We start from the raw sequence: 288358 nt of genomic DNA, 5'->3' as shown, positions 1-288358 counted from the left end.
GGGAGAGAGGAGAAAACAGATGGAAGGATGGGGAGAGAGAGGGAAAACAGATGGAAGGATGGGGAAAGAGAGAGGGGAAAAACAGATGGAAGGATTGGGGAGAGAGGGGAAAACAGATGGAAGGATGGGGAGAGAGAGGGAAAAACACAGATGGAAGGATTGGGGAGAGAGGGAAAAACAGATGGAAGGATGGGGAGAGAGGGGGAAAAACAGATGGAAGGATGGGGAGAGAGAGAGGGAAAACGGAAAGATGGGGAGAGAAAGAGGGAAGACGCTGGATGGAAGAATGCAGAAAGAAATAGGGGAGAGAAAGCAGAGCTGCTGGATGGAAAAGGGGAATAGAGAAAGACTGGAGAATAAAAGGAAGGGCATGGGGAGAACAAGGGTGAGGAAAAGATGAAAAGCCACAGGTAGATGAAGGAAATTAAAGAATGGATAGTAAGAATGAATTAAATCTGGACAGAGAGAGCCTGAAAAATATTGAAGAAAGCAAAGAAAAAGTAGACAAAAATGACAAATGGCACAGAAGAGTTAAGCGAAAACAAAGGAAAGCAGAATCACAGACTGGGACCAATATGGAAAGAAAAACAGTCACCAGACAACAAAGGTAGAAAAAAAATAATTTTATTTTCATTTTAGTGTTTGTAATATGTCCAATTTGAGAATTTACATTGGCTGTCTTATTTTGCACTGGGTATACGATATTTTTTTTCTCCTATAGTACTGTAATATTTTCAATGATGTCTGTTTATATGCGCCATGGCTGGTGTAGGGGGTGTGGTTAATGTGGGTGTGGCTATCATAGGGGTGGAGCCATATGTGGTGACCCCGCCCATAATGAGTACCGGCACCTTTTTTTCTACAAAAAAAGCACTGAATCTGCATGGCTTAGGACCATTGATTGTATTAGGTTTACGGAGTTTACTTGGCTCTCAAGGGTAAGGTCACGGTCGATTGTAACTCCGAGTATTTTTAGGCTGTCTGAGATATGGAGGGTGTGTCCTGGAGTGTTTATGGTTGTGGGTTTGTACTTGTTATGTTGAGATGAGAGGGTGAGGCAGTGTGTTTTTTCGGTGTTCAGTTCAGTTGGAATGAATTTACCCAAGAGTCCATGATGTTCAGGCGTTCATTGATTTTGTTGGTTATTTCTGTTAAGTCATGTCTGAAGAGAATGTAAATTGTAATGTCATCTGCATAGATGAACAGATTGAGGCCTCGATTGGATAGGGACTTTGCCAGTGGGATCATCATTATATTGAAGAGTATTGGTGATAATGGTGATCCTTGAGGTACTCCGCAGACTGCTTTCCACGGTGGTGATATGTTTTGAGTTTGATTTTACTTGGTATGTTCTGGTGGTTAGAAAGCCCTTGATACAGTTAAGTACATTTCCATCAATCCCAAAGTGGCCGAGGAGTCTTAGTAGTATATTGTGGTTTACCATGTCGAATGCGCTCGACATGTTGGATTGGAGGAGGAGTATGCTTTTACCTGTGGCTATTTCCTGCTTGAATTTTGCCAGGAGAGTGACTAGGACGGTTTCAGTGCTATGGTGTGGGTGGAATCCTGATTGTGAGTCGTGCAGTCTTGAGAACTTGTCTAAGTATTCCGTGAGCTGTTTGGTCACCAAGCTTACCATCAATTTGATTACTAGTGAGATAGATGCAACTGGGCAGTAATTGGTGAGGTCATTTGTGTTTTTCTTAGTGTCTTTTGGTATTGGGGTGAGTAGGATATTACCATATTCCTCAGGGAAGAGACCTTGTTGTAGCATGAAGTTTAGGTGGAATGTGAGGTCTGCTATGAAGTGGCCGGGGGCGGATTTAAGTAGATGACTGGGACATATATCCAGTTTACAGTGGGTGTTGGCGTACCTACGAGTCATTTGTGTAACTGATTCAGTGGTGAGGAGGGTAAATGTTGAACAGATACAGTCAGCTGGGTATCCACCAGGATTTAGGTCAGGTCGTTAATGAATTTTTCGGTGTTGTGCTGAGAAAGTGTGCTGCGCAGTTTTATTATTTTTTCGTTAAAGTAATTAGCAAATTTGTCTGCAGGTGGGATGTGTGTGTTGGTTGTGGTGATAGAGGTGCTAGCTAGTAACTTATTTACGAGTTGGAATAGTTTCTTCAAATCTTTGTAAACTGGTCCTATTTTAGTTTTGTAATAGAACCTTTTGGTTTGTCTTATTGCATATATGTATTTTCTGTGTATTTGTTTCCAAGCATTGAGTGTATGTTCGTCTTTTATTTTTTTTCCATGCTCGTTCAAATTTTCTAGATTGTGTTTTGAGTTTTTTTAGTTCATCATTGAACCATGGTATTGAGTTTTGTCTTCTTGATATTCTTGTCTTTAAGGGTGCTATTTCGTTTAGTACGCTTCTGCATCTATCCTCCCAGTGATTGAGGTAGTGTATAGAGTCCGTTCGTGTAATCCATTCATTGTCATATATCAGTTGCCAAAATACTTGTGGGTCTATTCGTCCTCTCGTAGTGTAAGTTGTATGTTCTGGTGTACGGTTTAATCCCTTCTTCAACCAGTCTAGGGATAGGTTCAGTTTGTAGTGGTCGGTCCAAGGTGTTTCTGTCCTTTTGATGTCGGTTATTAATAGGTTATAGTCTGTGGACAGTTTGTGTGATAAGAGGTCCAGTGTGTGTCCCTTGGTGTGAGCAGCTTGCATGTAAGGCCATTTGAGATCCTAGGATTGTAGGAAGTCTTTGCATTCACATGCGTTGGCGGAGTTGGGGTCTTCTAGGTGAAGGTTTATGTCACCTAGTATTAGTGTATTGGAGTTGTTTACACAAGTGTTTGATATGAAGTTCGTGAAGATGGTCTGGCTTTTGTTCCAGTTGCCGGGTGGACTGTAAAACAGGACACAGTTCAAATGCTTGATCAGATATTTGTTATGGATTCTGAATGAAGCAATTTCTAGTTGGGGTGTTATGGATTTGGCAATAGTTTTTGTGGAGAATTGGGTTCAGTAAATTAGTGCTATGCCTCCACCTCTCTTTTCCAATCTGGTCCAGTGAGTGATTTTGTAACCTGGAGAGCATAGTTCAAGGATTATGTGGTCCTTTTGATCGTGGATCCACGTTTCATTGATGAAAATAAGATTGAGGTTTTCTGAGCTGATCCAGTCTGATATTGTTGTTGTTGTTTTGTTAACTACGGACCTAGCATTAATGTAGCCCACTTGGATATTTTGGTATGGGGCAGCTGGATTTGATGATATGTAGATTTTTGTTAGTTGTTTTTCCTTGGATGATTTGCCACTATACATTGATAAATATGTTGTATCTAATACAGAGTCAATTTTATTGATTAATAAGCCAATCAGCGCCAATAATTGGGTGCTAACAATCAATTCTTGGCACTAATTGGCAACAATTTTAATTTATGCATGCACCTTGCTAGGCGAGAGGCATGTGCAAATTTTTCAGCGTGCAACTAAAAAGGGGGCATAGCCATGGGAGGGGCAAAGGTGGGTCAGAGGTATTCACTAAGGGGCCCTTTTACTATGGCGCATAGGCGCCTACACATGTACATCACATGTTAAATTGGAACTACTGCCCAACTACCGCGTGCCCCAGGCAGTAATTCCATTTTTGATGCCCGTCCAAAACATGCGGTAGAAATTTTCTACCATGTGGAGCTTACCCGGCAATGTATGCATACTGACAATTACTGCCCGGTTAACTTGTAAAACCTTACCGCTAAGTCAGTGGGTGGCGGTAAGGTCTCATGTTGAAAATGGATGCGTGCCAGTTTTAATTTTGCTGCACGTTCATTTTCAGCCACAAAAAAGGGCGTTCTTTGCAGGTGCACTGAAAAATGGACCCATGCGCATCCAAAGCACGTGCCTACACTAGCGCAGGCCATTTTTCGGCACTCCTGAATAAAAGGGCCCCTAAAGATGCACACAGCATTATAGAATATGGGAGATCTGTGCCTAATTTAGGCACAAGAATTTATACCAGGTTTCAGTTGGTTTAAATCCTTATGCCCAAAGTCAGGAGCAGATCTCAGTGCTAAGTGCTATTCTATAAACAGTGCCCAGTTCAGGATATGATGCTAACACTTCTTATAAAATACAATGAAACATGTTAATAAGTAGCTGAGGGGGCAAGTACAAATCCATCACATTACATTTCACCCAAAACCTGAAATACATGCCCCTCTTAAAGCCCCTCATTACGTGCCCTCCTCCCCAAAGAGCCCCCCTTTAGTCCAAAATTTTCCACCTTCTTGTAGAATTGTGAAATTCCCTGGCATCTAGTGGGATTAGGGTAGGAGCAATCCCTAGTCACTCCTATCAGTCTGAGGATTGTCTGTGGACTGCAGTTTTTAGGTCTTGACCCAGATTTCTTATGGGTATGGTTTTGGACTGGATCATTCAAGGGCATTCACTTTCTTCTTGGAGAACTACATCACTGTTGTTTTTGCTTAGGATCATTGTCCTGCTGAAAGGTTAATCTCTTGCCAAGTTCTAAGTCAATGGCAGACTTGAACATATTTTGCTCCAAACCTTTCCTGCACTTTGTGCCATCCATCTTTCCCTTTGGGAAGGAAAAGGATTTTGGATTTAGCTCATAACTTTTTCAATTGTAATTTAAAGAGGTACCTTCATTTACAGTAGGTATTTCATTGTCCCTGGAGAATTTATAATCTAAGGGACCTTTTACTAAGTCGCAGCAAACAGTGGTCTGTGGCAGTGTACGCGTATGCTGGGCCAGTTTTTGCCATGTCCTGGAAAAAGGGCCTTTTTAAGGGGCTGGAAAATGGATGTGCGGCAAAATAAAAACCAGTGCGCCCCTTACCACCACCCACTGACTTAGCGGTAAGGTCTCACTCGCTACCCGAGCAGTAGGCATGCAGCACGCATCCACTTCTGTTTACCGCCGGGTAAGCGCTACATGGTAGAAAATAGAAAATATTTACTAACGCGTGTTTTCGGCATGTGCCAAATTAAGAATTACCACCCGGGGCACATAGTAGCTGGGCGGTAATGCTGATGGTGCTGATTTGGTGCACACTGAATGCGCATAGGCCCTTACGTGCCTTTATAAAAGGGCCCCTATGTTTGTACTTGAGATAACGGAGGGTTAAGTGACTTGCCCAAGATCACAAGAAAGCTCTGTGGGATTTGATTCAGTTTTGCTAGTTCTCAGCCCATTGCTCTTAAATTAGGCTACTTCACCAAAAGCCTTTCTGCTTCTCCTCCCCCCACTGCAAAGCTTCCCCACAATATAATGCTGCCACCAACTGGTTATTTATTGATTCCTAAAACATTTAAGTGATGATCCAAGTCCTAGGGAATTATACAAAAGGTACCAATCACTACTGGCACAGTGGGTCTTTTGCTAAGCCACTGTAGCTTGTCTAGCTTGTAGTAGAAATCAGCTGGCAGTAAATACCCAGACGCCCGTAGGAATATAATGTGTGTCTCAGCATTTACCGCCAGCTGATTTCTACTGCAAGCTAAAACGCTATTGCAGCTTAGTAAAAGACCCCCTGAGCTGATTTATAAATCTTTGTGGGCCCTGTTTATAAAGGCGTGCTAGTGTTTTTAGCGCACCCTTAAAATTAGCACGCACTAACCATGTAGATGAACATAACCATCATCTTTCTCCTATGTCAGCCCAAAGTCCTGGAATGTTCTACCAAAGTATCTAAAGGAGATTGACGATCACCAGCTATTCAAGAAATCTTTAAAAACATTTTTTTTCGAGAAAGCTTATCTTACCAATTAACGCTTAATCCCCGCCTACCTCAATTTGTCTATACCCATTTATTACTCCAACCTATTCAAGCATCCTTATATACTTCTCCTGTACTTTCCCGTCTTTCTGACTTGTTATGTCATTACCCTCATTGCATTGTAACCTTTTATAACATTGTAAGCCACATTGTGCTCGCTCTACTGGGAAAATGTGGGGTATAAATGTACCACAAATAAATAAATAAATAAATAATATTCCTATGGGCGTTTACACGGTTAGTACATGCTAATTTTTAGCACACACTAAAAATGCTAGTGCACCTTGGTAAACAGGGCCTTGTTTGTTGTTAGCTTTTTGAGTTGTTTTTCTTTACTTTTATCTAGTATTGATACATCAGTGATCCACAGCTGTTTTTCCTTTTGATTTTGTTTTCAACCAATGTATGGTCTAGTTTTTTGTGCATTTATATTGTAAAGTCCGCACTTTGGCTTTCAATATTATAATAATAATAATAATAATAATAATAATTATTATTATTATTATTATTATTATTATTATTATCATCATTATCATCATTTGTATAGCTCTACAAGATGTAGCATGTTAAAATCTAATCAAGATCAATGGACAAACATATAGACAGAAAGCAAATGAGAGGCTTTGAATTTAAACAGTGAGACCATGGTTGGAAGTACTAAACCAAGGTGACTGTAGGTGGAATTAGCTGAAGAAGGGGAGGCCTGAATTGAGCAAAGCTGCAGAGAATGAAGCCTGTAAGAATCTATGTAAGAGAAGCTAGTGGAGTAAGTAGGAAGTTTGAGTAATGCTATATTAGGAAACAGGCTGAGAAGTAGGGGAATTAGCTGAAGAAGGGGAGGCCTGAATTGAGCAAAGCTGCAGAGAATGAAGCCTGTAAGAATCTATGTAAGAGAAGCTAGTGGAGTAAGTAGGAAGTTTGAGTAATGCTATATTAGGAAACAGGCTGAGAAGTAGGGGATCCCAGTTCAAATCCCACTGCAGTTCCTTGTGATCTTAGGCAAGTCAATTGACTGAGGTACAAACTCAGATTGTGAGCGTTCTAGAGAAAGAAAAATACTAACTGTACCTGACTGTATACTGCTTTGGTGGCTTGCAGGTTGTATATAAGTGATTTAAAAAAATCCATCCAGACTCCTTTATTGGATAACAGATAGATAATTTTATAATATGGTGCCTATAAAAATGTCTAAAAGTAACTCTATTTTAGGCCTATTTTACAAAGGCAACATAGAGATGTATGTGCCTTAAAAAAATAGATTAGCAGAACTATTCCTAGTGGTGCACACATGTTCATAAAAGTTTACATCTACTTCAAAGCAGGTGCAACTATATGTGTGGATGCTATCCCCTGAATTTTATATATGGTACCAAACTTTCAGCACAGATCCAAGATGTGCATGCATACAAATTGGTTAGCATGCTATTATCTATCAAATAACTGACTTTAATAATTATTGACATTAATTGGCACTAATTTTGTTTTGCGCATGCATCTGCCTGCACACTATTTTATAATACTGACTGCTTAAATCCCATAAATGCAACTCAAAAAGTGGCATGGCTAGGGGAGGGACATGGGTGTGTCGGGGCCATGCCAAGTTTTGCATAGTTCATGATGTGCAGGCTGAGTTTGATTTCATTGGTGATTTCTGTTAGACCACGTTTGTAAGGGATGTATATTGTGACATCATCTGCATAAATGTAAGGGTTAAGGCCTTGGTTGGATAAGGATTTAGCTAGTGGGGTCATCATTAAGTTGAAAAGGGTTGGTGATAGTGATGAACCTTGGGGTACTCCACATTCTGTTTTCCATGGTGATGATATGTTCGAATTTGATATCACTTGGTATGTTCTTGTGGTTAGGAAACCCTTGATCCAACTAAGTACATTTCCACCAATCCTGAAGTATTTTAGGATTTTTAATAATATTTTATGGATCACCATGTCAAACGCACTTGACATGTCGAATTATAGGAGAAGTATGCTTTTGCCAGTTGCAATTTCTTGTTTGAATTTGGTTAGGAGAGTAATTAGTACTATTTCATTGCTGTGGTTGGAACGAAATCCTGATTGTGATTCGTGTAGTATTGAGAATTTGTTTAAGTAATCGGTAAGTTGCTTGGTTACCATGCTTTCCAACAGTTTGAGTACCAGTGGAATAGATGCTACCGGTGATTTCGTTTGGTTTTTCCTTTGTATCTTTTGGTATTGGGGTGAGTAGGATGTTGCCTTTTTCGTTAGGGAAGAGTCCATGTTGCAGCATGTAATTTAGGTGGGATGTGAGGTCTGCTATGAAGCGCTGAGGGGCAGATTTTATTAGGTAGCTGGGGCATGTGTCCAATTTACAGTGAGTCTCGGCGAACCTGTTAATCGCTTGGGTGACAGTTTCATCGGTGAGGAGAGCGAAGTTTGTCCAGATTCAGTCTGCTGGGTATTCTCCGAGGATTGGGTCCAGACCTTCAATTAATTTTTCAATGTCGGTGGTGTTCTGTGGTAGTGTGTTGCGTAGGTTTACAATTTTCTCGTTGAAGTATTTAGCAAGATTGTCTGCAGATGGGGTGTCTGTGTTGGTTGTGGTGACCAATGTGGTGTCTAGTAATTTGCTCAAGAGTTGATATAGTTTTTCATGTCTTTGTAGTCTGGCCCTATTTTGGTTTTGTAATATGACCTTTTTGGTTTGTCTTATTGCATATTTGTATTTTCTTTGAGTCTGTTTCAATGCGTTGAGTGTGTGTGCATCTTTTGTTTTTTTCTAAACTCGTTCAAGTTTCCTTGTTTGTGTTTTTAGTTTTTTCAGTTCTTCGTTGTACCATGGTATTGAGTTATTCCTATGTGAGGTTCTTGTTTGTAATGGTGCTATTTCATCTAGTATGCTTGTGCATCTATTATCCCAATGTAGAAGATAGTATACCGAGTCCGTTTGTGCTGTCCATTTGTTATTGTAAATCTGTTGCCAGAATTTTTCTGAGTCTATTTGGCCTCTCATGATGTAGGTTGTGTGTTCTTTTGTTCGGTATGAACTCTTTTTTCGCCATTGCATGGATAGGTTTAGTTTGTAATGGTCTGACCATGGTGTGTCTGTCCATTTAGTATCTTATTGTATTAGGTTCAGGTCTGTGAACAGTTTGTGTGTGATAAGATCAAGTGTGTGCCCTTTGACATGGGTTGCTTGCATATGTGGCCATTTAAGGTCCCATAGTTGAAGGAATTCCTTGCATTCTCGTGCACTGATGGAATTACGGTCTTCTAAGTGAAGGTTGATGTCACCTAGTACTAGTATGCTGGAATTAGTTACACAGATGTTTGATATGAAATCCATGAGGTGTGATTGGCATTCATTCCAGTTACCTGGTGGTATGTAAAACAAGACACAGTTTAGGTAGTCAATCATGGTTGTGTGGTGGATTCTGATTGAGGCGATTTCAAGTTGAGGTGTTATGGACTCAGCGACGGTTACGGTGGTGAAGTGGAATCTATGGATTAGTGCTATGCCTCCGCCTCTCTTTCCTTTTCTGGTTCAGTGAGTGATTTTGTATCCTGGGGGGCATAGGTCTAGAATTATGGGGTCATTTTGATCGTGGATCCATGTTTCATTGATGAAATGTAAATCAAGGTTTATCTGACATGATCCAATCTGTTATTATTGTTGCTTTATTAACTACTGATCTGGCATTGATGTAACCCACTTGAATTTTTTGGTAGAGGTCTGCTTTGTTCGGTGTTGTGTTGATTTTTGTTAGTTGTCATTTCTCTTGTGATACGGGTTTGTTATGACCTTTCTTTCCTTTGTGATGATGTTGTCTGCATGTTGGAATTCTTCTTTTGTTCTGGTTGTTGTCAGTTTGGTGGGTTGTGGTGTATCTGGTCAGTCTTTCATGGCTGTGTAGTGTGGGTATGATGTTGATATCTGTGAGTGGGGTGGTTAGTGTATGGTGGATCAGGGATAAGGAGTAAATTGTTAGGAACAGTTTGACTGTGTTCCTTGTGGTGTCGATTCACTTTGGGTTGCTGGAAGGCCGCGTTTGTTGGTTGTGTTGTAGGGCTTTGTTTTTTGGGATGATATCTTATGTTCAGGTCTTGTGAGTTTTGTTTATTTTCGGCTGGACTTGGGTCCTTTGTAATATTGGTAAATGGGGGAGGTGGATTTATTGGTTAAATATAGATCATTTACTCACAATTAGTTGTTCAGTTGTATTTCCCGTAGTTCTGAGAGGTAGAGCTGTTTCAGAGGTTAGAGGTGGAAGTCTGAGGAGAGGCGGTTTTAATACAGGGCAGATGTGCCGGTTGAGCAGGCAGAAGTAGCTCAGAGCTGGGTGGTTGGATAGTATAAGCGTTTCACAGCAGTTTCACTTCTTGGCCATGCATGCCACATCGCTGATCGGAGGACAATCTCAACAAGTAGACCATGGTTCCTGGCCACTTGTGCTGCTGTGCTTCGGTCCCATGGAGACTATCTTTCAGGGCACCTCTGTTCCTCCTCATTCATTCCCTTGGTGCCTCCGCCGCCACAGGGGTTAAGCTGGAAGCACAACCGCGTGCGATCGTGGCCACGTGGTCTTGTGGACTTTTGGAACGGGGTGAGGCTTGGATGTCTCGTTTCTCTTGGCTATGTGAGTGAGCGAAGGTCGGGCCTGAAGGGCGTACTGCGTCTGCTCTGATCGCCGTCTGCTACTCGCCCGCTGCTCACCACTGCGGGTCCAGGTGGCTGGGTGGCAAGCTGGGGCTGGGGTGGGAGAGCAGATTGCCTCTGCTCTGGTCGTCGGCCGCTGCTCGATTCTGCAATTCTGGGTGGGCGGCCGGGACGGAAGGGCAGTCCGCCTCTGCTTAAGTCACAGCCCGCTGCTCACAGGCTGCTCACCGCCATGGCGGCAACAGGTGGATGGAGTGGGGATGGGATGGTGGGCTGGGGCAGGCACCGGGCAGACCTGGGGTATGACTGACCGCTGAACCTCGGCTCTAACACTAGCCTCCGTGAAGAGAGGTTCGCTTGCCTCTCCCTGCTTTGGGGGTGGTAGCGGCTCGCACTATCGGCTGGTTCAGCTAGTTCGGGCCCCCTGTTCTGTAACTGCTACGTACAGCCTCCACTCGGGTACGGAGCTACTGCCAATGTTTCCATCAGTATGTAGGCATGGACCAGGATATGGGGGGGGGAGGGTATCCAGATAAGTGTAGCCCCTCATTTTAGCATTGCATGGTTAATAGAGGCGGGCTCTATAATTACTTGTCTTTGGATATTCCGTACATTCTGATTTCAGCAACAAAGGAAACTCAGTGCATGTCATCATGCCTTTGTATGGTGCTTGCACATCAATGATGGTGCAATGCTTCACACTCACCATTCTAGGCTGCTCCTTATAGATCTCCAGGCCCTCATGGAGACATTGGTGTTTCGTTATTCATCTCCTGTGATTGAGGCTCAGGAGGACCAGTAGCTCTGTCTCCTCCACAGAGAAAAGTGGTTCCCTTAGAGACTTAGCTGGACACTCTGATGAATGTTTGTCCATGTGCAGAGGTATACATGCATATTTTACATATGGAGGGATCGTCCTACAATTGCTACAGATGTTTTTTCAACATTAGGACCAGTACCACTGTTGCACATTTTGCGTACTGTATTTTCAATTGGTGGACATATTTATCTTTGTATGTCTAGGAAGTTTTTGGTACATCCTCTTTTAAAACATTTTTTTGTGTATTTTTGAATATCAGAAAACATTTAGTTTTTTTTCTTCCATTATGGACTTCAGTTTTTAAAAGTTTTCCAATAAATGGTTATTTTGCCATTTGGACATCATATTGAAAAATGCCTTTCCACATCTACAAGCCCACTCTGCAGCAGTATATTCAGGAGAAAAGAATTTAGGAAGAATATCTGGAAGTTAAGTAAAGCTAGCAGTTAGTACAAAGTTATGACAAGGTTTTCATTTATTGTTGGATTACAGGATGGAACATATTAATAAGAGAATTGATTTACTGTATCATGCTGAACCATCATAATCATTTTTATATATATGTTTTTCATCTTCTTACACATCTTGATCATTCCAGGAGAAAAATGTCAAAACACATTAGAGTTAACATAATTAAATGCAATGATTCTGTTTAATGATTTTATCTGAGCAGCCAGACTCCTAATGCATGTGTTCTTCTCAATAGTGCTTAAGAAATTAATTCAAATAAATGCAATCATACATACATCTAAAAGTACAATTACAATGGTACCCAACTTCTGGACTTGTCCAAATTCTTCAGGATGGGTGGGGACACTCAAAATGAGGGTAAGCCTCTTCTCTATCTCTGCAAATACGATCACAGATACATTCCTTTATTACATACATAGTAACATAGTAGATGACGGCAGAAAAAGACCTGCACGTTCCATCCAGTCTGCCCAACAAGATAACTCATATTTGCTACTTTTTGTGTATACCCTGTGAGAATCAGAGAAGCCACAGAGTCCAGAATGCAGGGGGGGGAAAGAGAAAAGCCAGAGTGGAAAAACTACAGATCCCAGAATGCATTGCAGGAGGGGAGGAGGCAGGAGCGTAGAGAACACAGATTTCAGACTGCCTGGAAGAATAAGAGGGATGAGGACAAACGAGTACCTGAGCCGCAGGAGAGGAAAAGAGAGGGGGCTGATTGGGAGAAGGAATCAGCTGAGGAGAGGGTGGAACACCTGAGGGAGGGGGTGGAAAATGAGGGAATGGAATGGGAGGAGTTGGAGCAGGTAGGGGGAGAAGGTGTGGAAGAGGAAATGGAGGTGGGAGAGGAAGTGGCTGGAGGAGAAGAGTGACTTCTAGAGGAGTCCAAAAGTATCAAGAAAGGAATGATAGTCAGGAGAGATCCGGCGGGTGGTTGTCAAGAGGTAAAGTGTTGACAAATGAGGGTGGTGGATCTTTAAAAGCCTGGCTAAGCTGTGCTGTGTACAAAGCCTAGCTAAGCTGAACGGTTTTGAGGCCTTGCTGAAGGGGGCGGTTTTTGAAAGCTGGGCTAGCTGAACTTTGGGGAGAAAGCCTGGCTAAGCTGGGCTGTGTTTAAAGCCTAGCTAAGTTGAACTGTTTTGGAGGCCTTGCTGAAGAGGGCGGTGTGGGAAAGCCTGCCTAGCGGAACTGGGTTTAAAGCCTAGCTAAGTTGAACTGTTTTGAGGCCTTGCTGAAGAGGGCGAGGTGGGAAAGCCTGGCTAGCCGAACTGTGTTTGAAGCCTGGCTAGCAGAACTGTGTTAAAAGCCTGACTAGCTGAACTTTGTTGGAAGGCCGGGCTAGCCGAACTGTGTTTGAAGCCTGGCTAGCAGAACTGTGTTTAAAGTCTGACTAGCTGAACTTTGTTTAAAAGACTGGCAAGCTGAACTGTGTTGCACCGCCTTGCTAGCGGAACTGTGTGGCAGTGAGAGTGAACTGCGCGGACGAGTGTGGAGTCGGAAGCGGACAGCACGGATAAGAGAGAGAGACAATTACGCGGCTGAGAGGAGCGGCTGACAACCCTACTTTGATTTGTACCTGTGCTCTTCAGGGCACAGACCGTATAAGTCTGCCCAGCACTATCCCTGCCTCCCAACCACCAGCCCCGCCTCCCAATCACCGGCTCTGGCACAGAACGTATAAGTCTGCAATTCTGTGGTGAAAATAATAAAATGTATATACAGGAAATTTACAGAAGAGTTCTAAGTATTCTGGACTGCCAACAGTATGGCACTTATGTTTCTCCATGTTGGCTTCAAAAGGCTAAGAAAAGTTTAATTAACACAGGAAAAAGGGTGTGATACCATCACTAAGATGGCTGCTTGATCTATTCACTCCTCTCCTGTCCTGCACTTTTTTGGTGAGATTTCTACCATCCTCCAGGTTTGGGAGACTATACGGGAATAATTGCCAAGGTCATATAGCAGCGCTTCTGTGGCTATGAGTATCAAGTAGAAAGCCCTTGATTGAACCGAGTTCTTTTACAGTGGCATGGCTCAGGATTGCAGGCCACGGTATAACATGGCAGCAAGCATTCCTGCAATGGACAGAACCGCTCTGACCTCAGAGTGCAGTGTATTACAGTTTACTGCTGTCTCTTGCAATCCCCTTGACCAGCTGTCCTGCAAGATGCAAGAAGTGTTTGTTTAGCACCTACATAGCAGAAAGGGAAGAGGTGGCTGAGAGGTATGAGCTTACCTTGAACTTGTGGTGCTAGAATCTGTTGGCTCCAAGGGACCAGAGGCTTCTTGCTTCAGCAAAGGAGAGAGAGAGAATGGGGGGCAGTGAGAGAGCACATTACACACAGCAAGGAACTCCTGGAGGGTAGAGAATGGAGAGTATATGCTAAGCTACCAGCTAACACCCACCCAGTCTGAAAATTTTGGAATGGAAAGGTACAAAGCCCACACACCAGTTATCTTTCAAGAATTGGCAAAAAAGATTCCCCCCCCCCCCCCCCCCCCCAAAAAAAGCAAAAAAACAAACAGGTGTACAAAAGCATACAGTGGCAAACACAAGGTTTACTATAACTGAAGCTAAAACGCTTTGAAATACCACCCCATAATCTAAAGAAAAACCTCTAAAGTGCAAGCACAGAGAAAGTCGTTTTAAAGAGGCACCAATAAAGGGAATGCAAGCTTCCAAATGAGAATAGCAGCTGGGGACGTTTATCATTATCACCCATAATCGAAATGAGGATGCCCAAAACACAGAGCAGCTGGGGACACCAATAGTTCCCCAGCCACAATCGAAATGAGGACGCCCAAATCGCCAGACCAGCTAGGGACGTTTAGGGATTTTGTCAATAATCAAAATTAGGACGCCCATCTCAGGGACGCCCATCGCATTCTTACATGGGTATCTCTGGGAGAGTATTTAAGCGCCCTTCTCTGTATTTTCAATTCTTTATATCGCATTGGTACAATGGCACCAAAGTAACCACCCACCCGCAAGGGTAATTTCAGTGACCCTGAAATTGAACTTCTGGTTCAGGAAATCCAGTGGAGGCCCACGCATCTCTTTGCTCCCACGGGCCAGAGGCTGGCTGCTACAATGAAGCAGAGAGAATGGGAGGCAGTAAGGGACCAGCTCAACTCGGGCTTCCACTGTGGCAAGGATGTGGAAGACTGCAAACGGAAGTGGCGCCGGCTGAGGTGTGATGTCAAGTGGAAGGCTGGTGCCATACCCCCTAGCAGATGACACCACTAACTTGACCCCCATCGAGCACATCATTCATGGGCTCTTGCCCTAGAAAGGGATCCATGGCATTGGGTCCCTTGACACATCAGCATAGCCCAAGGGCTCAGGTAGGTTGACCATTAGGAAGCTGGGGTATATGTTGTGCTGCACTACACTCCGTTGTACACAAGTAGGGGACAGTGTGGTGATGCTCCTCAGTATGGGAAGGGGTGAGAACACCACATGCAATACAAATCACTATTCATTACAGACCATGACACAGGGAGTAGCCTGGGGGAGGGGGAGGGGGGAGGGTTTCCAGAAATGTGTGTGTAGGTTACCACTGTTTCACAGCTTTGAGGGCCTTCCCCACTCCCTCCTCTTTTTCCCATCACCAAACTCTGCATATCTCCTTCCCACACCTCTGTGCTGTAGCCACTGTGTCCTCTGCACTCCTTCCACAGGTCTATGTCTACCCACCTGCCTATGTGGCTCTCTTGCACATCAGTCTCTGTAGTACACTGTGCTCCTCGTCTCCAGCTCTGTACCATGTACAATGACATCTGTGGCTTGCCTGCCAATCCTATTCCTCACCACCTCTTTGCTGGGTCTTTGCATGTGGAGCTATGTATATGAATGCTGAAAATTAAAAGTGGGTTATTTTGACCCACACACTTCTTCCCCTTTTGTTAAGCAGGTGATGACAGCCAGTCAGAGGAAGAAGCTGGCCCTAGTGGCCACCAGCCACAGCAGCAAACCAGTGGGTCTGAACAAGAAAGCACACAGGACCATGGGGTGGAACCACAGGACCCAGCAGCAGCAGCACCGGCTGTCCCTCCACCACCTGCAGCAGAGGCTCTCCCTCCACACACGCAGTAGAGGCTCTCCTCCACCACGCGCAGCAGAGGCTTTCCCTCCACCACTCACAGCAGAGGCTGTCCCTCCACCACCCACAGCCTTTGCCAATGGTAGCACTGAAGAAGAAGAAGAAGATGCAGAAGGGGGGGCTCCTCCTCAGCAGATGCCATCCAGCCAGAGGAGGCAGCTACTGTGCCTCGCCACACAATTGCTGGGCCAGAATGTGCACATGGAAGACTACCAGTGCCAGAAACTGGAGCTGCAATGGGAAGCACTCCAGGTGCAACGGGAAGTGGTACAGGCCCAACGTGAAGTGGTACAGCAGCTCCAATGACTGGAGCACAGCATCGAAGGCCTACATCATGACTTGAAACCACCTAGTACAGCCCTGATGAAGCAACAAGTGACATCTACTTCCACCACTGCACAGCAACCACCCGCTAAGAAAAGGAGCTTGAGACCCTCAGCCTCCCCAGCTACTGGTCCAGCAGCCACCACACCAGCTCTCCTTCTGGGTCCTGTGCCCAGGTTGCAGGGCAGGCCACAGACTGCAAGGTGGCCAGACTTCCACAGGGCAGTCGAGGCAGCAGGCTGCCTTGTGGACACAGAGGAGGAGAGTGGGAACTCATCATAGGACTCTCAACAGAGTTCCCCTGCAGCACTAGCTGCAAAGGAACACGGTGGGAGGGGTATGGGAAAGTGATGGGACATGCTGGTGGGTGGGGGGTGAGGGTTGGAAGGAGGGGAATATGCACAGAGTGGGTGATGGTGGTTGGATGAGGGATGGTGGTGGTGGTGTGTAAATACTATGTGATAGAAATAAATGTCAACTTACTCTCACACAAAACTTGTCTTGATCAGTCTTTGCCTGGCTCTGACCCCCAGCTGGTGTGCACTCTACGCTGCTTTGTGGGTGGGAGGTGGAGGGGGCTCCTCATCCTGTTCATCTGGGGCCTGCTGCTGTGGTGGCTGTGGCTCTTCTGGGAGGGCATGTCCTCTGCGCATTGCCAAATTATGTAGCATGCAGCAGGCCAGGAATATCTTTGCCACCTTTTGGGGGATGTACAGGAGCTCCCCTCCAGAATGGTCCAGACATCAGAACCTGTTTGTAAGTTGTCCAAAGGTGCGCTCGATGATGCCACAATGTCTACTGTTGTAGTTCTCCTCTGACCCTGTTTGTGGGTGCACTATGGGGGTCATGAGCCAACTCCACTGTGGGTAGCATCTGTCACCCAGTGGCATAGCCAAGGGTGGGCTTGGGTGTGCCCGGGCCCACCCACTTTGAGCTCAGGCCCACCAGTAGCAGCACACGTATGATGTGCCTGGCAGAGATTCCCAAGTTGAAAACTCCCAACAACTGTCCCTCCTGCATACCTTATAAATAGCAGATCTTTACCTGCAGGAAGCAGCGACTGATACATACTGCTCACACCAGCCCTAAAGCCTTCTCCTCTGACTTATTCCCGCCTATACAGAAACAGGAAGCTGCATCAGTGGGAAGGATGTGGGGCCAACATGAGTACTGTGTATTAGTTGCTGCTTACTGCTGGTGAAAATCTGCTATTTAAAAGGTGTGCAGGAGAGGGGGGATATTTGAGAGACTATACGGCATGCAGGCGAGAGAAGGAGAGACCAAATCACCTGTGGGATTGGGTGGGGTTCTTCTGCCCACCCATCTTGGGCCCAGGCCCATCCAAAATTGGGTGTCTGGCTACGTCCCTGCTGTCACCTTTGGGAAGAAGCAGGATGAGAAAGATGAGTGTGTATTGTTTGGAGCAGGTACCTTGTGGATGTGTGTGTGGGGGGGGGGGGGGGGGGAATAGTGGGTGGTGGAGTGAGCTGGAGGGAAACAGTGCTGAGGGTTGCCCAGTGGAGGAGGTATAGTTTGGGCAGATCTATTCTGCACTTAAATAGGAGCCATCCGCCGGTGATCTCCCCTCGCTCAAACCTGCGGAAGATTCCTGAGTGCTGCAATATATAGGCATCATGTGTGGAACCTGGGTATCAGGCACACACGTCTAGAATCTCCCCCTGGGCGTCACACACAACTTGCATATTGAGTGAGTGGAATGCTTTCCTGTTCCTATAAGTGGCCTCTCGTGCCCGGGGGGGGGGGGGGGGTGTCTGAGTGCAACATGTGTGCAGTCAATGATGCCTTTGACTGAGGGGAAGCGAGCTACGGCTGCAGGGCCTGGGGGTGGTGGGGAGGTGATGCACTCAGAGGTGTGGGTAAGGAAGGCATCAAGGAACTGGGTGAGGCAGTTAGAAATGGAAGCCTGAGTGAGACCCATGTTCACAGATAGGACAGACTGGAAACTCCCAGTGGCCAGAAAAGATAGAGAAGCAGTGATCTTTAGGTGCACAGGGATGGGGTTGTTCCTATGGGTCCTGGGCTGCAGGAGAGGTTGGAGCTGGTCACAAAGGTGCTGAATGGCAGCCCTATCAAAGCGGTACCTAGTGTTTCACTGCAGGTCAGTGAGGTCTAGGAAACTGCTACAGGGCCTGAAAACTCTGGGGCATGAGTACCTCTTGCGGTGCCTCCCCTCTTCCTCCAACATGTAAGCCACCTGTTCATTTAGTGCCTCCATTTCCCCACACTACAGGTGTAATGCAGTGACAGCAGTGCTCACCTATCCCTACCAACTTGGTGAAACACAGCAACAACAAACAGAAGCCGACACTCACTCTCCCACCACCGACAAACAATGTGGTCACACACAGCAGAGCCACACTGCAAGCACTCTCTGACCCACTACAAACTCTCCTGCAACACCCTCTAACCACTCACTCTCCAAGAAGTCTTCACAAACACGCTGCAGCAGTACACAGGACAAAGAGACAAACAGAGACTACAAACAGGTAATGGAATAAAATATGAACTTGGAGACAGTGAATGAAGAGGGATAGGGGGAGGGGATGGGGTAGATAGAGGAAGGAGTAATGGTGTCTGGGTTTGGGTTTGGGGGCTAGAAGGGGTAGGGAAGCTGAAAAGGTAAAATACAAATGAGGCAGGTGAGGGTGAAAATGTTCCGACTACGGCACACTGACAAAGGTAACAGGTACTCAACAAGCCCTCAGCTTTCTCTCCAAACAACAATTCAGCTTTCTCTCCCAACAATGCTCTTGTCAGTCTCTAACTGCACAAAATTGCTAATGGGTCTAAAGACGACTTTCCCCTTACCCTGGTGCTTTTATTTCAGGTCTAACTAAGGACGCCCATGTTTCCACCCATGCAAAACCATTTCACTAGCCGTTATACGCTGGGGGCGCCCATCTCGTAACACAGCCCATAACACGCCCCAAACACGCCCCTTGTGGGGACGTCGCGCTGAGGACGTCCTTATGGCCCTGTTTCAATTATTGGATTTGGGCGACCTTCTTTCACGGGGACACCCATGTGCCTTTTGTGCCGCTTTTTGGACACCCTTCTCTTTCAAAAATGAGCCTGAAAGTGACTCAATATAAACTAATCTTGTCCACTCTACTCAAAGTTGGGTGGAGGAATTGAAACATATATCAGGATTTTTCTCAGAATTTGAGGCACAGGCCACAGAATTATGAGTAATTAACAAGATTTATTTAAATCTGCAATTTGAATGCAAATGATTTTAAAAATGCAGGCAATACGTTCCCAGAATTCAATGAATGAATACAAATTCAACAAAAAGTAAAACTTACTCACATTACAAGTTCAGCTGAACTTTACAACTTACGTTATGGGTTTTTTTTTTCTTTCCTTTTACAGGAACATCTTAACAGAAAACTGGGTTACGTTTGCCACCAGACAACTTTAACTACAAATATGCTTACTTTTTTCCCCTCCCCTCTGTGTAAGAACTGATTCTTTGTGTTAACTCTACTTTGTTACAGGTCCCGGCTTCCATTTTTCATCCCCCTCTTCAGACAAGTAGTTATCTTATGTTTTATTCTTTTTTTTACTTCCCTAAAGTCCTTCTCAGTGGTTCAGTAGATGTAGTATGCTGGGTTCTTTCTTGGCTCTCAAACTCTTTGATCTTTCTTAATGGTGGGGCCCATACTGCAGATATGGTCTTCGTCTAGCCATCACCACGACCACTGCCTACCTCATCTGGCTTTACAATCTCAGAGAAAGAAAACCCCCCAACTTCCTAACTTTAATTATGGTCTTAAACTGGGGTTTACATTGAATAAAATTGTGGGCTTACTAAATAGATGAAAATAATTATTATCTCTAGCTGCCAAAACCTATTCTTAATATTTGTTCCATGTAACTAGAGAAGAGCTTTTCTTTTCTGCAGCCATATAATTACTGCCAGAAGCCTCATTCACCCATTTGGGAAACAGCGGCCTAGACTCACATTTCCATAATCCTTTAAACAAGCATCAAACTTCCACTCCGCTGTTTATCGTCCCCCTGATAAGTCCCTTTCATCCTTTCTCAGTGACTTTGACGCCTGGCTTGCCTTCTTCCATGATCCTTCCTCCCCCTCTCTCATCCTTGGTGACTTTAATATTCCTGCTAATGATCCTTCCAACTCTTATATTTCCAAGTTACTCGCTTTAACGTCCTCCTTTAATCTCCAACTATGCTCCACCTCCCCCACTCATCAAAATGGTCACTGTCTTGATCTCATCTTCTCCTCCAACTGTTCACCCTCTAGTTTCCTTGCCTCTGATCGTCCCTCCTCTGATCACCATCTTATAACGTTCACACTTAAATCTCCTCCCTCCCGTCCCATCCTATCTTATCTAATTTATCTAGGAATCGTCACGATATTGACCCTTCATCTCTATCCTCCCATGTTTCAAACCTCCTCTCTACTGTGGCACCATCCACGTCTGTCAACGAGGCTGTTTCTTCTTACAACAATACTCTATCCTCTGCCTTAGACACTCTTGCACCTTTGATGACCCGCCCTGTAAGGCGTACAAAACCCCAACCTTGGCTGACTTCTAATATCCGCTACCTACGTTCCTGTACCCGCTCCGCCGAACGCCTCTGGCGGAAATCTTGGGCCCTTGCTGACTTCTTTTTTATTATTATTTTTTTATTTATCATTTTAATATGAAATATACAAAGAATAACTCTTTGACAAGATACACCAATCTAGGAAACATATTCTAACTTAATAGAAAAATTTTACAAACAAAAGTATATATTCAGTTGGTTATTATAGTCCACAAATTAAGAGATTCAAGATATAGTAATACCAAAGGAAGTTGGTGCTAGAACACTATTAAATTAAAAAAAAAAAACAAGCAGTGGTTATCCATAATTATGTAGGACTCATTTATCTGGGATTAAGCCTGGTCACGCTTCGTATCAAGGAATAACCTCAATTGATCTGGCTCAAAAAACACATACTTCTTCTCTTTAAATATCAAAACGCATTTACATGGAAAGCCGAATTGGAAGACTGCTCCTATATTTAATGATTCTTGTTTCATAAGCAGGAATTTTTTCCGTCTTTGTTGGGTCCATCGAGCAATGTCTGGAAATATAGAAACTTTGCTTCCCTTAAATTCAGGACACAAGTTTTTAAAATAAAGTCTCAATAAAGATTCTTTATCTTGCAGAAAGACAAAAGATACTATCAGGGTTGCTCTAGTCTCTGTTTTATCCTTCGATTGTTCTAGAAAGTTTGTCAAATCTAGTATTTCAGATGGTATATCCTGTGAAGATTTTTCCTGTAATGGAGGAGTCTTCACATCCAAATAGTAAATTTTTTGAATTGGGGGAATTGTTTGTTCAGAGTATTTATATATTTCTTTCAAGAATTTAGCGAACATGTCTTTAGGAGCCACAAATTGAGATCTTGGAAAGTTTAATATTCGCAAGTTCAGATTTCTTGAGTAATTTTCCATATTTTCAATTTTTCTGTGGATTAATATATGATCCCCAGAGATCTGAGCTTGTTGCCAATTCAATTTTTCAACTTGTGTTTCCAGACTAGTCTGCTTTAGTGAAATTCCCTCCATTTGAACTTTTAAGGAATTTATCTGAGAAGAATTATTCAGTGACAACGTAATGAATGAAGTACAGACCTTGTGAAGTGATTCCAGGGCTGCCCAGATAGATTCCAACGACACTACTTGAGGCTTAATCAGCGGTTCAATCGCTAAGGCGCAAGCCGTAGCCTGCGCTGTTGTTTCGGGTGAGTTCCCACCGATTGGGCCAACTAGATCTTCTGGTGTTCGTTGGTCTCCCTGTGCCATCCCAAACATCTCCACGGGCAGCACGGACGTCTCCGGAGAGCGCCACTCCTTCGAGTTCTCCTTTCCTTCAGGGCTCGGCACAACACCTCCGGGCGTCCGCGGCGGCGTTGGGGTCAAAGGTCCCAGCGGACTGAGCGATACGTCGCTCTCCTGAGCAGGGCTCTTCCCTGCCCTGCTAGTGGATACGTCCGCAATTGGAGTTGAAACCACATATGCTGACATGGACTGCTGCCCAGGTAAGGAGGGAGTTTGCTTCGGGAGAGGTGGTCCCCTCGGCTTTCCTTTCCTTTTCGGCATAGTTATTATAAGAAACAAAACTTTTAGAAAGTTTTTCTAGGAGCGTCCTCATCGCACATCCTGCTTGGTCTCCATCTTGAATCCTTGCATCCTTGCTGACTTCTTACACTTTAAGTTCATGCTGACCTCCTTCCAATCTGCTCTTTTACGTGCCAAACAGGATTATTATATCCAACTGACCAACTCTCTTGGCTCTAATCCTCGACTTCTCTTCACCACATTGAACTCTCTCCTCAAGGTGCCCCCTCCCCCAACTCCCCCTTCATTATCTCCTCAGACCCTTGCTGAATTCTTTCACAACAAGGTTCAAAAGATAAACCTTGCTTTCTCTACCTCACCACCTCTCCCTCCACTAGTCTGTTCCCCTCTCTCTCCTTCCCCTCATTCCCTTTCCTCCTTTCCTGAAGTTACTATTGAGGAAACTACACTTCTCCTTTCTTCCTCAAAATGTACCACCTGTTCCTCTGATCCCATTTCCACCCACCTTCTTAATGCCATCTCTCCTGCTCTTATTCCATTTATCTGTCACATTCTCAACCTCTCACTTTCCACTGTGACTGTCCCTGCTGCCTTTAAACATGCTATGATCACACCTCTCCTTAAGAAGCCTTCACTCGATCCTACTTGTCCCTCTAATTACCGACCCATTTCCCTCCTTCCTTTTCTCTCCAAATTACTTGAGCGTGCTGTTCACCGCCGCTGCCTTGATTTTCTCTCATCACATGCTATTCTTGACCCACTACAATCTGGTTTTCGCCCTCTCCACTCAACCAAAACTGCGCTTACTAAAGTCTCCAATTACCTATTACTGGCTAAATCCAGAGGTCAATATTCCATCCTCATTCTTCTTGATCTTTCCACTGCTTTTGACACTGTTGATCACAGCATACTTCTCGTTACCCTGTCCTCACTTGGATTCCAGGGCTCTGTCCTTTCCTGGTTCTCTTCCTACCTCTCCCTCCGCACTTTTAGTGTTCACTCTGGTGGCTCCTCTTCTATCCCTCTGCCTGTCGGCGTACCTCAGGGTTCTGTTCTTGGTCCCCTCCTCTTTTCTATCTACACTTCTTCCCTTGGCTCATTAATCTCATCCCATGGCTTTTCCTACCATCTCTATGCTGATGACTCCCAAATCTACCTTTCTACCCCTGATATCTCACCTTGCATCCAAACCAAAGTTTCAGCGTGCTTGTCTGACATTGCTGTCTGGATGTCTCAACGCCACCTGAAAGTAAATATGACCAAAACCGAGCTTCTCATTTTCCCCCCCAAACCCACCTCCCCGCTCCCCCCATTTTCTATTTCTGTTGATGGCTCTCTCATTCTCCCTGTCTCCTCAGCTCGAAACCTTGGGGTCATCTTTGACTCTTCTCTCTCCTTCTCTGCTCATATCCAGCAGATTGCCAAGACCTGTCGTTTCTTTCTTTACAACATCCGTAAAATCTGCCCCTTTCTTTCCGAGCACTCTACCAAAACCCTCATCCACACCCTTGTCACCTCTCATTTAGACTACTGCAATCTGCTTCTTGCTGGCCTCCCACTTAGTCACCTCTCCCCTCTCCAGTCGGTTCAAAACTCTGCTGCACGTCTCATCTTCTGCCAGGGTCGCTTTACTCATACTACCCCTCTCCTCAAGACCCTTCACTGGCTCCCTATCCGTTTTCGCATCCTGTTCAAACTTCTTCTACTAACCTATAAATGTACTCACTCTGCTGCTCCCCAGTATCTCTCCACACTCGTCCTTCCCTACACCCCTTCCCGTGCACTCCGCTCCATGGATAAATCCTTCTTATCTGTTCCCTTCTCCACTACTGCCAACTCCAGACTTCGCGCCTTCTGTCTCGCTGCACCCTACGCCTGGAATAAACTTCCTGAGCCCCTACAGTATATGCTTTAAAAAGGGATCAACTAGCTCTTTCTTTTTAAAATATGTGTAGACTGTTAACACTATTCATAGGGATTCTAAACAAAGCTAAGATGTAATAATCAAATCTGGAAACAATCAGAGATTGAATCATCTGTCTAAATTGCCCATTTAGCGATATCAGTCCAACATGCAAAACAGACAGTGTAACTATTCTTAACATGTAAGCACAAAAGCTTTATAATCCAAACAAAGCTTCACAATTAATGGAGTGCCATCTGAATATAATGGCTAATATACAGCTTGATATTATACAGAAGAAAATATCTAACAACAACAACAACAACAAAATCAACAGTAACAAAAGAACTTGATTTACTATCTGGGCTGTTTTTAAATTTATCATAAAAGGCTCTTCTGTTTCTATTAGTAAAAAATATATTGGCACTGACCTTTAAAACTCTGAATTGCAAATGTTTACTACAATCTTATGTTTTCTGTAAACCATGGGAACAGCTGTGCTTTATCAGCATTTCAAAATCAGTGTCATTCAACTGGCATCTCAAGATTTAACTGACATAGAATGGAGCCAACCAGTTTAATCAGGCTGAAACAATATTACTTTCACACGTTATATACAATATTAGGGCTAATTTCTTGCATGTATATGCCAGTATATGCACATAAAATGCTGCTTGTGAAATTAACCCATGCATACAAGTATGTGTGTTGGCAAGAACAAAGGTGCTTGTATGTAACTCTGGAGTAGATGTGTTCGGGGGAAGATTTTGGGCAGAGAAGCCAGAAATATGACTGTGATGGAGTATATAGGAAGTTGCTGGTTCCCCTTTACACACCCTCACAGGGCCATATTAAGAAACCTAACACTCAAAGGTTCAGCAGGGACAGTGTGGCTCAATCAGGTCATAGAAGGGAAGGCATGGTTCAAGCAGGCCAGATAAAGCTCATGAGTCCAGACAAGCCAAGGAGGCTCAGAAGCAGACCACCAGAGTATGCTTACACAACCTACCTTTGAAGGACCCAGGAGTAATTGTGCAAGGAAAGGTTTCTCTTTTTGTAACCTGGTGCTCACTGAAGTACTTCTGTGATATGCTTGTACCATAGGCATCCAAGGTTTAGGAAGAAGAAATTTGAGTCATTCTGACAAAACATAATTTCATTTCAACATTAGAATAGCTAAGTTTATTAACCATTGTCACTTCAGTGTCCTTGATAGCTGAATAAAAGATACAGAAATCATGTATGAGACTCTTCTGTAAAACAGCAGAAAGCTGTTCATAGGTATATTTTGTGATAAAAGCAAGAATAATAAAAATAAATGTAAAGCGTGTTGTCACTTGTAGCAGATGTTCTAGAATCATGCAGTAAGTGAAAGTCAAATCATTTTTTCTCTACCTGTTTAATGGTGACACTTTTATTCTCTGACTGGATTTATACTCATGGGCTTTACAGTTTTCATGCATTCAGTGACAACTGTAAGCTGAAATACACAAGAGGATAGTCTGCAAAGAAGCACTCTTTACATGTAAATTGCTGCAGTGCATTCTTAAGATTCAAGTTTAAATCCCATTTAGTAGAAAGGCAGAATGATGCAGTTCTTGGAATAGGCGCCCTGCAAAAGCTGCATTTCTCAAGATAACAGGCAAAACATTTGGATTGGTTATAGTTAATGAATCTATGAAACCTAAATAATTTTATGGATTTTGCTTGCTTTTGACTCAAACACAATTACAGAAAATAAGTTCTTTCCCAGCTTGAGAAATTATTAGATGGCTTGGAATAAAATAACAAAATATAAGAAACAATATGGGAATAATATTCAGAGTATTGTGTGATTAACTTTTGAAGTTTGCTACACAAACTCTGAGGTTTGAATTTCCTGCTTGTCCCATCAACTAAATTGTGTCCACATAACTTCATATGTACATGAAATCTAGCATCATTAGTAAAAGTAGGGCTTTAGGTATTCCTGGGTGGGATTAATGGTTGCACAATTTTAAAATAGGCCTATCTTCTAAATCTTGAAATATGAATCTACATGTGTAAAGGAAGCACATAAAATGTGCCCACATAGATGTGTACACCTACTTTTATATGATAAGTATATTGGTGATGCATGTGGAGGGACATCAGTAAAATAGAACTGCCAGCTAGGAAGCTGAATTTTAGTTAAAAAGGCACAATCCTCCTCACCAAGCTGATGACAAACCATTAGCACAGGCTCTTTCCCATTACAAGCCAGAGGAAGACCCAGGTTTCTATTTCCAGGACCTGGGTGCATCTCAGGATGAGGTAAAATTAGTAAACATCCTACTTCAAACAGTTTCAGGGAAGAGGACCTCTCACTTGTCGATCCTGTCCCTACCTAAGGGGTCCTTTTACAAAGGTGTGCTGAAAAATGGCTTGCGGTAGTGTAGGCGCAGGTTTTGGGCATGCACCGATCTATTTTTTTAGCACGCCTGTAAAAAAAAGCCTCTTTTTTTCTCTTTTGCTGAAAATGGACATGTGACAAAATCAAAATTGCTTCACGTCCATTTTGAGTCTGAGACCTTACCCCCAGCCATAGACCTAGCAGTAAAGAATTTGGGCGATAATGACCTACTCATGTCAGATGCCACTTGGTGCATGTCCATTACGCGTGCCAGAAAATTTTAAAAATTAACATTACCTCAAGAGCCACGCGGTAACTGGGCAGTAACTCCAATTTGGCACACAGGCACACTTAGAGGGGCATAATCGAACGTTGCTGGTGAAATAGGTCGCCGGCGATCTATTTTGGTGGCGGCGCAACAGCTGGCCGGAACCGTATTTTTGTAAAAGATGGCCGGCCATCTTTTTTTTTTCCAATAATACGGTTTAAACCGGCCAAATGCCAGAGTTTGCTGGGTTTGAGATTGCCGGTTTTGTTTTTCAGCGATAATGGAAAAAAAATGCCGGCCATCTCAAACCCGGCGAAATCCAAGGCATTTGGTCATGGAAGGAGCCAGCATTTGTAGTGCACTGGTCCCCCTGACATGCCAGGACACCAACCGGGTACCCTAGGGGGCACTTCTAAATATTAAAAAAATATATACAAATAGCTCCCAGGTCCATAGCTCCCTTACCTTGGGTGCTGAGCCCCCCAAATCCCCCCAAAACCCACTCCCCACAACTCTACACCATTACCATAGCCCTTATGGGTGAAGGGGGACACCTACATGTGGGTACAGTGGGTTTTAGGGGGGGGGTTGTAGGGCTCAACACTTAGCACCACAAGTGTAACAGGTAGGGGGGGGGGTGGACCTGGGTCTGCCTGCCTGAAGTGCACTGCACCCATTAAAAACTGCTCCAGGGACCTACATACTGCTGTCAGGGAGCTGGGTATGACTTTTGAGGCTGGCATACAGGCTGGCAAAAAAGTGTTTTATTTTGTTAGTGTTGGAGGGGGTTGGTGACCACTGGGGGAGTATGGGGAGGTCATCCCTCATTCCCTCCGGTGGTCATCAGGTCAATTGGGGCACCTTTTTGAGGCTTGGTTGTGAAAATTAAAGGACCAAGTAAACCTGGCGAAATACTGATTAACGCTGCTTTTTTTTTCCATTATCCGCGAAAGCCGGCCATCTGGTAGCCATGCCCATGCCCACCCATGTCCCGCCTTCGCTTTGCTGCCGACATGCCCCCTTGAACTTTTGCCAGCGTGGCAACGGGAAAGCAGCGATGGTGTCAAAAACGCCGCTTTCGATTATACCGATTTCACCACATTTGTGAAATCGCCGGCCATCTCTCGATTTATGTCGGAAGATAGCAGACGATCACTTTCGAAAATAAGCCTGTTAGGCGCCTACGCAGCTTAGTAAAAGGGGCCCTAAGTCAATTAACCTCTGCTACTTTAGACACAGCCATTGAATCATGACCTTAAGATGACTTGAGAAGAGATTTGGTTCTTCCCCCAGAGACCCACAGAGATGGTGCAGTTACTACTACTGTGATGTCCCCATTGCATGGAACAGCCTTTGCTGTATATATGGTAATGGATTTCATGTCTGTGCATTTGATTTGTGTAAAATGGTCCAAGTTCCTGTATTTCTGTTGTCCTCGGTGTTTAGATTTTATAATCACTTGTGTTGCTCTCAATACTAGCAGCTTGTTGATATGTGCACCTGGACATGCTAGGAGAAGCAGATTTCCCCCCTCCTTCTGAGTGATATTTGAAGAGAAATTAGGGAAGACCATTCTATCCATTATATCTGAGTCTTGTATACTGAATGTTGTTCCTACAGGATTCACAGTGGTTCACAAAGGAAGAGGTCTCAACGATAGATAGATTTTATAGCAAAATCACAAAACTAATATATAATAGCTCACTAATACAAACTAAAAAAACTATGTTTGTATGAATAAGTCTTTAACATCTTCCTAAAAAAATAAATAAGAAGGCAAAAATTTTATATTCACAGGTAGCATGTTCCAAAAATGTGCCCCCTGAAATGGGAAAGAATTCTCAAGAATCAATTTCAACCTATCATTTTTCATTGTAGGGTAACCTAATGTTAAAGTCCGGAGAAAACAAAGATTTCTTCTGCAAGAAGGGATTACCAGAAAATCCAGCAACCCCTATGCATTCAATCCAGAAATTGATTTAAAAACTAAATATAACATCTTAAATCTAATATGCTGACATATTGGTAGCCAAAATAATTTATTAAGGATAGGTGTTACACTATCAAACCGACCTACTCCAGCAATTAATCCGACTGCTGTATTCAGTAAAAGCTGCAATTGACTTTTCAATTTATAAGTAATCTGAGAGCATAATGAATTACAGTTATCTAGCTGGGGAAGAAGGATCACCTGCGTCAGAACCCTAAAATCCTCTTTCCACAGTGATGATCTTATTGCACACAATTGTCTAAGCTGTAAAAAAAAATTCTTAAAGCTCCAATATTATGATCCCTTTTTCCCCTTCTTAATTTTACCCTCTGTCCTTCGTTTTCCCCTCCAAGGTTTTACCTATTTTTACACACAACTTCCATTTTTGTATATCTGCTGTATACTTAATTCGAATTAATTCATTTTTATTAGTTATATGTTTGTTATCATATAGTTCATCTTGTGGCATGGAAGTTACATTCTATTTTGTAATGAATTTGGATGGATGTTTTATTGAAACTAATAAAGATAATACAAATATATAAAAAAAGCTCCAATCTGTCTTTCAAAGCAAATAGCAAATATTTGAATCTAAAATAACTCCTAGGACTGTAAACAAGCCTTCAGTTTTCAAGATTTCACCTGAAGCCAGAGAAACAGTACTAACTCGAACCTTTTCGATATCTCTGAAACTCAAAATCTTGCTCCCCTGTTTACTAACCCACGCTAGCAGCTGCCGTGTGCTAATGCTGACATCCCATTCATTTTGAATGGGCTATGTTGGCATTGCCACTCGGAAGCCGCTGGACTGCTTAGTAAACAGGGGGCTTAACGTTTTGCTTATTTTTTTTTTTAATGTCCTGTCACCCAAATACCTATTACGCAGATATAATGTGTGATGGATCTCAAAGTACTGTCCAATGTCTCTAACACAGGACAGAGAAGAAAAATATCATCCGCATATGTTAACACCATAATTCCTACCACAGAACAATCATTTTCTAGGGAACTCAGATGGACATTAAATAAAGATGGAGAAAGTGGAGAGGCACTCCACAGCCTAGATTCCAACTGGGTGATCTCTCATTATGTCCCTTTACACTATACAATATATTCTTCAAATTTTCTTTTCAAACCAGGTTAACACTTTGCCTGACACATTTAATTCAGATAGTTTAAGCAAAAGTATAGAATGATTTATAGTGTCAAATGCAGTCAATATATCAAATTGTAACAGCACAGCTTGTTTCCCCTGACTCAAAAAGTATCTTATTTTTGTAGTAAGAACAAGAAGCACTGTCTCTATGCTATGTCATGATCTAAACCCATGTTGTGTCTTATGCAAAATATCAAATGTTTCTAAAAAAATTCTGCAGTTCATGAACTCCAAACGTTTTTGCCATCCATGTGATACTCGCAACAGGATGATAATTTTCAACTTTTGACAAGTCTGTACCTGTAGATTTTGGTAATGGAGTTAGCACAATTCCAGTTAGGGATTCATGATAGCTTCCTAGTTGGAGATTTATATTAACAAATTCAGACACAAGTTTAGCATATCTAGCCGCAATTCAGTCAACAAATATAAAAGGCAAACATCCAAACAATATAATTTCTTTGACAGTCTAAATAAAAAAATCTTAACCATTTCAGAAGAAACCATCTCAAAATTGCCCCAAAATCTATCTGTAGGAATATCCACTTATGAGTTACAAAATGGAACCTTTAGGGCATCTAAATCACACAATATAAAAGACTGGTTTTATTAACTTTGAAAAACATTGTGCTAATTCTTCTGCCCTAGGTTGTATAGATTTAGGAACCATTAAAATAGTATCAGTATTAGACAATTTTTCAAAAACTTTAAATAGAGCTTTAGAAGAATTATCTGAATTAATGATTTCTTGTCTAAAAAGGCTTTTTTTTCTTGAGCAACTGTAACTTATAAACCTTTACCTCTTTCCTCCAATTTGCATAAGCTAATCAGTCCCTTGTTCTCCTCCATATGTGATCCAACTGCCTACAAGATCTCTTCATAATTGCAAGGGATTCACAAAACCAAGGATTATTTACCTTCCTAATTTCTTTTCACTTTAAAAGGAGCTTTACCTGTAAGAATATCAATAATAGCATTATTCCATAAACTAAGTTCATAGCTATGAGAATCTTCCTTCAATATAGGCAAAACCAAATTCCAAAACTGAGATGGTTCAACCTTACTTCTCTACAATTTAACAAAATCCTCATCAACTGAATTTGAATTTACATTAACAAAGTTTAAATAGAAAGAAAGAAATAAAACGGTCTAACTAAATTAGTGGTTCCCAATGCAGATGGTCCAGGAACAAATGTTCTGAGCCACTAGAATAAGCCACATAATTTGCGGCCTTTTTTATGTGTGGCCAAACCAGAGTCTAAAATCAAATTTAAAGATTCTAAAAATATTACAAAATGCAACACATTTGGATCAGAATGATCTTCTAAATGTAAAATAAAATCACCTAAAATTATCAAATCAGAAAAGTGCATAGAACAATAATAAATTGTCTCAAACAGCTTTTCTTAGGCTTTTTGTCATGACTTAGGTGATATATAGATCTACAGTAAAGCCAATGAACCCGACTGAACAAGAAGTAAATTGGTAAGCCATAGTTTCTAAATGATCATCACCATAATTATCGACAAACTTAATATCCATAAAATGTCAATACAACATAACCCTCCCCCCCTTGATCTGTCTTGTACAATTTAAGGCCTTAAAACCAGGTGGAGAAATAGGCAGAATATAAAGCAAATTGTAATCTGGAATCCACATCTCTGTTCAAAAAATAAATAAATAAACCTGGAGAAGAATCTGCAATAAAATCTCTTATAATTTGAGCCTTTCCACAAATCGACCTAGTATTAAAATATAAACATTCCATTATTTCATAATCAGAACCATCAAATTTAGAATTCCTACAAGATATTTTAACTAATTCTTGTTGTGTATTACAATCTGAACAAAGTTTGGGAGTTTTATATACAGAAGTTATATGAACTGGTATCAAATTAGAACATATTGACATACAATCCACCAAATTAGCCATCTGCTTTAAATTATAATTTCCATTCCTGGGTCGCCATGGTCTACTAAAAATTAGAATCAAAGACACATCACTAAAACTAATATCTTCCTTAATAAACCCACCCAACGAGCCTTAAACCCAAACAGGCTATCAAAAGAACATTTAACCAAGACATTTTAGACATAAAATCTAAAACCATTAAAACTTAAAAAAAATAGAATAAAATCTGCAGTGACCCAATGAGAAGCTATGTTGACAGTTTCAGCAGGCTTGATCAACAAGAACATGACAACTGGCTGTTAGAACTAACCCTTAAGAATTAGTTCATCCAGTGTATATATGGCGTGCCTAAGCACTCCACACTGAGGCAGCTCCCAGCTGCTTAGTATCACTTTCCAAATATGGAAAGCCATAGTGATTTTTACCTGTTGGCTGTTGACTGTTGATTGCTAGCTTCTGCCGATGCTTTCTGCTGATGCCGGTTTTTGAGTACCTCATTATCAGTCACTGATAATTCTCCTTTCTGGGAGATGATTAAGTTATAGACACAGACTCATTATCTATGGACAGAGTACTAATCCAGATTAATTTTATTTATAAGTATTCCATTTGTTTATTCATTTGTTATCAATTCTATTAAATGTGAATTTGGATGAAGGATTTGGAGTCTCCCTTATTTGGAAGAACAGCCACAGATTTACACATCAGGATATACTTGGTAAGAAGACTTGTAGAAGCTTGAATAACTATACTGGACCAGTGGGAGCAAAGGTTCCTGAAAGCTCAGGAGGAAATGTAGAGCCAATTCTCCACATGTCATACATTTTTCAATATGAGGGTCTCACCTCTATACCTTGTCCTCAATCCCCTTGGACCTCTCCTTTTCTTCTCTCTGGGATCCTTTTTAATTTCCCCATTTTCCCCTTATATCACCCTTTCCCCCATCCCCTTTTCACAATTTGTAAAATGGTAAGAAAAAGTAGCACTTATTATATTCATGTTGGAGCTGTTGTTATGTCAGAGGGAGAGTTCACTACACATCCTCTCAGTTAGGATCTTCTGAATTGAACCTCTCTTCAGTACTAAGGATCTCCTGAGATGCACTTCTGGGTTGTTTCATAGGCACGCAGCCAGACCTCAAATTTTTTTTTAGGAGGGGCACAAAATTTGTATCCCCTCCCATGACCTCACATACCTGAGCTGTCAAGGATTACCATGCCCCACCAGTGGAAGGCCTCCTCTATGTCAAACCTGGAAATTAACAGCTCTATTCCTGGGCTGCGCCAGCCACCCTTCTCCCCTTGAAGATGCTTGTTTTTTTTAATGAAATTGAGTATGTGTGATGGAGGCCCACCCGCTTCAAATGCATGAAAACTGAATATGTGCAGTGGGTGGTCCTCCCTTGCACATGCTCAGTTTCACAAAAAACAAGTATGGGGGGTGGTTAGCTTGTATAGATAAGGAAACGTGTCACCAACCACCAGGGTTTACATAAAGAAGGGCTTCTGCTGGCAGGGTTTGGGGACCCCTTACAGCCAAAGCAGCAGATAGTACCTCAGTTTTCTTTAGGGGGGATATGCACCCAAGGCCCCCCCCCCCCACTAATTTTACATAGTCATAGAGAAAGGTTGCAGGACTTGGACAAACTGTGGCTGGAGAGCTAGGAAAATCCTCTTAGCCACCGTTTCTAAACATGTCTGCTGTTGTCAGATGGTTCTTTGGTATATGCAACAAAAAAAAATTTTCTGAGCCATCAGCTCCAGGCCCACATCTATCCCCTGAGGGAATGAGTTTCTACAAACTCAGCCATCTCAACACTCACATCATTCTTGCTGTGATATTCTTCCTTTTAGAGATGTGAACAGCCAATAATTTTTGAGTTTGTTTTCAGATTTTTCCAAATGTTTTCTTGAATTTGGGAGTTCTTATTCTTTCACACATTGGCTTTTTATAACTTGAGAAACCTATAGGTACATGAGTTAAAGCTTTTTAATGCATGCAAACCAGTTGCATCAAATATTAATTTATAGACGTACATATGCACAATCAAATTTATCCACATTAAAACAAGCTAAATATGCACTAATGAATGTACATCCTACTTATCCATACAGCTCTCTCCATTTATTACAAAGAGAAACACAAATCATTAGAATATTCACAAAAGGGGCTCTTATTTAGGATTACAAACAGACAGTGCAGTAAAATCATGATCACTGGTTATAGCAGAATCATAGCTGTTTCACAGTACTATCATATTACCTAAAGAATTTAAACGCCATCCAAATATCTTTTCCTCAAGGGTTTCTATATGGAAAGAGAATTGCATCAACACAACCTTGGTGGTGCTTAGATAACAACTTCAGTAATTGGGAAATAAGGCCCGTGTTGGACAGACTTATACCTCTCTGCCCCGATTATTGCTAAATGGATCTAGATGGGTTGGTGTGGGGCTTTGACAGCAACTCTTGTAGTTTGGGAATAAGGCCAATGCTGGGTAGACTTCTAAAATCTGTGCCCTGATTATGGCTAGGTAGAAATTAATGGGCTGGTGTGGGCTTTGACATCAACTAGTTGGGGAATAAGGCCAGTGATGGGCAGACTTCTATAGTCTGTGTCCTGAAAATGGCAAAAGACAGATCAAGATCTAGTATGCATACATTAATTAAAGCATATGGTAAGATATGATATATTTTGTTAGAGTGGATGGACCAGGAAGGTCTTTATCTGTCATCATTTACTATGTTACTGAAACCTATAACAATCCTGACTATACAAAATGCCTGCATGATATGCAAACATAGTAAACATCTACCTCAAAAACTCACAGTGTAATAACTCATGAATCAATATACAGTAAAAATGTCACAAACATATTTATCATACAGATAAGTGCACATAGGTAATAAAGGGGCCATCATAAATCCGAAAAGATTCTCTTTAATCTCAACATGGAACCTCTCTCAAGAGCTTTAATCACTGCACATATCTAGGTAACACCATTTTCCAATTTAATATATATTTAAACAATTTCAACTACTGAAGTTAAAAAATGTATTTATCTGAAAAAAAAATCAACACTTGCCCAGGTCCCAGGTCACGACATGGACCATGTTTTGCCAACCGGCTGGCTCAGGAGTCCAAATTTCAGAAAAAGGGGGCAAGCTCAGTAATCTACAAAGAAAAACTACAAATTAACACCCAAACCACACTAACCTGCTTATAATCGAACGAGAAAAACGCCCAAGTTCCGACCTAAATCGGGAGATGGACGTTTATCTCACAAAAACGAATAACGCGGTATAATCGAAAGCCGAACTTGGACGTTTTTAACTGCACTCCATCGCGGAAGCGTACAAAGTTGACGGGGGCATGTAGGAGGCATGGTGAAGGCGGGACTGGGGCATGGTTATCACCCGAACAGAGATGGGCTCCTTTCGCCGATAATGGAAAAAAAGTATGCGTTTGTAGCTAGAATTTAGGGCACTTTTCCTGGACCCTGTTTTTTCATGAATAAGGCCCCAAAAAGTGCCCTAAATGACCAGATTACCCCCAGAGGGAATTGGGGATGACCTCCCCTGACTCCCCCAGTGGTCACTAACCCCCTCCCACCACAAAAAAATGATGTTTCACAACTTTTTATTTTCACCCTCAAATGTCATACCCACCTCCCTGGCAGTAGTATGCAGGTCCCTGGAGCAGTTGTTAGGGGGTGCAGTGGACTTCAGGCAGGTGGACCCAGGCCCATCCCCCCCTACCTGTTACAATTGTGCTGCTTAATATTTAGTCGTCCAACCCCCCCAAACCCACTGTACCCACATGTAGGTGCCCCCCTTCACCCCTTAGGGCTATAGTAATGGTGTAGACTTGTGGGCAGTGGGTTTTGAGGGGGATTTGGGGGGCTCAACACACAAGGGAAGGGTGCTATGCACCTGGGAGCTCTTTTACCTTTTTTTTTTGTTTTTGTAAAAGTGCCCCCTAGGGTGCCCGGTTGGTGTCCTGGCATGTGAGGGGGACCAGTGCACTACGAATCCTGGCCCCTCCCACGAACAAATGCCTTGGATTTATTTGTTTTTGAGCTGGGCGCTTTCATTTTCCATTATCGGTGAAAAACAAAAACGCCCAGCTCACAAATTGTCGAGTAAAACACGGACATCTATTTTTTTCGAAAATACGATTCGGTCCGCCCCTTCACGGACCCGTTCTTGGAGATAAACGCCCATGGAGATAGACGTTTTCGTTCGATTATGCCCCTCCACGTAATATGAACACAAGCATACCTTACTTAAAACAGCATACGTGTGCACACACTATTCCGCTCAAAATAACTAGAGACATTAAAACTGAGGATACCTCAAACTTTCAATGGTGGCCATTTTTTGCAGTTGCAAGAGCAGATGATGAATTGCAAACCTCTACCCTGATGAAGAACTATGAAACCTGGCCATGTTGGCAGAGGTTAGACTCGTTTGCAAAATTGCTGCCAAAGTTAAGTACTCTTTTACTTGTACCTTAAAAGCTAAAAGTTTATGTCTCTTTAGAATATGTTGGTTGAAGATTATTTATATATGAAAAAGAAAGGAAAAAACTGAAAAAATCGGGTAGATCTATGAAGAGGTATGCAGCGCCATTAATGAATGGGACGCTATGCCCAAATGGGAAATGCTGTTGAAAATTCTGATGATCCCCGTAAAAAAACTGTATGAAGTGAATTTGAAGATATGATGAATATATGAAACTGGATTGTGTAAAATATAAAAGATCGGATGTTTGGGACATAATCAGGTTAAATTTTAATGCATGCAGGCAAAAAGGGGGTGTGATTATAGGTGGAGAAACTGACATTTTGTGGGCATTTTAAAATGTACGTGTGTTGTTATAGAATATGGCCTTCTGCGCCTAAATCTATGCTCTGGGATTTATGCCACATTTTTATTGGTGTAAATGGATGCACTTAGTTTTAGGCGCTAGGATATTGACAAACTGTATTCTATATAACCACACCTAAATCTAGATGCTGCTTATAGAATACGCTTAGGTGGAAATGTTTTCCATGTGGATCTTTTAAGCCATATATAGAATCTGGCCCAATATAGGGTCTGTAATACTACAAAGTAAACCCACTTGTGCTTCCATCCTGAAGCATCAGTTACCATTGCTGCTTATAGGATTCTACAGCTCTCATGAAAACATCAGAAACCTAGACAATAGATTATCTTAACTGCACACTTTATCATTTTCAGAAAATTTGGATTGGGTACACACGAGTTCCATTGTCATTCACTCCACTGATATCATCATTCCTAACATTTTAGACATTACTCAAAGGTTTGTAGGATTGCTTTTACCACGATCAGAGGTGGATTTTACTTTTGGAACCACTTGGGATGAGTTTGCTTCAGTGTCCCCAAAGCAAGTGTCGCATATAATCTCAAAGCTGAATAATACCTTTTGCAAATCGGATATTTGTTCTGTCACCATTTTTAAGGCTATCAGAGATTCCATTGTAGGAATAATTAGTGAGTTAATAAATAGGTCACTGAATTAATAACTGGGTCACTGAGTCTTGTGAAGGGGCATAATCGAATGGCGGCAGCCAAATCGATGGCCGGCCATCTTCAGGGGCGGAGCCAAGCATATTTTCGCTCGCCGGGTTTACAGCAGGATCGCCAGGTTTACATGAGATGGCCGGCTTTGTTTTCTAGCCATAATGGAAACCAGGCCCGGCCATCTCAAACCCGGTGAAATGTAAGGCATTTGGTCGTGGGAGGAGCCAGCATTTGTAGTGCACTGGCCCCCCTGACATGCCAGGACACCAACCGGGCACCGTAGCGGGCACTTAAAAAATTTTAAGAAAAAAACAAAAATAGCTTCCAGGTACATAGCACCCTTACCTTGGGTGCTGAGCCCCCCAAATCCCCCCGAAAACACACTCCGCACAACTCTACACCATTACCATAGCCCTAAGGGGTGAAGGGGGCACCTACATGTGGGTACAGTGGGTTTTGGGGTTTTTTGGATGGCTCAGCATTAACCACCACAAGTGTAACAGGTAGGGGGGGGTGGGCCTGGGTCCACCTGCCTGAAGTGCACTGCACCCACTAAAAACTGCTCCAGGGACCTGCATACTGCTGTCAAGGAGCTGGGTATGACATGTCAGGCTGACATACAGGCTGGCAAAAAAAGTGTTAGTTTTTGGGTGGGAGGGGGTTGTTGACCACTGGGGGAGTAAGGGGAGGTGATCTCTGCTTCCCTCCGGTGGTCATCTGGTGAGTTGGGGCACTTTTTTCAGACTTGGTCCTAAAAATAAATGGACCAAGCGCGGCCGGCAAAATGCTTGTTCGAGCCGGCCACCTTTTTCCCATTATAAGGCGAAGCCGGCCATCTCGTACCCAGGCCCCTGCCCCGCCCCATCACACCTTCCCTACCCTACCAACACACCCCCTTGAAGGATGGCCGGCGCAGAGACAAAAAAAGCAGTTGTGGCTGGCCAAAATCAGCTTTCGATAATACCGATTTGGCCGGGATCAGGAGATTGCCGGCGATCTCCCAATTTGTGTCGGAAGATCGCTGGCGATCACTTTCGAAAATGAGCTGGATAATCTTTTGGATGTTTATCAATTTGGATTCAGGTTAAAGTGTAGCACAGAAACTTTGATAGTATCGACTCTTGATCTGATTAAGATGAGTTTTGATGATGAAAAGCAGCTTTATATGGTCATGTTAGATGTCTCGGCAGTATTTAATACTATTGATCATCAAGTTCTGCTTAAAAAGTTGGAAAATTTGTGGTTGAGCAAAGTGGTTTTAAGATGGTTCCAGTCATTCCTGGAGAACATGAAGGGGCATTTTCTAAAGGGACGTCCAAGTTTTGATGAGGATGTCCTCGCAAAATATCCCTATCCACGGGGACGCCCATCTGCCTTTTGTGTCGCTTTTTGGCCACCTTTCTCCTTTGAAAATAAGCAGGATAAGCACATACATGCATCCTATGCATGTCAATTTTGAATTACCACTCAGCTACTACATGACCTGGGCAGTAATTTCATTTTCTACGTGCGCCCACTACGCGCCCCGTAAAATTTCTGGCACGCGGCACAAACTGGGTGGTAATCAGCATTGTACATGCACTGATTACTGCCCAGTTAACGAGTGAGACTTTACCGCTATGTAAATGGGTGGTGGTAAGGTCTCAGGCCCAAAATGGACGTGCGCCAATTTTTAATTTGCCACACGTCCATTTTCGGCTAAAAAAAAAGACCTTTTTTGCAGGTGTGCTGAAAAATGGACCTACACGTGTCTAATACATGTGTCTACACCAAAGCAGGCCACTTTTTGGTGCACCTTAATAAAAGGGCCCCTAGAACATTTGGCAGTTTGTTATACTATCGTGGCAAAATTAGATGCTGCACACTATTGTGACTTTGCAGACTCCTTTATTGTTGGTTAGATTATGTCATGCTTTTACCAGTCAAACAACACATTGACTTTATATACCCAGAGAGTGAATATATTTGCTTTTTTAACATTTCTATATGCCGATCAAGAGTTCATATCAGTATTGACCCCTGACGCAGGCGTAGGTATGCCAAAACACGGCCCTTTTGTGCTCTTCTACTGTTGCTGCTATTTTTGTACTTCTGATCCTCCCTTTTGTTACCTGGTCCAAACTAGAACTTCCAGAACACAGTGGCCTAGTCACAAGCTGCACAGGAATCAAAATGAGTAACTGTTTTTACCAGTTCTGTGCATTAATATGAACCTAAGAAAAACGTATGAAAGAGAAAAGTGGCTAAAGCCTGCTGTCAGTACAAAGGATAGTATGAATAAGTAACTCATCTAAGGTGAAATATCACTTGATGCTAGTTTGTCCCTAAAGCTCAAAAGCACAAAGTTAGCCTTCAAGTCAGAGTAGATGAAAAGGATTTTGAAGCCAACCAAGGTTTTTCAGTCAATGTGGGATAAGGCAATTCAGAAATAGATATGATAGGAAACAGATGCTTCTTCTTGTTGCAGAACACAAGGAAGTAGCTGGCAGAAGTGAAGATTTATAATGAAATAAAATAAACTATGAAACTGCCCATTACCTAGGAAAGAAACATAAAAAGAGGGACTATTTTTGAGAAATCTTTTACTTATACTTCTACATGTTATTACTAAAACTTCTCCATAAAAAACAGACTATAAGTAGATTTTAGAAGACTGAGGTGATATTATTTTTTGGAATTAGCTTAAGTAGTCAATATGAGTTGCTCTCAGGTGTAGTGGCTATTTTCACGTCCCCAGTGACCCCAGTCTGTTTGTACCTCAGACATGAGTGTTAAGTGACATCAAAAATGCAAAAATAAAAAATCCTGTCAACTATCGTATGATTTTTATTTGGTTCACACCACTATAAACCTTACAATGTCAGCTGAGACCAGACTAACAGCATGATGTATCACGTATGAGATGAATGGTACATGAAAAAAATACAGAGAGTATCGTGCGGTGAAGTTGACTACAGCAATTGCACTTGCACTTTCAAATCCCCTGATGAAGTTTTGTGTGAAACAGAGGTTCCCATTGGGATTCAATACAAGAAAAAAGGGCCTCTTTTCTCCTGATTTGATGCTGAATAAGTTACTACTTTGCCATTTTTTGATGAGTGCACTGGTACTGTCAGTATATTATAAGCAAAATAGATAAAAATAACAACAAAAAGAGGATGACTACCAATTTACAGAGGAGGTTTTTTTTTTAACCGATGATTGGAACTGGGAGTCCGGTTGGTAGCAAGAAAGAAGTTATTACACATATTTGCTTTTAAGTCAAGTTCTGTAAGGTTTATAGTGGCATGAACAAAATAAAAATTATACAATAGTTGGTACTGAGGCACAATTTTTTGTTTTTGAATTTCTGATGTATCATATTGTTTTTCCTATTGGGTATTCTATACGAAGTGTTAAGTGACGTGCCCAAGGCCAACAAAATATCAGTAGGATTTGAATTCTGGCTTCCCTGGTTCACAGTCCACTACGCTAACCATGATTTGAAAACACTTTTCAAATCACAAAGCTAACACATGAATATTGGCATAGATGTACCAACAGTAATGTTAGAAAAGGTACTATTTATAAGTGTATATATGTGCAATGCACAGATTTGAAAAAGGGTATGTTTTGCAATGGTTTAGGCAGCCCTGAGGTGTACACAGTCCTATTTTAGACACGTCACAGAACTAGGAAAGGAGATATGCAGGTCAGTGCTTCTCAAGTTTCACCAGTATTTTAGACATAATCTACTGATGTAGATAGAGTGTGTTCAAATGTATTTATTGGAACAATACCCGACGTGGCCACGTTTCACCCTCAGGCTGCGTCAGGGGTATAAACCATTTATCTGCTACTTCCAACTGAACTGATATGTATTAGCTCAGTTGGAAGTAGCAGATAAATGGTTTATACCCCTGACGCAGCCTGAGGGTGAAACGTGGCCACGTCGGGTATTGTTCCAATAAATACATTTGAACACACTGCTTTGTTGTTTTTCATCTACTGTTTTGTAAGCAGTTGTGTGCCTTTTTGTTTTTTTTTGTTAGATAGAGTGTGTTCTAAAATACAGGAGAAGTGTAGACATTTATGTGCCATTTTAGAAACAGAAATGTATAAAACAATTGACCTGTTCAAAGCCAGCATATAACCGGTTATGTTCCAGTACATAATTGGTTATTCTGTGAAAGGACAGTATAACTGGTTATGTGACAGCACATAATCAATTATCTTTGTGATCTTAGAAAGTCGGGGAGGGAAGGGTATCAATATGGGCTACCATTAAGATGGGCTGACCTCATGGATTAATGAGACAAAGAGGGGCATTTTCAAAAGGGACATCCAAGTTGCGATTTGGACGTCCTTGCAAAACGGCAAAATTCAGGGGCAGGGAAACCCGTATTTTCAAAACAAGATGAATGTCCATCTTTCATTTCAAAAATATCGTCAGAGACATCCAAATCCTTAAATTTGGACGTCACTAGACATGGATGTTTCTGACTTTCGGCGATTTTCGAAACCAAAGACGTCCATGTCAAAAATGTCCTAATGCGAATTATTTGGGCATGGGAGTTGCCAGCATTTGTAGTGCACTGGTCCCCCTGACATGCCAGGACACCAACCGGGCACCCTAGGGGGCACTGTAGTGGACTTCATAAATTGCTCCCAGGTACATAGCTCCCTTATTTTGTGTGCTGAGCCCCCCAAAACCCACTACCCACAACTGTACACCACTACCATAGCCCTTACGGGTGAAGGGGACACCTAGATGTGGGTACAGTGGGTTTGTGGTGGGTTTTGGAGAGCTCGCTATTTCCTCCACAAATGTAACAGGTAGGGGGGTTATGGGCCTTTGTCCACATGTCTGAAGTGCACTGCAGTACCCACTAAAACTGCTCCTGGGACCTGCATGCGCTGTCATGGACCTGAGTATGACATCTGAGGCTGGCATAGAGACTGGCACCACATATTTTTAAAGATTTTTTTGAGTGTGGGAGGGGGTTGGTGACCACTGGGAGAGTAAGGGGAGGTCATCCCCAATTCTCTCCGGTGGTCATCTGGTCATTTTGGGCACCTTTTTGTGCCTTACTCGTAAGAAAAACAGGTCCGGGTGAAAACATCCAAGTGTTCATCAGGGACGTCCTTGTTTTTTCGATTATGGGTCACGGACGTCCAAGTGTTAGGCACGCACAAGTCACGCCTTCACTATGCCTCTGACATGCCCTCTTGAACTTTGACTGTCCTTGCGATGGAGTGCAGTTGTACCAATTTGGACGTCCCTGGAAGAAGGACGTCCATCTGCCAATTTATGTCGGAAGATGGACGTCCTTCTCTTTTGAAAATGAGACCAAAAGCCAACATGGATTTAGTGAAGGGAAATCTTGCATCATCAATCTATTACATTTCATTGAGGGGGTGAACAAACAGGTGAATAAAGGTAAGCTGGTTGATATTCTGTATCTGGATTTTATCTCATGAAAGACTCCAGAGGAAATTGGGGAGTCATGGGATAGAAGGTAGTGTTCTATTGTGGATTAAAAAATTGATTATAAGATAGAAAACAGAGAGTAGGGCTAAATGGTCAGTATTCTCAATGAAGAAGGGTAGATAGTGGGGTTCCCCAGGGGTCTGTGCTGGGACCGCTACTTTTTAACTAGTGAGGTAATTAAATTTGCTGATGACACAAAGTTATTCAAAGTTGTTAAATCGCAAGAGGATTGTGAAAAATTACAAGGGGACCTTATGAGACTGGGAAACTGGGCATCCAATTACATAAGTACATAAGTATTGCCATACTGGGAAAGACCAAAGGTCCATCAAGCCTAGCATCCTGTTTCCAACAGTGGCCAATCCAGGTCACAAATATCTGGCAAGATCCCAAAAAAGTACAAAACATTCTATACTTCTTATCCCAGAAATAGTGGATTTCCCCATGTCCATTTAATAATGGTCTATGGACTTTTTCTTTTGGAAGCCATCCAAACCTTTTTTAAACTCCTCTAAGCTAACCACCTTTACCTCATTCTCTGGCAATGAATTCCAGAGTTTAATTACACATCGAGTGAAGAAACATTTTCTCTGATTCGTTTTAAATTTACTACATTTTAGCTTCATCGCATTCCCCCTAGTCCTAGTATTTTTGGAAAGCGTAAACAGACGCTTTACATCAACCCATTCCACTCCACTCATTATTTTATAGACCTCTATCATATCTCACCTCAGCCACCTTTTCTCTAAGCTGAAGAGCTCTAGCTGCCTTAGCCTTTCCTCATAGGGAAGTCGTCCCATCCCCTTTACCATTTTCGTCGCCCTTCTCTGCACATTTTCTAATTCCACTATATCTTCTTTGAGATACAGCGACCAGAATTGAACACAATATTCGAGGTACGGTCACACCATGGTGCAATACAAAGGCATTATGATATCCTCAATTTTGTTTTCCATTCCTTTCCTAATAATACCTAACATTCTATTTGCTTTCTTAGCCACAACAGCACACTGAGCAGAAGGTTTCAACGTATCATCAATGACGACACCTAGATCCCTTTCTTGGTCTGTGACTCCTAACATGGAACCTTGCATGTGTAGCTATAATTCGGGTTCCTCTTTCCCACATGCATCACTTAGCACTTGCTCACATTAAACGTCATCTGCCATTTAGATGCCCGGTCTCCCAGTCTCATAAGGTCCTCTTGTAATTTTTCACAATCCTCCCACAATTTAACGACTTTGAATAACTTTGTGTTATCAGCAAATTTAATTACCTCACTAGTTACCCCCATCTCTTAGTCATTTATAAATATGTTAAAAATTGGCAGATGACGTTTAATGTGAGCAACTGCAAAGTGATGCATGTGGAAAAGAGGAACCTGAATTATAAATATGTAATGCAAGGTTCCATATTAGGAGTCATTGACCATGAATGGGATCTAGGCGTCAATGTTGATGATATGTTGAAACCTTCTGCTAAGTGTGTGATGGCAGCTAAGAAAGCAAATAGGATGATAGGTATTATTAGGAAAGGAATGGAAAACAAAAACAAGGATGTTATAATGCCTTTGTATCGCTCCATGGTGTGACCGCACCTTAAATATTGTGTGCAATTCTAGTCACCGCATCTCAAAAAAGATATAGTGAAATTAGAAGGGCAACGAAAATCATAAAGGGGATGAGACAACTTCCCTATGAGGAAAGGCTAAAGTGGCTAGGGCTCTTCAGCTTGGAGAAAAGATGGCTGAGGGGGAAATATGATCGAGGTCTATAAAATAATAAATGGATTTGGGAATGGGTAGACGTGAATCGGTTGTTTACTCTTTCCAAAAATACTAGGACTAGGGGGCACGCAATAAAGCTACAAAGTAGTAAATTTAAAACGAATCTGAGAAAATATTTGTTCATTCAGTGTGTAATTAAACTCTGGAATTCGTTGCCAGAGAATGTAGTAAAAGCAGTTAGCTTAGTGGAGTTTTAAAAAGATTTGGATAACTTCCTAAAAGAAAAGTCTAAAAGCCATTATTAAAATGGACTTGGGGAGAATCCACTGCTTATGTTTAGGATAAGCTGCATAAAATGTATTGCACCGTTTTAGGATCTTGCCAAGGTTTGGCCATTGTTGGAAACAGGATGTTGGGCTTGATGGACCTTTTTGTCTGTCCCAGTATGGCAATACATATGAACTTATTATATACTTATAAGGTCTTAATAAAAATGTTAGTAAAGGTGAGACAGTTGATGTAGTACATCTAGGTATCAGAAAATGTTTGACAAAGTTCCTCATGAGAGACTCCTGAGAAAATTAAAGGATAATGGGATATGAGGTAATATTCTGTTATGGATTAGGAATTGGTTATTAGACAAAAAACAGAGGGTAGAGTTAAATGGACATTTTTCTCTATTGAGGAGGGTGAATAGTGGTGTGCCACAGGGATATGTACTGGGACTGGTGATATTTAACATATTTATAAATCATATGGAAATCAGAATGACAAGTGAGGTGATTAAATTTGTAGATGAAACAAAACTATTTAAGGTTGTTAAATTACATGCAGATTGTGAAAAATTATGGGAAGGTCTTAAGAAATTGGAAGAATGATCATCCAAATGGTGGACAAAATTTAATGTGGACAAATGCAAAGTGATACACATTGGGAAGAACAATCCAAATCATAGTTACCTGATGTTAGGGTCCACCTTGGGGTCAGCATCCAAGAAAAAGATTTAGGTGTTGTCAAGAATGTGCTAATATCTTATGCCCAGTATGTGGCGGCCAATAAAGCAAACAGGATGCTAAAAATTATTAGGAAAAGTATGGTAAATAAGACAAAAAAATACTGTAATGCCTCTCTATTTCTCTGTGGTGTGACCTAACCTTGAGTTTTGTGTTCAGTTCTGGTCAGTGCATTTTTTTCTAGTGAAAAAGGTGCCAGTACTCAAATGTCAGGCCACCCTTCAGGAGTGGGGTGATCACAGATGGACCCACCCTACAATAGCCAGCCCCCCTGCAACCAGTCACAGAATCTATGACAAGGCGGAATTGGTGTGTAGGGCCTTAGCTTTTTCATTAAAACTTGGAGACCATGGGTCAATTTTAGCAGCCAATGGAAAAGGTGCCGGTACTCAGTACCCCCAAGTACCCCCTCAAAAAAAGCCCTGGTTCTGGTCGCCGTATCTCAAAAAAGATATAGCAAAATTAGAATAGGTTCAAAGAAGAGTGATCAAAATGATAAAGGGAATGGATCTCCTCTTGTATGAGGAAAGGCTAAAGAGGTTAGGGCTCTTCATCTTGGAAAAGAGGCAGCTTAGAAGAGATAGGATTCAGGTCTACAAAATCCTGAGTGGTGTAGAACAAGTAGAAGTGAACAGATTTTTTTCTCTTTCAAAATGTACAAAGACTAGGGGACACTCAATGAAGTTACATGGAAATACTTTCAAATCAAATGAGGAAACATTTTTTTCACTTAACGAATAATTAAGCTCTGGAACTCATCGCCACAGTGTATCTGTGTTTATAAAAGGTTTGTCAGTTCTTGGAGAAAAAGCCTATAGTCTGCTCTGGTGACAGACATGGGGATGCCACTGCTTGCCATGAGATTTGTAGCATGGAAATTTGCTACTATTTGGGTTTCTGCCATGTACTTGTGACCTGGATTGGCACTGTTGGAAACAGGAAACTGGGCTATAATATGGACCATTGGTCTGACCTAGTATGGTTGCTCTTATGTTCTTACATGGTAATCTTACAGTGGGTGATGTGCAGGTAAACTCTGTCCTCTTTGCAAGCACCTGGTAGCTAATTAATTATGCAGGTTTGCACTCTCCTCTGAATAATCTGTGGCTCCTTGCTGTCTGCTAAAATTTATGATTTCACGGCTCTTATAATTTACTTAAAAGAACCTCACAAGTTCTTTCAATGCAATTCAATTTTAATTCTACTTTCATATTAAGGAGTTGCTGATGCACTGTAATGTTTGTAATTGTATGCACACATCCAATTAAACTGGAACATGCTCTGTTATGTATACATGTGATACTTTGAGAACATCCACCAAAATCTTTATTAGTAAAATCCACTGCACAATTCCAAAATTCTTCACTGATCTGTTCTAGGCTAGATGAGGTGACAACGTTTCAACAACCAGCTAAACCATTCAAAATAAAAACTTTACCAATAGACTCTCAAATTTTAATCCAGCTCTTCTTTAATGTAGCAATCATAGCAAACAAAAAAATCAACTTACATTTCAGTTACTTGGAATTAGAATTGTTGCCTTCTGCAAAATAGAGTCCATATCCAAACATCTAGAGTCAAGAAGATGGCCAGCTGTGAGGAAAAGCTTTAAAACTCAAAGGGGAAATTGTGGGAATCAATTGGTGAAGAATTTTGATGAAATCATGGTAGATTAAAGAGGAATCAGCCCCTAGAGCAGCTGATTATCACAAAGGTAAGCTAGGAATACTGGGACTCTCTCATACAGTCCCCAGGAGCAGAGAGGGAGGGCTGGCCTTAACTGCCAATAGATAAAGCTCACAAGGAGTCAATCACAGGTTTCGACAAAGGATAGAGATAGCAGCCCTAATAAACACAGTGCTAGCTATACACAGATGACCCAGGGGGATTGTACAACTGTTTATGTACCTTTGGCAAAGTATCAATGCATATTCTGAATTCAAAAACCTGTATTCCTGGGAGGTCAAAAAACCTGGCTGGCATTTTCTGACTGTTGATTGTTTCATTAGTATGATGGAGTCAGGTTTAAATTTTGCCACACTTTATATCAAGTCTGCTGACAGCGCTCAAACTATTAGTTTGACGTTAGTATGTTTACCAGGATTTTTAATGTCAACACAGTTTTGTTTTTTGTACCAGAAGTGCTTAACTTTTTTTCTTTAGAGTCCTGTTTATATGGATTGGACCCGAGTAAAGAGTATTAGCCTTCATTTCTCCCCTGAAGAAACCTTTAGTGAAACAGAGATCCCTGTAGGGATTGAAGAGCTAAGTGTTGCATAGTGTCTTTCTACTGAGATGTTGTGGTCAACCTGATTATTTGGATAAGTGTTTTGGGACTGGACTGGATGTTATACCTAGCATACTGAATTAATTACTGTTGATAAAAAATGTATTTGCATATTTGAAAAATTAATATAAAAAACAAAGATGGAAGATTTTTTGACCTATGAATAAAATAAAAGCTTTGAAGTTATGATGACTAAAATAGCCTGTGGCATTTCAGCTATGATGCTAGCCATATGAGGTCTTTTCTCCCAAAAGATTGAAATGTTTTAAAGTTGTGTTTCCACTGTTTTGTTTATTATTCATAGTAGTTAGTGCATTTTTTATATGTGTAGGCAAGTTGCTAGGAGAGCATAAAAATACTTCAAAGTTATATGGGGATAAAACTGGAAATATTAATTGCAAACTCTAGAAATAGCAAAACATATGTATAAAAAAGAGGTGTATTACATAGTTTTAGAATATTTTGCAGTCTGACACGTGTAACATGATAAAGAATTCAGTGTGAAGAGCAACATATTTCTCATCATGCAGTGCTAATGCCACTGATTTTCAAATTCCTCAGGCAAATTGGGCCAGAGGACCTAAAGAATAAGTTTGCCTTCTATGCACCTTTGAGGTCTCTAAGGTCCTCTCACAGAGCATTATTGTTAGTACCCATCAGCGAGACTTCTCAAGAGCAGCTCCGATGCTCTGGAGCTTACTCCCAAGCCTTTAATACATGGTGCGACTGTATCCACTAACTCCGCACCTGGACTTGCCTGCTGCACACCTTGTAATTTAGATTAAATTCTCATACCTTATTCAATTGTAGATGTGGAGGGGCATAATCGAATGGGGGCATCCATCTCCGGGGATGGCCCGGGAAGGGGCAGAGCCAACCATATTATCAAACAAGATGGGCGTCCAACTTTCGTTTCGATAATACGGTCGGGGCCGGCCAAATCTCAACATCGCAGGACTTAGAGATGGCCGGCCTCGGTTTTCGCCGATAATGGAAACCGAAGCCAGCCATCTCAAAAACGGCCAAATCCAAGCCATTTGGTCATGGGATGAGCCAGCATTCCTACTACTACTACTTATGATTTCTATAGCGCTACTAGACGTACGCAGCGCTGTACATTCCTAGTGCACTGATCCCCCCTCACATGCCAGGACACCAACCGGGCACCCTAGGGGACACTGCAGTGGACTTCAGAAATTGCTCCCAGGTGCATAGCTCCCTTACCTTGGGTGCAGAGCCCCCCAACCCCCCCCCCCCCCAAAACCACTACCCGCAACTGTAGAACAGTACCATAGTCCTTAAAGGGTAAAGGGGGGCACCTACATGTGTGTACAGTGGGTTTCTGGTGGGTTTTGGAGGGCTCCCATTTACCACCACAAGTGTAACAGGTAGGGGGGGATGGGCCTTGGTCCGCCTGCCTGAATTGCACTGCAGTACCCACTAAAAACTGCTCCAGGGACCTGCATAGTGCTATGATGGAGCTGGGTTTGACTGGAAGTGTCAAATCCATTTGACAGCAGTGTCAAATCCATTTGACAGCTCAAACTCGCAAACAGCAAGGATGCACAAAGGGGGATCCGTGCAGCTCATTTGCATGCAATCCCTTTGTGCATCGCTGGCTGTTAATGATTTACTAAATTTTAGCGAGGCAGCCGTATTTTACGGGGGGTCGTGGGGGGGGGGGAGGGTCACGGTCCACTGGACCACCAGTGAAAGTTTGAAAAAATTGGGTGATGGGGGTTGGGGTCCACATGACCACCAGGGAAATGAAGAAAACAAGATGCAGGGAGGATGTCATGGCCCATTGGACTACCATGGAAATTTATGCCAATTTAAATTTTACAAGTGATAAAAAATAAACTTGCAATGAAATACAGAGAAAGTAGTATAAAGAAAAATTATTACATTCAGGTAATTCAATACACTCTTTGTTAGACCACAAAAGAAGATCAAAATATGGGGGGGGGGGGGGGGGGAAATAAGAAAAGGAGATCAATTATCTAGAAAATAAAAAGCAAGAAAATTACTTTAACCTGAATATCCCCACTAATTATTCATTTAAATCAGTTGTCCCCATCGGTCCACTAGGTAGCTTCTTCATATCTAAAAAAAAGTGCAGTTTATTAGGTTCGAAGAAAACATACTTATTGCCCAAGAAAAGCACTAAACACTTGCATGGATATGCTAACAAAAAGGATGCTCCTAGTTTCCTTGTTTCCTCTCAGTGCCAAGAACTGTTTCCTTCTATCCAACGTGGCCTTGGTCACGTCTGGATAGATCCATATTCTTTGTCCATAAAAAGGTATCGAGGAATTTCTAAAATATAATGTCATCATTGAGTTCAAGTCCTGCTCAAACACAAATGAAACAATGTGTCCCTCGTACAGATACTTCAGTCAATGAGTCTTCCAACAATGCTGACAAATCATGAATTCCTGGTTCAGCCCCCAGTGGTTGAAACAAATTCCTAGTATTAACAGGTTCCACTCCTTTTTGAGCAGGCATTGGTAGATAATATATTTTATTACAAGGAGGAATAGCTGAAGAAGAAATTTTCAAAATTTCCACTAAGTACTTTTTGAAGAAATCAGTATGAGTCATACCTGTAGCTCTGGGGAAATTCAATACTCTTAACATTAAGCATCTGTAATAATTTGTTCTATTTTACAGTAAGTTAGAAACATATCTCTTATCAGAGCATCCATTGTAGATTTTATATGCTTAATCTCTTCCTGTGCCTGTAGAACTTTATTTGATGTTTCACTTTTAACACTCTCCAAGGCTTCAGTTAAGTTATCCATTTTACTCACAAGTTAGATCCTGAAGTGCCTTCCAAATGGATCCCAATGTAACCTCCATGGGAGATACAGTCTCCAAGCTGGTGTCCACTGTGGGTTTAGGAGCAGCACCGCCGATCTGAATCTTGCTGTTAACGTCCTCCATTTCAGCAAGGACTCCTGACTCGCTCGTATACTTCGCAGGACATGGTGGTGGGTTGATTTACGGAGGTGATAGAGTTGTTTCCAAGCCCAAGAGAGTTGACGCGCCTTCATCGACACTCAGCACGGGACTTGCCAAATCAGCTGTCTGTGGGCAACTTGTTGCATAGCGGTCCAAAGTTTGCTGAACAGGGGACGAGGTTCTGGCCATTGGCGGTTGGCCTTTAGCAGTCCCCTTCCTCTTCATATGGGGCATCTGCAATAGTGATCAAGGAAATAAGGTAAAAGAAAATGTTCGGATAACAGGGCCGCTAAGCGTTTGAGCTTCAGGTCATCATCTTGCTTCTCCCCCCACCACTATGATGGAAATTAAAAAAAAAAAAAATTTAGGGGTTGGTGCCAGGAGGTGACAGGTAGGAAGCACAAGCAGGCAGCCTTTGCAGCTGCCTGCTTGTGCTCTGTCCTCTCCGACAGCTCTAGAGCAGCCGTAAAATTTACTCATTAAATTAAGGCTGCTGTGGAGCTATGCTTCCCCTGGAATACACATTAGACTACGAATGAGCTCATTGTAATTCATTTGCATGGGGGTCTCGGTGGCTGCTAACGGCACATCTTAGAGCCATGGAAAAATCCCTATGTGCATTACTAGCTGCCTAAGTGTTTGCTTTAGACTGGTTAGAACCAGTCTAAAGCAAACGTTAATAGCATAGTAAGGTTTGTGCATCTGGCCCTTATAGACTATGCATGAGCTGTTCAGGTAGGCCAATGCATAGGCTGTTACAATAGCAGGGCCGTGCCTAGGGTCTCTGGCGCCCCCCTGCAGACTATCAGTTGGCGCCCCCCCCCGTGAAAATGATCACGCCCCCCCCCATGAAAATGATCGCTCACCACTTGCCACACTGAAAGGAATTGTCAGCAATATTCTTAGAAACTAATTGCTATACATTGCAAAATAAGATAGCAGATGTAAATTCTCAAAGTGGACATATTCCAAACGCTAAAATGAAAATAAAATAATTTTTTTCTACCTTTGTTGTCTGGTGACTTTCTTTTTTCAATCATGCTGGTCCAGTATCTGATTCTGCTGCTATATGTCCTCTTAACTCCATTTCCAGGGCTTCCTTTCCATTTATTTCTTTACTTTTCTCCTTTCTTCTTCATTTCTTGCTCTATATCCATTTCCAGCAATTTCTCCTCTCTCCCTGGGTCCTGCCCTCCCATCCATGTCCATTCTTGTCCCTCTCTGCCCTTCCCTCCTCCATCCATACCCAGCAATCCTCCTCTCTCCCCTCCCCTCCATTTCCAGCAATTTGTCCTCTCCCTGGGCCCCCATGTCCATCCTTGTCCCTCTCTGCCCTTCCCTCCTCCATCCATAGCCAGCAATCCTTGCCTCCTCTATCCCCTCCCCTCCATTTCCAGCAATTTGTCCTCTCCCTGGGCCCCCATGTCCATCCTTGTCCCTCTCTGCCCTTCCCTCCTCCATCCATAGCCAGCAATCCTCTCTCCCCTCCCCTTCCCTTCCAGCAATTTGTCCTCTCCCTGGGCCCTGCCCTCCCATCCATGCCTCTCTGCCCTTCCCTCCGCACCCTGGGGCCTTTAAATCTTTTACTTCCGGTCGCAGCAGCGTCAGTGAAAGCGGAGCGCTGCCGACGTCTCCCTTCCCTTTGCGCTCTTGGTTCCCTCAGTGTCCGCCTTCTTCTGACGTCAGAAGAAGGCGGGACACTGAGGGAACCAACGAGTGCAAGGGAAGGGAGACGTCGGCAGCAGTGGCGTAGCTAGGGTAGTTGACACCCGGGGCCGGTCATTGTTTAACACCCCCCCCCCCCCAATCCAGTACTAGGCATACCGAGAATACAAAACACTCACGACCTATAGAGCAATTTTACCATACCATAAGCAGTCATTTCTACGAGTTACACAAGGAAAAGGAAAGCATCTTAAACACTACAGTGAGCACTAGAACATCAATTCACCTATTGTAAAACGAAACCAGACAGAATAGTACAGATCGTAGATCCTGCACAGTCAATGCCAACTGAAAGCCATGTCTTTTTCAAACACAGATACACCCTAATCCACTATAGGATAAGTAATCATAAACTTTCTATTTAGACAAAAATTAAACTGAACCCCCAATGCCAGACTCTGCATACAATGCAACACCACAGAAACAGAAAATGTCCCCTAGTACTGTGCAAAATATAAAGACAGCAGATGTAAATTTGAAAAAACTAACAAATACCAATCACCACTTTACAAATTAACAAATAGAAATAAAACAAATACAGAAAATAAATAATACCATTTTATTGGACTAATACATTTAGCTTCCAGAGGCCAAAATCTCCTTCCTCAGGTCAATACAGTATAGTGCTGTTACAGTATCCTATCCTGATCTGAGGAAGGGGGTTTTGTTCTCTGAAAGTTAAGTCAAAATGTATTAAAATTAGTACAATAAAAAGATTACCTTATTTACATGTTCTATTTATAAACATTTATTAACACAGCTAAAATACTATATCCTAAAGCAAAATAATAAAAATATATATTTACAGTTTGTTGTCTTTGGTTTCTGCTTTCCTTATCTTCTTTTCACCGTCTTCCTTCCATCCAGCATCTGTCTTCGCTCTCTCTCTGCTCTCAAGTGTCTGCCCTCTCTAATGTCCCTTCCATCCACATCTGCCCTCTATTTCTGCACCTTCCATCCACCATCTGCCCCAGTCTGCCATCTCTCTCTCCCCCTTCCATCCACCATCTGCCCTCTCTCTCTCCTTTCCCTCTAGCATTTGCCCTCTATCTCTGCCCCCTTCCATCCACTGTCTGCTCTTTCACTCCCTTCTATCCACTGTCTGCCCTTTCCTCTCTGCTCCTTCGATTCACCATTTGCCCTCTCTCTTTCCCCCTCCCATCCATTCAGGGTCTGCCCTCCCTCTCACTCCCCATTCCATCCAGGATCTATCCCCCCTCTCTCACTGCCCCCTCTTTTCGGCTCCCAGTTCCCACCTGCGGCTGCCCCTAGTTCCAGATCCATTGATTCTCCCATCCACCCCTGCCCCAGGCATGACCCCATTCTCCCTCCTGCTCACTTTTCAGACCCCAGTTCCAGCTCCATGCCCCTTCTCCCATCTGTCTCCCACCCAGTCCCTTCTGCCCATCCGAGTCCCCCTCACCCCATCTGTCTCCCACCCAGTCCCTTCTGCTATCCAAGTGCCCCCACCCTCACCCCATCATCTGTCTCCCACCCAGTCCCTTCTGCCCATCCGAGTCCCCCTCACCCCATCTGTCTCCCACCCAGTCCCTTCTGCCCATCCGAGTCCCCCTCACCCCATCTGTCTCCCACCCAGTCCCTTCTGCTATCCAAGTGCCCCCCACCCTCACCCCATCTGTCTCCCACCCAGTCCCTTCTGCCCATCCGAGTCCCCCTCACCCCATCTGTCTCCCACCCAGTCCCTTCTGCTATCCAAGTGCCCCCCACCCTCACCCCATCTGTCTCCCACCCAGTCCCTTCTGCCCATCCGAGTCCCCCTCACCCCATCTGTCTCCCACCCAGTCCCTTCTGCCCATCCGAGTCCCCCTCACCCCATCTGTCTCCCACCCAGTCCCTTCTGCTATCCAAGTGCCCCCCACCCTCACCCCATCTGTCTCCCACCCAGTCCCTTCTGCCCATCCGAGTCCCCCTCACCCCATCTGTCTCCCACCCAGTCCCTTCTGCTATCCAAGTGCCCCCCACCCTCACCCCATCTGTCTCCCACCCAGTCCCTTCTGCCCATCCGAGTCCCCCTCACCCCATCTGTCTCCCACCCAGTCCCTTCTGCCCATCCGAGTCCCCCTCACCCCATCTGTCTCCCACCCAGTCCCTTCTGCTATCCAAGTGCCCCCCCCCCTCACCCCATCTGTCTCCCACCCAGTCCCTTCTGCCCATCCGAGTCCCCCTCACCCCATCTGTCTCCCACCCAGTCCCTTCTGCCCATCCTAGTCCCCCTCACCCCATCTGTCTCCCACCCAGTCCCTTCTGCTATCCAAGTGCCCCCCACCCTCACCCCATCTGTCTCCCACCCAGTCCCTTCTGCCCATCCGAGTCCCCCTCACCCCATCTGTCTCCCACCCAGTCCCTTCTGCTATCCAAGTGCCCCCCACCCTCACCCCATCTGTCTCCCACCCAGTCCCTTCTGCCCATCCGAGTCCCCCTCACCCCATCTGTCTCCCACCCAGTCCCTTCTGCCCATCCGAGTCCCCCTCACCCCATCTGTCTCCCACCCAGTCCCTTCTGCTATCCAAGTGCCCCCCACCCTCACCCCATCTGTCTCCCACCCAGTCCCTTCTGCCCATCCGAGTCCCCCTCACCCCATCTGTCTCCCACCCAGTCCCTTCTGCTATCCGAGTCCTCCCCCACCTTCACGGTCACCCCATCTGTCCCCCACCCTCACCCTGCCTCGTCTTCTCCCTTCCTGCCACCCGTCTTTAAAAAGAAATTGCCGACGCGATAGCGAGCGCAGCACCTCGTGTGGAAGTAAAAGAAGCGAATCCGATCATCTCATTGGGCCTTCCTTCACTGTCCCGCCCTAGAGGAAATAGGAAGTTGCGTCAGAGGAGGGCGGGACAGTGAGGGAAGGCCCAATGAGATGATCGGATCCGCTTCCTTTACTTCCACACGAGGTGCTGCGCTCGCTATCGCGTCGGCAAATAAATTTAAAGGGCTGGTGCGGGGGGGGGTGCCAGGATGAAGAGCAGCGGGAGCGGCGGCACCCCCCTTTCTGGTGACACCCGGGGCGACCAAAAGATTTAAAGGCCTCGGCGGGGCGAGGGTAAGCACCGCGGCGGCGCCCTCCAGAGGTGGGCGCCCCCCTGCGGCGCTTACCTCGCTTACCGCATCGGCACGGCCCTGTACAATAGTCCAGATGAGATCTCACCAAAACATGAAGAACCACCTTGAATGACCAAATATCAAGAAATGGTTGTAAATTACATACAACCCTTACTTTGTAAACCTGGATGGCCAAGATGAATGAGGTTTTCAGATTTATACTAGTTTCTTACACTTGCAATGGAAGAAACTTTTGTGTTCAGTAAGGGCCGAGAGACAAGATCCTGGAGAATAAAATTCTTAGAACCTCTGTTATCAGGGAATGTAAGACCAGTTTATTATGTCATATAAATTAAGGCGATGGTTGCATTTACTTCTATTGAGCTCATGACAGGATAAAACATGCTTAGTTGCTCCTTCACTCATCATTTTTCATGAAGTAACTTTTCTCTATTATTGGGGAATGATTAGTTTTTACCAAAGAAGGTTAAGAAGAGTTTGATTTGTGGATCACTTTTGTTGAAATCTGGTAGAAACAAAAATAATTCAGAACATCTGATAGTGTCAGCATTCCCCGGGGCATTTATAGTATCTGGGCTGCCTGATTGGCACCACAGGAAATATTCTCTAAATGCTGACATCTTTGACCTTCTCAGTTGGATGCCATTCAGAAATTCTTTGGTACTGCAAGTTTATTTCTGGTTCATTTCTCCTTGTTGAGGGCCCATTTTTACAAGACATATAATAGACTCTGCCCTGAATGTAGAAGTCAGGGTTAGAATTCCATGTCAGCATTCTGTAGTTGCAGGATAATTGCTATAGAAAGATGCTTCCTTCAGCACTATATGATAGAAAGGAGTTTCATTCTGAACTCAACACAGCTACTCCATTGTGGGCAAGCAGCAACAGCACTGACATATGCTTGTTTAATGCTCTCTGTAACTAGAGGTCTCTTCTTGCTATAAAATTCGCATCACTAAAATCATTGCTCACTGGTGCAATCATGAAGAAAAAGTCAAGTACAAATATATTGAGGCTCTTTATTCTGCTCAGTGGACCAGTGATATTTAACAGAAGGTAAGTTGACAAGTCAAATTTTCATCACTAAACATTTATATATCTAAACATTTATAAATATATTAGGGGACTTTTCAAAAGCACGTATGTTTATTTGTGGCATCTAAATATATAAGAGCTCTAACTGCCAATATTCAGTCCTAGCATGGATAATGTTGAGGAGAAAATTCATCTAAGTGCCCCAACATTATCCGTATAAGGCCGGAGTGGAATTAAAGCAGAGTCAGTGTGTGAACCATATATCATCCATTAACGGTTATAGTCACTGCTAAATGGATAATCCATACATTTACTTTAGGCCTATTGAAAAGCAATCCTAAAGTAATGTCACCTAGGGTAATCCAAATAGAGCCAAAATGTTATAAATGGCACCTGAAAAACTGGTGCCAAAAAACCACACGCTTAACGCAATTCTATAAACTATGTCTAAAGTTAGGTATTTTTTATAGACTATGCTTAGTGGCCATTCTTGCGACTAAAATTTAGGTGCACCCATTTAGGCCATCTAAAACCAGGCCTGAATACCTGTGCCTAACATAAATGCAGATCGGGTGTATTCCATAATAGTGTGCTTAGGGAAAGGGAAATGGGACTTGATATACTGCCTTTCTGAGGTTTTTTCAACTATATCCAAAGCGGTTTAAATATATTCAGGTACTTATTTTGTACCAGGGGCAATGGAAGGTTAAGTGACTTGCCCAGAGTCATAAGGAGCTATAGTGGGAATTAAACTCAGTTCCCCAGGATCAAAGTCCACTGCACTAACCCCTAGGCTACTCCTCCACTAACAACAAAGGTGGTATATCAAGTCTCATTTCTATTTGAGATTCTAGATGGAATGTTGCTACTATTGGAGATTCTGTTGCTACTATTTGAGATTCTACATGGAATGTTGTTATTCCACTAGCAACATTCCATGTAGAAGCCTGCCCTTGCAGATCAGTGATGCAGCCGTGCAGGCTTCTGTTTCTGTGAGTCTGACATCCTGCACATACGCGCAGGACGTCACACTCACAGAAACAGAAGCCTGCACAGCCACGTTGCTGATCTTCAAGGACAGGCTTCTACATGGAATGTTGCTAGTGGAATAACAACATTCCATGTAGAATCTCAAATAGTAGCAACAGAATCTCCAATAGTAGCAACATTCCATCTAGAATCTCAAATAGAAATGAGACTTGATATACCACCTTTCTGAGGTTTTTGCAACTACATTCAAAGCGGTTTACATATATTCAGGTACTTATTTTGTAACAGGGGCAATGGAGGGTTAAGTGACTTGCCCAGAGTCACAAGGAACTGTAATGGGAATCAAACTCAGTTCCCCAGGATCAAAGTCCACTGCGCTAACCACTAGGCTACTTCTCCACTTTTACTAAGGCATCTTTTACTAAGGCGCACTCATGTTTTTAGCGTGCGCTAAAATTGTGGGCATGCTAAATGTTAGAGATGCCCATAGGAATGCATTGGCATCTCTAATGTTTAATATGCCCACAATTTTAGTGTGCACCAAAAACGTGACCGCGCCTTAGTAAAAGACCCTCACAGTTTTTTTTAAAAGCCCACAACCCAGCCATTGCACGCCCATGGTCACACCCTCTTTTCAACTGTGCACATTACATACACCATGTTATAGAGTACAACTAGAAAACTGTGTATGTAAATTCTAATTAAAGCCAATTAGTGCCACTAATTGGTTTTTAAGTACCAATTACTGGCACTGATTGTTTTTTAATCAATTAAGTTTTGTGCGCAATTTGGCCATGCAGCCAAATTAGCGTGTACAATTTAAGGTGCCATTAATAGAGGGGCCCTTTTACAAAGGCACATAAGGGTCTATGTGCATCCACCCTATGCCAAATCGGCATTACTACCCAGATACCATGAGCCCCAGGTAGACAACACGTGGTAGAAAATATTTTCTATTTTCTTCCATGGGGTGCATACCTAGTGGTAAATGGCAGTTGGCATGCACTGCATGCTTACTGCCTGGGTAGCGCGTGAAACCTTACCACTAAGTCGATGGGTGGCAGTAAGGTCTCAGACCAAAAAATGGACATATGCTTGTTTTCATTTTGCTGCATGTTCATTTTCTGACTCATTAAAATAATCCTTTTTTTCCAGACGCAGTACAATAAGGATCCGGTGCATGCCAAAAACAAGCGCCCACACTGCTGCAGCCCAGTTTTTGGTATAACTTTGTATAATGGCTCCAGAATTTGGGGGATAGTGGCTGAATATCACCACCATACAGATAGTGGGTAATTTTATAATAGGTCACCAAAGTTTGAAGGACAAGGAAATGTCTATTTATAGCCTATGGCAGCAATTCTTTGAGTGGCACCTAGAGACAGGCACTACCTATGCACTTCATCCCCCTAATTCTATAAAAGCCACCAAAAAAATTGTGCATGCAAATTTGACTGCACCTCAAATTTGTATGCTCAGTTTAACTGAATATCAAGCCAATTAGTACAATAATCAGCTTTTTAACAAGCAATTTTTGGCACTAATTACATTTACTTGGACTTTACGTACATAAATTTACGCATTGGATCCACTCCTAAATTTTATGCATGATTGCAAAAAGAGGGCACAAATATGGGAGGGGCAAGAACAGAACTGGGACGTTCCTAGCACTTGCGCGTGTTTTTAGAGAATAAGGGGGATAGTGGATGGCAATCAGCAGTGAATATCACTATTCAGCACTACTGACTATAGCAGCATTGAAAAGCATTGGCCAGCATGCACAAAAAAAAACCAAACCCTACTAACCACCACTGCTCCAAATTGACCTGATTGTGTATACAATAAATAATTATGCTCTAGTGTTTGAACTGATTTTATTTGGCAGGGCTTGTAAACAAAGAGAAACCAGAACCCCTTAATGTGGTGCTGTGTAACAAGGCTCCCACTCTCTCTGACTGATCTGGCTCCTGGTATGACTCTATGCAAATTTACTAATCTGACTAGAGGCAAGAGGAAGAGGGGAAAGAGGGATGGAAAGAACTGGCTAACAAGCTTGTATATGGATACCGGAATATCTAACTGAATGGAGTGTGGCTGAGCCCAGAATTGAAGAACCTAGCCATCTTCAAGTTCGTGAAGAAATCAGTAGACTAGGCAATAATCTTATTGAAGCGACATGGGAAAGTGTAAGGTAGTGAGTTTTTAATGTCACAATGATATTGATAGAATACAACTAAACATAAGCCCAACATTATCAAATGCTTTGAACACAGGTGATTTCATACAGCTTTTCAGCTGTCCTAAATTAATCCACTTAGCTATGTGGGTCCTGGCACTGAATATTGCCGGAACCCTGCATAGCCCCTGGTTCTTCGCTTACACTGCCCCTGACCAGCCCATTTTTTCTGGGGTCAATCAGAAGTGATATTTAACGGCCTGGCCCACTTTAGTGCCACTGAATATTGGGGGTTGTGTGGTTGTAAGCAATTTAAGTGGGCTAGAGCCTCTCCTGCTCACTTAAATCTCTCTAAATATCAGCCAGAGAACTTTAGTTTGGAGGTTTTTATGCCTATAATTGTTTAGTGCCATAACAGGTTACATACCTGGGTGTTCTGAGGCTTTTCATCCTCTTTTATTCTTTTATCTATCTATCTATTTTATATATATATATATATATATATAGATATAGATATAGATATAGATATAGATATAGATATAAGTGTGTGTACATGTGTGCACACATGCATATAAGTTTTGGTGTAGGTATTATTATCACTGTTTTTTGGTACTTCACTGCTACCTTATTTAGGTCACACCATGCAGTCACCTAGGGCAGAAGCATGTTAGGAGAACCAAGAAGGAATAGCAGTAAAAGGAAAACCAGAGGTTCATACAGCCATGCTAACTCAAAGAACCTTCATCCAATACTTTAACCTGCATTTTAATAGCACGTTTGCGTGATAATCATGATTGTTGACTGTTAAATCCCAACCGTCATGAAAGTTAATTGAGAGAGGCTGTAATGCTGAAGCTCTGCAAATATTCTATGCAGGGATTTGTACACCCTTCCCCCCCTCCCCCCCATTTACCATCTGCTGCTTTTCTCGGGCATAAGGCATGCATACAGGCCACATAAAGGTACACACACTCTATGGGAGATGGAGTAGGAGGAACAAGGGGGAGGATTCCTATAGGACAGGTTGTATGACCCATAGGCAGCCTAGTACATAGAGGAATTGTCTTCATACACAAGGACTTTTCTGTGTACATAGCATTTTACATGTGGAATACGTTGGTAGCAAAAATGAAGGCTACATAGACCATGGTTATGATGCATGTGTGTACATGCTTTGGAAAGCATGGGTGGAATATAGTCATGATTAATGTTTTGGAATTAATTCCTTTACTTTTTTGTATATTTAATATTGATAATACAATTAACAAATAGAAAAACATAATATGGAATAAGAAAAAGGAACAAAAAATCTAAAATACCATACTTCTTGCTTAATTGTGTCAATCTTTTTTTTTTTATTGTTAGGATTTTCTGAGTTCTGCTGTAGTACCTCTATTCTTACCTATATAGTATGACCCACTCTTAGAAGTACACATTTGTTTTCCAAAATACTAACAATACCAAGTTGCTCATGTCACTAAACTATGGTTTCTTACTCTCAGGAGACTTTAGTCCATTTGTAGTTTTTTCAACCTGCACTCTCTATATACTCTGATACATGTTTTCTCATTTCTTGGTTGGATTATTGCAGTTCGATTTACTATGAGATATCCAAAGTTCCTCTTTGTAAATTATAGACCCTCCAAAATAGAGCTCATAGATCTAATCATGTTTCACCTCTGACAAGGAATCTTCACTGGCTTCTGGTGCATTTTCATTCTACATTTAAAGTTCTTTCCCTCACTCATAAGGTCCTCCACACTGGTTCCCCTTCTTACCTGTCTTCCATGATCATACCCTATAACCCTACTTGTTTCCTTAGATCTCTCAATGTTAACTGCCTTATCCTTCCTCCCCCTTGCCACTTAGCACACTACGAAGCTACGTTCTCTTCCTGGTTTTTTTTTTATAGCTCTTAAATTTTAGAATGTCCTTCCTCCCTTTATTAGATCATAATTCAACTTCACCAAATTTCAGACATTATTAAAAACCCATTTCTTATACCTTGCATATGATATTGTCTCTTCCTCTTGACACTTCTCGCCTGCACCCATAATTACAGGCCATTCAGCTTTTACCTCTACCTGTCTTGATATGAGTGATTCCTGACCTGTTTTATGATTTCACATTCTTTTCTGATTTTATATTTTATTGTTAACTGATTTGATCTGCTTGGCTGCAATTGCAATATATCAAGTCCAAATAAATTATAAACTATAGGAATTGTTACAAGTTATTTTATATTTATAGACTTGCCACATGGAGTAAAACCAAACTAAAAAGTGTAATCTTTTATGCACTAGTTTAAGGAAAAAAAGAATTTTATTGAGCTAGTCTGCTCAGGTGACAGTGAAGTAAAGGATTTTTTTCTGCCATTTGGAAAGCAAAGACCTTTAAATATCCAAGAGAGGTGGACTTGGACCATACACAGTCTCATTGTTTCTGTGCCAACTCTTCTATTGAGAGGCAATTGGAATTTGTTTAATCTGTTGCTTCTTTGCCATCCTCACAGCCGAATGAAAGATCTCATCATAAATAGCTTGCAAAATGAAAAGAGATTAAAACAGATAACAAGCTGGGAGAATACTGACAATATTTAGCTTTTTACACCTAGTCCTGATATTTACCAGTAAACCTGTAATTTGAAGTAATTGTTGGTAAAGTGATAGGGTAGCCATGTTAGTCCACTTTTTAAGGTAATAAATGGAAATAAAACAAAACAAAGAAAGATGGTACCTTTTTTATTGAATTAACAATATATTTTGATTAGTTTTCAAAGGTAACCCTTCTTCTTCAGATCAGAAATTCAAAAATAAGCAAATGATGACATACATCAGAATATATATGTGAAACAGAACAGCATTCCAATGGTAGTCTCATGGGGAAAGGTAAGAGTGGGAGGGTGAGAAACAGGGAGGGATGGATAGGTGATCAGAAGGTGACAAAGAAGTTTAATTTTATGGTTTATAATGTGATAGGAAACCCAGATCTTTGTAAAGTCCTGTCTGGTGAGTGTTACAGCTCTTGCTGTTACTTGCATCTGAATCACCTCCTGACGCTGTGGGGGCATTGAGGTTGGTCCCGTGCTGGCTCTTGGTGCTCCTCAGGGTGGCATCCCTCAGCATCTTTCAGGTGGCGGCACGCTCTGGGGTGCAAGTCCCATTAGGTGCACATGCACCAAACATTTTCTTTTGTGGCTCCAGTAGTGGGATTCCTCACGGATTCCTCCCTGTGACATCAACAGTGGCATCCTTGATAGGGGAGTCCTGGACTCTGCTAGGATACCTTCACAATAGGTCTGCTTGGGCCTTGTGTTCCCGCAGTGTTCCAGCTCCCAGTGGCATACCAAGGGGGGAGGGGCGGGGGGGCAGTCCACCCCGGGTGCACACCGCTGGGGGGTGCCGCGGCGCGCGCCTGTCGGCTGCGACTTCGAATCGCTACGCTAAATTCTCTCATTCGCTGCAGCTCCCTCCCTCTGCCCCAGAACAGGTTACACCTGGGGGTGTCATTTCGTCGGGGGGGGGGGGGCGCATCGGCGATCCGCCCCGGGTGTCGTCGATGCTAGGAACGCCACTGCCAGCTCCTGCCTTGTTCCTGTTCCAGCCTTGCCTTGGACCTTGCCTAGCCTTGCCTCGGACCCAGCCTTGCCTCAGGCCCAGCTACAGCGCTGTCTTGTCTCTGAGTTTCTACTGAGCTCCAGCCCTGCCTTGTCTCCGACTTCCTGCCAAGTTCCAGCCCTGCCTTGTCTCCGACTTCCTGCCTTGTCTCTGAGTTCCAGCCAAGCTCCAGCCCTGCCTTTTCTCAGAGCTCCTGCACTGCCCGGCCTCCTGACTTTGCCCTGTCCTCGATCTGTCCACTCTTGCCTTACCTAGGACTTTTGTCCTTGTCCTGAGTACCTCGGTCTTGCCTAGACCTTGCCTTTATTTGTACCCTTCTTTCCATTTAGTGACTGGCCCTAGTCTTGTATGTCTTGCTAATTGTCTTGTCCAGTACCATCTGGATCCAACTCTTGCCTTGCCCTTGTGTTGCCTGTCTGGACCCAGTTTTAGCCTAGTACCTTGCCTTGTCTTGCCCTTTCTGGGTTCCAGTTCTAGCCCCGCTGTCTTGCTTTTACTTGCTTCATGCGACTCCGGTCCTTTTTTCATCTGTCTTGCCTTCTGACTTGCCTAGTCTAGCCTTGCCTTGCTCAGACTTGTCTAGTCTTGTCTTGTCTTGCCTTGTCCTGCCTAGTCCTGTCTGCTTTTGCTCCAGTCTTGCCTCTGGTTCTGTCTTGGTTCACCTTGCTCAGACTCCTGCCTTGTGCCAGCCCAGGGGACTTGTTTCTGCAGCTTCAACTTTGGTCCAAGGGCTCACCATCTTGTGTTCATGACAGTGGGTGTCAAAATATTTTATCATTTTAATTTCAAAGGGTTTACATTCCTGCATGGTTTTGAAATTTCCTTTTAGTATTCTCACAATAAAGTCATTCATGCAGTGCTCTGGTCTGGCAAAATACTGTCCTGCAGAGGTGTCACCCTGGTTAGCATTGTAGCTTTTAATGTGGTGTGTAAATTGAGCCTGGTCTTAAGCATTTGGCCTGTCTCTCCAACAAAGCATCCTTCTTCACATTTTTTGCATTGAATTAGATACATTACATTTGAAGATGAACATGTGTAGGATCCTCATGATATGTACTGGCACAGTTTGCAGCTTGATATATTGCAGGGATGTGTGCCATTCTCTTTTTCGTTTTCGACTGGGAGCTTTCTTTTCACTAATTTTTGTTTCAGATTAGGTGGTTGTCGGAAGGCCAGAATAGATGGATGAATTACTGAAAAAGATATTCCCAGCTCCACCAGTCATTGCAAAAGTAGGGTTTGCAGAGATATATTGCCTTGTGAGGTATGAAATTACAAACTTTCATAGGATTAGTGGCCCACTGTCGCAATTTCATCTTCAGGTTTGTAGAGGTGGTGACCTCTTTAACTGATTTACTAACAAAAGGGATTCTAAATTACTGTAAAAAAATCATCAAGAAGGCAGCTCAAATGAGGCAATTTTCTCAGCCCCGATGCAGTGATTACAAAATTATTTACTGACTTGAGTGAATTCTTTCAAAAAGGCAGTAAATAAATCTTATGTTTGTGCAGCGCTGCGTACGCCTTGTAGCGCTATAGAAATGCTAAATAGTAGTAGTAGTAGTACTAATAAATAAGTAAATAAATAAATAAAAATCAGCAGAGTCAGGTTTTGGGGACTGTTTGGTTGCATGCCACTGAAACATAACAACAACAGAGCTGCTCCAAATAAGTGTGATAAAGGAGTAGATTCAATTCAATTCAATAGACTTGACTTGTCTTCCCATAACTCCTCACAATGTAACCCATAATCGTAACACATTGTATTTCCATCATTCACAATGTATTGTAAGCCACACTGAGCCCGCAAATAGGTGGGAAAATGTGGGATACAAATGCAATAAATAAATAATAAAATAAAATAAATGGGACCCAAAGTTAGGCACCAGGATGATCTATGCCAAGCTAGTATTCTGTAAAGGGTGTTCTGCACTGAACAATCTTTAAAGAACACTAGCTTAGCACATATTGAGCTAAATTCTACATATGGCACCTGAAAAATCCACTCACAATAAATTTCCACCTAAATGTATTCTATAAGTGTGTCTAGATATAGGTGCAGTGTATTGAATATGCTTAGTTGATATCCCAGCGCCTAGAACTACGTGCATCCATTTACACCAAGGAAAACATGGCATTAATACCAGCATGTAGATTTAGGAGCAGAGGGGCATATTCTATACCAGTGGACATACATTTTGGAATGCCCAGGAAATACCCATTTCCCCACCCATAACCACCCCCCTTTTTGGCTCCGCGCATTAGAATTTAGACACTGTGCATTACAGAATACGCTTAGCGAGCTGTGCATGTAAATTCTAATTATTGCCAATTACTGCTCGTTATTGCTTCTTAAGTGCTGTTAAAAATGCTGATTGACTTGTTAAGCCAATTAAGTTACACGCGTTGTTATAGAATATGCTTGTATTTCAGCATGGAATGGAAGGTGTGATATATAGAATCCAGCAGATTGCGCACTTAACTTTGAGAGTGAGCATGTATGCCTGCCAAAGGCTGGTATAAATGTTCATGCCCAAATATATTCCATAAATTATCCCCATAATTCTATAAAAGTCACCAAAAAGTGCATGCACAAATTAGGGTATGTACACAATTTAATTGAATAGCGAGCTAATTAGCACCAATAATTGGCTTTTTAACAAGCACTTGACACTAATTAGATTTAATTGGCATTTACATGCAATCTGAAAAAGTTGGTGCAGAAAAGGGAGGGCCATGGTTTTAACAGGGCACTCTAAAATTAACGTGCATTATAATTAAATAGCATACCTTTGCACCATGTTTCAGTTAGTACAAACGGCATAAGTGCTATTCTATAAACCTTTCCTAACTTGTAGCGCAGCTTATAGATCTTTTTTCTGGTGACATCTATAGTGGGAGCTTTGCCTATTGATAACCTATGCTCTGCCTATGTGTACACACCCCTTGCCTTTATGTACTAGGCCACCTACGTGCACCCTTATAAAATACGTCTTAGATGCCCTGCTAGAACTTTCACACTCAAGAAAACACTTACTGTCGAAAGTGTTAGCATTCTGTATATTTACATATGTAAATGGTGCTTAAGTGTAAGTGTGTTATTATATAATTGTTCTTCAAGTGTCACTGCTCATTAACTGCAAAGTTAGAGCAGTACTTGTTGGGGGTGTGCTTAGTTTCTTCGAATGAAATTACTACAGAGGACAATTCTTTACTGTATGGTAAATGCATTGATTGCACAGATATACGTACCTCCTCCTGCTGAGATGATGTTAAATGGTCTGCGCTATCTGCAGCAGTAATAATTAACAATGGCAAGTTATTGTTTGCCAACTGCAAGACTTAGTTCATTTCTGTTTTCCACCTATAACCCATTTCCTCTCTTATTCCATGCTATATGCATACACTTCATTCTATAACAGGGAGCCTAAAGTTAGGTGTCAACTGCACACATAAGTTATAGAATACCGACATCTACATGTGTGGTCATTGCAGTTATGCATATACCTTGGGATTCTATATATGGTGTCTTAATTTCCGCACGGAAATCAAAGCATATTCTATAACAATATGTATAAATTATTTGGTTAATTACCTAATTAAATTTACTGTAGTATCATCAAGTTGTGCTGTCCCTTAACTTTCCTTGCAAATATATGACAGTTTTTCATGGACAGAAAAAATATTTGTATATGGCATAAACAATTTAAATTGTTGTTGGATGCTACCAATTCAGGCTCCAAATAGTATCCTGTTGAATTAGAATTATGTATAGTGTTCTGTAATAACTCCTTGCTTTTTCCTTTTTTTTATTTATTCTAATATTTACTACTACTACTTATCATTTCTATAGTGCTACCATATATATGCAGAGCTGTACTGGACATGAAGAGACAGTCCCTGCTCGACAGGGCTTAGAATCTAATTAGGACAGACAAACAGGGCAGATAAGGGTTAAGGGAATTACTAAGATGGGAATGATAAAATATGGGTACTTAACACGTGAGTAAGGGTTAGGAGTTAAAAGCAGCGTCAAAAAGGTGGGCTTTTAGCCTAGATTTGAAGATGGCCAGAGATGAAGTTGATGTACCGGCTCAGGAAGTGTATTCCAGGCAAATGGTGCAGCAAGATAAAAAGAGTGGAGTCTGGAGTTAGCAGTGGAGGAGAAGGGTGCAGATAACAGAGATTTACCCACTGAATGGAGTTCCTGGGGAGGAGTGTAGGGAGAGATAAGAATGGAGAGGTACTGGGGAACTGCAGAGTGAATGCACTTGTAAGTCAGTAAGAGGAGTTTGAACTGTATGTGGAAATGGGAGACAATGAAGTGACTTGAGGAGAGGGCTAATATGAGCATAACGACATGGGCAGAATATAAGTCGTACAGCAGAATTTTGAACAGAATGAAGGGGAGAGAGATGTGCAAGTGGGAGACCTATGTGAAGCATGTTGCAATAGTCTAAACGAGAGGTGATAAGAGTGTGGATAAAGGTTTTGGTAGTATGTTCAGGAAAAAAGGACAAATTTTGGTGATATTATAGAGAAAGCAATGACAGGTTTTAGCAGTGTGTTGAATATGTGCAAAGAAGGAGAGCGAGGAGTCGAAGATGACCCCAAGGTTATGAGTTCATGAGACAGGGAGGATGAGAGTGTTATCCACAGAAATAGAGAATAGGGGAAGAGGATAGGTTGGTTTAGAGGGAAAGATAAGAAACTCAGTCATGGTCATGTTAGTTTCAGATGATTGTGAGGCATCCAGGCAGCAATGTCAGACAGGCAGGCTGATACTTTGGCCTGGATTCCTGCTGAAATTTCTGGTGTGGAGAGGTAGATCTGGGAGTCATCAGCATAAAGGTGATACTAAAAACCATGATGTAAGATCAGAGTACCAAGGGTAAGATGGAGAAAAGAAGTCCCAGGTTTGATCCCTGAGGTACACCAACTGATAGTGGGATAGAAATGGAAAAGGATCCACCAGAGCATACACTAAATGTACGATGGGAGAGATAAGAATAAAACCAGGAAAGAAAAGAGCCCTGAAATCCAAGCGAGGACAGCATATCAAGGAGTAGGCGGTGCCTTGTTTACTTTGTTAATTTTTTTTTCTAAAGTACTTTGCTTGTGAGCTATGTAGGTTTCTATGTTTAAAAAGATAAAATTAAAAAGAAGTACTCCGTCAAGTGTTAAATTATAATTGTACTTGTGAACTTTACTCATGAACAGTCAGTATCTGCATTCTGATATGTGCATTAGAATTTAATAAAGACACACGAAGGACAATTCTATAAGTTCTATTATTTATGCACCCATTCCATATAGAAATGTTTAGAATATAAGAAACAGAAAAATGAAGACCGTATATTCTATTCAGTATGCTCATCTATGCCATCTACTTTCTTTCTCCACCACCTCCACCAGGAGGCTGTTCCACAAAGTCAATACCCTTTTCTGTGAAGAAACATTTCCTCAGGTTACTTCTGAGTCTGCCCCTTTTCACATTCATCCTATGCCCCTCATTCCAGAGCTTCCTTTCAATTAAAAGAGACTCACCTCCTGTGCATTTATGGCATATAGGTATGTAAACATATCTATAATATCTTCCCACTCCTGCCTTTCTTACAAAGTATACATATTTAGATCTTTAAGTCTATCTCCATATACATATGCATATAGTAGGGTGTGAATTCTTTTGAAGTGACATAGAAAATGTAACCAGAAATGAAAGTTTTCATTCCAATGTTCTAAAATGTCAGTCTCTTTTTCTGAAAAGCTAATAACTATCAGGCATCAGTCAGCCTTGAACCTGCGACTTTCAGGGTGGCTGAGGAATAAGTAAATAAGACCATGATAATATTCATTTGAAGCTGTGACTTTTACATTTTCCCCCTATAATACTGAGCCAGAAAAGCAGTGAAAGAATTACAGAGGTCTAAGTCTAAGCAAAGGCTTAGTATTTGGAACTGTGACTTTTGATTGTTTTATCTTCAATACTGAGTAAAGAGGAGCAGGGTAAAACTTGAGGAAAATAGGGTCTGAAAAGAAGCTCAGGATTTGATGCTATGAATTTTATATACTTTTTATTTTCCAAACTGATCTAGAGTAGCAGATGGGATGAATGTGCAGTTGGCCGGCCTAGGGGAAGCCCAGTACCTTTAATTGGACTTTGTGTTTATTCAGAGTGACTGCACTGAGGCATCATGGACAGAGGCCAGCGCACAGGACTTGAGCCAAAGCTCAGGATGAGCAGATTGTGCTGCAGAGAGAATGCATAACTTCATGTTGACTGGAAAGCCAACACCAATGGATACAGTGAACAATTGACTCATGCAGAAATGAGCCAGCTGAGCAAGTTGAGCCTGTGGTATGAGTGCACAGAAGACCCAAACCTCAGAGCTTGACAGCAGTCAAGGAAGGACTTATTATTTGTGTGTTTCGGAAATGATATGGAATAGATGTGGTTTATGAGTATAAAAGGTATTAGAATCACTATGGTGGCAATTCTATAAAGTGGAACCTAAATCAAAGCAATACAAAGGGGCACATTTAGTGCCAATTCTAATACAGCATTAGGACGTGCCCAACTTGTTATAGAATACTAGTGCATATTCAACTTGGCACACCAAAATTTAAATAAGATCGCTCATCTCAGGTCAATGGCTGGTGTAAGCTGGAACACTTATATGCGCCTTGCAATGAGTGCAACTGATAGCATTCTATTAGTTGTTTGCATTGCTAGGTGAAACACCCATGACAAGCCCATACTCTGCCCACGTGTATGGCCCACTTGCAATTAGATGTCAACCCCCAGATTCTATATCTGGTGACTGAATTAGCGAGTTCAAATTAATTGATCAATAAGACCATCAGAGCCAATAATGGGCTGCTAACAACCAATTATTGGCATTAATTAGCATTAACTGGGATTTACACATGCATTATATTCTATAATTATACACACAGAAATCCTATAGCATGTAAATTCAAGGGGTCATGGCCAGGGGTATTTTGAGGGCCTTCCAGTGTGTGTGTGTGTGTGTGTGTGGGGAGGAGGGGGGGTTATTTATGTTTATTGTTATAGAATAGACTCGAATGGCACCTAGCTTAGGGGTCCTTTTACTAAGCTGCGGGGAAAAAGGGCTCTGTGCTAGCGGCAGTGGCTGTTTTTCCAACGTGCCAGGGACATTTTTTTCTGCAGCCAGTAAAAGCTGAAAAAAATGGCCACGCAGTGAGAACTCTTTCCACATGGCCATACGTCAGGGAGCCCTTACCCCCATCCACTGAGGTGGCAATAAGGGCTCCCACGCTAACCCGGCGGTAACCGGGCAGCATACGGCAATGACCAATTACCATTGGGTTATCGCCACAAAAGCTATTTCCGGGGTTTTTCTTTTTCCCCCAGAAATGGCATGTGCTCGGGGCGGGACTACTGCCAGTGATCGAGTTGGGCCATCAGTAGTCCCGGAAGAGTGAGCGGTAAGTCCACATTGGGCTTACTGCCATTCTGTAAAAGAGCCCTTTAGGCACTGGCATTTACCCCTGCTATCAGCAGGCGTGATTGCTGCTGCTTTAAGTTAGGCGCCATTTATGCACTTAGTCCTAGTCTATAAAAGAAGTGGGTCTTTTATAGAACAGCTTTTAGTGCTTACATTTTTTGGTGCTGACTTCTCTGAGCCATTGTTGGAACCTAGTCCTATGTGACAACAACACTTGCCAAGTCTATAGAATAACACCTATCACTCATGTTTATAAATGCGAATTTATGGTGCTAATCACACATGTCACACATGTAAATGCAGCTATTCTAAGATAATGATGTGCAAATTGTGTTAGGTGTACCTTATACAACTGTCTTTTTATAGAAAATGTTGGGGAGAAGATAAAGCCTGAGAAGATTTAGGAACAGAAGTTTGATGCGCTAATCATCCACTAATCAGTAAAAATGCTCACCCGCCAACCCCCAAACTTAATCCCTCCATGAAAAAATTAAGTTTTGTTTTTTTTAGTGTATGGTGTGCATGCACAGAGTGCAAAATTACCACTGGACACCTTAGCGTGTTCCGTGGAAAGCCCTTTCCAGTTGCAGTACATGCGCACTAGTGCTTACCGCAGCTTAGTGAAAGGACTCCTATATTAGGCAAGACCTTGTCTGAAAAGGCTGTAGCTTAACATACCCTAAAACTCCAGTTACTGCTCATCCTCCCTTAAAAGCCATCCTAATATATTATCCACAAATTTCTGATGCAAAAATTATTTCTTTAATAAAGTAATCCATTCAATAAACCATATTCTGCATTTTACCTTCTTCTTTTTTCCCAATCATGAAGTATTTGGCTTTTATCATTTTATTTATTTGTTGACATGTTCTTGATATGCAAGTCACTCTGAACAGGTTTTATGAACAGGGCATCAAATAAATTCTACACATAACTAATTCAATGGACCTTCTATTAAAAGCCATTAAGTTTTGGACATAGTGAGCCAGATTCTATATATGGCACCTAAAAAAATCTGTACCTTAAACAGGTCTGCCTAAGTGTATTCTATAAGCGGTGCCTAAACTTAGGCATGTTATATAGAATTTGCTTAGTTGTTATCCCAGCGCCTAAAACTATGCACGTCCATTTACATCAACGAAAACGTGGCATAAATCCCTGCACATAGATTTATGTGCACTGGGCCAAATTCTATAAATATAGGTGCACATTTTGGAACATCCATGAAATGCTCATTTCCCTGCCCATAGACATGCCCTTTTTGAACTGTATATATTAGAATTTAGGCGCAACTCATTTCAGAATATGCTTAGAGAGTTGTGCACATAAATTGTAATTATTACCAATTAGTGCTCATTATTGCTTTGTTAAGTACTGTTATCAATGCTGATTAGCTTGTTAAGCCAATTAAGTTACACGTGTTATTATAGAATAGGCCTGGATTTCCATGTGGATCTCTAGGCGTGTTATATAGAATCTGTCAGAATAAGCAAAAACACAGGATTTAATTTGCGGCAAGACCAAAACCAACACTGCAGCAAGAAGGGATGTTCCCTCTATTTTTCTCTATTTTTTTTTTATTTCAGGTCTGCTCCTTGTTAACGTGGAAACAGTCATAAAAATATCACAAAACAGTACAATATCACAAAATACCAGTTTATAATCCAAAAAAAGCTATAATTATATACTTCAAGAAGGGCTGTTCGACAGCCCAAGGACTAAGGGCCTTTTTTACTAAGGCGTGCTAGCGTTTTTAGCACTCACTAATATTTAGGGCATGCTAAACGTTAGTAACATCTGTAGGAATATATGGACATCACTAATAATTAGCGCACCCTAAATATTAGTGCGAGCTAAAAACGCTAGCACACCTTAGTAAAATACCCCCTTAATCTCCATAAATGCCTGTACAAAATAAAATTTTAAAAAATTGTTACTTGCTAGGGCACAATCTTAGGTAACCGGGTAAATTATTCCACAATTCTGCACCTGCATTAGAGAAGGATCGTTCGTGTGTCAGAGAAGTGGCAAATTGTAACATATAATTGCTTCACTGTTTCTGAATGAAGAGCTCCATTTGGTCGGTACATGGTCACACTATCATTAAAATATTGAGGCATTATACCATACACTCGCTGATAGATTAATACCATCATTTTAAATAATATTCAAAACTTTATCGGTAACCAATGAAGACTTTTTAAGATCGGTGTAATGTGTTCTGACTTTTTCTGTCCATTTAATAAATGTGCTGTCACATTTTAAATAACTTGCAGAACATATACCCTTGCTGCTGACATTCCAAGACAGTTTGAAAATCACACAATGGAATCGGACATTTCAATTTACTGAGAGTATGAAGTTGATGAAAAAATGTTGTTATAATGTAATCTACTTGATTCTGAAAAGATCATTCTGAATCCAGCATTATTCCTAAATTTCGAAGAGTTATTTTAATTTTCATTTCCATGTCATGATAGTTTAGTGATGAGAGCAGAGAAAAGTCAATACTTGACTTTGATTTACATTAATTATTTCTGTTTTAGTAAAATTCAGAGACAATTTGTGGTGTTCCATCCATTCAGTAATTGCATCTAAATATGTAATTAACATTTCTGAAAGATCATGAACATTATTAGTTATAGGGGAAAACTGGATATAATCGGCATACATTCTATAAGCTAACCCTAAATGTTGAAAAACGTCACCTAATGATGCCATATAAACATTAACAAGAAGTGCTGATAATGCAGATCCCTGCAGTACACCCACGATTTGCCCAGTATCTTCTTGAAACAAGTTCACCAATTTTTACAAGAAATGATCTATTGTGCAAATATGATTCAACCCAGGACAATACTTTTTCACATATCCCTATTTCATATGCTTTTTGTAAAAGGATACTGTGATTGGCCATATCAAAATCCGAAGTGATGTCTAAAGTTATTAGGCAAAATAAAACAGTGTCATCTATCCCTAATCGCAATTCATCTACCAAGGATAGCAACAATAATTCTACACTGTGATTTTGTCTGAAACTGTATTAAAAATATTCAATACCTGCCTATTATCCATGAATCCTGCAACTGTTTTAAAATCTCCTTTTTTATAACTTCTAGGTTGTTCCAAATCAAAACTTCATGAGATTTTGATGACCCCTGAAGCAGTCTCTGGTCGAAACTTGGTCAAGTTGGATCTCTTCTCAATAACTTTGGTCTTTGTTAAGTAATCTGGACTAGTGGCTCCCTACTCCTTTAACCTTCTTCTGCTTGTGTTGCTACTGGATGCTTTTATGGAGGTGATCATCTTTTCATGTTCTGTGCACAATTCTATAGCAATCCATCTCCAAATCCTCCAACATGCAACCCAAAAGGGGGTGTGGACATGGGAGGGAATGGGTGGGCTAGGGGCATTCCAATGAGTTGTATGCAGTGTAATGGAATTTGGGGGATATGCACCAAAGTTACATGCCAGGATTTGCACAAGATTTCAGTTGGCATAAGTTCTCACCCCGTTAGGTGCTGTTCTATAAAGGACGCTCATCTATTTACCGATTATGGCCCTGAGGGGCCCTTTTACTAAACTGCGGTAAAAGGGGCCCTGCACTAATGGTGGCAGCCTTTTTTGCATGTGCTGATGCCCTTTTTACCCCAGCAGGTAAAAAGGCCGAAAAAAGAAATGGCTATGCGGTGGGATTGCACTTACTGTGTAGCCATGCGGGGGGTGGGAGCACTTACTGCCACCCATTGAGGTGGCGGTAAGGGCTCCTGTACTAACACAGCTGTGTGTGTTACCCTATTACTGCTAGGTAACTGCTGCAGTAAAAAATAGAAACCTATTTTCCCTAGTGCCAGAAATGGTGCACACTGGGGGTGGAACTACCACCGGCGCCCACGTTGAGCTGGCTGTATTTCCAGATTGCCAGATGGTAAGCATGTGGTGGGCTTACCGCTACTTAGTAAAAGGGCTCCTAAGTACCCAATGCCACAAATCCCCCAATTCCAGTCTCTACCCTCACCTAAAAGGAAACTGAAGAAAATATATAAAACAAAAGACCTAAACCAATTAAATAAAAAATAAAAACAAATAATCTCCTCCCCTGCACACATCCAATGTCCACTGATAATAGCAAAAAGTTAATACTAGTCTAATTAATCACTTTGTAGCACACACTGAACAAGAACTGTCAGAGAATCAATATAAATTCAAGAAAGAATGGAGTTTGCTTCTTGTCAACTTTGAGAGAAAATGATAGGGAATAGAATTCTAATTTATACATGACTTTTGTCAATTTGACATTGGTAAACATGGAATGAATTTTATATCTACAAATATTATCATAATGAAATGACTGATAGTCTCTGATATGAAAACAAGGAATGTATAGCCGGTATGAGCTGTTAATAGCTGCCAACAATGAGACATTCTGTACTTAAGTTTAAAAAAAAAGCCTGAAACTTTTCTAGATGAATTTCATTTCCATAATCACTTTTAGTAGCTGCCTGTACTATTTATTGTGAGTGAGAAGTACTAAATGATTTTCTCATTATAATGTGCCATTCATGCTGCCTATTCCTGAGCAACCAGATGCACCAGGTATATCATCACAGTCTATTGATTTTAATAGATGGATACACATGGCCAATCGAGCTGGGAAGAGGAAATACAGATCTATCTGGTCACACTAACATCCAGACTATACAGGAATTAGTGTTGAGCATTTGGTGATGTCTTTGTCTTACAGACAGCATAGACATAGGCAATCCAGTCCCTAAGTCCTAGCAGGAACAGGAATAAAACAAAGGCTTCTTTTCTCCAAAGATGCATTTTAGTCACTTCCTTTCAACGGGCCCTGATCACAACGCTTGTGGTTCCCTGCTTAAATGGGGTTACTTTTTTCCCATTAAGGCTGCTTCTCAGCTCTCTTCTATCCTGACTCAGCATAAAGGGTTTTTAATCCCTTCCCACTGTTTCACATGTGCTGCTGAAAAGGCAACACAAGCTAAAAGAAAAAAAAAATCTGTGTTGTGAAAATGGTCTGTTAAATTTTCAATAACAAAAGTTCATTTTCCTTTTGTAAGAAATGCTTATCATTATATGCCAAACTGCAAGCAATTACTCCTCACATAAGGTTTATACCTAACGTCCTAAATTTGCTAAGAGACTCATTTTTAAAAGAAAAAAATATCTACAAATTGGCATAAAGCAGCATTTGGATGTTTTTCTCACCAAAACGTCCAAATCATTTTTTTTCAAAACCCATTTTCCAGATGTTTTTCTATACAATTCATCTGCAGTGTGTCCAAATCTCAAGGGGCACATTGGGGGTGTATTAAGGGCGAGATTTGGGTGTTCCTAAGATCTGGACATTTTTCAACCATAATAGAACAAAACAAAAACGTCCAGGACTAAAACTAAGAAGTCACAAAAAGGTGCCCTAAATGACCAGATGACTGCTGGAGGAATAAAGGAATGACCCCCTTTACTCCCTCAGTGGTCACTGACCCCTTCCCACCCACCAAAGATGCAAAAGAAACAGTTCATACCAGCCTCTATGACAGCCTCAGATGTAATAGCCAGTCTTATTAGAACAGCAAGCAGATGACTGCAGTACCCAAGTGTGCGGTACAGTGAACCATGGCGAAAGGAATCCAGGCCCATAATCCACTCTAACTGTTACGCTTGTGGCGGAAAGTGTGATCCCTCCAAAATCCACCCAAATCCTACTATACTCACATTTAGATGACACCTGTAGCTGTAAGGGCTATTGTTGCACTGTACAGTTGGGTACAGTAGGTTTTCAATGAGTTTTGGAGGGCTCACTATACAATATAAGGGAGCAATGGTGACATGTGTACCTGGGAGCTTTTAGGTGAAGTTCACTACAGTGCCATTTGGGGTGCCCCACTGCTCTGCTGGGATGTCTGTGTGGCCAATCTACTAAGAAAGCTGACTCCTCCTACATCGCAATGACTTGTTTTGTGCATTTTTCACTTGGATGATTTTTGTTTGAATAATGGATGAAAAAGATAAACACAAAGAGCACAAAAACATCTAGCAAGTGGCCATTTTCAGAAAACAAAAAAGATGTTTTGCTGTTTCGAAAATGGATATATTTGCTATTCAGATTCTGAATGTTTTGAGCTAAACGTCCAAAGTCAGATTTAGACGTCATATCGACAATGCCTCTCCAACTGTGCTTAAGATCTGACAGCCAAGCTTTAAACAACCTCTCCTCTAGGATACTAAAAAGCAAACTTTATTTCCCATCCTCCAAACCATGGCTATTTGTACATTGCTAAAAATAACAAGATAAATAAACTAGCAAAAGATTTGTCTCATTGTATTCTTTTAGTCTGTACCTCTTATGGAGAACTGTGCCAGCGTTCAAAGACTAACACTTGCTCTGTGAGGCAGTGTGAAACTTCATTTGAATCCAAGGGCTTAATGCTTTTCTCAAAGGCAGATGTTCCATATGGAGATTGCTCTGGTAATTCTTGCCTCCTGGAAGTAAGTTATATTGCTCCAAGGGAACTATAGGCTTTCCTTCTCCTCCGCCTCCTCTGCACCAATTGGAAAAAGTAAATGTTTCTAGTCAGAGAAAAGGAGTCCAGCCTGACTGTGTGCTCCCCTCCTCCAGTTCTTAAAGGGTATACCATCTCTACTCTTTCTGTCTGGCCCTTGTGGCTTTCTCTGCTACTGTCCCTTTTCCTTTACCTTCTTTATGATTGCTGAGGGACCCCATGTTTCTGTGCTCAGGTTTTGTCTAAGTAAGTTTGGTTAAAGAGACACTTTTTCACACATCGATTTTTGTTTCATAAGAAGATTAAGGTACATGTATACAGGAGAGTAGGGGGTTTGTGTTGCATGGGAGTGCCCTGCCCACATCAATATTATAGCAATGCCAGCCCCTTTCAGATATTACCCGGGAGCTGAAGATTGAACATCCCATAGGATGTTATAATCATACACCTTTTTCATGTACCTTGATCTTCTTATGGAACAAAAATCAATTTGTGAAAAAGTATCTCTTTAATCAAACTCAGACAAAAAATGAGCATAGAAACGTGGAGTCCCTCAGAACCCTTTCCCCCATTTCTGTAAACAGCAGAACATTTGGTAGGAATATCAGAGTAAGACTGCTTCACTAGAATAAAAAACCTTTTTAATTTTTGTCATCATTTTGATTTTGACCCTTTAAAAGCTGGCTCATATGGAGCTTTAACATAATAGTTCTCGGGGGGGGGGGGGGGGGGAGGTGTTATGCCAATGAAGCATTCTAACCCTGATATTCCTACCAAACATTCTCCTGTTTACAGGAGTGGAGAAAAAGGTTCTGAAGCTTTTTCCCCCCTGGGGATTTTTTGTACTCCATTGAACAGATTTGATAACTACAATACTGTCAGCTGTTTGTTTAGAGGGAGTTTTTGATTTTTTATGATTATTTTATCTTTTTCCTCTGTATCGATATTGTACTTTGCAGAAATATAAATAACATGTTGTAGAATTGTCCTTGTAATGGACACGTAAATGTTAACACCACGTTATAGATTGTCCCCGTTATGGTCAGCCATAAGATACTTGCATTATTACCTCTACAACATCTACTTTTGGCCTGATATTTTGCAATGAAGTGAAAACATCAATGACTGCTGAAGTAAACTACTCTCTAAAAATATAAAAAAAAGTTTGCATGTATCAATTTAATTCTTCACTGAATCTTCTGTGGCTTACTTGGACTCAAATACTGTCAAAAAAAGTTTGCTCAAGTCATAGCAAAACCCTGGATAGAAACACTACCTAAATTTCTACAAAAATAGTATGGGGTTTGGGCCAAAAGACATGTGAGAAGAGACTGGAAAAACTGAATCTGTATAACCTAGAAGAGAGGAGGGACAGAGGAAATATGATACAGATGTTTAAATGCTTGAAAGGTATTAATATAGAAACAAATATTTTCCAGAAAAGGGAAAACAGTAAAACTAGAGGACATGAATTGAGGTTCAAGGTGGTAGATGCCTGGAATGCCCTCCCGAGGGAGGTGGTGGAGAAAAAATGGTGGCGGAATTCCAAAAGGCATGGGATGAACACAGAGGATCTCTAATTAGAAAATGAATGGTATAAAAACAAAACAAAGGGTTGCATATGTGTTTGCAAGTCAGGTGGTACTTAGATGGCAACTCTAGCTTTAAAAACTAAGGCCGGTGCTAGGGTGGCTTGTACGGGCTATGTCTTGCATATAACAATCTAGTTTCGGATGGGCTGAAGAGAGCTTAGACAGAAACTCCAGTAATTTGAGGACAGTGCTGGGCAGACTTTTACGGTCTGTGTCCCGCAAATGACGACAGATTTAGTTAGGCTGAAGTGAGCTTTCACAGCAACTCCAGTAGTTGGAACATAAGGACAAAGCCGGTCGGACTTCTACAGTCTATGTCCCAGGAACTCCAAACAAAGACCAGGATCAAGTATATAATCTCACGTTCATTTAATCTTGAATTGATAATGAATGTTCCTGTTGGGTAGACCGGGTGGACCGTTCAGCTCTTTGTCTGTTGTCATTTACTATGTTAAGGGTATTTTTTGAAGATAAATTTTTAAAAACTTAGTGGATTTCTTACCTAACTCAATGCTTGTATACAAGTTCACTGTGAAAAGAAAAAAAAACTGTAAGCCAAGATGAAATTGGCATCTCTTCCCCAGTTGAATTACACAGTGAGTTTTCAGTAATTGTCACCTAGCCTCCTATTTCACTTAGCAAAGCATTTTGAACTATTCCAGTCTACAGCAGACCTGCAACAATTTCACAGTGACAGAATGATGAAATATTGCACTTGAGCAAATCCCTTCATGCTTCCTAATGAAAAATGTTTGTCCACACTGGACATTAGTTTTACTCTATGTTCGGTAACACAACTGCACTAGTATCTGAGGTACTGTGTTTGAGAAATAGTTTTCTTCTTTTAAGTGTAGGCAGTTTTGTGAAAATAGAGCTGCTGGATAGAGAAAACAATTTAAAAAGATGGGGGCATGGAGTATGAGTATATTTTAATATTTAGGCATATTTCCAGTGTATGTGTCTGTGGTCATTTAAATTGTGTATAATCAGACTGGAGTTTCAACACCATTTGGCTATATCTCTTGGCTATCTCTTGGCATGCTATTATACCTATAATCTTGGAGCTATAAATTCAAGAATGTTTCCCATCTTCTAGTTTAGGATTCAAGCATGGCCTGTATTGCAATACCATCTGTGAAACTGAATACTATTTCCGACAACACAGTAGTAGAAAAATATGCCACATGTTAAATTGCCAAGTTAATAAAAACAGGCGCATCATTCTTTTATAATACTATAACAGCATAATGAAAAACTGTGGGACTTCTCTATAGAAATAGCCAGACCACTATAAACTATCACCCCAACCTTAACTGTCTTGATAATGGCACCATTTTGGCTGCATTATTGACTGAACAAGCACAATATTCCAGATTGCAAAATTGTTATCATTATTGTGAACTGATGTAATTACCATTAAATGCCACTAAAAGGGGTGACAGGATTTATTATGTAGCTAGCAAGACAGCTTGCAAACAACAAACACCCCTATGCCTAAAATATACTTTACAGTATATCCTGTGGTGTCTAAAACCATCATGATAAAATCACAGAACATGTTTTGCACATTACGACCAGACCCTGCCCTGAGAAACTTTTAAGATGCATTCAAAACACTTAAAAAAAATGTGCCTGTTTAAAAATCTACATGGCTTGAGATAATTCTAGTTTTATAGAATTGTATACAATTGATACATTATTATTTCTAGAAGAAAGGCATATTATCTAGGTGCTCTCCTTTGGGAAGTCTATAATAACATAACATAGTAACATAGTAGATGACGGCAGAAAAAGACCTGCACAGTCCATCCAGTCTGCCCAACAAGATAACTCATATTTGCTGCTTTTTGTGTATACCCTACTTTGATTTGTACCTGTGCTCTTCAGGGCACAGACCGTATAAGTCTGCCCCGCACTATCCCTGCCTCCCAACCACCAGCCCCACCTCCCAACCACCGGCTCTGGCACAGGCACAGACCGTATAAGTCTGCCCAGCACTATCCTCACCTCCCCACCACCAGCCCTGCCTCCCAACCACCGGCTCTGGCACAGACCGTACAAGTCTGTCCAGCACTATCCCCGCCTCCCAACCACCAGTTCCGCTTCCCACCACCGGCTCTGGCACAGACCGTATAAGTCTGCCCAGCCCTATCCTCGTGTATTTTACCATAGGTACATCTTTCTTTTCTCTTTATTGACATTAATCTGTGAGCAAAATACACTGGGATACAATGACATCAGAATTATATATAATTATTAGATATTTATAGGTGATTTATCCTTTAAACATTTTTATAAACTTAAAAAAAAGATATTGTTCCTCCATTGAGGTTTCAATGTAAGACCTAAGGAGCCATTTTACCAAGCTGCGGTAAGCACTAACACATGCTTTCCACAGCCAAAAAAAAAAAAAGCCTTAATGTGGATCACACTAAGGCATCCCACTGTTATTTCTGGATTGGCATGCGCTACCCATATACTAAAATATAAAATTTATTATTTAGCATGGGAAGTGGAGATTAGGCATGTTCTGTGCTAATTGGTTAGCACAGCTACATCGCTGTGCGCTAACTAATTAGCATGTGCTTAGCATGTGATCCGTTATCACCTACATAATGGCTAGTGGTAGGGCTCATGTGCTAATGGCCACACATGAATGAGAAAATTAGTGCATGGCCATTAATAAGGGAAATAGTCAAATTGGCCATTTTACCCTTTTGTTAAAAATAGTCTTAAGGCATGGGAATGACCCATTTAAGGGCATGCTAAGGCCGCTTTTTACTGCAGTTTGGTAAAAGATCCCTAAAGAAGCAAACCAGAGAGAACCAGCGACACAAGAAGAGTACACACGAGACAGTGAGGTGGCCCACAGATGGAACACAAAGGTTGAGGAGATTAAAACTCAAGGAAGCAAATTTTATTGGGAGACCAGACACAGCCTGTGTTTCGACCTGTTGCCTGCATCAGGGGTCTAATCATATAAAAATACAAATAGAAAAACAGACAAAATAATACATTTATATAAGTAACTCACATACCAAACAAGCCAAATATTAAAAATACATATAAAGCAGAATGACAAAAAAAAATACCAAAAGGTGGTCTCAGATGTACAAAGCTTCCTTAATTGATTCCACATTAGGAATGTTATAACACACAGCAGCTGCTATTTCTACTACTTATCATTTCTATAGCACTACTAGACATACACGGCACTGCACACAGAATGTGTAAGAGACAGTCCCTGCTTGTCAGAGCTTACAATCTAATCAAGACAAACAAACAGGACAAATAAGGGATAAGGGGATTACTTAAGGCGGGTATAATAAAGCAGACATGGGTACTGAACAAGTGAAGAGGAGTTTTTTTTTTGTTACATTTGTACCCCGCGCTTTCCCACTCATGGCAGGCTCAATGCGGCTCAAAAACCAGCCTCAAAAAGGTGGGCTTTTAGCCTAAATTTGAAGACGGACAGAGCTAGAGTTTGATGTATTGATTCAGGAAGACAATTCCAGGCATATGGTGCAGCAAGATAAAATGAACAGAGTCTGGAGTTGGCAGTGAAGGAGAAGGGTACAGATAAGAGATTTACCCAATTAATGGAGTTCCCGGAGAGGAGTGTAGGGAAAGTGCGGAGAGGTACTGAGGAGCTACAGAGTGAATGGATTTGTAAGTCATTAAAAGGAGTTTGAATTGTATGCGGAAACATAGGAATATAAGTCATGCAGCAGAATTTTGAACAGATTGAAGGGGAGAGAGATGGCTTAGTGGGAGACTTGTGAGAAGCAAGTTGCAGTAGTCTAAGCAAGAGGTCATAAGTGTATGGATAAGGGTTTTGGTAGTGTGCTCAGAAAGGAAGGGATGGATTTTGGTGATGTTATAGAGAAAGAAACAACAGGTTTTGGCAATATTATTATTATTATTAACATTTGTATAGCGCTACCAGACGCACGCAGCGCTGAACACCTGACATAGAGAGACAGTCCAATATGTTAGATATGTGCAGAGAAAGAGAGCAAGAGGAACCAAAGATGACCCCAAGGTTACGAGCTGATGAAACAGGGAGGATGAGAGTGTTATCCACAGAGACAGAGAATGGGGGAAGAGAAGAGGTGGGTTTAGGAGGAAAGATAAGAAGCTCAGTTTTGGCCATGTTTAGTTTCAGATGGCTGTGAGACATCCAGTCAACAATGTCAGACAGGCAGTAGCAATATATAATATAAAATTTTACATTTAAAGCCCTGTTTAATAAGCCACACTGGAGACATGTAAGCATTTTTAGCACACGCTAAGCGCTAGCAAATGCTAACCATGTAGACATCCATAATATTCCTATGGGTGTCTACAAGGTTAGCGCGTTCTAATTTTTAGCACACACTAAATACGCTAGAGTACCTTAGTAAACAGGACCCTTAATAAAAACATGTTAGGTTAGATAAAGCACAAGATTAATAATTATTCCATAAAAACACTGACGCAAAAAAACACTATTAATAATAAATCATTGCTTATTAAGCAATTCAAATCTACTACAAGAATATAAAACAAATGTGAATTAAGCATACATTATTAACTATATCAATATTCAACTGTATCATTAAAATAGAAAACAGTAATAAGACTGCTTCCCCTCAGTCATTGGGGCCATCAGAACTCCTGGGTACATGAGAAAACCTATAGGAACAGGAAATCATATCAGTCTATGAATATGCAGGTCATGTATCATGCCAAGTGGGAGATTGTGTTCTCAGTACCCAGGGTCCACCCACAATGCATATATCCTGCAGCATTCTGGAGTCTACCACAAGTTTCACTAAGGGGATATCACTGGCAGCTGGCTCAAAGGTAAGCAGTACTGGGATTCCTAACCCTCATACCCATTCCCCCCTCCCTTTGTCTCCACCACACTTCCCTCAACATGCCCCCAGAACCCACACCCATGACATGCACTCCACAAGGACCCATACAAATACATACCAATGTCTGTGAATCCTTCTTCCCCCACAGGTGACAAAGAGGGGCATAATCGAATGGGGCTTCCATGTTTTCCTGAGGGCGTGCTCGCAGGACAGCCCTGCAAAGGAGCAGGGATAGGGTTACCATTCATCCGGATTTTCCCGGCCATGTCCTCTTTTTGAGGGCATGTCCAGGGTGTCTGGCGGGTTTTGCCCGCACGCACGTTTGTCCGGATTTCTGGACAAACGTACGTGCGGGCAGGTGAGCAAGCGGCGCTGTGGGTCTCCCCTCCCCTTCCTTACTATCTTCCCTGGTGGTCTAGTGACCTCTTTGGGGCAGGAAAGAGCCCCCTCTTTCCTTCCTGGAGCGCTGCCTTGCCCTTCATCCTTCTCGGTCTCGGCTGGGTATTCAAAATGGCCGCCGAGAATTGAAGTCTTGCGAGGCCGCTTCAACTCTCCGCAGCCATTTTGAATCCCCAGCCAAGACTGAGAAGGATGCAGGCAAGGGCAGGCAGTGCTCCGGGCAGGAAAGAGGGGGCTTTTTCCTGCCCCGAAGAGGTCACTAGACCACCAGGGCTAGGTAGTAAGTAAGGGGAGGGGAATATGTGACAAGGGGGAGGGGAGGTGATGGGGGACAGGAGAGGGGAATATGTGACGAGGGGGGGAGGGGAATAGGGGGAGGGATGAGGATCCGAAAGGGACATGGTGGGCGGGGCAGGGGTGGGGCAGGGCATGGGTGTGACATGTGTCCTTTTTTTCAGAGGACACAATATGGTAACCCTAAGCGGGGAAACCCGTATTATCGCAACAAGATGGGCGTCCATCTTTCGTTTCAATAATACGGTTGACCTAAATATTGAGATGGGCGACCTTAGAGATGGTTGTCCTCGATTTTCGGCGATAATGGAAACCGAGGACGCCCATCTCAAAGACATTTGGTCGTGGGAGGAGCCTGAAAGTTTACCACCAGTGAACCTGTCTAATGACTCCCTTTGCCCATCCCCAAAATGAGTTGGAGGAGGAATATAACAAAAGTGATAAGAACATCCATATCATCATTGAGCGATGCGATCATTGCCAGCTCAAATACAGATTCAGATGTCTGGATCGTTCTTAGGGGATCTCCTTTACCACCCAGAAAAAGTTGCCAAGATATTTATGGCCTATTGCATGCTGCACAACTTCTAGAAGGCATATAGAAGCAGCAGGCAGCTCAAGATGATGATGACTCTCTCACCCCTGCCCACAAAGCTGACCAGGGACCACACCAGCTGAAGGTTCACACCAGACAGATACTCATACAGACCAATTTCCAGTAAATGTCAGTGCTCACCATATCTTATTCTATACCCCTACCATCATCTCCTCCCCTCCCCTCCCCCCAACCAGCACACACCACTCCAGCATGGTATTTGCCTCACAGCCATAACTTATCCTCCCCATCCCCATCCTTTCTGGCGGCCACTTTTCTTATCCCCCTCTCTCTTTAGCTGCTGAGGATGATACAGACATGCAAGAGCAAAGCCCCTGTGGGGTTGCCACTGCCCTCAGAGGCATCAGGGGATGCAGCTGCTTCTGCTGCCAATGGAAATCGGGCCATCTGGTTGGCCCTGTGGCTGATTTGCTGCTCGACACAGCAACCAAAAAAGGCAGAATATGTTGCTCCAGAGGGACCTGCCTGCAAGGTAGATCCATTGGCCTGGAGTCCTGTGAGTTCCATCTGCATCCGCTTGGACGCCAGTTGCTTGACTGGAGCTGAGGAGGTAGCTGTAAAGCTGAACTGGATGGTGTGGGCAATGATGCCACTTGTGGCTGGTGTGGATGATGGTGCTGCTGAAATGCTCCCTTCACCAGTTCCCCTGGAAGGGCAAGGCACCAGCTGGGTGGCCAATGTGCTGGACGAGGCCTCTGTGTAATCATGAAGATCTTGCCGGATCCCCCGAAGCTGCAGCCACTTATTGTGCCTAGCATCCCTGCTTTTCTGCTGCTTGGTACATAGTACCTGCAGGCAGTCATCTTGGGTTTAGAGCCTCTGCTGCTGAACCTGAACCCTCCGAAGTAGCAGCTGTAGCTCTGGCTCCTGTAGTCAGCCAGCCGCTCATTTTGGGCCAGGAGTTTGTTGGCTAGACATACAACCAGCCACCTGTGGTGGAATGGTCCTGTGCGGGCCAGCTGTGGCTCCTCTTATGGCTGCTCATCCTCTACAGGGGCACCTGACATATCTGGGCAGGGTATGTGGGTTCAACCAGTAAATGACCCTTCTCTTCCTTCCCCGCAGGTAGCTCCTGGCTAATATCTTCAGCAGGCTCTTCTGCTGGTACAGTGCCCTCTTGTGACTCCTGTGTTACCACTGACTCCCTCTCCTTTGCCTGAGGTACCTGTGCTGTGTACTGGCTGCTGGTTCCAATCTCTGCCTCAAACTGAGAGTCATCAACTGCATAGGGAAAGTAAAAGAAATGTGTCTGTTGCACTAGCTAACCTGTCAATCTGATGCACCCTTCCCGAACTTATCACTCAATGTGAACTCATATACCACAGGTGATAAGGACCACCATTGTCATGTTACCACCTAATATATGCAGAGATGTGAAGTCTCACTCATTTGGAGTGTGTCACACTCATTTGAAAGCTCTCTCACTCTCACACTTTTTGAACCCTATTTCTCACTCATCAGAGCTTCAGTACCAGTGCACTGATCTTGATCACTACTTTTATGAGAGGGAAGCCTTAGGGACCATTTTACTAAGGCATGTAGGCACCTACTCGCATCTAACATGTGTCAATTTGGAACTACCATCCGGCTACCATGAGCCCCGGGTAGTAATTCCATTTGTTACGTGCGTCCGATATGCGCTTCTGAAAATATTTTTTTCTACCACATGGTGCTAACCGGGCAGTAATTGGCAGTGTACACGTACTGACGATTACTACACGGTTAACGCATGAGACGTTACCACTAAGTCAATGGGTGTGGTAAGGTCTCAGGCCCAAAATGGGCGCGCATTAATTTTTATTTTGCCCCACGTCCATTTTCGGCCAAAAAAAGGCTCTTTTTGCAGTCATGCTGAAAAATGGACCTTTGCATATCCAATGATACTGGGCTAGATAGATCATTGGTCTGACCCATTGTGGCTATTTTTAGGTTCCTATACAAGCTTCACTCTACAGTTGGAACTCATAATGATGTCATTGGAACACATATGTTAGAACTCATAGAAGTTTGAAAGATATGTTTTAGCATTTTTAAGAGAAAAAGAATTACAAAATCAATGCAATTCAGCTAATTAGATGTTCTTGTACCATTATCAACCATCGGTTTCATTATTGGCAGTAAACCTTTTTTTGCGTTTTTGATCAACCAGACTCATAGAGAAGAAATCACTTTGTTTTTCTAATGTGCAGCAAAAGATTAACAATACAACAGTAAGGCTATCAAGATTTTAATCTTTTTAATGAGTTTTTGGGGCAATTATTTTCATTCTGTTAAGTGAATTCCTTGCTCGACCTCTGAACCCACCGCAGCCAGTACATAAAAGCAGCAACATGTCAGCAATATCAGTCTGGTATTGTGTAGAGAGGTGGTAAGTTTCTTTTCCAATTCCTTTTAGTCCTGTCTTTTAGTAGTTTTATGTCATGGACCATCTTATTGATATAGAAATCCTGCATTCTAAAGACATGCCCCTGATATTCAGTACTAGTTAACCGTCCAGGAATGGCTACTGGCCAGTTAAATAGCACTTAAATGGCTATCCACGAATATTCAGCGGGGGATATTCCCAGTCAGCGATTACTCCCAAATTCTATAAAAGGCCAAACTTTATGCACAACTTAATTTATTAACAAACCATTTGCTTATTTCCGATCTGACGAAGAAGGGCAACCTTTGAAAGCTAATCAAGAAATGTATTAAGTTATGTCCAATAAAAAAAGGTATCATCTTATTTTCTTTTCCATGTTTTATTTTGTTTGATTTCTATTGATAACCTTAAGAGTGGACTAACATGGCTACCACACTCCTCTACTTAACAAACCAATCAATGCAGATAATTGATATTTAACCAATATTAGAGGCACTAATTGGCTTTAATTAGAATTTACGCGCACAACTGTTTAGGTGCATTCTATAATGTGGTTTGCACAAATTCTAATGCATGCAGCTGAAAAGGGGGCATTGCTCTGGGGCTGAATGGGCAGGTCGTGGGCATTAAAAAAAAGTATGCACACTATTATGGAATATACCCTAAGTTAGGCACAGGCATTTAGACCTGGTTTTAAGTGGCCTAAATGGGTGCGCCTAAATTTTAATCACAAGAATGGCACATGAGCATATTCTATAAATTGTGTCTAACTTTAGGCGTAGTTTATAGAATCATGCTAAGCATGTGGTTTTTCAGCACCAAGTTTTAAGGCACCATTTAGAGAATTTGCTCTTAAGTGGATAACCAGTTATATCGTGCAATATCACTAGCTATCCACTAATACTCAGTGCATCACTGGCTAAATTTGGTGGCCAAATCAGACCGCTGAAATAGCAGGCCTATCTTTGGCTGGTATAACCTTAACCTGCCAGTACTGAATATTGGCTTGGCTGGTTAAATTTAAACTGGCCAAAAATAAGATGGATATTCAATGCAGGTCACCGGCATTGAATATCTGGTCTCATCAAGTAGGTGATGCTGCTGGATTACACCACTGGGTATATGTTTGGTCTTATTTCACCTCCATATGTCTTTTATCATTTCATATTTATGTACACAATATGCAAGTTTTAGTCATTATGATGATTAGATATGCATGTATTATTGATATGTGATGTTTTATTTCTAATTCGATAATTAACATTATTGTTTTTATTCATATTTTTTTATTATTTAAAAACTAGCAATTGTTTCTTTGTATATTTATTAACAGTCCTTTTATGCCCTTGATGCAGCCCTTATGAGTGCAAAACATGGCCATGTCTGACTTTTAGTTTTTCTATTTTTTTATGTTGTGGTGAATAAATTCTGGTGATCGACTTTCTATGTTTGGTCTGTTGCTTGCTTGTTCCAATTTGGAGCTTGCTGATCACTTGCCTTCTTGTTTCTTGGAATATATATATATATATATATATATATATATATATATATATAGGGCACCAAGCTGTGCCTACTCACTCCTTTAACATATTCCCTCCTCCAAATCCTCCAATGAAATCAGATTTCAGACCCATAACCCCCAGGTCGAAGCCTCTCTTATATCAATACCCCAAACCCCTTGATCTTCTAACAACCCCCCGATCACATCTCCCCAAACCCGTCACTAAACAGACCCCCTAATCACTTCCCCAAACCTGAATCACCCAATAGACCACGTGATCATATCCCCAACCCTCATATCCCCTCACAGACCCTCAATCACATCTCCCCCCCCCCCCCCAGGGAATGTGATTGGGGGTCTGTTGTATGATTTAGGGAGTTGGGATGTGATCAGGAGTTTCTATGGAGACCAGGAGTGATGGATGTTAGGAAAGGAGGGCCATAACCCAGAAAATTTGGTTTGTCGCCATGCTACCAGGCTACCAGTAATACAGCTTCACTTACTGCATCCTCTTGAAGTGTCAGTACATTCAGCTGCATTATTTGCAGTTGTGGCAGCTAACATAAAATAATGACCTATGCGCTAGCCATCAGAGTTGGCCACTCCTCTGCTTGCCCATGTCATACCCCCCCCCCCCCACACACACACACACACACCTTTTACAGGTTTCCAAGTTCAAATGTACTTAAACAAGTACATATTGTGAGTTTTTGTTGCTATAGCAAACTTATTTTTAAATTCTCTTTTTGCCTTTTTAATTGTTGCTTTTTATCTAAGTTGCCAGTGCTTATGCTCATTCCTAATTTCTTCATTAAATCCGTTTCCCCATGTTTTTAAAAGTTGTTTTTTAGCTAGAATAATCTCCCTCACCTTGTCTTTTAACTATGCCAGCAATTGTTTGGCCTTCCTTCCACTTATTTTAGTAAGTGGAATACATCTTGTCTGGGCTTCCAAGATGTTATTTTTTTAAACAATATTCATGCCCGACTTACACCTAGAGAGGAAGTTATCAATGTCGGTTACTGTTAAGTTGGATTATTTTACCACAAGTCAGGCTATTTTAAAACAGGGTCCCATTTTATGCAATGAAATCCTATGCTAAAATAACCCAATTTATCAGTAGCTCAGATTAATAACTTTCCCCTCGATCTTTGCAGCTAATCCTTTTATCTTTTCTTAACTATTTTCTTTACTTTATCATAGTTGCCTTTTGAAAGTTTAATGCTGTCAATTGATTTTATTATTTTTTTTTTTTTACTAAGCTGCGATAAGCACTAACGCGTGCATACCACAACTTAAAAGGGCTTGCCACAGGGTGCCCTGAGCCATTCCACGGTTAAGTTTCAAATGTGCACGTGCTACCCATGTGCTAAAAATATTTTTAATTTTTGGCAAAGGGGGTGTATCTGAGGGCAGAGAATTGTCATTGCAACTGATAATTTTTATTAATGATCACATGCTAATGCAACATTAGTTCATGCCCATTAATTTGGAAAATGGAAAATCAGTCATTTTCTCGGCTGCAGTAGAAATGGCTTTAGCTTATGGGTAAGACCCGCATATGGGCAAGCTAATGCCACTTTTGCTGCTTTGCAAAAGAACTTCTGTGTTTTCACTCTAGTTATTAATTCAAATTGGATCATGATATGATCACTATTGCCAAGTTATCCCAACAGCGTTTCCTCTTATGCTAGGTCCTGCATTTCACTAAGAACTAGATCTAAAATAATTCTTCCTCTTGTCAGTTACTAAAAGCATCTGTTCCATGAAGCAGTCATTTATTTAATCAAGGAATTTTACCTTCCTAGTATTTCCTCATATGACATTTATACATTCAGCATTCAGGTAATGAAATAACCACAAAAAGTAACAAAACATCTGTTGTATAAATATACTGTAAATAATTCTCAGTGGTGCACAATATCTCAAATTCAAAAATACGGAGAGAAATAAAAAAATGACCTCAGCCACTGAAATCCAATAGCCCAATAGGATAATCGCTTCAAGGCTCTGGAAAACATAATCAATTTTTGTTTTTTTAAAACCACCTCCATCTATATAGACATTTAAGTCAAAATATTTTATTCTGTTTTTGTATACATATAGTCATTTCAAAAGTATTTTGTCATTTATATATTTTTTTATATAGATGGAGTTCTTTTGAATAATGATAGAAATTTACAGAGCCTTGAAGAGATTATTCCATTGGGCTTTTGTGGCTGAGATCTTTTTTTCTCCACCTTTTTGAATTTGAGATATTGTGCACCACTGAGAATTATTTACATTTATACAGCAGATGTTTTGTTAGTTTTTGTGGAGATTTCATCTGCCATCTTTCTTGTTTATCTTGTGTGGACAGTATATTATAGTGTTGTCAAATTTGTTTCCTTCCCTAAATTCTGCTAACATCATCTGTCTGTTTATTTAGGCCAAAATAGCAGGACCCCCCCCCCCCCCCCCCCCCCCCACACACACACACACCAAAAGTCTCCAGGATGAATTAGGAATAATATGTAATTCAAATACGTGTTAAACTTACAATGGTTCACAGATCAGCAATCAATAACATCTCACAAGAAGAATTTCAGTGATATCTAATAAAGATACTATTCCAGCATCAGCGAATACAAGGATACATATTACATTCTGAATGGGTGACTTGGAACTTACACATGCTTATCAGTAAGGATCGATGTGACCTTGCTTTTGAATAGCATTTCGTATTGTGTGGATTGTACTACATTGACAATGTCAGGTCTTTTAATAAAGTTCTGCTATCCCCATCCTGGATGCCTTTGGTGTTTTGTTTTGCTATTGCTGCTATTTTCTACTAGTGTTTTGGACTTTCTCTCTTCTTGGAGGCTTGTTTATTCTGGCCAGGCAGATGATACTATAGCCCCCAAACTATTCTCTTTCCTTTCACACATGGAATTTTTATCCATAAAGATCCCACATTGCAACCTGTTTCCTGCCGAAAATGTATTCTATTTGACTCAATCGCCTCTTTAATATATGAAGGGCAAATCTATAAATGTGCACATGTAGTTAGGTGTACCATTCACATATAAGTGCCAAAATAATTGGCATGTAGATGTATTAGTATGTAATTACATGGGGCATAAATGTGAGGAAAGCATGGGCATGCCTCCTAGTTATGTGCAAAACATATAGAATACATTCAGGCTTATTTTCGAAAGAGAAGGGCGTCCATCATTCGACACAAATCGGGAGATGGGCGTGCTTCTCCCAGAGTCACCCAAATCATCATAATCGAAAGCCGATTTGGGCATCCTCAACTGCTTTCCATTGTGGGGATGACCAAAGTTCATGGGGGCATGTCGGAAGCATAGCGAAGGTGGGACTTGGCCGTGCCTAACACATGGGCATCCTCGGCTGATAATGGAAAAAAGAACGGCATCCCTGAGGAGCACTTGGGCGACTTTACTTGCCAGCCTCAAATGTCATACCCAGCTCTATGACAGCAGTATGCAGGTCCCTGGAGCAGTTGTAATGGGTGCAGTGCACTTCAGGCAGACGGACCCAGGCCCATCCCCCCCACCTGTTACACTTGTGGTGGTAAATATGAGCCCTTCAAAACCCACCAAAAAGCCACTGTACCCACATGTAGGTGCCCCCCTTCACCCCTTAGGGCTATGGTAGTGGTGTACAGTTGTGGGGAGTGGTTTTATTTTGGGGGGGTTGGGGGGCTCAGCACACAAGGTAAGGGAGCTATGCACCTGGGAACAATTTATGAAGTCCACTGCAGTGCCCTCTAGGGTGCCCGGTTGGTGTCCTGGCATGTGAGGGGGACCAGTGCACTACAAATGCTGGCTCCTCCCATGACCAAATGGCTTGGATTTGGTCGTATTCTGAGATGGGCATCCTCGGTTTCCATTATCGCCAAAAATCGAGGACAATCATCTCTAAGGATGACCATCTCTAAGGTCGACCTAAATTTCGCGATTTGGGCATCCCCGACTCTATTATCGAAATGAAAGATGGATGCCCATCTTGTTTCGATATACAGGTTTCCCCTCCCCTTCGCCGGGACATCCTGTGAGGACGTCCATAGGAAAACCTGGCCGCTTCTTTCGATTATGCCCTTCTCTGTTACTTGCAGATCATAGAACACTTAGGTGTGAACATTTACATGTGCCGTTGAACTGGTGTATCTTTTTGCAATAACATTAAGCACTTCACCAACTGGTAGATAACCATGCATATGGCACTGAATGCAAAAGATTAAATAGCATCCATGGACTGCATCAACAAGCAGGGAGGAGCAGATTTCTTTATTCTATTTTGGGAAACTGTTAGACTGTATATCTGGGTTATTTCCCAAGGGATGACCCTCAGGGCTTCTTACCTAGCAGGAAAGAATGGTGTTCAGACAGACACATTTTCTGGCAGAAAAACTGAGCCAAAGGAAGTGCTTGGATGAGGGGCATATGATGAAGGTGAAAGGGGGTAGACTCAGAAGTAACCTGTGGAAATACTTCCACAGGTTACTTCTTCACTGAAAGGGTGGTGAATTCATGGAACTGTATCCTGGTGGAGGTGATGGAGACAAAAACAGTATCTGAATTCAAGAAAGCTTGGGACAAGTGCATAGGATCTTTAAGGGAGTGATAGGGAGAGTAGATGGAATGGATAGACAAACTGGATAGGCCATATGGTCTTTATCTGCCTTCATTTTTTTCTTGGCACCTCCAAGTCTATGCATCTACACACCAACATAAGTTCTATTTTTTTCCATATTCAGTGCCGCCTGGTTATCTCCCATCCATCTCCCAATCATCTGCAAACACAGATCTAGCTGTTGAACACGTGGAGGGGCATTTTCGAAAGGGATGTCCAAGTTGCGATTTGGACGTCCTTGCAAAATGGTGAAATCCATGGGTGGGGAAACCCATATTTTTGAAACAAGATGGGTGACCATCTTTTCTTTCGAAAATACCGTCAGAGATGTCCAAATCCTTAAATTTGGACATTACTGGATTTGGTCATTGGATGTTTCTGATTTTCAGCGATTTTCGAAACCAAAGACGTCCATGTCAAAAACATCCTAATGCAAGCCATTTGGGTGTGGGAGAAGCCAGCTTTTATAGTGCACTGATCCCCCTGACATGTCAGGACACCAACCGGGCACCCTAGGGGGCACTGCAGTGGACTTCATAAATTGCTCCCAGGTACATAGCTCTCTTACCCTACATTTTTCAGTTCTATCAGTACTCTGGGATGAATACCATCTGGTCCAGGAGATTTGCTACTCTTCAGTTTGTAGAACTGCCCCATTACATTGTCCAGGTTTACAGAGAATTCATTAAGTTTCTCCAACTTGTCAGCTTCGAATTCCATTTCTAGCACCGGTATTCCACCTAAATGTTCCTCGGTGAAGACCGAAGCAAAGAATTCATTTAATCTCTCCACTACGGCTTTGTCTTCTGTGATCACCCCTTTTACTTCTCGGTCATCTAGCAGTCCAATCGATTCTTTTGCTGGCTTCCTGCTTTTAATATACCAAAAAAATTTTTTACTATGTGTTTTTGCCTCCAACACAATCTTTTTTTGGAAGTCCCTCTTAGCCTTCCTTATCAGCGCTTTGCATTTGACTTGACATTCCTTATGCTGTTTCTTTTTATTTTCAGTCGGTTCCTTCTTCCATTTTCTGAAGGATTTTCTTTTAGCTCTAATAGCTTCCTTCCCCTCACTTTTTAACCATGCCGGCTGTCGTTTGGTCTTCCGTCCTCCTTTTTTAATACACGAAATATATTTGGCCTGGGCTTCCAGGATGGTGTTTTTGAACAGCAGCCACACCTGATGTAAATTTTTGACCCTCGTAGTTGCTCCTCTAACTTTTCTTTTCACCATTCTTCTAATTTTATCATAGTCTCCTTTTTTAAAGTTAAACGCTAACATATTGAATTTCCTATGTATGCATACTTCAAAAGTAATATAAAATCCGATCATATTATGATCACTGTTATCAAGCGGCCCTAGCACCATTACCTCCTGCACCAGATCATGTGCTCCACTAAGGACTAGGTCTAGAATTTTTCTCTCTCTCGTTGGCTCCTGTACCAGCTGCTCCATAAAGCTGTCCTTGATTTCATCAAGGAATTTTACCTCCCTAGCGTGCCCTGATGTTACATTTACCCAATCTATATTGGGGTAATTAAAATCACCCATTATTATCACATTGCCCAGTTTGCATCCCTAATTTCCTTTAACATCTCTGCATCCGTCTGTTCATCCTGGCCAGGCGGACGGTAGTACACTCCTATCACTATCCCTTTCCCCTTTACACCTGGAATTTCAATCCACTGTGAGTCCAAGAAGTGTTTTGTTTCCTGCAGAATTTTCAATCTATTTGATTCAAGGTTCTCATTAATATACAATGCTACCCCTCCACCAATTCGATCCACCCTATCACTAGGATATAATTTGTACCCCGGTATGACAGTGTCCCACTGGTTATCCTCCTTCCACCAGGTCTCAGAGATGCCTATTATATCTAATTTTTCATTTAGTGCAATATATTCTAACTCTCCCATCTTATTTCGTAGGCTCCTGGCATTCGCATATAGACATTTCAAACTATGTTTGTTGTTCCTATTTACATCATGCTTAGTACTTGACAGTATTAATTTGCAATCTTTTGTCTGATTTTTATTTAAGGGACACCTGATCTACTACGGTCTCTTTTGCAACCTCACTATCAGGATACCCTATCTTCCCTGTGTTGGTGATATCTTTGAAAGATACCTTATCCCAAACCTTGTGCTTTTGAGCAACTTCCGGTCTTCCCCCCATTTCTAGTTTAAAAGCTGCTCTATCTCCTTTTTGTAAATGCTGATGCCAGCAGCCTGGTCCCACCCTGTTTAAGGTGGAACCCATCCTTTCGGAATAGGCTCTCCCTTCCCAAGAATGTTGCCCAGTTCCTAACAAATTTAAAACCCTCCTCCCTGCACCATCGTCTCATCCACGCATTGAGACTCCGGAGCTCTGCCTGTCTCTTGGGCCCTGCACGTGGAAGGGGTAGCATTTCAGAAAATGCTACCCTACAGGATCTGGATTTGAGCTTTCTACCTAAGAATCTAAATTTGGCTTCCAGAATCTCTCTCCCACATTTTCCTATGTCATTGGTACCCACATGTACCAAGACAGCCGGCTCCTCCCCAGCACTATCTAAAATCCTAACTAGGTGATGCGTGAGGTCCGCCACCTTCGCACCAGGCAGGCAAGTCACCAGACGATCCTCATGTCCACCAGCCACCCAGCTATCTATATGCCTAATGATCGAATCACCAACTACAACAGCTGTCCTAACCTTTCCCTCCCGGGCAGCACTTGGAGACATATCCTCGGTGCAAGATGATAGTACTATAAATTTAAACAACTGAAAAAGAGAGGTTGTCTTCCAGACTTGTTAAGTTACTCTTTCGATGAGGAAATGGAACACTTGGGCTTCAAGCTACTTAAAAAACAAAATAAAACAAAAAAATAATAGTAAAGATCCCTAACTTAGGCACCTAACTTGTTACTTTTGTCCCTAGAAGGGCACAGATAATTTTCTTGAATGCTTTCGCACCCACACATCCAATCTTTCTTTTTCACACCTGTGCTTTGCTGTTAAGCCAGTTCCTGTATTTGTAAGCACTGATCCCTTACACCCAGGCCCTATAAACCCAATTTCAGTGCAATTGTACTGAAGAAAATAACTTTTAAAATAAATTCCTCCTCATGATTTTCACTTCTGTTTTCAAGTAGTTCCAGTTACCACTTATATAGTTCCAGTTATTCACTGCTATAATATCCAGTTGGTAAGCCTGCACTTAGGTCTTATAGGTCCAACCCAGACCTTGTAGGCCCACTTCAAAAATAACTGTTCTGGAAAGAAAATTATTTTTTTTTTCTTCCTCTGTGACCTCACTCTTAGCTTTAATAAAGCTCCTGTCACAGCTTCAATCACTCTCTCACAGCACTTCCCAAGGTAGCAGAATATAAATTTATTTTCCTTTGAAGGAAAATTACTTCTAAAGTGAATACCAGTGCTTCTTTAAAGCCCCAAAAGTCAGGAATACTAAATTTTAAAATTGGCTTACAGCTTTTAAACCTAAAATCCTTCTCTGTCACACAGAGCTCTCATACATGCATCCAGCCTCTCTCTGAGATCTTCAGCCCCTCTGACAACTGTCAAAGCACCTGTTGCTAGGGGTGACAGGGAATCAGAGTCACCAGCTGACCTTCGGTGGCCAATCAGATCCCATTCCACAAAACCTTGAAAACCTCATGGAACTTAACTTGAAAGTCCAAAGTCTCCATTTTGACCCCATTAAAATCAACGTGAAAATTTCAGCCAAAATTAACATAAAACTTTCCATAAAATTCACAAAAAAAAACCCTTTCCAAGAGCCCATCAAATCCCATATTCTATATCTTTGTCACAAATTTTGGTCCCCATTTACAGACATTAACACATTTTTTCCAAAAATTACCCCCCAACACCCCAAAGAACTGAAGACATTCATTAATGTCCTACACACAACCTCGAGTGACTCCTGCTCAAAAAAAAAAACCCCTCAAAAGCCAGAAATAACTCAAATGCAAATCTTCTGATTTTCCCTACAATATGATTTTTGCCAGAAATTTTAAAGTATCTCCCCACCTCAGGAGGTTCTCAGGAACCCAAAACTACCTTTATATTTCTCTAAAAATTTACTTCTTAACTTCCTGCCAAACAGGTCTAAAAAATGCAGTTAAAAAAATAATAAACCTAAATAAAACTTTGGGCCACCATACCCCTTACCTTGACCCCTGATGGCTCCTCATTCAACTCCCGCTTGTGAAACGCAACAGTGGAAAAACAGTGCGAAAGTTCTGGAACTGAAGCCAGTAGGCCCAAAAATCAAGATCTCATCTTCAGTTTGGGCCTAGTTGTGTCTCCAGAGTGCTACTACTTACGCATAATTAAATAAGCATGCTCCAAAGACCCGACCAGGGCCAGACTGGCCATTTTCCTTAGCAGTCCCAGCCCAGAAAACCTCATTTCCCAGCAGGACAGCATCCAGGAAGGTCATGTCTGGTGCATCCTCCTTCTCTAAAACCCCAGAACACATCCAGACCCCCATGGCAACTATTTTCTGGCCACCAGTGGAACAAACGGGCCACAAAAATAGCCCCTGGCAGCCTGGACTCACACAGACCCAGGTAAAAAAAAAAAAACATAAAAAAAAAAAAAACAATTTTCCCTTCTTTCTTTTCCTTTTATATACCACTGGTTAAATTATGAAACAAAAAGGCTGACAGAGCTGACCCTTATTGTACTCCCATAATCACAGGGTAAATCAGGGACATCATATCTCCAACCTTCACTTGCATCAATCGTCCCATCAAATAAGACATAAACCACTCAGGTAGCTGGTTTCTCTTCAGATGTGAATAAGTAAGGTGTTTCATATTTTGACTCCAAGAACGGGAAATAGAGAACTGAAAATCTTCTGATTTCTAATTCAAACCTATCTCTTCAAACCAACTCCATATGTACCCACAGGACAGCATTGCCTACCAACACCATATCAATTTCAAGCAATCAAAATCCAGTCACATACAACATATCAAAATTATCCAACATTAAAAGATCATACATCACAGCCATCTTATTCCCAACAGACCTTGCATTCACCAAACTCAACTTCAACCTATCCCTCCCAACCCACACATCAGAACCTATCCATCTTAAAACAGAAGTAAGTCCTGAATCCCCACCTTCTCTTCTTCATGAACCCCAAATCCCTATACCTCCCATGTCCATAGACCACCTCTATAAGCACCATACCCCATCTGACCCACCTCACTCTTTCCCTCACTTACTAACCTCCTAACACCCACTACCAAAAAATCTGTGCTCCCAAAGTCTACCTAAAGGAGCACCATAGGGAATGCCTTTGTTTGCATGACAAGGAGGCACTCTTCTCCATAATGCCTTGCTCCTATTCATCCTGCACCTCTGAATAACATCACTCAAGTGCGTGTGCGTGTAGAGGGGGGTAACAGATGTCCTGAAGCAGAAGGCAGCCAATGACACATACACAGAGGGGAGCCCACAGAGATGGACAATGGCCCAAAAGACAACAACATTGATGGCATAGGCAAATTCAGCAGCATAATCCTTTCACATCCCCAAATCAAGTCCCTCTTCCTCACAGTCTGGATGTTGAAAGGCTGACCTTAACTGCTCTAAACATGCTCAACCTATTATATATGTATGAGTCAGATTTGGAAAAAAAACTGCATTAGGGTTCTTATTGCAACTGATGCTTATCGTCATCGTATACAGCAGGGGTGGGCAAACTTTATATACAGAGGGCTGCCTGAATGTCAGTAGTATCTATGGCAGACCACAAAATTATATAATGTTGAATCGGAAACACACACAGCTCCAAACACCTGCTGTGATAAGTAAGTAAAGATGTAACTAAAAACAATAGAAACAAACTGATAGAGTGGCTATTTAGAAAATATTTGCAAAATACAGTATTTGAAATTGCCAAAACTCTGGTTAATATAATCTTGACTTCCCATGGTTTTGTGGGCCACATAAAATTCAATGGTTGGCCACAGGTTGCCCACCCCTGATATAGAAGGTAAACCTATCTCTGTAGAACCTTTTGATGTTTAAGTTGCAAGGACTGGATCTACTCTTTGGTATCCTGTCAGGTACTTGTGCACTAATTTGGCTACCTTGAGAAACAGGATATGTAGGCTTGATGGACCTTTGGTCTGACTCAGTATGATATATCTTTATATTCTCCTGGTCTTGAATGTGCTGTTTGCTAGTTTCCCTTTAACATATTTCATTGTCCCTTTTCTCCTTATGTAGTTAGGTGATCAAAATGGGCTGTATTTAAAATGATAAAGAAATGATATAATTATTGTTAATGTAGTCCACCTGGGGGGGGGGCACATTAATTAAGGAATCAATACATACATACATACATACATAAACAGATATATATATTTAATGCTGTCCATTCTTGTCTTCATTCCCTGTGCTGACATTAATATGGCCATTCTCGGATCTGTGTATTTATGTTCTAGATGTCTAGATGTGTATCATGTTACTTAGGGAGATGCATAGCAAAAAAGTAAAATTAGACCCATTTACTTTGAAATGAGGCTGAGATGCATTAGACAGGAACAGGAGCTTTCCAACAATGCACTAAAAAGTTGCATTTATTTATTATATACATGCCATGTCTTTATTTGAAATAGAAACTAAAATCATGGTGTTTTACAAAAGAAAGTAATGCAGTGATAAACCAAACAATAAGTGAATTGAAATCAGACTCAGTAATAGCAATCACACATTGAGGAGGAGAACACTTCAGAGATATGAGCTCCCTTTAAGTCACCCTTTTTAAATGTAATATATACCTTAAAACATGGAACTTGAGTGAATCAACTCTAAAATCAATGAATGTAATGGTGAATGCAAAACTCCTTTTTTAATCAACTAGATCTTTTTATTAAAGGGCATTTATAAACACCCAAAGAGAATGTCTATTTATAAGGTGGATTAAAAAATAGTAGTCAAAGCAATGTGATTGGCAAAATAAAAGCCCTTAGATATGTACATAAAAAACTCTTTTAAGACTCATTAAGTATATCATATTTAGTATAATCAAGCTGAATCAAGAAAATGTAGAATCCTCAAAGTAAATGATTATCCTGTGAAAATTTAAATGAATGACTGGTACAGCAACATCAAAGGAAACTTTTCATGCTCTGGTATTGCAATTCCTCTGCTGCTGCAAAGTGGCTCATTTTCACAATTATGCAATCAGCTAGAATTTAGGTGAGTAGATGGAGGAAGAATGGAAATCTCTGGTGTTGACCTTCTTGTTTGAAGGAAAACAAAGCAGTGGAGTGAAATTTCAACTTTAAAAAAGCTCATGGTCTTCATACCTCAGGAAAAGTTTGTGCAAAAGAATCTTAGGTAGTTTCACTGTCCTTTTGGTAGAAGCTACTGAATAACATGCTTCAAAGTGCAATCTTTAGTATTTCTTTTGTGCAGAGTTACAAGCAGTAATGAACGTTTGTGATTCAGGAAGCTTTGGATCATCCTAGCATTTTAAAGTATTATATTGAATGTTTTGCAAAGATGAAGAGTGTGACCAAACATTGAAATTATCTGCTTCTTAGTTAGAAAGTCATACTTTGATGAAATCAGGTTCTATTCAGAATTGATTCATCCATTTGACACAAAACCCTTCCCTCAGTTTTTATTCAAAAATAAATCAACTTATTATTTAAATAAAGAGGAATATATTATTAGGCAAAATGAGTTATTTACAGCAACTAATGAGAAGCTAACTAGGAAAACAAGGACAGCCATGCACTTTCAGACATAAATGCCCAGTATAAAAGAGGCTTGGGGAGGCTAAAACTTCCCAAAGGAACAAGAGCTGGATCATTCAGTTCTGATAGTTCAGAAAAAGGTAGGCACTAGGAAATTGACTAAGGCAGTAAGCAAAAGAAGATCTCTGCTTCCTGCAGCTGGTAATCCCCTACCTCATGAGTCTTACTGGTCCTGGCCAACTGAATGAACCAATCAACAGCCAGAAGTGGGGAAATAATTTTTTTGAACTCCTGCAGAGAAAAGTGCAAGAGAGTATTTTGTGAAGAGGAACAGTAAAAGAAGAATGCAATTGAGTGGAGGGTGGGAGCAAATCAAAGTCCAGGGCAGTCTAAGATAGGAGAAAATGAGGCTGCTTGAACAACAGATGAGCAGGAAATTTGTGATTGTCTGCTGGTTCTACTTTTCCTCAATCTCAGCAGCAGAGGCTAAGACCTGGCAATCTTCTTCACCCTCCTCCCTGATGACCTGGCTCCTGGACATGGGGTGGAGACTGTAAGGTGCTGGTTTTTCCCTTCCCATTCTCTTTAGCTCCCAGGGAGAGAAGAGATCAGGGCAGGATATTTATTTATTTGTTTTTATTATTTATTTACTATTTTTTGCTGAGTGAGATACATAGAAATGAGAATCTTTGGGTCAGGGACAAGAGAGTGCTGAAATACTGAGGTCATTCTTGAAGGACAGACAGGAACAAGAAGAGAAAATGTGTGACAGATGCCCCTTCACACCAAATCTCAGGGTATCTATAACTGACAAGTTCCCAGATAATGTTCTTGGGGCCTGCATTTTACAATTTCTGGGTGCAAGCCAGCTGATAAATAGAGGAAGTCTCTGCCACACGAAGGAGTTGAGTGTTCTGGAGCTTCCTGCTGATAGTGCTAAGGCAGATGCATTGAAGGAGAGATTGAACATATGTGTTGATAAGCTAAGAACCACTGCTGGTAAGGTGTCTTAGGACTAATGAGTATTAAAAGATCATTGTGCTTGGGGATGGAGCAAGGAGAGAGATGATGGAAAGGGGAGGGCTCATGGGCAGGAATGTTAGGGGGGAGGGGAAAATTGGAAAAACTTCTGTCAATGCCAATGGAGTCCTTCATACAATAATACAATTTATATTCCACTAGATACCTTTCAGTTCACTGTGGATCAACATTAAGAAAAACTAGTAATCACTAGGAATTTCAGTGTCACCACAATGAAGTAGACCCATCAGATAAAAAATCATCAACAGCAATTAAAACCTTCTGAAATAAAAGCATTTTCAATTGTCATCAAAAAGATATAATTCTCACATACTCTTAAATTTCTGTATTTATGGTAATGGTTTGGCAAGCAAATATTGTAAGATAATTCCAAATTTTTGCTATTTGAAATAGAATAAATTGAGTATTTTTTTATATCTAACCCACTTAGGAACTAGGAAATGAAGGGCCTTGTTTACTAAGCCGCACTGTAGGCACGCAAACGTTTTAGCGTGCGCTAAAAATTAGCACGCGTTAATGCTAGAGACACCCACAGGAATATAATGGATGTCTCTATTGTTAGCGCATGCTAATTTTTAGTGTGCACTAAAAAGTTAGCACACCTCTAGTGTGGCTTAGTAAACAGGGCCCAAAATTAGTAAAGAGAAGATTTACCCTGACCACCTAACAATGGTGGAAGTAATTGGTACATATACACTGGTGTTTGAGCATGTAAAAGTCAAAAACTTGTAACATATAGTTTAAAAATCCCATGTCCCATGTAATTCAATAAGTAAAGGAGAGGCCCTTTCATACTTATGGCACAATACAGTAAGTGGGCTGCCGTATTTTGCAGCATTTGTATTACAGAGCTTGAACAGCCATTGTAAATCATATTACAGTAGTCCTGCTGGGTTAACAATAATGCTTGGACTAATATTCAAAAGTGCTCAAATAAAAATAAATGTCTAAGAGCCCCTTTTACTAAACTGTGCTAGTGATTCCAGGTGTGACAAATATGATGCAGCCCATTCAATTCAAATGGACTTTGTCACATATGCTGTGCGGGAGTCACTAGTGTGGTTTAATAAAGGGGGCCCTTAGTCCCCCAAGTGTTCTTGATATCAAGAAAAAATTATCAGCCCATTCACATGAATACTGAGAGAGAATGTGGGATCTAATATGATGCTAATATCTTCAGATACATCTCCAAGGGAAAAATAATTTCCCTGATCTATAATGATTGGTAAGGAATTAGAACCATAGAAACATGATGGCAGAAAAAGGCTAAATGGCCCATCCAGCCTGTCCATCCATAACATCTACTACCTCCTCCTCTCTCTAAACGATCCCATGTGCCTAGGAGTATAACCTTTATAGAATAAGGCCCATAATGCTGTACATAATGCTCAATAGTGCTTGTTTTACTCTTACATTCCACGCCTTTCAAGGGGTTCAGCTCTAAAAGGAGCTGGGCCACTTGAAACACTAGCTAATACACATTAGTTTGTGTTTACTCAATCACAATAAATGTCAATACAATGTTTCACCTGTTAATGAAATATAGATAAGGATGCTAGACTATGTTCATGCACCTAAACCTAATAAATGAGCAATACACAGCATTGTAATTAAGCTTCAAACAAGAGTTTAAAGATATCAATAGGTGTACAAGTATGAAAATGTATAATACCTGAACATAGAAGTATGCAAAAAAAACAAAGCACATTAAATTACATGTGATTATATTTATCAGAAAATGTGATTAAGAAGGGGCATTTTCAAAAGAAAAGTCTAAGTTGGAATTTGGACATCTTTGTAAAACGTCCAAATCCAGAGGTGGGGAAAAGGTCATTTTCAAAAAAAGATGGATGCTCATCTTTGTTTTTGAAAATACCATGGATGGCCTTGATTTTTGGCCATTTTGGAATGCAAAGACGTCCAAATGCAAGACATCCAAAATAGAGGAGTAGTGGTTTAATGGTTAGTGCAGTGGGCTTTGATCCTGGCAACATGGGCTCAATTCCCACTGCTGCTCCTTGAGACTTTGGGCAAGTCAACTGCTGATCCTTGAGACTTTGGGCAAGTCAAATATAGGAAGGGCATTTTTGGATATGACATCTAAGTCTGAATTTAGACATTTTTTGTAAAATGTCCAAAATCAGAACAGGAAAGGTAATTTTCTACAAAAATGTCAATCTTTTCCTTTTGAAAGTGCTGTTTGGAAAAAATATTTTGTGATTTGGGGGAGTAAGGGGAGGTGATCCCCAAGTTCCTCCAGTGGTCATTTGGGGCAGCTCTTGTGTGGAGCAGAGGAGTAGCCTAATGGCCAGTGCAGCAGACCTTGATCCTAGGGAAGTAGGTTCAGTTCGCACTGCAGCTATTCATTATAAAAACAGGTCTAGCTCAAAACATCTGAGTTCTAGTCTTGGACGTCTTTGTTTTCTTCCATTATTGCTGAAAGACGTCCATGTCTTAGGAACACCCAAGTCCCGCCTTGAACATACCCCTGGCATGCCCCCTTGAGATCTGGATGTCCTTCTGACAGACTGCAGTTGGTCGGGTTTCGATTATACCGATTTGGACGACCATCTCTTTTGAAAATGAGCCTGTGACTTAGAAATGCATTAGTAAATATCCATAAAAGTCAAATGACTTGTGAGTTCATGAACAAAAAGTTATTTTGTAGCAAAGCATTGCAACAACTGAGTGATGTCCTATAGACTGCCTGCAGCCCATGTATGGCTATGCATACAGTCTATAGGACTCTAATTCATTGAATGCAGTCCTTAACATGCTGGGCATTACACCTAAAACTTTCAACCAGTGATAAAACAGTAGAATAAACTGTCATAAATCAACACAGATACAATCAAATATCAACAATGAATAAGTATTACAAGCAAAACTATTAACAATACTAAATAAGCATAGGAAAAACTTATTCATGGAAAAAACCTACAGCGTTTATTTGCACTAGATTGACAGTGAGCATTATTTAATGTAACTTAGCATAATAAATATTATGATAACACAAACAAAATGAAAGTGATACTCGGTCTACCTTATAAGATATAAATAAACTATTCTGTACTAGGTGTATATGTACTATAAGTAAAACCATAAAAATAGAGAAAACCGTATCTATTATCATACCAGATAACAACAATATGCTATCCAAGCATAACTTAAGATGAATATCCAGCTTATTTTCGAAGGAGATCACCGGCCATCTTCCGACAGAAATCGGGAGATGGCCGGTGATTTCCAGAACCCGGCCAAATCGGTATAATTGAAAGCCGATTTTGGCCAGCGCCAACTGCTTTCCGTTGCGGAGCCGGCCAAACTTTAAAGGGGCGTTCTGGTAGGGTAGCGAAGGCGGGACGGGGGCGTGGTTTGAGATGGCTGGCTTCACCCGATAATGGAAAAAAGAAAGCCGGCCCTGAAGAGCATTTCGCCGGCTTCACTTGGTCCCTTCTTTTTCAGGACCAAGCTTCAAAAAGGTGCCCCAACTGACCAAATGACCACCGGAGAGAATCGGGGATGGCCTCCCCTTACTCCCCCAGTGATCACCAACCCCCTCCCACCCCCAAAAAATATATATATATTTTGCCAGCCTCAAATGTCATACCTAGCTCCCTGACAGAAGTATGCATGTCCCTGGAGCAGTATTTAGTGGGTGCAGTGCACTTCAGGCAGGTGGACCCAGGCCCATCCCCCCTACCTGTTACACTTGAGGTGGTAAATGTTAAGCCCTCAAAAACCCACTGTACCCACATGTAGGTACCCCCTTCATCCCTAAGGGCTATGGTAGTAGTGTACAGTTGTGGGGAGTGGATTTGGGGGGGGATTTGGGGGGGCTCAGCACCCAAGGTAAGGCAGCTATACACCTGGGAGCTATTTTTTAAGTCCACTGCATTGCCCCCTAGGGTGCCCGGTTGATGTCCTGGCATGTCAGGGGGACCAGTGCACTACAAATGCCTTGGATTTGGCCAGGTTTGAGATCGCTGGCATTAGTTTCCATTATCGGCGAAAACCGATGCCAGCCATCTCAAACCCGGCCATCTCTGACATTTAGCCATACCGAACTGTATTATCAAAACAAAAGATAGCCGGCTATCTTTTTTGATAATACGGTTCGGGACTGCTCTTTGCGGGGCCGGCAAAATAGATGGCCGGCACCGTTCGATTATGCCCCTCTATATCACTTAGAATATATAACATTGTCAGTAAAATAACACACTGCATTGAAGCAATTAGTGTGTAATTATGTATAAGTGTTGATATAAATGCAACAAGCATATACAATATGATATAAAAACACTCAGATGTGTGATATAAAAGCAAATTACCTTTCTACTACCTAATACTGACTATATATACTAAAATAAAAAAAGTATGTAAAATACCTAATGAAGGCAGGTGTAAAGGGTTTGTGTACCTAAGCTAAACCTGATATAGGTATATATGAGTCATGTAGAAAGGAAACTGGTACCTTGTGCCCTCCTTTGTTTAGGAAGTATATATTTACATACCTAATTAGGATTAAAAAATCTGTTTATACAAGCTCCAGACATGATAACGGTGTCCGGTATAGCAGGTGGATGGGCAGAATGATTTCCCTAACCATCATCATCTCAAATAGTGACAACTCCATAGAACAGTGAGGTGTTGACCTAATAACCATTAATACCAATAGTAACTTCATATCCTAGTCCCTATCAGAAGTAGAGACCTATTATTTTAGTATATTAACCTCTGTTTGGTTAACTCTTTCCACCTGACCCAAGGACTGAAGATGGTAAGCAATATATCTATTCTCAACATCTAAAATTATCCCCATTTGCTGAATTACCTTACCTGTGGAATGGGTTCTACCCGCATTGATAGACCCCATTGACTAAACACATGGTTGATAAGAAGAGTAGCAGTCGTTTCAGTAGTGCAGTTGGAAGCTGGTAAACACTCAAGCCACTTTGTGAATGTACACACAATAATAAGCATGCATTGATTGCCACAGTAGGACTGAACTACCAGCAAACAGCCTTGGGTATAAATATTCACATCTTGATACTTATGGAGACAGTAGGACACTTGTCTCAAGGCTTTGTAGGTAACCCAGTCCCCCTAATGTGTGGCACATGGCTCATCATGTGCATGTTGCAACATGAGCCTGAACTCGATAAGGTCAAGGGGCCACCCATTGATAAACTCCTCCATGACTCAAAAGCACCAGCAGTCCTTTGTTCATCTGGAAGATCCCTTGGGTGGCATACTATAATCTTAACTCCTCATCATACTCAGTATCTGCTTGAGTGATAGGATTCTTCTTGGGGTCTGAGATGTATGAACAGAATCTTCCAATGGCTGGGTCCTCCTGTTGCATGAAGATAAAATCAAAACAGGGCTCATCAGAGAACTACTGCAAGACAGGATTGTGTGCATGAAATGTAGCTTGCTTTCTGGTGATAACCGCAATGGGGTGGATCCCAGTTGTTCACATGTCCCAGGATCCCCTGAAAGAGCACCTTCCTTAGCTAGATCATTCCCTACTCTGGGTCATCTACCTTGGCGTGTCCTTTCATTTTCTTCCAGTAGACAACCATGTTGTTATTCTGGACCAATTGGTCCAGGACTAAAATGAGATCCCCATTTGCAACAGGTTTCCCTTGCATTAAGCATACTGTTGGTCTTCCGGGTTGGCAGGTGGGTCACAAACATATGGTGGATATAATCAAAGTCAGTGCAGATGACTGCTTTGACTCCCTTCCTAAGAGTGGATTGCACTGCCACAATTGCAGTAGCAATCTCCACATACTGGTTGGTTTTGTGTCCCAGTTGTTCTTCTGCGTCTGTGGTATCCCAAACCACAACAAACCCCAGCTACCGCTTCCTTATCACTGTCTGTCCAAAAGGTACATCTGTCCACATACACCTGAGGGGTTTGTCCACTGTGTTCCTCATCATAAATCAAACGATGAGTAGATTCATCTGACGTTATGCTGGGAGGAACAACAGAGGTAATTTCTGGATCATGTTCTTCCATTGTACAGTCATGCAATTCAGCTACTACTCTTTTATGCCTCTATGTATACCTTATCTTCATGAGCCACCCTTATAATGCTAATGTCCAAGATATAATTCAACTGTTGGTAACCCAGCCAGTCTTGAGGCAATTACTACCCAGAAAATTCAAGACTTGATAGCTGGTCTCCATGACTAGTTCATCACCTTGGGCATAACTATGAAAATGCTGCCGGGTCCATAAAGCTGCCAATAATGCCACTAGAAAATAGGTGTCAGTAAGAGCTCACGCACTAATGGCCACATGTTAATGGGGAAATTAGCATATAGTAACATAGTAGATGACGGCAGAAAAAGACCTGCACGGTCCATCCAGTCTGCCCAACAAGACAACTCATATGTGCTACTTTTTGTGTATACCCTACTTTGATTTGTACCTATGCTCTTCAGGGCACAGACCGTATAAGTCTGCCCAGCACTATCCCCGCCTCCCAACCACCGGCTCTGGCACAGACCGTATAAGTCTGCCCAGCATGTAGACACATTAAAAGTGGCTTCAGCACACAGGAAAGCCCTGCCTCGGGGCTACCGCAGGCCATTTTTTAGCGCAGCTTAGTAAAAGAGCCCTTGTATAAATTTTCTAGTTGATTTATTTCCTGATTTTTGAATATCTATCTATCTATCTGACTGTCTGTCTGTCTATCTATGTGTGTATGTGTATCAAGTTGGGAAAAGAGGTAAATTTAAATGCAAATTCCTTTCCATAGGATTTGATGCAATTGATGAAAAATAATAAAATATACAAAGCAGTGCTTTTTGAGATCTGAAATGCTTTTGCTTATGCATAATTCATGATATTATAAAACTATACTATATTTGTATTAGGTAACTTTCATAAATATGTGCTCTGGAATACAAATGGCTTGCTTTTCTTCAAAGATAGATGTATGAACTGCCTTGATATTAGTATTCAGATGAATTCATTTATGGAAGCAATAAAATAAAAATTCAGATTTTCATGTCAAAATACTGCTAACTATAAAGGGGATAATTTTTCAAAGTCTTAGCTGACTTTTACATAGGTAAAAATTAATTCAACTCTTCTAAATTAGCCATTTTGGGTTGTAACAATTCACCATTTATAACATGCTTTGAGTACTTAAATGGATGAGCCAAAAACAATACATAGGCCGAGCACTTCTAAGTAAAAAGTGCCTTTATTTTTCTTCACACTGTTCCTTCATACATAAGAGCATAATACTGTTACCATGAGGCACTGAGGGCTCTTTTTACTATGGTGCACTAATGGATTTAACACAAACTAATCGTTAGTGTGCTAAATGCTGAGAAGCCCATAGGAAGAAAATGGGCTGCTTGGCACTTAACACATGCTAATTCATTAGTGTGCTCTAAATTCATTAGTGCATCTTAGTAAATTCATGTAGAATTTAAACAAATCAGCACATAAGTCTTCTTCAGGGGATTTAAAGGTGCTCACTCACATTGCCTCACTTTCACTTTGTCAGTGAAAGTGAAGGAATGTGAGCGAGCACCTTAAATCCCCTGTAGAAGCGTCATATGAAAACGGTTCCCATTGGGATTTGAAAAGATGCTAAGAAAGTGTGCCATTTATTTCATTTAAATAAAAAGAAAAAAAGATTTAAGTTTGATATTTAACACCACAAATGATTATATGCACAAGGTGATCTATGGAAGATTTTGGAAGTTTTTGGCCAATAATTAGTCTGTTGTCTGCATGGTACTTTTTTGAATGAAGTTGTAAGTACTGCAGACTGCTGAGGTCTTTTCCTCCATTTTTTCAAAATATTGATTGAACAGCATGGATCTTCCAGTGAAAAAGTATTTCCACAAATAGAGCAATTAGGTGTTAATATATATTTTGTGATGAATCCTTTTTTTGGTGTGAAGTACACTGTAAAAGTACAATTATTTGAAGAAAAAGGGGTACCTACCAGTGGTGTAGCCAGAAGGCAATTTTTGGGTGGGCCAACAGGTTGGATGGATGGATGGGCACTAGAGAAACACCTGCCACCTGATATTCCCTGCCCATGCCCCTACTCCTACCACACACCTACTCCACTCCCAATAACGTCAATGGGAGTAGCAGTGCTGGCCTCAGTGGCTGCAGGCCACATTGAGAGCTAGGGGAAATATATGAGGGTGCACTCTTCATCCTCCACTAAACCACGGTCCGCTAACACACATATGCTTCCCCCAAATATGCCACAAATATTACAGTGGGGCCCTAAAATATCAATACATCAAGAAAACTGAACAAGCCAAAGTACTAAAGAATACTACATAGAAAATTGATGCTAACAGAATACTTTGGTCACACACACAGAACACAAATGCCAAATACAGAATAAGTGACCACAAACCATAAACAAATTAAATCAAAATCCCAAGAGGCCAGACCTTCCATTTAGCACAGCACAGAGAAATACAAAGAGATGCATTTTCTCCTATACTGTGCAAAATATGATAGCACATGCAAGAGACAGTGTTAGGGGAGGTACAACTAGGGCAACTGCATTTGACCACCTAGCCAGAGAGTACCCCCAAGCCAGCTGGAAGCTGAAGAAGTTGCAGCCTGTTAGTAAGCTATGGGGTCCCCTCCTAAATATCTGCCTTGGGCCCCAGCCATATTGTAACACCAGCTCTGGCAGGATGTACATTTCAAATCTGACATATTCTAGTCACAAAATAGAAAATAAAATTATTTTTTTCTACCTTTTGTTTGCTCATTTTATTTTTCCAAGTCATGTTGGTCCCAGGCTCTGGTTTCTACATCCTTCTGTCTTCTCTTAACTCACTCACCAATGTCTCATTTCCATTTGATATTTCTACTCTCTCTCCATGTCCACTATCCATCTTCTTCCATCTCTGTACCTTTATCTTCCTCCATGTTTAGTATCTCCCTTTCTCTGTGTCCCTATATTTCTCTGTCCAGTTTCTCCCCTCTCTTTGTCCCCAGTGCCATTATATCTCTACCCTCTCTGACCCTACTCCACCCAGCTTCTCTTCCTCTCACTCCCTCCCCTTTCCAGTATCTAGTTTGGTTGCTTGATTCCCTGCCTGCCTGCCCACCCACCCATCCACCCCGCCCTCCCTTCCTCCCTCTATCACGCTGTAGGTTTAGGATTTGTTCCCTTTTCCTTCATCTCCTTGATCTGATATCTCTGTTTCCCTTCCTTCCCTCCTTTTGCTGTACCAGCAGTTCTCCCTTCCCTCCAGAACTCCTCCCCCTCTTCCTCCCACATCCAGCAACTCTCTCCCTTCCATCCAGATCCTCTCCTCCTCTTCCTCCCACATCCAGCAGCTCTCTCTCTCCAGCCACCTCCTCCCACATCCAGCAGCTCTCTCTCCCTTCCACCCAGATCCCCTCCTTCTCTTCCTCCAGCAGCTCTCTTCCTTCCACCCAGTCCCCTTCTCTTCCCATATGCAGCAGCTCTCTCACTTCCCTCCAGTCCCTTCTTCCTCCCTTGTCCAGCAGCTCTCTAGCCCCTTTCTCCTCTCCCTCCCATGTCCAACAGCTCTCTAGCCCCTTCCTCCTCTCCCTCCTATGTCCTTCCTCCTCTCCCTCCTATGTCCATCAGCTCTCTCCCTTCCATCCAGATCCCCCTTCCTTTTCTTCCCACCTCCAGCAAATCTCTCCCTTCCATTCAGATCCCCTCCCTCCTCTTCCTCCCACATCCAGTAGCTCTCTCCCTTCCCTCCAATCCCCTTCCACAAGTCCGACTCCGGCAAAACTATCCCTTCCCTCCAACCCCCCCCCCCCCCCCGTCCTCCCCCAAAAGGTCCAGCACTTACTTTAATTCTGCCCTCCAGGCCCACCCATCAAACATCCTTCGCTCGGTGTCACTGCCTTTTCTCCCGCGGCTCCGGGTGTCGCCGTCCAGGAGGCAGCGTTCAGCATTGCCTGCCTGCCCTGGAATTCTTCTTCTCCCCAAGCTCTGCTGCCTTGGTCCCTGCGTTCTCTTTTTTGCCCATCTTGCAGCGCTGCCATTTGCGTGGGCGGCTCTGCTCCCCTTTGTCGCATCCATCCGGCCCTCTCTGATGCACTTCCTGTTTATGTAGGGCTGGGTGGGCATGGTGGGGGGGAGCAGAGCTGCCTGTGTGGATGGTGGTCCTGCACGGCGGGCGAGGGGGAGAGTGCAGGGACCGATGCAGTGGAGCCAGGGGGAGGAGTTATTTCAGGGCAGGCGGACACGCAGGCTGTGTTGGGCACTGCCTCCCGGACAGCCGTGCCCGGAGACGCGGGGGGGGGGGGGGAGGAGGCGGTGACGGCAAGCGAGGGATGTTGGATGGGCGGGCCTGGGCTCATCCAGGCCCGCCTGTGGCTGCGCCCCTGGTATCAACTTACTGTTAATAATTTCACAGTGACATAGACTTTTGTAAATAATAATTTTAATTTGAATAATTTATATTTGATGATAATTTATAGATAATTTCAGATCGGAACACCAAACTCAAGGAACCCAAAGATGATCTGGGACAGCCTGCCACAAAGACAGATTAATAAGACTGTTAAGTACTTCCCAAATCAACTGAAGGCCTGTGTTAAAGCTGGGGGTGGGCACTTAGTGGACCCTTTACAAAGGCGCGCTAGCATTCAGTGCTTGCTAATCATTAACGCTCACTAAAAACACTACCATGCCTTTGTAAAAGATCCCTTTATAGCATTTACAGTGACTGCAAAATTCTGACACTGTTATTTTACTGTGCTTTAGTTTGAACATTTCTAACAAAAAATTGTTGTGTCGGCATTGCCGTGTGGCAGTCGCTAGTGCAGCTTAGTAAACAGGAGGGTGAATGTGTCAGTAATATCAACATAGCTTAAAATAGTTAAATGTTGTTTAATAGTTACATAAAAATATGGCGACTAAATAAGTATGTAAAATTTCTTGTTGAAATTCAAAGTGGTTGCTAAGAAAATGGCAAAAATCAAGGGAGTTACTTTATTTGTCTCACCCTGTACATGCATATCTTACATAGCACATATCTCACACATGAGCATACATGTGGGTGGAGCCAGGGTAAGACTTTAATGCATGTAACTTATAGAACACTATGCTACACAATGACTGAATAAGGTGCCTATTTTCCTCTATAGAATATGTTCCCATCAAGAACCCTCTAAGTGCCTATATTTAGGTGCATTGCTATAGAAATGCCCTCCATGGAGTTGAATTTTATGTAATCAGACAAAAAGAACACAGAAGAACAGGTCTCCACAATGCACATAAAGCAAACCAACACTGTAGAGAAGACAATACGGAAGATGGATGATGCTGTAAAGGGGGGGGGGGGTGTCTGCTTCCTACTCTGGGGTGGAGCCAGCAAGCCTGCGGGGCTCCCAGGGTTCCAGGACAAAATGCTGCTGATACTGGGACTCAGGGCCAAAGTATTTTATTATCAAGGCAATTTCATACCGAAAATCATAATATATTCTTCAAAACAAAAGGTACAGCCCTCTTAATATAGTCTTCAAAAGAAAAAGGTACAGTCCTCATAAGATAATCTTCAAAAGAAAAAAAAAGGTACAATCCAGGTCCCAAAATGCTCATTTCCTCAAGACCTCAGGTCTTCTATTAGGGCATTAGCTTTCCTTTCCCCCTCCTTCAGAAGGGTTTAGTAAGAAGAGTTCAGCACATTTCCAATATAGCACAACAGTTCAGAACAAATCTTCATGGACAGTCTTTGCACATCAAACCAATACCACAAATCACCTGCCTTTTCACAGCACAGAGGGAACCCTGTAAGGAGCAGGGATGGCAGTTTCTCCCACCTCTCAGCACCACGCCCGTTGTGGCCTCCTCCACTGCCTTCAAGTGCTGGGCAGGGCAACCTTTGAATTCTCCCACTCCATGGTAGCTGACTCCTCTCCCTTAGGCAACTCTAGTGGCAGGCTACTTACTTCCTCCACAAACTACTTAACATTTCTACTACTACTTAACATTTCTAGAGCGCTACTAGGGTTGTGCAGCACTGTACAATTTAACAAAGAGAGACAGTCCCTGCTCAAAGAGCTTACAATCTAATAGACAAGTGAACGGTCGATCCGATAGGGGCAGTCTGGATTCACTCCATGGAAACTCTCTCTCCCCATTCGTCTCCCCTCTCTCCTGGTGACTGAGAGCCTCCAGGAAATCTGCTCTCCCCTTCTCACAGCTGGGGGGAATTATATACTGATGGTGAAGCCAGGGAAACTGAGCTTCAACCTTCCCTCTCCCTCTAGTGGGGAAGGGAGTAACAGACTCACCCTGCCTCGAGCCATTGTTCCCCCTGCTGGGGCTGGGAATCCATTCCATTTTTTATGACTACTCTCTTCTCTCATTCTTGCAAGGACTTCTGGGACCCGTAGATCTGGGCTCATCTGCTTCACTGGGGAATCTCTGGGGCTTGCCTTGTCACAGCCCATGATGAGTTGTTTCAATTTCCAATAAACTCCTTTATTGGAAATTGAAGCAACTGAACATGGGCTGTGATTCAGCTTTAGAGCAGCATCAAGAGTCTACAGATGTAAGATCCAATGTGGATATCCTGCAAACATGAGTGGCTGGGGGTTCCCCCAGAATAGATTTGGAATCTCTATTTTAGAGTATACTGCAAAAACCTGTAAAACACTCCAGCCATATAAAATAGCCCCACAAGTGATCGAGGGAAGGGCTTGTAAGTTTGCTGAGCCCATCCCCCATAAATCTGGGAAATTATCTTGTAGTTTGGGTTGGGAAAAAGAACAGGAAGGCTTGGGCATGAAGAGGGACTGAGGAAGTGAATTGTTGTTAGGTTGGCATGAGGGCTGAGCGGGAAGCAAAGAATGAGTTCATAGCGGTTTGGGAGAAGCAGCAGAAAGGTTGCTTTAGCAGCAACAGTTTAGGGAGGGTTCTTTTGAGGTTGTGAGTCAGATAGACACCCTCTCCTCCCTCCCCCCCCCCCCCCCTCACCATGTTGCTGCCCTTTTCAGCTGTATTTTTTTTTTTTTTTTTTGTAATGCTTTGGGCTTACTTCTTTTCTGCTGCTTGTCTCCTGAATTATTATTATTGTTTGTGTCTCCTTTCCAGGCTGTGCTCTCAGAGGGGATGATGTTTCAATGGAGTGTGGTGCTGCTCTGTACAGAGGCACTGTGAAGAGGTAGGACGCCATTTTTCTCTGTGTTACTGCAGTCAAAGTAACATGTTTTGGGTGGAGAGAGAATTTCTGCATCCTAGTGCAGGCCATGTTTGTACTGCTAATGATTAGCTGTTGCTGGTTCAATTCCACTGCAAAACATTGCAATTTAAATTTGGTAGAAGAGATTACCTGTTTCTTTAATCAGTTCAGAATTATTTTATTAGACTTGAGTGTGTATATAAGAAGTTGATTGTGGAGTAGAATAAAGGTAGGGTGAGTTTATCAATTTGGCATTAATGCTGAGTCTTCAAAAAGTATAAAGGGAAATTTTCATTTTAAATGGCTCCAAAGACAAATCATCAGCATAAAAGGGCAGTTTATAATGGGAACAGAGCACTGGATAACAGTGTAGTAAGAAAGCCTGAATGGTTTGTGAAAAATGTAGAGATAGCCGAGTCATTGCATTTGGGAACATCACAGGGAATGAGTAAGAGAGGGAATAAAAGTAGGTCTAGGCAGAACAGGAGTGTAGATGGAGCAGAGCCCTTGCTGATGAATGATGGGATTCTTCGGGGATGTGTGACTATGATAGATGTTGAAAGGGATTCATTGGACAGGTATCCAGTACATCATTCTCCAGGGACATCTGCTAGAGCTTCAATGCATGAAGAAGGAGAAAGAAGTGAGATGCATGCCAGTGAAATACCTGACAGATCTGGACTGGGTCAGTGTACAGATATAACCTTTGGAGATGAAAGTACTAGCAGGCTGGGTAATTTAAATAGGATAAGAAGATGGGTGGGTTCTAAATTAAAGAAATGTTTAAGGGACAAGAAATGTAGTGCAATGCCTAAATAAGGAAAAGAATATGTAGCGTTTGGGTTTTGTGTCAACCAGATCTGCTCCTGAAAAAGTATGGGAGTCTTCAGACACTTGGGATTCTTCTGATTCATCATCATCATCTTCTGAATCTGATTTGGATATAGAAGATGATGGATGTAATAATTTTAATTTTGGTGCAGGTTTTCTTGGAGTGCAGGAAAATTCTGGCATTATATCCCAAGTTTCTCACACACTGTGCAATCACTGCTTTAGATAGCCAGGTGTCATTGAAGATGCATAGAAAGATTTTGAGGGGGAAATATATAGATATATTTTCCTTACTGACTAAAGATCAAGAAATAGATGACAAAAAGAAGTGTTGAGAGTAAGGAAGATAATAATAAGAAGAAGAACGCTAAGATTTCTAATTGGATTTTAGTTGTTTTTGTGTTTTCTAGTATACTTAAGTAAGTATATAAGTACGTAAGTGTGGCCATATTTGGACAGACCAAAGGTGTAATGTGCATCCTGTTGTTACTGTCCCCTCCCATACCCACAGTTTTCGTTACCATCCCTGTAGCCAGCTCACATTTGAGCAATCTTGTAAATTCAAGAAAAACGTAGTCTTATTATTAACACTTTATGCAAGTTGGTAACAAACTTAAGAAAACTAAGTAAGTAAGCTGTTTTCATAAATATCAAAGTCCATAATGTTCTTGCTGTTCCGCCGAGTTGACACTAGTGGTGTGCATGGGGATGTATTTATGGTTGAAACAATCCATTGTGATTCACTGGGTCAATAAGGATGGTGTTATTGTTCTCTTGGATAAAGATATTTATTTTAATTAAATTAGATGGCAGCACATTGTCACCAGAACTACAGACGGTAAACAATTAGATTTTTTTTAACTCTGGCTGAATTCCAATTTTGAATTTATCTGTTTTACAAAGTATCTACTTTTTATATCCTTCCTAAGGTACATACGAGTCTTGCGGATCCGCCTGGATGACCAATTGGGCCAGCAAGGGATTCTCTTTTGGAAAAAACATGTCAGTATATTGATACATTTCTTCAACTGTTGATAGGGAACATTCGTTCTTTTTAGGGCTGCATAATTGATGTGTTAATAGTTTGAGTATTCTGTTAAATGTTTAACTTGTGTTAACATTTTTAATTACTTGAGTTGCAGTCACACAAGCCCCAGCTGTGCCAAGGATTCAGCCACTGGGACAAAATTGGAAAGCTGGGGAAAACAAACAGAAGTCTGAGAAAAGTTGAGGAAGATGAAAAAGGAAAGGTGGTACAAGAAACATTGATATATTAGTGGAACAAATGCAGTTTTTCCAGGTCTTCTTCCTATCCCAGAAAGAAGTTGTGGTCATCACAGAGAAGAAAACCTTTCATTTTTAAATTGCAGAACTACAAAATGAAGATGGTCAATGTAAATCCTACAATGAAGAGGCTTTCAGAGGGTTTTCTGACTTGCTCAACCTGGGGATTAGATCAATCTGTCTCAGAGATTTACTTCTGATCATAATTTTTGCTAACCTTCAAACTTAAATGAAACAAAACCTAAATAAATAAATAAAATCAACTATGAGTACAATTCCAGAAGTTGTTTCTTTGTTCAGTATTTCATTTCTAATAGTTTAGTGTTACTTTGATCTCTGCTGACATTCTTAGTAGTAAACAGGTCCACGTTCATAATATAAATAATAAGTATTCTATTTATGCTTTGGAAACATTCACAAAGCCTCATAATAGCAAGAAGAATAAAAATTCTCTTGCAACAGGAAAGAAATTCACACTCACATAGTTAAATGGGTTATACAAAACACACAAAGCCTACTCGCTCAGTGCACCTGGTCTTGAAAAGATTTTGCCAGGTACTTGTTCTTCATGTAGCTTAATCTACTGATGCCAAAAATGGTTTCATTCTAAATTGTGTGACTACATAATAATTACTGTCAAATAACTGAGGCATAAAGTAAGCATCTACTATGGTCTCTCAATTTGTTAAAGAGCAAGTGAGGTAGAAAAACAAACAAAAGACAAATGTTTCCAAAATCATCTTTTTGGTAACCCAGCAAACCTGTGAACTTCCTGTTTTTAAAACTGTACTTCAGCTGCAAAATTTCACATTTTCATAGAAAATAGGTTAAGGGCTGTGGTTTAGAAGGGGTGGAGTTAGAATTAGATCATTTTGGTGTGGATTTTACATATGGGGCTAGATTCTATATATAATGCCTAAAAATCAGCACTGAAAAAGCACTATTCTGTAAGCCATGCTTACAGTCATGGTTTATAGAAGAGTGCTCACACCCGAGAGTCACACCTAACTTTAGGCATGGTCATTTGTACCAAGTGAAATGTGGTGCAAATGTACACACCTAAATTAGACATGTAACCCCACCCTCTTATTCTATAACATTGTGTGTAAATGCTAAGAATGCCCCATTCCACCCATGCCTATGTAAGCTGGATTAAGATGTAAGTTAGTAAACTGCTTCAAAATACGGCATTTTACTGTAGTTTACCATGGGAGACACCAACCTGTGGTACTTCAGTAGTACAGGTTAAAGACTCCCAAGATAAATGATTAACTTGGCACAATCAAGGGGTACCCTCTTTCGCCTTTGCATATAGACAATTCCTCCAGAAGATAGTCCCACTTCTTTACCCCACATCAGAAGACACATTCTCCAAGTTTACTCATTCCCAGTAGCCCCCCTGGATCTCCAATCAGACCCCCATCCACCATCCTGGTGGTCTATGAATCAAGCTACCCTAAAAAGGCAAAAGGCTTTAGTATGGCAGCTTGATCCCTAGCAGTAGTACCATAAGACTTGGGTCAGGGGTACCATGTTTGAATATGACACTTGCAGAAGCAAGAGCAAAAGGGGATAGCTTCTGTCCCATACCCTTATACCAGGGGCGTAGCTACGGGTGGGCCTGGGTGGGCCCAATCACAGCTCAGGCCCACCCAATTTGTCCTGCTCCTCCAATCCTGTGCTGTCTTCTAGGTGCCGGTTAGGCTGCAATGAGAGTGCTGCACAGCCTTTCAGTTCTGCCCTGTCAGTGGCGTAGGCAGCGTAGCTAGGGGGGATGGAAAAAACGGCGCCTATGCGCATTCCTTCCCTAGTTTAGTTCCTGCAGCGCACGCGGTGCCAGTTGGCTGGATCGGATTCGTGCCTTGCTTTGCTGCGGATGATTGGCAGCGCTGGCGGCGCCTGCTTGCCGCTTTCAGCCCATTCAGCCACCTGCTGTCCGCGCACTCCCTGTCTCCCCCCCCCCCATGCTGCCGGTGCCTGCACTGCTTGAAGCCAAGAGAAAGAGCAGAACGTCGTCCAGAGAGCACAGCCGCAGCCATTGTAGTAGTAAAGTAGCTTACCACACAAGGCCGCTGCGGCTGGGATGAGCTCTCTCGATGACGTTCTGCTCCTTCTCTTGGCTTCAAGCAGTGCAGGCACTGGCAGCACGGGTGAGGGGGGGGGTCCGGTGTGTGTTGCAGGCTGCACTCGCTGCTGCAGCCCAGCTGTTCGGCGGCAGCAGCGCTTGACCTTGGTTGGTTGTGGAAAGCTGACTCCTGTGACCTGTTCTTCTTTGACTGCTGGACTGGCGCCATGGCTGTAGTAGAGGTAAGGTAAGGGACCGTTCCCACAGTACATGTTGTGTGAGCTCTGGCCCGCTGACTTTGTGGGTTGCTGGGTTCCACCTCCGCGGCACTTGTAGGAGCTATCACCCGACCCATCCCCAACACAGGACAGTACAAGGAGGTTGAAGAAAACAGAAGATGGGGTGTTCCTATCTAGTCCATTATACGGACTTTAGCAAAAGAATTTTCAAAATAAATGTGTAGTCCATCTGTAAAAAGTCTAAAAGTCTAAAACAGTTCCAGTTGGATAGGCATTAGACAGTACCTTAAAAGGTGGAGGTGGGATTTTGTTTTCTTTTTTTACTTATTTAACAGCTTTTTAATTTATCTAGATTTAAATATAAAATAAAAATTGAACATCAGTAAAACAGCTTAAAAATTATTATAGCTGGTAGAAATAGCAGTGATAATCATTGTATTTTGTGCTCATTTATCTACAAGTTTCAGTGAGAATATTCTATTTCTTGATCTTAACTGTTCATCTTAATTGTTTCTGTAATCTGCCTTTGGGAAGCCTGGTGTTATAACATAGTTAATGGTGACAGATAAAAACCTGTATGGTCCATCCAGTCTGCCCAGCAAGATAAACTCATTTTACATGGTATGTGATACTTTACTTGTATACCCGAGTTTGATTTCTCCCTTTCTTTCTCAGCCCAGCCCAGTACTGCAGGTAATACAATTTGTAAATGCTTTTTTTTTAACATCATAATGATGGGATGATTAGGGGGTAGGACAGGGCTGACACTAGGCTACAGGGAGGGGTGGGGGTAGGGTGGGGCTGATGCCAGGTTATAGGGATAGATGGGGGGTAGTGTAGAGAAAGGAAGGGCTGATGCCAGGCTACGGGGATGGATGGATGGGGGGGGGGGTAGGAAAGGAAGGGTAGGGCTAATGCCAGGTTATAGGGATGGATGAGGTGAGTAGGGAAGGGAAGGGTAGGACTGATGTCGGGCTACAAGGAGGAATGGAGGGATAGGGAAGGACAGAGCTGATGCTGGGCAATTGATGAGGGTTGGTCTGTGTTCTGCATGTGACCAAAGTGATTCTTCTGGCATGTGGTTTGTGTTGGGATCTATATCAGTCTGACTTTTCCAGTGAGACGCGTATTGCTGTTGTGTATATTCACTGCTGCCTTTTTAAAGGTATTGTTATTAGTATTTGTGTGTTCAGAATTGGTGGTGTTAAAGTTTGCTACATAGGCTTTGAGTATGTATGTGGTTTATATTGATGCTGGACAGCAGTTGGGCAGACTGTTTATTAGAAATCATTCATCAAGTGCAATTTAAGGCATTATTTAGGAGTATCTCAAGAAATGCTACTCTCACTTATATATATAGTGCCCACCCATATTAGCTCTGGGCCCACCCAAAATGTCAGGTCTGGCTACGCCACTGCCTTATACTACTATAGAGATAGTTGAGATAGAGTCAGGGGGCTATAGGGAGGTAGGGGGCAGATGGTAGTTCTTTACTGGGGTCCATGGAGGCCTATGGCCATTGGGGGGAAGAGCTTAGATGAAAGGTATGCAATATGTCTTCATGGGGTGGTGGTACCTTCAGGGGCAGTCTTTGCTCGAGGAAGGGGAAAAGGGAAAGGGGACCCTCAGAACACGTTTTTTTCTCAACTACAGTGGCCTTTTTAATATAGTGCCATTTTGAATAGAAGCAGAGTCTCTATGATATAAGAGGACATTCCCGTGGATACGGCTGCCCCTGAAGAAGCTTGGAATGGGAATGAAATGGTAGCCCCATCTGGCTTTAATAAAGATAAGTGCTGTACTGTCCTGGTACTACTCTGCTATAGAAGTCTAAAGAAGAGCAGAACAGACGTCTTAATATGACTTATGGTTTATTATATGTTATTATGTTTCGCCACACAGCTGTTTTAGCCACTGATGCATTCTCTAATGAGGCAAAACATGGCCACGTCAGGACATTTTACAGAGTGGCACAAATAAAGCCTATTTATTATACTAAGACATAGGCTTTATTTGTGACATGTGTTCTGCTTTTCTTCGGACTACTTTCTGCACTGCAGAACGTTTTGTTCCTCTTCTGGTGTTTACGGCTACTCTGCTATATACACTTAATTTGAATATGAATCAATAGCGTTTTGAAAAATGAGTAAAAATTAAATTGAGGAGTTTTTTATGGCCTATGGTTGAAAGCTGGCTGCTTAAGAATATGCAGCTGTGCTGAGGGTATGCAGCTTGATTATGTTTGTTTTCTGAGGCCTTTTCTCCTCTGTAAAGTCACAGGTTGAGTTTTCTTTTAAAATATAGTCTACCTGGCAATATTTTTGCAACATTATATATGTACTGTTTAATATAGCACCAGGATGCATTGGACCATATGTTAGCAGCCCAATGATCTTGGGCAGGAAAAATAGCACCAGCATTCAGCTAGATTATACTTGAAATAACATTGCTTGAAAAGTTCAATGCAAGCTGTGTTATTTAATTTACAAAATGAATAGGTGCTTTGCATATGTCACAAAAAACAAGAACAAAATTCTCACAAGTCACAATAGAAAAAAAACAAACAAACAATGAGAATGACCAGATAAACAGAGGAGGTGATCTAGTATAGAAGTGTCCTTTATTATGATGAATTGCATACATCTCTGATGGTTAGGTATATGCGTACTTGACGTGGGCACTTTAACTTGCATCAGGAATCAGGAATCCATGGATACTTAAAAGGTACAAACAGAGTAAGGCTGTCATGACTGTAGTCGTGACTCCACTTTTGGTGCACAGCTTCAGAGGTGGCTCCAGTCTGTTTTTTCCCTTGCATTGTTGCCTCTGCTACCACTACTGTGTTTCAAGCCTTACTCTGGTGTTCTATGGGCTTCAAGCCTCACTCTGGTGTTCATTGTGTTTCAAGCCTCTTTCCTATAGTCATGACATCATCAGTGAAGGCCTTTATAAGGAAGATGAGGACATTCATTCAATGCCTTTGCTACGCCAAGGGTCTCCAGGTTCTGTGTAGCACTTCTGCCTTATTTCCTAGTTGGTGTGCTTGTGTAGCACTTCTGCCTTGTTTCCTAGCCTGTGTGCTTGTGTGGCACTTCTGACTTGTTTCTTTTGTTTGCTAGTGTGTCTGTGTGACACTTCTGCCTTGGTTCTTATTTGTTTGTCTGTGTGCTAGGGTTAGCAATTCTGTTTTGGTTATTGCCTTTGTGATCTGTTGTTTGAATCTGAGTGTGTTATGATTCTGCTGGTTAGGCAGGGGAATGTTTGGGACTCGCTCCTGATTGGCTTGTCAGGGGCTGACCCAACAGACTTCAGAAGCCTGATCCATTTAAGCCTGCCTTTCCCTGCAGTCCCTGCTTTAGCGTTGATTGCTTTGTTTGCTCAGCTAAAGCCAACCTGTGCTTGGGCGCTTGTGTTTCCGTTGGAGTTTAGCTTTTCTCCTAGGTGCTTGTTTATTCTGTGTGTGTGTGTGCTGGGCTTTCCCAGCAGGAGCTTAATTGCCTCACTTCACTATACCTGGTCTGCTTTCTGCTTCTCTAAGGTTGAGCTGTCTGTGGTAAACTTGTGCCTTGTATCGTTCCTTTGTTTGTTTAGTTTTCTCTCTGTGTTCCCTTTGTTGTGCTGAGCTTTGGCTCTGCTCCCTGTGGTTCTACCTCCACTTGTCAGTTCCCTTTGTCCCTGTATTTTGCTCCTGTTTGTTTGTTTTAGTTCTCTTTGTTTGCTGAATCTGTCTCCTGTTTCCAGTGAGCAGTGTTCCTTTTCTGGTCTGTGTGTGTCAAGGCAGCTTCCTCTGTTTGCTTACACTTCCCTTTCCTTGTGTGCTGTGTGGCACTGCCCTGTATATTCCTATAGAAGTTCCCTTTTCCCTTGTGTGTTGTGGGGCCAGCTTTGTGTATTCTTATAGGAAGTTCTCCCTTTACCATTATGTGCTGTATGGTACAGCCTAGTGTGTTCCCTTGTGGGGCTTTCTGTATCTTTGCATGTTGTAGGTGCAGCCTAGCTCCCTTGAGTGCTGTGTGGCACAGCCTAGTGTATTCCTGTGAGTGGTTTCCCTTTTCCCTTGAGTGCCTAGTGGCACACCTTAGAGTATTACTTGAGTGGCATCCCGTTTCCCTGTGTGCTGAATGGTTCAGCCTAGAGTGTATTCCTATAGTTGATTCCCTTTTTCCCTTGAGTGCTGTATGGTACAGCATAGAGTGTTCCCTTCTGGGGCTTCCTGTATTCTTGATCACACTGTGGTACAGCCTTGTGTATACCTTTAGAGGCTTCTGCCTCTCACCCCTTCCCTTGTGTCTCTTCCCTGCACTGTGTGCGCTGCTGGTGCTACAGTTCCTTGGGGAACTTTTTGTTGTTCTTTCTCCCTTCCCAGAGTGTGATTGGGTTCCCGGTCAGCTGTGAGGCCCACTTGCTTGAACTCTGCATGAGTGGGTTCCTGATCAGCTATGAGGCCAGCTTGAATGCTCTATCTCCCATTTTCTAGTGGTGCCTGTTGGCTATTGTGTGTGTACAGGGCTTGGTGGCTGGGGTGGTGCATAGGGCCTATTCGGTCTACCCTAGGCCTTGGCCAAAATCCTATACTAGGCCTCAGCCTGGGCTCAAGGGCTCATGTCCCGAATAACAGAGTGGCTGTGTGGCACAGCCTTGCTCCTCTGTGTGGCTTCCCTCTACCCTTTGAGTGGCTGTGTGACCCAGCCTTGAGTTGCTTCTCTGTGTGGCCTCCCTTTTTCCCTTTGAGTGGCCATGTGGCCCAGCCTAGAGTTCTGCCTAGTCTGCCTTGTCTAGTGTTCTTCCTAGTCTGCCTTCCCTTGAGTTCTGCCTTGTCTGTTTCTGCCTGTGTGAATGTACCTTCTCTTTTGCCTTCTGACGTTGTGCTTAGGTTCCAGTTCGGTCTTGCGGCCTATATGAGAGGGCTCTGGTGTACACGGGTTCCATTTCAGCCTTGCGGCTCATTTGAGTGCCTTTCTTCTAGCTTTACTTGGCTCTGCTCCTGTGTACTCTGTTCCAGCCTAGCCAAGCTCTGCTCCTATGTACCCTGTTCCTGTCTAGTCAAGCTCTGCTTCTGTGTACCCTGTTCCTGCCTAGTCAAATTCTGCTCCTGTGTACTCTGATCCTGCCTAGTCAAATTCTGCTCCTGTGTACTCTGATCCTGCCTAACCAAGCTTAGTTCCTATGTACCCCATTTGTGCCTGTGTGCTTATTGCACTTCTAGTCTGTTCCAGTCCTGCCTGTTTAGTCCATTTCTGGTTAGAAGGTTTGCCTGAAGCTGCCATTCATTGGCAACAGCCCAAGAACTCACATTTCCCTGAATCCATGACAGTTTGCAAAGGCCCCGAGGCCGTGACCATGACAGAGGCGTGTGCAATCTTCCTATATGGTAGGTGATATGTGAGTCTGTAGCTCACCAGAGAAAAGGGTTCTTCAAGTTAGTAACTGTATACTTCTCTGCACACTTCCAAACAGCTCCCTAATCAAAAGTTAATTTAAAAAATGTATCAAGATAGTCTAATAAAAAGGTATCATGTTATTTGCTTTTCTTTGTTTTGTTTTATTTCTATTTACCTTAAAAAATTGACTAACATTGTTACCCTACCAAACAACTCCCTGTAATCAGACAAAACAGATGCTGATTTGTCTTCATTCTACTTCGCTTTGCATAATAACATGGTGACATAGTAGATGATGGCATATACAAACCTATACGGTCCATCCAGTCTGCCTGAAGATAAACTCATAGCATAAGTTAGGATGTGATACTTCAAATGTATATTTGATCTTGATTTGTCTTTGCCATTTTCAGGACTGGCATTGGCCTTGTTCTCCAACTTCTGAAGCTGTCATCAAAGCCCCACTCCAGACCATACTTTACATCTCATTATTAAGTATTCACAGTAACTTAAACTAATGTGCATTATGGTAAAATAATGCATGATTTTGTCATTTAATGCATATTAAGAGGCAAATATCCCGTACTATTCCTTTAAAACAGGCTAGCAACTATCCACTAACTGTTTTATGTATATTAAAGAAAAAATCATGTACAGCCATTTTTGTGACTGTGAGCTTTTCCTAAAAATACCTATTCATCAGACATTATTAAAGTGGAAGAAAAGTTTTATTTCACCATCCTTCATTAGTTTTGTAGAATTTTCTATATGCCAACATCTATATTATCACTTTGTATAAAATTTGGAAAATGAGACAGAGACAAACTTAGACACTGTTAGTAATGACAAGCAAAATACATAATCATTGGAAAAGAAAGACAGAGTGCAAGTTAGTTGCTATCATATCTGTCATTTTGAAATAAGACTTATTTGTACAGGGAAATAGAACATGAATAGTGATAGGTATTATAGGATAAGAATTCAAATTCTGGTTAAGTATGTCAGAGACAAGAAAGGCTAGATGTGACAAAATGACATGTAGAGATGATCGCTAATAGGATGTTCTACTATTCTGCCAGGGGCGATATTTCTACTGCTCTGGTTACCTGCTATAAAGTTACTCCATATTATGTATTCAACTTGTATGATATTTGCTTTTTTCTAATGAATCAGAATATAACACAACTAATGGACTATAGCCTGTTTCATGACTGATTTTTCTTTCTAATTATTAACATTTACAGCTAGGAGCTTTTGATTTGGAGTGCCTCCTGGAAGAAAATTCTGATAGGGATTCAGAGGCATGTTTGATAAATAGAGAATTAAGACCTGTAATATTTGACTTGCACAATTAAATGGGGTTGCACACTGCTAATTCTAACATAATAATAAAATATATCTTACATAGCTGGTCAGACTGAAACAAGTAACAAATACAAACAATAAAAAAAAGCAAAGACACAAGCCATCAAGCTCAAAGCATAAAGCAAAATAAAACAAACTACCAAACAAACACAAAATGGCCATATGAATAGTCAATTAATAGAACAACCCAAACAAGAGTGAACCTTCTATCAGAAAAATTAAAGCACTTAGCGCCCCTTTTACTAAGCGCTAAACAGGAAGGACTGCTGAACTACCACAGAAACCTGGTGGTACTTCTCACCTCTAGCAAGCCGTTAAATCCAGTGCTAAGTGTGCCCATGGTAATCAGGCAGTGCCGAGCACTGCTCGGTTACTGCCGGGTAAGAGTGGGAGCTCTTTCTGCCACCTCAATGAATGGCAGTAAGGGCTCCCCCCCAAAAGAAATGGTCACTCAGGAAGTGCTTTACTTGCTGAACAACCATTTCATGCAGCAAAGAGTGACTTCTCTTTTACCCGCTGTGGTAATGCCAGAACTGGACCCCTTTTGCCCCAGCTTGGTAAAAGGGGCCCTTATAGTCTGATATTCAACTGGTATAGTGATCATATTGTTTAGTTAGAGATCCAGCTAGCAACTTTATGCGGGATGTAAAGAACTACTCATAAAGAAACTACAGACTGCTCAAAACACAGCAGCCAGGCTTATATTTGGAAAATTGCGATTCGACAGCGCCAAACCCCTATGAGAAAAACTGCACTGGCTCCCAATCAAAGAACGTATTACTTTCAAAATCTGCACCCTGGTCAATAAGATTATCTATGGCGAAGCCCCGAGTTATATGGCTGATCTCAGAGACCTACCAACCAGAAACACAATTAAAACATCATGAACATACCTAAATCTTCACCACCCTAGCTGCAAGGGACTCAAGTACAAATCAATTTATGGATTCAGCTTCTCCTATATAAGCACACAACTATGAAACGCATTACCAAAAGCCATAAAGACAATGCGGGATCACCTCAACTTCCAGAAATCACTAAAGACCGATCTGTTCAAAAAGGCATACCCTACTGATCCAACTCAGCTACACAACGAAACCAAAACTTGCAATGAACAATATATTACTCTTCTTCTCTTGATTCTCTAATGTGACTGTAACAACATCACTCTGTATTTGTTTCATCACCGGAGATGGCTAACACCTCAAGGTACTATGTAAGCCACATTGAGCCTGCAAATAGGTGGGAAAATGTGGGGTACAAATGCAACAAATAAATAAATAAATAAAGAACTAAACTTAATATATGTATTCAGCACCATTGTCAGTATAAATAGTGGTTCTGTATATATGTTTTCAGCAGTGACTTCACCAGCACTATCTATTTATATTTAGGACTGCTAGTCAGTTATACCATGGGTTCTCAACCTAGTCTTCAGGACACACCCAATCAGTCAGGTTTTCAGGCTATCCACAATGAATAAACATGAGATAAATTTACATACACTACCTCCATTGTAATGCACAACAAAACAGATCCCAGACAAACTGCTCCAAAACAAGATCCGGTACTATTTCACCGGCCAAGAACAGTGCAAGATAGCCAGTCATGTCCGCTGAATATTTGCAGTTAGTGTGGGCGTTATTCTATAAAGGTTAGGCTCCTAAATTTACATGCCTAAAATTAATGAGCATAATTTATGCTCTAAATTATGAGCATACTTATGCTCCAAAATAGATTATGCTTGCAATTTAGGAGCATACATTATGCCCATAAATTTATGAGCATAACCTTTATAGAATAAGGCTGATAGTGACTAACCAGCTATATCATGCAATACAACTGGCTAGCTGCAAATATTTAGCATTTTGCTGGCTAAATTTAGTGACCAAAGAATACCGCCTAAATAGCACTCCTATCTGTGGTTGCTATAAACTTAACTGGCCAGCACTTAATATTAGCATAGCCAATTAAATTTAAACCAGCCAAAAAAAATTATATTCAGTGCCATTTACCATCACAAGTGTAACAGGTAGGGGGGGATGGGTCTGGGTCCACCTGGCTGACGTCCACTGCACCCACTAACAACTGCTCCAGGGACCTGCATACTGCTGTGATGGAGCTGGGTATGGCACTTGAGGCTGACATACAGGCTGGAAAAAAAGTTGTTAAAGTTGTTGTTTTTTGTGGGAGGGGGTTAATGACCACTGGGGAGTCAGGGGTGGTCATCCCCAATTCCCTCTGGTGATCATCTGGTCATTTAGGGCACTTTTTTGGGACTTGTTCGTGAAAAAAAGGTCCAAAAAAAGTGACACAAATTTGTGCTAAAAACGCCTTTCTTTTTTCAATTATCGGCCAAGGGCGCCTATCTCTCCTCAGCCGATAAACACGCCCCAGTCCCGCCTTCACCACACCTCTGACACGCCCCTGTCAACATTGCCCGTTTCCGCGACAGATTGCAGTTGAAGATGCCTAAAATCTGCTTTTGATTATACAGATTTGAGCGCCCACAGGAGAAAGACGCCCATCTCCCGATTTGGGTCAAAATATGGGCGTCTTTCTCTTTCAAAAATAAGGCTGATAGTGCACCAGTGACGCAATGGTTGAATATGTTGTGTGCTGTTATGGCTTTAGAACATTATGAAACATGCTGGAATCATCCTGGACATTGAAAGAAGTTCCAGAAAATATGGGAATCATTGTGGGGTGCCATGCCACATACAGCATGAAGCTGGGTTTTAAATTGCTTTCTGATTGAAGGTATTTGCAACCCAAATTAAATACTGGTTAGTCTCAGACTAGGATAAGAGTACACCAAATCTGGAGACTTCTGTTTCTTCTGGGATGCAGGGGGAAGGTGAGGGTTTGAGGTTTAAATTGTGTTATGCTATTTTGTTCCTATTAAAATGATGATTTAAAAAAACTATGCTGCAGATAACATGATATATTTAGCTATATCTACTGAAGTGGATCTAACTGTTGCACATTATATGCCAAGCATAGAGACTGAAAAGTTATATGCTTCTATTTAACATTACCCAAAAGGTACTTCATTTTTCAACCTTTTTTTAACTTTTTTTAATCCTTACTCTCTCTTACCCAATATAGTAGAATCAGAGTCCCTTGCCATTTTTAATGTCTCTTTGATGCTTGCAAGACTTTCTGGAACCTGCAAACAGTTTTGGACAAATAAGACATCAGTTTTTCTCCTCTCTATAATCAATTTTTTTAGGGTTTAGTTTTCACACTTAACTCTTAATAATACTAGCCTAGGTCTTAACACTTGCCCAGACCTCTAGCAAGCATAGTTGGAAGATGTCCCTTCACTAGTCAGTTATTTTAACAATTCTGACATTTCTAAATGTTTTCTGTTTACTTTTTGTCTGGCAGCTTAGACAATGACTAAAAACACAGAATGGTAAATATTCAGTAGTATGGCTGCCATTTAACTCTAAATGAATAGGGGGGTTATATTAAAGCATCTCTGCATGTGAATAGTGACATTTACATGTGTAGATCAGCTACACCTTCAGATAGTGATTTTAGAAAGCTGCTGTTCATACGTGGAGATCTACATCACATATCTATTCCAAGGGTGTAGGGTTTGGGTGTGGATAGGGCAAGGTAGGAGGGAGCAGAAAGGTGAAAATCTAAGTGTGTATTCCTCATTTTAAATTGGGAATACATTTGTAGACCTAAAACTTTCCACACCAGCTTTTACACCTTCCCTGGGCAAACAGAAGCACCAGGTTTAAGGAGCAGGTACAAAAGTCAAAGTTCCCACCCACTCTTTCCCTTTTTCACTTCCAAAAACATCCCTTTTGGCCCAAGTGGATCTATGATCTTCCACCCTCCAATACTCCTAGAAGCCCACAAGAACACTTACATTTGAGATACAGGAGTGAATCCCACTGACTCCTATCTCTGGGCCACCATCTTGGAAAATGATGGCACCTGACTCCATGTAGTGTAAAAAATAAGGCAATGATGCCATTATTTGCCAGACTGACCCTATGTTGTGCATCCTGAAATATTCCATGACAGGGGTTCACAAACGTTTTTGGTTTGCGGCACCCCCCCCCCCCAGCCACATGGGTCTCTGTGGAACCCCCTTCCGGCCACTTGGGTCTCTGCAGCACCCTCCGGTCACATGGGTCTCCACACACCCCCCTCCCACATGGGTCTTCCTTTTCCTGCAGCCCCTCCTCTCACACCAGCACACCTCTGCCTCCATGCAGCTCCCTCATCTCATACCAGCACACCTCTGCCTTCCCTAAATCTAGCATCGCTCGCTACCTTCCTTCCTTCCTGCAGGTCCAGGATTGCTGCCGCTTCCTTCTCCTTCCCTCACCACGGCTGGAGTGCTTGCAGCTTACATTTTGGGGCTGACCACGATTCACATAGTCTGCCGCCATGCAGTACCTGTGTGAATCACGGATGGCCCAAAAATGCAAGCTGCAAACAGTGCAGTGGTGGCGGGGTGAATAAGCAGGAAGTGGCAGATACCAGACCTGCAGGAGGGGAAAGTAGGTAGCAATGCGCCGCAGCATTCTTGAAAGTTTGTTGTAGCATACCAGGGTGCCATAGCGCACAGTTTGGGAACCGCTGCTCTATGAGGTCAGGCCATAACATTTTTAAAGATGGCTTTGGAGCAGAAGCAAGTGGGCTTCCCTCTTGCCTCGTAAGTAAAGGTAGGCCGGGGGACGGGGGAATCTGGATGACTGAGGAGTTATGGATGATATTGGACATCCACTTGGTCCCACAGAGAATTTTTGTTGAGGTCAAGGGAAGGAGTGGGAAGTGCAAGAGGGCCACTTGGACCACCAGGGTAATCTTTAGGGTAGGGGGTTGGGGACCAGGGCCATTCCACGTACCCAGGAAACCTTTAGAATGGGGGTGGTAGGTCAGGGACTGGGAAATTTTCAATGTGGGTGATGGGAGGTTTGGAACCAAGGGCCACTTGGATTATAAGGGAACTTTTGTGGGGTTGCTCTAGGGAGATCTGGGCAGTCCATCCTGTTTTGTATATCTCTCTTTCTGTCAGTATATGAGTCAATCCTTGTTCAAACTCTGATAATTATTCCTGAAACAACAAATGGTTGCATATTACCTCAGAGGTATGCGCTATTTTTTTTCTGATGGTTTAACAGTATGGTAATTTGTAAGTTATTAGTTTACGACGTCAGAAATAATGTTTTATTTTAATGCATGTATTAGTACTCTGTGTTCTGGAAGCCAAAGAAAAGTATGAGATAAAACCAAATCCATTACAGGTGTTAGGGCATGCCAGTAGGATTGACCATGTAACCCCTCTTTACCTCCATTATCATTGGTTGCAAACACATTATACGGTGTTCTTTAAAGTAATAGTTCTGTCTCATACTGCTCTTTTTGATAAACTTTTTATTTCCACTCTTATGGAGAGAATCGCATTGTATGTCCCAAGCAGGTAGTTGAGATCTGTGGAAGAGGGCAGAGTAGTGGCACCCCCTTTGATCCGGGCCTTTTGGTCAGCCACGAGATTGAGTGCATTGTGTGGAATGCTCTTCCAGGGAGGGTGTGGTTGGAGGGCTTACTAAAGAAATTTGAAAAGATGATAAAGGCCATTTTTTGGATAGCATTGCCTGACAGTTAGTTTGTACTATAGGTATCCCTGCGTCTATGATTTTCATTTTTCTTTTTTGTTTATTATGTATGTTCTCTGTCCTATCTATTTAATAGATCTTTTATTTTGTATTGTAAGCCACTGAATTCATATTATGGTAAAACGGTATCACAAATGTTTAATAAACTGTAAACTATACAACATATTTTAATTAGCACTCAAATACTAGGGCTCTTAGTGATCCTGGGACCACACCAGATTAATTTATATTATGTTGGCCTGTATTTTAAAATGATCAAGCATGTTCCAGTTATGTATTTGATTCACTGTTTAATTTGGTTGAGGGGCCAGACAAAAAGTGGTCCACATATAACGCTTTCCCATTGGTGAATACAAGGCAAAATACATCCATACTGGATTGAACACTGCTTGGGACAATAATGGGCACTGCCGATTAATGCCCAGTGAGCGCCATGCATTAGAAAATAAAAAATATTTTCTGCTGCACATATCGGACGCGTGTAAAAAATGGAATTACTGCCCAGGGCACGCAGTAGCTGAGCAGTAGTTCCAAATTGACATGCATTGGATGCACATAGGTGCCTAATGCCTAAGCGGCGCTATGGGCGCATTAGTGTTTTTAATGCGTTTAAATGGTTTATGCATGTTAAACGCTAACGCGCCCATATAAATGTATAGGTGCGTTAGCATTTAACGCGCCTTAAATTTACAGGCATGTTAAAAATGCTAACGCACCTTAGTAAACATACCCCTACATATCTTAGTAAAAGGATCCCTTAATCATCCACTGTCTCAGGTACAAACTCAAATTGTGAGCCTTCCACAGACAAAAAAACAAACACAAAACTACTTTACCTAAATGACTATTTCTTTGATAGCTTTTAGGCTTGCAAGTGATATATATAAAATTAAATTTTAGAAAAAGGACAGAGAAAAATCACACAGTCAAGAAATGTTATATCAAATCAAATCCTAATATTAAGGGTTTTGAAAAGCAAATGTATGTAATATGAAAAAACAAACTTTCAAATTCAAAAATAAGAAAACAAGAACTGATGGATCTGTGACAATTTATCTCATGTACTAATATCTTTATTGCTGTGTCATACTTCAGGAAATGAAATGGCAGTCAACACTGCCAATAATCCATTACCTGAGTAGAGAGACCTCAATGAGATTTGCCTATGATGCAAAGTAGCAAATAACATTTTGTTACCAACTGATTTGGAAAACAATGAAGGTGTGATGACTGAGAACATTAGACAATATGGTGATGAGTTTCACCTCACTGAGATAAAGAAGAATTAAAAGATCACAAAGTTCATGGAAAACTTGAAGGAATGGCAAAAAGCCTGCATCCCTGAAAAAGTCACATAGCAAAGATTTGTTGAAGGTCTTGAAGGAATAGCAACAGTTGTAACAACATCAGCTGAAACTGCCCAGATAATTTACAGCACTGCAGCAGTGATAACATCAGAATTAGGGTATTATAATAGTATTATAAACGCAAATCCATGAAATCAACCCCCCAAATGGAAAAGCCAACTTGAAAAGAAATTCATGAAAGTATGAGATAACCTTAGAACCTTGAAATGTTTGAAGGAAAGAAGCTTTAAGAACAAAAAAAAGATCTAGGTGTATCTGAGGAAGGACACTTTCCCCCAAATTCTATATAGTGCGACCTAAGTTCCACATGCAAAACTGGTTGTATTCTGTTTTGTGCATGTAACTTAATTGGCTTAATAAGTCAATCAACGCTGATAATTACCACTTAAGCAATTATTGCCACTAATTGGCTTAAATTAGAATTTACGTGCACAACTTTCTAAGCGTATTCCATAAAGTGATGCATGTAAATTCCATGACACACATTTTGAAAAGGGGGTGTGGCCATAGGAGGGGCATAGGCATTCCTAAAATTTATGCACAGTGTTATAGAATATGCCCGTTCCAAGCGTAACTTAGGCATCAGCATTTACACCAAGTTTTAGTTGGCATAAATGGCCACGACTAAATATAGTCACAAGAAATGGATGCTGGGTGTATCCTATAAACTACTCATAAAGTTAGGCATACTCTGTAAACCATACCTAATTTTAGGCATAGTTTATAGAATATGCCTAGGCGTATTTTTTTAAGCACCAATATTCTAGGTGTCATAAATAGTATCCAGCACTTTATACTTTACACTATCAGAAAAGTGTCTGAAACAGCAAATAAAAGCCACTACAAAGAAAATCTAAAGTTATGACAATCAAATCAATCTACTCTGACAAATCAGCAATTCTGAAAACAACAACAACATTTATTCTATAAGAAACTGCTGGTAAATTCAGGAAATACCAATGCAAGCACTGACAAAAGGAAAAAACGTTGAGATTCTGGAGAGATATTTGGCATAAGCCATAAGAACTCAATAAAGCAGCAAAATGGATAAAAAAAAATTTGAGTAGAGAGTGAGCCCAGTCAAGATGGACAATGCTGAGATAACAAATGCGATGATCAAGCAACAAGCAAGGGAGGTTAAGGAGTGGAGTGCACCAGGAAAAGAGGAAATGCATGGATTCTGGCTCAAATATTTGATTGTGAGTGAAGGGCTGATCACTTGATGAAACAGTATACACTGTGAAACCGAGGAATGGATGACAACTGGCAGAACATGTCTGATCATAAAATATGAAGACAAGCAGGTCAATATTCAGCTGGTGTTAGTCATTATTTTTTAAAACATAAGAATAGCCATACTGGGTGAAACCAGTAGTCCATCTCACCCAGTATCCTACTTCCAACAGTGGCCAAACCAGGTTGCAAGTACCTGGCAGAAACTCAAATAGTAGCAACATTCCCTGTTACCAATGTCAGAGTAAGCAGTGGCTTCTCCCATGTCTATCTCAATAGCAGACAATGGACTTTTCCTTCAGGAACTTGCCCAAACCTTTTTTAAACCCAGGTATGGTAACTGCAGTTACCACATTCTCTGGCAATGAGTTCCAGAGCTTAACTATTCTTTGAGTTAAAAAATATTTCCTCCTATTTATTTTAAAAGTATTTCTATTTAATTTCATTGTGTGCCTCCTGGTATTTGAATCTTTTGTAACAGTGAAAAATTGATTCACTTTTACCTGTTCTACACCACTTAGGATTTTCTAGACCTCAATTATATCCTCCTACATGGACCCTGACGCAGCTTTAACTAAGCGAAATGCTGGCCACGTCGCCAAGGAGGAGGAGGGTGAGGCAACCGATTACAAGGCGGCCCAAGAAGTTACGTTTTTTTGAACCTTTTCTTGCTCTTCCTATAACGAATCATAGTATGACAGGTATTAAGGTATGAAGCTATTACCTGCATTTATGAAAGTAAGATATGTGCTCCAACATGTTTAAAGATTGATTGAGTATTTTGGGGTGGGTTTTTTTTTTTGCCCGTGATGAGGTTTTGATCCCTCTAAGACCAGTAATTGGTCATTAGGATCACCTGTTGCTGAACAAGGTTATCTTTAGATCCTTGTGGCACCTTGAGGCCTTTCCCCCCATAACTCTACACCAAATTTCCATATAAAAATTTAAAGGAGTTTGGTTGTGCTGTTTCCTTCTGCATAGTAGTGGGAGTTATTGGAGATTACCACACGTGGAGGGGCATAATCAAACACGAACGCCTATCTCCATGGGCGTCTATGTCCGAAAATGGGTATGTGAAGAGGCGGGACAGCCCGTATTATCAAAAAAATGGACATTTTTCAGCTGGGTGTTTGTTTTTTTTAGCAATAATGGAAACTAAAAACGCCCACATCAAAAAACGTCCTAATCCGAGCCATTTGGTCATGGGAGGGGCCAGGATTCGTAGTACACTGGCCCCCCTGATATGCCAGGACACCAACTGGGCACCCTAGAGGTCAGTGTGGTGGACTTCAGAAAAAGCTCCCACATGCATAGCTCCCTTACCACGGGTGCTGAGCCCCCAACCCCCCTCCCCAAAAACCCACTACCCACAAATGTACAACACTACCATAGCTCTTAGGGGTGAAGGGGGCACCTACATGTGGGTACAGTGGGTTTTGAAGACCTCCCATTTACCAGCACAAGTGTTACAGGTAGGGGGGGATGGGCCTGGGTCCACCTGGCTGAAGTGCACTGTGGTACCCACTAAAAGTGCTCTAGGGACTTGCATACACGCAGGCCTCTAGGACTTGTTGCTGCTATATAACATTGGCACACCAGTTGAGACCTGAAGACTAATCTCTTTGAAAAAGTCCTTTATCTGAATATGCATGTTTACTCACAGTTAACTGCAGATCAGAGGTTGTGCCCCACTGGCAAAGAGTCTCCCTGGTACTGAGATGAGTAGTAGGTCAGAGCTGGCAGAATGGTGTACAGTGCCCTCTTTCAGCCACATTCAAGGTAAGAACTAAGTTCTGTAACGTGGCTAACACGTGAAAGGGATCTAAAACTGGCTTACAAAAATGGCCACTACCTCATCGACTACCGGAAACAAAACAGGGCACAATCTGACCCAGTAAGCAGAGGGAAAAGCACCATGGGAGTAGAGCCTACCAACTACCAACATCGTGAGCATTTAACACAAGCTAGTGGAATCACAGAGCCCAATACTCTACACCCACCACAATGCACCAACTTTGCCCCCCCACAATGCATTGTTGATGTGACTCTGCAGTGCCCTTAACAGAAAAGGTGTCACACTCACCCGAGCCACATCTGCTCCTTGATGGAAAACTTAATGCAAAATCATCACAGGAAATTGTAAGCAGCAATTCTTTCTGATGATCATTGTCATCAGTCAATTTTCTGACAATGAAAAACAACTCTTTGGCACCAACTGCAAGCTGACATAATTGGTTATACTATTCCTTCTTTGCCATTAAGGTGGTTGAATGATAATGCTGCTCATTCAGATTGTAAATATCTAAAGTTTCCCTTGAGGGGGTTTTATGCCAATTTCTTTTGCTCTTTCTCATAAAACGTTTAAGATTCTTTAGATCAGAAGGAAAAACATGGACAGAATGTCAACGTATAATGAATCAGAAATTGAATTGTGCCACAAATTGGTAGCCTTAACAACATCAAAGAAATCAATGTCAACAAGCTTAGGTGACAAAACAGATTTAAGAGCCTCCAAAGTATACTTCCCATGACACTGAAAATTGGAAATGCTAGAACTAATAGAATTTAATGGAAACAGAAATCAAAAAATGATCAGACTACAGAAGGGAGGTAAATCTTGCATATTCTAATTGTTATAGCAGAGGAGGAGCTATTGGCAAAAATCAGATCCAGAGAGTGGCCACCCTCAACACTTCTATTTATTGTGTTTTTTGTTTAGTTTTTTGCTTTTTTTAAAATTTTTTACCACCAACTAAGGAAGCAATTTGTAAAGAAATTCTCTGTGTTTATCCTCAGGAAGGTCTCTTTAAAAAATTGTCATGGACATTCTGCAGGGAGAAATATACATTATTTTCCCTGCAGAATGTGTATATTTTTTTTCCGTGGGGGAAGGAGGTAATGCTAGGGCCTGGCCAGAATAGATTGTCTGAGACACACTGCAGAATTTCATTGTTTGACATTTTGGTTTTTGCCCTTCATTCCTTGTACCTGTGAAGATGCAAGGAAGAGATTCCCACAGTACATAAAATTACAGGCACTCTGGTACCAATAGCCTGCTGGCCTGCACGCCAGGAGATGAGACTCCAAATAATCTTTAGTATGGTTTTAGTGTAAACTAAAATGACAGAAACAAAATAAAATGACATTTCATTGTTTTTTTTTATATTGTTTCTATTGAGAACTCAAAATGAAACAATAACTTTTCTTATTTCCATGTTATTTGAAAATGACAGTATGTGACCTCCCACCTCACCAGGGTTTAAGGGATAGAGCATGATTATATTTTATCTGAAATCAACTTCAACATAAAAAGGGAGGACTGCAATATAATAGGAGCTGGTGATCAGATACCTGCTGAGAATCCTGGGAAGGAACTCCTAGGAGGTTTCAGCCTAAATGGATGTGCATAGGGCAGTGCATGCAAATTCCTGACTTCTACTGATAAGTTAAAGTCACGTTTTACCACACAGATAAAAAGTAATAAAATACTATGACTGAGGCAGAGAAAGAAAGACATGTTGGAGACAGGCTTTCAGAAATTCAATCTCTGGGAAGATTTTTACCCAAAAGATTACATACAGAGTTGAAACATCTGAGGAAAGAAAACAGGGCAGAAGTAATAGAGGTGATACATTCTCTCTCTCTCTCTCTCTCTCTCTCTCTCTCTCTCTCTCTCTTTCTGTTCTGTTCTAAGCTTTGTGGGAGAGAAAAGAGAGGGCCATACAATCACTAAGGTGTCCTTTGATAAAGATGTGCTAGCTTTTTTAGCACACACTAAAAATAAGCATGCACTAAATGCTAGAGATACCCATATATTCCTATGGGTATCTTTAGCATTTAGCGCACACTAATAATTAGTATGGACCAAAAACGTTACTGCACCTTTGTAAAAGACCCCCTATGAGAACTGTACACCATCTCTAACGTTTAGTGAATGCTTATTTTTACTGTGACTTTGTAAAAGGACCCTTGAGTGAATTCCTTCAAAAAGGCAGTAAATAAATCTGAATAAATAAATAAATACATAGTATCGAGAAGTAGACTAGCAATCCATTGATTTAGCAGACCATGTAGTGTTGGCCTAAGAAGCTGTTCAAAGGAGATTTTCTTTTTTAATATAAGTTTTTAATTATACATTCACGTAACAGATATAAATGCATTAGCAATATCTGAATTAAATAAAAGAAAGAAATATAGTTATCCTTCAGAAATGTCTTTCAACTTTGTCCACAATCCAGATACCAGGAAAAAAAGAGAAAAAAAACAAGAAAAGAAGTCTTAAATCAATGGAGCAGTGGCGAACACACAAACACTCGCAGCCAATATACAGCATGATTTTAACTAGTGGGTGAAGCCAAGGAAACTACATTTACGCCTTCGTTAGAATTAATAAATTCCTGCAGTTTCTTTGGGTCAAAACAAACATAGTTAATCAAGTTTAGAGACACTAAGCATCTACAGGGAAGGTTTAGCACAAATAATCCACCTAGGTTGAGAACCTTTGGTTTTAATACCAAAAATGCTCTCCTTTTTTGTGTATCCCTAGCTAAATCCGGAAATACTTGAATTTTAGATCCCCAAAAAAACAGCATTTCTGTCCGACTCTAAGGCAAAAGTTGCCAAAAGAGTAATCCATTCCGTGATAACTTCTGTTCAAAGGAGATTTATTTATCTGCTCAACCAGAAATGGGCTTAGCATGTGGGCTAGACCTTCATAAGGGTTGTTAAACCCATTTCTTAGTGCAACTTAGTAAAAGATCCCCAGAATCAGCTATTCTTCTGATAGTTTTGATCTACTGCATTCCCAAGTATTGAAATGTTTAGAATGAATTGAAAGAATTCAAATTAAAAACAAATTGTGAGGAAAGAGCATGATTATCAAAAAGGGGCAGTGTACTCATTGATGACTGCAGATGATCTGCCACACAAATGTGCTACTTTGATAGCACATTGTAGATATATAAATGAAACATCTACAAGGAATTTTTAAATTAAAGCTAGCACTTAAGGCTAGGACCCTTGGTTAAAACCCAAAAAGTCTCTATGGGCCCAATATTCAGAATGTGAGGATTAGCCCGACTAGCTCCTGCGGTCAGCGCTGAGCCCAGACATTCAATGCCAGGTCATTTCTGGTGACTGGCATTGACTATCTGGTTTATTTTAGGCTGGTTCAAACTTAACTGGCCAAGCTCTTATTCAGCGCTTGCTGGATATTCACATGACCAAACATGGCTGCCAAACACACTGAAAATCAGCAGATAGCTGGTTATCAGGCTCATTTTCGAAAGAGATGGACATCCATCTTTCGACATAAATCGGAACATGGACATCCATCTCCCAGGGACGTCCAAATCGGTATAATGGAAACCCAATTTTGAACATATCCAACTGCAATCCGTCGCAAGGACGTCCAAATTTCAAGGGAGCGTGTCAGAGGTGTGGTGAAGGCGGGATTTGGGCGTGCCTAAGACTTGGACATCTTTGAGCCATAATCGAAAAAAGCAAGGATATCCTAAAGTAAAACATGGACATTTTCACCTAGACATGCTTTTTTTTTTTTTTTTACGAATAAGGCACGAAAAGGTGCCTGAACTGACCAGAATACTACTGGAGGGAATCAGGGATGATCTCCCGTTACTCCTCCAGTGGTCACTAATCCCATCCCACCCTCAGAAAACATCTTTCAAAATATTTCATGCCAGCCTCTATGCCAGCATCAGAAGTCATACTCAGGTCCATGACAGTGCATGCAGGTCCCTGGAGCAGTTTTAGTGAGTACTGTTACATTTGTGGAGGAAACAGCGAGCCCTCCAAAACCCATCACAAACCCTCTGTACCCACATATAGGTGCCCCCTTCACCCGTAAAGGCTATGGTAGTGGTGTACAGTTGTGAGTAGTGGGGGTTTTTTTTTGGGGGGGGGGGTTGGGGGGGCTCAGAACACAAGGTAAGGGAGCTATGTACCTGGGAGCATTTTATGAAGTCCACTGCTGTCAGCTAGCTGCTAATCACAAAATTCAGCGGGTCGTGGCCGGTCATGCCCTGCTGAAAATTCATGGATAGCTGGTTATGGGGCATTTAACTGGCCAGGTGCTGATCCTGGCTGGTTAAATGCTTTGAATATTGGGGGTATATCTTTTCTGTGAAGCCCGAGACAAAACAGAAAATATATGTTTTGTAGATCCCTGAAAAGCTCATTCTTATATCTAAAGCCGAGGTTCTCAATCCATTCCTTGAGACACTCTTAACCAGTCAGGTTTTCAGGAAACCCACAATAAAGATGCAGCAGATACATTTGCATACAGTAGAAATAGTGCAGGCAAATTTATCTCATGCATATTTATGGTGGGTATCCTAAAAACCTGGCTAGTTGGGTGTGTCCCAAGGATTGGGTTAAGAACTCCTGATCTAAAGTAAAGGCAAAGCACAGTAGTCCAATCAAGTTCCACGGCAAATGGAATACATACTCTCAGTGAATATATTTGGGAGCGTTTCAGAAACTCAGTTAAATCCAAGCTTCCAAGATGAGCTCCCTGCTTGTGCTCCAGGTTTGAACTCTCTCATCTTACAGGGAGATATATATATATTGCACATGGGGATTTGGAGTAAAGCTTTAGAGGGTATCCTCACTACATCCACCAAATACTTTTGCACTATATCCTCTGGTGCCATCAGGGAAGATTTAGAAAAATTCCTAACCCAGTTCTCCAAATACCCTGTGTTTTTATCTAATAAATCCTTATTTTTCCTTCTAGCTGAGTTTTGAAACACTCACACCTAGCATTATGCTGATCTAGCACCCGAACCTGTTTTTACACTCTGTCTTCAAAGTTTTCCACATCATTCTTAAAATTACCAGTGTGACAAAACAGTGGGTTTGTAAGCCTGTAGGTGTATTTCTCTAGTTTGGCCAGCAGGTGGTGCATATTTTATGTTTAAAGCTGTTACAGAGTAATGACTGTTCCTTCTTTAGTTTAACAGAAAGAGAAAGTAACCTGTAGTGATGTGGCCAACTACTTTTTAAAAATGTTGTTCTGGGCTCTGATTGACCCAGGAGCTCAAATTGAGTCTGGAAATACTAGAGTTTTCCTCAGTCTCAGTTTGGAAGTAGAGAGAGAAAGATCTCTTTACTGAGACCCTGTGAGCAACTATATTTCCTGTACTTCCCAGGCACTATCCAGGTAGTAATAAAATGTTTAGATAGCCTTATAATTGACTCGTATTCAGTTACCTATTATTTGCTTGTTATTTTCCATCTATTTTTATAGATGTTTATTGTTTTATAGATGTTTTAGTTTATTGACTCTTCTTGTCTGGACTGACTAAGAATCCTGGTGGTTGATGTTTTCGGTCTGTGAGTGCTTTCTAGGAACTGTGAGACCACTGGGAGTGTGGACCCAGTAATCTAGAAATCACCATGGATAACTTGAGAGCGGGAAACTTGCCCAGAGGCAGTTGTGACCCAGTCGGTGGGAGGAGGGCGCAGGCAGACCTGAGCTGTGCTGGGGATAGACAATCTAAGTGGCCGCAGGTTTAGCCCCAAGCAGGTGGCTAGGTGTTTTGCAAAAACTAGCCATTGTTAAGAGAGAAGAATCCTGACCTCGTATGGCATATCAGACTGATTCCATTTTCACCACAGTTAGCTTCTTTAAAAGTCAAAGGCCCATATTGGACATGTTTTACCTCTCCTTCTTCACTGTACTTCTTTGTTGTATTCTCCCTCCTCCTGCAGCAGGCTCCACCAGAAAAGATACTGTCACATAAGACCCCTTCAAGCCAGGACATGGTCTCAAAATGATCCAGCCAGGTCAGACTACATGCTGCAGTTTTGAACACTTCTAGGTGATAAGGAGCTGCTCTTAAGTCAAGGCTTAACAGTATCCCTTCATTTCTTCAGTCCACTGATACAACTGATCCAAGAGTGAAAACCATACTCACAAATATTATCGGCACCTTTGGAGGGGACTGACTTGATTCATGGGGTAGCTTCAGAACTTTCCTTTCTTGTTACCCATCACTGAAGTGGCAAATAAATGATGCAAAGAAACATCTGTCTCTGCCACCATATTGGACCCACATCTACTTATTTATTAGTGAGGAAGTCTGCTTTCCTTTGGTATATTCAGGAGAGTCACTATCAGGTGAATTTTCAAAAGAGGATGCCTATCTTCCGACACAAATCGGGAGATAGGCATCCTTCTCTCAGTGTCGTCCAAATCTGCATAATCGAAAGCCGATTTTGGGCATCCTCATCTGCTTTCCGTTGTGGGGACGACCAAAATTCACGGGGGCGTGTTTTCACCTTTCCGAAGGCGGGACTGGGGCGTGATTTAGAGATGGGCGTCCTCGGCCGATAATGGAAAAAAGAAGGGCGTCCCTGACGAGCATTTGGCCGACTTTACTTGGTCCATTTTTTTCCACGACCCAGTCTCGAAAAGGTGCCCGAACTGACCAGATGATCACCGGAGGGAGTCCGAGATGACCTCCCCTTACTCCCCCAGTGGTCACCAACCCCCTCCCCACCCCCCCCCCAAAAAATTAAAAACATTTTTCCAGCCTCTATGCCAGCCTCAAATGTCATACCCAGCTCCATCACAGCAGTATGCAGGTCCCTGGAACAGTTTTTAGTGGGTGCAGTGCACTTCAGGCAGGCGAACTCAGGCCCACCCCCCTTACCTGTTACACTTGTGGTGGTAAATGTTGAGCCCTCCAAACCCCACCAAAACCCACTGTACCCACATGTAGGTGCCCCCTTCACCCCTTAGGCCTATGGTAGTGGTGTACAGTTGTGGGGAGTGGGTTTCGAGGGGGGTTGGAGGGCTCAGCACCGAAGGTAAGGGAGCTATGCAGCTGGTAGTGAAGTTCATTGCAGCGCCCCCTAGGGTGTCCGGTTGGTATCCTGGCATGTGAAGGGGATCAGTGCACTATGAATGCTGGCTCCTCCCATGACCAAATAGCTTGGATTTGGTCGTTTTTGAGATGGGCGCCCTCGGTTTCCATTATCGCCGAAAACCGGGGACGACCACCTCAAAAATGACCTAAGGGCAACCATCTCTAAGGTTGACCTAAATTTCATGATTTGGGATTCCCCGATCGTATTATTGAAACAAAAGATGGATGCCCATCTTGTTTTGATAATACGGGTAGCCCCGCCCCGCTCTCATGACAACTTGGGCGCCCCATTCAATTATGCCCCGCTAAATCAATCATCAGTCCCAAGCTTAATTAAAAGAGTCCATAGTCCATATGCTTACATTTTGGCACATACAGGAAAAATCTTTTTTTTGTTCCTTTTGCAGTTGAAACACCTCATTTAGTATATATTTATTAATGATCAGTGAATGTATCATCAGACCCTAACACAGCCATTAAGTAAAATTTGGTTTTGGGTTGGACACTGAAATTGGCATCTTTCAATATTGTGGAAGGGCTGTCCGGTAAGGTTTGTCTCTTTGCGGATGATACCAAACTCTGCAACAGGGTAAATGACATGAGGAAGGACATAACGAAGCTTGAGGAATGGTTCGATATTTGGCAACTAAGATTTAATGCTAAAAAATGCAGGGTCATGCACTTGGATCACAAGAATCATAGGGAATGGTACAATATAGGGGGTGAAATGCTTCTGTGTACAAAGGAAGAGCGGGACTTGGGGGTGATTGTGTCTGATGATCTTAAAGCTTCCAGACAGGTAGAAAAAATGATGGTCAAAGCCAGAAGGATGTTTGGGTGCATAGAGGGATGACCAGCAGGAAAAATAAAAGAGGTGTTAGTGCCCTTGTATAACTTTCTGGTGAAACTTTTTCACTCAACATATAGTTAAGATCTGGAACTCATTACTGGGAAAAGTGGCAAAAACAGTTAATGTAGCTAAGTTTAAAAAAAAAAGGGTTTGGACAAATTTCTTGAGGAAAAGCCCATAAACTATATCATTGGCACATGCACCCTTTTCACTCCCAGACTCTCATACAGAATCAACAGCAACTAAATAACAGATCCAAACACATATATATATTTAATGGCAGAACATTTAGCCACAACTTTATTATACCAATTCATTACTAACAATAAACCATCAACAGCAATCCCCAACAAATCTATCCCACCTTCCCCACAAACCACCTATCCCCCAATTGCAGCTAGGTGGTACTGCCCAAGCTACCTGTTACACAAATAGCACTTCAACAAATGGAACTTAAGATGGTCTGTGGTGCCACCAGACCTTGCCCTTTACAAGAATAACAACCCCAAATTGAGGGAATTAGCGTGACCCGCGGTGCCGCCGAGCCACCCAAACTTATGACAGTGATGCCCACAAGTCACCTCCTCATCCCATGCTCACCTCAAATATCCATCTTATACCCCCTAGCCCAGTGGCATAGCCAGACATGACATTTTGGGTGGGCCCAGAGCTAATATGGGTGGGCACCATGGGGTTGATATTCAACTGTTGGCAGGCTGTGCAGTTAAAGCCTGCTGCCAGTGCTGAACCAGGAAATTCAATGTTGCGCCCTATCCGACAATCGGCATTGAATTTCTGGTTTTATTTTTGGCCGCTGGAACTTAAAACGGTTAACAGATATTCAGCGCTAAATGGTTAAGGTCCTATCTTTAGACAGGACTGCTATTTATGCAGTACTATTTAACTGCTTAACTCAGCACTGACCATCGGCACTAACTGGCTAAAACGGGCAACATAGCTGGTTAGCCGCTATGTGCTAGCCACAAATATTTAGCGGAGAATACTGGCTATCTTTGTGGTTAGACAGTTAAATGATATTTAAGTGGTCAGTGGATGTTGCTGACTGGTTAAATAGCACTGAATATTGTGGGGGTATGTATATATAAATGGGGGGGGGGGGGGGGTATGTATATATAAATAATGCCTTAGAATGCTCTTGATGATGGATATCTAAGTAAATAGTCTGCCCAACAGCTGTCCTGCATCAACATAAATAGAGAAGAACAACAACCAAGAAAGTGCTAACCAAGGGATATTTGTGAAAAATATCAAAAACAAAGGTCAACTAAAATGATATACAGTTCATAGGATCTATTTTTTAAAAAAAAGGTATCAAGACTCGATGCAGTCTTGTGTTTTGGTGCCCCATCTGCCTCAGGAGCAGGGCTTTTTTTGAGGGGGTACTTGGGGGTACTGAGTACCGGCACCTTTTTCATTGTCTGCTAAAATTGACCCATGGATTGTAAGTTTTAATGAAAGAGCTCAGGCTCTATACACCAATTCTTCCTTGTCATAGATTCTGTGACTGGTTGCAGGGTCCCTGGCTATTGTGGGTTGGGTCTTTCAGTGATCACCCTACCCCTGAAGGGTGGCCTAGCATTTGAGTACTGGCACCTTTTTTGCTAGATAAAATGCACTGCTCAGGAGTCTCAACTTTAGTCGGACGTGTAAGTCCTTTGTACTGTTAAAGGACAGATATGAACACAACACAATCAAACAGCCACCCACACTATTAGGCTGTTTAGGCCAGTTACAGAATAAATGACCAAAAATTAGAAATTGACCTGTAGCCTGGCATAAACAGTGGCCTTCCCTTCCCTACTCCCCCATTCCTCCCTGTAGCCCGGCATCAGTACTACCCTTTCCTACCCCACACCACTCCCTATACTCCAGCATCAGCCCTGGCCTTTCAAATCTCCCACCCCCAACCAGAAACACTTCAGCATGAAATATAAAACTTTTTTTTTTTACCTGGGGATTGCAGAGCCCAAGCCCACCAAAATGAAATTATAAAACTTTTTTTTAATCACCATTATACATACAACTGTTTTGTTTAACCTGACCAGTGCAAAGCCCTCCCCAACCAACCCCCCACCCCAGCAATCCAACTTTACACAGAAACCTTTTTTTTAACCTGGGTAGCACTTCCCTGCAGAGTCTACTGCAGTACCCCCTGATGAGGCCCTGAAGCAGTGTGCTGAAGAGGAGGCCACTGGGGAGAGTAGGCTTGACTGGGGGGGGGGGGATGCCGCACTTCTAGCCTCTGCTCCTGCCCCCACGCACCTGTACGGCACTGCTGTTTCCACTGTGCAGCAAAATCGGCCCAGGAAGTTGTTTATTTGGAGCTCTGGCGCTGCTTGTTTTTAACTTAGCTTCTGCCCTCCCCCCCCCCCCCCCCCCCCCCCCCAGTGCTGTGCCATGCTGCTGGAGAAATATGGATCAGCCCCAGACGCTGAACCCGGTATCTTGGGGCTGATGAGTGTCCAAATTTCTTCAGCAGCATGGCACAGCATGAGGAGAGGGGGGCAGCTGCTAAGTTTAAAAAAGCAGTGCCGAGCTCCAAACAAATAACTTCCCTGGCCGATTTTGCTGCATTTCTTTTCTCCAGCGGCACACCAGAGGAGGGAGGAGGGAGCAGCATGTAAGTTTTAAAAAAAGCAGTGCCTGAGCTCCAAAACTTCCTGCCCTGGGCTAATTTTGCTGCAGAGCAAGAGCAATGCCTTACCCTTCCTCCATGGGGAACTTTATGCAGAGCAGACTTGGCATATAGGTAAGTTTGTAATGAAGGGTCCTCCCTCTCCCAAATTCCAACTCGACTTCAGGGCAGCCCAAACAGCAGCAAAAAAGTAGCTCTGCAGCTGTGCGTGTGCAGGGTAATCAGTTTATAAAGCACCTGATTGGTGCAGAGGCTGAGACAGGGTGGGCCTGAGCTGAGATTGGGCGGACCTAGGCCCATCCAGGCCCACCCGTAGCTACGCCCCTGCCCTAGCCTATCCCAGCTAAGACCCCCCGCAAATTGCAACAATGCTGAGACTGCCCCCTACCCCACCCAAACCATGGAAAACAACCATCTCTCACCCTACTCCTAAACCACAAATCATCTTCCCAACAACACCTAAATTAACAAAAAGTGTGTGTGTGTGTGTGTGTGGGAGGGGGGGGGGGATCAAGGGGCAGGCAAATTCCACACAGGCACTCACTCATACACACACATTCCCTCTCCCCTCCTCACCTACCTACACAAATGCTTCCTGCCTATCCTTCTCTCACTCCTACAGCACACAAATCCCGGCCCCAACTCCCAATACAATTCTCCTAACTTTCTCAGCCATAATCAGCAACCATATCCCATCACTCCATCTACCTCCCCACCTACCATTCCCAACACCACATTTCTTCCTCCCTAAGAAACCCAACCCCTCCCCTCACCCAAAAGACCTACCACTCCTGCTTGTTGAAGGTGTGACCAATATCCATCCACCAGATGACCGCTGTGGGCACCTTTATTAAGACAGACCTGGGGAAAGCACCTGCTTAATCTTGGGATTAAGGAGCATGGAATCTTGCTATTTTTGGGACTGTACCATATACTTGTGATTCAAACTAGCCACTGTTAGAAACAAAGAATCATTTTCAAAGCATATGGGGCCCTTTTACTAAGTCATGCCAGAAAATGGCCTGCGCTGGTAGAGGCACGTGTATTGGTCGCGAACAGGTCCATTTTTCAGTGCACCAGCAAAAAAGGCCTTTTTTGGGGGGCCAAAAGTAGAAGTGCAGCAAAATAAAAATTGGTGCATGTCCATTTTGGACCTGACACCTCACCGCCACCCATTGACTTAGTGGTAAGGTCTCACACATTAACCAGGTGGTAATCGTCAGTGTGTGTACACTGCTTATTACTGCCCGGTTAGCATCATGCGGTAGACAATAACAATTCTTTTCTGCTGCGCATTTTGGATGCACATAAAAGTTAGAATTACCACCCAGGGCACCCGGTAGCCAAGTGGTAGTTCTAATTTGATGCACATTGTACGTGCGTAAAAGGGTCCTATAGAGTTACAAAGTTACACAGATTACTATAGGATACTGGGCTGGATGAACCCTTGGTCTGACCTTGGCTAAGGATATAAAGCTCACATACTAAACCCTTCACCCTCTCTCTCTCTCTCTCTCTCACACACACACACACGTAACGCATTTCTTAATAAGGCTTTGAAAGTATAAGTGTCAAATATAACTTGTAGCTTACTTAATAATACTCTGTGGAAACATGTTATATATCATTTTAATCAAAGCCTAGGTTATGCCTAAAATGCCTCCATGAAAAATAACCTCTTGTTTTGAGCTACATTAAATTTGAAAAGTGAAAATAAAAATAAGAAAAAAAATAATCAATAGACATTTTGTTGAAAGGAATGAGTGTACTCAGATGGCAAAAACCAGACATAACCAATTATAATATAACATCCAAAACAATGACAGAAAGGCTTGAAGAAGCCGGGAAACACCATTTTACAACGTGGATACTTTTAATCATAACAGTGTTTCCTTCAGTAAGAGAAAGAATCAATCCACAGTGTAGATAACATATTATCTTTTGATTAACACATCCAGTACAACATATCTGAAGTCAACTTATTGCTTATTAGCTTTGCAGTGAGGAACAACTTAGAAGAGATTCATCTTTTCTCCACAAAATAAAAAATAGAGTTCAAAGATCAGCAATGTAATGTTAGACATTTCAAAGCCTGCACACACTCACACCTTCTATTAGCTTGCACAAAACTCAGCTTGCCTACCTTTCTCCATTTTCTGTTTGATTTGCAGCTAAATATTGGAGCCCGGCTTTTAAAAAGATATCAAGTGCCTTTCATTTTTACTCTGCTGCCTGAAGGGGCCACAGCTACTGCATCTTGCATGAAAGAATTCATTTCCTCATGACATAGCTTTAGTTTAAAATTCCCTCTGTAAAGAGGTTGAAATAATTTATCCTGAGTTCTGGGAAGACAAAGGAAGGTGATCGTATGGGTAGATCATTTGCAACAGCTGGTGAAAAAGGAACAGACGTCAATTTTGATCTAGCAATAGCAGTAATAGACCATTACCCGCTTGCAACTTCCGGGAACAGCGTTTGGGTCATAAGTTAGACCCCTCTGGGCTACTCTGTTTTCCCAGTGTGTTTTATTAAGCTTCTATCAGCTATTTTTATTTGCATTGGATTTATAATGTCTCAGCAATTCTGATTATGTCTTCTAATCATTTTGTTGCATTTCTCTAACTCTGTGTATGGATGAATAACTAGTTTTCTTTTTTCCTCAGCTAACGGCACAATTTCAAGGTCAGGCATACAGTAAGAATAAGATACTTCTGCCCATTAGTGTCCCAGTACTCTGAACTGAAATACATGAAATACATACTCCCTAAATCAACAATATACTGCATTAGCACTAATTATAACCAAAACCCATGGTAGATATATAAACCTGGTGCTTTACATTGTTCATGCATTCAGCTGTACTGTACATTTAAGTTGAGCCACTGAATATATGTGTAAACATTGATGCTTTCACTATTTCAATGCATAAGTCTGGCTAGATTTTGTTTATTTTAACATCCATATGGATAAATGTGTCAGCATTTATCCATAGAGAAAATTAGCAGGTTTAGGTATGGGTCAGAAGCAGGCACAAAAGATATACAAAAAATGGTGAAATTCTGCACCTTTCTAAATACTTATGCAAATAAATTATTCAGAGAGATGCTGAATTTTGCCCCTTTCTGGATATCTTTGTGCTAGATCCTGACTTGCCACTAAACCTGTCCATTTTAATATGAATAAAAGCTGGCACATAAAATGACATATAAATTTATATGGTGACATTTACCCTTAGAACCACCGTAAATTTCTTTATTTTATTTTTTTAAAGAAGCCACATATGTAACTAGTGCAGCTGCTGACCACATCAGTTTTGCACATCTGGCTCATTAATTGCTTTAGACTGTATTTTTCTTCCTGCTGTGCTTTTGAGTGCAGGTTAGTATCAACAATCTTCCATGAAACCAAGTCTGCTGTATGTTCTTTGTGCAAATGTTGGAGCATGCTGCTGTTGGAAAGATGGCTCAGAGGCTTTCCTCTACAGATGTCCTTCTGACAGTAAAGCAGAAATGGATAAAAACAGAGTAGTTTAATAAAGCATTACCTGACGTGGCCATGTTTCGCCCTCAGGCTGTGTCAGGGGTAAAACTATAAAAATAAACATAAGTCCATTTATAAATGCACATAGTAAATACATAAAAATCTAAAAAAACACATACATATGGCTCATGACTAAAAACAGATCTAAATCACATATATAATAAAAACTGCATAAACAGTCTTTTATTCAATTAATATCAACATATCAAAATTCAATAAAAATCAAACATCTAAAACAATAATACAATCACATAAAAATCACAGAACTTATATCATATAATGTAATCCTACTGAATATCATTAATTAGATAAAATGACAGATGTATTAAAATGACAGCTATATTAAAAGTGAGAATCCAATGTGGTAAAACAATCAAATAAAATACTATGTGTGGTCAGACTTGGATAAGATCAAAACATATAAAAGGAGAGGTGGAGAATAATATGGCATGCAATCATGTGATTATAAGCACGCTATTCAATATACATACCTAAAAAGAGGGTATATACAAATTGTATATATACCCTAAAAATAAAAACTGCCCTAAAAATCAAAATAAAAATAATTAGCACACATTCACATAAACCAGCATTAAAGCAGAAACAGAAAAATATAAGTAATAAGATTACTATCATTGGTGTCCCAGAATACAACGACTGCTTGTAAAAGACAGAAGACAAAAAGGGAACGAGTACATCAGTTGCTACTATATTTTCCATTTCAACTTAATGGTAAATTTTAGGTCCATCTTGATCCTAATAAAACAAATTAATCCTTACTTCTGCCAAATATCATAAACAAATTCAAAGAGCCTATCGCGCCAACATACTTGTCTACTCTGGACAGAGTAAAGCTCTACACATCGATAACAACTAATTCTGATAGCATAGTATCTGATCTTAGTATAAACAGCTTATAAGATAATCCTTTAAAATCCTTTCAGATATAGGTTACGTGGGGTGCAAGCAATACGTCTTTCTAACACAAAAGGGAATTCGTGCTTAGCCGATTTGTTTCTCTATTCTTCATCCAGCAATCCTTAATAGCGTCATTGGCGGGTCAGAGGTCAACTACCGTCATATATACTATTCTCTATAAATAGGTTATATTATCTCATTACGAGTTGTGTATATTTTATTAATATATTCACCAGTTTATAAAAAAGCATTTATAAAAAACTTTTACAAAAAGAGATTCAATGCATAATACTCCCGACATCAAGATGTACATGACAACATCAAATGCTAATGTGGTATGCTTATCAGACTAGTATTACTTTCACTATAGACACTATCCTAACAACTAATTTTATATTTAAAACATGATAGGACAATAAAAATCAATGTAAAATATAAAAAAAATAAGGACATATATACAGTATGTAAAACCAATCAAATTAAATACTTAGAGATCAAAATAGTGATAAAAAATGAAATAAAAATGATAACAAAAAATAAGTGTAAAAATTATTACAAAAAGACGGAGTAGTCATTCTCTTGATTTAGACCAAAAGGCCTTACTGTGTTGAATTTAAAAATAAATCTCTGCTCTGCTTGTAATAATAACTTGTTAATATCTCCACCTCTCCAATATGTCTTAACAATACAAGGAATTTCAATTCCTCAAAGGAATGCAAAAAAATCATGCATGTGTTGTACTAATGGTTTCTCCAATATCTTTCTTTTTATAGCACTCTTATGTTCAGCAATACGTTTATTAAAAGTCCGTATTGTTTTTCCAATATATACTAATCCACATGGACATAACACTGTGTAAACTACCTGTGATGTCTTGCAATTTGAATATTGTTTTAAATCATATCTTTCTCCTGTCTTAGGGTGTTCAAAAAATTGGGTTTTCAAATTCACAAAACAAAAGGAACAATTTAAGGATGGGTAATGTCCCCACTCTGGATCAACCTTTATGGGTACTGGCAGTGCCGATGGTGCTAAAAGGTCCTTCAGGTTTCTATTTCTCTTGAATGCTATCAGTAACTCTTTTTCAGAAAAGAATGGCATATTCTGCACCAATGGCCAGTGTTTCCTTAATATTTTAATTAGATCACATGACACATGGTCAAAAAATAAAGTGCAAACAATGTTATTGTTATTCTTGCTGGAGACACTGGCATTAGTATGGAGAAGGTTTTGTCTTTGTTGTTGTGATGTCCTCAACATTCTGTCTTTTATATATTTCAATGGGCACCCTCTCTGTATAAACGTATTAGCCATTAAATCCATCTGTATACTACAATCCTTAGTGTCCGAACATAATTTTATTACTCTTAAAAACTGGCTAAAAGGGAGATTACGTTTTGTTTGACTGTGACAACTATCGTATTTTAACAGTTTATTCTTATCTGTTGGCTTACGATATAATGTAGTTCTAAACCTACCATGTTTAAATTGAATCTTTATATCCAGAAATGGTATTTCTTTCCTAAAAAACATACACAAAAATATACTATAATATAAAATATAAACATTATAAATCAAAACACACACATTTAAATATACATAAATAATAAACATGAATGTAAAATGTATCATAAAATAAAAATGTAACTATAGTGTACGACTTAGAATTACAAATAGAGTAAAATGAAAAACATTACAATAATAAAAAAGTGGAACAGAATTATTTAAATATAAATAAATAATATCCATTTATATATGGACAACATTACAGTAATTCTCTAAAAAAATGTGGAGCAGAATTCTTTAGATATAAAGAATACCTATTTGCATGTGGACATACTCCCTTTTGCTGCTGTTAGTTTTAGGAGCATGTTAAGACAGTGACATACAGTAAATATCATCAACGTACACTGACACTTTGAGCCCTGCTTACTAAAGTGCATTAGCATTTTTAACATGCCTATAATTAGCATTCATGCTGTGTAGGTGCCCTATAGGGATATTGTAGGCACATACACTGTTAAAGAGTGTATACAGTTAACGCGCATTAAAAATGCTAATGCGTCTACAACGTGGCTTAGTAAACAGGGCCCTTTATTTTCATGATCATGCCATCTAATACCCTCTATATCATTATGTTTTCAAATTGCAATTAATAATGGTTTAAGGGCAACAATATGCAGCCTTGTCTTGTGCAGTGCAAAAGAAGAGGAGAGTGTACCATTAACAAAAAGTCTAGCCGTCAAAGCAGCACATAGCATGTGAATCATATGCACAAAATAATCACGAAATCCAAACTATCTTAAAACATTAAACATATGATTCCACTCAACTCGATCCAAAGCCTTCTCGGCATCCAAAGAAACCGAAAAGGCAGATGAGCTAAGAGATTTAGCAAGGTGTGATAAATGCAGACATTGAGGTGTATTTTCAAAGGACTTAAACTTACGTGGAGGGGAATAATTGAACGGGGATGACCATCTCTAAGGGCGCCCATCTGTAAGGACGGCGCCACAAAGGGGCGGGGAAACACGTATTATCAAAACAAGATTGGCGTCTATCTTTCGTTTCGATAATATTGTCGGGGATGCCCAAATCTCAACATTTAGGTCGACTTTAGAGATGGTCGACCTAAATGTCGAGACGGGCAAACTTAGAACCGAGGACGCCCATCTCAAAAACGACCAAATCCAAGTCATTTGGTCATGGGAGGAGCCAGCATTCGTAGTGCACTGGTTCTCCTCACATGCCAGGACACCAACCGGGCACCCTAGGGGGCACTGCAGTGGACTTCACAAATTGGTTCCAAGTGCATAGCTCCCTTACCTTGGGAGCTGAGCCCCCAAAACCCAACTCCCCACAACTGTACACCACTGCCATAGCCCTTATGGGTGAAGGGGGCACCTACATGTGGGTGCAGTGGGTTTATGGTGGGTTTTGGAGGGCTCAACATTTACCACCACATGTGTAACAGGTGGAGGGTGGGCCTTGGTCCACCTGCCTGACGTGCACTGCAGTACCCACTAAAACTGCTCCAGGGACCTGAGTATGACATTTGAGGCTGGCATAGAGGCTGGAAAAAAAGTTTTTAAAGTTGTTTTTTTTTTATGGTGGCAGGGGGTTAGTGACCACTGGAGGAGTCAGGGGAGGTCATCCCTGATTTCCTCCGGTGGTCATCTGGTCAGTTTGGGCACTTTTTTAAGGCTTGGTCGTGAAAAGAAATGGACCAAGTAAAGTCTGCCAAGTGCTCGTCAGAGACGCCCTTCTTTTTTCCATTATCGGCCGAGGATGCTCTTTCTCTAAATCACGCCCCAGTCCCACCTTCGTTACGGTGCTGACATGCTCCCGTGAACTTTGGTCGTCCCCGCGACAGAAAGCAGTTGGGGACGCCCAAAATTGGCTTTCGATTATGTCGATTTGGGCGCCAGTCTGATTCATATATATTATATGATTCATGAGTGAAGAAAGATGCAATGCAAGAATTGTAGCATATATTTTTGCATCAACATTAATTAGTGATAGTGGTCTATAATTAGACACTGCCGTGTCGTCACATCCAGGTTTAGGGAGCACAATCATGATGGCTTCAGCTGGGGTTCCCTTCATGGATTATTCATGGATTATATAATTCTTGTAACTTAGATGCCAAAAATGACTGAAAGGATTTAAAAAGTTCCACTGTGAAGCCATCTCCACCTGGAGTCTTATTGTGCTGAGTGACTTAATTGCTCTCACCATTTCTTCTGTTGATATTTCATTCTCTAGGGATTTTCTTATCTCTTCTATAATTTTGGGGCTTTGAATATCCTGAAGCATAGGAGCTAACTTTTCAAAATTATTGGGGGTGCTAAACCCAATGAAAATAACCGCTCCCTGGACACATACAAGGAATTTTCTCAATATTGGGGGTCCTCAAGCACCCACAGCACCCACAGAGTCGGCTCCAATGAAGGAATTCTTCTATTACAGATGAGTCTGCAACTGCTTCAGAAGCATATAAGGGGTAAGACGCATGTGCTAAATGCTAGAGAAGCCCATAGAAATATATGACCAATCACACTGGCAATTCTCATAAATATTTACTTGTGGAACCACAGTTGTAATCCAATATTCTATCCTAGGTTCCCAATTCTTTCGTTTATGCACAATCCAAGTTCATACTCTCCTGTATGTGTTAACCAAACTAATAGTGACCTCAGTGGTGCCCATAGAAATATATGGGCATCTCTAGCATTTAGGGCCCCTTTTACAAAAGTGGCAGTAAGCCCAATGCGGGCTTATTGCTCACTAAAAAGGAAGTACCACTGGGCTACCGCAGCAGCCCAGCGGTATTTCCCACCCCCAGCGTGCCGTCATATCTGGTGCTACATAAATATATTTATTTTTATAGTGCTGGTATGTACCCAGTGGTAATCAGGCAGTGCCACATGCTGGGTTAGTGCGGAAGCCCTTACCACCAGCTCAATGGGTGGTGGTAAGGGCTTCCCTTGAAATGGCCATGTGGCAAGTGCTTTACTTGCCGCACAGAAATTTCCTGCAGAAAAGCAAGACATCTTTTACCCACTGCAGTAAAAGGGAGCCTCAACGTGCGTGAAAAACACACACCGATGCCAGCACAGTTCCCCTTTTGCCGCAACTTGGTAAAAGGGGCCCTTAGTGCATGCTTATTTTTAGTACACACTAAAAATGCTAGCACACATTTGTAAATGGGGCCCATAGTTATAAAAATCCATAAACTGATTCACAATGCCCATGTTATTTGTGAAGATATTGCCCTGAGCGTCTTTTAAAGCAGTAATCCTATTTCTATTTTTCCCGCCTTTAAGATAGGCAGCTAGAACTTTACCTGATTTAATAGTGGCAGCATAATAGTGCGCTTGCTGTAAGAAAATATCTTGCCTCACTTTATCACTGAGGGCCCCTTTTACAAAGTGGTGGTAAAGCCAACGGCCTTACCGTTTGCTAAAAAGGAAGTACTGCCGGGCTACCGCAGCAATTTGGCGGTAGGTCCCACTCCCAGCATGCATCATATCTGGCGCTAGAAAAATATTTGTATTTTTGTAGTGTCGGTGTATACCCAGTGGTAAACGGGCAGTGCCGCACACTTCACATTTAGTGCGGGAGCCCTTACCGCCATCTCAATGGGTGGCGATAAGGGCTCCCCCAAAAATGGCCATGTGCTTCACTTGACATGTCGCCATTTCCTGAAAAAAAAAATGAAATACCTACCTTTTACCTGCTGAGGTAAAAGGGGGCCTCGGAGCGCATAAAAAATATGCACCGATGCCAGCGCAGGCCCCCTTTTGCCACAGCTTGGTAAAAGGGGCCCTAAGTATTTATATTTATATAGATACAATCAAGTATTGATTGTATCTATATCTAAGATTGAGAAGTTCAGTCATTTTGGCATTATTGCTAGAGTGTATAAAGTTCTGTTTGCCGTGTTGGGTATTTCACGTCATTGACAATAAAGTAGTTTTATCATTCGCGATCAACATGTGTACCTGGTTCTTCACAAGCCATCTCCACTTTCCAATTTTTTAAATGTTAGATTCATATTTTTTCTCCTCTTGAATTTTAGATTTATGTAATTTTTTTTGAATAACCTATAATGTGGCCTCTGATAGTGACCTTAAAGGTTCCCCATTGTGTATACCATGTAATATCAGGGCCATCATTAAACTCATAATAGTCTACCATAATTTAGTTAATAAATTTAAGGAATTGGCATGTATTACAATTCTATTCTTGTTTTTCAAATTTCCTGATAGTGACTTTTACACAGGCTAAAGCAATAGGGAAGAAATCAGCCCACCACAGATTTTTGAAAGAAAAAGAGACTAGTCATCAAGATGCATCCCATGAACCTTGTGAGAATTGCCAATGGTGTACACTGACAATATTGGGAAGACAGTGGCAACCAACCAGAAACAGTTCGATGTCTTTCCGTACTTACCTTAATCTACACCTTCCCAACTGTAAAGGTATTAAGTACAAATCCTTCTTTGCATCCAATTTTTCCTTTTTAGGTAGCCAGTTTTGGAATGCGCTACCAAGATCCATACGAACAATCAACGGCCTTTTGCCCTTTGGAAAATCATTGAAGACCCATCTCTTCAAGAAAGCCTACCCTAATGATTCAACATATCTAAAGCCTACCCACATGATTCTTACCGACAACTGCTTATACACTGACCATGTGACATTTGTAGTTTGAAAGCAATTTTTTGGGGGGTGTTGAGGCTACTGTAATCCACAACATAACTTCTGCCATTTTGATATGCAGTGGAAGGAGTAATCCTAAAGCAAATAATATAATAAGGGATAGAAGGTGTATAGATCATTTGTTTTCTCCTTTTTGAATCTTTCACAGTAGATATATCCCATATTGTAGTTTTATAAATTTGTTTTAGTATAAGATATCCCATGTCAAAAAGGTGGGAAAAAGTGTGGAAAGATGGCAAAAAATTATAATAAAGGCTTTCAATGTTAGGTATTAATAGTTAAACACTGATAAATCTACATGAATGCTAAAAATCACAGTCAATGTTTGCTGGATAAACACCAGACAATCAACACTATCCTATTACTTCGTCACCTCTCCTATAGTGTATCTAATACCTCCAGTATTTTTTTCTTTTTTAAATGTATTTTCTACATTGTGTGCTCTTAAGTGACATAAATGTATATATTTGATTCCACTGAAAAATGTATCTGATCCTAGTACATATGTCATGAAAACACCAATACTGATTGTACTCTCAAAGAAACACTAAAGACCTAGAACATAACCCCCCAAATGTATAGATTGTAATTGATAAACACCTAAAATACAAGCCATAATTGATAATATTTGTGCTAAAGTTAATATTTCTGATAGAAACCCAGAAGTCATAGCAAGGTATACTTTCCTCTTGACAAATAACTAAAGATTGACTCTTCCACAGAAGAGGAACAGTAAATAATGAACACTAAGGTTGATTTGGCCCTTCAAAATGTCAAACAACAGCAAGGGAAGTAAAGATAAATGGAATAATTTAAAAGAGGAAAATTGGTTCTTATCACCAATATTAAAGTGATGACATTCTCACAGTATGCTGGTTATAAAATAATAGTTTGTAGGAAATAAAATCCATCTTTCTATTTTCTACAATGACCATGCTATAAAGATGTAATCAATAACTAGACCATGATGTGTTGGAGACAGCACTGGATCTTGGAAGTAATTTTAATCACTCTCCCAAGGATCCAGATTCAAACATAACTGCTAAGAAATTATAAATAAGAAACAAACAAACAAACAAACAAACAAACAAATAACAACAAAACCAGATCATCAGATGGTAAAAGCATGTGGACATAAAATATACCTCTGGCATGTCATTAGCTCTCACAAATTAACAGAAGACCAGAATATGAAATAATTAGGCAAAATAATTATCAGGGCCAGTGCTAGAGTCTCTGCCCCCCCCCTGCAAACTGTCAGTCATTCCCACCCTGCCCTACCCCGGTCCAGCCAAGCCCAGCATGTCCTTTCTCTCTTCTCCTTCCCCCTTCTCCCACCTGCCCCTTTTTTCAGCCCCAGTTCTATTCTCTCACCCATTCCCTGGATCAGCTTCCACCTCCAGTTCTATCTCTAGACAGATGGGTCTGGCGCACAGGTAATATATGCTCCTCCGAGCCACAGGTTAACTGTTTCTGGTTTCACAAAACTGGAAGTAGTTAATTTTGTGACTAAGAAGAGTACATGGTGCCTGTGCATCAGACCATTTGACTACAGGCAGAGTGGTGGCAGTGAAAAAGATCAGGACAGCTGGGCAGGGCTAAAGCCAGGCATCCCCAAATGTTGGCACCCCCACATTCTGCCGGCCCTGACAATTATACAATGATAAAGAATAGAAGAATCAAAACATTCTGTTCAGTTATCCTAATTATGGCAACAGCATTGAATATGTGGATTCTAGGCAGCCACTGGAACTTACCAAGTACCAACAAGGTTCAGACCAGTATTCAGTAAGGGGTAAATTCTGTACAGGGTACCCTTTAGAAATGATAAGTAGTAGTAGTAGTAGTAGTAGTAGTATGTGCTAAGTAGCTATTCTGTAACAGAAAGTGCGTGTGTCTATAGAATAGTGACTAAGGTGTCGATACACAAAAGTCCCTGCACAAAAACTGTTGCTTTTTGATCCCCGGTAAAAGCTAACGAGTTTGAAATAGCGAGTGATGCTGAAAGGAAATAGCGAGCGATGCAAATGAGCTACTCACAGTTATAGTAAGCAGCTTGTTAGGGAAAGCGCCAATGCATGCGTTGAACAGCAAAGCAGTGCATATGTAGGAAAGTCACTTGCTAAGTGTGGTTGTTATGCACATGCCCAGAACAGCATCAGAAAAATGAAAGAATGTGCCTGGGGTGGAAGGGAAATAATTGCTGCTTTATAGGAAAAGCTCTTTCACACCTGCTCTTTTGTATTTCACCCAGCAAATGCTTTACTTAACTCATAATCGTTCTCCTTCTTTTCAATCTTTCAAACACAAGCACAGATTTAAATTATCCTTCTTGGTGTTTTTAAAGTACTATTCCTGTTCACCCATCAGCAATGGGTTATTAGCTCTCCTTTACACAATCAGCTGGTTTCAGAATTTTGAAGTTATTTTATTATTGGCTATAGCCACAGCTACTTGAAGTTCATCTGACAATTTAGATAGGACCTAACTATGGCATTCTTTTTCTCACAACTATCTCAAAAAATGTGCATACATAAACTTCCACAAAAAATCTCACATGGTTATGATCAAATAATGAAACTGCAAAAAAAAAAAAAAAACATTGATGGCGGCCCTACAGGATTTGGATATAACAAAAGAGAGGGAACAAAGTACAAACTAAAGTCCAAACAAAAAAAAACAGCACCACGGGCCTTTAAAAATGGAACACAGTTCTTTAATGAATGAGCCTTGACAAAAAGACCCGACACGGGTCTTTGTAGCTTTTACTACATGAGACGTGGGGTAAGGAATAATATATTGTAGAGGAATATATTCGAGTTATTCCCCAAGTTTTCCACGTCATCACTGTGACCCCTGACGCAGGTGCTAGTCACCGAAACACGGCCCGTGTCGGGTCTTTTTGTCAAGGCTCATTCATTAAAGAACTGTGTTCCATTTTTAAAGGCCCGTGGTGCTGTTTTTTTTGTTTGGCCCTACAGGATTTAAAATAAGTAGACCTATCTTGGAAGTTAAAAGGCATGGTTTTTATATACTTCATAATATAAGCAGCTGGTTTATTTCAATTTTATTACTTTTTAGCTCAAATCCAGAGTTGCAGATCCTAGTTGAAGAAATTTAAGCATACTTCTTCATGTCAAAGGTATTCTCTTGCAAACATATAACCATATAACTCCATGGCACAGTGGACAGGCTGAGCAGCTGGATCCCTTTGCAAAAACAAACCAGCAGACAGCTCCGCCAGGAAGCCACTATCATGCTACGACAGCTCCTCACTTCCTGTTAAAATTTCCTGAAAAAAGATAGGGGCTGCATTCTGTGCATTGCTTGAAAATGGCTGTACATCGCTTGGAATGCACATTTGAATAGTAATCAGCTCATTGTAATATATGTACATATGATTCCCGTTGTCTGTTACCTCGAAAGGTTAAAAGCACGCAGAGCTTTTTGGTGCATTTCTCACTGAATACCATGTTCGCTAAGCCGGCTAGAACCGGTCAAAACCACATGCTGCCAGCACAGAAAGTTTTGTGCATTGGGGGCCTAAGTCTGCATTTACACATGCCCATTTAGGTGCCCCTACTTATGCCATCTCAAAGGCTGGTGTAAATGAGGGTGCTTAAATGAACATTTAAATGCAGGCATTCTGTAATCTATATATACATGTTCTCGGTATATCCCTGATCCTCCCATGCCTCTCACATGTCATTGCCCCCTTTATTATGCACCCAGGTTATAGAATAGCGACTAAGGGCAGCTGCATGTGCAACTGCAAATTGGTTGGGACTGGAATTATTGATTTAATATACTGCTCTATACTAACATGTCTGAGCTGTTTACAATAGAAAAATAAAAATGAAATATACATCATATAAATCATACCAAAACTGTATAAATGTAAAAACAATATATATAGCATACAAGATGTTAATAATATTGCAATTACTTCATCAATCAACCAAAATATTTCTGAAACCAAAGGGTCTTCACAAGTTTCCAATAGCCATGATATATTATACAGTCAGAAAAACATTGCAACCACAAGTTCCATAAGGATGGTCCACTGTAAGAATGCACCCACCCCCAGGCTGAAATCAGTCTAAACTTGGAAATTTGAGGAGTGATTTCTGAGAAGACTGCCATTCTCATGAATTAGCTTTTTAGACAAATATTCAGGACTTTTCAAATTTAAAGCTTTAAAAGTGCCATTTAACTCCAATTATAGCCAATAACAGAAAGTTATTGGCTATAATTAAAAGTCCAATTAAAAACCATTTATTATATTAATTTGCACTACAGATTGCCCTTATTCTATAATAGCACACACAACTTTGGGCAATAAGGGTCAATTTGTGCACTCCTTTTTATTGAACTTAGGATATTTGTTTTCTGTCCTAACTTTATGAGAGAATGCACCTGGTTACAGATTGAATAACCATGCTAAATGAGTAAATCATGGCACAACACTGATTCTACCACCAGACTACCCTGGAACTAATTGAATGGTATCCCAGAGGTCACACTAGATTTTCAGTGGCACTGTGCAGTTAAGTGCTGCTGAAAATCTGGGGAGGACCCCTCAAAGCTGGCTCTCATACTTCTCCTAACCCACCAAGCTCCCCTCCTTGTTACCCTTTCCCTGTGCCCCTGAGTCAACCCAAAAGTCCGAACTCACATCCACAAAGCCATCTCTCATCCCCACCCCCACCACTGGAACAATCTGAGCAAACCATCTCTTGAACATATCTAGTGAATGTTTTACTTCCAGCACAGTGACTAGCACCATATGGATGTTTTTTGTGGTTTATATCCAAGGTTGCTTGCGGCTACCTATAATTCCAATAGGCTGGAGACATTATAAAACTTATATATGCTTGCAGTAAGGAAAAAAAAGCCTTATACAATATTTCATATTGCATATTCCTTAGGGCCATATTAACCACAGGTTGAAGAATTGTTTCTTTGGCTCTATGGCTTTTCTAACACTGCCCCCCCCCCCCCCCCTCCGCGTACTAAGCCAGTGCCAGAACCAGTGTCATAGGCCAAGCTACTGCCAGGGAGTCACAAGTGTTTGAAGGCACCAAATTACCCCATGCTGTGGAGGAGTAGCCTAGTGGTTAGTGCGGCAGACTTTGGTCCTGGGGAACTGGGATTGATTCCCGCTACAGCTCCTTGTGACTCTGGGTAAAAGTCACTTAACCCTCTGTTACCCCAGACAAACTGCTTTGAATGTGATTGCAAAAACTGTAGAAAAGCAGTATATCAAGTCCCATTCCCCTATATTTAGGCTTCTTTCCAGAGAAAAAAAATTCAAGTCAGAGCAAGGAGTTAGATGCTTCTTTACATATCTGCACAGCTGGAGATAATGGAATATATTCCAACATCCTAATCCATATTCTACTTTTAAGTCTGGAAAAGAGATAATTTCCTTTTCTTTCACAGCCATATTTTCAATTTATGTCAAGGCTTGACTCCCTCAGAACTGAAAACTGCACAGCGACATTTCCAGTAGTAAATTCCCATTACCACACAGTGACAAAGCTTCACCAGATGGTCTAGCACTTCAAAAACTCACCAACAAACTGTGCTTACTGATAACACAGGACCACAGATAAATCCCCAATTGTATCATGTAGCAAATGATCAAATGCTTCAAAGAAACTGGTGTGTGCTTGGGGGGGGGGGGGGGGGGGGGGGGAGGGACAGGCAATGCCTTCTCACAAATGAGAGGTCCATAGTCTGTAGTATCATAAAGTCAATACTTAAGGTGTAATAGCAAGCCCACTATATTGTACTCTCTTAATTAGAAGACCAATATTGAGAAGATTTGGGCCCGCTACCTCTTCCACAAAAATCTACTTAACAGACAGGTCACCACATTCAAATCCCTCTTCAACAACAACACTTCAGACTCATAGTACAGTCTCTAATTTTAACCAAGCTAGACTACTGTAAAATAATCTACTTAAACTGCCATAAAAGCCTAATACGCACACTACAGACAACACAAAACACAGCCATAAAACTATACAAATGCTAATAATAATAATAATAATATACTGTATGGACCAAAAAAATTTGACAAGGTCTCTCATCTATATGCCCAGCTATACTAGCTACCTGTAGAGGCCAGAATTGTCTTTAAACTCTGCTGTTTTGTCTACAAAATCCTCCAGGGATATGTGTCCCAATACATGTTTCATTTAATCAAAACGCTGCACTCAGGCTATGGGACATCCTATCCTTCCCATCCTACAAAGAATTTCCCCTTAAGAGACCTTTCTCAAACCTATTGTCTTACCAAGCCACCAAATTCTGGAACTCCCTGCCGGCACCAATATTCAACATCAACTGCTACACCCAATTCCGTAAAGCCTTAAAATCCATCCTATTAGAGAAATACGTACTGCCAAATTCTTCATAATTCTGTTGCCATGATATGTCAATCGAAATAAGCCTGTCAATCTAAAATGTCCTTTCCTGTAACTATGCACTAGGCAAGACCTGTTTAAATGTAACCAAGATGACTTGTTCCTGTACCTTTTGTACTATATGATACTAACGCATTTCCCCCAGATAACGTTCTTCCTATACAACACTACATGAAATACCAATGACTTAACTGCTTGTCATCCCCCTAACATCCCTATGTAATACTGTTGTTCTCTCCACTATGTAATCCACTCAGAACCACTCAAGATGTGAGCGGAATATAAGCATCTGGTAAAGTAAAGTAAATAAGTATCATTAATTGGTCTTAACAAACACCAATTGGCAATAATTTGTAGTTATACGCATAATGACATGTCCTTGCTCTATAAATCACACACTTAAATTTTATGGCACACAGGAGGAGTATGGGCGTGCTAAGCAATTAGGCACCATGCGCCTAATTGCCGGTACTTAGATGTGAGCATTTATCCCAGCCTTTGAGCAGGCGTAAAATGCTCACGTCTAAAGTTAGGAGTGAAAATGCGGACTTATGCTAGTCTAATTTAATAATTCGCACCTCCAATGTTCTGGAGCTGACTCCGTGGCAGCGTGGCAGTGAAGCCGTGTAGTGTTCGTAGGGTTCGTAATCACACCACCCTTGAGGGAACTCTCGGCACTTACTTCAGTTTTCCCTTCTCTGTCTCTCAGCTCTGGTCCCGCACTTGCGGAAACAGGAATGAGGGTGGCACCAGAGCTGAGAGACAGAGAAGGGAAAACTGAAGTGCCGAGCCTGCACACTTTTTACTGCTGCTGCAGCAGGATGTAATGAGGTCACGATTAGATAATGAAGTTGCCAATTTGTGGGCAGCATCTCTAGCACATATAGCCAATGGGAGAAAAAAAGATCATCCTATATAAAGCAACCTGCATCCTAACAACAATGGCCAAATGAGCTCCATATCCTGCAACAAGGGAGGAACATCTAATATCATAATTTCCACCTCCAACGTTCTGATGCTGACTCCGTGGCAGTGAAGTCGTGTAGTGTTCATTAGGTTCGTAATTGCCCCGCCCTCGAGGGAACTCTGTATAGTTGCCAGACCCCGCGCCTCCCTCCTCCCCTCTCTCTCTCTGCCCTCCAAGCACGACCTGTCCTCCGGCAGCCTCTCGCCTTCCTAAGTGCTTGCTGTATTTTAAAAATTCTTACCTTGGGGTGTGGCATCCACAGTGAAGGCGAGCGGCACTTCAAACTGCCTTCGCATGTGTCTCAGCTCTGCCTCTGGTCCCACCCTTCCAGAAACAGGAAATGAGGGCGGGACCAGAGGCAGAGCTGAGACACATGTGAAGGCAGTCTGAAAGGTTGCTCGCCTTCACTGAGGATGCCACACCCCAAGGTAAGAATTTTAAAAATACAGCCAGCATTTAGGAAGGTGAGGGACTGCCGGAGGACAGGTCATGCTTGGAGGGCAGAGAGAGAAAGAGAGAGGGAGGCGCGGGGACATGGAAGTCAGAGGAGAGGGGGGCATGGACCTCGGAGGGAGGGAGGGAGGGAGAGGGCATCCTGCAAGTCGAAGGGGAGGGGAGGTCCTGCAAGTCGAAGTGGAGGAGAGAAGAAGAGGGGAGGGGGGCCTTGAACTGGGAGGGGAGGGGAGGAGGGGCCTTGAACTCGAAGGGGAGGGGGGCCTGGAACTCGAAGGGGAGGGAGGGAGGCGCGGGGCTGTGGAACTTGAACGAGAATGGGGGGCATGGAACTCGGAGGGGAGGGAGGGGGTCCTGGAACTCGAAGGGGAAGGAAGGGGAGGAAGGGGATCCTGGAACTCGAAGTGGAGGGGAGGGAGGGGATCCTGTAACTCAAAGTGGAGGGGAGGAAAGGGATCCTGGAACTCGAAGGGGAGGGAGGGAGGCACGGGGGTGTGGAACTAGAATGAGAATGGGGGGGCATGGAACTCGGAGGAGAGGGAGGGGGTCCTGGAACTCAAAGGGGAGGGAGGGAGGGGGCCTGGAACTCAGAAGGAAGAGAGATGGAGGGAGGGGACCCTGGATATGGGTGGATGGAGGAGAGACCAGGGGTGAATGCAGAGTTGATGCACTGGTGGGGGGGGGGGAGGGCAAGGGACAGAGGCGAACTGCTGCACCACGATGGATGGTGGGGGCAGGGGAGAGATGCTGCACATGGATGGATGAAGGGGGCAGGGCACAGAGGACATTTGCTGCATATGGATGAATGCAGGGGAGAGAGCATAATTGGTGCACAGGGGACACACACTACACTCTCTCACTCACACAGACACACACATTCTGTCTCTCAATCACACACTGTCTCTGACACACACTCTTTCTCTCTCACACATACTAACCCTCTGACACATACTCATTCACTTTCTCACACACACTCTCTCCTAACAGTTCCCTTAAAAACATAATTGCCATTAGAGGACAACCTTGCTAGTGCCCAATTCATTTCTTTCAGAAATGGGCCTTTTTTTACTAGTTACTATGATATAACAGATGGATAGGATTCATTGGTAAAATATTTCCCAACTATCTGAACAATCTGCTATGCTATTAATATCTTCTATTCTGTGATATTTCCCAAAGGATTCAACACAGATTACAGTAAAATAAGAACACCCACAAACAGGAGAATTACAATAAAATATCAAAAACTGTTCTCTAAACTAATCCAAATCATTTACAGAAAATAAAAGAGCAGGATTTATTTACAAGGTAAAAGATAAGAGCAGGATCTCTTAATTTGGTTTGGTAAACAATTCTAAATGCTAACACCTAAATATCTAAAAGAAGATTCCAATATGTTCCAGGATCTAAGTCTAGAGGTTCATATCGGAACACCGTTCCAATCTATATAGTAAGGTACATGAATTCAAGCAGCTGTAATATATCCAAGTTGCTTCACTCGATAGACAATACTATTTCTTTATGTATCTTCAAGATAAGGGATCCAATTCTTCATCAACAGGTCATCTATTATACATAGTCCTTCAAAAAATCCTCTGTTGTCTATAAATTCCAACCAACAGGCTAAATAACACTGTTCTTCTCAGCAGAAGTCGTTACTGGTTTTACATTATAGCGATGCAATTTCTTCATCAGCAAGACCCTACACGCAGGGGTCGGATTCGGCTATCGCAGGCTGTTGGGTACTCGAAAACCAGTCGCTCGCAGGGCTGTCAAAAAAGATGCCCACACATGCATATATATATATTTTTTTTTTTTTTAATTTCATCTCTTTGATGCATGTGTTATGATTAGTTTTGGGGTAATGGCTTTACACTGACTCCAGTTGGCAATGACATGTTGATCTACACATGCATCTTAGAATGGTAATTAAACGTAAGTGTGTTGATTTGGACTTAAACACAAAAATGGAAGTTATAAAGATGCTAGATCATCAGTGTAAGTGGAAAGACATTTAAAAAAAAAGTGTTCGGTATCAACATTTTTACTGTGTCAAAACTAGCTAACAAATGAGACCAAGCACTTTCTTTCATCACTAGCAGCAGCACACTGTAAGTGTATATGAATGAGCATGTGCATGGACAGTGAAGGGCCATTGTTAAAGTGATTTAAATAGATCCACACTGTGCAAATTCGGGTAAGTGGGCCAACTCTTTTAGAGGTATCTGAATGTCTGGCTAAAGAGTTGAGTTCACCTGAATAGAAATGCTTCAATGGATTCCTTGAACACTTCAAAAAATGGCATTATAACATCATGTTCAAGGTTGCTGCGGGTGAGCCTTCAAATGTAGAACAGGAGGCAATTATGAACTGGCTTTCTCATTTCCAAAAATTATGGATGGCCACAGACCTGACGATGTGTACAACATAAATGAAACCATGTCATATGCAAACTGTTACCAGACCCAACACTGTGCTTCAAAAATGAGAAGTGCCATGGTGGAAAAACAGCAAAAGACCACCTGACAACTGAAATTTGTTGCAACGTGTCCAGCACTGAGAAACACTCGGGGTTTGTAATCAGAAAATTCCAAAATCTGTGCTGTTTAAAAAAAAGCAAACGCATTTAGTGACCTTTGAAGAATTTGTAACAGCTGATGATGAATTGATTACAAAACAAATGCAATCCATTGAATAAATTGCAGCAAGTTTCTGTAAAATCAATGACGACAGCTGAACTCTGGATTCTGTATAATGCTTTGATGATGACATCGATGAAGCAGCCTTTAAAGAACTGACCACTGTTACATTTGTTCGGTCTGTGGCTGCTTTGGTAACGGTACGTGCTTTTTATTGGCAGCTTGACATATGTAGAGGAGGAGGGTTTCAATACTGTGGCTTGCATTTAGGACTTTTTTTTTTTTTTTTGTTCAATCATTTTTATTAATTTTTAAATAACAAAAAGAAAGGAAATTAAGTACCAGAGACTTAATAATAGTTTAACAAGTTTGATTATGTACACTGACTTGTAGAAGAATTATAGACATTTTTTACATCAACTCTAGGATCCCTGATTCTGTTTCATTACAGGTATTGTATATCTATAGGAATAAGCATATTACTAAATGTTAGAGGTGAAGACAAGAAACTATACATATATATGTAATTAGTACCCATTTATATTTGCATAGATTATAATAATTAATATTAACTGGATGAGTAATCGAGTATAGGAGACCAGGTTTTATTGAATGCTAAAAGGGAGCCGCATTTCTCTGCAGCAGCTTTTTCATATTTAGCGTAAAGACATACTGTATTCCACCACATATCATAAGATAACTTCGTAAAGTCCTTCCAATTTTGACATATCAGTTTTAAAGCAACTTGCTTGCATAGAGCTATGTGGACACCTTACAAACTTTCCAAAATATCTAAAGAAGTCTCAAATAGATGCTGGTCTTGTAACAACCATGTAGGTACTTTAGACCACTTAATTTACAATTGTCCTATACTGGATGAGTATTGGTCTCGTATAGAGGACACTATTTCCCATATTCTAGATTTTAAGATCCCTCTAACATACAAAATCATAATCACGGGAGAATTTGGTTTAGACACGGCATTTAGGACTTTTTAATTAACAGACCAGTGAACCTCACACAGTATAAAATCACATACATTTCCCTGCTGCAGATCAGCGCATTTGATTTGATTGTTTTCTCCTTTTGATATACTGTATACTGTTTATAAGCATGTCAACTCCATTTAATAGAATCATAAATATGAAAATGAACTTCTGCCTCTGCTTTCTCTGCTTTTTGTGCACTGTAAATATGATTAAAATTCCTGTTAGCCAACTCTATTTAATGTCACATGATTTGAATAGTCCCTTAAATGTGACATTAAGTGGGTTTGACTGTACTTTAAACTCACAGCAGCCCAGCTGTGCAGCCTGTATCTTGACATTGTTCTAAATTCTACAAAGCAACAGTTCCAGAGGTAACAAGAGGCGTGGCATGGGGGTTAGGTACCCTGCTGTAGTGGGAAAATCACTGTTCTCTGACCATTCAATAGAACTACTCCTCTTTGTAAGCCCGTTAGGTTGGGATTGCTGAGAAGAGTAAGTTCCTGTAGAGAGTCACTGGGAGCAGAATTGTGAGATGGTGAAAATGTTTGCAGCCAAATTTATGGCCAAAAGTAGTCCAAAATAGCCAAATATTAATAATGTTTATATGAATATTAATAAGGTCTATATGAATGTTGATATTGTAATCATTGTAATCAGCAGCATAATCATAACCATCATAATCAGCATCACCATAATCAGCATAAATAGCAGTATAATTATAATCAGCATCATCATAATTATAATCATCAGCAGCATAGTGATAACCAGCATACTCATGGACTAAAAATTGGTTATTGGACAGAAAACAGAGGGCAGGATTAAATGGTCATTTCTCTCAGTAGAGGAGGGTGAACAGTGGAGTGCCGCAGGGATCTGCACTGGGATCGGTACTATTTAACATATTTATAAACGATATGAAAATCGGAACGATGAGTGAGGTGATCAAATTTGCAGATGATACAAAACTATTCAAGGTTGTTAAAACACATGCGGACTGTGAAATATTGCAGGAAGACCTTAGGAAATTAGAAGACTGAGCATCCAAATGGCAGATGAAATCTAATGTGGACAAATGCAAAGTGATACACATTGGAAAGAATATTCCGAATCATAGTTACCTGATTCTAAGGTCCACATTGGGGGTCAGCGCTCAAGATAAAGATCTAGGTGTCATTGTAGATAATATGTTGAAATCTGCTCAGTGTGTGATGGGGGCCAAAAAAGCAAATAGGATGCTAGGAATTATTAGGAAAGGGATGGTGAATAAGACTGAAAATACTATAATGTCTTTATATCGCTCCATGGTGCGTCCACACCTTGAATATTATGTTCAGTTCTGGTCACAGTATCTCAAAAAAAGATATAGTGGAATTAGAAAAGGTTCAAAGAAGAGCTACCAAAATGATAAAGGGGATGGAACTCCTCTCATATGAGGAAAGGCTAAAGAGGTTAGGGCTCTTCAGCTTCAAAAAGAGACAGAAGAGGGGAAATATGACTGAGGACTACAAAATCCTGAGTGGTGTAGAATAAGTAGAAGTAAATCAAATTTTTACTTGTTCCAAAACTACAAAAACTAGGGGACACTTGAGGAAGTTACATGGAAATACTTTTAAAACAAATAGGAGGAAATATTTTTTCACTCAACAATAGATGAACTCTGGAACTCTTTGCCGGAAGATGTGGTAACAGTGGTTAGCATATCTGGGTTTTAAAAAAGTTTGGACAAATTCCTGCAGGAAAAGTTCATAGTCTGCTATTGAGACAGACATGGAAAGCAGCTGCTTGCCCTGGGATTTGTAGTATAGAGTGTTGCCATGATTTGGGTTTCTGCCAGGCACTTGTGACCTGGCTTGGCCACTGTTTAGAAAACAGGATACTGGGCTAGATGAACCATTGTTCTGACCCAGTATGGCTACTCTTATGTTCTTATGTAATATTTAAAAAAAAGATGTTAAATGCTCCCAGGTTTCAAACTAATTAATGCTTTTTAAAAATTGTACTTATAAATAGTAATCCTGATTGTTAAGCACCTGATTCTTATAACATGATGCCTGTTTTGGTGGCCCTTTACTAAGTAAAAACATCTCTGCATGAATACAGGGAGTCTCTATAACCATCCCCTGCAAATGGCACAATGATTTACAATTTAGAACCAAGTACTACTCTGATGAAACTAATACGTTCTTCCTCTGTATACATCCATATGTTATATAAGCTGGCAATATAACATGTTGAAAATATTGGCAAGTTCAAATAAAAATGCTATCAACAATAAAGAACAACATGGATAGAGCCACTGGTCTGGGCTGTGGGACAGGAGAGGGAGTTGTAAAAAAAATAAATGTTTACTAGCCTAAGAAGGGGGCCATGGAGGGTGCCTGCAATAAATGCTAGAGTCCAGCGTTTATTGCAAGCACCCCCAGCCGCTCCGTAGGCTAGCAAGCATTTTTTTTACAGCTCCCCTCCAGTCCCTCCACAGCCCAGCCTCCCTCCTCTTCCACCACTCCAAATCTGGACCTATGGCTCCCTCGGTCAGTCCGTGCTCCCTCTGGCTCCTAGGCACTAGCAGCTACTCATGGCTGGGCTAGCCCAGGATGGGCATAGTCTATAGTCTCCCGCTGACCAGTCAGCTGCCACAAGGGGGCCACCACAGCACGGGCACCGGCGTCCACCACCACGACTCTCACGTCATGACGGGAGCAGGCACGTGGGCAGCCATTTAATTGTAGGAGGGTCAGATCCCACCTCCCTCACCCTCCAATTGGTTCAATTAGGATCAATAGGAGGGGGGCGAGCAGCAGAGCACCCAACACACGGCCGCAGTGGTGAAAAAGCACTCAACACACAGCTGCAGTGAATTAAAAAGTGCCCAAAAAAAGGTAACCCATGGCTTTCACAAAATGCTGCAGGAGGTCTCGGGAACCCTCCCAATTTGGCAGGAATATCACCAACTGGCAACTCTGATTGGGAGGAGTGACTGGGAGGTCCCCAGGTGGGAGGAAGTCCAGCCCAAGGGGAGTAGTTTTGGAATAAAATGCAGAGAGAAAGTGCACTGGGAGGAAGAGTGGCAGGGGAGGTGGAGTTAGCTATTAATAAAAGGCATTTTTACAAGCGCTGAAAAATGGATCTGCACGTGCCCAAAACACGTTCCTACACTATCGCAGGCCATTTTTCAGCACACCTTAGTAAAAGGACCCCATGGTGTTTGTAACATACAGGCTTCTGTTTTAGCACAGTTGACAGTAACAAGAGCATATGCTACTGTCTACCATGCTGAAAATCCTATGTTAGATGCTTAATGCAGCTTAGTAGAAGGGCTCCTTAATGCTGCTGAAAAGACCCATAGCACTTGTACTTCCAAAGGAATAAAAATAATAATGCAATTGTGAGAGTGGAATCTGCCACAGAATGGACAAACTCTCCAATTATGTTTAAGAAGAGCTGAACAGAGAAATCACTTTAAAATCCTGATATAATCCTGTTTTAAAGGAAATATTGAAAGAGGTGTCAGAAAATAATATTTAAAAGTGAAATGTGATCTGGAAGAAAATTACTGACAGAGAAATATAAATTCTCCTGGGATTGAATTTGAAAGTGTTTATCTTAAGGAGTGAAGAATGAAACTTAAGGGACCTTTTACTAAAGTGCACTAGAATCCAGGCTTAACACATTGAAGTGCAGGATTTTACCAAGCACTAAGTCCAGATTTAATGTAGCACTTTGGGGGTATTTGTTCTCTATTTTTTGTTGGAGGTCATGCATTAATGCAACCATTAGCATGCAGTGCATGCAGAAACTTAACACTGTTAGCTGGTTAGCATGCAGAATTTATAATGCACTAGAATGATGAATGCTTCAACGCCCACTCTCTACCCTCACTACAGCTCCTGAATGAACAATTAGGAAAAATTAAGTAACACATATTTTAATGCATAGAAATAGGGAAACTGCTACAAAACACCCTAATGTATTTGTGTGGTGGTCTGTTAAGTTCTTAACACCCTTTTGTAAAAGGACCTCTAAGAACCAAGTTACGTGAATGAATATATTTTATTACTGAAGATGGATTTATAAAACATTTTGAAAACTAATTGTATTATTACAAGTCTGAATGATACAGTCTGCAGTCTTTCACATGGAAATAAGAAAAAGAGAAGAGAAAGTGTCTGAAAGGGTATGAATTGAAAAATACAGAAATCTTAAAATGTGGAATAGTGAAGGTAAAACTAATAGTTCTTTATTTTTAAATGGGTAGTTACAGTTAACACATAGATTCATGAAGACAAAAGTCTCACCCTAAAACACATAAAGAAAGATAGTTTTTTTTTATTTGTAAAGATAGAATAGAAGGTGTGGCTAACAGAGAGGTGGAGAGTAAATACCCTGTTGAATCCCATTAGAAGTCATCATTTGAGGCCATCAATGGAAGAAGAATTTAGCCAATATAAGAAAGCTCCTAGGTAGAGAAAATTTGAAAAGAGATAAGTGACTGAGCGATTAAATTTAAGTGTGCACGCAGAAACAGAGAGAAACATAGAGATACGGCACAAACAGAGAAAGAGGCAAACATTGACAGAAACAGAGAGAAAATAAATAAAAGTAGACTAATACTTATCTGGTTAAGGATCCTGAAGTCAGAAGAGTGAACTGTGAAATCTGCTAGTGGAAGAGTGGAGGGGGCAGTGAGATGCACAAGAGATAAGGAGAGTGTTGACATAGGCTAGGCCAGAAGGGATGTGATCTTTAAACTCAAGTAGCTGTCGCGGCTTTCAAAGTTTTTAAAAAATTCTACACACGGCTTTCATACACGCTGCTTGTATGTGTTTGTGAAAGCCATGGAATGCTGTGGAGGGCTGTTCTGGGCATGCTCATAGCAGCCATGCTTAGAAACTGGCTTCCCTAAGCATGCACTGGCTTGAGCTGCACAGTAAATGTCCATGCAGCTCACTTGCATGATTATTTTTTAAAGAATCGCTCGCGATTTCCAAAATTCAAACCTGTATGCAAAAATCCTTTTCGAGCAGCACACAGTAGAGTTCACAGAGCTTTTACTAAAGGTCTTTTTTAAGACCAATCTGATGTTTGCAACATTGCTTTGAAGCAAGGATTTTTGCATACAGATTTGAATCAAGACTCCTGAGGCAGGCCTGTGGCTGAAACACAGTACTGTGTTGAGTCTTCCATCAATAAACTACACTTAAATTCCACCAGTTACTTCTTCCATCTCTGGAGTTCAAGGTCTATTTCCCACTGTTTGTTTGTTTGTTTATTTATTTATTTATTTATTTATTTATTTATTTATTTACAGATTCTTGATATACCTCCGATGGCCACAGATGTGGCATATATGCGGTTTACAACGTAAGAAACACACAGGCAAGAGAGGGAGGCCAAATATATAGGGAGGCAGTGTGTTTCAGAGCATTGGTCTATGATGGCTGAAAGCACTTTCCAGGAAATATTCATGCAGAGGGATAAGGGTGGGAGAAGGTGGAGATATCTACTAGTGGAAGAGTGGAGGGGACAGTGAGTTGCACAGGAGATAAGGAGAGTGTTGATAAAACTAGGACAGAAGGGAGGTGATCTTTAAATCAAGGAGGAGGATTTTAAATTCAATACAAAAGGAAAGAGGAATCCAGTGTTCAGACCATAACAGAAGAGTCACTGTTCAAAATGGTGGGCTTGGTAAAGGAGCTTAATAGCAGTGGACGGAATGAGTTGTAGGTGCTTCAAGGAATGTAGGGATAAACTTGCAAAAAGAGAGTTACAATAGTAAAGTTGAGGAATGAGTAAGCTCAGAATCAGTCTATACACATGGGCAAAGGGAAGAAGGTGGCAAAAGGCACAGATCCTATGCAGTGCAATGAAAGAGGATCAGATCATAGTGTCAATGTGATGGTGAAATGAGAGACTGAGATTGAAGTGAACCCCAAGGATTCTCTTACAGTGACTGTAGGAGAAATTGAGACCATTAACAGTGGATGGAGGGGGGCAGAGTAGTATGGTTTTGGGGAAGTGAAAGGCTTCACATGGAGAGATTCAGGAAAAGAAGATTGTCTTTTAGCCATCAGGAAACCAGGTAAAGGCAGGTGTTTAAAGGGGTAAAGAAAGATGAGATAAAGAAAACACAAAATTGAATGTGAATATCATTGGCATAGCAGAACGGAACACAACCCTGATTTTGTATAATGGTGAGTAGGTGGGGGGGGGGGGGTGAAATATTGAAAAAAAGTGAAGGCATTTGGGGCTGCAAAAATGTGAAGAAATGGTACAGTTTAGGGGATGGAGAACTTTTGTGTACGAAAGAGGAGCACGGTTTGGGTGTGATCATATGTGATGATCTTGAGGTTGCCAAACAGAAAAGGCAACAGCTAAAGCTAAAAGAATGCTTCATTGCATAGCAAGAGGAATGGCCAGTAGGAAACGAAGGTGATGGTGCCTCTGTATTTGACTCTGGTGAGACCTCGTTTAGACTATTATGTATAATTCTGGAGACTGCACCTTCAAAAAGATATAAACAGGATGGATTTGGTTCAGTGGTCAACTACTAAAATGGTCAGTGGTCTTCATCATAAAGCATATGGGGACAGGCTTAAAGATCTCAATATATATACTTTGGGGGGGAAAAGGAGAGAGAGAGCGGAGATATAATAGAGGTTTTGAATACCTGCATGGCATAAATTCACAGAAGGCAAGTCTCTTTCAATTGAAAAGAAACTCTGGAATGAGGGGCAATATGATGATAGAGGTTTTGAATACCTACATGGCATAAATTCACAGAAGAAAAGTATTTCAATTGAAAGGAAACTCTAGAATGAGGGGCAATGTGATGAAGGTGCAAGGGGACAGATTCAGAAGTAACCTCAGAAAATACTTCTTCACAAAAAGGGTGGTGAATTTGTGGAATGGCCTCCTGGTGGAGGTGGTGAAGTTGAAAACTAACTTCAAGAAAGTTTGGGACAGGTACATAGGATATCTAGAAGAGAGGAAGGAATAGTAGATGGCATGGATGGGCAGAGTGAATAGGCCATATGGTTTTCATCTGCTTTCATTTTTCTATATTTCTACATATATGAGATCAGCAACAAGGAAGCCCTTCTGCTGGAGGGAATGCACGTTGAGTTGGCAGATAAAGATTATGAGGTCTTGGGAATTAAGAGAGAAGAGAGAGGAATGGCAGATAGGTACAGAACGAAGGCCGCGGCTGTGTGTTGGGCAGGGGTGAGAGTTTATGAGGACAAGAATTGTGAAGTCGGCTGATAAGGGCCAGGGATCAAAAGGAACCATGTTGCAGCAGAAGAGGAGGAAGAGAAGAAGTGAAGGGCAAAGACAAGGGGTCAGGGGATACCTATAGGGCACCCGAGGAGATGCCCTAAAAAGCACACAAGCAACATGACCTGTTATTTGGTTAGAATCCTTCAGCATGCACCCACATCACAAGCGCCTTAAGGTAGAGTGAGTTAAGTAACAACAAGGAAGTGACATCACCATGATCAGAGGGCAATTGGAGAATGGGATCAGAGTGAAGTTTATGGATAGCTTGATGATCTCCACTGGAACTGTGCCAGGTAATCTCTTGATTTTATCACAAATGACAACCTATCCTTAATTTCCATAGCTTATCTACCTTTGCCACAGAAGTACAGCTCTAAACCTGCTGTCTGGACTCAAACATTCAAATGAGAAAAGAGACCCTTCAAATAGTGCAGCTGCATTTCCAAATCCACTTAGTTTAAAATCAGTGTAACACTGTTTGACTACAGACTGCTGGACATCAGATTAGGTCTGGTTTTTTGTTAAAAGGCCTTTTTATGCGACTGATTCAGTTAAATTCTTTTTATATACTGAATGAATACTGAACAAATCACATGTTTGTTCTCTTTCTCTTCTTTCAGAGTCTCTGGATAATAAAGGTTAATTGGAAAGAATTACTCATTTGTATTCAATCCAAAACATTAAAATGTAAAAGCATGCAGTCTCTGATTTAGTGAAAATCATAATTTTTACTCTACCAGTTTGTTATTATTCAGTAATTGTTGTAAGATGAATAGGGAGTAGGTGTTATAAATATAAATGTCATGGACGAAAGAAAGATCAGATTTGGAATTTTTAAGCACTTTCAATCTCTGCAAGGCTTCCTAAACCTGTCCTGGGAACCCCATAACCAGTTGAGTTGTCTAGGTATCCACATTGAATATGCATAAGACAGATCTGCATGCACAGCTGCTATTGCATGCTGAATGGCTATAAGGTTACCAGAATAGGTTTGGAAAGCTTTGCTTTATATCAGGGGCATATCTGCGTGGGGCCACAGGGGCCTGGGCCCCCGCAGATTTTGCCCCGAACCCCCCTACCGCCATTAACCCTCCCTCCCTCGCCTACCGCCGTCACGGTCCGCTTCCTCCGGCTTTTTAAAATATTGCTTCAGCTGACGGGGGACCCCAACCCCCCGCCAGCCCAGCCGCGATCTTTAACTTTTTCATCCTCGTCGTGCAGCGCGCTGTGAAAGCTGCATGCATCTTTAGATCCAGTTGGATGGAGTCTGACGTCGCAGCACATTGTAACGTCAACGTGCTGCGACGTCAGACTCCATCCAACTGGATCTAAAGATGCATGCAGCTTTCACAGCGCGCTGCACGACGAGGATGAAAAAGTTAAAGATCGCGGCTGGGCTAGCGGGGGGTTGGGGTCCCCCGCCAGCTGAAGCAATATTTTAAAAAGCCGGAGGAAGCGGACCTCGGGTAGGTGACGGCGGTAGGCGGGGGAGGGAGGGAGTGTTAACGGCGGTGGGGGGGGGGGTTGACGGCGGTGGGGGGGGGGTGATGGCGGTAGGGGGGGCTATAATGTGCCCCCTCACTCTAGCCCCTGCCCGCCCTACCGCCGAACCTCAGATACGCCCCTGCTTTATATCCTTCTTCCAAGAAGCTGCCTTCAATTCACTTTTTCACAAGGGCTGCATCTTGTTCTTTGCATATCATGCAGTATGTTGCTGTCAAATCTGCATGAATAATACAAACCAGGCAGTGGTGTAGCCAGGGGGAGTGCCAGGGGAGTGGCCGCTCCCCCAAATGGAGTTCTGCCAGCTCCGGCACCTATTTTTTTCTCAATGTGTTGCATTGAAAATGTGCGCCAGCGCCGGCGGAAATCTGCTCTCGCTCCCCCCGTGTCGTCAACCTGGCTCCGCTTCTAAAACCAGGGTTCTGTAGAACTCAACTCTACACATTAACTAAGAGGATATAGATGTAGAGCTGACTATTCCAATCAATGCACTCAAAATAATATTTTTATGTGAAATGAGAAATTCTCAGAGGTTAGACTCACCCAAGAGGACAGTCCACTGTAAATACTGTTCCTAGAGAGTGGATGGGTTTCTCTATCATAGAATGTCTCCAAATTATCTTTAATGCACCCGTGAGCAAATCTATGCTCCCAAACAAATGAAGTGATAACCACAATAATGGCGTGCCTGTTGAATAATAAATAACAAAAAACAAAAAAGCTCTCTATCTATGTCCTGCTGTAGGAACTTCCCTATACAAATTTGCTGCTAACTCATACATCTTAGGCAAACATGAAATAACCTGGTGCAAAGTGTATTTATTTATAGGAGAAGGCAGCAACATTCTGGGTCCCTGACGAAGATCGTCTCGAAACCCTGCAGAGTTGGACACAGACGGTATTCTGCCTCCACGTTGGAAAGTGGCGAAGAAAAATAGTTAATGCCGATGCTTGTAATAGCTGCCGGGTGCTGTGCACACACCTGGCAGTGCAGAGATAACTGCGCCTTTTCTTAAGAATGAAAATTGCCGCATGTCCATTTTGGGTCTGAGACCTTACCGCCAACCATTGACCTAGCGGTAAAGACTCACACTGTAACTGGGAAGTAATGACCTTCATGCATCAAATGCATCTTGGTGCGCGTGGAGGGGCATAATCGAAAGGGGTGCCCAAGTTTTCCTGAGGACGTCCTCGCAGGACGTCCCTACAAAGGGGCGGGGAAACCAGTATTATCGAAACAAGATGGGCATCTATCTTTTGTTTCAATAATATGATCAGGGACGCCCAAATCTTGACATTTAGGTCATCCCTAGAGATGGCCGTCCTTTGACTTGGTCGTTTCTGATTTTCAGCGATAATGGAAACTAAGGATGCCCATCTCAGAAACCACCAAATGCAAGCCCTTCGGTCATGGGAGGAGCCAGGATTCATAGTGCACTGGTCTCCCTGACATGCCAGCACACCAACCGGGCACCCTAGGGGGCACTGCAGTGGACTTCAGAAAAAGCTCCCAGGTACATAGCTGCCCTACCTTGTGTGCTGAGCCCCACAACCCTCCCCCCAAACCCACTACTCACACCTGTACAACACTACCATAGCACTTACGGGTGAAGGGGGACACCTAGATGTGGGTACAGTGGGTTTGTGGTGGGTTTTGGAGGGCTCACATTTACCACCACAAGTGTAACAGGTAGGGGGAGATGGGCCTGGGTTCGCCTGCCTGAAGTGCACTGCACCCACTACAACTGGTCCAGGGACCTGCATACTGCTGTCATGGACCTGAGTATGATATTTGAGACTGGCAAAATATATTTTTAAAAAAATTTTGGAGGGTGGGAGGGGGTTAATGACCACTGGGGGAGAAAGGGGAGGTGATCCCCGATTCCCTCCGGTGGTCATCTGGTCAGTTCGGGCACCTTTTCATGGCTTGGTCGTACCAAAAAAGGACCAAGTAAAGTCATCCATGTGCTCGTCAGGGACGCCTTTCTTTTTTCGATTATGAGTCGAGGATGCCCATACATTAGGCACGCCCAAGTCCCGCCTTCACTACGCCTCCAACATGGCCCTGGGAACTTTGGTCGTCCCCACGACGGAAAGCAGTTGGGGATGCCCAAAACCAGCTTTCGATTATGCCGATTTGGGTGACCCTGGGAGAAGGACGCCCATCTTCCGATTTGTGTCAAAAGATGGGCGTCCTTCTCTTTTGAAAATAAGCATGATAGCGTGTCAGAATATAAAATAATATTTTTGGGATGAACGTAGTGGACACGCGCCAGAAATGATATTAATGCACCAAATGCAAGCCCTTCGGTCATGGGAGGAGCCAGCATTCGTAGTGCACTGGTCTCCCTGACATGCCAGCACACCAACCGGGCACCCTAGGGGGGTAGCCGGGTAGTAACCGGGTAGCCGGGTAGTAACTCGGAACCAGTGCACATTGGGCACACATAGATGCTTACCCAGTTTAGTAAAAGGGCTCTAAAGGGAAGTGCGTTATCTTAGGGAAATACGTTAAGTGAGTGAATATGTTGACAAAAATGTTCTCTGTTATTTACAGACTATCTGCATTGGAGTATAAAGTTGTTTAAAATTACCAGATAAGAAGAAAGGAATGAGTAAATGTTTTTTTTAATATATGTTCTCCTGGCATGTTTTGTGAGTAAAAACGGAGTGAAGCTTCAGAATATTAACAGCAGAGAAATAAACTGCCACTGATTAGCTGTTGTAATTACTGACCTGAGTGACAGAAAATTTGGGATGGAAGAAACAAAATAAACTAAACTGTGTTGTCAGCTTATTCTTTCAGAACGAAACAAGAGATGCTGAGAAGTAACTGCAGAGGCAGTGTGAAGTAGGTGTGTGAGTGAAAATATTCTTTGTATACAAAAGCTGAAGTGAGCTGATTTCATCTTTGCTAAAATTAAAGTTTGGCTGTAAATTAACAAAGACTGTAGAAAAAAAAATCCATCTCTGATCCTGAACAGACAGAGTGATTGTGCTGACACAGGTACAGTGTCAGTCACAAAAAGAACATTCTATATGGAACAGTGACAAGTGAGTTAACAGAGCAGATCTCTTAAATGAATTTTATAAAAGGACATTTGAAATTCAGAATTAGTTTGGATATGGATTACTCTGCTGAGAAGAAAATTAAATGAAATTTTTGGTTTTAATAGAACGCCTGTGGTAAGAACAGGATATTATTCTAGGGGAAAAATCCCTCTGAAAAAATTATACCAGGAATAAAATACAATGGGAAATATTAGAGAGCTAAATTTTGGCAGGCTCTTATTTTTTAGTTGTGTCTGTAGCAACCCTTTCAATTGGTTAAATGCTAGTTTACTTTCAAGAGAATCTGAGAACAGCGTAATTGGAATTTGGAGAAAATAATATTACTTAGGGAAACATGTTTGCAATATGTTGTTTTTCAGCAGTTGGTTTTGCAGTTCACATGAGGTATCTAGAAAATGAGACATCCACTGACTGGTCTATGCAGAAAATAAAACATGCAAAAGTAGTTTTATTTTTGATTTGTTAATGTCATGATGTACATGTCTGAGAAGGAAAAATCCATGACCCAGAGGAAGACCCAGACTCACCACTGGGACATCCCAACTTCCCTGCCTTAGTGGTATCCCCCATACCGAAGCATGTGCCCCTGAGAAGCGGTCAACCTTCCCTCCAAAAGCAGTTCCATTTTCTTTCCAAATGCCAATACTAGTAGCTTGGCTCTACACAAGCCAAGTTGGATCCCAGCCTTCTAGAATAGCCTCCTCCCTCCTAGAATGCTGGTGGCATTCTTAAAGCCAGAGTGACTAAAGTTCCAGGGATTGTACATAGCCAGCATTAAAACAATAGACAATGTCAATCTAAAAAAAAATTACATTACATTATATTATACTAAACTTATATCCCACTAATAACATAAATAGTTCCAAGCAGGTTACATATTAAACAAGAGTGAACCACGTGTTCATTTACATATCATTCAGTTAATAAGTACAGTAAAGATGAGAAAACATCAGCTAGAGACCAGTTCTATGCATTGAAATACTTCCGATATAAAAAAGTCTTAAGTGACTTAAGTCCAAGGCTCGCATGAGGGAATCCAAGATGACATTTTGATAGCATATAATATTTTTGGGATGCACGTAGTGGACACGCGCCAGAAATGATATTAATGCAAGGGCCATGCGGTAGCCGGGTAGTAACTCGGAACCAGTGCACATTGGGCGCACATAGACGCTTACCCGGTTTAGTAAAAGGGCTCTAAAGGGAAGTGCGTTATCTCAGGGAATGCCAATGCAGGAAGATATGCATTTATGGCAGAGTTTTTAATTAGAATTTAGTGGATAAAGTCTTTGGCAGTTGCCAGCAGTATCCAACTCAGATTTGAGATTGTTCACGGATGCTTCTGGGGAAGGAGCGTTTGGTATTTCTTTTAGTGGGGCATGGTGTGCTGATAACTACTACTATTTAACATTTCTAAAGCGCTACCAGGGTTACGCAGCGCTGTACAATCTAACAAAGAAGGACAGCTGGTGGCAGGACAGAGGGTGGAGTGTCAATGTATCTTTCCTATAGATTTTCCTGATTTGGGTAGCTTTAGTGATTTGAGGAGAGAAGTTGATGCATTGAAGGGTAGTTTTTCATTCGGACCATGCAACAGGGGTTACAGCACTCAATCAGCAATCTGCTCATTGCCCGTTGATGGTTGAAGTTTTGCGTTTGATTGTTTTGAATTGCTTGTAGCTGAATATTTGGCTGAGTATGCAGCATGTTCCTGGTGTGTGTAATATTGCCGATGCTTTGTCTCACTTCCAGTGAGAAAGATTTCAAGTGTTGACACCAGATGCGATTCGATCTCCGATGACTATGCCCTTAGATCTGTGGTCCAGTTTTCTTTGTCCTTTAGATCATTGTTGATGGGGTCTTTGGTTCCGAATACTTGGAAGATTTATAGTGGGGGGGGGGGGGGGGGGGGGGGGGGGTTGGTTGTCATTTCCGGTTATTCTTGGAGAAACAAGATTATGAACTTGTTTTCCTTTGCCAGTCTCTTGGATTGTGGAATTTATTTTGTTTGCTAACTTGCATCTTTAGTCTATGGGAATGGTGAGGCAGTCTGCTAGTATTTCATGTATTTCAGATCTGTATGGATTTAAACATCCTGGTGGAATACCTTTGGTGAAAAAATTGTTATGTGGCTATGTTTGGAGTGGCAGTCAGGGAAGAGTGGTTCACCGTTCAATTAGTCATAATCTGCTGCTAAAGTTGTTTGGTGTGTTGAAGGATGTTTGCTTTTTGTCTGAGGAAGTTGTTTTGTTTCAATTGGCCTTCTAAGTGGCATTCTTTGGTGCTTTAAGAATTGGTGGATTAGTAGCTCTGAATAAAGGAGTAGTGGGTGATATTCATTTGTTATTACAGGATGTTATATTTTCTTCTAGTTGGCTGAAGTTATATATTCATTGGTCAAAAACTGACCTGGAGGGAGAAGGAAATTACATCTTGTTGAATGGTTCTCCATCTTTTCCTGCTTGTCCTGTACGTTGTGCATGGGCTTTTATGGATTGGCATCCAGTTAGGGGTTTATATTGGTTAGTGCACATGGATAGGTCCCTATTGACTTGGTTTTAATTTGCAGCTGTGTTTAAATTAAGTTTATTGGCAGCCGGGTTGCAGCCGAAGTTGTATGGTGCTCATTTTTTTTTTAATTGGTGCTGCTTCCTTTCCAGCTTTGAGAGGGGGTTCAATTAATATGTAAATGGCTGGGAAGAGGTAGAAGTGATTGCTATAAATGTTATGTGAGGGTTAATGAGTTGGGGTTTGAGGTTTCACTAACAAGAAATCAAATTGGGGAAACTATTTAGGATTTTCTGCATTGGGTGTTCGCATAAGATGGAATGGTTTGGGATCAGCTCCTGCCCAGCTTGCTCCAAGCAAGATATTTTTCTTCTCCACAAATTGTTATTGTTCATTTGTCGGGGGGGTGGGGGGGGGTAATGATGTTTGTAAGGTTAAAGGTGTGGAACTAATACAGGGATGGAAAGTGCTCTTTTGATTGTTGCTGTTTATTTTCCAGATGTTAGAATTGTGTAGTTGTGACAAAACAGTGGGTTTTAAGCCTGTAACCTATATTGATTTTTTTCTTGAAGTGTATTTCTCTAGTTTGGCCAGCAGGTGGTGCATGTTTATGTTTAAAGCTGTTACCAAGAAATGACTGTTCCCTCTTTAGTTAACACAGATAGGAGGCAACCTGCAGTGATGTGGCCAGCTATTTTTAAAACTTGTTGTTCTGGGCTCTGATTGGCCCAGGATCTCAAATTCATCTAGGAAATATTGGATTTTTCTCCAGTTTCAGCTTGGAGGTGGAGAGAAAAAGATCTCTTTACTGAGACCCTGTGAGCAGTTATATTCTGTATCCTGTGAGCAGCTATATTTCCTGTAATTCCCATGCACTATTCTGGTAGTGAACAAATGTTTAGATAGTTTTATAATTGATCTATAATCAGTTACCTGTTATATGCTGTTTTTGTTCCATCTGTTTTATGGTTCACTGTCAAAATATTTTTTATGGCAATGAACATTTTTAGTTTATTGCCTCTGCTTGTCTTGACTGACTAAGAATCCTGGTGATTTGTGTGTTGGGTCTGTGAGTGCTTTCTAGGAACTGTGGGACCACTGGGAGTGTGGCCACAGTAACCTAGAAATCACTGGGGAACACCTTGAGAACGGGAGACTCGCACAGAGGTGGTTGGGACCCAGTCAGTGGGAGGAGGGTGCAGGGTGCAGGCAGACCTGATCTGTGCTGGGGATAGACCCTCTAAGTGGCACGGGGCAGCTCCAGTCGGGTGGTTAGGTGTTTCATGACAGTGGTTTTACATAATTCCCAGGGTGGTTTGGAGGGGGCAATACATGTTAAAGCATTGAGTATTTGAGAAAGAGAGTTAATGATGAGGTGGGGCATTTTGTGTCATTAATGCAGGGAATGATTTTATCCCATGACAGGGATTGACCTGGATTATATCATCAGGATGAGCATCATTAATCTGAAATTGGGCTAGATAGTTTTCTGAGTGATATTCAGGATGTGTTAGAGACATCTTATGGGTCAAGATAGGCTGTCACCGCTTATGGTGAAGTTTAGGGGTAATCTAAGAAAGGTTGTGAATTGGTTGCTATCAGGGCTGCCGAGAGACTGGGCCGGGCCCGGGACAAGGCCACCCCGGCCCCCGCCCCCACTGCCATCACCCCCCCCAGGTTGTCGTCACCCCCCCCCCCCGAGGGGTGCCCGGCGCCACAGTTCCACCACCTCCGCCACCGGGCCGGGCCCCTTCCACCCAAACCCCCGCCAGGCCAGCAGAAGTGCTGTCTTCTGACTCCGGCGTGCGCGGCCCACACAAACGCGCTCCTCTCAGCTGATCTTCGCTGTACTCTGCAGGGTTTCTGTGCATCTGACATCCTGCACGTCAGATGCACAGACGTACAGAAGTCCTGCAGAGTACAGCGAAGATCAGCTGAGAGGAGCGCGTCTGTGTGGGCCGCGCACGCCGGAGTCAAAACAGAAGACAGCACTTCTGCTGGCAGGGGTTTGGGTGTGTAAGAAATATAAAGTGGAAAGAGTTGAAAAGTTCACAGCAGCAGGAAGTGCTGACAGTGATTAATGCAACCTCCCCCATGTCTTGAGAGAGAAAGAATGTGCTGAAGTATGAAGCAAAACGGGCAAGGTGCCTGACTGTCTGTGAGAAAAGGAAAGAGGGAATAGACGCAGTATGTTCTGCTCAAGATCAAAAATTTATGGTATGGTACAGCATGCACGTGATGTCAGGAGAAGATTAGTCATAAAACAGTATATAAGCAGGGTAGAACAAAGAGGTAGCAAGCATTCTGACTTCTTTGCCTGTACATTGCTTGTTTAAGCATTCTGATTTCTTTGCCTGTACATTGCTTGTTGGTCCAGATATGCTTCCTGTATGGCCAATTGATGCTATACAGTAAATTGTAAACTAAGAGGTGAATAAAAACATTTTATATTAAATGTAAAATTCGTCTAGCCTTTTCTTCAAAGTGGTGACCGCGGCAGGACTTATGCTGCACATGGAATGAATGGGTGAGACGAATGACAAATTAAGTGTTTGTTGTTAATGAAAGTTTTACAGGATTTTGAGAGCAAGCGTTGTTTAAGCCTGACTTCTGTGCACCACTAACGTGGGAGTGATCAACCTACTGACGTGGACATACAGGTGACGACTCCTGGGCTTGCTTAAAAAGAAATAAGAAGACGCGTGAGTAATAGTGCACACTGACTTTTCTTTTTGTATATTTGTTTCCCTTTGTAGTTCTCTTTTTTGTATATATTTTTTGCTTAAGCACCCTAGTATATTGTTGTAGGTTGTGGTTATATCGGAGAAATTGTAATAGTCAGAATAAAATGGAAGGGAAAGGGGCAGATAAGAAAGAAAAGCCCCCTGTATACACTTTGTATTTAGATTTAGATAGTTCAAAAAAATGCACCCCTTTGCAGCACGTCATAGAATTATTCCCGTTAGACAAAAAACAGATTGAAAAAACACATGAGAAATGGGTCAAATATGATGCAAAAGATTCTTTTTTGAGCTGGTCTCAGTATGGATCGTTTGATCGTCCAAAATTATTATCTCTCCTGAGATACATACAAGAAAATAAAAAGAAGCAGAAAAGTTTAGAGAAGCATCTTACAATTTTGAATTTATTTTCTGTAGCAGCAGATCTTTTTCATGCTGATGTAGATAGGATACAACAAGAGGCAGAAATGTATAAAAGAAATAATCCCCCGTCATATGAATCTAGCAGGGACACGTTGTGCCCCCTAAGGGCGACTGATAAATTGAAGGAATCAAAGCCAAAGCGCCCTGTGCCATGCGCTGGGTATTCGGCTCTTGATGACCCCCCCAGTGATTCAGAAAGTGAAAAGGGAGGGGATGATAAGGATTGGGAATGGGGCAGGAATGAACAAAAAAGGGAACAAAAACGAGTCCAACATAAAGAGAGAAAGATTAGGACCAATGCCCCGAATGTATATCCTGATGTGAAGGATATAATTACTTCTGAACAATATGATTTGGCCACCCAATTTGAAATTGAGGGACGGCTTCGGCTATGTACCGAGCCACCCCCTGAACCTTCCCTTAAAATGGATTCTCAGACACCCACGTCTAAAATCAGGGAAACACCGCCCAAATTGACACCCAGACCGTCAAAGGCAATTTTTAAGGAAACCCATGTAGCTGCAGAACTTGTGAGATTGGATAAAACTAAATATGGGGAAGAATGGTGGGGAGTTACTAAGAACCTGTTGGAAGTTAAAAACCTCCTTTTCCCCTGTGATAAGGGAGGACCTACCTCACATGAGGACGTACAGAATTTGACAAAAGTAATAAATAAATATTGCCCCAAGGCGGGAAGCCTGGACTTTATTAAAGCAGGGCTGGAGTACTAGGACAATTGGTTTTACAAAATAAAACAGGATGAAGAAGAGGTGGAAGAGGAATGTAAACAGGAGATTTGCGGCGCTTTAGATAGTAGTGCTTTACACATGCCAGTTATGACGCGCTTAGACGCAGCTGGCAATCGAGTACGCCATTACAAGCCATACACCCCCGTAGATGTTACAACTTTAGTTGCAAAAATTCCCAGTATAGTGAAGGGAGCCCGTATGTGGTTAGATGGAATAGAACAGGCAACAGCAGGAACTCAATTAACTATTGGGGATTTTAAAGCTCTGTGTGCGGCATCAGGAGTCAGTATACCTCAGCTTGCGGTACAATGCGGGTATCAGCGTTTGATGTCACACACAGCAGATGGAGATGTATATGTAGGAGATATCAAGGCTGCTCTTTCTGCAGCTCTGCATGTGATGTATCCAACCCCGATTGATTTTTCAGCCATAACGGCAAATAAATGGGACCCTAAAACTGATTTTTCGGCGCATTTAACAAAATGTATAAATTTGTATAAGGCTCAAACAGGGCAAGATGCAGATGTGGACCATAATGTAGCAGTATTTTTACACCTATTCATGTCCACACTGCCTGATAATATGCGTAAGAATTTAGATGCTGTCATTGCCCTGTCCTCAAAGCCGTGGCCAGAAATAAGAGAGACGTTGATGCATTTTAGCAATGTGCATCGTAAAATGATAGAGACCCCACAGAAAGAACATGCTAAATTAACTTCTAAGTTAATGACTATGCAGTTAAAGGATTTGGAAAACAAGGAACAGGATAGAAACAAAAAACAAGAAACAATTGTGACGCCCTCTGCTCCACCTCCACAGGTTATTTACTATGTACAACCGGGATATAGCCAGCCGTACCAACCAAGGGGACGAGGCATGGTTAGAGGAAGGGGTAGAGGTCGAGGGATGCAAGGATCAGGACCATCACCTAATAGAAGGGCACATGTACAATGTTGGGGATGTCAGCAATACGGCCACTATGCCTCAGAATGTTATCAGAATACAGGAATGCCCCAAGTACAAATGCAGACGCAGCAAGGGTTGGTGCCCCAAGTAGTAGGGATGCCTGCGAGTGCCCCGCAGACTGCAATACAGCAGCCGGCGACGCAATCACAGGGACAGGGCACTGTGAATGCCTTTCCAACTTGGCAGAATACTTCAGACCAATGCTATTGACTGGAAGCGGACCCATGTCAGGAAGAGGGAATGATTTTCAGGTTAGACACAAGGGAGCCCTTTATTACATTGACAATTGGAAAATATGGAACTCCTGTAAGATTTTTGATAGATACAGGGGCGAGTACCTCTGTGTTATGTGCAAAACCACAGGGAGTTAAGCTTTCAAATCAGTATAGAACAACAGTGGGATTTACGGGGATAGAACAAAGAAAAAGGCTAACGGAACCAACTCTGGTGCGCCTGGAATGCCAACCGCACGGTTCAAGGGAGGTTGTGGTACCCTTCTTAGTGGCACCTGATTGCCCAGTAAATTTGTGTGGTAGAGACTTGTTGTCTCAATTAGGACTGTGTTTAGATTTTGGAGATAAAGAAATACCAAGTTTGCTCACCATGGTCCAACAGTTGAATAATGAAAATAAAGTAAGGGTTATGGAAGAATTACCGCAACATATTTGGAGTACAAGTGATTCACCATATGGACTAGCCGTAAATGCAAAACCCCATAAGATAGAATTAATAGAAGGGGCACAGGGGCCGAAGCAAGACCCTTACCCCATACGACCTAAATTAGTATCCAAAACCCTGGAACACATTGGTAAATTATTGAAATGTGGTATTATTGAACCTTCAGTATCCCCGTACAATACCCCATTGTTTCCGGTCCCGAAAGGGGAAAACAATGTAAGGATAGTACATGATTTAAGAGAGCTAAATGAGGTTACAAAAAATCAATTTCCAATTTGTGCGAACCTCGCTACCCTTTTGCACACCCAGAATATATATGCGTACAATACTGTCATTGACTTGTCTAATGCATTCTTTTCAATACCTCTTCATCCAGAGTCTAGGGATTTGACATCATTTATAGTACAGAATGAGGCATACCGGTGGACTAGGATGCCGCAAGGCTTTACTGATAGTCCATCGGTATTCTCGAAACAATTAATGATGGATTTAAAGGATTTCAGGAGTCAATTGCCTGACACGGTGTCATTGTTTGTCTATGTAGATGATATTCTACTGTCTGCTGAGACTGAAGCAGAATGCCTAGAATGGACTAGAAAATTATTTTTGTTATTAGGAGAGTTAGGATATAAATGTAACAAGGAGAAATGTGTTGTAGCTCAGTCTACTGTCACCTTTTTAGGACAAAATGTTTCAGCAGAACATAAGGTCATTATACCGGAAGTTATATCTATTTTAAATGAGACTCCGGTACCGCAAACAGTTACCCAGTTACGTGCTGTTTTGGGAATGTTAAATTACTGTAGACAATGGATACCAAATTATACACAAAAAGTAATGAGACTTTATAAACATTTGAAACTGCCCGCAGCCACACCAAAGAATACTCTGATTGTGTTGGAAGAGCAGGATAAGATAGTACTGGCTAAGATTGTGAGGGATTTGTTATCCCCAGGACCCTTAGCAGTAATAGATATCCAATCACCTGTGCATCTATGGGTAAAAGACATGGGAAACAGTTGGACAGCCATGATTAATCAAAATAATGAAGTAAATACACCAGTAGCTTTTTTATCAGGCTCTTTTAATCATGTGGAAAAGGGAATGAAAGAAATACCAAAGTTATTGACAGCTATTGTGGCTGCGGTAGGCAAATGGAGGGCACAAATGCCTTTTGTTCCTATTATAATACATACCAACCACACGATTAAAACGCTGTTGAGCCCTAGCCAAACGGCATTGACAGCCACTAGATTTGGAAAATATCAAGCAGTACTTTTAGGACAAGATATAAGAATAATACCATTAACTAAAGAACAGAGAAATAAGATAGATCTGCTTTTTCCTGTCGATCAAGAGGTTGAGATTGATACTATAGAAATCCCTACATTTCACTGTCTTACTTTTGAACCCTTGTCTGATGGGTTGATATGGTTTACAGATGGAGCTTGTGAAAGGACTGTTGCAGGCTTTGCCTGCGTGCAGGTGGATGAGAATCTAACAAAGATAACACAAGTACAATATAAAACCCCTCCTGACCATACTGCACAGCATGCTGAACTATTGGCCGTTATTACGGCCTTACAACAAACTGATATGACTCAAAATGTCACCATATATACTGATAGTGGTTACGTTGCAAGTTCACTACAGTATCATATATTAAAATGGCAGCGTAGGGGGATGATAACCAGTGCAGGTAAAAATCTACAACATTACACATATTGGAATTTGCTGTTTGAAATTTTGGCGAGAAGGGAACGTGAAGGTAGAAAAACGGCAGTTGTGTGGACCCCAGCCCACACTGAAAGGCCAACCTTTGAGGCACTAGGTAATGCAATGGCTGATGCAGCAGCAACGGAGGTGGTTAAGCAAAGTGAAAAGATTTTGTATAATACTAGACAGACACAGGAAGGGCCACTTACGAATGTAGATAAGATTGAAATGTGGCAGCCAGAGAAACAGGAAAGTGAAAAATGGTTGAAGAAGGGATGTATGCAATTGGGAAGTGAATGGTTTAATGAAGAAGAAGGATTACCTTGCATGCCAATGAGCCAGGTGATTGAGGTATTGACTGAGTGGCATGCAACCATGCATTGGAACAAAGAAACTATGAAACAACAATTTGAGCAAAGATTTTGGACTTTGAAAATTGATAACTTGATTCAACAGGTTGTACAGAATTGCATGGTATGTAATATTAACATACCTAAACGAGGTCCTAAAATATCGCCTGGGACACTTCCAATACCAGAAGGCCCAGCTAAGGAATGGTACATTGATTTCACTGATATGATTGTTCCAGTGCAGGGAAAAAGATATTTGTTAGTTTGGGTGGATGCTTTCTCAAGGTGGATAGAAGCATTTCCATGTAAAAGGGAGACAGCACATGAGGTGGTACAATGCCTGGTAACTCACATTATGCCAAGACATGGGTGTCCGTCTAGAATAATTTCTGATAACAGGACACATTTCAATAACAGTATTTTGAAAGAAATGGAAACGATTATGGGTTTAACACACAGGAAAGTATCAGTGTATCGCCCCACCTCCAATGGTTTGGTGGAGCGCTACAATGGCATTTTAAAAACAAAGTTGAGAGTCTTACTAAAATCTCTCAATAAAGAAATGGTGGGAAAATTATATACATGGCTTGATGTATTGCCATTAGCATTAATGACAATACGGGCCCAACCCAATGGGCGTACAAAATTGTCCCCATTCCAGATACAGACGGGGCGTCAATTTTTTCCTATGCAAACTGTAAATGTGGAAAACACTATGCAGTATTGGCAAAAACTACAACCAATGCTAAATTTGACCAGTGACATGATTCGTACCAATGTGTCACATCAGGTAGGGAATAATGATGTTTGTGCTTTTAAAGTAGGTGATCTAGTACTACGAAAGAACTTTACACATAAAACGTGGAAGGATCCTGTGTATGTAGAGACTTTTGCTATCACGGCCCTTACTCAGACCGCTGCCCGTCTGGAAGGTCATACTTCTTGGATACGTTTATCAGATATTCGACGAACTCATAATATTGAAGTGGACAAAGAATAAACAAACACCATGTCCCTAAACATGATGGTACTGGGATGTTATTGTTTGTTAATTTTCTCAGCGGAGTGGACAATGAACACATATGAGAATAGACTTGTTACAGCGGCCAAGATGTTGAATTTGACTAATTGTATTATATGTGCCCACCGACTGACATCATCCTTGTCCTTGCCAGCTATGATGTATGGGACTACAATGATAAAGTTGGGTGGGTACCATGTCTGTTATCCCAATAATACCTGTGTAAGGGATGATGGAAACCTTCATTGGACAAATGAGACTATTTATAAGCAAGCCTTGCTTACGGACGACATCATTTTGGTGTCTGATTAATAGTACGACAACTGGAAACATCCCCCCGATAAAGTGCAATTACACGCACAATGTTGTAACAGGTAATTGGTCTATAGGAAGAAGTACAGTGATTGTAAATGTCACAGCCACCAAAGAAAAGTGTGGCAATAAAACAAGCTGCAATAAGACTGTAACTCAATGGTATGTAACAACTGAATTCAATGAATATTAGCACCTTGGAATATGCTTTTAATTTGTGTAATTTTTAATGCCACATCAGTTAATGCAATTAGGCATTATCCTTATAATTGTTCTTATATGAAAAGTAAAAATGACAGTGTACTTCCCTTTGATGAAGCTCACTGTCTGTATTCAAAAGAAATATAAATTTTGTACCCTAGTACAATTGAATCTGTTTAATGCTGTGTACCATGTGTATTAGCATGTTTTCAAAAAATGTGCCAGGGTGCTTTTAATGACAATGGTAACTGAAATCAAGAATGAACAGAACTTTAATATGTCAGAAGAAAATATTGAAAGACGTATGATAAAGATGATGGAAAGACAGAGCTTGCAGGCATAGCATACCATAAATAATGAGGGGGTGGATTAGAAGAGGTGTGTATATGAATGTCCTATTTTCTAATCTCGCAGACAAAAGGAAGCCAGTACCAGACCCAAAAAGAATACTTGCATGCACATAAGAGAGTGTGAGACCTGACAGCCAGGTCTCAAGGGAGGATTGTAAGAAATATAAAGTGGAAAGAGTTGAAAAGTTCACAGCAGCAGGAAGTGCTGACAGTGATTAATGCAACCTCCCCCATGTCTTGAGAGAGAAAGAATGTGCTGAAGTATGAAGCAAAACGGGCAAGGCGCCTGATTGTCTGTGAGAAAAGGAAAGAGGGAATAGACGCAGCATGTTCTGCTCAAGATCAAAAATTTATGGTATGGTACAGCATGCACGTGATGTCAGGAGACTGGGCGGCTAAATGGCAGATGATGTTTAATGTGAGCAAGTGCAAGGTGATGCATGTGGGAAAAAAGAACCCGAATTATAGCTACGTCATGCAAGGTTCCACGTTAGGAGTTACGGACCAAGAAAGGGATCTGGGTGTCGTCGTCGATAACACACTGAAACCTTCTGCTCAGTGTGCTGCTGCAGCTAAGAAAGCGAATAGAATGTTGGGTATTATTAGGAAAGGTATGGAAAACAGGTGTGAGGATGTTATAATGCCGTTGTATCGCTCCATGGTGCGACCGCACCTTGAGTATTGTGTTCAATTCTGGTCGCCGCATCTCAAGAAAGATATAGTAGAATTGGAAAAGGTGCAGCGAAGGGCGACTAAAATGATAGCGGGGATGGGACGACTTCCCTATGAAGAAAGACTAAGGAGGCTAGGGCTATACAGCTTGGAGAAGAGACGGCTGAGGGGAGACATGATAGAGGTATATAAAATAATGAGTGGAGTGGAACAGGTGGATGTGAAGCTTCTGTTCACACTTTCCAAAAATACTAGGACTAGGGGGCATGCGATGAAACTACAGTGTAGTAAATTTAAAACAAATCGGAGAAAATTTTTCTTCACCCAACGTGTAATTAAACTCTGGAATTCGTTGCCGGAGAAAGTGGTGAAGGCGGTTAGCTTAGCAGAGTTTAAAAAGGGGTTGGACGGTTTCCTAAAGGACAAGTCCATAAACCGCTACTAAACGGACTTGGAAAGATCCAAGATTCCAGGAATAACATGTGTGGAATGTTTGTACGTTTGGGAAGCTTGCCAGGTGCCCTTGGCCTGGATTGGCCACTGTCGTGGACAGGATGCTGGGCTCGATGGACCCTTGGTCTTTTCCCAGTGTGGCATTACTTATGTACTTATGTACTTATGTATTAGTCATAAAACAGTATATAAGCAGGGTAGAACAAAGAGGTAGCAAGCATTCTGACGTCTTTGCCTGTCTATTGCTTGTTTAAGCATTCTGATTTCTTTGCCTGTACATTGCTTGTTGGTCCAGATATGTTTCCTGTATGGCCCATTGATGCTATACAGTAAATTGTAAACTAAGAGGTGAATAAAAACATTTTATATTAAATGTAAAATTCGTCTAGCCTTTTCTTCAGGTGGAAGGGGCCCGGTGGCAGTGGCAGGTAGGACTGCGGCGCTGGGCCCCGCTGGAGGCCCCGGCCCAGGGAATTTGGTCCCCCGCCCCCCCCTCTCAGCGGCCCTGGTTGCTATTTAAGTATGACTTAAGGGAAGTTATGCTCAGTTCTGTTTGTGTGTGGCACTGATAAGAGTGGGGAATTCACTTCTGCAACACCATGGAGTGAATGTTGGGGTAATTAAATAATAGTGTTAACAGGAGGGGCAACTAGTTCAATACTGACTAGTTGTGTAGGGTGGGTTGGATTTGGGGTAAAGTGAAGTTGTATCATTACATATTGTTAATTTGAGAAATTTGTTATGTAATAAAGCTGCAGCCAATGTATTTGCCACTATTAGAGGAGCTGTAGTTATTTATTGTTTGTTTGATTTGTTAAGTAAGCAAGGAGTTGTGTGAGTGCCAATGTTAGGGAGCTCCCCAAACTGAAAAGGGGAGCAGATAACATTGGCTGAGATAACCATAAGCTGCTAAGGGAGAGGTTAAGACTATATAAAGTGAGGGGTGGGGGAAGGGAAAATGGGTTTTATTAAAGAAGTAATTTTAGGATTAGGAACAGTAGATATGGGGTTCAATGATACGGTGGTCATGGAGAGGAAGGGAATGTGATTGGTAGCTTAGCGGAGGAGGGCAAGAGTAAGGATTTAGAATATTTATAAGAACAGAGAATTTGGGCTGGAAGAATTATTTTTGGAGGGTGCAGGTGGCGGATGGAGGTTGGGTAAGGGTTTTATCCCACCCGTCCACCCCTTTTTGTTGGTTGGTTTGGGGATATGTGTTATTTATGGGCTCATTTTCGAAAGAGAAAGACACCCATCTTTCAACATAAATCGGAAGATGGGCATCCTTCTCACAGGGCCGTCCAATTCTGTATAATTGAAAGCTGATTTTGGATGTCCCCAACTGCTTTCCGTCGCATTGATGGTCAAAGTTCAAGGGGGCGTATTGGAGGCGTAGCGAAGGCGGAATGTGAGTGTGCCTAACACTAGGACGTCCTCGACCCATAATCGAACACTTGGACAACTTTACCTGGTCGTGTTTTTCTTACGACCAAGGCACAAAAAGGTGCCCAAAATGACCAGATGACCACCGGAGAGAATCGGGGATGATCTTACTCCCACAGTGGTCACTAACCCCCTCCCACCCTCAAAAAACATCTTTCAAAATATTGATTGCCAGCCTCAGATGTCATACACAGGTCCATGACAGCAGTATGCAGGTCCCTGGAGCAGGTTTAGTGGGTGCAGTGCACTTCAGACAGGCGGGCCCAGGTCCATCCCCCCTACCTGTTATGTTTGTGGAGGCAAGCCCTCCAAGCCCTCCAAATCCCACCACAAACCCACTGTACCCACATCTAGGTGCCCCCCTTCACCTGTAAGAACTATGGTAGTGGTGTACTGTTGTGGGTAGTGGGTTTTAGGGGGGGTTGTGGGGGCTCTGCACACAAGGTAAGGGAGCTATGAAGTCCACTGCAGTGCCCCCTAGGATGCCCAGTTGGTGTCATGGCATGTCAGGGACCAGTGCACTACAAATGCTGGTTCCTCCCATGACCAAATGGCTTGCATTTGGTTGTTTCTGAGATGGATGTCCTTGGTTTCAATTATCGCCGAAAATCAAAAACGACCAAGTCTAGGGATGACCATCTCTAAGGACGACCACATTTCAGGATTTGGGCATCCCTGACTGTATTATCGAAACAAAAGATGGATGTCCATCTTGTTTCGAAAATACAGGTTTCCCCGCCCCTGAATTGGGACATTTTGCGAGGACATCCTCATCAAAACTTGGACGTCCCTTTCAAAAATGCCCCTCTTAGTGGTTTTAGATGAATGGGTATTGGTCAAGCATGGGGTTTGGAGTAGTTGTGGTCGCAGCTTGGGGAGGGGGAGTGGAAAATATCTGAAGGTAATCTAAGAAGGGTTGTGAATTGATTGTTATTTAAATAACCCAACTCCGAGAAGACCGGGTAACTAAATGATAGTGTTAACAGGAGGGGCAACTAGTTTGATTCCGACTGGTTGTGTGGGTTGGGTTTGAGTTGGGGTGAAGTGAAGTTGTATCATTACATATTGTTAATTTGAGAACTTTGTTGTGTAATAAAGCTGTGGCCAATGTCTTTGCCACTATTAGGGGAGTTGTGATCATTTATTAACTGTGTTTAATTTGTTAAGTAAGCAAGTGGTTGTGCGAGTTCCAGTGTTAAGATTTTACTTGGGAATGGTTTATGCTGGCTATTGAAATTTTGTGACCACACCTACCCTAGAACAGCACACCAATACTAGTATGAGATAGTTATAGACTGAAAGACTTTGACATAGATCAAAATATATTTGAGGGACTGAACCCAGGTAGTAGTAACATGGTCATCAGTAAAAGCTGTAAGGATTGGAATACCAGATGTTTTTTTGCTTTTCCTTCTTCATTAGTATGCAGATGATTCTCAGTCAGTGATTCCAATGAAAAGGTTTATACAGGTACATTGATTAGATTGAGGACTTATAAGGAAGTAGTGAGGCAATGGATGGGAAAGAATCAGCTAATACTGCATTTCTGGATCTTCTTGAGTAGGGGGTGTGCAAAGTCATGAAAAGGTTTGGTTCGTGCTAGTTTAAAAAAGAATTTCCCTAGTTTTCATGCATTTTATTTCATGTTCGTTTGTTGGTCTTTTAGGTGTGCATTGTCCCCCTGATTATGTAAAGGTCAGCAAAAATTGCACACATAAATTTAGGTGCATTCCCAATTTGCATGTGCAATTTAATTTAATAACAACCCAATTACTACTACTACTACTACTACTACTATTTAGCATTTCTACAGTGCTACAAAGCGTATGCAGCTCCTGCACAAACATAAAAGAAAGACAGTCCCTGCTCAAAGAGCTTACAATCTAGTAGACAAAAAATAAAGCAAACAAATCAATTAATGTGTAGAGGAAAGAGGAGAGGAGGGTAGGTGGAGGCAAGTGAATACAAGTGGTTACTAGTCAAAAGCAATGTTAAAGAGGTGGGCTTTCAATCTAGATTTAAAGATGGTCAAGGATGGGGCAAGACGTAGGGGCTCAGGAATTCTATTCTAGGCATAGGGCACAGCAAGACAGAAGGAGCGAAGTCTGGAGTTGGCAGTAGCGGAGAAGGGAACAGATAAGAAGGATTTATCCAGGGAACGGAGTGCATGGGAAGGGGTGTAGGGAAGGACAAGTGTGGAGAGATACTGGGGAGCAGCAGAGTGAGTACATTTATAGTTTAGTAGAAGAAGTTTGAACAGGATGCAAAAATGGATAGGGAGCCAGTGAAGCAACTTGAGGAGAGGGGTAGTATGAGTAAAGCGACCCTGGCGGAAGACGAGACGGGCAGCAGAGTTTTGAACCGACTGGAGAGGGGAGAGGTGACTAAGTGGGAGGCCAGCAAGAAGCAGATTGCAGTAGTCCAAATGAGAGGTGACAAGGGTGTGGATGAGTGCCAATGTTCCAAAAAAGGAGGCACGGAAATGGGAGGGTCATGAAGCAGAACGGGGTGTGTCTTTGAGTTACATACATAATTACAGAATAGTGATGCTCCGCGTGTAAATTTAGGCTTGGGCATTTGCACCATGATTTTGTTGGTGCAAATGGCCATGCCTAAATTTACTTGTGACTCTCTGTTTAAGCATGTATTCTATAAATTGTGCCGAACTTTAGGTGTGGCTTATAGAATACTATTTAAGTGGGGTTTATTTAGGTGCCATTTACAGAATTTACCCCTGTATAGGCTCAAGAACTTTAAAATGCATACAGTTGTACATTTGTTAATCTATAGATATATGTGTATACAAGGAATAAGAAATGCACTTAAGTTTTCAGTGTCCAAATGAACCAAATGCATGCTCATGAATGTACACCCCTATTCTAGAAGCTGAGGAGGAGTTTGCTGTGCTAGTTGTTAAGGGAGAGATGATGATCTTCGATGTGTGATCTCATGTGTGTTCCTTTTTTTATTTTTCAACTGAAAAGCATCCAGCAGCTACAACCCTTGTAGGGGCATCATGATTTAATTTGTGTTACCTATGAATTAGTTACAAGCAGCTTGGACTACTGTAATGCTCTTTTTTAGGGGTTGTCAAAGTTAATCTATGGAGTTAGTAAACAGGGACAGCTAATTTATGATTTTGTTAGCTTTTGAAATGGATTCCAATGGAACAATTAATATGTTTTAAAATGTTATGTCTAGTTTGTAAGGCATTGTTGTCATAAGGAATGGGCTATTTAAAGCAATACCTTTAGTGGTAGAGGGTTACCATATGCCTCCAGAAAAAGGAGGACATATTGATCCAGTCCGGGTTTTGCTTCTATTGAAAGTAATGGAAGTAAAACCCAGACTGGCTTAATCTGGCCTCCTTTTTCTGGAGCCATATGGTAACCCTACAGGTAGAACTTTACGGACTGCCCAGGGTTTTCTACTGGTAGACCCTGCTCTTCGAGATGTTAGGTTTCTTGGAGGGCAAGTACATTTCAGTATGGTGGCCCTAAAATATTGAATAATATCCTTTTGGAAATAAGAATATATTTGATATTCTAGGAGCTAGGTGTCTTATAAGGCATTTAACACATACTAATAAGAAATTTCAAATTGGGGGGGGATATGGAAAGGGTTGGGAGCACATCTAGAAGCTAACATTGATAATACCTTAAGGAGTTAACATACGGTAGCAACCACTGTAATATGATAGCAGCATGGCTGTCTTTCCCCAAGACCAAGGAATGACCCCCAAAATTATCGGGAAGTTTTTGCAGCCACAGCGGGTTAACTTTTGTAGTAACATATCTTAACTGCAAAACCTTCATATGGTTTAGTTAACAGAGGCCTCAGTGATTATCTCAAGTAGATCAAATATTTACCCTCCAGAATCAGGCATGTGGTGTGATAATCAAGCTGTAGGAAAATTAGATTACAATGAACTTTTGTACAGTATTTTGGACATAGGAGAAAGCTTCTGTCTGCACGTCTTTATTTGTTGCCTTCAACAAAACCATTCTGTCATTTCTAGACCAGTCAAGGAGAGAAGCATTATCTAATATTATAAACTAGTATTTATGGAAGATAAAAACAAATAAATCTCCTTACAGGAAGGGAAAATAATATAATGGATAAAATCATTTAGTAGCAGTGGAGATTACAATGATTTAGAAATATTTCTTTAATGTGCAATGCACTGTCAAAGGTTTCTCAACATAGATGAAACTCAGGCCTCATTTTTACAATAATAAATAAATCCACGTTTGAATTTAGTTAATTAAATTCAGTAAAAAAAAATAAAAAAAAATCACAATGCTGACTCTTAGGCATGCTAGTATAGTAACTTCTCCACAGTAAGAATAGATCAATTCATTTTGCCAAAAGTCATTGCAGAATGACACTTTCAATGCAAGGCCATTTTTCGGTGGTGCTGTGGACTGCTGTGATGGAGCCATTAGGAAAACAAATGATTCTCTTTACCTTCGTCTAACATATAACTGGATTATATGCAGGAGCTGTCACTGATACATATGGCCCCTTCATGATTTGTTTTCTAGACAAATGTAGAAAAAAAGTTGCATTTTAAAAGTAGTAGAGATTATACTGAGTCTAAATTAAGTTTGGCCAGATAGCATTTAATTTTGCTGTCAGTGGTAGTTATGAATGATGTTAAGTGCCTTACTTTGATCATTCTTCTTAAAGATTTAAGGATTGCAATGCACTATAAACATATATAAGTTCCTCATGTTTTTTAATGCCAATAAGTGACTTTCTTGCACAGTCTGAACAAGCTGAACACAGTTCTATAGCAACATACATACAAGCACACACTACCCCGACCTAATTCAGGGGAGCAGGTGACATTTTGGTTCATTACTTATGCGGTATTGGAAAGAGATTGGCAACCTTGGTACTTTTTCAAACAGGTTGGGGACAGGATTCCTGAGCTGTTTGGGTTTGTTAATCTTGTAGGACCATCTTCTTCTACCATAGGAGCCATAACCATCCCATTCCTGTAAACATTGATTGAGCTATCGGTTGGTCAATTGCTAATGCAAAATTTTAAATTACCATACTTACAAATATGTATATTATACATTTCTTAGCCCTTGGCCTTATCGCCATAATTGACTTCACTCACACACAAGATTTTGAGATCACGACCCCGATGACATGTACCGTACCACAGGCACTTACCCAAATGTCCACAGCTTTAGGTTAGATCTAAGCTCCCAACCAGTAATACTCCAATTTGATGTCTGTACTATTATCACATGCGGTAATGTAGAACGACAGCAGTATTACGCTAAGTACCCTGTCTATATGTGTGCTTCATACACACCATAATCCATTTTTGCTCATAATCCTTGTGGTACCTGAAACAATGTGTGGTGTTATACCGAATCAAATTTCCCTACTAGCTGTCACGAGGCTTGGAATAAACCCCTTCGTAAGAGTATTGAGATATCTCGATTGCCAAGCAACCCTCACTGTAAATTGAATCTCTGTAACCGCTTATTTGTTTCCTTTATGGAGGTAAACCAACTCACCCATCATGCATATGGTTTAGGTATAGATGCACCCAACAAGGACCCCAAAGCTCACTTTTGTATCATTGTATATGACCCTAGCACACCACTATTCGACCAAAAAAAACCCTACTGCCCGACGCTTCACCTAAAAAAAATATTCCTGTCAAAATTTTGAATGTTTCCAGTATTAGAGAAGCCTTAGCACTGAAAACCGGATATACCGACCACAATATTTGGTTAGATTGGATACATTATACAGCCAAAAGCTTACGGCTTTCTAATTGTTATGTTTGTGCCACATCCCGACCTGATCCATTGCTCGTTCCTTTCCCCTTGAACTTTAAGAATGATTACAATGGTACACTATTATGTATATTGAAGCTACTTCAAGGGAAAAGGAACACTGACAATTCTTGCAGGTCACTTGAGTTGCTATTTCCTGAAAAACCTTTTGGATTGAAACCATCATTAAGGTTTAGACTTCCATCACGAGATACAGTATTTACCACTTGCCTGTTCAGAACAAATGTAAAGAATCACATAAGGAATATAGGGAACTTGTCCCCATGCACTTCAAGTCAGTCCTCAGTAAAATATATTGATTTTTCTGATTTTTCACGCTCTCATGCTGATGTTTGATGGTATTGTGGCACTGAGACCCTGTATCCAACCCTACCCTCATACTGGCAAGGACAATGCGCCTTAGCCTAGTTAGTTATTCCCATTACCATAGCAGCCCAGCATGTCAACTCACAGCCCCCCCCCCCCCCCCCCCCCACAGAGAAGCGAGAAGTTCAATGTTCTTTTGATGATAGAATCTATATCGACTCTATTGGGGTTCCTAGGGGGGTGCCAAGTGAGTTTAAAGCGCACAATCAGATTGCTGCTGGCTTTGAGTCCACAGTGTTTTGGTGATCTACCATCAACAAAAATATTGACTGGATTAATTACATTTATTACAATCAACAGCGGTTCATAAATTATACTAGAGATGCTGTTGTAGGTATTGCTGATCAATTAGATGCCACAAGCCGGATGGCTTGGCAAAACCGCATGGCTCTTGACCGGATTCTTGCAAAAGAAGGCGGAGTCTGTGTGATGCTAGGAACCCAATGCTGTACATTCATCCCTAACAACACCGCCCCAGATGGCACAATTACTTTAAAGCTTTAAAGGGCCTTTCCACTTTAGGTGATGAACTTGCGGAGAATTCTGGAGTTGATACCTCCTGGACAGGATGGTTAGATAGTGCCTTTTGAAAATGGAAAAATGTCTTTGTCTCTACAGCAACTACTATTATTATAGTGATTGCTGTATTTGTACTTGTGGGATGTTGTATAATCCCCTGTGTTAGAGGTCTGGTGCAACGTTTGATTGAAACTGCTTTAACTGAAAGATATCCCACAGTGGCTGCGTATGCACTGTATGAACCATTACAAGCTGAAGTACATAATGCTTATGATACCTTGTCTGCACACATGCAAGCTATCCCAGTAGATGGTACCATGTTAACATGCACCCCTCTCCCTCTGTCTCCCATATTGCAGATACAGAAGATTCTTTTTAGAGTATGTTTTATTTTGTACCCTGCAACGATTTTTCATTCTTCCCTGGAATTACTCAGTTATCGACCATAATAGTAGCCTGCCACTTTGATACCAAGCCATCCTGTTGCCCTCTCTTTGGACCATACCTTTGGTATACCTTGCTCACATGGGTTTCCTGCCCCACTAGTGTTATAGCCACCTCGTAGTACTCATGTGATTGTGTGGCCATGACGGGTAAGTAAGGCCCGGAACTCCCAACCTGCTGAGGGATTTTAGGATGCCTGCAACCTAAGACAGCCTATAATCAGAGCACTAACCATGTCCTTTTTCAGCTTATGGTAATAAACACTTAGCTCAAGATTTGATTTTGAGGTGAAAGCAAACACCTAGGTGCAGGACAAGGTTACTTGCAAGGAGCACTAGCAATTCCCATATTTAGTGAAGGTCTTACTTTCAAAGACCTTCAAGGGGGGAGATGTATATTATCATCATAGCTAAGAGCTTTGGTTCAAGGCCTGACTTTGGTTCAGGATTTAAAAATGTCACAGAAGCTTACAGGCCTGTAACTCTAATCTGAACTCTAGAGTTATAGTAGAACTCATGAGCTGTTGTGACACCCTCATGCAGCAAAATGAGGAAGGGGCTAGGGTGCAAAGAACCTCAATAACAGGATGGTATAACCTACCAACAGGGCAAGGTCAGCTACACTAAAGAAGATATGGTTAGAATTCAGAACTGAGTGGTCTCACAGGGAGATAACCAAGCTTTCTAAGTAATGCTAAAAACAGCCAAGCATGTACAGTAGAATTCTAAGAAATATTAACCATTATATTACCATATATCCAATAAGGTGTAATTACTGTCATATTACCTGTATCCTGAATGGACATATAAAAATGAGTGTACTTCCTACTTCAATGGAGAATCTGGACAGCCAGTATTTTTGTATTGGGAGCTAATCTCCCAAAAGCAATTGACCATTGTATTTATACTTGGTGAGTAAAGAGAATAAAATTGCTTTTCTAACTGATGCAGCCTTGGGTGACTTATTTCTTCCTAGGTATTGGTGGGTGGACCACCATATTGGGAGGAATAAATACACCCAAAATTACAGAATACATGTGTAACATCATGAGGAATTCAGCAGTGATGAAGCTGTTTGAATCCTCAGTGCTGTTTCCATTTTCATCAATGTGTTAGTATCTTCATTGCTACCACTATAATGTTCAGTACTGCTAAGGTAATCCACCAATAGCATAAATCTGTCTGACATCATCAGCAGTCAGGCAGGCTGGTGTCAGGTAAGCTAGTGTCCTTTCAGTGAACTTTCTGACTTCCTGTCTTTCTGGAGAAGGATGGAAAGATCAGAAAAGTTGAAGAAAGATAGGAGTGCCCATTACAATTAGTAAGATGGCTCCGGTGGCAGCAGAAACCCCCCTATACCTATAAAATGAACTCTCTGCCCAGAGACAGTGTCTTAGGTCATCTCTCCTGCCTCTGACCCATGATCCATAGAGAAACCTTTTTGCCAAGCCTATGGCAAACGTTTAAACTCAGGGAAGAGTAGTTACCCTTGCTATGCCGCCCTGACTAGTGCCAATAAGGCAATAGGGTAAGTCATAGAGAGCAAGCATCAGAACCTAGACTAGTAGTTCCCACACCTGATTCTGGAGGCACCCCAGCCAGTCAGGTTTTCAATAATCTATCTCATGAATATTCATTGTGGATATCCTGAAAAGCTGACTGGTCGGGGTACCTCCAGGACTGGGTTTGGGAACCACTGGACAATTGCTGGCTTGTTTATTGTGGAGGAATCAAGGAACTTCTGCAACCCTCAAGTCACAGGAAAGGAGAAGGAGTTTCCTGAGCCAGTTTGAGGTAACAACCAGGTGTCCTGTCGATAAACTCTATGCTATAGATACCATCTAAAGAAAAAAGAAATGTTACTGATTACCAGCAGGATTTTCAGAGTTCCAGGTACAAGCAACAGGACCTCTAAAGAAAGATAATTTCCAGCAGAGCCACTGCATCTCTAGTCAGCTGTCTGCTAATCAGTAAATGTAACAATCTATAAACAACTTTGAAAATTACATGAGAAAAGAAAACATTAATATCCTGCCTAAAAAGGAACAGCAGATTTGAACTGTTATGACCTCTACCACCTAGGTTGTGAGGTTTAAGAGTAAAGAAGGAGAAAGAAATGTGCAAATCTTGAACTGCAGTGAAGGAAAGGCAAGACTCTGTAAATAGTTGGTCACTTGTTATATACTGTGCTACTGTTACTATCAATTGACCTCCCCTTACTCCCCCAGAGGCCACCAACCCCCTCCCACCCAAAAAAATATATAAAAAAACATTTTTTGCCAGCCTCAAATGTCATACCCAGCTCCATGACAGCAGTATGCAGGTCCCTGGAGCAGTTTTAGTGGGTGCAGTCCACTTCAGGCAGGTGGACACAGGCCCATCCCACCCCTACCTATTACACTTGTGGTGGTAAATGTGAGTCCTCCAACCCCCCCCCCCCCCCCCAACTCACTGTACTCACATATAGGTGCCCCCCTTCATCCCTAAGGGCTATGGTAGTGGTGTACAGTTGTGGGTAGTGGGTTTTTTGGGGGGGGATTTGGGGAGCTCAGCACACAAGGTAAGGGAGCTATGTACCTGGGATCAATTTGTGAAGTCCATTGCAGTGCCCTCTAGGGTGCCCGGTTGGTGTTCTGGCATATGAGGGGGACCAGTGCACTACAAATGCTGGCTCCTCCCATGACTAAATGCCTTGGATTTGGCCAGGTTTGAGATGGCCGCCATTAGTTTCCATTATCGGCGAAAACCAATTGCGGCCATCTCTAACGACGGCGATCACTAAGTGCAGGCCAAATGTTGAGATTTGGCCGGCCCCGACCGTATTATCGAAACAAAAGATGGCCGGCCATCTTGTATTGATAATACAGTCGGGTATGACGCTTGACAGGGCCGGCATTAGAGATGGCCGCCCTTAAAGATGGCCGGCCCTGTTCGATTATGGCCCTCCATGTTACTATGTTACCCTTCTCCCTACTCAGCTGGGCTTACAGTAGGCACCTGCCTAGTTACACTTACGTCAGTTAAGGTTTACACATGGCAAGCATAATTTTAAGAACATGGTGACACAGCATTTTTTGACTCAGTTCTTCGAATTTGTTTCTCCAAGCAGAGATAACACCCAAATAATATATGCAGTCCTGGCTTTTGGGAGCAATCATCTAAAATGGCTCACTCATTGAAAGGAATGTGGTGGTTGTGTAGGACAGTAATACAGAAATAGTTGCTTACAGTTTGCACTCAGTGAGACGTGAGAAACAGCAGCTTGAAGCAGACATGGAGAGTGATATTTGTTAATTTAAAGACAGTTTGAAGATGGAGCATTTTATCATTCAATCTGTCTGGTTTTCAAACTCCCAGGGACAACTTTAATTGCTGAATTTAAAAAAAAAATCAGGTAAAAGTTTTACAGTGTTTTTTTGCATAATTTTTTCTTGCATTTTTTTGTGGATTATTTTTCATGTCATAGAAATCCAGAATACTAGTTTTTAGACTGTGCAAGCAAACTGAATTTAAGCCTAGATGTTTGTACAGATCAGTCCTTCTTTTGATCAAAACTTTGAAATGGTGCTACATTTGATGTTGGCATAAATCTAAACCTGTTTTAATAAAAGACCTCCCCTCCCCCCCCCCCCCCCCAAAAAAAAAAGAAAGAAAGTCCCAAACCTCTGGTAAACACTCAGGGGTCCTTTTACTAAGTTGCGCTGAAAACGGCTTGCGGTAATGTAGACGTGTGATTTGGGCGCGCACAGAATCATTTTTTAGTGCACCTGTAAAAAATGCTTTTTTTAATCTTTGGTGAAAATCATAGGCGTAGTTTGACTGTTTCATTTGGGGGGGCAAAGGAAGGGGCGGGGCATATTAGCATATTCATTTGCATATATGTATATGCAAATTATGCTAATATGGAAGAAGGAAGGGAGCAAGAGCTGGCTTTTTTGGGAATAACCAGTGTTCGTTTGCCAATGGATAGCCACTGAATCAGAGAGGCAGCGGGTTTGGCGACAGGCAGTGGTGTGCTGGCAAATGTTTAACAACAGGCTCTCCCTCCAGTCCCCCTCTGCGCCCCCCCCCCCCCCCAAATTGCAGAGCTGGCTATAGCCGGGGAGAGAGCCTGGGGGGGGGGTATAAATAAGTAAATATAAACTTTTAATGTTGAGCACCTGATTCTCAAAGTGAACATATTGCAAACACTATAATGAAAATAAAATGATTTTTTTTCTACCTTTGTTGTCTGGTGACTGTTTTTCTGATCATGCTGGTGCAGTATCTGATTCTGCTGCTATCTGTCCTCTTAACTCCGTTTCCAGGGCTTCCTTTCCATTTCTTTCTTTCTTCCTTTCTTCTTCATTTCTGGTCCTCAGCTTCTGCCTTTTTCTTCATCCATGTGCAGTTTTTCTCCTCTCTTCCTTTTCCCTCATCTCATCTCCTTCCTCACTCTTTCCTCCCCTCCATCCATGTCCAGCATTTCTTTTCTCTCCCCTGCCCTCCATCCACCCAGTCCAACAGTGACCCTCCTCTCCCCTGTCCCCATACCCAGTGGCCCTCCTTTTCCCTGCCCTCCATCCACTCAGTCCAGTAGTGACCCTCCTCTCCCCTGCCCCCATGCCCAGTGGCCCTCCTTTCCCCTGCCCTCCATCCACTCAGTCCAGCAGTGACCCTCCTCTCCCCTGCCCCCATACCCAGTGGCCCTCCTTTCCCCTGCCCTCCATCCACTTAGTCCAGCAGTGACCCTCCTCTCCCCTGCCCCCATGCCCAGTGGCTCTCCTTTCCCCTGCCCTCCATCCACCCAGTCCAGCAGTGACCCTCCTCTCCCCTGCCCCCATACCCAGTGGCCCTCCTATCCCCTGCCCTCCATCCACTTAGTCCAGCAGTGACCCTCCTCTCCCCTCCCTTCATTCCGTCATCTCCCCGTTCCTTCTCCCCCCCCCCCCCCCCCAGCGAGCCAGTTCTCCTCCCTCCCTCCGAATCCGTCCCTCACCAACGATCTTCGAATTTTTCACCTGCCCGGCCCGCTAGCGCTGACTCTCCACTGCCGGTTCACGCTTCAAAATGGCCGCCGAGACTTCTCGCGAGGCCGCCTCTGAAAGTCTCGGTGGTCATTTTTAAAGCGCGAACCAGCAGGGGAGAGAGCGCTAGCGCCTAGCGGGCAGGCAAAGGATTCGAAGATCAGGTCGGTGAGGGACGGATACGGAGGGAGGGAGGAGAGCCGGCTCACAGGGGGGCCAGGGGGGGAGGAGAAGGAACGGGGAGAGGGTGGGGTGAAGGGAGAGCTGCCTGTTGCCGGCCCTGCGTTTGGGGGGGCATTGCCCCCCCTCACCCCCCCCCAGTCTACGCCCATGGTGAAAATGGATATGTGTCAAAATGAAAATTGCCACATGTCCATTTTGGGTCTGAGACCTTACCGCAAGCCATTGACCCAGCGGTAAGGTCTCATGCGGTAACCAAGCGGTAATGGTCTCTGCGCGTCAAATGCCACTTGAAGCGCATAGCTGCTGCGCATCAGAAAATAAAAAATATCTTTCGAATGCGCATAGCGGATGCAAGCCAAAATTGAAATTACTGCAAGGGCCATGTGGTAACTGAGCGGCAACTCCAATTTGACACATGTTGGGCGCGTGTAGGCACCTATGCGGCTTAGAAAAAGGGCCTCTAGGGCCCCTTTTGCAAAGCTGCAGTAGGGCTATTGCTACAATGGTGAGGGCAAATTGCCCTACCATTGGACTACTATAGGAACTTGGCGGTTGTACCGGTGTGTGCCTGCGCTCAAAAAATAATTTAATTTTTTTCGCACTAGGGCTTACCCAGCGGTAATCGGGCAGTGCCGTGCATTACCCAGTTACCTTTGGTTAGTGCAGGAGCCCTTACTGCCTCCTAAATAGGAGGCAGTAAGGGCTCCCCCCAGGAAATGGTCATGCAGCAAATGCTTAACTTACCACATGGGTATAACAAAAGAGAGGGAACAAAGTACAAACTAAAGTCCAAACAAAAAAAACAGCACCACGGGCCTTTAAAATGGAACAAAGTTCTTTAATGAATGAGCCTTGACCCAAGGCTCATTCATTAAAGAACTTTGTTCCATTTTAAAGGCCCGTGGTGCTGTTTTTTTGTTTTAACTTACCACATGGCCATTTCCATTTAAAAAAAAACAAATCCTTTTACTCGCAGCAGTAAAAGGGGGCCTCAACATGCAGCAAAACCCCCACCGCAGGGGTCATTTTCCACAGCTTGGTAAAGGAACCTCTAAATAAGAAAGTCATTTCAGACTTGCATGATATTTCCACATGCAAATAGTGGATCTAAACATATGACCTATGCATGGAAATAGGATTTCTAGAACAGACACTGCTTACATATATACATGCAGCTAAAATGGCTTGAGAAAACCATGTTGTGGTCATGGGTTGGCAAACCCAAAACTATGCATACAATTCCTATTTTGCTATGACAATATACATAAATACACTTCAATAAATTTTCCAGTAGACCTCAATCATATCTCTCCTCATCCGTCTATTTTCCAAGCTGAAGAGCCCTAACCTCTATAGCCTTTCCTCATATGAGAGGAATTCCATCCCCTTCATCATTTTGATTGCTGTTCTTTGAACCTTTTCTAATTCTGCTATATCTTTTTTGAGATATGACAACCAGTAGCTCTGTTATTAGGGTTCAATTTGCTGTTTTCAAGTTTAGCTTATTTATTGTATTTATGTTTATTCTTGGTTATTTTACTATTGTTACGCTGTTAACAAAATTATAAGTTTTATGTTAAACTGTACCTGTTGTACACCGCCTTGGGTGAATCTCTTCGTAAAAGCAACTAATAAATATCAATAAATAAATAAATAAACAAACAAACTGGTTCCCAACATAGTAAGTTACAGCAGATAAAGACCTGAACGATCCATCCAATTTGCCCAACTAATCTAAACTAATCTAATCTGGCATTTATTATATCTCTAATTCTGCCATGGGTCCGAAGCAGTGTACAAAAATAAAACATTATCTACAAATTACAATAAAAGTAATTACGAATTCAGGTTACACAAAAATACACAAAACCTATTGAAACTAAACTTATACAAGTTACACAGGTAATGCAGCCACAAAATCTTTTAAACTGAACTTGTAATCAAATATTCATTACATGAAAAGGTTTTAAGATGCTTGCGAAATAATTCATAGGAAGTTTCAGATCTTAAATTAAATGGCAAAAACAAGTTGCCTGATAGGATTAAGATCAATCATGATTTCTTTTAGATGTCACATGTTGAGTGGGTGGATACAAATGAAGATTGTTATGCTTAATTCTGTATGTCAGTTTAGAAGAAGAGCGGCACAACAAACCATACAAATAAACAGAACCTTGGCCATGCAGAGACTTAAACACAACAACAAATGCATTATTCTAGCCGTGATCACACTCATTATCAATTCATGATTAAATCAACAAAGAATGTGATGTAAAATAATTGATCATGGTCTTTCTTTGGCATTTCTGGGACATAGACCATAGAAGTCCGCCCGACCGTGTCCTTACGTTACATCTACAGGAGTTGCAGTCAAAGCCCACTCCAACCTATCTGTCTTGTCATCTGTGGGACACAGACCATAAAAGTATGTCCAGCACTGTCCTCAGGTTCCAGCCACTGAAGTAGCTGTCAAAGCCCTTTCCAGTCCATCCTAAACTGGATTGCCATATATGGGACAGACTGTAGAAGTTTGCCCGGCACCAGCCCTAGTTCATCACAGCTGGAGTCGACATCTATGTGTCACTCGTCACATCTACACACATGAGGCCATTTAAGTTTAGGTTTCTGTATATCATCTGTTTTCTAATTAGAGATCCTCTGTGTTCATCCCATGCCATTTTGAATTCTGTCACCATTTTTGTCTATACCATCTCCTTCAGGAGGGCATTCCAGCCTTTGACCACCCTCTCTGTGAAAAAGAATTTCCTGACACTCCTCCTAAGTCTACTACCCCGCAACCTCGATTCATGTCCTCTGGCTTTACCATTTCCACTTCTCTGGAAATGGTTTGTTTCTATATTAATACCTTTCAAGTATTTAAACATTTGTATAATATGTCCCCTGTCCCTTCTTTCCTCTGCGGTATATTCAGGTCTTCCTGTCTCTTCTCATACATCTTTGGGTACAAACCCCATACCATGTATGTTGCTAAACAGTAACCCCAAACACTCACTGTGAGAATCAAACCCACATCCCCTGCATTTAGGGCACACAGCCCTAAACCCTTTGGCTATTTCAGGGGACCAACAAAAGATTATGGAAATTCTCTCACCACCATTGGCATTGTAGATATCCTGAAGACCTGACTGACTGGGGTGTTTCAAGGACCAGATTTGGGATTCACCACTCTATAATCATCAGAAGACATAAGGTTTGTTGTAAGAGACATGGCAGTAAGAGATAATCATGTTTAAATTGACTATTAGACCAGTAAGTGTAAATACATAATTTAATAAGTATTTACATAATATGGTAATTGAAAGCAATGTACAATTATTCTCCGATTAGATTCAGATCATTAAGTTTTCCTCAAAGGCAATGTTTATTGCATTACACTTCACTTAGTACATATAAATATCCTATGTCATACAATTCCTACATGGTTTAAAATCTATACAATATATTAATCACATCAATTAAATACACAGAACTGTGCTATCCCCTTTACTGAATGGTGAAAAATTTGATAATAAAGTCTGTAATAATTATATCAGTAGATAATCTCACTACAATAGTAAAAATAATGGAGACAGGAGTTACTACTCAATTTCAGAATTATTTAGACCATTGCCAAATTCTAGATCCTATGCAGTTGAGTTTTCACTCAGCCTTTTGTACAGAGGCAGTGTTGGCAGGACTCCTTTCAAAGCTTAGACTAATAGAGGGGCATTTTCGAAAGGGACGTCCAAGTTGCGATTTGGACGTCCTTGCAAAATGTCCAAATCCATGGGTGGGGAAACCTGTATTTTCAAAACAAGATGGACGTCCATCTTTCATTTTGAAAACACCACCAGGGATGTCCAAATCCTTAAATTTCACCGTCCCTAGATTTGGATGTCCCTAGACATGGATGTTTCTTATTTTCGGCGATTTTCGAAACCAAAGATGTCCATGTCAAAAACAACTAAATGCAAGCCATTTCGTCATGGGAGGAGCCAGCATTTGTAGTGCACTGGTCCCCCTGACATGCCAGGACATCAACTGGGCACCCTAGGGGGCACTGCAGTGGACTTCATAAATTGCTTCCAGGAAATAGCTCCCTTACCTTGTGTGCTGAGCCCCCCAACCCCCCCTAAAACCCACTACCCCAACTGTACACCACTCCCATAGCCCTTAGGGGTGAAGGGGGACACCTGGATGTGGGTACAGTGGGTTTGTGGTGGGTTTTGGAGGGTTCGCTGTTTCCTCCACAAATGTAACTGGTGGAGGAGTGAGGCTGGGTCTGCCTGTCTGAAGTGCACTGCACCAACTAAAACTCTAAAACTCTTTTCAACTGAAACTGAACACTGAAAAAACACACTGCCTCATCCTCTCCTCTCATCTCAACACAATACATACAAACCCACAATCTTAATCACCCCAGAACACTCCCTCCCCATCTCAGACAGTCTGAAAATACTGTCAGTGCAGTGCAGTACACTGTGGAGAAAGGGACCCAGGCCAATAATCCACTCTATTACACTTGTGGTGGAAAGTGTCAGCCCCCCAAAACCTACTGTACCCACATATAGGTGACCCCTGCAGCTATAAGGGCTATTGTAGTGGGTACAATAGGTTTTCTGTGAGTTTTGAAGGGTTCGCCATACAAAACTCACAGAAAACCTATTGTACCCACTACAATAGCCCTTATAGCTGCAGGGGTCACCTATATGTGGGTATAGTAGGGTTTTTTTTTTGGGGGGGGGGGGGGCTGGCATTTTCCACCACAAGTGTAAAATAGTGGATTATGGGCCTGGGTCCCTTTCTCCACAGTGTACTGCACTGCACTGACCACTAGGCTATTCCAGGAATCTGCTTGTTGCTTTAATAGGACTGACCATAACATCTGAAGCTCCCATAGAGGTTGGTATGTACTGTTTCATTTTTATCTTTGCAGGTTGGAAGGGGGTCAGTGACCCTGAAGGAGTAAGGGGGTGCCATTCTTTTAGTTCTGCTGTGGTCATCTGGTCATCTATGGCACTTTTTATAACTTATTCGTTAAAGAAGCAGGTCTAGACCAAAACATCCAACTTATAGCCCTGGAAGTTTTTGTTTTGTTCCATTATGGCAGAAAAATGTTAGTGTTAGGAATGCCCAGATCTCATCCTTAACATGTCCATGACATGCCCCCTTGTGATTTGAATGCACTTCTGATGAACTTCATAGAAAAACATCTAATAATTGTGAGAAAAACATCCAAATGGCTGATTTATGCCACTTTTAGAAATGAGCTGTAACAGATTTAGTGCACATTAATGATTAGTGTGCGAGAAATGATAAGACATTCATTATATTCCTATGGGCATCTTATCATTTAACATGCTCTAATTATTAGTGTGTGCTAAATCTGTTAGTGCACCTTAGTAAAAGAATCCCTAAATTAGCTAATTAGGGCTGATAATTGGGTGCTAACAATCAATTATTGGTATTAATTGGCATCTTTATATTCACTATTCTATAAATTTGTGCACGTAAATATTTCTGTATGGATCCGAAAAGGGGGCATGGCCATGGGAGGGGCTTGGGCATTCCTGGAAATTGCACACAGTGTTACAGGATTTGGGGCATCCATGCCTAATTTAGGCACAGTGATTTATACCAGGGTTCAGTTGGTGTAAATGCTCGCACCTTGGGAGTAGATCCCGATGCTAAGTATGATTCTTTAAATGGCTCCCAACTTTGAGTGCCATTTATAGAATAGTGCTTAGCACCTATTTGGGCACCATTTATAGAATTAAGTCTTATTTGGGTTGGGCTCCAGTTACCTACAAGATTGTGGGGCTCTTTTCCTAGTGTCGGTAAGCTTACCTGGCAGTAATTGTACTGCTTTTAAAATTGTACTGCTTTGTCACCCTGCTGTTTCCATACATATCTCACCTATCCCTCTTCCTATCTCTCACCTATCCACCCCCATCCTGTTAGACTGTCACTGGAATGCTTTGATGTTTCTCTTATATATACTGTAATTTACCAACATTTGCTTATTGCCGATCTGACGAAGAAGGGCAACCTTCGAAAGCTAATCAAGAAATGTATTAAGTTATGTCCAATAAAAAAGGTAGCATCTTATTTTCTTTTCCATATTTTATTTTGTTTTATTTCTATTGATTACCATCAAATTCATGAAAGAGAACATGACATATGTAATGAGCAACATCTGGAAAAAAGGATGCTCAAATCACATCCAATTCAGTATTTTTTTTTTTGGCCACGATCCAGGATTCTATTGAAGAAACAGTGCTAACTGACTTTTCTTATTATGTCTTTTGATTATTATTATGAATTGATTTCTCTAGTACCTGCCACCATGAACTCGACATGTGAAAGCAAATGTTTTGGTCTGTTTTTAAGTTTATATGAATGAAGAAACACCTTTTTTAGTTAAATAGTTTTAATGAGATTACCACTGCCTATTGCCACAAATAGTAAAATCAGTAAATTTAGAATTTAAATATAGTTGATTGGTGAATAATCTGGAAGTGCATTGTGATCTCACTTCATGCAGAAAAACAAACACAGTAATGTATTGATGTTGGCTGTTTGCCTATGATGCTATTTAGGTGCACTACTGTAAAGTCTAAGGCAGCAGTTTTCAAGGGATTTAACACATTTACACTATACAGACAGTATCAAGCTGAAAATGTATCTAACTGCACATTTACTACACATATAGTGGAGGGTGAATCAAGGGCAACAACCATACATTATCTATACAGCTGCCATATTAGGGGCCCTTTTACTAAGCCACGTACATGTGTCTTACGCGTGTCAATTTGGAGTTTTCACCCGGCTACCACGTGGCCCGGATGGTAATTTCATGAGTTTATCTTGTTGGGCAGACTGGATGGACCGTACAGGTCTTTATCTGCTGTCATTTGCTTTGTTACTATCTTACGCATGCCCGCTATGTGCACCAGAAAATAATTGTATTTTCCTGCATGTGGCGGAAACCAGGTGGTAATCATCATTCTATGCATGTAGACAATTACTGCATGGTTGCTGCATGAGACCTTTCCGCTAAGTCAATGGGTGGCGGTAAAGTCTCAAACACAAAATGGACACGCACCAATTTTTATTTTGCCACACGTCCATTTTTGGCAAAAAGTTTTAATAAAGGCCTTTTTTACAAGTGCGCTGACAAATGGATCTGTGCGTGCCCAAAACACACGTCCATTTTTCAGCGCACCTTAATAAAAGGACCCCTTAATTTGCTATATGGATAATAGGCTTTGGCCTTCTGAACGGATAGCAACAGCATTGTCTGCAGTATATATACACTCTGGGCCCAATACTCTGGGCTGGAACAAAGAAAGGAGTTGGAAGATTAGGTGCCAGAGTGTGAAGAGGCCTAGGGAGGAAGAAAGGAAGGAAGGAAGGTGTGTGGGATAGGATTAGAAGAGGTGGGAGTATAGAGACTAGAAGAGAGAGTGGGACATCCTCTATCTCCTCCCTGAAATATATCCTATGACCCACACATCCCTCCTACCCTACCCACCTCCACTGCATTCACTAGTCTTCCACCCTCATACACATAGATTCAACTCATCAATCTCACAGCTCCCTTTTCACATACACAACCACAAGAAGTACATGCTGGTTATGGACTCATAAATCCTGCTACTTGAAATTACCATGCATCTCTAGACTTGTTAATTTTTCTTGTTTCTTAAAAAAATAATTAAAATGATGAAATAATCTTATTCTTAGTGTGCTAAAGCCTTTCTTCAATATATAGTTAGATGACTTCCCTCCTGCTCAAATCTCCTACCTTAATTGTTAATAGCTAAGGTGCTCCATCCTTCATTTGCGTCTTTTAATGGCCATCAGAAACATACAGCCATGGGGGACAACTTTTATCGCTAATTAACCAGCAGATGAGTCAGTTTCAAATGCAATTCATATTGTTATGGAAACAGACCAGCACTGTGTTTTACCAAAGTTAATTACCTAATGCTTTTCACAACCAATGTATTACAACTACACAAGAAGCTGAAAAATAAAATTTTACAAATTGCAACACTTAATTCTTCTATAGATAAAATAGCAGCTTAAACTCTTTTGATTACACAACTATTTCCAAAATATTATTCAGCTTAACAAGTCTCACAAAGAATTACATATACCATGATTAAATTTATCAAAAGATTCTCTGAATTGCAATCTCTTTCACAGTGTTTCACTAGTCCTGTTTTCAGAAAAAAGATGCTAAATAGAGTTGTTTACAGAAGATTTGTTTCTTTAGTTTCTCTGTTGTTTTTTTTTATTTCTTATTATTGGCCCCCCACTGTGGCCTAAAAAGCTAGAAGTTAATTCTTATTTTTAATTTTAAAATTGTCCTCATTTACAATGCAATTATGAAGCTTAATAAACAGAGGGGTCCTTTTACTAAGGTGCACTGAAAAATGGATTGCAGTAGTGTAGGCGCGAGTTTTCAGCGTGCGCAGATCATTTTCAGCGCACCTATAAAAAAATTTTTTTAAGAATTTTTTTCAAAAAGAGATGTCTTACCTTATAGCAATATTTTCTTTTTTATAATTGTGTACTCTTTTGTTCATTTCATGATAAACTTTCCTGATTTGAACTCAAGTCCGATTTAAGACTTTCTGTACATTTTATCATCTAAAGACTCACTTTCTCTTGATTTCATGCCTCAAAAAAAACAACAACATTTGGATGACTGCAAACCTTTAGGAGCAATCTTCAAAACCTCATGCATTTTAAAATTAAAGGGGTCCTTTTCTTGTGTGTATTTTATGCAAATCCCCCCCCCCCCCCAATTATGTGGGTAGGTTCCATTTGAAAATTAGGAGTCTTTTACTACAGTGCGTAAAGCTTTTATACTTAACATGCCCTAAGAGCAAAAATCAGCTCTTGTTAGGTTAAAGAATGAACGCCAACCTAAAAATTCTATATAGGGCGACTAATGTTGCAAACGCAAATCTGGGCATATTCTGATTTACACATGCAACTCAATTGGTTACAAGTCAATCAGCGCTGATAATTGGATGTTGACAAGCAATTATCTGCACTAATTGGCACTAATTAGAATTTACATGTACTACTTGCTAAGCATAATCGATAATGTAGTCCACGTAAATTCTACTGTGCGGATCTCAAGAGTGGGTGTGACCACTGGAGGAGCATGGGCGGGTCATGGGCATTCCTAAACTTTCTGTGCAGTGTTTTAGAATAACCCGTTCTGTGCCTAAAGTTAGGTATGGGCATTAACACCAGCTTTTCATTGGTGTAAATGGTTGTGCCTAAATTTTAGTCACGTGGATGGTGCTACGTAAATTCTATAAACTGCACCTAACTTTAGTAACATAGTAAATGACGGTAGGTAAAGACCTGTATTGTCCATCCAGTCTGCCCAACAAGATAAAGTCATTTTACATGGTATGTGATACTTTATATGTATACCTGAGTTTAATTTGTCCTTCCCTTTCTCGGGGCACAGACCGTAGAAGTCTGCCCAGTACTAAGTTCTGAAGATAACATCGAAGCTCCTTAAAATTTACACTCCAGCCCATCCCTATCTATTCAGTCACAATCAGGGCGTAGACTGTAGAAGTCTGTCCAGCTCCCGTTTTGTTTCCAATTACCAGCGTCGCCACTCAATCTCCGCTAAGATTCCATGGAACTATTCCTTCTAAACAGGATTCCTTTGTGCTTTTCCCACGCATGTTTGAATTCCATTACCGTTTTCATCTCCACCACCTCCCGTGGGAGGGCATTTCACATATCCACCACCCTCTCCGTGAAAAAATACTTCCTGACACTAGTCCTCAGTCTGCACCCCTTCAACCTCAATTCATGTCCTCTAGTTCTACCGCCTTCCCGTCTCCGGAAAAGGTTCATTTGTGAATTAATACCTTTCAAATATTTGAACATCTGTATCATATCACCCCTGTTTCTCCTATCCTCCAAGGTATACATGTTCAGGTCATCAAGATTCTCCTCGTACGGTTTGCAATGCAAATCCCATACCATTTTCGTACCTTTTCTTTGCACCGCTTCGTCTTTTTACATCTTTAGCAAGATACGGCCTCCAAAACTGAACACAATACTCCAAGTGGGGCCTCACAATGACTTGTAGATGGGCATCAACACCTCCTTTCTTGTGCTGGTTATGCCCCTCTCTACGCAGACTAGCATCCTTCTGTCCATGGCCATGAACTTGTCGCATTGCCTCTTCACCTTCAGATCCTCTGACACCAACAACCCAAGGTTTCTCTACTGAGTCGAGCTTACTAATCTCTCCCCTCCTATCCGGTATCTCTCTTTTGGGTTTCCGCACCCCAAGTGCATCACTCTACACTTCTTGGCATTATATTTTAACTTTCATTCAGAACTATACTCAGATCATGCCCAATTATCAATCAACTCCAATTAATCACAAACTAATCTTCCACAGAGATACTATTAATGTGCTCAGTCCGTACCCATTCCAACCATTATATCCCCAAAGGAATATGTGGCAGTGTCACAGATGGAACCATCATAGCACATTAAGTGTGGAGTTGTGTGAGCGTTGTGAAGTGGACTGATGCGAACATGAACCGAAGTAAGCTGCGATTTATAAAGTGCTGAAAATAAGAAAAACAAACATCCTGCATTGCACTTGGTGAAATGTGATGGGAAAACTATCTGTATGAACCAAGCTATACATCTAGAAGATTGAACAGTAACGTGTATATGAAATTGAAAAATGGAAAACAGCACCCAATCACATAAAGCCAAATGTGTAGTATATTATAAAATAGTGGAACAATAGTCCTAGTATTTTTGGAAAGTGTAAACAAGCAATTTACCTCTACCCATTCCCTCTGCTCAGTATTTTATATACTTCAATCATATCTCCCCTTAGCTGTTTCTTCCCCAAGCTGAAGAGCCCTAGCCGCTTTAGCCTTTCCTCATAGGGAAGTCAGCCCATCCCCTTTATCATTTTTGTTGCCCTTCTCTGTACCTTTTCTAATTCCACTATATCTTTTTTGAGATATGGTGACCAGAATTGCACACAGTATTTGAGGTGTGGTCTCACCATGAAGCAATACAAAGACATTATCACATTCACATTTTTGTTTTCCATTCCTTTCCTAATAATTCCTAACATTCTGTTTTCTTATCTGCTGCTGCGCATTGAGAAAAGGGGTTCAACGTATCATCAACAATGACACTTAGATCTTTGTCCTGGGCTGTGATTCCTAATATTGAAACTTGCATCACATAATTATAGTCTGGTTTCCTATTTCCCACATGCATCATTTTGCACTCATATTACACATCACCTGCCATTTGGATGCCTAGTCTCTCAGTCGCGTAAGGTCCCTTTGCAATTTTTCACAGTCCTCTTGCCATTTAACAACTTTGAATAATTTTATATCATCAGCAAATATAATTACCTCACTAGTTATTCCCATATCTAGATCATTTAGAAATATGTTAAAAAGCAGTGGTCCCAGGACAGACCCCTAGGGAACTCCACTATCAATTCTCCTCCATTGACAGTACTGACTATTTAACCCTACTCTCTGTTTTCTATTTTTTAACCAGTTTTTAATCTACAATAGGACATTATCTCCTATCCCATGACTTTCTGATTTCCTCAGGAGCCTTTCATGAGGTACATTGTCAAATTCCTTTTGAAAATCCAGATACAGAATATTGACTGGCTCACCTTTATCCATGTTTATTCATCCCTTCAAAGAAATATAGTAGATTGGTGAGGCAAGACTTCTCTTGACTAAATCCATGTTGGTTTTATCTCATTAATCCATGCTTATGTATATGCTCTGTAATTTTGTTCTTTATAATAGTCTATATCAGTCTATAATTTCCTGGATCACCTCTGGAACACTTTTTAAAAATTGATGTTACATTGGCCACCCTACAATGATCCAGTACATGCTTGATTTTAAAGATAAATAACTTATTTCTAACAATAGCTTTACATTCATTTTTTAATTCTATTAGTACTCTTGGATATATGCCATCCAATCCAGGTGATTTGCTACTGTTCAATTTGTCAAATTGCTCGATTGCATCTTCCAGGTTTACAGAGATTTGTTTCTGTTTCTCTGACTCATCAACATTGAATATCATTTCTGGCACTTGTATCTCTCCCACATCTTCATCGGTGAAAACCAAAGCAAAGAATTCATTCAATCTCTCCGCTATGGTCTTGACTTCCCAGAGTAACCCTTTTACCCCTCTGTCATTAGCAGCCCAACAGATTCTTTTACCGCCTTCTTGCTTCTAAAATACCTAAAAATGAGTTTTTACTAGTAAGCTAGAACATACAACCTACACTACAAGAGGGCAAATAGACCCAAAAGTATTCTGTTAACTGATATATGACAATTGATGGATGGCACGAACGGATTCCATACACTATCTCACTCACTGGGACGATAGATGCAGAAGCGTACTAAACGAAATAGCGCCCTTAAAGACAAGAATATCAAGAAGACAAAACTTGATACCATGGTTCAATGATGAATTAAAAAAACTCAAAACACAATCCAGAAAACTTGAAAGAGCATGGAAAAAAAAACAAAAAATGAACATACACTCAATGCTTGGAAACAATTACATAGAAAATACAAATATTTAATAAGACAAACCAAAAAGTCCTAATACAAAACTAAAATACTAAAATAGGACTGGATTACAAAGAGCTAAAAAAACTATTTCAACTCTTAAATAAGCTACTAGATACCACCCCTATCACCACAACCAACGTAGATATCCCATCCACAGACAAACTTGCTAATTATTTCAACAAAAAAATAATAAAACTACGCAACTCGCTTCCTCAGCACAACACAGACATCGAAAATTTCATCAACAACCTAGATCTAAACTCTGGCAGATACCCAGCTGACCGTATCTGGTCTAAATTTACTCTCCTCACCACTGAATCAGTTACATAAGCGACTCATAGGTTCGCCAACACCCACTGCAAACTGGATATCTGTCCCAGCCATCTAATTAAATCCGCCCCCGATCGCTTCATAACAGACCTCACATCCCACCTAAACTTCATGCTACAACAAGGTCGCTTCCCTGAGGAATATGGCAACATTCTACTCACCCCAATACCAAAGGACACCAAGAAAAATACTAACGATCTCACCAATTACCACCCAGTGGCATCTATCCCACTAGTAACCAGCTTACTGACTACATGGACAAGTTCTCAATATTACACGACTCACAATCAGGATTCCACCCCCACCACAGTACGGAAACTGTACTAGTCACGCTCCTGGCCAAATTCAAGCAGGAAATAGCTACAGGTAAAAGCATACTTCTCCAATTCGACATGTCGAGTGCATTCGACATGGTAAACCACAATGTATTACTAAGACTCCTTGGTCACTTCAGGATTATTGAAAATATTCTTAATTAGATCAAAGGTTTTCTAACCACCAGAACATATCAAGTTCCTTTCCGAATCTCTAAGGGATCGGTAAGGGAAAGGCTTTTTCCGTTCAGTTAGTGCATCAGTTAGTCCACTACAGTGCTTCCTAGGGTGCCTGGTTGATGTCCTATCATGTCTGGGGGACCAGTGCACTACGAATGCTGGCTCCTCCCACGACCAAATGAGTTGGAATTGGTCGTTTTTGAGATGGGCGTCCTCGGTTTCCATTATCGCCGAAAACTGGGATGACCATCTCTAAGGTCGACCTAAATGTTGAGATTTGGGCATCCCCGACTGTATTATCGAAACGAAAGATGGCCACCCATCTTGTTTCGATAATACGGGTTTCCCCGTCCCTTCGCGGGGACACCCTGTGAGGACAGCCTCAGGATAGCTTGGGCGCCCCGTTCGATTATGCCCCTCTATGTTATTATGGATGGCAGCATTCTATACATTTAAGTATGTAAATGGCACCCTGCTATATTGGGGTCCTTTTACAAAGACACACTAGCATTTTTAGTGCACACTAAAAATAAGCACGTGCTAAATATTGGAGTCACCCATATTTTTCTATGGGCATCACTAGCATTTAGGGAACACTAATGATTAGCATGCCCTAAAACCACTAGTGCATCTTTGTAAAAGGACTCCAGGAATAAAGGAATAAATATGAAATCATGCGATTTGGTGTATTCCCTGATTAAATATGCAAAAGATTCAAGAACTAGGTTTAACATGTAGGGAGACGTGGAGGGGCATAATTGAACGAAAACGTCTATCTCCATGGGCATTTATCTCCAAGAATGGGTCCGTGAAGGGGCGGACCGAACCGTATTTTCGAAAAAAATAGACGTCCATGTTTTATTCGACAATTTGTGAGCTGGGCGTTTTTGTTTTTCAGTGATAATGGAAAATGAAAGCGCCCAGCTCAAAAACGAATAAATCCAAGGCATTTGTTCGTGGGAGGGGCCAGGATTTGTAGTGCACTGGTCCCCCTCACATGCCAGAACACCAACCGAGCACCCTAGAGGGCACTTTTACAAAAACAAAAAAAAAAGGTTAAAGAGCTCCCAGGTGCATAGCACCCTTCCCTTGTGTGTTGAGCCCCCCAAATCCCCCTCAAAACCCACTGCCCACAAGTCTACACCATTACTATAGCCCTAAGTGGTGAAGGGGGCACCTACATGTGGGTACAGTGGGTTTGGGGGGGTTGGACGATTAAGCATTAAGCAGCAATACAGGCCGCAAATACACAGTGCAGAACTGCAGAACAGGTTCTGCGGCAGTCATGTACAAACACATTTTCTTAACGGGACAGCCAGGGGTTGGAAAGACAACTTTAGTCCAGAGAGCCACTGAAATTCTAAAATCCTCTGGCATTCCTGTGGAGGGGTTTTACACAGAAGAAGTGAGACAAGGTGGAAGGAGAATTGGATTTGACGTAGTCATTCTTTCTGGACGACGAGGACCTTTATCTAGAGCTGACCTAGGCAGTGGTACAAGAGCAAAGGTTACCAAAGAAAACAGAGACAGTATTTTGCAAGATGTTGTGACAACAGTGCAGAACTGCACCAAGTGAAAATACCTTATTTAGCCAACTGGAGCTTTGGAAATGTGATGCTTGGTGACAGACAGAAAGTTTTGCTTGTTGGAGGTGTCCTTGAAACATTTTTGATTCTTTGTTAAAACTGTATTGAACAACAAATGTTCTGATCATTAAGGCTTTAATAAACCATCCTGCATTAAGAAAAAAAAAAAAAAAAAGCATTAAGCAGCACAATTGTAACAGGTAGGGGGGGTGGGCCTGGGTCCACCTGCCTGAAGTCCACTGCACCCCCTAACAACTGCTCCAGGGACCTGCATACTGCTGCCAGGGAGGTGGGTATGACATTTGAGGGTGAAAATAAAAAGTTGTGAAACATCATGTTTTGTGGTGGGAGGGGGTTAGTGACCACTGGAGGAGTCATGGGAGGTCATCCCTGATTCCCTCTGGTGGTCATCTGGTCATTTAGGGCACTTTTTGGGGCCTTATTCGTGAAAAAAACAGGGTCCAGGAAAAGTGCCCTAAATTCTAGCTACAAACGCATACTTTTTTCCATTATCGGCGAAAGGCGCCCATCTCTCCTCGGCCGATAACCACGTCCCAGTTCCACCTTCGCCACGCCTCCAACACGCCCCCATCAACTTTGTACGCTTCCGCGATGGAGTGCAGTTAAAAACGTCCAAAATCGGCTTTCCATTATACCGATTTATTCGTTTTTGTGAGATAAACGTCTATCTCCCGATTTGGGTCGAAATCTAGGTGTTTTTCTCTTTCAATTATAAGGTGGATAGAACACCACTGTCTAGGGCCTCTCTGTTTACAAAAGGTGATGAGAGAATGTTGTTGATTGACAGCTGCTTTGAAAATTCAAATTTATCCAGATATATCTTTAGATATACAGAGGAGAAGAAAACAATTCTTTTACCCTGCACAGTTATCAGTTTTTATCACCACTGGAGGGGCTGTAGAGGGAGGGGTTAGGACCTCGTCTCCTTGATTGTCACCTAGTTAAATTGTGTTAAGCCTCTTTATTTAGAAGACTGTGCTTTGGGATATCCTTGTATAGTTTTTTGTTCCCCATCTTTTTGTTTTATTTTTCTGATTCTTCTTTTATCATGGTTCTCCTACCCATGTTGGGAGCTTTAATTTCTAATAATTGTTTTCCTTTATTTTATTTTACTTATACATTTATATATTATTTATTGATTTTTTTTTCTGTTCAAGTGGAATTTAAATTTCCAAAATAAATAAAACAAAAATGTAGAAGCTGCTGAGCCTTTTTGAGATAAGCTAGTTGCTGGTAAAAAAAAAACAAGTGCAGTAAATCAGCACAATTTCTGCTACAGATTTATGTGGGCTTGGAACTTTCAGAGGCTTGTTGGATAAAAGTTTCCAGAAATGGTACAGTTCCTCATCATAGCTGACAAGATTCATATTTTCTTGGCATTCAGCCTTTCTAATTGTTGCAAATTTAGCAGCAGAAGGTAGAGACAACAGAAGAGTGATAATTAAGCATGATAATTTATAGCAGGTGGAAATCGCTTTTAGCCATTCAAAGCCAAGCAGTATGAATCTGGAATTACTTTTATAGCCTAGCTCCAAGATTTTATATCTGGGGCGATCCAGGAAAATACAAACAAGGGCATTGCAACAACATTGTGGGTTTGACTGTTGGCCTACAGAAGGCTGTGTTTTAAATACTTTGGAATGCAAGCTTATTTTCCAGCACATTTCAAATTTTAGAAAATTCTGTATTTTGCATCTGATTGATATATAATTAACATTAAATAATGAGTTCTTGCAGACCAATCTTTTTGAAGAGCAATTTATCATTAGCACAGTTTTCACAATCAACTTTGAAATGATGTGCTACACTGCATACAACTAAGCTTCAAACTGCTAACGATTTTCTGGGTTCATTTTTTCATATATTTCACTGTTTGGCTATGGATTTGCTTTCAGATCTCTGCTATCTTTATTTACCTAGTTATCTTGAGTTTGCTGGACTTCTAATATAAGGGGGAAACCTCTCTATAGATAGATAGACAGATATCTCTCTGCCTTGCTTTTGTTTTTGCATTGCAATGTGTTGGTGATCTGCTAAATTATTGACTAGTGAACTGTTGAAAACTCTGTGCTATATATTCCTTTGGAATTCATTGGTAAGAGATTTGCTTTCAGTCCAGCCAAGGTCTACAGACCCTGGACACTTGAACCTCATCTTCCCTTCTCCTCATACACCCATCCCTACGGTTGTGTTTTCTTAGCCTTTCTAACACATTGTCAATTAGATAACTATCTCTTTAGCTTTTGTATTTTAACATAACTGCTTTATATGAAACTCAGTAATTACAATGACTTTTATTCAATGTCTAATCCTAAGGTGACTCATTTGGAGCCTTAGCTTGCCCCATCTGCCTCCAACTCTGCTTTGTAAATAAAGATGCAACAATGTAGGAAGAATTAGTTGCAATAAAAAAGAGCCCCCTCTAGGATTCAACATCAAGGCAAGCAAACCTCATTCCCACAGAGAATAAAACAACTCAGAAATGGGGGCCCTTTTACAAAGCGTTGGTAAGCCCAATGCGGGCTTACCGCTTGCTAAAAGGAAATTACCACCGGGCTATCGCAGCAGCCCGGCAGTAGTTCCCACCCTCAGCATGTACCATTTCCGGCACTACAAAAATATTGTACCCAATGTGTGTACCTAGCGGTAATCGGGGAGAGCTGTGTGCTGCCCGGTTACTGCTGGGGCAGGTTCCCATTAACCAAAGCCAACTCACATTTATACATACACAGAATTGACTACCACCACATATATATATTTAACAAGTGATCATTTTTACAGCAACTGACAATGAACATTACTTCTAACTTAACTGGTGATGTGGTCTTGTGATATACTTCCTGTGGGCATAAATTGGAGTCCAGAGCCTCTGGCAACCAGCAAACCCCTGGACTGACAATAGAAGGCTGGATAATTCCTTTTTAAACATTTATGTTTAAACAGGCAAGACTACCCAGAACATTGACCAGAATTGAAATGGAAGCAAACATTCCTTCCGTCCCCCGTTCTACCCCCAAACACTGTTGTTCCACTTCCACTTCCTGAATGGAAAAGAAATCCTGACATTGCTACCCAACTGTAAACTTTTCCAACTTTCAACTCCAGCTGACAAACTCAGTTGTTGCCCTGATCCATGAAAGAACCAAGTCAGAATCAGAGTCATTTGTGAAAAGACATATATCCACATTAAGCCCTTTGCCTCAGACTTAATCTTCATTAAGCATTTCCTAAAATATACATCATAATATAACTATGACCACTCACCATAATTCCTATAAGCCTTCAAAATCATATCTCAATATTTCAGAAAGCTCAGATACAATGTAGGCTTTGTTTCATCCAAAATAGCTGAAAAAATATTAAAACCTAATATCCAATTATGAATAAGTTTTAAAGCATTCACTGTTTTCTTTTTTTCCCTCAGCCCACTGCATTAGCCATTAGGAGTATCCTAATGGCTAATGAAGTGGGATAAAAATCTGGGGAACTGGGTTTGATTCCCACTACAGCTCCTTCTGACCATGAGCAAGTCACTTAGGGGTCCTTTTACAAAAGTGCGCTGAAAAATTGCTTTCGGTAGTATAGGCGCGGGTTTTGGCGGCGCACCAATCCAGCGTGCCTGTGAAAAGGGCCTCTTTTTTGCCAAAAAATGGATGTGTGGCAAAATCAAAATTGCCACGTCTGCATTTTGGGTCTGAGAACTTATCAACAGCCATTGACCTAGCGGTAAATAATCTGGTTGGTAATGACCTACGTGCATGAAATGCCACTTGGCTCATGTCCGTTATGCGTGTCTGAAAATAAAAATATTTTTCATATGTGCGTATCGGATGTGCGCAAAAAATGAAATTACCGCAAGAGCCACGCAGTAGTCAGGCGGTAACTCCATTTTGGCGCACGTTGGATGCACGTAGACGCTTACACGGCTTAGTAAGAGGGCCTCTTAACCTTCCATTGCCCCAGGTCCAAACAAAACAAACAAACAAAAAAAAGAATACAAGCCCACTAGGTACAGAAAGTACCTAGTACTAGATGCTACATCAAATGCATTATCCTTTCCCTTTTTTATATTTCCTGCTCCCTAAATAAAAGAGAAAATATGTCCAAATACTTCCCAAGCAAAATTGTCTGCTTTAACTTCAACAGCACCAGCGTTCCAAATGGAGCCAAAGCAACTGAAGGATAAATTCTCAAAAGGTCACTGAAATGTAGGTGCCAGGATGATATGTGCTAAGCATGAATTCTATAAGAGCAGCTGTATGTACAACTGCTGTTATAGCATACTAACATAAGTCTATATTTACATGCCTAACTTTAGGAGCAAGGAAACAGAAGCATTTAGGGGCCCTTTTACTAAGCCGCATAGGCATCTACGTGTGCTCAATGCATGTCAGATTAGAGTTCCTGCCCGGTTACCGCATGGCCCTTGCGATAATATCAATTTTGGCGCGCATCTGTTATGCGCATCTGAAAAATATTTTTTATTTTCTGATGCGCACCAGCTATGCATGTCAAGTAGAATTTGATGCGCATAGACCATTACCTCCAGGTTACTGTGTGAGACCTTACTGCAAGGTCAACGGCTTGTGGTAAGATCTCAGACCCAAAATAGACGCGCAAAAATTTTCATTTTACCGCATGTCCATTTTCGGCAAAAAAAGGCATTTTTTGTTGGTGCGCTAAAATATAATTCTGCGTGCACCCAAAACACGAGTCTACATTACTGCAGGCTATTTTTCAGTGCACATTAGTAAAAGGATCCCTTAATTTTCACTTAGCTTTACGGAAGATCCAAACAGGGATCCATTTTACCGTACAACAGGCTTCATCGGGGTAACGACTCACAATTCAATTTGTATGCCTAGCAATGTGATGTGAGTCACTATGAGATTTGTGCTTTTAACATAAGGCACAATTATTAACCTTGGCACTCGTACTGCATCCCAGTCACTCTCACATATAATGCAATAAATCATCACAGACACCACCACTATATGGTAGAAATTGGCCGCAGCTTTAATAAAATCATAAGATAACCAATCCAACAATTTCAACATTTCTTAACTTTTTCTCCAACTACAGTGGCCTAAAACCCCCTGTCTCACATTCCTTAGTCTAGTCAGTATTGACCTAGCCTCTTAGCCACATAACAATTTCTGTAGCAGAAAATATCGAAAGCGAGAATTGCAGTGTTGCCAAGTCCATGCCTCAACTCGAGGCATTGTCACACACAAGCCTTTTATCTTCCTCAAGCCTAAATATCATTTGCATTTCACTTTCACTTTCCCTTTCCAGCCCACCCCTTCCTATTGGCCTCCTGGTCAACTGTTCAACAACACTGCAGTTGGGACCCCAATCCCCACAGCTACTACTACTGCTACTACTATTTAGCATTTCTATAGCGCTACAAGGCATACGCAGTGCTGCACAAACATAGAAGAAAGACAGTCCCTGCTCAAAGAGCTTACAATCTAATAGACAAAAAATAAATAAAGTAAGCAAATCAAATCAATTAATGTGAATGGGAAGGAAGAGAGGAGGGTAGGTGGAGGCGAGTGGTTACGAGTCAAAAGCAATGTTAAAGAGGTGGGCTTTCAGTCTAGATTTAAAGGTGGCCAAGGATGGGGCAAGACGTAGGGGCTCAGGAAGTTTATTCCAGGCGTAGGGTGCAGCGAGACAGAAGGCGCGAAGTCTGGAGTTGGCAGTAGTGGAGAAGGGAACAGATAAGAAGGATTTATCCATGGAGCGGAGTGCACGGGAAGGGGTGTAGGGAAGGACGAGTGTGGAGAGATACGGGGGAGCAGCAGAGTGAATACATTTGTAGGTTAGTAGAAGAAGTTTGAACAGGATGCGAAAACGGATAGGGAGCCAGTGAAGGGTCTTGAGGAGAGGGGTAGTATGAGTAAAGCGACCCTGGCGGAAGACGAGACGGGCAGCAGAGTTTTGAACCGACTGGAGAGGGGAGAGGTGACTAAGTGGGAGGCCAGCAAGAAGCAGATTGCAGTAGTCTAAACGAGAGGTGACAAGGGTGTGGATGAGGATTTTGGTAGAGTGCTCGGAAAGAAAGGGGCGGATTTTACGGATGTTGTAAAGAAAGAAACGACAGGTCTTGGCGGTCTGCTGGATATGAGCAGAGAAGGAGAGAGAAGAGTCAAAGATGACCCCAAGGTTTCGAGCTGAGGAGACAGGGAGAATGAGAAAGCCATCAACAGAAATAGAAAACGGGGGGAGCGGGGAGGTGGGTTTGGGGGGGAAAATGAGAAGCTCGGTTTTGGTCATATTTAATTTCAGGTGGCGTCCAGGCAGCAATGTCAGACAAGCACGCTGAAACTTTGGTTTGGATGCAAGGTGAGATATCAGGGGTAGAAAGATAGATTTGGGAGTCATCAGCATAGAGATGGTAGGAAAAGCCATGGGATGAGATTAATGAACCAAGGGAAGAAGTGTAGATAGAAAAGAGGAGGGGACCAAGAACAGAACCCTGAGGTACGCCGACAGGCAGAGGGATAGAGGTAGAAGAGGATCCACCAGAGTGAACACTAAAGGTGCGGAGGGAGAGGTAGGAAGAGAACCAGGAAAGGACAGAGTCCTGGAATCCAAGTGAGGACAGGGTATCGAGAAGTATGCTGTGATCGACAGTGTCAAAAGCAGCGGAAAGATCAAGAAGAATGAGGATGGAATATTGACCTCTGGATTTAGCCAGTAATAGGTCATTGGAGACTTTAGTAAGCGCAGTTTCGGTTGAGTGGAGAGGGCGAAAACCAGATTGTAGTGGGTCAAGAATAGCATGTGAGGAGAGAAAATCAAGGTAGCGGCGGTGAACAGGCTCAAGTAATTTGGAGAGAAAAGGAAGGAGGGAGATGGGTCGGTAATTAGAGGGACAAGTAGGGTCAAGTGAAGGCTTCTTAAGGAGAGGTGTGACCACAGCATGTTTAAAGGCAGCAGGGACAGTCGCAGTGGAAAGTGAGAGGTTGAGAATGTGACAGATAAAAGGAATAAGAGTAGGAGAGATGGCATTAAGAAGGTGGGTGGGAATGGGATCAGAGGAACAGGTGGTACATTTTGAGGAAGAAAGGAGAAGTGTAGTTTCCTCAATAGTAACTTCAGGAAAGGAGGAAAGGTAATGAGGGGAAGGAGAGAGAGAGGAACGGACTAGTGGAGGGAGAGCTGGTGAGGTAGAGAAAGCAAGGTTTATCTTTTGAACCTTGTTGTGAAAGAATTCAGCAAGGGTCTGAGGAGATAATGAGGGGGGAGTTGGAGGAGGGGGCACCTTGAGGAGAGAGTTCAATGTGGTGAAGAGAAGTCGAGTATTAGAGCCAAGAGAGTTGGTCAGTTGGATATAATAATCCTGTTTGGCACGTAAAAGAGCAGATTGGAAGGAGGTCAGCATGAACTTAAAGTGTAAGAAATCAGCAAGGGCCCGAGATTTCCGCCAGAGGCGTTCGGCGGAGCGGGTACAGGAACGTAGGTAGCGGATATTAGAAGTCAGCCAAGGTTGGGGTTTTGTACGCCTTACAGGGCGGGTCATCAAAGGTGCAAGAGTGTCTAAGGCAGAGGATAGAGTATTGTTGTAAGAAGAAACAGCCTCGTTGACAGACGTGGATGGTGCCACAGTAGAGAGGAGGTTTGAAACATGGGAGGATAGAGATGAAGGGTCAATATCGTGAAGATTCCTAGATAAATTAGATAGGATAGGAAGGGACTGGGAGGGAGGAGATTTAAGTGTGAAAGTTATAAGATGGTGATCAGAGGAGGGATGATCAGAGGCAAGGAAACTAGAAGGTGAACAGTTGGAGGAGAAGATGAGATCAAGACAGTGACCATTTTGATGAGTGGGGGAGGTGGAGCATAGTTGGAGATTAAAGGACGACGTTAAAGCGAGTAACTTGGAAATATAAGAGTTGGAAGGATCATTAGCAGGAATATTAAAGTCACCAAGGATGAGAGAGGGGAAGGAAGGATCATGGAAGAAGGCAAGCCAGGCGTCAAAGTCACTGAGAAAGGATGAAAGGGACTTATCAGGGGGACGATAAATGACCGCTATTCGAAGAGGCAGAGGAGAGAAAAGGCGGATAGCCCAAGCCTACCTTCAAATTTAATACAGAACCACCCCAAATAGAAAGAAAATGACTAAAATTCTGCACTGTATATCCCATCGCACCACAAACCACCACCACCAGGATGGGTGGGAGGGAACAAATTCTCCTCACATCACAATCCCAATCCCCGAACACCCTTCCCCACCTATTCCCACTAGCCAACAACCCACTGTCCGCCAAACCTTTGTTAACTCTATCCCACCCTAGCCCTTCCTACTTCCCTACTGCCTGCCAATAACTTCCCCACCTATCCCAATGCTCTCCTAACACCCGCCTCCCTCTCCTATTTCTTAATATTAATATTAAACTACCTGCTTCCCTTCCCGCTCCTCCCTCCATCACAATAACTCAGATCCTGGATGCCACTCAGCTAAGGTTACCTGTCCATCGCCATATAGCAATGAGCTTCTATCATTTTTTTCAAAGTCAAAAAATAACTTTCTACAATAAAATTTTCCAAGCTCTGAAGCTGGCTAAATTGTACTCAGTAAGTATACCTCACTGCAGTATTTTCAGCCAGGTTTTTGGGACACAGTCAGTCTAGTTTTTTGGATAGCCACAATGACTGTGCATAAAGATTCCTTACACTGTCTCCTCCATTTCATGCAAATATATATTATGAATATTCATTGTGGCTATCCCAAAGACCAGACTGACTAGGTACACCCTGAAGGATGGACTGAACTATTGAATCAGATATCATCAGGACCAACCATTAAGTAAGACTAGGTGGTTGCCTAGGGCATCAGCTTCTTGGGGGCAGAAAAAAGCAGCTGAAGTCAAAGAAAAGCAATAAGTCCTGACAGTCACACAAACTCAAAGAACCATCAACAAATATTTTAATCTGCATTTTTATAGGATGTTTCAGTGATTATTATAATTGCTTTGTTTAATTATCAATATGTAGAGGGAGCTACAGACAAGGGTATTTAAAGTTAATTCATTGGGATATAACGCTGAAGGCTTGCCTAGGGTGCCTATCACACATGCACCAGCTCTGAGGTTAACAAACCATTCAAATATCATAAATATCAGTAGAGTCTAAGGCTACCAAACCTAGATAGTAAATAAAGAATGCAAGTCCGCAGTAGTATTCTTTTATGAAAATATTGGTAGATAATTCCTCAAATGTACTAGCTATGGAATAAAGCACACTGACTTTGAAAAGATCATCAAAAATTGCAAAGATCATCAAAAATTATAATTAAGTTGATATGATTTGCATATCACAGACCTGTTATACTTCTAGGATGCTGAATTTTTCAATGCATAGCATTTTGTATCAAATTTTCTTCATAAAACAAAATGAGTTTGGAGTAAAATTAAATACGAGTAGATGTTTCTTATCATGCTAAAAATAGGCAGTGTAGTTGCTATGGAGATAAAAAAAACATTTTATGGTTATTAGAAAGCATTGTACACAAAGCATAAATAAGAACATTTCCTTATAAGCATCAAACAAACTGTTTTCGATAGTAAATAATACCTAGATTAATCACAGTACCAGCTAATTTATGATACTTTCCAAGGATCTGCTCTTCATGCCATGCCTTCCTACTGTGTTGGGACCCATAATTAAAAATGTATCCTCTAAATAAAAGCAGCTCAGTAACAATCATGGGATTAGCAATTCATATGGTCAATTACATCACCACCAATATAGACAATTTGCAGATTTACAGATAATAATAATATTGGGTTGATATTCAAAGTGATTTAGATAGACAGAAGAGCCTCCTGCCAATTTCAATCGCATGTGCCTGCCTGGCTGCTGATATTCAGCAGCTCTTAACCAGAGAGTGCTGCTGAATGTCAGCATTTACCAGCCATTTTGGAAGTGGGCAGGTAAGGGATGGTACAAGAGGTTGAGCCGAGAAGAGCCGGGAGTTAAGTGGGTTCCAGAAATGTTCAGTGCCAGTGCTCATATAGATAACTGGGCAAGTTGGGCAATATAAAAATACAGTCATAACTTTTCCTGGTTAGTTATGTGGGTGCCAATACTGAATACTGGCCTGCACTCACATAACTTCCAGGTCTTGGAGTGTTCTCCTCTCCCTCCCATCTGATTACACCCTACCTTACCCCCTGACACCCTCTAATTGCACATCCCACCCTATAACACAATCTGAGACCTACCCCAGTTAGAACAAGTCCCCTAGGCCTACCTTAATCCTCTGTGGCCCAATGGGATGATGGGCAGAGGAATGAACCCCATCCATTTCCTGCCCCTAGTGGCGCCATTGTAAAAGAAAATGGCTGCCATGACTTCTAGCAGTAATCTTACAGTTGAATATTGACTAGGACCTACACAAGAGCTGGTGGCCAGTCAGATGCTGATATCCAATGCTGGTGCCTGGTCACAGCCCAGCATTGAATATCAAAGCCTAATTCTGGCCATTGACCATGGCCAGTTGAATAGTGATTGGATTTTCTTTGCTTCAAGACAAGAACTTTCAATGCTGTAATGGGATGATTCTTTTATTAAAGAATATGATAGCCTTTAAGTCTATGGAAGACAGTGATGAAATAAAAATTGATGTTCTCAAAATGATGTGTTTGCCCTCAAGTTCAAAGGGGGCCAGATTGTAGAAAGAAGGTGCGGTAGAAAGAACAACTTTGGATTTTTAGAGTGCTGCACTTCATATTTTAAATCTTTCTTTTTTGGAAGCATATTGCCTAAAATTCTATAAATGGCACCTAAAGTTAGGCACTCAATTATGCACCCAGTTATAGAATAGGATCAGTTATGCATGTAGCATAATTAGCTAATTGGTGCTAAATTGGCACTTAATTGGATACAAGCACCAATAATTGGTGTTAACAAGCATTAATTGGCACTAATTAGCAGTTAGGCACATAACTGACTTACGCTCCTATTCTCTAAAATAAGCACTTAGGGCCTTATTCTATAAAGGTTATGCTCCAAAATTTATGAAAATAATATGATAGTCCTAAATTTATGCTCCTAAATTTACACTCCTAAATTTATGCTCTTAAACTATGAGCCTAATCTTTGCTCCAAAATAGATTACGCCTGTAATTTAGGAACATAAATGTTAGGAGGTTAAATTTAGGAGCCTTTAGAATAAGGCCCTTTAACTTCTCTGACATACAACTGCAAAGGGGGTGTTAATGTGGAAGGGGAGTGGGCATGTCAGGGGCATTCAACTAACCTTGCATGCACTTCATAGAATACTTGCTTTTACATGTGCAACTGCCACATTTAGGTGTCACCAGTTATACCAGCCATAGAGATGGCATAAGTGGTCAAGCCAAAAGTTGGACACTTTACTTTGGACTGATGCTAGTATTCTATTACACATTTTCCCCAAAATTCTATAGCTTGGTGCCTTAAGTTGTACACACTAATTTGGCCACATGGAACCACTTAATTGATTAACAAGCCAATCGGTGCTGATAATTGGTATTTAACCAATTAGTGGCACTAATTGACTGTAATTAGAATTTACCAACACAGTTTTCTAGGTGTATTCTATAATATGGTGCGTATAAATTCTAATGCACACAGTCAAAAAGGGGACATTGCCATGGGCATGGAATAGTTGGGTTGTGGACTTTCAAAAAACTATGTGTATTATTATGGAATTCACCTGATCTGTGTCTAAGTTAGTCACAGGTATTTAGGCCTGGTTTTAGGTGACCCAATTGGGTGCACCTAACCTTTAGTCGCAAGAATGACATGTAAGCATATTCTATAAAATACACCCAACTTTAGGTGTAGTTTATAGAATCACACTAATCATGTGATTTTTCAGCACCAATTTTTAAAATACCATTTATAGAATTTAGTCCTTGGCTCACAAATGTGCCATTATAGAATACTAGCTTAGCACCCAGTTTTTTTGGCACCTAACTTTTAGCACCATTAATTTAATTGAGCCCATTGTGTTTTTTATGAGCCTGTGTCTCTTTATGGTTGATACTGGCCGTTTCCTTTGCCTGGCTTTTGGTATGTGGTGCATTTCTTGGATGTCAATGTACTATGCAGTTTCTAGCCCTGAAACAGGCATCAAGATGAAATATGCTGGGCATTTGTTGTATAGAATGTTAACAACTGAGGTCAATATTCAAAGCAATTTATCTGGCCAGAAATGGTTCCCGGTCAGTTAAGTTGCCTGTTTGGGACCAACTGCTAATTTTCAGCAGCACTTAACCAGTTAGTGCTGCTGAAAATAACTGGTTATCGCCAAACTGAAAACCAGCTATTTTGGGGGCATTTGGGGGGCGGAGTTGGCATTTGGCTGGTTAAGTGTTGATATTCAGCACTTAACTGGCCAAGTTAACAGCATAAATAGGACCATTAAAAGTCAGTCCTATCTTTATGCGTTAATCCATAGCCAGTTTTCCAGCTCCAAGAACCCAGAAATTCAATGCCGGTGCCCAGACATGGCTCAGAATTGAATTTCCAGTCTTGGTCTAAATATTTTAATTGGTTTTGTTATAGAAGAAAAAGTAACAATGAGTAACAGTGTTAATATAATACATATTGTAGTGAGATACAGATCTTCAGGTTCAATAACAGGAGTCTAATGTTATGTTATTGGTGGTCAGTGAAACGCTGATCGCAGCCAGCTGAATATTGAACCAACAGAATTTACAATAATGAGTACTCTTGTGTCAGCACTTATCTCGACCTTTGGCAACCCATCAAATCTTATATATTTCTATATGCTTTTATATGACCAATGTGAATAAAAGGATTATTATGTTTGTTTGATTGCTTTGATTTTGTTTTGAGTTATTCAGTTACGCTGTATGTTTTGATGCTTATGTTTTGTAACTGAATACCCCTTTTTTGTTGTATACAATCCAGAGCTGGGAAAGCTAAATGAATGAATGAATAAATAAGTAAGTAAATAAATAAATAAAAACCTACAGCCATTACTTCCTGAAAGAGATAATTTCTAATCAACTGCTTTTGGCCTTCCAAAAACTACTTAATCCGATTCAAAAATGAGTGAAAAGCAAAATTCTAACAGGAACCAAGAAAGAGAAAAATATATTAGGCTGCACACTCTATCAATACATATCATGCGACCCTAAAGGCCTCTGACTGTCACTGGAATACTTCTGGTAATGCCATTCCTCATTTTCTTCTGATTTGAAGAAATGAACATTAGCTCTCAAAAGCTAATTGATCTATAAAAAATGAATTCCCCTTACATCTTTGTTAATTTGTTTACCTTTAGCTCTGTGCAGTCTTTGAATACTTTTATAGTCAATGATAGACAAGTGACCAATGCAGCTGACTGCGTACTACAGAGTTGTTTACTAACCTTATTTTAGTCAAGCTAATTCCCTATAGGTCATTTAATTAACTTTCTTAACTAATTCAATCATCTTCAAAGTGATACAGATTGCCTGAAATTTAGTCACACAAAATATCAGCTATTTCCTCTCAATCAGGCTCATTTTCAAATGCTCTTAAAGAAGGCTGGGCTAATAGACCTTTGGCAATTGCAAATAACCCACAAGAGCAGTTCAAAGGTGCCTGAATTTTCTGGCCAAAAAATGTTTAAAGGACAGCTCATAGTTCATGTTGCCTTATGGAGCCTTAGAAGCGAGAGTGTCACGGCTCAGATAACTGAGAGTACCGTCTTTTCACATATATATTTACATATATATTCTTAATGCTGTGAGGCGTTACACCATATGTTTGTACACTTGTGGATTTTCTACTGTTAATATCTGTGTATTCCCAGTTAGTGGTGGTTTTTGTTTTCAAATGTATTGATCTACCAACTACCATTTAGTATTGGATGTATGTTAAGGAGTCCTTTTACTAAGGTGCACTGAAAAATGGCTTGTGGTAGTGTAGGTGTGGGTTTTGGGGCGCGAGCAGAATCATTTTTCAGCGCACCTGTAAAAAATGCCTTTTTAAAACTTTTGCCAAAAATAGACGTGCGGCAAAATCAAAATTGCTGCACATTTATTTTGAGGCCTGCAACCTTACCGTCAGCCATTGACCTAGCGGTAAAGTCTCACACGGTAACTAGGCGGTAATGCCACTTGGTGTTCGTCTGATACGTGCATCGGAAAATAAAAACTATTTTTCAGCCACACATATCGGATACACACCAAAAATGAAATTACTGCAAGAGCCACGTGGTAGCCAGGTGGTAACTCCATTTTAGCACGCATAGAGCCTTATGTGGCTTATTAAAAGGGCCCCAAAATTTGTTATTTTGTTGCACTGATCACATTTACTCTGACGGTTTACTCAAGGATATATCTGGGCATCAATGAGAGCTTAAAGGATGGCTTATAGTTCTCATTGACTTATGGAGCCTTAGAGTACCATGGCTCAGATAACTGAGTGTACTGTCTTTTCACTATGCGTACCTAATACATGCCAATTCGGAACTACCACCTGGCTACCATGTGGCCTGGGCAGTAATTTCATTGTTTACGTGCATCCAGTACACACGCTACAAATAGGTGGGAAAATATGGGATACAAATGTAACAAATAAAATATATTTTATTTTCCAGCGCATGGCACGAACCGGGCGGTAATTGGCATTGTACACACACTGATGATTACTTCCTGCGTGAGACCTTACCGCTAAGTGAATGGGTGATGGTAAGGTCTCAGGCCCAAAATGGATGCGAGCCAATCTTCATTTTGCTGCAAGTCCATTTATAGCCAAAAAAAGGCCTTTTTTGCAGGCACACTGAAACCAGGCGCGCATCCAATACACACATCTACAACAGCACACCTTAATAAAAGGACCCCTTTCTAATTCCACTATATCTTTTCTGAGATACGGTGACCAGAATTGAACACAATACTCAAGTTGAGGTCTTACCATGGAGTGATTCAGAAGCATTATTATAAAATGGTCATTAAATACCCTCCACTTAGAATAAATGGCAACTATTAAACCTGATCAGTTCCAAGCTGCCTTTATCACTACCGTGATAAATTCCAATATTAAAGCAAGCGAAATAGGAACCCCAACCATTGAAATCACTTCTGCCAAAATTTGATCCAACCCTCATAATAAAACTTTTGTGTATTCATAGGTAATTTGCAGGCAATAAACTCTTTACTAAAACTGAATGGTGGTTCAAAACATTTCTGGCATTTTGGTTTGACTTCTGTCCACCTCCAGAGCAAATGACCAGAAAAGGGACCATTGTGAATAAAATAAAGCGTCTGCAGTCTCATTAGAATGACCAGGAATATGGAACACAATAAGCATTCAAGAAAAAATGCACCAAGGTGGAAGAAAGCTGAATCCCACAGTAGTTACATGAGAGTATAAGACAGTGGGAAGTAAACCATGAACTTAAGAGACAAGTACAATGATGTGAAGCTGCTTAATACAAGTTTATTAGTTGGAGACTCGACACAATATTGTGTTTCGGCCACATGCTTGCTTCAGCAGTTTTCAAACAAATGGTTTGGTGTACAAAAACTCCAATATACAATGTGCTTGGTAATAATGGAGTAAACTGGTTTTTAAAAAAGACCTTTGGTTAAATGCTAACAGAGATCTGTGAAGTCTATGTTGCGCATGGGAGTTGCAATATAAATAATACAAATTTCTGTGTTGTCTCCAACTAATAAACTTGTGTTAAGAAGCTTCACATCGCTGTCATTGTCTCTTGAGTTCATGGTCTACTTTCCACTGTCTTATATTCTCACACAATAAGTATAACATCCAGATGAAGACCATGCAAAATAAGCATCTTTAACAACCCCAAATTACATTACAAAGTAATATCTGTATATTAATTGCAAACACCACTGTCATATTATCAGACCTAACCACCATCCTTTTATTGCTTAATTTATTGCCCACAGCATGGAAGCTACCCAAATAGGAAACAAAAGTTTTAAAAAATCCCAAATTCCTTGCCCAACACTCCTCAAGTCAAACACAAGGCCACACCTCTGCACGCCAAGATCCTGCAAGAGCCATCTGTGAATATACAAATCATCTGTTGAAACTGGAGAAGTGAATATTTATTTTTTATTCATTTATTGGGATTTATTAACCATCTTTATGAAGAGATTCACCCAAGGCAGTGTACAGTAGGTACAGTTTAACATCAAACTTACAATTTTGTTAACAGCATAATAATAGTAAAATGTACAAGTACAAACATAAATAGAATGAAAGAGGAAAACTTGAAAATAGGAAACGGAAACCTAATAATAAGACTACCATGAAACAGGATCAAAAATATATACGTTTAACAACACTGAAATTCAAAAAACAGAGATATAATACGATGTAAGCATAATAGTAATGGAATATCTATACTAATGTTTTTCTACAATACAGCTTACCATATAGCTGAAGGGTCAAGAGCAGATACATAGATGGGGTCAAGATGTGTGGTACAGAGTCAGTTGGGATAAATAAATGGGTGGCTAAACTAAAGGCAGATTTTTTGTACAGTTAATCAAGATATAAGAAACTGGTCTAAGTTACAGTGTGTGTAACAAGCTAGTCCAAGTGCAGAATGGACTCCATGAGGTGATGGCATTCCTTTGCCACAGTGACTGATAGTGCATGGTATCTACGTTACAGAAAACACATATTCTAAAGCTGTTACTGCAGTTACTAGGTGAAATGTATAAAATGTGCCAAAGAAATGGGGCTATGAAGCAATGGCGTACCAAGGGGGGGGGCGGTGGGGGCGGTCCGCCCCGGATGCACGCCGCTGGGGGGGTGCTGCACACCTGTTGTCCAAGTCCACTCGTTCCCTCCCTGCTGCTCCCTCTGCGCAGAACAGGTTACTTCTTGTTCCGGGGCAGAGGGAGCAGCAGGGAACGAGCGGACTGGGAGCCAACAGGTGCGCGGCACCCCCCAGCAGGTAAAAATGCACCTGGGGAGGAGTCGCGCTGCACCCGGGGGGGGGTGTAATTTCGCCGGGGGGGGGGTGTAATTTCACCGGGGGGGGGGGGGCGCATCGGCGATCCGCCCCGGGTGTCAACCAGCCTAGGAACTCCACTGCTATGAAGCTCATGAGAGACAAATGAACGTTGATTCTGAAGAGCAGCTGTGTCTGACAAATAAACAGTAATGACCACGGGGTAATGCCAAACAATGTGTGTTTAAATGGCATAATGTAGATAGCAATCTATTGTAAGGATGTGTTAATGACTGTTCTTGCTGACTGCAGAATGAACATAATGAAGATAACAATTTCTTAACTTGCCCTAACAAGTTGTCTCACATTTTGATCACCTTTGGTGAGTCTAGTTTCTTTTGCTTTGTGGTATATTATTCATATGCTGATGATATTTATTGATTTTCCTTGGGAAACTATATTACAAGAAGTATATAATTATATGAGTGATGCCTTTAGGAAGGTCCAATAGCAGATTTTTAAAATATTTTATAATTTAATCCTAAAGAGACCAATATTTTGTTGGTAAAAGGCCAAAATACCTCAGTGTAATCCAAATCATCTGTTGAAACTGGAGAAGTTTGCCATACTGTCACTCCATTAAACACATGCAAAAACTACTTACAAACTCTCAAAACATTTTTTGCATTCAAAGGTACTCTAATAAATGATGTGCTCTTTTAAATCTGTCCCTTAGGAATTACCCAACATCCCAAACTGAATAATCTTATAAATGACTGCACCTGCCTTAAAAGCCAATTTCTTTTATACAACAAAGCTTCATCAATAGCTGTTTCTAATTTCCGAACCTTAACTAAAGGTAATCCTCATTTTGTCCTTCCAGCTTTTGCCCAATGATCCAACTAGGGCTTTGTGTTAAAGCCAACAAAATTACTGATCATTCCCTCAGTCCAGTAGGTACCCCAAGCTACCTTCTGGAAAATGATGTTCAGTGTAGCTGGTCCCACACTGTGGAATGCCCTTCAGTTATTCTTACATATAGACAGCTTTCGTTACTTGGTTAAAACTATATTGAAGACCCATCTAGCTTGTTAAGCTTTCAATGTACGATTTTCGCTAACATCAGTCAGTAGATCACTTTGATTCCTGGAGTTCTCTAGTAATACAACAAATTTCCTATTCATTTTTCTTTATAAATTTTGTTTATGAAACCCGCTTTGATGGCCTTTCCTTAGGTAGTTAATCAAATAAATGCAACCTTCAACCTTGCATCTCAGAGACCTGGTAGGAGGAGGATAAACAATAGGATGCTGTGTTACCATAGTACAAATTATAGTTCAATGGCAGGTGGTATTTTTCCCCCACCATCACTTAATGGAGTCCCACTCCTGTTCAAGGATTCCATTAAGATCCTTTGTGCTGTCTTTGATTCCTTTCTCACTTTCAAACCTCAGATTGATTCTGTGCTATGCTCTTCATTCTTTGCCCTCCATCGTGTCCATTCAATATGCCCTTTCCTCTCTGCTTCTCACCTTTATCCCCTTATCCTAGCCCTTGTTATCTCCCATCTTGACTACTGTAATTCTCTTTATGCACCCTTCCCCTTATCTCCCTTAAGTGTCTTCAGTTAATTCAGTCTACAGCAGTTAAACTTCCTCACAAAAAGGTTTGGGCGGTTTCCTACAGGAAAAGTTCACACACTATTATTAAAATGAACTTGGGGAAAATCCACTGCTTATTTCTAGGATAAGCAGCATAAAATGTATTGTACTTTTTTGGGATCTTGCCAGGTACTTGTGACCTGGATTGCCCACTGTTAGAAACAGGATGCTGAGCTTGATGGCAATACTTATGTACTTATGTAGTTCTACCACCTTCCACACAGCTCCACCTCTCCTCCTCTCATTGACTCTGCTTTCCATTATATTGGTCCAAAGCTTTGGAATAACCTGCCTCTCTTCATTAGAAATCAGGCCTCTGTTCTAACCTTTAAGCAGGCCTTAAAACACACCTCTTTTCTACTTGCTTCTCTCCTCCTATCTATTTCTCCTTTGTATGTCACTTTTGCTGCTTCTCCTTTACCTGTCATGTACCTGTTTTTCTGTCTTGGTGCTTACATTTAAACTGTTGATTTTTATTGTAAGCCACTTATCTGCCTATTGTGTAGACATTGTTTTCTTTTAACCATTCAGTTTTTATTATAAACCACGTGGTTGCCTTTGTGTAGTCCTTTGTGCGGTATACACAATACATAAAAGATCAAAATTGTGGTCGAACCTTCTGATTTCTCCCTAGCCAAAGGAATGCCCAATTCATCAGTGATTTTATCAAAAGAAATCATCAAATATTCACATACTCCACAGACCCCATGAAAAAGAAATCATCCAAATAAAGAATAATATAAGAATCTTCATCCATCTGCTCTACCACCTAATAAATAAAAGAAGAAAACCTTCAAATTGAGAACATACTACAGAATATCACATTGGCATACATTTATCAAAGAAAAACAAAGAGGGAATCTTAAATTCCAACAAATAATAATAACACTAGATGCATAGATAGTGATGGGCTGGAATGTAAATTTTAAGGGGCTTCGATGTTAGCTTCAGAACTTAGTAGAAGAACAGTACTGGGCAGACTTCTACGGTCTGTGCCCTGAGAAAGGCAAGGACAAATCAAACTCGGGTATACATATAAAGTATCACATACCATGTAAAATGAGTTTATTTTGTTGGGCAGACTGGATGGACCGTACAGGTTTTTATCTGCCGTCATTTACTATGTTACCGTTACTTACATAGATAATAATTTGAATGCTGCTTCAATATCTGGGTTAACCATCAAAGCATCCTTCCCACATGAGTATAACAAGAAATTGATCAAAAGATATTTAATATACTACCCTTGGATAAATAAATTATAAATATGACAAAATTTACCTTATTCTTTTTTAGGAATAATACCTAATGGAGATAACACTAAGGCCCTCTTTTACCATAATTGTGCTAGCAATTCCCATGTGGCAATGCTGACAGGATTGCTGCCCAGGGAATCGCCAGTGTGGTTTAGTAAAAGAGGTCCTAAATCATGAAGGATGCCTCAGAAAAGGTCTGGAAATCCTTCCCATCTTTAATTCTTTGCACAACTTTTCAACTACTACCTCTTTATGAATTTCTACCAAAGAAGCATTATGAAACCTATGTTTTAATAATGAATTCTAAAAGGAAATAACAAAACTATCCATAACTCTCCCCCCCCCAAAAAAAAAAAAATAACTATGTCATGTTCTCTTTAAGATACCACATCAACCATCTGGGTAATACTTCCACAACAATTTGTGATGAAGCTTTGTGAAACACATATACAAAGCAATGATCTGGATCCAGGTCCTTCAGCAGGGATACCTCCTTTACCATTAAAACAGAAGGTCAGATGGCCTCCAGCAAAAATGGTACATCAGTGTCTAAATTTGCACAATTGGCCTTTAAAAATGGAACACAGTTCTTTAATGAATGAGCCTTGACAAAAAGACCCGACACGGGCCGTGTTTCGGTGACTAGCACCTGCGTCAGGGGTCACAGTGATGACGTGGAAAACTTGGGGAATAACTCGAATATATTCCTCTACAATATATTATTCCTTACCCCACGTCTCATATAGTAAAAGCTACAAAGCACCAAGGCACTTTCACTTTCTGTATCCAAATGTTCCTGAGTGCAAAAAAACTTCCCCCATTCCTTCCTGCTGAAAACCCTGACCAGTCATTATTTCCTGCTAATCCCTGAAATTGAAATGGATCCTGCTGCCCAAGGCATTGTAAAAACAAGGTCAATTCTGAGTCATTTTGGAAAGTCATATAAACAGATCACAATAGCCCCATTCTACAGATTTCTCTTTAGCCAAACTTGTCCAAAATGCACATCATAATTAAGCCTTGACCGGCCACCATATCTCCTATAAGCTTTCAGAATCATATCTGAGGACTTCAAGAGCAAGGATAAAAGGCTGGCTTTCATTCCCCCCAAATAGATGCAAAAATATTAAAAACTAGCAACCAATTATGAATGGATTTTGCCACCTGCACTTTTTTTAGCCTCACCTTTCCCATCATCACTCTTCTTATATTCAAAATCTTGTTCCTTATTCAAAAGCGAAAATAAATCTACATATTTTCCATATAAAATCTTTCAGTTTACCATTAAAGGAATGTGTCCCTAATGAAGCTAAAGCATGAAGAGTATGCCCAGCCTGAGCCATCACCTTATTTAAGACCCTATCTTTATCCAAATGTAGTTGAGAAAAAAACCTCGTTTGCACTTCTATGTCTGATTCAGAAGAGTCTGATGAAGACTCAGAAGAATCTAAAGACTATGAGAACTTCCATACATTCACCACACCCTTTCCAATATCATTGTGCTTGAATTTCTCTAAATGTAAATGTTTCACTACCCTTCTCAAATTATGCATAAACTTTTTATCCTTCAATTGGTGGCGCAAAAATCTATCATCCTTCTTTGTTCCTTTCGGTAAACCCCCTTTTTTTCTTTATTATCTGCCTTAGAATATTCCAAATTCAATTCAAAATCTGAAGAATCCAATCCCTGTTTCTCTTTCTTGCTATGACTATTGCTTCTTTTGACTTCTAGTTGCCTGTTGCCACACACCTCCTGAGCAGCAACCACTTTGGACTTTTTTCTCTTTATTATACTTTTACCTTGCTACCTGGTTACTGCCTTTACCTTTGCCAACACTTTTACCCTTCCTCTTAGCCTTAATTTTAGAGCCCTTAACTCCCACTTCTTTATGTATACCATGACGCCCAGGCACTGCCTCATCCTATTTCTTTTTTTTTATTAAACTCTTTTTTTTTTTTAACTTTAATTTTTTTTTATTTTTAGTGACAAACATGGTATTCTCCAACATTATATCATCTTCAGTAGCATCAATCCCTCCCCACCCTTCCCCCTGCCATCCCCGCTCCCCTTCCCCCCCCCCTCCAATCACAGTCTATTGGGATTCTGCATCTCAAGTACAGTGTCTTAAGGGCCCACCCAAAACTAGACATACAGTAGTCAGGTCATAATAAATCTGTCACAGAGGATAAGACTTTAGGACCGACAGTGATTTCAACAGGTCAGACTTTGTAGAGATTTGAATTGCTGTCTTTACCAAATCTTGGACAAAAATAACTCTCTGTAGTGTGTATCCATGGTTGTCTATTTTCAGTAATATAGCACTGGCTTCACTGAGGAAAACTGTCAATTTCTTTCTAACTGAGGCCCATTTCCTAACAGTCCTTAAGAGGTCTATTATTACTCCTGTTTGAACGAAGGACTCCTTACTCTTTTTGTGCTGTGATTATTCTCCTTTCTCTGGTCCTTCATATTTAGCTAAGGTCATTTAAAAAGTAGCGACAACAAAAAATATCTGACTTTTAGAAAACATTGACAGTTTGGATGCTCTCCAGTCAATGTTTTGCCCAATATGTCTCAATGTTAGATGATACTTTCTATTTCCTGAACAGGGGTGAATCAGTCCTTCTGGTTCTCCTAGAACTATCAATGGTGTTTGCCTTGCTGACCATTCAGTCCTCTTACAGTTCTAAAGATCTGTGCTCTTGACATGTGAGGTGATTACTTTGTTTCTGCTTAGGAGGTTTATTCTGTGTGGTTTAAATAGACCATTCAGATGCCTAGGGAGACTTGCTGTGGAGTTCAGCAAGGATCTTGCCTATTGCCTTTGTTTTTTTAAATATTTTCATGTATCCTCTAGAGAGGTCCATTCAGTCCTTTGGCTTTATTAGCCTTATTTATGCTGATGATATACAGATGATTTTCTTCCTGGGAAAAGATCCGGTAGGTTTGATAAATGAGTATCTTGTGGAGATTGCATCTTGGCTACTAGAGAGAAAACTAGTTTTGAATAGTAAAAAAGCAGAAATTCTACACCTAGGTACTACTGGTATCTCAGGGCTATAGATCTTTCCTGTGATTGATGGATCAGTTATTTCTTTAGTGCTAGCACACAAAATCCTTGAGGTTATGTTAGATTTGACTTTTAAACTTTGAAATACATGCTGCCACAGAGGCTTGGTAATATATCTGAATCTTAGAATGGATTTAGAAACCCTGAAAACAGTAGGGTAGCCTAATTACAAAGTAACATAGTAAATGGCATCAGATAACCCTGAAAAGGTTCATCTAGTTTACTTAGCCAAGTGTTTATGGTTATAATTGTCATTCCATGCAGGACACTCCCTTACTATTCTGTTTAGGATTGCAACTGTTACTCCATGAAGGTTACTCTCTGCCTTCATATAGCATTGTAACTGCCACTCTGGGAATGTTAGCTACCCTGCCTTTTTGGATATATATGCTTATTATTTCTCAGACAGATTATTGCAATGTCCTGAATTTAGATCTGCCTGTAAAGGCTGTTTGCAGCTTGCAAATTAAACAGAACAATTCAGCAAAAGTGTGTCTTTTTGTCCAAGGAAGATAAATCCTTCACCAATGCTTCAAAATATATATTGGCTATTTATGAAGGCAAGGTCTAGATTTAAACTGATTATGGGACTCTTTTACTAAAGTGTGCTAGAATCTGGACATAGAAACATGACGGCAGATAAGGGCCACATGACCCATCCAGTCTGCCCATCCTCTGTAACCCTTAACTCTTCCTTTTCCTAAGCGATCCTACATGCTTATCCCATGGGACTCAGTTGTATAAATGGTGCTCAAATTTGAGCGCCAATAAAAATAAGCACTAAGAGCTATTTTACAAACAGTGCTCAGAGTTAGGCGCTATTTATAGAATAGTATTGTTGCCAGCATCCATGCACAATTTGGGCACAAGGATTTATACCAACTAAAAGCTGGTATAAATTCTCATGCCTAAATTAGGCGCAGATCTCCCTTATTCAGTAAAACTGCTTGCAAATTCCAGGAACACCTCTGATCCGCCTATGCTTCTCCTAAGGCCCTGCACCCTTCTTTGATACATGTGCATCCTGGTGCCTAGCGACATATGCACAAATTTTAATTAATGTCAACTAATGCCAGAAATTGATTATTAGTACCCAACTGTTGATGCTAATTGGCTCATTTATCAATTCAATTGCATGTACAAGTTGAGAGTGTGCCCATATTTGCGTGAGCAATTTTGAGCATTATATATAGAATTAGAATGTTAATGTGTTGTAATGCAGGTTTCTATCACAAGCTAAGCCCAGATTTGGGGGTGTTTCTTCTATTTTTTTTTTTTTTATTTCAGGTTGTTGATTTGCAGGTCCTAGAGTCTCCTTTGACAAAGATTCATAAAAATGCAGTAATGCATGGTAATGGGTAAACTACTGCACAACTCCTTAACATGTAAAAAAGGATTCCTATATTTGTCTATTGTGCTTTTGTACAGACCACATATGGAACTTAAATCTAGTAAATTTACCCTTCCAAGCATTCCCACTTTGGGAATTTTCTTTCCAAAAGTGCTGCATTAAATCTTGGGTTAGCATGCCGTAAAAACCTGCATTACGATGTGATAAGCCCAGATTGTAACATACTTTACTAGAAGGGTCCCATAATTTATTTTGAATTCATTTCAAGCTGGTGTTAAGTTTAGAAAAGAGAAGAGTCTCACTTCAGCCCTTAGAGGTCTGTGAGAATGGTACATGTTTCCAAATTTGAATCTGAATGGCAACATTTTTCAGAAAGAATAAAGCCCCAGACTGAGCTGAAGGCTGCCTAATGTGGAGCTGTACATCAGGAACGTACAGCCAAACTTGTTAGGCAGGATCAAAGCAGAGAGAGAGGTTGTTTGGTAGAGTTATATCCAATAGCTTTTTGGACATATTGGTGGGCTTTTGTTTCAGTTTGGGCTCTGTGAAGAAGGTTTTTTTTTTCTGATTTAGCAGTTTTGTTGCAGTTTGAAGTGTAATATTAGTCTAATTATAGTTTTGAGAGCTGTGAATTTTTGTTTATCTGAGTTGCTTGACTGAGTGTGAGCTGGTTTTGTTCAGGGGAGTAAAGCTTAGAATGCTGCTGTTGTCAGCAGCTGCAGAAATAACTGAAGGCTCTCTAAATTATATGAGTAAAGTGTGAAAGGACAGTGCAGTTTTGTTGCCATTTTAATTAATTACCTTGGGGGGCACTTTTACCAAACAGCAGTGAAAAATGGTCTTAGTGCACCCTTACTTGGGTCATTTCCACACACACAAAGAGGGGCATTTTCAAACGGGGACACCCATTCAGTGTAAAAAATGTGACGAAGGATGCTATATTGGAGAAACAAGCCAGATGCTAAAGACAAGATTTAATTTACGTGTAGACATCACATGAAAAATGCTAGTGCCAGCCAGGATTCCACTCCTGTGGGGCAGCACTTTACAAAACCAGAACACTGTACCAGTGATTTCATAGTAAGAATCCTGAAAAGTAACTTTAAAACAATACAGGAACGTAAGACCTTTAAAGTCAAAATGATTAAATATTTTGACACCCACCAGACAGGACTTAACAAAGATCTGGGTTTTCTAGCCCATTCTGAACCATAAAGTTGTATTGCTCTGTTTTTCACCCTCCTCTCACCTACCCACCCCCATTCTTTTAGACTGTCACTGAAATGCTTTAATGTTCCCATGCATATCTCCTGGTCTCTTCCCCCCCCCCCCCCCCTTTCCACCCCCATCCTGTTAGACTGTTATTTCCGATCTGACGAAGAAGGGCAACCTTTGAAAGCTAATCAAGAAATGTATTGTTATGTCCAATAAAAAAAGGTATCATCTTATTTTCTTTTCCATGTTTTATTTTGTTTTATTCCTATCGATTACTCCATAGGCGCCCGGTATAAGAGGCTTGGGGAGGCTATGCCTCCCCAGCCACAGCAGGATGGATCAGCTGTTTCTATAGAGATGCTAAATAGTAGTAGTAGTAGTTCTCCGGCCAGTCCTGCTGCTCTGGGGGGTTTAAATAGCAGCAGGCTGCAGTGAAAGTCATCTCTAGCCTTTTGTAACCGGTTGTAATTTGATTACCTGCTGGGAGAGCAGAGCAGGGGGTATTGGCTGGATGTGTCCTGGGTTGCCATGGAGATATTTAACTAGGCTGAATTCCTGCACATGAGCACTTCATACCAAAGAGACTTGCACTGACAGAAATTTTAAAAGTGCTAAAAATAAGTTTTTTAAGTATTTGCATTAAATCTAATTGCAGAATTTAGGTGCTAGTAAGTGGGATTGGTATGCTATCTACTAAAATATGCTCAAGCCATATGCAAATTAGTCTGTTTTTGGGAGGTTCTCATTTGCATATTTATGGGTAAAAATTGTTGGAAATGTTTACAGCCTTAATGTTAGGGCATGGCTCTGATCAAAAATGTAAAATAATTTGATCCAAAAAAGAAGGGTTTAGCTAATATTTTTGAGTAAAAATTCCCATTAGAGTGTCTGTATGTTAATCTGCATTCAAATAGAGCTCTCTGATTGGATGAGCAGCTCCTGTTAGAAAATCTGCCCGGGAACAGAGAGGAGAGGAGATAATCAATGAGTGGGTGGGTGTGGATGGCTGGAGGGGGGGCAGGGGAGAGAAGAGAATGGCTGGGTGGGTATGGATGGCTGGAGGGGGGCAGGGGAGCAAAGAGAATGGCTGGGTGGGTGTGGATGGCTGGAGGGGGGGCAGGGGAGAGGAGAGTTGCTGGACATTGATGGAGGAGAGGGAAGGGATAGAGAAGAAATGCTGGACATGGATGGAGGGGAGGAAAGAGTTAGGAAGGAGATGAGATGAGGGAAAAGGAAGAGAGAAAAACTGCACATGGATGAAGAAAATAGGCAGAAGCTGGATCCACTGAACAGTCAAGTCTGTGGAGGACCCAGCTTTTACTTACGGATGTAGGACAAGAAATGAAGAAGAAAGGTAGAAAGTAAAGAAATAAATAGAAAGGAAGCCCTGGAAACAGAGTTAAGAGGACAGATAGCAGCAGAATCGGATACTGGGCCAGCATGATCAGAAAAACAAAGTCACCAGACAACAAAGGTAGAAAAGATCATTTTATTTTCATTATAGTGTTTGGAATATGTCCACTTTGAGAATCAGGTGCTCAACATTAAAAGTTTATAATTATTTATTTACTTATGTATGGCATTTTATCCCACATTAAACATGAATTAGGATGTTTTGTGGCTCTACATGAGAATTGTGATATTATGATCCCTTGTTTCATATTGTTAACGGTCTGTATTTTCCGTATGGGTGGTATATTGGTGTATTAGGTTCTGCCCAGTGTAATATTTATGGTACAGTAAGGATCTGAGTGTGTTTTTGCACAAAGTTGTGCATAGTGTTTTGCAGTTCAGTGATTGTGGTTAGTATATGTTTTGAGCAACCACTTTATTCTTTGACATATGATACATATCTAATATCTAAATTTAATAAAAGGTATTAATTGTGACTTTTATTTTTATTTATTTATTTTTTCTGTGTGTTATCAGACAATTATGGATTTAAGCTCCACCCCTGGCCCCACCCCTAACCCCGCCCCCTTTAGCCTCCCCAAACAGTTGGGCCACCGACTGCCTATGGATTACTCCTATAAAAGGAATTCCATCCACTTAATTATTTTGGCCATCCTTCTTTGAACCTTTTCTAATTCTGCTATATCTTTTTAAGATATGGCAATCAGAATGGCACACAATACTCAAGGTGTGGTCACACTATGGAGTGATACAGATGCATTATAATATTATTTGTCTCATTTTCTATCCTTTTCCTAATAATTCTTAGCATTCTGTTTGCTTTTTTTGGCTGCTGCCACACACTGGTTGGAAGATTTCAACATATTATTCACAATTCCAACTAGATCTTTTTTCTTGGGTGCTGACTCTTAGGGTAGATAGAACCCAGCATCAAATAACTGTAATTTGGATTATTCTACCCAATGTGCATCACTTTGCATTTGTCCACATTAAATTTCATATGCCATTTGGATATCCAGTCTTCCAGTTTCCTGCAATTTTTCACAATCCACAAGCATTTTAACAACTTTTGAATATTTTTATGTCATCTACAAATTCAGTCACCTCACTCATCCTTCCCATTTCCAAATGATTAATAAATATGTTAATTAGCACTGGTCCCAGTACAGATCCCTCGGGCACTCTACTATTCACTCTCCTCCACTGAGGTGCCAGAGGTGTGTAGATAACAACCCATGTAGATACAGGTTCCACCTTCTCTTTCTAGGATGATCCATATCACTTCTTCTTTTCATCAGGTTCCTTGCATTTCAGCCGCTTTGATATTGTTTTCCACATACAGTGCCACTCCTCCTTGGGAACTAGTTATAAGACAGAAAACAGTGAAAATGGTTAAATGGCCATGTTTTGCTATCTTATGGACTCTGACAGATGCTTGTGACATAGACTGGTCACAATTTGAAACAAGGCAGTGGTCTAGATGGACCCTTGGTCTGACTGAGTACAGTAGTTCTTATGTTCTTACGTTAGTCAGGGTAGGTATAAATGCTAACATTTTTTTCTCTTTTTAAGTATGCATGTATTGCAATAGTAAAATGTAAAAATGCATGTTTATGTGTTTGTGTCTGTGTAAGGTGCAGATTTCTAAAGTCTACGGAAAAAAACAAAACACATAAAGTCCATACTTACTGTTCACCAATGCATCGTACATTCATCTCAGAACTCCCACTCCCATATTATCACATCACTCATACCTTTACTCACAGAAAGTTATATACCATATGACTTCATGTCTTTTTATCGCCCCTAAGCTACCATTATTTCCTTCCAAAGTTGCAATGCCTATGTTCCATTTTTACATCCCTTAACGACACCTCAATTGTTTCGCTTAACCCTGCATAATATAATCCCTAACTATCTGTAACAAATTGTATTTCCAACATTCAACTCATATTGTAAGGCACACTGAACCCGCAAAAAGGTGGGAAAATGTGGGATACAAATGCAATAAATAAAATAAATAAATAAAAATTGTGTCATAAATGCATAGAAGCATTTACATGTGTAAACCCACTATTTACACATGCAAATGACATACTGCAATAGTGTTTTTATTGGATGCAAGCCCAAATTCAGAAAAAATTTCAAACTGCCCAAAACACGGCAGCCAGACTTATTTTTGGTAAGTCGCAGTTTGAGAGTGCAACACCTCTCCATTTAAAACTTCATTGGCTCCCAGTTATGGAACGTATAAATTTCAAAGTCCACATGATGATCCATAAGATTATCTACGATGATTCCCTAGCCTACATGTACAATCTGATTGACCTTCCAACCAGGAATAGCTCTAGATCGTCTCGAATGTATTTGAACTTACATCTTCCCAACTGTAAAGGAATCAAGTACAAAACGTACTATGCATCCAATTTCTCCATTTTAGGTAGTAAGCTCTGGAATGCCTTACCAAGATCGATTCGAACAGTCTATAACCATTTACCCTCCCGGAAGCTGCTAAAAACTTACCTCTTCAAGCAAGCCTACACAAATGACTTGACTTAAATTAAGATCCTTCTACGCTTCCCGAAACTGACCTTATGACAGAATCTGAAATACACTTCCTCTTTTACCCTTTTTGATTTCATCCCTCTTCCAGCCATCATTATACACTCTTCCATAATTATAACACTCGACCCAATTTACAACCTCTTCCCACTCCCTCCTCTACCATTTTCTTCCCTTACCCATCTTACTTACCCACTTTTTATTGTCCACCTTTTTATATACTATATTCACCTGTTTTATCCATTTTGCGTTTCTTGTAAACCTGTTATATTTGTAAGCCGCATTGAACCTGTTAATAAGTGGGAAAGCGCGGGGTATAAATGTTACAATACAATACATATAATCCTTCTGAAAAATCCTACAATGTTTGCTGTTCTATTATTGTGCTTATTATGCATGTACTTTACTATTATTCATTCACAATCCACTTTCAGAATAACTGGTCAAGTTTGTAGCTATTTTCTTCAACTTTATTGTTTGGTTGCCTTACCCTTCTGTCACAATCCAAAACTAATATTAAAAATATTAAAATAAAACTCCTCAAAAAGTCTTAACCTATTGTAATTAGATTATTTTTTTTACTCAACAAATATACAAGTAGCTCAGAAAATTAAACATGCTTTTACATTTCTAAAGAAATTATTAAAGCTCATAGCAAAGATTATAAATGCATTAATGAGGCAGCCCACAAAATAGGGAATAGTTGCATCAGTTTGTTGAGCAGAGGATATTAATTTACCTGCAAACAGGCAGGCAAAGGGGGAATACAGCTGTTACTTATTCCTAATTAAGGAACAACAAGAACAAAAAAAAAAGCAACCTGTGAGTTTTAGAGACAAACTGTGGCATATCTCTTCAGATTGCCCAGGTGGGGAGGAAAAAATGTCTTTCAGAGCTTTAATAATTATTTAGATAGTTTAATTGGGTAAGAGTAGACATCTTGTGAAGCAGAAAATAACTTTTTTTAAGTAGGTGGCTTCAAAAAAAGCATAAAAGTAAGAAAACGAAGTAAACAAAACATGAGGAAAAGTCAAAGTTCTGTACAAAGAGAAGCACAAATAGACTGGGGAGCAATTAGAGAACCTTCAAAAGGAAAGAGGAAGGTGATGCAAATGGTGGGACATTGGAGAGAAAGGATGCAACACATTGGAATTTTACACATGCTAATGTCAGAAACCACTATGTGGGTAATAGGGTTGTCAACTTTTTGATAGAGAAACTTGAAACCTGCCCCGCTCCCTACCCCCCTGTTGTCTCACCCTCATGTCCCACCCCATCACTTGCCACACCTACTGAAGTACCCTTCCCCTCTCCTGCCCCTTACAATCAACCGTCTATGACTAAAGGGGTCAGTGACTCAGTTGTTTGAGGAGGATAAAGTGGGTGTAGCTACAGTGGACTGAGCTAAGTGGGGTGGCACTAAAACAGGACGGGATGGGGTGTGGTGGGACAAGTTATAATCTTTAGGGGACAACACCTATGCTGTTAATAAAAGGAGAATAGGAGAACTTTTGAACTGAGCAGGGAAGCTCTTCTTCAATGGTTCTCAGGTGCAGCTGCACTAGATGCCTTCCCCTAGTGCCTCTGTTACTTATGGTATCATGAGAACCAAGTAAACTCTAGGAAATTGTTTCTCCTTTACTTCAAAATCATTATGGGCTTCCTTTGAGCAGCAAATACTATTCAAATAATTGACACTTACTTTTAAGACCCATAGGATTGGACTCCCCCCGTTATCTAATAACTTTTACTATTCCATATTCTCCGCTCCATAAAAGGTCATCGTCTGGTTCTTTCCAGTTCCAAATCTGCTCAGCTTGAATCTACCAGACACCACACCTTTTACTTCACGGCCCCTTTCTTTTGGAACACCCTTCCCCTGAATGTCCATGTGAAATTATATTTCACATTTTTAAGTCTGCCATAAAAACCTGGCTTTTTCATCAAGCTTTTAACGCTACATAAGATCTCACATAGGAGCAATACAGCTGAACCCCCTGCTAGTCTTGTACCCTTTTCCCCATCTACCTTTCTGATTCTTTCTTCTTCTTTCCCCCTACTTCCACCTCCCTTTGCTTTTAAGATGAATGCATTGCTTTTTCCTGCCTTTTTTTTTATTGTAGTCCTTTCCTACATTGAAATGTATTTTTAGTTTATATACCACCTAGATCTGCTAGTTAGTGTAAGCAGTATTGCAAGTTTTAATAAACTATAAATTATAACATTGTGTAGCATGAAGGTCTCTTGATAATGTTTGCCAAGTTTTCAAATGCCTTTGATACTGTAGCTCAAAATTATGGAGGCTGCTTGAAGCTTACAATTGCTCAGAACAATATATGTGAGTAATGCAGTCTTTTCATGATGGAATACCTATTAGAATTTCTGTGGCAGGGGATATTACAGACTCATTTGACAATGTCATGATGTGAGACAAGGCTGCATGTTTGTTCCCATATGCTTTGCCAACGATCGCCTTACCCCATATCAGAAAATCTTTGCCTGGTACTTAATATTCATGCCAGCTATAAGGTACATGAAGGATACATCAGAGAACCTGTTAGTACAGATGATTCAGCATTAATCATTCACTCTGTTATAGCTATTCATGAGATAACCACTTGCCTTATGGTTATTGCAAAGCAGGTTAGTTTAAAGAATAAAAACACACACCGGAAACTTGCAGTACCAGAAGGAGAAGAAGACGGGTGATTGCCATCATCCTCCTGGGTTCTGTTCCCTTGTCATTGAGAATGGCAACCCGGGTTGTCAGCAGTGGTTGTTCCACCCCCAGGTGATATCATTGGGGCTATCTACACCCCCAATCATTTAAATCCAGTGTGCTGAGGAGGATAGAGAACCATTGCATTAGTAGAAGAAGAAGAGGAACTGTTTATCTTCACCCTGCCACTGTGTTTACTGTTGAGCATGCTGAACTGACTTGTCAAGACTGGTTGCTATACCCTTCAGGTGATATCATTAGAACTTTCAAACATGTTGGCCCTTTTAAATTAACCTTGCTGCATCATGCCACTGCTAGCACACTGCCTAAGAATGTGCCAATATGATATCTCTTTTGAGAACCCTTTCTGGAGTATTTAGGAAATAGTCAAGGTCATCTATTTTCCTGTTTTCTCTCTTTCCCTCCATTTTACAAGGTAAACTTTGCATTTTCTTGTTAAATACATTAAATGTCTGTGTGCTTCATAAGAGCATATGAACATAAGTGTTGCCATAATGGGACAGACTGAAGTTCCATCAAGCCCAGCATCCTATTTTCAACAGTGGTCAATCCAGGATACAAGTACCTGGCAAGATCATAAAACAGTACAATACATTTTATGCAGCTTAGGACTTTTCTTTTATGAAGATATCCAAACCTTTTTTAAACCCCACTAAGCTAACTGCTTTTACCACATTCTCTGGCAACAAATTCCAGAATTTAATTAAATGTTGAGGGAAGAAATATTTTCTCAGGTTTGTTTTAAATTTACTACTTTGTAGCTTCATTGTGTGTGCCCTAGGCCTAGTATTTTTGGAAAGAGTAAACAAGCAATTCACATCTTCCCGTTCCACTCCACTCATTATTTTATAAACATCTATCATAGCACCCCTCAGCCATCTTTTTTCCAAACTGAAGAGCCCTAGCCGCTTTAACCTTTCCTCATAGGGAAGTCGTCCTATCCCCTTTATAGCTTTTGTTGCACGTCTCTGTACTTTTTCTAATTGCACTATATCCTTTTTGAGATTCGGTGACCAGAATTGCACACAGTATTCAAGGTGTGGCCAACCATGAAGCAATACAAAGGCATTATAACTTCATTTGTATTGGACTTGGCTGAGAGAGTTTGTTTTTTTGTTGTTGTTTTTTAAATCATAGACTGAATCAATTAGTATAAGTGTGGTATAAGAGATAAGAGAGGGTCTATATATTGTGGATAGTTCTGAGACTGGCATTACAATCACTTCCAGTTTACAAATTACTGAACATGGTTTAATGAGACAAAGAGGGGCATTTTTGATATGATGTCTAAGTCCAACTTTACTGGTTTTGATGTAGTTATTCAGTCTTCATTTTTTCCTCTAAGCTGTGCATGAGTCATCCTACAGTCCTGCCAATGTGGAGTGCTGTTTCACTATCACATTTTCAATAATGAGGGACAGGCAACTCTGTAGGACTCCATAGAACCTGCCTATTCCTATTGAATGGAAAATACAATATTGAAGCACCACTCCCTACTGGCATCAATGCAGTTGGAGTACTCCTGCATAGTTTAGAGGGAATATTGTGTCTACAGTCTAACTAGGACCAGACTCCAACCACCAATTTTTTGTGATAAATATAGCCAGTTGATATCACATCAGGGATGAAAAGCATGGTGCATTGTCATTAGCTTTTGAGTTTTCCAGTCTAGATTATCTAATTCTACTTAGGGTCAGTCTCCAATTACAGCTGTGTATTCTGATTTTGTTTTATCTTTAAGTGCTTTATGTAAGTTTTCATCCAAGTCTAAAATTCCTAGGTACTTGTAGTTGATGTCTATAGGCAAGCATTTTATCAGTTTTTCATTTTTAAATTGTACTCCTTTTTTTTTCTTCAATTTTGCCCTTCCTTCACACACTTGTCAAACCCCAAATCCATCTTGATGTCTTCACTGTAAATTCTTACAGTATTTAACAGTGGAACCATTTCAACTCTTGATCTTCTGTAAAACTTTAGATTGTTCATGTACAATACATGGGAGATTTTAGAACTCTGTAACAACATTTCATAACCAAATTTTGTTTTGTTCAAGATGTAAGTTAAGGGAATTAAAGCAATGTTGAAGTAAATCCCCTTTGGATTTTTTCTCTACTGAGATTTACATTTTCCAGTTCTTGTTTATTTGCTAAAAAAGTTGTTGTGCATTGTTTCATGGATTTTCCAGCATATTCTGGATGTTTTCATTAATTCCAACCATTCTCAAACACTGCAATATCCAGGTATAAGATAATGAGATAAAAGTCTTCTTGTAGTCTATCCAGGCGATTAGTAGATTTGTTCTCCATCTCCTTGAATATTTCAATAAGCAGCTGGTCCTTCATTCCATGTGAATCTCAGCAGCTGCCTTTTTGTTCAGAAGAGCACAAAGAATGTCCAAACATATGTTTCAATATTGCGTTAGATAAAATTCCAGTTAGCAATTTGAACATTAAACAAACACAATGCCTAGTCTGTAATTATGTTTAAATAAAACTGCTTCGCAGCTTAAGATAGCCTATATCTTCCTTAAGTTTAAATGCATTCTATCCATTAATATTTTCCAAAGCATGTTTTCATTGAAGGTTTCTGCACATTACCCAATACATAAATATTTAATTCCTCTCACATAATGCTTAATTGTAATACCTATGAAATAGTTACTCAGACATTGCAAGTTTACTAAAAACCATGAGCAGGACCAGATCAAGAATACCTGTTGTCTTAGGCAAACTTTCAGACATGTGCCTTCCTGGGACAGCTCATATTCCTAGCCTGGGGTGGGTCAAGGCTTAAGGCCCTAAACCCCTACTAAGGGTGACTCATTACTCCACCCACTCCACCCCTATAGTCCAGCATCTTTCCTTTCCTTCCCTTCCCTTCTCTTTGGTACCCTCATGAGGTGTCCAGAATTTTCCCTTTTTTTCCATACCCCACACAAACTATTCAGCATCTCCTCTTCCTTTCCTTATCCCATCCACTCTGCAATCGATGAAACCCGAACTACAAGAATTACTATCAACTTGCTTCCTCTCTGCAAGCAAGAGAGAATTATTGTAGAATCATCTCCAGACACTCCAGAGGTGTTCAGCATCTGCCCTTCCTTTCTGTATACCCTAGTAGGTGTCCAGCATCGCTCTTCCTTTCCTACCCCACAAGTGTTTAGTAGATGCTCTTCTTTTCTCTCTCCCCCTGCCCCACAGTTCCAGCAACTTCCCGTCTCCCCATTTCCTTTATCCCTGCTGAGTGTACCCCACTCCTCCTCCACGTTTTGCTGCTGCACCACCACCTAGACCTGAAGCAGTACACAAGAATTCTATAGCCAGCATACTCAAGAGCTACTATGTTCTGTTTTCTCAAACTTCTTGCTTCAGGGAGATGGTAAGGGGCAAATCTTGAAGCATGTACTGATGTTCAAGGCCTATATTGGCCACACCAACTTTTGCTAAGTAGTTATGCTCACCATGTTAGTGCCACACCCCAAATTGTGTATTCCTTGTTAGAAATCTAATCAACCTAATGTTCAGGCCAACCCTTACAATGCACATCAAAAAAGGATGAGCTGAGAGAACACCAATCAGGAAAATCTCAAAACCAAAGATCTCTCAAAGATGTGGTGAGTTAAAAATTATGAACATTTATTTTACAAAAAATTCAAAAGACAGTTCCAAATGCAGATTCAACAAAGAAACTGGCTACAGAGATGTGTTAATCTCAAATATATACATCTTCCACAGTCGACAAGGTACAATATTCTTAACTTCAAAGTGGGCAAATTCAATCCTCTTAAGCAGCTTTGAGTCAGCTTTTGAACTTTAAAGCACATTCAGTCACAAATCATATCATTCATTGCAAACACTTGACCCACGGAACCCGTTTCGCCATTCAATTGGGCTTCATCAGGGTTAAGGAGGAAAAAACAGCATTGCTGTAAAAAATACTTTCAAAAGACTGAAATACAATCTGTTGAATATTAAAGAGCCACAAAATATTCAATAAAAAATATACTTACATGCACTGCAAGTGGCCATGAAACAGACTCAACTTTCAAAAAATCCCGCTTCTAACAATAAAACGCTGGGACATGTGCTTTAAAGCTCAATCACAAATCACAGTAAGTTTATTAGCATTATTGTATTCAGCGCTACAAACCAAGGGGCCCTTTTACTAAGCTGCAGGAAAAAGTGTCCTGCAGTGGCGGTGGGGGCCGTTATTCCTGTGCGCCAGGGCCCTTTTTACTGCAGTGGGTAAAAAAGCCCCCAGCATATATGGTCATGTGGTAAGCCCTTACCACCACCCATGGTCTTACAAAACATAGGGGCCCTTTTACAGAGTGGTGGTAAGCCCAATGCGGGCTTACCATTTGCTCTTTCGGGAATACCACCGGCCCAACGTAGCAGCCGGTGGTAATCCCGCTCCCGAGCTCATGACATTTCCAGAGGAAAAAGAAAACCCCCAGAAATAGCTTGCGTGGTGCTAACCCGGCAGTAATTGGGTATCAATGTGCACTCCTGGTTACAGCTGGGTTACCGTGGGAGCCCTTATCGCCACTTCAATGGGTGGTGGTAAGGGCTCCTCATCCCATGGCCATGCGGTAAGAGTTCTCTTACCACATGGCCATGTGTGCTGAGGGTTTTCTTTTACCCTCTGTGGTAAAGAGGGCCCTGGTGCTCAGGAAAAACAGCCCCCACAACCAGTGCAGGGCCTTTTTTCCAACAGCTTGGTAAAAGGGCCCCCCTAATGAATAAATATTATTTACACAATGTAATAGCAATGAAAAAATGAGTTCACAAAAACATAGTCCAATCTACCTCCATGGTTTAATCCATTCAGTTCCAGGACATGCAATCTGTTAATCCACCTCACCTCACTTCTTTGCAACCTTCCATATCTATTACTGCCTCTTCACCAAGCTGGTATATGAAATTATGTTTGTACTCTCTGCATTGTTCAACCAATGCGGCAGGATTTCTACCTGTTTTAAAATTAGATTTATATTCCAACATTCTAATTTTGAGACTTCTACTAGTCATGCCCACATAAATGTTATTACATGGATATAAAACTACATATACTACATGGTCCATTTGACAAGTGGCAAAATGTCGTAAAGCTTTTTTGTAGCACTGGAAATGGAGCATGGTGGGGGTGGGAACTACCGCTGGGCTCTGGTAGTTTGGGATTGGCACACAGCAAGCCTGCTGCCACACACCAACCCTTTAGTAAAAGGGCCCCATAGTCCCATTGAGGTGGCTGTAAGGACACCCACGGTACCCCGGCGGTAACTGGGCAGCATGTGGTGATGTCTGATTACTGCCGGGTTACCGCCATACTAACCATTTACAGGGTTTTTTCTCTACAGAAGTGGCACACACTCAACCTAGAACTACCACCAGCGGTCACATTGGGCTAGTGATAGTCCCAGAATAGCAAGCGGTAAGCCAGCATTGGACTTAACGCTGCTCTGTAAAAGGGCCCCTATAAGAGTGAGAAAGGTAAATTGTGTAATGGTAGCTGTTATCAGGATTTTCTAAAACCCTATCCCACAAATTACGAATCTAAGTTCTATTGTTCCAGGAACTGACAGGCAAGGAAAAAGGCCTATTATTATAAAAATAAAGGCTATTTATTTGCAAGCAAGTAAAACAGCTATAAACAGAAACACGAACAAGTAAGAATTATATGTAAATGAAAGGTAACTGAAAAACAAAAGATGAAGATTTTATCAGATAATTAGTTTGAGTAAATGCACTTTAAACCCTGTGTCAGGCATAAACTGAAACCTTCTATTATTACCCTTTAGAAATAACAGAGCTGTCATACAATCTGGATATAGATGAGGGTAGCAGGTAATATCAGCACAGGACACCAGATGAACAGCTGGTGAAGGAGAGCCCCAGTAGATCCCAAAAGTGCAGCAGATAGGATGGCTGGTAGAAACCTGAACAGTGGTACTTCAGGGTGAATGAAAATCCAGCCCATTCCTTGGTTTTCAGAGCTTCTTTATTCAGAGACACTATCCTCGAAGATAGAAAGTTCCTCCCTATGTTCTGGACCTTCTGACCCAGTAAACCACAAGGACACCAAGTTTGCATCATTAAGGATGAAATCTAAGAACCCAGACTCCAGTCTACTGACATGAGTACTGTGGAAGGAAGGGCTGGGTTGGCCTGACCTGAGTTCTCAACAGAGTACAAAAGGATCAGGTTGCAATCCATGCCAGGTGATCTGAGCAGCCCTTGAACAATTTCTTGGAAAAAGCTACTCTCTTTTTGTAGACCTTAACAAAATTGGGACACAGTTCATGCTGGGACTAAAGCACTGACCATAGTAATAAGACAAGGTTGTTATACCATGCTCTCACTATAGTTATAGCAGGGGCCTTGTCTCTACAGGGCCTTCTTACCACATAGTACATATTATTTCCAAAGAGTGCACACTATTATTGGAAACTGACAATATGACAAAATAACCATAAAAACCTGAATAAAATGAAAATTCCAATGAACAGCACAGGAAATGACATGAAACAATAATTTTCTGTCTGGTCATCCCTAGTTATGCATATACTTTTCAGCCATGTGGGCAACTATAAAATTACCCCCAAAGTGATACAAAAAAAAGGGAAATACACTAATACAAAGGTACAGGTTATAGAAAGGGCAACTCCCAGGTAATAAAGTTCTCCAATAAACATTGTAGATTGGATGTCTGTCCGGCCCATCTTCTAAAAGCCGCCCCAAAGTGTTTTGTCAAAGATCTGACCTGCTATCTAAACTTTATGTTAAGCTCTGGTTCCTTCCCATTAGGCCATGGTAACATTCTCCTCATCCCCATACCGAAGAACCAACAGACAAAGCCAGATGTTATCTCTAATTACCGTCCAGTGGCTTTAATACCTTTGTTCACCAAACTAATGGAGAGTATGGTAAACGCCCAGCTCAATGACTTCCTGGCTGACCACGGCATCCTTCACTACTCGCAGTCAGGCTTCCGTGCTCAATATAGTACAGAAATGGTCCTGGTCACCCTCCTCTCAAACTTTAAACAAAAATTGGCCATCGGAAGGAAGGTACTATTGCTCCAATTTGACATGTCAAGCGCCTTCGATATGGTGGACCATGAACTTCTATTACATTTACTAGACTCATACGGCATAAGAGGATCTGTTCTGCGCTGGTTCGAGGGCTTCCTGACCACTAGAACCTACCAGGTCACAGCGAACTCCGCATTCTCTGCATCGTGGAAAGCCTCTTGCGGGGTACCTCAGGGCTCCTCCCTTTCTCCATCCTTATTCAATATTATGCTGACACCTCTAGCACAACTAGGCCTAAATCCTTTCATCTATGTGGATGATATTACTATCTACATCCCCTTCCTTAACACCATATCGGAAATTGCTGATCGCATCGACTCTTGCCTCTCCACCATTTCGCATTGGGCTCAAGTATTTCGCTTTAAATTAAACAAGGAAAAAACCCAATGTCTCACTCTCTCATCCACCTATGCCCAGATTACCGACACAATGCTGCCACTAAAGGGCTACTCTCTCCCAATTTCCAACAGTCTGCGACTCTTAGGAGTGCACTTGGACCAGCACCTCCAGTTGGATAATCACGTGCATTTGGTCTCCAGATGAATGTTTCATGCTATGTGGAGGCTAAGACGCATACAATGTCTCCTTACCAGAGCCCTATTCCGTACCCTTGTGCACTGGCTGGTTCTCTCCCACCTGGATTACTGTAGCGGAATTTATGCGGGCTGCAAGATCTTCTTACTGAAAAAGTTCCAGACAGTCCAGAACACTGCTGCGAAACTGATTCTAGGAGAACATCGTTATGCTCATGCAGAGCCTCTGTGCTTCAGGCTCCACTGGCTACCTGTAAAGGAGCGCATCACTTTTAAGCTCTGCTCCTTAACCCACAAAATCATCTATGGGTTGGCTCCCGAGTACATGCTCCCATTGATCGACCTTCCACCCAGGAATGCCACGCCTGCTGCACAGACATATCTCCACCTCCACTTCCCAAATTGTAAGGATGTCAAGTACAAAAGGATTTTCACGTCTTCCTTCCACTACTGGTGCCCTAAGTCCTGGAATGCTCTCCCGCAGCACCTTAAAGCACAAATGGGCCACGGCCTTTTCAAGAAGCTGCTGAAAACCCACTTATTTACCAAAAGCTACTCCCCTAGTTAGTCCGCAAATTGATAACCCCCCTCCCGCTCCCCACCCTGCTCAGCTTTCTGTTGCTAGTTATTTTTTCCCACCGTCTATCTTCTGTCTCCTCTGTACTGTATTTTAGCTTGTTTGTATATTTACCTAATTTTTGTAAGCCACATTGTGCCTGCATGAGTGGGAAAATGTGGGATATAAATGAACAATAAATAAATAAATAAATAAATAAAAGAAAAGAAAAAGAGTTAAAGTGATGGTATAGTCTGCTGTGACTGACAAGAGTCCATCCTCCTGGCTGTTGATAAGAAACAAAGAAATCACTTCAAGGCAATTGACTCTGGCATACCAGTGAAGCATGCAATAGAAAGGCCCTGCACTGGTTTGTCAAATAAGTTTAAATATATTAAAGTTGTGGAAACTATCCCGCAAACCTCAGCAGTGACTCATTTCATACTGAGTCACTGCCCAGTGGCTCACTACAATCATCATCGGTCTTCCAACTTTAATAAATTCTTAGAAACTTTTTATAATTTTATAGTGTTTAATTTTTAAGAAGTAAAAGCTACTTAGTTTTGTTAGCAGATTTAATCAAGCATAAAAGGATCCACACCGACATAGTCCATGTTTCGGGAGCCTGCTTCAGGGTCTGTCCTCAAACGCCTTAGCTCATATTCATCAACTGATTTTCAAAATTGCTTGGATTGATTATTATTATTACATTTGTACCCCGCGCTTTCCCACACACAGCAGGCTCAATGTGGCTTACATAGTAAAAAAAAAAAAAGACATTACAAAAGTCTTCTAAGAAAAATATTACGAACTGTAATAAACATAATAATAGTAAGGTTTTAAGAATATATGAATTGAATTGGATATGGGGAGGTAAACAAGGATAGGATAGGTAAGAGGAAAGGAGATTGGGAGGGGCATGGTATAGAAGGATGGAGAAGAAAAGATTGGAGGATGAGTATAAGGAGATTAGGAGACAAGGAGAAAGGTATAATCGGTATCAGAGTCAGTGTCAGAGCAGGAGTAGTGTAGGTGGGCTGATAGGATTAAGTTGGGTTGTTAGTGTAAGCTTGCTTGAAAAGATGTGTCTTTCAACATTTTCCTGAAGGGTAGATAGCCGTTAATTGTTCATATGAATCTTGGTAGAGCATTCCAAAGCTGACTGCCCGAAAAGGAGAAATTGGATGCATAGTAGGTTTTGTATTTAATTCCTTTGCAATTGGGAAGGTGTAAATTGAGGTAAGTACATGAGAACATTGATCTATTTCTAATTGGAAGGTCGATAAAGTCATTGATATAGCTAGGGGATTCTCCATATGTGATCTTATGAATTAATGTATGGACCTTGAAATATATTCTCTCTTTGATGGGGAGCCAGTGAAACTTTATCCGAAGAGCTGATGCGCTTTCAAATCTTGACTTGCCAAACATAAGTCTGGCTGCTGTGTTCTGGGCCCCCACTGTTAAAGTTTCCCTACCTAAATTGATACCAGTGAAGCATGACAGTCAGCCCTGGAATGCATACATGTCTAGAATGTGAGCTCTACTGTTTGTTTCTTGAGGCTGCCAATCTTGGGTTGAAAATGGCAGATTGGGGAGACTGGGCTTTCATCACAAACTTTGAACAGTGCTTTCTAAACTATATTTTGCTGGTGGCAGAGAATTTCTTGAGACTCACTATTTCAAGATTTAGGAACATTTATCTATTTTTAACATAAAGATTTTCTTAAAGAAGTTTCTAAACTAGTTTGGTTATTATTTACCATATGAATATTAAGCTTATAAAATATTAGTTTAAAAGTTAAAAAAGTTAAAAAAAAGATTATACTCAAAATAGGGCACCAATTATATCTTAAATGAGCCAAATTAAAGAAAACTAAAAGCTGAAGCTAAATTGCCACATAATAGTTTAAATAACCAATAAAAAAGATAGAAAATCATACATAGAAAATGAAATTCTAGAAGTTAATTATATCTCATTTTCTGTACTTCTTGATATGAATCTTTTTTTTCCCAATAAAACTGTATCCTGTCAAATAAATACAGTGGTCTTGCAGGTTCCAGAAACAAAATCTGAAATACTTTTCTCTTTAGTATTCATGGTGTGAAAAATTATTAGGAGATCTAAATATCTCAGCCATACACAAAGAACAAAACCATGTGAAAAAAGAGCTAGACCATTTGAAAATGAGAAAGTGCCAAGATGTGATGACATTCAAACAATCAATCTTTGAGAAATAAGTAACAGAAAGACTATCCTTAATTGCACAATTTGTCATTTTTGGCATCTCAAGTTAAACTTTCCAGTCACTCATTTTCTCAGAATGAGATGCACTTGCAGGACTCAATCAAAATTTCTTGTACAAGCATCCTCCATCATAGTCAAATTTCAATAGCATAGATAAAGTGCCCCAAAACAGTCTACAAATGAGTGTCTATGCCAATAGGACCCTTCTCTCCGGTGGCACAATAAAAGGAAGATTGGGTACCTAGATCTGTTCACTGCTGTTTTCTTTACTGTACAGGATAGAAACAGGATCCCATTTAGAAAATGGCATGCCATTCAATCTCATTAGATTTCAAATGAGTAATTTCTTCTTTAATTTAGTAAAATCAATAGTGTTGGACATAGGAGCCAACTTTTCAAAATGATTGGGGTGCTGAATTTATTTTACAGGTGGTGCATTCCCCCCTCCTCCTTGTCCCCCTCCCCCTCATCCCCCTCCCTCTCCCCTTATCCCCCTCCCCCTTGTCCCCCTCCCTGTCCCTCTCCCCCTCCCCTTTCTCCCTCCCTCTCCACCGTCCCCTTATCCCCCCTCCCCTGTCCCCCTCCCTCCCTCATCCCCCCTCCACCTCCCTCCGAGTTCCAGGCCCCCCTCCCTCCCTCCCTCCCTTCAAGTTCCAGGCCCCCATCGCTCCCCTCTCTCTCTCTCCTTTCCTTCCCCTTCTGTCCGAGTTCCAGGGTCCCCTCTCCCTCCCTCCCTCTGAGTTCCAGGGTCCCTCCCAGTTCCAGGGTCCCTCCTCCCTCCCAGTTACAGGGTCCCCCCTCCAAGTTCCAGGGTCCCTCCCTCCGAGTTCCACAGGGTCCCCCCTCTTTCCGAGTTCCACAGGGCCCCCCTCCCTCCCTCCGAGTTCCAGGGTCGTCCCCCCCCTCCGAGTTCCAGGGTTGTCATCCCTCCCTCCGAGTTCCAGGGTCGTCCCCCCTTCCTTCCTTCCTCCTTCCTCCCCTCCCTCCCTCCGTTCGAGTTCCAGGACCCCTCTCTCTGAATTTTAAAAGTCATCTTGACTAACCTCGTTGGGGTTACGGCGGCCGGCAGCAGCGGTAAACAGGAAATGAGGGTGGGACCAGAGCTGAGAGAGAGAGAAGGGAAAACTGAAGTAAGCACTGAGCCTGCACGCTTTTTACCGCTGCTGCCGTCCATCATAACCCCGACGAGGTAAGTCAAGATGACTTTTAAAATTCGGAGGGAGGGGGCCTGGAACTCGAAGGGAGGGAGGGACGACGACCCTGGAACTCGGAGGGGGTGATGACCCTGGAACTCAGAGGGAGGGAAGGAACGAACTTTTGGTGGGTGAAATTTTGGGGGTGCTCGAGCACCCACAGCACCCACGGAGTCTGCGCCTATGGTATTGGAGATGTGATGGCCCTTTGCAAGGGTGCTTTCTGGGTCCAGACTCCAATTGGGCTGGAGCCTCCATAAACAGCAGAATCTGCTGAACCCTCACTCAGTCACTCACTTGGTGTGTGGTACCTCCACCTGGGGAAAGAAGTGTTAGTGAGTGGGATAACCCTCTCCTTCCCCAGGAAACTCTGGTTTGGGTTCAAACCCCCTGTGACAGCAAAACTGGCAGTTACGCATAAGCTGTCTTGACTGGATAACCATACACAGTTCACTCTGAAATGATCACTCCACAATCAGTAGCTTATAACAAAATAACTTGAACTCTTTACTTGAATTCTGCAGCTAGCAGCTCCAGTCAATTCAGTAGGAAAACAGTCCTTAACCAGATTACGTATCAAATCTCTCTTTCTTTCCTCCGTGGTTCTTCAAAGGGAAACCTGCCTCCTTCACTTCCAGGCAGTGGCGTAGCAAGGGTGGGGCGGTGGGGGCGGTCCGCCCCAGGTGCACGCTGATGGAGGGTGCAGAGAGCAGCCATGTGCCTGTCGGCTCCGCTGGTTCCCTGCTCCCTCTGCCCTGGAACAGGTTACTTCCTGTTCCAGGGCAGAGAGAGCCAGTGGAGCCAACAGGCGCACGGCTGCTCTCTGCACCCTCCAGCAGCCAAGAATGCACCCGGGGGGGGGGGGGGACTTGATGCACCGGGAAGGGGGTGTCATTGTGCGGGGGGGGGGGGGGGTCGTGCTGCACCCTGGGGGGGAAGGATGCTGCTGCACCCATGGGGAGGGGTGCACAGTGGCAATCCGCCCCGGGTGGCAGCCAACCTAGGATCGCCACTGCTTCCAGGTATATATATATAGGGACACTCAGGGCAATATAAAATATGTACAGTTATATAAAGTTTCCTTGCACAGTTTGCACTGAGCAATCTTGGTCTCAATATCTGCTTCCTCTCCAATCCTCAAGTACTCCCTTGATGGGCTCAAGCCCTCTTGTTTTGACCCTCTTCAGCGGTGCTCACTCTCCTGGAATCACCTTGGTCACCTTGGTCACTCTCCTTAGCCCCAGTCTCCTGGCTCCTCAAGCCTTTTCCTTCACTCCTTGCTTTCTTTTCTCAGGGCACCTTTCTGCCCCTTTTCCTTGTCCTCTTCCTGTCTGCCTGCCTCTCTCTAAAAAGCATGCACTCACTTTTATAATCTCTCAACTCCATCTCCCCTGTCACTCTTCTCTACAGGGGCACTTTTCCTCTGCATTTTACTTCATGGACACTCTGCTAGGCAGGGCTTTCTACCACCAGGGACCTCCCAGTCATTCTTCCAGTGACTTTCAACCCCAGATTATATCTCTTATTCAACCCTATCTAATAGGGGATTACAGAGATATTTAGATTTCACCACAATATATTTCATGTACCCCAGAACTGTTGGAAAGTGCCAACTGAAATTTTCATAGACAATGATTCCAGCTATGTGGTTTTGTGATTCTATACTGATGTTCTTTTCCGTAATGTCAGCAAAACAAAAGGAGCACTGAACACTCAAATAATCAAACTCAAAAACTGTCATAGACAGTAGAAAGATGATGTACCCTTGGGAGACCATTGTGTTGTCAAAGGTCATCTTTTCAATGATTTAAGGATTTTGGCAATTTCAGAAAGTATTACTTCTATCACATCCAGGTCACACAACACATAAATTCAAGCCTTCCAACAGATATTGGCTGACAATGTCACTTTAGTTTTTTTTTTTTTTTTTTTTTTTTTGCAGTCTTTTCTTTTTTGCTGCTGGCATAACTTCTATTTGTGGGTTTTTTGTGTCAATAATTTTTATTTATTTTGAACAGCAACAACACAAAACCAAAATCATAAACAGATAAACAAACCAAATACATTGTTTATTGGCACAGAACATGGCATAACTTAAAGTTAACAGGCACAGACTAGGAAGTCATTCATTAAACACACTTTTGCAAACAAGATTATATCTTTACTTCAATCTATACAGATCAGTATGATGTATTTATCTATTTTACATGATGCTTAACACACTGAACAGAAGTCTAACAAGGGCTGCCAAACCCAAACTCTTCTCTGTGATTTATCTTCCGTATTGCACAATTAAGCAAACAAAATTCCACCAAAATGCAGAAGATACCATAGAGTTATGTTTCAATTCTGATAGCACCGTTTTTAAAGCAACAGCAATTAATATATTGAACACTTGTTTTAAATTGTTTGAAATAGTATCTGGGAGACAGGCTGACATGAATATAAGGAATTTATATGACCAGTCGGGTTCATATTGTGTAATTTTAGTAACTTTTTTTTCCAAAATATCCCTCCAGTATTTATGCAAGATTAAGGCTTCTCATGATCATATGTTGAAGTGTACCTACTTCTCTTTGACAAGGCCAGCAAAGGTTTGTATCTGAATGCCATAATTTACTCTGTCAGACTGTGGTCCACACTGTCTTTTCAACAAGTAAAATGAGGATTGTAATAATGTGGCTGAGTCCAAAGGTCTACGGACTTTTACCCATGTTACTTCCCATAACCCATCAGGGATCTGATCATTTATCTATACTTTCTATAACTTCTCAATGCCCCATATTCATTTTTTCATTAAATGTATAAATTATCTTATACATGTTCAAAGAAATCTGAGGTTTTAAGGTGCCTTCTTTATGCAGTCAATGTAAGTCTGGTTTCTTTCTTTTCTTTTCTTTTTTAAATAATTTTAATCAAAACAAAAAGCAAGCACCCACTTGTTCAGAAAAATGACTTTACATTAATTAACAATTAACTTGAAGATTCTCTAAAAATAATATGCAGGAAAAATAATACAAGGAAAAGAAAATTATATAATAAAATCTTCAATGTATAACAAGAAGAAAAAAAAGTTTTAGCCGTCTTAGCCCACTATATATGGTGGGGGAGGGGGAGGGATGTGACAAATCAAACCAAAAGGAGTCAAAGAAGGAAAAAAACAAAAAAAGGCTTAGCAAGGATACCCACCCCCCAACACACACACACACACACACACACACAGAGTACAGACCTGTGGTGAAGAGGTGCTGAAAGGAGAGCTGCTGTACCCTGTGGCTGCTGAACAATGCAGAGGGGAGGGGGCCCCCCTGCAGGAGGGCCCCAGGCTGAAAGGCCTAGCACACTTGGAGCTGAGAAACACTATGAAGGGGAGGCTTCCTCCACCCAAGCCCCAAGCATGCAACCAGGAGAACCAGGAGAGCCCAGGCCTGTGGACGGAGGAAGGACCAGAGCCCAGCAGCGCTTGCTGAGGAGCCAGCTCACCCTGACTGTAAGTCCTGGCCATAACATTCCTAAGCTGGGTGAAGAACAGGGGGCAAGAAGGCAGGGCCCGGGTTCCAGAGCAGGGTTCTCTGCATCCAGTATCAGAGGAGAGGTGGTGGAAGAGAATAGCGGAGAGTCTGAAGAGGACGTTAGTGAGGAAGAAGAGGAGGAGAAGGAATCCAGGCCTAGGGCCTGGCAGAAGAAAGAGGCCCAGCATATGACTCCTGAAGAGGTAATTAGATCAGTGAAGAAAATGAATCGAGTAGAAGGTGAAATAGAGGTACTGAGGAAGCGGCTGAAGCTAGCAAAAACTATGTGTAACCTGGCTTCCACTGGCCCACGAGACAAGTATGTTAAGGGAGTTGAAGCACTCCAGAAGCGGCTTACAGCAAAACAAAGGCAGCTGCAAAAACTAAAGAACTGCAGAGATAATCCCCTTCGTGAGGTTTTCCTGAACAGGGAACGCATGCAGCAGACCCAGACGCAGTCCCAGATCCAGCAGGAAGCAGAACCCAGAGACACACAGGACTCCGTGGTTCCAGACACCCAGAGGCTATGCTGGAAGGGACAGCAGGGGAAGAGAAACAGCAGCAGCCAGAAGGAGGAAAAGACAAGACTGACACAAATAATTCCCAGTTATCACCAGTATTTTATTTCCTACAGGATTCCCAAGAGCTAGGTGCTCCATCCACTTACCAGCCTTGTAGAACAGAGGCTCCTAGTCCAGTTGTGGCAGGTACTGTGGATAAGGAGGGGCTCCAGCACTGCATGCAGCAAGAGAGCCTGGCAAGTTTGGAACACAAAAGAGCTATGAAACTGAAAAAAATTCAAAAACGTCCCTTATACTTAGAGAGCTGGCAGGGCATAGCCGAACCCACAGAGAAGAGCTCAGGTTTGCTGGGAGAGACAGAGAAGAAAGACAGCCTGGAGAATCAGAACAGTTTGAATGCTGAGGAGAATCAGAACAGTTTGAATGCTGAGGTAGGAGAAGAATCACTACACACTGAGCAAGTACAGAAGTTACCAGGAACAACGGGAGGGAAAGTAGAGCAAAAACAAGGGGTTTTGCAGATGGAGACAGAGACTAAAGAGGATGGGAAAGTACAGGAATGGAGTAGTGGAGTACTACAAGAGATGGAAGAAGCTGAGAGCAAATATGGTGGACAGAGGGCGGGAACATCGTGGGAACACCACAGTCACTCATGGACAGAATTGATAGGGCAGACCTCTGAGCAGGGCTGTCCAAGAGCTGCCATCCAATCTCAATCAGAAGTGCTGATGACATCATGGGGGAAGCTCAGTGACAGGCAGGGGCTCCCAATAGATTCTGCCACTCAGAAACAAGAAGAAAGAGCAGAAGGGAGCTTCTCAGAAACTCATGCCCATCAAAGCAGGAGTCCCAGAAAGGAGAGAGAGAATTGTGGAGAGTGTCAGCTGCACCAGGAGGCGGAGCCAAGACCCAGATCGAGTAAGACAGGGCATGGAGGAGAGTGTCAGCTGCACCAGGAGGTGGAGCCAAGACCCAGACTGAGTAAGACAGTGCCAGATACAGAGAGAGTACATGAAGGAGAGTGTCAGTTGCACCAGGGGGCGGAGCCAAGTCCCAGACCCAGTAAGACAGTGCATGGAGGAGAGTGTCAGCTGCACCAGGAGGCAGAGCCAAGACCCAGACTGAGTAAGACAGTGCCAGATACAGAGAGAGTACATGAAGGAGAGTGTCAGCTGCACCAGGAGGCGGAGCCAAGACTCAGACTGAGTATGACAGTGTCAGAAACAGAGAAAGTGCATGGAGGAGAGTGTCAGCTACAAGAGGAGACAGATCCCAGACCTGGTCTGAGTGGGACAGTTGCAGAGCAAGGGAACGAGTGCTGGTTGGGAACAGCAGCAACTGGCAAAGGACTGGAAGTAGAATATTGCAGAGGGGGAAGAGACAGAAACAGCACAAGTGAACTGAACATAGTGGGGTTAGTGGACATGGGAGAGGAGGGAGGGGAAGAGAGGGGGAGGGGAGGAAGGCAGGAAGGGAGTGGGGAAGGGGGGAGCATACTGGTATCAGCCCCTTTATCCTTTGCAGCAGTAGTACGGGGAGGAGGGGCAGAGACAGGGAAGGAGGAGGGGAGGCAGGAGTCAGACATGGAGACAAGGGGAAATCCATTTTCTGGTCCGTTGCAGGGTCCCGGGAGCGGTGTTACCCCAAAACGTCGAAATGTTGTCCAGCTGCGTTGGGTGGGCACAGGGGTAGCACCACCTAGAGAGGTTGTTTTAAGAATGGTATTCTCCCTTGGCTTTATCCCTGAAGATTTGTATGCATGCATACACCCTGTGGGAATCCCTGAATATGATATTAGTTTCTTAACAGGGCGAGGTTTGGACCTGTTTTGGGAAAAGTACACAGAGGTGCAGCATCAGGGTAGATGGGTGGATTTTAAGGCTGTCCCCATCAGTAGACAGGACGCAGTCCAGATTACCATTTTGGTACGTAATGAGTCTCTTATGGCTGCAGACCTGTCATACTGGTTGGGACGGTATGCCGAAATTAGGACCCCATTAAGCAAAATACCAGACCAGAGTCGTGTGTGGGCGGGGGGGGTGGAGTGCCCTTGTAAAATTAAAACAGGCAGGCTATGTCACCCAACATATACCTTCAGCCGCATACATTGGAAGGGATCGAATTCAATGCTTTTATGCAGGACAACCCAGACAGTGCTACAGGTGCGGATCTTTCCGTCACTTAAGCATGTCGTGTACAGTGTTAAAGTGCTCGCGATGTGGTAGTGCAGATCATGACACCAGCGACTGCACTACCATACGCTGTAACCTGTGTGGAGGCTTGGGGCACCCTTTTAGCAAGTGCCCACAAGCATCACACAATAAGGTAGAGGGAGAGAGGAGGGGGGAGGAAGGGGCACAAGCAGAAACTACAAGGATACAAGGACAGAAGTGGGAAGCATTAAAGGGATTAATGGATAAATCAAATACCGGTATTCATACAGAGGCAGGCACTAAGGGAAAGGGAAAGGGGGAGAAAAGGGCATCAGGTTTGGATTAGAGAGCTGCACGGCTTCCGTCCCCGCGGGAATCCCGCGGAACCCGCGGGATTCCCGCGGGGACGGAGGCAGTTCCTGCGGGGTTCCCGCGGGGATGGAAGCAGTTCTGCGGGGTTCCCGCGGGGACGGAGGCAGTTCCTGCAGGGTTCCCGCGGGGATGGAACCAGTTCTGTGGGCTTCCCGTGGAAGTGTAAGCTGCACCTGCACCAGCCTCTCATCTACCGAATACCAATTTATTTGAGTGCTGTCTCCTCCTCCTCTTCTTCTTTGCTTTAACAGCATAAATGTGGAAAGTCTTCCATTAAGGAGGTGGTAGAGTCACAAATGATGACGGAATTCAAAAAGGCATGGGATGAACACAGAGGATCTCTAATTAGAAAATGGAAGTTATATAAAAGCTAACCTTAAATGGCTGCATGTGTGTGGATGTGTCAAGTGATGCTTAGATGGCGACTCTGGCTGTGATGAACTAGAGCTGATACCTGGCAGACTTATATTTATATGTTCTGTGTCTCATACATGGCAATCTGGTGTAGGATGGGCTGGAAAGGGCTTAGACAGCAACTTCAGTGGCTGGAACATGAGGACAGTGCTGGACAGACTTTTACGGTCTGTATCCCACAAATGAGAACATGAATAGGCTGGAGTGGGCTTCGATGGCAACTTCAGCAGTTGGAACATAAGGATGGGGCCAGATAGACTTCTGTGGTCTTTGTTCCAGAAACACGAAAGAAAGACCATAATCAAGTATATAATATCACACTCGTTGATTTAATGATGAATTGATCATGAGTGTGACTATTGGGCAGAGTGGATGGACCGTTCAGGTCTATTTGCTGTCACTTACTTTGTTACTATTAATCCTCTTTGCTCCCAGGCTGGTGCACAGACCTCAGCTCTGACACAGGCACGAGAATCAGATGTCACCTGACCTACTGGCGCGTGCATGTGGCGGCCTCTCAGCACACACTCCCAGTGAATCAGAGACAAATCTTACATGTATGCACCAGTGTGTTCCAAGTTCCAACTTCCGGTCCGTCCTTGCCTACAGTGCTGTGGCTCAAATCCAGAAAGGGAGCTGACTGGAACTTTCTTTTATGTACTATTAAATTCTTACGGGGATGGGTGGGGATGGGTTAAATTCTTGCGGGGACGGGTGGGGACGGGTTGGGATGGTTTAAATTTTTGCGGGGATGGGTGGGTACGGGTAAGATTCCAGCGGGGATGGGTGGGGACGGGTACGATTCCAGCAGGGACGGGCGGGGATGGGTAGGATTTCTGTCCCCGTGCAACTCTCTAGTTTGGATCACATTCAAAGAAGGGGTATTTGTGAAAGGATGGAAGAAGGAGGTGGGGAGAAGGGGGGAGAAGAAGGGGAAGCATGGACCCTGGTAGGGAAACATGGAGGGAAGGGGGGTCAGAGGAAGGAGGGGAGGGGGCTAGCCCGAGCGGGGAGAACAGATATTCTGGAGAAGAGCCAGAGTAATCGATATGCAGTGTTTCAGGTTTCAGGTGAAGGAGAGGGTGATCTTGAGATGAATCCACCCCAAAGGGAGGTTTTGGAGGAGAAGAGGAGGGAGGGGAGGGGAGCGAGGAATGAATCATCTGAAAGACTTAACAGAGAGGAGCCAGCAGTGTTACCCCCAAGTCTAACATCACATCCTACTAGTTTAACGAAGGGCCTCATGCAGGAAATAGAGGAGGGTAAGGAAGGGATGAAAGGGGAAAGGGCTGGTCCAGAGGAAACCAAGAAAAAAAAGGGTAGAAAGAAAGCCGGGGAAGATGACTCAGAGTGGGAGGATTTGGAATTAGAAGAAATTATAGAGGATCCTGAAGAAATGATGGGGGCAGGAATATCTGTGAAGAGGGATTGCGGTGAAGAGATGAGGAGGGGTAAGAAATTTAAGAAATAAACCATGGCTGCCTTGTCCTTAATCTTTGCAACTCTGAATGTAGCCAGCATAAAGGCAGAGAGAACTAGATTTGTCGCCTTTAGCGATTTGACCCAGTGCAAGGTAGACTGCATCCTGTTGCAGGAGACTCATTTGGATTCTTTGCAGCTCCTGCACCGGGCCAAGAGAGATTGGAAAGGGGGGCCCTCATTCTGGTCTCTGGCCAAAGAAAGATGCGCAGGGGTGGCTATTCTTTTTGCCACCCGAGAAGTGGAGATTACGAGGGAAATAGAGGTGGAGATAGGGAGGTGTGTTGTCTTAGACGTTTTCATTAGAGGGGTAGCAGTGCGAATCATTAACTTTTATGGGCCCCAGATTAGTTGGGAACGCAAGCAGCTGTTGCTCCGGGTGAAACCGTATTTATATACAAGCAAATTGGTGGTATTTGGAGGAGACTTTAATATGGTCTTACAGCAAGCAGATAGAAAGGGGTCCAGGCGTCAGGTGGGTTATGACAGCCTCCAGCTGGCAGCAATTGTAAAACAGGCAAGACTGGAGGTGGCGGGAGGGAAGGGGTTCACTTTTAGAAGGGGAGACACGGAGAGCCGTATTGACTGGCTCTTTGTAGGCGGGTTGGCTAAGTTTCAGGGGCAGCCGAATAGATGGACGGAATATTCAGATCATGCCTTAGTTTCCACAGTCTTAACAATATGCGAAGGGGCGCAGAAAGGCCCAGGATTTTGGAAACTGAGTGCAAAGTTATTAGAAGTAGAGGAAAACAGACAAATATTTGAGGGTTTTTTAGCAGACCAAGAAACACTATGGGAGGTGATGGATGATAAGGGAGCCTGGTGGGACATGGTAAAGGGGTGAGTCAAGGCCCTTTTCCGGTCCCTAGCCAGGAAGCAGAGTCTGGGGTTACAGGCACAGTGCTGTCGTCTTCGTAAGCAATTGGACCACGCGGTCTCCAACCATCTAGAGAAGGGAGAGATAGAAGCTTTGCAGGCCCAGTTGAGGCTGTTGCAATATGATCGATACGCTGCTTTGCTTCTGGAAAGGGAATATGGGCATCGGTATTCCCCGGATCCTTTCCAGAATTGCAAGGTAGCAGTAGGACACAAGGTCATTTATGCTATGAGAGATGAAGCAGGGCAGCGATTGACGAACCAACGTTCAATCGAGGCCAGGGTCATTCGGTTTTACACCCAATTGTGGGGGAAAGAGAGCTTGGTTTCTAACTTCATGCTATCATACGTGCAGAGTGCCCCAGGCTTGGAAAAGGTTTCGGAGGGGGAGATGGAACAACTGCTTAGGCCCATTACCACAGGAGAGGTAGATGATGCTATTGATACGCTATCAGCACGTACAACTCCGGGTCCCGATGGGCTGACCCCAGAGTTCTACAAAAAATTCCGTGTGGTCCTGATTCCAGTGTTAGCTGCAATTTTTAATAATTGTTTGCAGAACGGGCGTTTGGCCCCTTCACAGCAGTGTTCTATTTTGGTTCTCCTCGCAAAGAAGGGAAATCTGGAACTTATCGAGAACTGGAGACCCATAAGTCTTCTGAATGTAGATAGGAAAATAATGGCCAGGATTATTTACAACCGCCTGGCTGGGGCAGTGGGTGGTCTCTTGTCCTCAGCACAGTTTTGCTCGGTGAAGGGGAAAGGGGCAGTGGAAGCAGTTTGTACCATCCGTGAAATAGTGGAAAGGAGTCAAGGTGGGACAAAGGGAAAGTATTTGCTGACCCTTGATCAGTCTAAGGCTTTTGACAGGGTGTCCCAGGAGTACCTATGGCTAGTGCTTCGGTGCTATGGGATACCCGACCAGTTTATAGGGTGGATCCAGACTTTGTATCGCAATGCAAGGAGTAGCACTCTAATAAATGGTTGGGTGGGCAAGAGCTTTGCAGTGAGGTCAGGGGTACGGCAGGGGTGTCCCCTCAGCCCCTTGCTGTACGTCCTTTCCTTAGATCCTTTCCTCAGAAGGTTGAGTGGAGGGTTTAGCGGTCAACTAGAGGGCATCTCTTTGGGTTCACACACATGGCGATGTGTCGCCTACGCAGATGATGTCACAGTAGTAATCAGTAGCAAGGAGGAAGCCGAGCGAGTTCAGACCTGGATGGCAGAATACACACAGGCTGCGGGGGCCCAGATAAACCAGGATAAGAGCTCCGCAATTTGGGTAGGACAGGGCAGACCAGCTTTCAAACTTCCCAGTCAGTACCCAGTAGCAAGGGATGAAGTACGGATCCTGGGTCTCTGGGTAGGCAGACAGGACTATGATACGATCAACTGGGAGAAGGGGCTGGGGAGAGTCGAGGAAAGGGTGGCCCAGTGGAAATCATATAAGTTGCGGTTTGTGGAAAAACTGCATGTCATTAAGACCTATCTGATACCCCTTCTCCTGTTCATATCCAAGGTCTGTTTACTGCCTATATCGTTACATGCCAGAGTATACAGCTTGTTTTTCCAACAGCTATGGGGGAACAGGATGAATATTATCCGGAGGGAGGTGACCTATTTGCCCAAAAGGGAGGGGGGGTTGGGAATGGTCAACCCTGTGGTACATTTTAGTTGTTTCTTTTTCCAACAAAATCTGGGAGGGGTCTTGCGGGAAGGGAGGCCGGCTTGGGCAGACTGCATGGCCTCCTGGCTTCAGCGGTACTTGAGGGATTGGGTGAGGGGAGGTCAGGCAATGCCCCTGCGAGGGAAGGCGGGATACTTGCCACAGTACATCTCACCTCTGTTGAGATTGGTGAAGAGATGGGGTATCACAGTACAGGAAATCCAGAAGGAGGACAGGAGGCAGCTACAACACCGCATTATTCAGACACACTTTTCAACACGTCTAGCCTTGAGGGACTGCCCAGGTCCACTACAGGAGGAAGGTCTGGCTTTCCTCAATTCATCACGCCTCCCCCGGAAGATTGCGGACATGGCCTGGCTGACTTTCCACAGCCGGCTTTATGTTCGAGCTAACATGAAAAATAGAAACAGCAATGATCGTAAGTGCCCGAGGGGGGAGTGCGTGACGGAGGATGAAACAATGGACCACTTCCTCCTCAAGTGCCCGTTCAATCAACAAGTCTGTCAGGCAGTAGCCCGCCAATTAGGGATTCCTTTCTTCCACCAGCTATCTTATGCAGAATGGGCCTATGGAGGGTTTCCAAAAGGAAAGGGGTGGTGTAGGGAGACACTGTATATCATCGCTGCAGCCCTTTGTTACTTCCTGTGGCAGGCACGCTGCCAAGCTTCATTATATCGGAAGTGGCTGTCTGTACAGGAGGTGGCAGGGGATGTGGTACATTTTGTCCAGCAGCTGGCAGTGAGGGAGAAGGAGCATTGTTCTGGACTACAGTGGGCAAGGCATTGGAGGGGTTTTTCGTTTCAGCCTCCCTGAGTGGGAGGGTTTGTTGAGGGGCGGGGGTATTGGCCAGTAAGGTTTTATTTATGTATTAGTTAGCGGGTTTTATTGCTTGTTTTATCGCTTGTTTGTATGCTTGGTTTGTCTTGTTGCAAGTTTCAATAAAGACAATATGACACACACACACACACACACATCTTCACTATCCAACGTAAACCTAGATCTTCAAACCTGGAGCTTGCTTCCCATCCAAAAAGGACCACAGTTGTTCAGGGCAAAAGAAAACACAATGAATTCCACCATATTTAATTAGAAACTTGCATGGATAAAATAACAAAAAAGGCTTCCAGTTTTTAGTCTCCTGTCTCATGACCAAAAAACCTTTCCTTATATTTGAGTGGACTTCTTGGCATCAGGATACATCCAAACTTTCTGGCCATGAAACAGAGTCTTAGCATTCCGGAAATAAAATCTTATCACATTGTTAAGATCTTGTTCAAATACAAATGCTATGATCAATGTAGTTCTCTCTGCTACTTCCGATATTGATTCCTTTAGCAAAGCTGACAAATTATTCAAGTCTATAGTACTCTTAACTTTAGTCACTCCTGGACCACTATTCCCTGGTTCTTTAGAAGAACTCAGTAAGAAGTAGATTTTATTGTAATATATGGTAACATATATTAAATGTTTTTTTTCCCGGGACTCTGTGGGGGGCTTTTCCAGGGTTTGGGGGGATGCTGTTGGCTGGAAAAGGTTTAAAGTTAGTTTGGAAATTATTAATGGAGTTAGGTGAAGAAAGTGTGAGATGTTTCTTAAATATGGTTTTATTTTACAAAAGAATAACCCATGAGTAGGTGTGGATTGTACTATAAAATGTTCCTTATTGTTTTGGGTACAGGTTAGGTCAGTGATGGTGAACCTATGGCATGCTTGCCAGAGAGGGCACAGAGAGCCCTTTCTGTTGGCACACACGCCTTCGCAGGGGAGTAGCCACGGGTGGCAGCCACTTTCCCTGCAGGCCCACCCACCCAACATCCCCTTGCATGTTCTCCCGCCGGCGCTGATTACCTCCGTCGAAGCGGCTGCGTCTTTGAAAGCCCTGCCTGTCTCTAGCCTTCCCTTCGTGAGTTCGTTCCCTCAGAATCAGTCCCGCCCTCATGGAAATGATGTCAGAAGGCGGGACTGACTCTGAGGGAATGAACTCACGAAGGGAAAGCTAGAGACGGGCAGGGCTTTCAAAGACGCGGCCACTTCGACGGAGGTAATAAAAAAGATTTATATGCAGAGCATGGATGGGAGCGGAAGGGGAGGGCAGGGGAGAGAAGAGAATCGCTGTGTATAGATGGATGGAGGGGGACAGGGGAGAGAAGAGAATCGCTGGGTATGGATGGATGGAGGGGGCAGGAGAGAGAAGAGAATCGCTGGGTATGGATGGATGGAGGGGGGCAGGGGAGAGAAGAGAATCGCTGGGTATGGATGGATGGAGGGGGGCAGGGGAGAGAAGAGAATCGCTGGATATGGATGGATGGATGGATGGGGGCAGGAAAGAGAAGAGAATCGCTGGGTATGGATGGATGGAGGGGGGCAGGACAAGGGAGAGAAGAGAATTACTGGGTATGGATGGATGGATGGGAGGGCAGGGGAGAGGAGAGTTGCTGGACATGGGTGGATGGATGGAGGGCAGGGGAGAGGAGATTTGCTGGACATGGGTGGATGGAGGGGAGGGGAGGGGAGGGGAGGGTTGCTGGACATGGGTGGGTGGATGGAGGGGAGGGCAGGGGAGAGAGGAAAGTATGAGCCAAGGTCAGACAAGTTATCAGCATGCATGCAACAGCAAAAATCACATTAATTATTCAAAAGCATGCCAAATGCTTTTAAAGTTCTGTTATTCAGGTTAAATTGCCCTGTTGGCACTTTGCAATAAATAGTTGTAGATTTTGGGTTGCTGTTTGGGCACTCGGTCTCTGAAAGATTCGCCATCACTGGGTTAGGTTAAAAGTGACTTTGAAATTCTCTGTCTAGGAAGTTTTGCAGTAACTTCTATGGGCGGAAGGGACAACCAAGATCCTAAACTAGAGAGCTGCACGGGAACGAGGTTTGCGGGAATCCTGCGGAAGCTGCGAGATTTCCGCAGGGACAGAAGCAGTTTTGCGGGGTTCCCGTGGGGACGGAAGCAGTTCTGCAGAGTTCCCACGGGGTCGGAAGCAGGTCCTGCGGGACTCCCGCGGGGATGGAAGCAATTCTGCGGGGTTCCTGTGGAAGTGTAAACTGCACTGCACCAGCCTCTCATCTACCAAGTACCTTGAGTGCTGTCTCCTCCTCCTCCTCCTTGCTTTAACAGCACAAATGTGGAAAGTCTTCCCTTAAGGAGGTGGTAGAGACACAAATGATGATGGAATTCAAAAAGACTTGGGATGAACACAGAGGATCTAAAATTAGAAAATGGAAGTTATAAAAATCCTAACCTTAAATCAATGACCTCCTGAATACTAACAAAAGGCTTTACTGCAGGGGTAAAGCAGTGTTTTGCCCAAGGAAATGTTCCTTTGTACAACTGTCAAACTAATATGTATGCAATGAAAGTGGGAATTGCAGATCTGCTAATCACCGTATTCAGTAAACAATAGCCCAAAGATAGCATTCACCTAATATAGCAGTTATCTGAATCTGTTTATGTCTGGGGGACTCACTAAAGGAGAAGAAAACAGCACATAACCCAAGTTCGCTATCTCACTGGCGATTTCCAAAGAAGCAATGCAAATGTATAATATATATATATATTACTTCTTATATAGAGGATAATAAAATATAATACTTAGTGGAAAAAGCAAGCAAACACACAATAAATACTAAGATAATACAATATATATATATATATATATATATATATATATATATATATATATATATATATATATATATATATATACAGTGGTGGAAATAAGTATTTGATCCCTTGCTGATTTTGTAAGTTTGCCCACTGACAAAGACATGAGCAGCCCATAATTGAAGGGTAGGTTATTGGTAACAGTGAGAGATAGCACATCACAAATTAAATCCGGAAAATCACATTGTTATATTTCAGGTTTCAGATGATGTCCAAAGTGACATCTGAGGTCTTTTCCTCCTTGATAATATGGGGGTCCTTGCTTATATTGGGGTCCTTTTACTAAGCTGTGCAGGTGTGTACGTGTGCCCAACGCGTGCCAAATTGAAGTTACCGCCCGGTTACCACGTGGCCCTTGCGGTAATTTCAATTTTTGCACGCGTCCGCTACACGCGTCTGAAAAATATTTTTTATTTCTGAGGTGTGGCAGCTGCGCACATCAAGTGGAATTTGACGCGCGTAGACCATTACAGCCCAGTTACCACATGAGACCTTACCGCTAGGTCAATGGCTTGTGGTAAGGTCTCAGACCCAAAAGGGATGTGGGGCAATTTTCATTTTGCCGCACATCAATTTTTGGCAAAAATTTTAAAAAGGCATTTTTTGTAGGTGCGCTAAAAAATAATTCTGTGCACACCCAAAACACATGTCTACTCTACCGCAGGCCATTTTTCAGTGCACCTTAGTAAAAGGACCCCATTGTTTGTGGACAGTTGTAGTCATTATTTTCTGTAATGGATGGTATGTATGCAACTCTATTTGTCTTTGAAGAAATATTTTTGTACAATTAGCTTCCTTTTGAAAGAACACCTTCATACATTCACCAATAATTTCTCTGCCTGAGGCACACTATTACTGTACAGGTGGACTTACATATTTGCTGTTCTTTATGGGTAAAAATAATAAGCATAGAACCACTGTATAATTTATGAGCAAAATTTACGAGTTCAAACAAAAACATTCATCAAATGCAAAAATTGCTGCATTTTTCCATGACTCTTTTCTTCTTTAGCTACAGTTATCTCTTTGTTCTCATAAAGAAAGAGAGATCACAGCTTGTTTTTACTGCTAGATGAATGTTACCTGTACAGATTCCTACATCTTCTGTTCCACTTGAGTAAGGCACATCCCCGTATATATTTTGAATATCTTATCTCATTTTGTAGTGCACATTCTCTGTATGCCTATCTGATTGAGATAATTGCACTACTCTCTAAAGAACTTGAGAACCACGTCTTTTGTCTTTTTTCTCCTTCTCTTAATTTATGCATCCAGTATTTTGTTTTAACATTTATATTTTGTTTTATTCAACCATTTGCCATCACCTTACGTTTTTACCTAGGAGTGAATTCAAACTGCAGACATCAATGCATTTGTCTTTCTCATAATTTCAACCAATGTTTTTGCTATCATGTGTCTTTATTTTCAGTGTAATTCTTTTAACCCTTGACTTAGAAGAAATAAATTCCAATTCCAGTTGTTTTGACCACACACACTTTTCATGCAGAGTTTCTTTCCTGAGGGGAGGAAATTCTCTGCTGGGCTTCACAGTGCCTTTCTTTTTCCCAAAATCAATGTTGCATGATTCTCAAAAACTTTATGTGTAGGTCAAAGCAGGTGATTATATTGTCAAATATATGTCACCTAAAAATTTCGGTGCCAATCGAAAACACTCTTAGGTGTATTCTATAAGCCATGTCTAAAGTTAGGCATGTAACACTGTCCACATGACTAAAATTTAGGCACGGTTTAGAGAATATGTATAACGCCGTGCATGCAACTAAAATCTAGGTGCAGCCAATAACGTCAATGAAAACCTGGTATAAATGCCCATACCTAAATTTAGGCATGGACTGGGTTATTCTAAAACACTGCACATAAATTTTAGGAATGCCCCTGACCCACCTGGCCACTCCCTCTTTTGAGAACCGTGCAGTAGAATTTACGCGTACTACCTTATAGAATATGCTTACCAAGTACTGTGTGTAAATTCTAATTAGTCCCTTTTAGTACTGATAATTGCTTATTAGCATCCAATTACCAGCACTGATTGGTTCGTTACTCAATTAAGTTACACGCACAAATCAGCAGCATGTACCAATTTGCATGCATAACTCTAGGCATCATATATAGAATCCAAGGAACAATGTCTTCCATGGTAGGGATGTGAAGAGCACAAACAATTTCAGTTCATTTGAGGTTCTTTTGAGATTTTTCCCAGTGTAAGTTAGAACTTTTTTTAACATGCATTACTTTATAGGATAACATACTTTAATGGATAGTGGGCTGCCAAAATGTGCATTCCTATGTAGTTGCCAGGGATGGGTGGGGGGGGGGGGGGGGTGAAGAAGGGTCAGCCACACCATAGTCAGGTCTCTCCATTCACGTACCAATGTTGCTGCTGTTATTCAATGAATTGAGAAGAGAAAGTGGAGTGAAGTAGCCATCCAATGAGCTTAGGGCACCGCAAGAAGAAGAAAACTGTATGGAGGCCAGCGGGGGACAGCTATAACACTGGGTCCTAGCTTCCAAAAGGGGGAAGCCTAGTAGTTAGCATGCCAAAGAATACACAGGTTTATGGGAAATCTCGAGAAGCAGTCTACTCTGCCAAAGATTTGCTGCCATACACAGATAAGAATGTAAGAGACTGAAAAGAGTTATATTATTCACTCTGGAAGAAAGCCAAACAGGCCTTCTGGAGGTCAGATAACCAATTCAATTTCTCCAGGGGAATGCCACAAGGGTCAACACATATATTTTATAACATACACATATTCATGTGTATTCACTAGCATTTATAGATGCTCTCGAGCTGGCATAATTTGTGTACTTTCAATATAGTAGTTGTTGGATTTGCACTAGTATTTTATATAATTACATAGGATCCTATGCATCATTACATAGTAATAAAACCAAACAAAAATTAGTGATTGTATATATTTTCCAAGAAATTTCATCTCTCATATTCAATGGAGTTAAAAAGGCCTCAATAGCCATGCACTAGAGTTATTAGTGCAAATCTATGCTTCAAATTTCTCTCACTGGTTTTCATTTATTTATTTGTTACATTTGTATCCCACATTTTCCCATTTATTTGCTGGCTCAATGTGGCTTACATAGTACCGGAGAGGCCCTTGCAGGCTCCGGTGTGAACAAATACAAGGTGATGTCGTGGTAAGTTAAAGTACATGTAGCAGAGCCACATTGGGGAATCGTAGAACGGAAGAGTTGTGTTATGATCATTACGTGCTTTAGTTTGGTCATGTTGCTGAGGTTAGGCATTTAGGTTGGATCGGTAGGGTATGCCTTCTTAAATAGGTTAGTTTTTAGTGATTTCCGGAAATTTAGATGGTTGTACGTCGTTTTCAAGGCTTTAGGTAATGCGTTCCACAGTTGTGTGCTTATGAAGGAAAAACTAGATGCGTAAGTTGATTTGTATTTAAGTCCTTTGCAGCTTGGGTGCTGCACATTCAGATAAGTTCGTGTTGATTTGGATGTATTTCTAACTGGTAAGTCGACCAAGTCTGTCGTGTAACTCAGGGCTTCTCCGTAGATGATTTTGTGAACCATGGTGCAGATTTTGAAGGCGATGCGTTCTTTGATTGGGATCCAGTGTAGTTTTTCACGGAGAGGTTTTGCACTTTCAAATCGCGTTTTGCCAAATATAAGCCTAGCTGCAGTGTTTTGGGAAGTCTAAAGTTTCTTTAGGGTTTGTTCTTTACATCCCGCTTAAATTCCATTGCAATAGTCTAAGTGACTTAGTACCATTGATTGTATCAGGATGCGGAATGTTTCCCTCGGGAAGAATTGCTTCACGCGTTTGAGTTTCCACATTGAGTGGAACATTTTCTTTGTTGTGGATGCCACTTGGCTCTCTAATATTAGATTACGGTCCAATGTAACGCCGAGGATTTTCAGGTTATCTGAGATGGGAAGGGTGTGATTTGGTGTGTTGATACTTGTGGGGATGTCTGTGCTGTGTTGGGATGAGAGGATGAGACAGTGCATTTTTTTCTTTATTGAGTTTTAGTTGGAACGCATTTGCCCATGAATCCATGATAAAACCTCCATTTGGGTAACTATAATTCTATGCCCCAAAAAACCCTTTTACAAATTATATTATGGTCAAAATCTTTTTATTAATAAACCAGATTCAAGAAACAACCAGGGTACATAGTACAAAAACTTAGTTGGTTCAAATGAACAAACCCCTCCCCCTCATGTGGCTCCCTCTAAAGTTACAGGAGCAATAATACCAACATCAGAAGTTTAACAGAAACCTATGAGCTCAGAAGGTAAAGTCTGTCAGAAGGTCTCCCAAGACACTTGGAATAATCTTCCTGGAACAATATCAAGGGAGAAAACTCCTTGTCTCTCCGTCCTTATTTGGTGAATAAGCAGAGCACATCAGCCTTGAAGAGTGGGGCCAGAAGCATCCGGCCATTTCATCAATATCGCCTTTAGACCAAACAGGACAGCCTTGCTTAAAATCCAGATGGAACTGGAACTCTATAAACATATTTGCCAAAGAGCAAAAGAGGATCATAAGCAACTGTAAAATGACAATAGGTTCTGCAGAGCTGTGATCACTGTTCTCCAGAAGTGGGCAATGACCGGACATTGCCAAAACTTATGGCCCAAAGTGGCTAGAGGTCTCTGACATTTAGGTCAATTATTATTATTAAACTCCCTGAGCCCATACGCCAGGCCCATCTTCAAATCATTGCTCAAAGTCCACCTCTTCAATGTCGCCTTCGGCACATAACCACTACACCTCTACTCAGGAAAGCTAGACTACCCCAACTTGACATTTCGTCTTTTAGATTGTAAGCGCCTTTGAGCAGGGACCGTCCTTCTTTGTTAATTTGTACAACGCTGCGTAACCCTAGTAGCGCTCTAGAAATGTTAAGTAGTAGTAGTAGTATTGTCTGCCAAAGCAGCTTTGAAGTCATGGTGTGGAGAAATGTAAACCGCAAAGCAAATTTGTAAAGCAACTCTCTACGCAACATAGATTCTTTCAGTTTGTGAATTACAAGCACAAAGTTGCGCAGCTACTCTGTAGATTAAGTATAGCAGAGCTCCCTGGACCAAAGTGTTGCCCGAGTAGCAAAATCCAAATCTGGAATTGTGTCCTTCACATATTGGTGATAACATTTGAGTGGTATGTCCAATTGTGATCCCAGGGTATAAGCCTTGAATAGAGACTCGTATATCGTCTGCGAGATCTGTTCACACTAAAGATGTAATATAGTACCTGAGCTGTATATAAGCAAAATACTGTACCGCCGGCAGTTGGAATTCCTGTTGCAAAATGTCAAAAGATTTCAACTGTCCTTCCTCATTAATTATATATGTGATATAATGAATGCATTTCTGTGCCCAGCTACTAAAAACACTGAGTCATTGCCCTGGAGGAAAGTTGGGGTTATTACAGAGGGATAAATAAGTAGTTTTGGGGGCTGAAAACTGATGCCTTCTACAGACCCATCTCTATACCAGGGGCGTAACCAGACAACAGATTTTGGGTGGGCCTAGGCAAGAATTGGGTGGGCACCAAGTGTTCTACCCCCCCCCCCCCCAATAAAAAAAATTGTCTCAGCTGGTGGAAAATGCTTCTTTCCACCTTGGCAGCAGGCATGTACTGAAAACTGAGCATGCACAGGTGCCGGTGTCATGGAGAGTAGCGTTTTCGTTACCATCAGGGGAAATCTTCAGCTGGCAGAGCTTGGGATTCCCTCCAGTTACCACTAAACATGTGCTACTGTTGGGTGGGCCTGAGCCATAAACGGGTGGGCCCTGGCCCACCCAAGCCCACCTGTGGCTATGCCACTGCTCTAAACTGTCCTAGAAGAGCTAAGAATAAGGTTACATTGGATGGCTTGAGGAGGCAATTTACTGGTGGTGTGAAGAATATGACTAAGGTGTGTCCCTGGGACTAAATTCATTGCCAGAGAAGTAATAGAAAAAAGTATTCTATGTTCCTATACCAGTCACTGACATGTTGCATACGCTGGTCACAGTTAAATACCAAATATTTAACATTCTCATACCACCATGGGCTTTAGGAGTTTGGATCAGGGCCAGCAGTAAGTGAGGTCGTTTACCCATCCACAGATTGTTGAAGAATTTTAGCTAGTTGCCATTCCTCCCAGCCTCGTAAATATAGAGGCAACATTTGAAAAGTATAGAGCCACTTGGAGGCAATAAGCATATTAAAGAGATGGATTCACCCCTAAAGAGAAAGAGGATATGTCTTCCAAACCTGCAGTCTAGATTGTGTGTCATCAAATAAGGGTCCTACATTAATCCATAGGCAAAAGAACCCCAAGATACTGCAGCACAGTATTTTCCCACAAG

Source organism: Microcaecilia unicolor, chromosome 1 (genome assembly GCF_901765095.1).
Source record: "Microcaecilia unicolor chromosome 1, aMicUni1.1, whole genome shotgun sequence".
Classification (NCBI taxonomy): Eukaryota; Metazoa; Chordata; class Amphibia; order Gymnophiona; family Siphonopidae; genus Microcaecilia; species Microcaecilia unicolor.
Note: the sequence above shows the minus strand (reverse complement) of the source record.